At 48.0% G+C, this 288,358-nt stretch overlaps 3 protein-coding genes across 13 annotated transcripts in view; 1 reads left to right on the forward strand and 2 right to left on the reverse strand.

The window, feature by feature from the left end:
• The first annotated feature begins 8,155 nt into the window (after positions 1–8,155).
• ARHGAP39 (Rho GTPase activating protein 39) lies at positions 8,156–178,252 on the forward strand. Of its 5 annotated transcripts, none has more exons than XR_013217097.1 (11): positions 8,156–8,437; positions 60,685–61,119; positions 101,521–102,925; positions 110,998–111,559; positions 139,686–139,772; positions 157,735–157,808; positions 168,460–168,659; positions 168,974–169,065; positions 170,694–170,863; positions 172,982–174,621; positions 174,708–178,252. XR_013217097.1 is itself a non-coding variant. In XM_077271393.1 (10 exons), the coding sequence occupies exons 1-10, from the start codon at positions 8,427–8,429 to the stop codon at positions 173,174–173,176; spliced, it is 3,231 nt and encodes a 1,076-aa protein (XP_077127508.1). In that variant the 5' UTR covers positions 8,156–8,426; the 3' UTR covers positions 173,177–178,252. The 5 variants fall into 5 exon arrangements, 2 of the variants coding, with proteins under 2 accessions (XP_077127508.1, XP_077127509.1); XR_013217098.1 differs by having other exon boundaries at positions 172,982–173,976; positions 174,063–178,252; XR_013217099.1 differs by having other exon boundaries at positions 172,982–173,890; positions 174,149–178,252.
• A 15,208-nt stretch (positions 178,253–193,460) lies between these two features.
• LOC143783123 (uncharacterized) lies at positions 193,461–230,731 on the reverse strand. 5 transcript variants are annotated; one of them, XM_077271407.1, is made up of 9 exons: positions 230,532–230,731; positions 213,776–213,876; positions 202,832–203,011; positions 202,638–202,758; positions 201,227–201,324; positions 201,066–201,138; positions 199,325–199,407; positions 197,078–197,153; positions 193,461–195,239 (listed from the first exon to the last, which is right to left on the reverse strand). In XM_077271407.1, exons 2-9 carry the CDS (start codon positions 213,851–213,853, stop codon positions 194,011–194,013), a joined length of 1,938 nt encoding a protein of 645 aa, XP_077127522.1. In that variant the 5' UTR covers positions 213,854–213,876; positions 230,532–230,731; the 3' UTR covers positions 193,461–194,010. The 5 variants fall into 5 exon arrangements, with proteins under 5 accessions (XP_077127522.1, XP_077127525.1, XP_077127524.1 ...); XM_077271410.1 differs by having other exon boundaries at positions 193,461–195,236; positions 230,532–230,716; XM_077271409.1 differs by having other exon boundaries at positions 213,776–213,873; positions 230,532–230,708.
• Positions 230,732–266,536: 35,805 nt separating this feature from the next.
• LOC143783122 (uncharacterized) overlaps positions 266,537–288,358 on the reverse strand; it is a 35,553-nt gene continuing 13,731 nt past the window's right edge. Inside the window, exons 2-9 of one of the 3 annotated variants that reach the window (XM_077271404.1) lie at positions 273,306–273,458; positions 272,707–272,880; positions 272,512–272,635; positions 270,577–270,674; positions 270,420–270,486; positions 269,934–270,022; positions 269,673–269,793; positions 266,537–268,621 (exon numbers count right to left, since the gene is read on the reverse strand). In XM_077271404.1, coding sequence (XP_077127519.1) covers positions 267,288–268,621; positions 269,673–269,793; positions 269,934–270,022; positions 270,420–270,486; positions 270,577–270,674; positions 272,512–272,635; positions 272,707–272,880; positions 273,306–273,383 — 2,085 coding nt within the window. In that variant the 5' untranslated portion in view covers positions 273,384–273,458 and the 3' untranslated portion in view covers positions 266,537–267,287. Of the gene's footprint in view, positions 268,622–269,672; positions 269,794–269,933; positions 270,023–270,419; positions 270,487–270,576; positions 270,675–272,511; positions 272,636–272,706; positions 272,881–273,305; positions 273,876–288,358 lie in introns of those variants that run through there. The other 2 variants (XM_077271403.1, XM_077271406.1) reach the window with 2 other exon arrangements.

A 288,358-nucleotide genomic window follows, 5' to 3' on the forward strand; every position in this document is an offset into this window, starting at 1 on the left:
AGAAGATCTTGGATTCTCGTATTTCGAGACGGAAGCTTCAGTACTTGGTTAAATGGAAGGGCTATGGTCAGGAGGATAATTCCTGGGTTGTTGCCTCTGATGTCCATGCTGCCGATTTGGTTCGTGCCCTTCATTTGGCTCGTCCTGATCGGCCTGGGAGCTCTGGTGAGGGTTCGGTGACCCCTCCTCAAGGGGGGGTACTGTTGTGAATTCCGTTCTCGGGCTCCCTCCTGTGGTCATGAGTGGTACTTTGTGAGTTCTGTTCATGGGCTCCCTCTGGTGGTTTTTAGTGTTACGGCTGGTCTGTAGCTGGACTCCAGCTGCCCCGTTTCCTACTAGGCCCGCTGCCTATTTAACTCCATCTGGACCTTTACTTGTTGCCTGCTGTCGTTGTATTCAGTACTGGTTCAGATCTCTCTGGGACTTCCCTTGTGACCTGTCTCCTCGTGGTGAAGCTAAGTTCATGCTAGTCCATTTTTGCTCATTTCTATTTGAAAATGTTTCTCAGTATGTTATGAGTTCAGTCCAGCTTGCTTATATGCTATTTGATTGCTAGCTGGAAGCTCTGGGGTGCGGAGTTGCGCCCCTCACATCGTGAGTCGGTGTGGGGGTCTTTTTGTATTCTCTGCGTGGATACTTTTGTAGTATTTTATACTGACCGCACAGATTCCTTGCTATCTTCTGACTATTTAGTTATTAGCGGGCCTCATTTGCTAAAACCTATTTTCATTTCTATGTTTGTGTTTTCCCCTTAAACTCACCGTTATTATTTGTGGGGGGCTGCTTACACTTTGGGGAAAATTTCTCTGAGGCAAGTGAGGCTTTGTTTCTCTATAGGGGTAGCTAGTTTCTCAGGCTGTGAACGAGGCGTCTAGGCCGAGTTAGGAACGCTCCACGGCTGCCTATAGTGTGGTTTGATAGGATCAGAATTGCGGTCAGTAAAGTTCCCACATTCCCAGAGCTTGTCCTTATTTTTGCGTTTACTTATCAGGTCAGTTCATGTGTTCTAACCACCAGGATCATAACAGTACAGCAGGCCCGTAAAGTGTTAATGCATCGCAAAAGAGGGATAAGAGAAGCTCTGAGGTTTTTTTTTCCTCTGCAGTGTGTTTAGCCTCTCTCCTCCCCTTAATCTCTGGGTGGTTCAGGACTCAGCTGCAGATATGGACATTCAAGGTCTGTCCTCTTGTGTGGATCAGCTTGTTACAAGGATACAAAGCATTCAGGATTATGTAGTTCGCAGTCCTATGTCAGAACCTAAAATATCAATTCCTGAGCTGTTCTCTGGAGATAGATCTAGGTTTTTGAATTTCAAATATAATTGCAAATTGTTTCTTTCTCTGAGACCTCGTTCCTCTGGTGACCCTGCTCAGCAAGTTAAAATTATTATTTCTTTGTTACGTGGTGACCCTCAAGATTGGGCATTCTCCCTGGCGCCAGGAGATCCGGCATTGCTAAATGTGGATGCGTTTTTTCTGGCGCTTGGATTGCTTTATGAGGAACCTAATCTAGTAGACCAGGCAGAAAAGATTTTGCTGGCTCTCTCTCAGGGTCAGGATGAAGCAGAGGTTTACTGTCAGAAGTTTAGGAAGTGGTCTGTGCTCACTCAATGGAATGAGTGTGCCCTGGCAGCGATTTTCAGAAAGGGTCTTTCTGAAGCCCTTAAGGATGTTATGGTGGGGTTCCCCACGCCTGCGGGTCTGAATGAGTCAATGTCTTTGGCCATTCAAATTGATCGCCGTTTGCGGGAGCGCAAACCTGTGCACCATCTGGCGGTGTTTTCTGAACAGAAGCCTGAGTCTATGCAATGTGACAGGATTCTGACCAGAATTGAACGGCAAAATCACAGATGTCAGAATGGGTTGTGCTTTTACTGTGGTGACTCCACTCATGTTATCTCTGATTGTTCTAAGCGCACAAAGAGGTTCGCTAAGTCTGTCACCATTGGTACTGTACAGCCTAAATTCATTTTGTCTGTTACTTTGATTTGCTCTCTGTCATCCTACTCTGTTATGGCTTTTGTGGATTCAGGCGCTGCCCTGAATTTGATGGATTTGTCATTTGCCAGGCGCTGTGGTTTTATCTTGGAGCCATTGCAATTGCCTATTCCACTAAAGGGAATTGATGCCAAGCCATTGGCCAAGAATAAGCCTCAGTACTGGACTCAAGTGACTATGTGCATGACTCCTGCACATCAGGAAGTTATTCGCTCTCTTGTGTTACATAATTTGCATGATGTTGTCGTGTTGGGTCTGCCATGGCTGCAGGTTCATAATCCAGTCCTGGATTGGAAAGCAATGTCTGTGTCAAGTTGGGGTTGCCAGGGAATTCATGGCGATGTTCCTTTGGTGTCAATTGCTTCTTCTACTCCTTCTGAAGTCCCTGAATTTTTGTCGGATTACCAGGATGTATTTGATGAGCCCAAATCCAGTGCCCTACCTCCTCATAGGGATTGTGATTGTGCCATAAATTTGATTCCTGGTAGTAAGTTCCCTAAGGGTCGACTTTTTAATTTATCTGTACCAGAACATACCACTATGCGGAGCTATATAAAGGAATCTTTGGAGAAAGGGCATATTCGTCCGTCCTCGTCACCTTTGGGTGCAGGGTTCTTTTTTGTGGCCAAGAAGGATGGTTCTCTGAGACCCTGTATAGATTATCGCCTTCTAAATAAAATCACGGTCAAATTTCAGTACCCTTTGCCTCTGCTGTCCGATCTGTTTGCTCGGATTAGGGGGGCTAGTTGGTTCACCAAGATAGATCTTCGAGGAGCTTATAATCTTGTGCGTATAAAGCAGGGTGATGAATGGAAGACAGCATTTAATACGCCCGAAGGTCATTTTGAGTACTTGCCTTTTGGGCTTTCTAATGCCCCTTCCGTGTTTCAGTCCTTCATGCATGACATCTTCCGAGAGTATCTGGATAGATTCATGATTGTGTACCTGGATGATATTTTGGTCTTTTCTGATGATTGGGAGTCTCATGTGAAGCAGGTCAGGATGGTGTTTCAGGTCCTGCGTGCCAATGCCTTGTTTGTGAAGGGCTCTAAATGTCTCTTTGGAGTCCAGAAGGTTTCCTTTTTGGGCTTTATTTTTTCCCCTTCTACTATCGAGATGGATCCAGTTAAAGTCCAGGCCATCTATGACTGGACTCAACCTACATCGGTGAAGAGCCTTCAGAAGTTCTTGGGCTTTGCTAATTTTTACCGGCGCTTCATCACTAATTTTTCTAGTGTGGTTAAGCCTTTGACGGATTTGACTAGAAAGGGTGCTGATGTGACTAATTGGTCTTCTGCGGCCGTTGAGGCCTTTCAGGAGCTGAAACGTCGGTTTTCTTCGGCTCCTGTCTTGCGTCAGCCTGATGTCTCTCTTCCCTTTCAGGTCGAGGTTGATGCTTCTTTTTCCCTAACTAAGGGGGTGATGAAGGGGGTTTGATTTACTTTTATAGCGTTTTTTATATCGGATTTTTATGATTGGCAGCTGTCACACACTAAAAGACGCTTTTTATAGCAAAAAAGTTTTTGCGTCTCCACATTTTGAGACCTATAATTTTTCCATATTTTGGTCCACAGAGTCATGTGAGTTCTTGTTTTTTGCGGGACGAGTTGACGTTTTCATTGGTAACATTTTCGAGCACATGACATTTTTTGATCGCTTTTTATTCCGATTTTTGTGAGGCAGAATGACCAAAAACCAGCTATTCATGAATTTCTTTTGGGGGAGGCGTTTATACCGTTCCACGTTTGGTAAAATTGATAAAGCAGTTTTATTCTTCGGGTCAGTACGATTACAGCGAAATCTCATTTATATCTTTTTTTATGTTTTGGCGCTTTTATATGATAAAAGCTATTTTATAGAAAAAATAATTATTTTGGCATCGCTTTATTCTGAGGACTATAACTTTTTTATTTTTTTGCTTATGATGCTGTATGGCAGCTTGTTTTTTGCGGGACAAGATGACGTTTTCAGCGGTACCATAGTTATTTATATCCATCTTTTTGATCGCGTGTTATTCCACTTTTTGTTCAGCGGTATGATAATAAAGTGTTGTTTTTTGGCTCGTTTTTTTTTTTTTTTTCTTACGGTGTTCACTGAAGGGGTTAACTAGTGGGACAGTTTTATAGGTTGGGTCGTTACGGATGCGGCGATACTAAATATGTGTACTTTTATAGTTTTTTTTTTATTTAGATAAAGAAATGTATTTATGGGAATATTTTTTTTTTCTTTATTTAGGAATTTTTTTATTTTTTTTTCACACATGTGGAATTTTTTTTTTTTACTTATTTACTTTGTCCCGGGGGGGGAACATCACAGATCGCTGATCTGACGGTTTGCACAGCACAGCAGATCAGCGATTTGACTGACAGCGCTGCAGGCTTACCAGCGCCTGATCTGGACCCGGAAGTAATCCCTGCAGGACCCGGATGCAGCCCCGCGGCCATTTTGGATCCGGGGCCTGCAGGGATAGGAGGTAAGAGACGCTCGGAGCAACGCGATCACATCGCGTTGCTCCGGGGGTCTCAGGGAAGCCCGCAGGGAGCCCCCTCCCTGCGCGATGCTTCCCTATACCGCCGGAACACTGCGATCATGTTTGATCGCAGTGTGCCGGGGGTTAATGTGCCGGGGGCGGTCCGTGACCGCTCCTGGCACATAGTGCCGGATGTCAGCTGCGATAATCAGCTGACACCCAGCTGCGATCGGCCGCGCTCCCACCGTGAGCGCGGCCGATCGCATATGACGTACTATCTCGTCGGTGGGAATTAAGGCCCACCCCACCTCGACGGGATAGTACGTCATATGGGATTAAGGGGTTAATAGCCTGGGAAGATCCATGGGTATTCCCCCCTGCCAAGGCTATAAACATCTGCCCCAAGTCACTGGCTTTCCCTCTCTGGTTTGGAAAGTTGCCCGGGAGCCCTCGTCATTTTTTTTTTTAATTAAACAGATATTACCTTTAAGGTCGGGGTCACACTTGCGAGAAACTCGCACGAGTCTCTCGCATCAATACCCAGCACTGACGTCGGCACTCAGGACTGGATTGTGCGGCTGCGTGTATTTCTATGCAGCTGAACGCTCCGGTCCAAGTGCCGGGTAGAGAGGTGCAAGACTCGTGCGAGTTTCTCACAAGTGTGACCCCGGCCTAATGCAGGGGGGTGTGTGTGTGTCTTTATTTAACTCTTTATTACCATTTTATTATGTTCATTACTAAACATCGGGCTATCTATCTATATCTATCTGTGTGTGTAAACATTATTCTTCAATGGAGTATGTAAATGAAGAGGTTGGACAAGAAATGACGTCACAATTCTTTTTTTTTGTTAAAATATATATTTAGCTTACAAAAACGCATACAAATCCGCATGAAAAAAATGCATGAAAATCCGCGCGGATTCTCAACTGCGTTTTCTGCCAAGAGAGGAAGAATCTGCGCAGAAAATTCCACAGGCAAATCTGCAACGTGTGCACATAGCCTAAGGCTTATTTTTAGTCTGCATTGCAATCACTGCTACACCTGTGACTGCAATGCCCTCTCATGGCCTCAATACGCCTCTGTGCGCATCCTGGGGGGAACATATAGTGACCCTCCCATGTAACACCAGTCACTGCCTCACACTGCACAGACATAACCCCACAGATATAATCCCACAGATAATAATCCCACAGATAATAACCCCACAGATAATCCCACAGATAATAACCCCACAGATATAATCCCACAGATAATAGCCCCACAGATATAATCCCACAGATAATAACCCCACAGATATAATCCCACAGATAATAACCCCACAGATATAATCCCACAGATAATAGTCCCACAGATATAATCCCACAGACATAACCCCACAGATATAATCCCACAGATAATCCCACAGCTAATAACCCCACAGATAATCCCACAGATAATAACCCCACAGATATAATCCCACAGAAAATAGCCCCACAGATAATAACCCCACAGATAATAACCCCACAGATAATAGCCCCACAGATAATAACCCCACAGATAATAACCCCACAGATAATAATCCCACAGATAATAACCCCACAGATAATAGCCCCACAGATAATAGCCCCACAGATAATAGCCCCACAGATAATAACCCCACAGATAATAATCCCACAGATAACCCCACAGATAATAACCCCACAGATATAATCCCACAGATAATAGCCCCACAGATAATAACCCCACAGATAATAATCCCACAGATAATAATCCCACAAATAACCCCACAGATAATAACCCCACAGATAATAACCCCACAGATATAATCCCACAGATAATAGCCCCACAGATAATAGCCCCACAGATAATAGCCCCACAGATATAATCCCACAGATAATAATCCCACAGATATAACCCCACAGATAATAGCCCCACAGATATAACCCCACAGATAATAATCCCACAGATATAACCCCACAGATAATAGCCCCACAGATATAACCCCACAGATATAATCCCACAGATAATAATCCCACAGATAATAATCCCACAGATATAACCCCACAGATAATAGCCCCACAGATATAGCCCCACAGATATAACCCCACAGATAATAATCCCACAGATATAACCCCACAGATAATAATCCCACAGATATAACCCCACAGATAATAGCCCCACAGATATAACCCCACAGATATAACCCCACAGATAATAACCCCACAGATATAATCCCACAGATAATAGCCCCACAGATAATAGCCCCACAGATATAATCCCACAGATAATAGCCACACAGATAATAATCCCACAGATATAATCCCACAGATAATAACCCCACAGATAATAATCCCACAGATAATAGCCCCACAGATAATAATCCCACAGATAATAATCCCACAGATAATAGCCCCACAGATAATAATCCCACAGATAATAATCCCACAGATAATAGCCCCACAGATAATAATCCCACAGATAACAATCCCACAGATAATAGCCCCACAGATAATAACCCCACAGATATAACCCCCACAGATAATAGCCCCACAGATAATAGCCCCACAGATAATAACCCCACAGATAATAGCCCCACAGATAATAACCCCACAGATAATAACCCCACAGATAATAGCCCCACAGATAATAACCCCACAGATATAACCCCCACAGATAATAACCCCACAGATAACCCCACAGATAATAACCCCACAGATAATAACCCCACAGATAATAGCCCCACAGATAATAATCCCACAGATAATAACCCCACAGATAACCCCACAGATAATAACCCCACAGATAATAACCCCACAGATAATAGCCCCACAGATAATAACCCCACAGATAACCCCACAGATAATAATCCCACAGATAATAACCCCACAGATATAACCCCACAGATAATAGCCCCACAGATAATAACCCCACAGATAACCCCACAGATAATAGCCCCACAGATATAACCCCACAGATAATAACCCCACAGATAATAACCCCACAGATAATAACCCCACAGATAACCCCACAGATAATAACCCCACAGATAATAGCCCCACAGATAATAGCCCCACAGATAATAGCCCCACAGATAATAACCCCACAGATAATAACCCCACAGATAACCCCACAGATAATAACCCCACAGATAATAGCCCCACAGATAATAGCCCCACAGATAATAGCCCCACAGATAATAGCCCCACAGATAATAGCCCCACAGATAATAATCCCACAGATAATAATCCCACAGATAATAACCCCACAGATAATAGCCCCACAGATAATAGCCCCACAGATAATAGCCCCACAGATAATAACCCCACAGATAATAACCCCACAGATAACCCCACAGATAATAGCCCCACAGATAATAGCCCCACAGATAATAGCCCCACAGATAATAACCCCACAGATAATAACCCCACAGATAATAACCCCACAGATAACCCCACAGATAATAACCCCACAGATAATAGCCCCACAGATAATAGCCCCACAGATAATAGCCCCACAGATAATAGCCCCACAGATAATAGCCCCACAGATAATAATCCCACAGATAATAATCCCACAGATAATAACCCCACAGATATAACCCCACAGATAATAACCCCACAGATAATAACCCCACACATATAACCCCACAGATAACCACCGTAGATAGTAGCGGACGCGCTCGGCCCCGCACCTGCTGCTGTCCCAGGGGGCGCGCTGCTCGGGGACGCGCTCAGCAGCAGGTGACTGCACGTGGACGCGCGTTGTCTCTCGCCTGCGCGGCGCCGCTGCCTGACAGAGAGGAGAGAGGGAGAGAGGACTGTCGGTGTTCGCGGGGGGGACGGGCGGCCTCATCCTCCGCCACATCCGTCCTCCTCGTCCTCATGGCCTCCCGAGCTACCTCCTAACCCCCAGCACAGGGCCCGGAGACCCCGGGGACACCAGCAACGGAGGAGCCAGCGACGAGCACCGCCGGGAAGATGGCGGAGAGGTAACCGCAGCATCCTCCGCATGTGTGAGGGGTGGGAAGGGTTAATACGGGGCCTCATCAGCATCTTATACCTGTGAGGGGAGAGAAGGGTTAATACTGGGTCTCGTCAGCATCTTATACCTGTGGGAGGGGAGGGAAGGGTTAATACGGGGCCTCGTCAGCATCTTATACCGGTGAGGGGAGGGAAGGGTTAATACGGGGCCTCGTCAGCATCTTATACCGGTGTGAGGGGAGGGAAGGGTTAATACGGGGCCTCGTCAGCATCTTATACCTGTGAGGGGAGGGAAGGGTTAATACAGGGTCTCGTCAGCATCTTATACCTGTGTGAGGGGAGGGAAGGGTTAATACGGGGCCTCGTCAGCATCTTATACCGGTGTGAGGGGAGGGAAGGGTTAATACGAGGCCTCATCAGCATCTTATACCGGTGTGAGGGGAGGGAAGGGTTAATACGGGGCCTCGTCAGCATCTTATACCTGTGAGGGGAGGGAAGGGTTAATACTGGGCCTCGTCAGCATCTTATACCGGTGTGAGGGGAGGGAAGGGTTAATACGGGGCCTCATCAGCATCTTATACCTGTGTAAGGGGAGGGAAGGGTTAATACGGGGCCTCGTCAGCATCTTATACCTGTGAGGGGAGGGAAGGGTTAATACTGGGCCTCGTCAGCATCTTATACCGGTGTGAGGGGAGGGAAGGGTTAATACGGGGCCTCATCAGCATCTTATACCTGTGTAAGGGGAGGGAAGGGTTAATACGGGGCCTCGTCAGCATCTTATACCTGTGTGAGGGGAGGGAAGGGTTAATACGGGGTCTCGTCAGCATCTTATACCGGTGTGAGGGGAGGGAAGGGTTAATACGGGGCCTCGTCGGCATCTTATACCTGTGTGAGGGGAGGGAAGGGTTAATACGGGGTCTCGTCAGCATCTTATACCTGTGTGAGGGGAGGGAAGGGTTAATACGGGGTCTCGTCAGCATCTTATACCGGTGTGAGGGGAGGGAAGGGTTAATACGGGGCCTCGTCGGCATCTTATACCTGTGTGAGGGGAGGGAAGGGTTAATACGGGGTCTCGTCAGCATCTTATACCGGTGTGAGGGGAGGGAAGGGTTAATACAGGGCCTCGTCGGCATCTTATACCTGTGTGAGGGGAGGGAAGGGTTAATACGGGGCCTCGTCAGCATCTTATACCGGTGTGAGGGGAGGGAAGGGTTAATACGAGGCCTCATCAGCATCTTATACCGGTGTGAGGGGAGGGAAGGGTTAATACGGGGCCTCGTCAGCATCTTATACCTGTGAGGGGAGGGAAGGGTTAATACTGGGCCTCGTCAGCATCTTATACCGGTGTGAGGGGAGGGAAGGGTTAATACGGGGCCTCATCAGCATCTTATACCTGTGTAAGGGGAGGGAAGGGTTAATACGGGGCCTCGTCAGCATCTTATACCTGTGAGGGGAGGGAAGGGTTAATACTGGGCCTCGTCAGCATCTTATACCGGTGTGAGGGGAGGGAAGGGTTAATACGGGGCCTCATCAGCATCTTATACCTGTGTAAGGGGAGGGAAGGGTTAATACGGGGCCTCGTCAGCATCTTATACCTGTGTGAGGGGAGGGAAGGGTTAATACGGGGTCTCGTCAGCATCTTATACCGGTGTGAGGGGAGGGAAGGGTTAATACGGGGCCTCGTCGGCATCTTATACCTGTGTGAGGGGAGGGAAGGGTTAATACGGGGTCTCGTCAGCATCTTATACCTGTGTGAGGGGAGGGAAGGGTTAATACGGGGTCTCGTCAGCATCTTATACCGGTGTGAGGGGAGGGAAGGGTTAATACGGGGCCTCGTCGGCATCTTATACCTGTGTGAGGGGAGGGAAGGGTTAATACGGGGCCTCGTCAGCATCTTATACCGGTGTGAGGGGAGGGAAGGGTTAATACGGGGTCTCGTCAGCATCTTATACCTGTGTGAGGGGAGGGAAGGGTTAATACGGGGTCTCGTCAGCATCTTATACCGGTGTGAGGGGAGGGAAGGGTTAATACGGGGCCTCGTCGGCATCTTATACCTGTGTGAGGGGAGGGAAGGGTTAATACGGGGTCTCGTCAGCATCTTATACCGGTGTGAGGGGAGGGAAGGGTTAATACGGGGCCTCGTCGGCATCTTATACCTGTGTGAGGGGAGGGAAGGGTTAATACGGGGTCTCGTCAGCATCTTATACCGGTGTGAGGGGAGGGAAGGGTTAATACGGGGTCTCGTCGGCATCTTATACCTGTGAGGGGAGGGAAGGGTTAATACGGGGCCTCGTCAGCATCTTATACCGGTGTGAGGGGAAGGAAGGGTTAATACGGGGTCTCGTCAGCATCTTATACCGGTGTGAGGGGAAGGAAGGGTTAATACGGGGCCTCGTCAGCATCTTATACCGGTGTGAGGGGAGGGAAGGGTTAATACGGGGCCTCGTCAGCATCTTATACCGGTGTGAGGGGAAGGAAGGGTTAATACGGGGTCTCGTCAGCATCTTATACCGGTGTGAGGGGAAGGAAGGGTTAATACGGGGCCTCGTCAGCATCTTATACCGGTGTGAGGGGAGGGAAGGGTTAATACGGGGCCTCGTCAGCATCTTATACCTGTGAGGGGAGGGAAGGGTTAATACGGGGCCTCGTCAGCATCTTATACCGGTGTGAGGGGAAGGAAGGGTTAATACGGGGCCTCGTCAGCATCTTATACCGGTGTGAGGGGAAGGAAGGGTTAATACGATCTGGTCTCTGCAGTAACTGGTTATTCCTTTTGCTCTGGGCAGTGAAGAGTTAATGTGTTGTCCTTCTTTTCCTGGTGGTGATGATAGGGTTAATGTGGGGGTCACCTGAGGTCGTGTGGATGGCTCCGGGTTATTGCGGGGTCCCTCCTTCGGACCCTCAGTGTGAGGATGTGATCAGTGTGTGTGGTGACTGAAGGGAGAGGAGTTATGGGGCTGCTGAGCCCTGCGATCCCCCATGCTTTACACTGCAGCCCTGCTTATTGCAATGTTAGGCAGAAGCACAAGCTGTTAGTGCTGACGTGTAGGGTGAAAGAGTTGCACAGAGGGCGGCGTGGGAAGGGTTAATCATGGTGCGGTATAGGGGGGACTCCAGGATAAAAGGCTTGTCCGCCGGGGCCTGGGGCCTTACACCACACCTCGGCCATCATGTGGACGGCACGTTGTTCTCCTGGCGGCCAGTGATTATCGGAGAAAGGAGCCTCTGGAGGAGAAGAAACAGAACTTCCCCTTTAAGTAGCTGAGTACCGCTGCTGGGCTGTCAGCTGCTGTCAATCACCTTCGTTATCCTAATGGTCCTGTATGATGGCGCAGCATGAAGCGGTAATGTGGCCTGTGCTGCCAGGGGCGGAGGTGCCCAGAGCCTAAATATTACCTACTGGACGGGCACTGCTGGCACAGGCCGGACATATATACAGGACGGGCACTGCTGGTACAGACCGGACATATATACAGGACGGGCACTGCTGGTACAGGCCGGACATATATACAGGACGGACACTGCTGGTACAGGCCGGACATATATACAGGACGGACACTGCTGGCACAGGCCGGACATATATACAGGACGGGCACTGCTGGCACAGGCCGGACATATATACAGGACGGACACTGCTGGCACAGGCCGGACATATATACAGGACGGACACTGCTGGCACAGGCCAGACATATATACAGGACGGGAACTGCTGGTACAGACCGGACATATATACAGGACGGGCACTGCTGGCAGAGGCCGGACATATATACAGGACGGACACTGCTGGCACAGGCCGGACATATATACAGGACGGGAACTGCTGGCACAGGCCAGACATATATACAGGACGGGCACTGCTGGTACAGACCGGACATATATACAGGACGGGCACTGCTGGTACAGGCCGGACATATATACAGGACGGGCACTGCTGGTACAGACCGGACATATATACAGGACGGGCACTGCTGGTACAGGCCGGACATATATACAGGACGGACACTGCTGGTACAGGCCGGACATATATACAGGACGGACACTGCTGGCACAGGCCGGACATATATACAGGACGGGCACTGCTGGCACAGGCCGGACATATATACAGGACGGACACTGCTGGCACAGGCCGGACATATATACAGGACGGACACTGCTGGCACAGGCCAGACATATATACAGGACGGGAACTGCTGGTACAGACCGGACATATATACAGGACGGGCACTGCTGGCAGAGGCCGGACATATATACAGGACGGACACTGCTGGCACAGGCCGGACATATATACAGGACGGGAACTGCTGGTACAGGCCGGACATATATACAGGACGGGAACTGCTTGTACAGACCGGACATATATACAGGACGGACACTGCTGGTACAGGCCGGACATATATACAGGACGGGCACTGCTGGCACAGGCCGGACATATATACAGGACGGACACTGCTGGCACAGGCCGGACATATATACAGGACGGGCACTGCTGGTACAGGCCGGACATATATACAGGACGGACACTGCTGGCACAGGCCGGACATATATACAGGACGGGAACTGCTGGTAGAGACCTGACATATATACAGGACGGGAACTGCTGGTACAGGACGGACATATATACAGGACGGACACTGCTGGCACAGGCCGGACATATATACAGGCCGGACACTGCTGGTACAGGCCGGACATATATACAGGACGGACACTGCTGGTACAGGACGGACATATATACAGGACGGGCACTGCTGGTACAGACCGGACATATATATATACAGGACAGGCACTGCTGGTACAGGCCGGACATATATACAGGACGGGCACTGCTGGTACAGGCCGGACATATATACAGGACGGGCACTGCTGGTACAGGCCGGACATATATACAGGACGGGCACTGCTGGTACAGGCCGGACATATATACAGGACGGACACTGCTGGTACAGGCCGGACATATATACAGGACGGGCACTGCTGGCACAGGCCGGACATATATACAGGACGGGCACTGCTGGTACAGGCCGGACATATTTACAGGACGGACACTGCTGGCACAGACCGGACATATATACAGGACGGGCACTGCTGGTACAGACCGGACATATATACAGGACGGGCACTGCTGGTACAGGCCGTACATATATACAGGACGGGCACTGCTGGCACAGGCCGTACATATATACAGGACGGGCACTGCTGGCACAGACCGGACATATATACAGGACGGGCACTGCTGGTACAGGCCGGACATATATACAGGACGGACACTGCTGGCACAGGACGGACATATATACAGGACGGACACTGCTGGTACAGGCCGGACATATATACAGGACGGGCACTGCTGGTACAGGCCGGACATATATACAGGACGGACACTGCTGGCACAGGCCGGACATATATACAGGACGGGCACTGCTGGTACAGGCCGGACATATATACAGGACGGGCACTGCTGGCACAGACCGGACATATTTACTGGACCGACACTGCTGGCACAGGCCGGACATATATACAGGCCGGGCACTGCTGGTACAGACCGGACATATATACAGGACGGACACTGCTGGTACAGGCCGGACATATATACAGGACGGGCACTGCTGGTACAGGCCGGACATATATACAGGCCGGACACTGCTGGTACAGGCCGGACATATATACAGGACGGACACTGCTGGTACAGGCCGGACATATATACAGGACGGACACTGCTGGTACAGGCCGGACATATATACAGGACGGACACTGCTGGTACAGGCCGGACATATTTACTGGACCGACACTGCTGGTACAGGCCGGACTTATATACAGGACGGACACTGCTGGCACAGGCCGGACATATATACAGGACGGACACTGCTGGTACAGGCCGGACATATATACAGGACGGACACTGCTGGTACAGGCCGGACATATTTACTGGACCGACACTGCTGGTACAGGCCGGACATATATACAGGACGGACACTGCTGGTACAGACTGGACATATATACAGGACGGGCACTGCTGGTACAGGCCGGACATATATACAGGACGGGCACTGCTGGTACAGGCCGGACATATATACAGGACGGACACTGCTGGTACAGACTGGACATATATACAGGACGGGCACTGCTGGTACAGGCCGGACATATATACAGGACGGGCACTGCTGGTACAGGCCGGACATATATACAGGACGGACACTGCTGGTACAGGCGGGGGGCATTACTGGATTCAGTTGGGGAGCATTGCTGTCTCTGGCAGGGGTCGTTGCTGGCGCCGGGGGGGGGGGGGGGGGATTACTATCTCTGGTGTGGGAATTGGTGGCTCCGGCAAGGGGCGTTGCTGGCTGTGGCGGGGGGGGGCATTGCTGGATGTGGCGGGGGGCATTGCTGGATTCAGGAGGGGGCATTGCTGGATTCAGGAGGGGGCATTGCTGTCTCTGGCGGGGGGCATTGCTGTCTCTGGCGGGGGGCATTGCTGTCTCTGGCGGGGGGGCATTGCTGTCTCTGGCGGGGGGGCATTGCTGTCTCTGGCGGGGGGCATTGCTGTCTCTGGCGGGGGGCATTGCTGTCTCTGGCGGGGGGCATTGCTGTCTCTGGCGGGGGGCATTGCTGTCTCTGGCGGGGGGCATTGCTGTCTCTGGCGGGGGGCATTGCTGTCTCTGGCGGGGGGCATTGCTGTCTCTGGCGGGGGGCATTGCTGTCTCTGGCGGGGGGCATTGCTGTCTCTGGCGGGGGGCATTGCTGTCTCTGGCGGGGGGCATTGCTGTCTCTGGCGGGGGGCATTGCTGTCTCTGGCGGGGGGCATTGCTGTTTCTGGCGGGGGGCATTGCTGTTTCTGGCGGGGGGCATTGCTGTCTCTGGCGGGGGGCATTACTGGCCCCGCGGCTCTTGCTGCAGTACATTGCAGGCCTCTCCCAGGCGGTGCGGGGGCCGGGGATTGCGGGCCATTATGAGGGAGGATTTCCTGCTCAGGCTTGTGATCCGCTCCCGCTCTCCGCGATGATGAGGGCTCATCTGCTCATCTCGCTGTGTTGTGACAGGTTGGATTAGGTGACATGGATGCCGCCGCGGCTGCTTGGTATTCAGGGCACATGTTTATCTGCAGCGATGCCAGTGAGCCGCCCCTCCGCTGCTCTCACACTGCTCCCGGGGGTCGGCGCGGCCTCTGATGAGCCCTTTATTGTCCGTTTTCTGAGCTGCCTGTTTTTTCCCTTGATGTATTAATACGGTGTGCCCCCTCCGGTGCTGGCAGTGTGATGCCCACCAGTGTATAAAGCTCCGCTGCCAGCAGCGCTGCTATGGGGCCACGTTCAGAGCGGAGGAGGAGCTGCTCGCAGCCGTGATCCGAGTGCGCGGAGTCGCTGAGCAGCCCTGGCTATTTATACCTCCGTGGGGCCGGGGTTTTGCATATCTTTTTTTGGAGAATAAGCTCCATTTTCCGGTTACTCGCTGCGTTTCTTCAGGCTGCTCTCCTCGTCTTCACGTAGCATTGCGATTTGGCACTTTGCATGGACATGCTGCACTGTGGAGTGTGCCAGGAGTCCTGCCCGTCGCTGTGGTGCCCAGGTCTTGTATGCTGTCTGCCAGCACTCGGGACTCACTGCACCTTATGCTGCTCCAACTGTGCAGCTCGTCCAGTCATCTGTAAGTAAAGCTCAGCCCTGGGGGAATGAAAACTTCTGCAGCACTCTCTGCGTTTCAGATCCTTGCTGTTTGATCTTTACCTACACCGATACACTGTAACGTAAGCAGCAGCTGAGTGATGGCAGGTTTTCTGCCTCAGGTCTAAACAAGTGCTCGCATCACTGACAGCAAGTAGGTGTCTTGACAATAGAGAGAGGTTGAAACAGAAAATTTATTCTGTGCAAGTTCATAAGTTTTCATTGCACAGGATGCGCTGTGAATGTCTGGGGTCCGCACCTGTAGAATAACTGTTGCCTCATGGGAACCTAAATCTGTAAATGGGGATTTTTCGGTTCACAGGTTTTTGTATGAAACTCACGCCTTTTTTGCCACGAACACGCCCCGAGGTCACCGTCACGTGGGCCCCTTTTGATCGGTGTCTTGGATCAGTATTGGTATTTTTCGTCCACATTTGGATTTGGCTTAGAAAGAGTTGCAAACCTTTCCATGATGCTTTTTTTTCCATGTTCGTTTTACTCCCAGTTTTGGCTTATAACAGAAAGCAATCTGAGACAGCGCATCGTTATCAGTCGTGCAGTCTGGTGAAACGCGTTAGCCTCTGCGTCCATTTTCAGTGGCAGATGGTGGAAATTGGGGAAATAAACAAAATGTATACGTTGGCTTTATGCCTCATGTTGGTATGAAAGGAGTCTTTTCGTTAGCAGACAAGACAACAGGAAAGCCAAGCGAGCAAAATAAGTGCCAAGTGATAGAAAGACCGTGCGACAGAAGACAAGACAACAGGAAAGCCAAGCGATAGAAAGACCTCGCGACAGTAGACAAGAGAACAGGAAAGCCAAGCGATAGAAAGACCGTGCGACAGAAGACAAGACAACAGGAAAGCCAAGCGATAGAAAGACCGTGCGACAGTTGACAAGACAACAGGAAAGCCAAGCGATAGATCATGCGACAGTAGATGAGACAACAGGAAAGCCAAGCGATAGAAAGACCATGCAACAATAGACAAGACAGGAGGAAAGCCAAGCGATAGAAAGACCGTGCAACAATAGACAAGACAGGAGGAAAGCCAAGCGATAGAAAGACCGTGTGACATTAGACGAGACAGGAGGAAAGCCAAGCGATAGAAAGACCGTGTGACATTAGACGAGACAGGAGGAAAGCCAAGCGATAGAAAGACCGTGCGACAGTAGACAACGGGAAAGCCAAGTGATAGACCGTGCGACAGTAGACGAGACAACAGGAAAGCCAAGCAACAGAAAGACCGTGCAACAGTACACGAGACAACAGGAAAGCCAAGCGATAGAAAGACCGTGCGATAGTAGACAACAGGAAAGCCAAGCGATAGAAAGACCATGCGATAGTAGACAACAGGAAAGCCAAGGGATAGACAGACCGTGCGATAATAGACAAGACAAGAGGAAAGCCAAGCCATAGAAAGACCGTACGATTGTAGACAGGAAAGCCAAGCGATAGACCGTGCGACAGTAGACGAGACAACAGGAAAGCCAAGTGATAGACCTTGTGACAGTAGACGGGACAACAGGAAAGCCAAGCGATAGACCGTGCAACAGTAGACAAGACAACGGGAAAGCCAAGCGATAGATCGTGCGACAGTAGACGGGACAACAGGAAAGCCAAGCGATAGAAAGACCGTGCGATAGTAGACGAGACAACGGGAAAGCCAAGCGATAGAAAGACCGTGCGACAGTACACGAGACAACAGGAAAGCCAAGCGACAGAAAGACCGTGCGATAGTAGACGAGGCAACAGGAAAGCCAAGTGATAGACCGTGCGACAGTAGACGAGACAACATGAAATTCAAGCAATAGAAAGACCGTGTGATAGTAGACAACAGGAAAGCCAATCCATAGAAAAACCGTGCGACAGTAGACAAGACAGGAGGAAAGCCAAGCTATAGAAAGACTGTGCGATGATAGACAACAGGAAAGCCAAGCGATAGAAAGACCGTGCGATAGTAGACAACAGGAAATCCAAGCGATAGAAAGACCGTGCGACAGTAGAGGAGACAACAGGAAAGTCAAGCGATAGAAAGACCGTGCGACAGTAGAGGAGACAACAGGAAAGCCAAGCGATAGAAAGACCGTGCGACAGTAGAGGAGACAACAGGAAAGCCAAGCGATAGAAAGACCGTGCGACAGTAGACGAGGCAACAAGAAAGCCAAGCGATAGGAAGGTCGTGCGATAGTAGACAATAGGAAAGCCAAGCGATAGACCGTGTGACAGTAGACGAGACAACAGGAAAGCCAAGCGACAGACAGACCGTGCGATAGTAGACAAGACAACAGGAAAGCCAAGCGAGGAAAAAAAAAAACCGGTGAGCGAAAATGAGTTCACTGCTCGCTGTATCACTGTATCGCTGTACACTCCTCAGGTGTAGCGCCCCCTTAGATTCTCTCTTCTGACTGCAGACAGGAGCGTTCTCCCCACACACTGACCAATTCACGTGCGATTTTCTGCATGGTCTGACGGTTTGTGCTGGAGAATTCTAGGAAGCGCTTTTCTTGCTCCTATTCCCAGACGAGTCTCCAACAGGGCCGTGAAATCACAGACCGTGCAAGCACACGAACTGTTTCATCGGTGTGCAGAAAGAAACAAAAAGCGGACATTTGAGAAGCCCCCATGATATAAAGTGTTCGGGGGCTGTCAGTGGAAAAAGGTGATAACATTCAGATCCCAATGAGCGCCCAATTTTGTGCCCAGATTTTATGGGTGGGCTTCAGATTTCACCTAGTGATAGGATATTCATAGATGTCATCTCATGTTATTTTCTATGGATTTTCTGTCCTGCCCGGTGCAGATTCACCATCTGTCAGACTTGTCCTCGCAGCACACAGACACGTTGTGTTACTGTATGTCCACACCGGCATCCGTGGTGAAATCCTGCGCTGAGTGTTCAGATTTCTGGGTGATTTTTCCAGAAAGTCTGTTTGTGTAGGAAGCTGTTCGTGCGTTGGCTGTATGAAGATGCAGAACTGTATTTTGCTGCTGTTGCACTAGAAAGGTACTAAAAAACCCGCTATATGGTAACAGTGCGAACAGAACTGGTGGCCGGTGTCGCCGGCCGTACCTGCCGGATTATCCTGGGGTGTTGAGTTCTACTTGTCTGTTGCTTCTTTGGACCGCGGAGCTCGTGGTTTGTCTGGGAGCTCCGCACCTTAAATGTCTCATGAGAACCAACCCCGATAGTCTAAGTGTCGCTATGACCAGCTAATGGCAGCCATAACCCGCTACTATACCATGGACCCTAGAAATCAGCGGTGCTGTGCCCGTCTATCCCAGCCCTGTTCATTCTCTGTGATATTTTGCCTAATGCTGACTGAACACCGCTGACTGCAGTAAGCAGCTTTTGGAAATGTCCCTCCACCCCCTCATCTGTGATCTAGTGCTGGACCGATGTACGGCTACTCATCAATAATATATTTACAAGCGGAGTACATGACAGAACAGCCAGAGACTGATGAATGTGGCTGCAATGTAAGAGCGAGCGGCTGGAGCGCTGGGTGTGTGCGATCTCCTTAATGTGAGAACGAGCTATAAGAGCGCAGGGTGTGTGTGCTCTCCTTAATTTGAGAACGAGCGGCCAGAGCGTTAGGTGTGTGCGCTCTCCTTAATGTGAGAAGAGCGGCCAGAGCGCTGGGTGTGTGCACTCACCCTAATGTGAGAGTGAGAGGCCAGAGCGCTGGGTGTGTGCACTCACCCTAATGTGAGAGTGAGCGGCCGGAGCGCTGGGTGTGTGCGCTCACCCTAATGTGAGAGTGAGAGGCCAGAGCGCTGGGTGTGTGCGCTTACCCTAATGTGAGAGTGAGCGGCCGGAGCGCTGGGTGTGTGCGTTTACCCTAATGTGAGAGCGAGCGGCCGGAGCGCTGGGTGTGTGCGCTCTCCTTAACGTTAGAGTGAGCGGTCGGAGTGCTGGGTGTGTGCGCTCACCCTAATGTGAGAGTGAGCGGCCGGAGCGCTGGGTGTGTGCGCTCACCCTAATGTGAGAGTGAGAGGCCAGAGCGCTGGGTGTGTGCGCACACCCTAATGTGAGAGTGAGAGGCCGGAGCGCTGGGTGTGTGCGCTTACCCTAATGTGAGAGTGAGCGGCCGGAGCGCTGGGTGTGTGCGTTTACCCTAATGTGAGAGCGAGCGGCCGGAGCGCTGGGTGTGTGCGCTCTCCTTAACGTTAGAGTGAGCGGTCGGAGTGCTGGGTGTGTGCGCTCACCCTAATGTGAGAGTGAGCGGCCGGAGCGCTGGGTGTGTGCGCTCACCCTAATGTGAGAGTGAGAGGCCAGAGCGCTGGGTGTGTGCGCACACCCTAATGTGAGAGTGAGAGGCCGGAGCGCTGGGTGTGTGCGCTTACCCTAATGTGAGAGTGAGCGGCCGGAGCGCTGGGTGTGTGCACTCACCCTAATGTGAGAGTGAGAGGCCAGAGCGCTGGGTGTGTGCTCTTACCCTAATGTGAGAGTGAGCGGCCGGAGCGCTGGGTGTGTGCGCTCACCCTAATGTGAGAGTGAGAGGCCAGAGCGCTGGGTGTGTGCGCACACCCTAATGTGAGAGTGAGAGGCCGGAGCGCTGGGTGTGTGCGCTTACCCTAATGTGAGAGTGAGAGGCCAGAGCGCTGGGTGTGTGCACTCACCCTAATGTGAGAGTGAGCGGCCGGAGCGCTGGGTGTGTGCGCTCACCCTAATGTGAGAGTGAGAGGCCAGAGCGCTGGGTGTGTGCGCTTACCCTAATGTGAGAGTGAGCGGCCGGAGCGCTGGGTGTGTGCGCTTACCCTAATGTGAGAGTGAGCGGCCGGAGCGCTGGGTGTGTGCGTTTACCCTAATGTGAGAGCGAGCGGCCGGAGCGCTGGGTGTGTGCGCTCTCCTTAACGTTAGAGTGAGCGGTCGGAGTGCTGGGTGTGTGCGCTCACCCTAATGTGAGAGTGAGCGGCCAGAGCGCTGGGTGTGTGCGCTCACCCTAATGTGAGAGTGAGAGGCCGAAGCGCTGGGTGTATGCGCTCTCCTTAATGTGAGAGTGAGCGGCCAGAGCGCTGGGTGTATGTGCTCTCCTTAACGTGAGAGTGAGCGGCCGGAGCGCTTGGTGTGTGCGCTCACCCTAATGTGAGAGTGAGCGGCCAGAGCGTTGGGTGTGTGCGCTCTCCTCTTCTACACGAGGTCCATCCTTATATGACATTATTGATTACTCTTTGGTCGGCTGGTTTGATCATTAGCGCCGGCATGAAAATTCTCTTTATCAGCAGGACGTCGCTCTGTGGACACAGGGGAAGAGCCACTGACGACGATGTTGATCTGCGTGACCATATTAATAGTTGTTCTGTGAGCTCAGAAGTCGCCAGCCGGTGTGCAGCCTCCATGTCGCCTCCAGGCGTGCAGCCTCCATGTCGCCTCTAGGCGTGCAGCCTCCATGTCGCCGCTCGGCGTGCAGCCTGTTATGATCTGGTGACCTTGGAGCCGCATGAGACTTTCTCAGGAGTAGGTGGAACCTGTACTGACCGCAAACCCTAAACTGTCACCGCAACTAGAAGTAGCCGTGGGGTGTACCTAACACATCCTAGACACCTCGACACAGCCGGAGGACTAAATACCCCTATAGATGGAAATGGGAATTCTATCTTGCCTCAGAGCAAAGGATAGGCAGCCCCCCACAAATATTGACTGTGAGTATTAGAGGAAAGACACACGCAGGCAGAAATCAGGATTTAGCAAAAGAGGCCACGCTAGCTAAATAGGAAAGGATAGGACAGAATACTAAGCGGTCAGTATTAAAACCCTAAAAATATCCACAGCAGATAATACAAAAATTCCACCATCTAACTAAAGACATGGAATGTATATCTGCATCTCCTGAGAATCCATCTTGACTGAAATATCCAAACACAGTCTAAGCTGGACAAGAAAAAACATTGAATAGTACTGAATTGTAAAGCACACAGCATGTGTGCTGCAGAAACAAAACCAGACACTTATCTTAGCTGATTTGGCAGCAGGGCAGGAGGAACCAGACAGAGATGCAAAACCTCCAAGAACGATGGACAACTGGCAAGGGCTAATGAATCCTGCACACCTAAATATCCCAGTCAGAGCTGCAATCAGCAGGGACACCTGCCCAGGATTGCAACCCAGGGACAACTGCATTACTATCAACAACCACCGGAGGGAACCCAAGAGCAAAATTCACAACAGTACCCCCCCCCCCCTTGAAGAGGGGTCACCGAACCCTCACCAGAGCCCCCAGGCCGATCAGGACGAGCGAGATGAAAGGCACGGACCAAATCAGCAGCATGGACATCAGAGGCAAAAACCCAACAATTATCCTCCTGGCCATAACCCTTCCATTTGACAAGGTACTGAAGCCTCCGCCTCGAAAAGCGAGAATCCAAAATCTTCTCAACCACATACTCCAACTCCCCATCAACCAACACAGGGGCCGGAGGATCAACAGAGGGAACAACGGGCACCACATATTTCCGCAATAAAGATCTATGGAAGACATTATGGATAGCAAAAGAAGCCGGAAGGGCCAATCGAAAAGACACCGGATTAATAATCTCAGAAATCCTATAAGGACCAATAAAGCGAGGCTTAAACTTAGGGGAAGAAACCTTCATAGGAACATGACGGGAAGACAACCAGACCAGATCCCCAACCCGAAGCCGGGTACCAACACACCGACGACGGTTAGCAAAACGTTGAGCCTCCTCCTGAGACAATACCAAATTGTCCAGCACATGAGCCCAAATCTGCTGCAACCTGTCAACCACAGAATCCACACCAGGACAGTCAGAAGGCTCAACCTGCCCCGAAGAAAAACGAGGATGAAAGCCAAAATTACAAAAGAAGGGCGAAACCAAGGTAGCCGAACTAGCCCGATTATTAAGGGCAAACTCGGCCAATGGCAAGAAAGCCACCCAATCATCCTGATCAGCAGACACAAAGCATCTCGGATAAGTTTCTAAAGTCTGATTAGTTCGCTCGGTCTGGCCATTTGTCTGAGGATGGAATGCGGAAGAAAAAGACAAATCAATGCCCAGCTTAGCACAAAAGGCCCGCCAAAACAGAGAAACAAACTGGGAACCTCTGTCGGACACAATATTCTCCGGAATACCATGCAAACGAACCACATGCTGAAAAAACAACGGAACCAAATCAGAAGAGGAAGGCAATTTAGGCAAAGGCACCAAATGGACCATCTTAGAGAACCGGTCACAAACAACCCAGATGACAGACATCTTCTGGGAAACAGGAAGATCAGAAATAAAATCCATAGAAATATGCGTCCAGGGCCTCTCAGGGACCGGCAAAGGCAAAAGCAACCCACTAGCACGGGAACAACAAGGCTTGGCCCGCTCACAAGTCCCACAGGACTGCACAAAAGAACGCACATCACGTGACAAAGAAGGCCACCAAAAGGACCTACCAACCAAATCTCTGGTACCAAAAATACCAGGATGGCCAGCTAACACAGAACAATGAACCTCCGAAATCACTTTACTAGTCCATCTGTCAGGAACAAACAGTTTCCCCACTGGACAGCGGTCAGGTTTGTCAGCCTGAAATTCCTGAAGAACCCGTCGTAAATCAGGGGAAATGGCAGAAAGGACCACCCCTTCTTTCAGAATGCCGACCGGTTCAAGGACCTCAGGAGAATCAGGCAAAAAACTCCTAGAGAGGGCATCAGCCTTAATATTCTTAGAACCCGGAAGATACGAGACCACAAAATCAAAACGGGAAAAAAACAAGGACCATCGAGCCTGTCTAGGATTCAGCTGCCTGGCAGACTCGAGGTAAATCAGATTTTTATGATCGGTCAAGACCACAATACGGTGCTTATCTCCCTCGAGCCAATGTCGCCACTCCTTAAATGCCCACTTCATAGCCAACAACTCCCGACTGCCGACATCATAATTGCGTTCAGCGTGCGAAAACTTACGGGAAAAGAAGGCACACGGTTTCATCAAGGAACCAACAGGATCCCTCTGAGACAAAACGGCCCCTGCCCCAATCTCAGAAGCGTCAACCTCAACCTGAAACGGAAGTGAAACATCCGGCTGACGCAACACCGGGGCAGAAGTAAATCGGCGTTTAAGTTCCTGAAAGGCAGAGACAGCCGCAGAGGACCAATTCGTCACATCAGCGCCTTTCTTCGTCAAATCGGTCAAGGGTTTAACCACACTGGAGAAGTTAGCAATGAAACGGCAATAAAAATTAGCAAAGCCCAAAAATTTCTGAAGGCTCTTCACGGATGTGGGTTGAATCCAATCATGAATGGCCTGAACCTTAGCCGGATCCATCTCTATAGATGAGGGAGAAAAAATAAAGCCCAAAAAAGAAACCTTCTGCACTCCAAAGAGACACTTAGACCCCTTCACAAACAAAGCATTATCACGAAGGATCTGAAATACCATCCTGACCTGTTTCACATGAGACTCCCAATCATCAGAAAAAATTAAAATGTCATCCAAATATACAATCATGAATTTATCAAGATAAGTCCGGAAGGTATCGTGCATGAAGGACTGAAAAACAGATGGAGCATTAGAGAGCCCGAATGGCATCACAAGGTATTCAAAATGGCCTTCGGGCGTATTAAACGCAGTTTTCCATTCGTCACCCTGCTTAATACGAACAAGATTATATGCCCCCCGAAGGTCAATCTTCGTAAACCAACTAGCCCCCTTAATCCTAGCAAACAAATCGGAAAGCAGAGGTAAAGGGTATTGAAACTTGACCGTGATCTTATTCAAGAGGCGATAATCAATACAGGGTCTCAAGGAGCCATCCTTCTTAGCAACAAAAAAAAATCCTGCTCCCAACGGTCAAGAAGATGGCCGAATATGTCCTTTCTCCAAAGACTCCTTAACATAACTCCGCATGGCGGTATGTTCAGGCACAGACAGGTTGAAAAGTCGGCCCTTAGGAAACTTACAGCCTGGAATCAAGTCAATCGCACAATCACAGTCCCTGTGCGGTGGAAGGGAACTGGACTTGGGCTCATCGAATACATCCTGAAAATCAGACAAAAACTCTGGAATTTCAGAAGAGGAAGAAGAAGAGATTGACATTAAAGGAACATCATTATGAACCCCTGACAACCCCAACTAGTCACAGACATAGACTTCCAATCCAACACAGGATTATGTACCTGCAACCACGGAAAACCCAGCACGATAGCATCATGCAAATTATGCAACACCAGAAATCGACACTCTTCCTGATGGGCTGGCGCCATGCACATGGTCACCTGTGTCCAAAACTGAGGCTTATTTTTAGCCAAAGGTGTAGCATCAATGCTCCTTAAAGGAATAGGGTTCTGAAAAGACTGCAAGGGAAAACCACAACGCCTGGCAAACTCAAAATCCTTTAAGTTCAAGGCGGCGCCTGAATCCACAAACGCCATAACAGAAAATGATGACAATGAGCAGATCAAGGACACCGATAACAGAAATTTAGGTTGTACAGTACTGATGGTAATTGAACTAGCGATCCTCTTTGTACGCTTAGGGCACACTGAAATGACATGAGAAGCCTCGCCACAATAAAAACACAACCTATTCTGACATCTGAATCCTTGTCGTTCCGTTCTAGACAGAATCCTATCACACTGCATTGACTCGGGCATCTGCTCTGAGGACAAAGCCACAGCACGCACAGTTCTGCGCTCCCGCAAACGCCGATCAATCTGAATGGCCAGAGACATAGAATCACTCAGACCGAAAGGCGTGGGAAACCCCACCATAACATCTTTAACGGATTCAGAAAGACCCTTTCTGAAAATTGCCGCCAAAGCATCATCATTCCATTTAGTCAACACAGACCATTTTCTAAATTTCTGACAATACAATTCTGCCGCTTCTTGACCCTGAGACAGGACCAACAAGGTCTTCTCCGCTTGATCCACAGAATTTGGTTCATCATATAATAATCCTAAGGCCTGAAAAAAGGCGTCTACATTAAGCAAGGCCGGATTCCCAGATTCCAGGGAAAATGCCCAATCCTGAGGATCGCCACGCAGCAGGGAGATGACAATTTTAACCTGCTGAATGGAATCACCAGAGGATCGAGGTCTCAGAGCAAAAAACAGTTTATAGTTGTTTTTAAAACTCAAAAATTTGGACCTGTCCCCAAAAAACAAATCAGGAGTAGGAATCTTAGGCTCTAAAACTGGAGTCTGAACAATATAATCAGAAATACCCTGTACCCTAGCAGCAAGCTGGTCTACACGAAAAGCTAATCCCTGAACATCCATGCTAGCACAAGACTCCTCAGTCACCCAGAGAAAAAGAGGGAAGGAAAGACAAAACAGGCTACAGAAAAAAAATGGCTCTTCCCTTCTTCTGAGATGCATTTAACTCATTGATGGCCAGTTGTACTGTTATGATCCGGTGACCTTGGAGCCGCATGAGACTTTCTCAGGAGTAGGTGGAACCTGTACTGACCGCAAACCCTAAAGTGTCACCGCAACTAGAAGTAGCCGTGGGGTCTACCTAACACATCCTGGACACCTCGACACAGCCGGAGGACTAAATACCCCTATAGATGGAAATGGGAATTCTATCTTGCCTCAGAGCAGAACCCCAAAGGATAGGCAGCCCCCCCACAAATATTGACTGAGTATTAGAGGAAAGACACACACAGGCAGAAATCAGGATTTAGCAAAAGAGGCCACGCTAGCTAAATAGGAAAGGATAGGACAGAATACTAAGCGGTCAGTATTAAAACCCTAAAAATATCCACAGCAGATAATACAAAAATTCCACCATCTAACCAAAGACATGGAATGTATATCTGCATCTCCTGAGAATCCAACTTGACTGAAATATCCAAACACAGTCTAAGCTGGACAAGAAAAAACATTGAGTAGTACTGAATTGTAAAGCACACAGCATGTGTGCTGCAGAAACAAAACCAGACACTTATCTTAGCTGATTTGGCAGCAGGGCAGGAGGAACCAGACAGAGATGCAAAACCTCCAAGAACGATGGACAACTGGCAAGGGCTAATGAATCCTGCACACCTAAATATCCCAGTCAGAGCTGCAATCAGCAGGGACAACTGCATTACTATCAACAACCACCGGAGGGAACCCAAGAGCAGAATGCACAACAGCAGCCTCCATGTCGCCGGCCAACGTGCAACCTCCATGTCGCCGGCCAACGTGCAGCCTCCATGTCGCCGGCCGGCCTGCAGCCTCCATGTCGCCGCTGCGCATCCAGCAATGATACTAAAAGTTTCACTCTGTGTTGACTAGAAAATGCCCCCAAACTGCATAAACCCCCTCAGTGACTAGAGCACGCTGTTTTTTTTTGTCCTTGTGGTTTTGATAGTCAGTATAACTGGAACCGGTAAATTGTGGAACTTTCTAATAAAGTTTTCGTACCTTCCACACCACGTCCAGGTCGCTCCCGCTGCTCTTTGGGTAAGGTCAGACGTCCTTATGGAAAGACGGCCATCATGTGCGCAGATTGCTGATGTGGCCGGCTCCGTGTGCGGCTCCATGTGCTCGTCCACATTGCCTCCGGGTGCCGGAGCTGCGCTTACATTGCTCGCATTATTCCGTGGGGACACGAGGTCCATCCACCTGATGACGGGGGATTGGTCCGCGCGCTGACAGTTGTGAAGCGCTTCCTCTGCGACGTTTCTTTGCTTTTTTCCCCCTTCAGGCGCCAAATGCAAATCAGCTAATTAGTGAAACGCAGCTCCCGCTGTTTTCAGGGAAGTGGAGGATCCGTCCATTGTGACCAGCGGAGGAGAAGTGATGAGGGCGACAGCTGCGGATTCCACTCATAAAGGCATAAAACACCTGTTCCCCGACAGTCCGCCGCATCGCCCGCCATTGTTACTGAGGGTGCAGATATGTGTAGGGAGGGGGACTCCGCATCTGAAGTCACTATTTAAAGCATTGTCTCTCATTTTTCAGTACATTATATGGTAAATGAATAATGCCGTTCAGAACTGCAGCTCATCCCGCAACAAGCCAGCCCTGATACGTGACCTTAGCGAAAAGAAAATAGTTTTTTCTTCCAACAAACCATAACAAAGGGTAAAAATGTATATTGGAAAAGGGAATCTGTGAGCAGGTTGAAGCTGTGGAATCTGAGAGCAGCAGAGATCCTGATTCCAGCGATGTGTCACTTACTGGGCTGCTTGCTGTAGTTTTGATAGAATCCCTGTTTTGTCTGCTGTAGCAGTGCTATGAATGCTGAGCTGTGTATGACTCCGCCCACACCACAGGATTGGCAGCTTCCTGTGTACACTGTGATAAAGCGGCCAATCAGTGGTGGGGTTACACCCATTAAGCTGGACTGCCTGGCACATGCGACCTAGTCCTGGAGGGATAATCTCCTGCTGATAAAACACTGATTGTATTAAACCTGCAGCACACAGCCTAGTAAATGTCAGAGCCCTGTAATTTCGGATTAAATAGCAAAAGAACTTAACACTAATGGAAAAAACAATCACCATGAAAAATGGACAAAAAAAACCTAATGTGGAAAACTACTCCAAAAGAGTTGGTGAGATGCAGCAGTTCTAACCCGACACTTGTGTATAGCTGCCGTGGACCCCAGAACACAAAGATCCCCCCGCTCCTTTAATGGATTTTTCTCCTAAATGCTTTTATCATCCGAGTAAATAATTAAAAAAAACAAACAAAAAAACCCTGACTGGAGAGAAACGTTCTGGTGCCAAAATGAGCACTTTCCCATCTGTCAGAGTCAGGGCGGAGGAAGCAGAACGTCTGTGGATCCACCGCGATCGTGTCCTGGAAGAGATGGAAGGACGGAGGCTGGAATCTGCCTGCTACAATATGGAGCAGGGGGTCTCTTCAACTAGAATCCCCCCCACAAAGTCTGTGAGCGGCAGGGTCCTATAGTTCCTCTTTGTGATGCTGATAGATTCCTACCGAGGACTTGTTGGGGGTTGCAGATTCCTCTGCTGTCCCCAGACCTTCCGCCGTCTGTCCTACGTCCTGCAGGTTGTGACTGATCTCATTTTATTGATGATCCTGGTAGTAACGGAGATCAGCGACGTGGACGGCGCGGTCTCTGCTCCCATCAGAACACTGGGACGTTTCCGGCTCACATGTGTTGGGACATTTGGGGAATGTGAGGCGCGGTGAATTCCTCCAGGATCTTCTGGTTCTCCGGCAGTCCCGGAGCAGCCGCCTCTGACATTATGTAATAATGGGAGCCGCGGTAATGGCTTCTGGGCCTAATAACTGTATTTATGCCGCTAATCCCCCTCCTCTTTTTACTGATGACAGAATAGGAAACTGAAGCTTAGGAAAATGAGGGCAATTACTGCGTGGAGGAAATGATTAGACGCGCTCTGTTCTGCCTCCTTAATCTCTGGAGTTTATACATCATGGGCGCTTGTGTGATCACAGCACATGACGTGGAAGATTTACCCCGGGTGGTGAGAGGCAGCGGATTAGACGCGGAGCTGCCATTACAGGTGACGGTCCAGCATGTGCTGTCGGTGTGTGCTCTCTGTTCTCTGGGTGCAGATGAGCTACTATGTCTCCCGTACACAGCACACGCAGACATGAGGGATTCCTGCTCTCCTGTCTCTATGTAGCACATGCTCAAAAGTAAAAGCAGCAGCATGGAGGCCCTTACACTGCTGTACTGAGCAGTGTAGCCATGACACCAACTCTGGGCTGTAATGAAACGCTTACTAGAAAGCAGCAAAGCACCAGGAGAACATATGTGGGTACTCAGCAGTGTAGCCATGAATCGAACTCTGGGGTGAAACGATGCACTTACTGGAAAGCAACAGTCAGGAACACCACACTGCACTTGCTCACTGAGCCAATGCGCGTGTCCTGAGCAAAACAAACTGCTCAAAGATAACTGGAACGGTGAAGATGTGTGTTTCAGACAAACAGGACCTGAAGCATGTGACTGCTGGGGGTGTGGCCTAAGCTCCAGAGAGCTAGCAGCTGAAGGAAAGCTCCTAGAAGGATAACTACGATACAAGTTTACCAAAAGGCATAGACAGGGACGTAAACCAGATCAGGCCGGAGTCAAAGCACGAGATAGCACGACAGTACAAAAAAATTAGACAGAACGGATAGTCAGGACGTAGCAGGAGATCAGTAAACCAGAACGGGCAATATACGGTACCATAGGGACAAACAGTAACGGAGTCAATAACCAAGCCAGGAGGTCAGAACCGGAGAAGACAATAGTACCAAAACATGAGACCGAGAACAGAGTGAGCGGATAGACCAGGTCATACACGGGAGGCAAAGAAGCAATACAGTGTTCACACACACCAGGGGGTCAGATACACAGAACAACAGTATAGCTAAAAGGGAATCTAAGTCTGGAGTGAGTTTAGATACCCCTCCCAGAACCAAAGGGAGGCCAGCAAAAGTTAGGGAATCGTATATGAGCGGTGGCCACCAGCATCAGGGGCTTATCTACAGCATTCTGTAATGCATTCTGTAATCCTGTAGATAAGCCTCCGATATAACCTGAAAGATGAGAAAAAGAGGTTCCCTTTAACCCTGAGAGAGCAGGACACTAACCATGTCCTATACCATGACAGCAGCAAAAGCACCAGGAGAACATTATATGTGAGTACTCAGCAGTGTAGCCATGAATCCAACCCATCCACATTACAGTGCGACGTCTGGTGGCTCCGTCCACATTACAGGGAGACTTCTGGTGGCTCCGTCCACATTATGGGGTGTGTTGTGAATTTGCTTTTTGCTCCCTCTAGTGGTTACTAGTTTTTTGACTCTGGTTTTTCTGTCATTCCTTTTATCCGCACCTGGGTCGTTAGTTAGGGGTGTTGCTATATAAGCTCCCTGGACCTTCAGTTCAATGCCTGGCAACGTAGTTATCAGAGCTAGTCTGCTGTGCTCTTGTCTACTGATCCTGGTTCCAGTTATATCAGCTAAGTCTGCCTTTTGCTTTTTGCTATTTGTTTTGGTTTTGTATTTTTGTCCAGCTTGTTCCAAATCTATATCCTGACCTTTGCTGGAAGCTCTAGGGGGCTGGTGTTCTCCCCCCGGACCGTTAGACGGTTCGGGGGTTCTTGAATTTCCAGTGTGGATTTTGATAGGGTTTTTGTTGACCATATAAGTTACCTTTCTTTATTCTGCTATCAGTAAGCGGGCCTCTCTGTGCTAAACCTGATTCATTTCTGTGTTTGTCATTTCCTCTTACCTCACCGTCATTATTTGTGGGGGGCTTCTATCCAGCTTTGGGGTCCCCTTCTCTGGAGGCAAGAAAGGTCTTTGTTTTCCTCTACTAGGGGTAGCTAGATTCTCCGGCTGGAGCGTGTCATCTAGAATCAACGTAGGAATGATCCCCGGCTACTTCTAGTGTTGGCGTTAGGAGTAGATATATGGTCAACCCAGTTACCACTGCCCTATGAGCTGGATTTTTGTATTCTGCAGACTTCCACGTTCCTCTGAGACCCTCGCCATTGGGGTCATAACAGTTTGCCAGGCCAGTATTAAATGTTTAATGCATTGCAGAAGAGGGATTATAAGAAAGAAGATTCTGAGTTTTTTTTTTCTTCTTCCCCTTTACCTCAGAGTGGCTATGCTTGCTGCAGACATGAATGTCCAGACCTTGATTACAAGTGTGGACCAGCTGGCTACTCGTGTGCAGGGCATACAAGATTATGTTATCAGAAATCCTAGGTCAGAACCTAAAATACCGATTCCTGAACTGTTTTCCGGAGACAGGTTTAAGTTTAGGAATTTCGTGAATAATTGTAAATTGTTTTTGTCCCTGAGACCCTGTTCATCTGGAGATTCTGCTCAGCAAGTAAAAATTGTTATTTCGTTCTTACGGGGCGACCCTCAGGATTGGGCTTTTTCGCTGGCGCCAGGAGATCCGGCATTGGCTGATCTTGATGCGTTTTTTCTGGCGCTCGGTTTACTTTATGAGGAACCCAATCTTGAGATTCAGGCAGAAAAGGCCTTGCTGGCTATGTCTCAGGGGCAGGACGAGGCTGAAGTGTATTGCCAAAAATTTCGGAAATGGTCCGTGCTGACACATTGGAACGAGTGTGCACTGGCCGCTAATTTTAGAAATGGCCTTTCTGAAGCCATTAAGAATGTTATGGTGGGTTTTCCCATTCCCACAGGTCTGAATGATACTATGGCACTGGCTATTCAAATTGACCGGCGGTTGCGGGAGCGCAAAACCGCAAATTCCCTCATGGTGTTGTCTGAACAGACACCTAATTCGGTGCAATGTGATAGAAAAACCGCAAATTCCCTCATGGTGTTGTCTGAACAGACACCTGATTTAATGCAATGTGATAGAATCCTGACTAGAAATGAGCGGAAAATTCATAGACGCCGGAATGGCTTGTGCTACTACTGTGGTGATTCTACACATGTTATCTCAGCATGCTCTAAACGTATAGCTAAGGTTGTTAGTCCTGTCACCGTTGGTAATTTGCAACCTAAATTTATTCTGTCTGTAACTTTGATTTGCTCACTGTCATCTTATCCTGTCATGGCGTTTGTAGATTCAGGTGCTGCCCTGAGTCTCATGGATCTCTCATTTGCTAAGCACTGTGGTTTTACTCTTGAACCATTAGAAAATCCTATTCCTCTTAGGGGTATTGATGCTACACCATTGGCAGCAAATAAACCGCAGTATTGGACACAGGTTACCATGTGCATGACTCCTGAACACCGCGAGGTGATACGTTTCCTGGTTTTACATAAAATGCATGATTTGGTTGTTTTAGGGCTGCCATGGTTACAGACCCATAATCCAGTCCTGGACTGGAAGGCTATGTCAGTCTCAAGTTGGGGCTGTCGTGGTATTCATGGGGATTCCCTGCCTGTGTCTATTGCTTCTTCTACGCCTTCGGAAGTTCCGGAGTATTTGTCTGATTATCAGGATGTCTTCAGTGAGTCTGAGTCCAGTGCACTGCCTCCTCATAGGGACTGTGACTGTGCTATAGATTTGATCCCAGGCAGTAAGTTTCCTAAGGGAAGACTGTTTAATCTGTCGGTACCTGAACATACCGCTATGCGTTCATATATCAAGGAGTCTCTGGAGAAAGGACATATTCGTCCGTCTTCTTCCCCTCTTGGTGCGGGATTCTTTTTTGTGGCAAAGAAGGACGGATCTTTGAGACCTTGTATTGATTATCGGCTTTTAAATAAGATCACTGTCAAATTTCAGTATCCTTTACCGCTGTTGTCTGACTTATTTGCCCGGATTAAGGGTGCCAAGTGGTTCACCAAGATAGACCTTCGTGGTGCGTACAACCTTGTGCGCATTAAGCAAGGTGATGAATGGAAAACCGCATTCAATACGCCCGAAGGTCATTTTGAGTACTTGGTGATGCCTTTTGGGCTCTCCAATGCGCCTTCAGTTTTTCAGTCCTTTATGCATGACATTTTCCGGAAGTATCTGGATAAATTTTTGATTGTTTATCTGGATGATATTTTGGTTTTTTCTGATAATTGGGATTCGCATGTGGAGCAGGTCAGGTTGGTCTTTAAAATTTTGCGTGAAAATTCTTTGTTTGTCAAGGGCTCAAAGTGTCTCTTTGGTGTACAGAAGGTTCCCTTTTTGGGGTTCATTTTTTCCCCTTCTGCTGTGGAGATGGACCCAGTCAAGGTCCGAGCTATTCTTGATTGGACTCAGCCCTCGTCAGTTAAGAGTCTTCAGAAGTTCTTGGGCTTCGCTAACTTCTACCGTCGTTTTATCGCTAATTTTTCTAGCTTTGTGAAACCTTTGACGGATATGACCAAGAAGGGCTCCGATGTAGCTAACTGGGCTCCTGCTGCCGTGGAGGCTTTCCAGGAGTTGAAACGCCGGTTTACTTCGGCGCCTGTTTTGTGCCAGCCTGACGTCTTACTTCCCTTTCAGGTTGAGGTGGATGCTTCGGAGATTGGGGCAGGGGCCGTTTTGTCGCAGAGAGGCCCTGGTTGCTCTGTTATGAAACCTTGTGCCTTTTTCTCTAGGAAGTTTTCGCCTGCCGAGCGAAATTATGATGTGGGCAATCGGGAGTTGTTGGCCATGAAATGGGCATTTGAGGAGTGGCGTCATTGGCTCGAGGGTGCTAAGCATCGTGTGGTGGTCTTGACTGATCACAAAAATCTGATGTATCTCGAGTCTGCTAAACGCCTTAATCCGAGACAGGCCCGCTGGTCTTTGTTTTTCTCCCGCTTTGATTTTGTTGTCTCGTATTTACCAGGTTCAAAGAATGTGAAGGCCGATGCTCTTTCTAGGAGCTTTGTGCCTGATGCTCCTGGAGCCGCTGATCCTGTTGGTATTCTTAAAGATGGAGTTATCTTGTCAGCTATTTCTCCGGATCTGCGACGTGTGTTGCAGAGATTTCAGGCTGATAGGCCTGAGTCTTGTCCACCTGACAGACTGTTTGTCCCGGATAAGTGGACCAGCAGAGTCATTTCCGAGGTTCATTCCTCGGTGTTGGCAGGTCACCCGGGAATTTTTGGCACCAGAGATCTGGTGGCCAGGTCCTTTTGGTGGCCTTCCTTGTCAAGGGATGTGCGGTCATTTGTGCAGTCCTGTGGGACTTGTGCTCGAGCTAAGCCTTGCTGTTCTCGTGCCAGCGGTTTGCTCTTGCCCTTGCCTGTTCCGAAGAGACCTTGGACACATATCTCCATGGATTTCATTTCTGATCTTCCGCTATCTCAGGGCATGTCCGTTATCTGGGTGATATGTGATCGCTTCTCCAAGATGGTCCATTTGGTTCCTTTGCCTAAGCTGCCTTCCTCTTCCGATCTGGTTCCTGTGTTTTTCCAGAACGTGGTTCGTTTGCACGGCATCCCTGAGAATATTGTGTCAGACAGAGGATCCCAGTTCGTTTCCAGGTTCTGGCGATCCTTTTGTAGTAGGATGGGCATTGATTTGTCGTTTTCGTCTGCTTTCCATCCTCAGACTAATGGACAGACGGAGCGAACCAATCAGACTTTGGAGGCTTATTTGAGGTGTTTTGTCTCTGCTGATCAGGACGATTGGGTGACATTCTTGCCGTTGGCTGAGTTTGCCCTTAATAATCGGGCTAGTTCCGCCACCTTGGTTTCGCCTTTTTTCTGCAACTCTGGTTTCCATCCTCGCTTTTCTTCGGGTCATGTGGAGCCTTCTGACTGTCCTGGGGTGGATTCTGTGGTGGATAGGTTGCAGCAGATCTGGAATCATGTGGTGGACAACTTGAAGTTGTCACAGGAGAAGGCTCAGCGCTTTGCCAACCGCCGCCGCGGTGTGGGTCCCCGACTACGCGTTGGGGATTTGGTATGGCTTTCTTCCCGCTTTGTTCCTATGAAGGTCTCCTCTCCCAAATTTAAACCTCGTTTTATTGGGCCTTACAAGATATTGGAAATCCTTAATCCTGTATCTTTTCGTCTGGATCTTCCTGTGTCGTTTGCTATTCACAATGTATTTCATAGGTCCTTGTTGCGGCGGTACATTGTGCCTGTAGTTCCTTCTGCTGAGCCTCCTGCTCTGGTGTTGGTTGAGGGCGAGTTGGAGTACGTGGTGGAGAAGATCTTGGATTCTCGCCTCTCCAGGCGGAGGCTTCAGTACCTGGTCAAGTGGAAGGGCTATGGTCAGGAGAATAATTCCTGGGTGGTCGCCTCTGATGTTCATGCGGCCGATTTAGTTCGTGCCTTTCATGCCGCTCATCCTGATCGCCCTGGTGGTCGTGGTGAGGGTTCGGTGACCCCTCACTAAGGGGGGGGTACTGTTGTGAATTTGCTTTTTGCTCCCTCTAGTGGTTACTAGTTTTTTGACTCTGGTTTTTCTGTCATTCCTTTTATCCGCACCTGGGTCGTTAGTTAGGGGTGTTGCTATATAAGCTCCCTGGACCTTCAGTTCAATGCCTGGCAACGTAGTTATCAGAGCTAGTCTGCTGTGCTCTTGTCTACTGATCCTGGTTCCAGTTATATCAGCTAAGTCTGCCTTTTGCTTTTTGCTATTTGTTTTGGTTTTGTATTTTTGTCCAGCTTGTTCCAAATCTATATCCTGACCTTTGCTGGAAGCTCTAGGGGGCTGGTGTTCTCCCCCCGGACCGTTAGACGGTTCGGGGGTTCTTGAATTTCCAGTGTGGATTTTGATAGGGTTTTTGTTGACCATATAAGTTACCTTTCTTTATTCTGCTATCAGTAAGCGGGCCTCTCTGTGCTAAACCTGGTTCATTTCTGTGTTTGTCATTTCCTCTTACCTCACCGTCATTATTTGTGGGGGGCTTCTATCCAGCTTTGGGGTCCCCTTCTCTGGAGGCAAGAAAGGTCTTTGTTTTCCTCTACTAGGGGTAGCTAGATTCTCCGGCTGGAGCGTGTCATCTAGAATCAACGTAGGAATGATCCCCGGCTACTTCTAGTGTTGGCGTTAGGAGTAGATATATGGTCAACCCAGTTACCACTGCCCTATGAGCTGGATTTTTGTATTCTGCAGACTTCCACGTTCCTCTGAGACCCTCGCCATTGGGGTCATAAAAGGGGTGACGTCTGGTGGCTCCGTCCACATTATGGGGCGACGTCTGGTGGCTCCGTCCACGTTATGGAGCAACGTCTGGTGGCTCCATCCACATTATGGGGCGACGTCTGGTGGCTCCGTCCACATTATGGGGCGACGTCTGGTGGCTCCGTCCACATTATGGGGCGACGTCTGGTGGCTCCGTCCACGTTATGGGGCGACGTCTGGTGGCTCCGTCCACGTTATGGAGCAACGTCTGGTGGCTCCATCCACATTATGGGGCGACGTCTGGTGGCTCCGTCCACATTATGGGGCGACGTCTGGTGGCTCCGTCCACATTATGGGGCGACGTCTGGTGGCTCCGTCCACATTATGGGGCAACGTCTGGTGGCTCCATCCTTCATCCCTGACCCCAGGAGCTCACAATGTATGACTACTTCCATCATCCCTGACCTCAGGAGCTCACAATGTATGACAGAGGTGTCAAACTGCATTCCTCGAGGGCCGCCAACAGGTCATGTTTTCAGGATTTCCTTAGCATTCCACAAGGTGCTGGAATCATTCTGTGCAGGTGATTAAATTATCACCTGTGCAATACAAGGAAATCCTGAAAACATGACCTGTTGGCGGCCCTCGAGGAATGCAGTTTGACACCTCTGATGTATGACTACTCTCATCATCCCTGATCCCAGGAGCTCACAATGTATGACTACTCCCATCATCCCTGACCCCAGGAGCTCACAATGTATGACTACTCCCTTCGTCCCTGACCCCGGGATCTCACAATGTATGAATACTTCCATCATCCCTGACCCCAGGATCTCACGATGTATGAATACTCCCATCATCCCTGACCCCAGGAGCTCACAATGTATGACTACTCCCTTCATCCCTGACCCCAGGAGCTCACAATGTATGACTACTCCCATCATCCCTGACCCCAGGTGCTCACAATGTATGACTACTCTCATCATCCCTGACCCCAGGAGCTCACAATGTATCACTACTCTCATCATCCCTGACCCCAGGAGCTCACAATGTATGACTACTCCCATCATCCCTGACCCCAGGAGCTCACAATGTATGACTACTCCCTTCATCCCTGACCCCAGGAGCACACAATGTATCACTACTCTCATCATCCCTGACCCCAGGAGCTCACAATGTATGACTACTCCCATCATCCCTGACCCCAGGAGCTCACAATGTATGACTACTCTCATCATCCCTGACCCCAGGAGCTCACAATGTGTGACTACTCCCATCATCCCTGACCCCAGGAGCTCACAATGTATGACTACTCTCATCATCCCTGACCCCAGGGGCTCACAATGTATGACTACTCTCATCATCCCTGACCCCAGGGGCTCACAATGTATCACCACTCTCATCATCCCTGACCCCAGGAGCTCACAATATATGAATACTCCCATCATCCCTGACCCCAGGAGCTCACAATGTATGACTACTCCCATCATCCCTGACCCAGGAGCTCACAATCTGAACTCCTATCACACAGTGTATGCGGCCCCCCTGTGCAGCACATATGGCCCCTCTTCCCCTGACTTAACATCCGCCTCTGCTGCTCATTAGGGTGAGGGATAAGGATCTGCGGCACGCGCCACATCACACGCTGATTATCCCCTGATTGACGGTCTGTTCCTACGGTCCCTGACTATGGAGGGTCTGCCGATGGGGGGGGGGGGTTGTGTTGAGTAGAGAGAGATCCTATATAGAAAAGAAATACCAATAATATTTTGTAAATAACCAAATAGTAAATATTACCTATAAATATATGCCCACAAAAAATATTTACTAAAAAAATTGAATCAAATTCAAACGAATTATTTTATTTATAAATATAACAAGCAATGTGACACAATATATAATTAAAAAACAATTTTGTATTGATAATTAAAATTCATAATAATGAGAATCATTAAAATCAGTATGTGGGGGGTGGGGCACGTCAAATTAATTAGTAAAAAATATATTAATTTTAATTTTAAAAAATCAATAATACTATAATACAAAATATAATGTTAAATTAATAATAAAATATAATATAATCAATATCACATGACTGGTATAAAATAAAAATATAACAATCAATAATTCATATAGCAATAAAAGTAATACAATGAATGATGCTAGTACCTTAATATTACATATTAGTGGCCAAATACATTAAAAAGAAATATATAAAACCAGCCATGTGTACCACCAACCAAGATGACGTGCCGCAGCCCCCCGCACACACCACTCCAACGCACGTTTCGCAACCGCTTCGCAATGCACGACTCCCTGACGAAGCGGTTGCGAAACGTGCGTTGGAGTGGTGTGCGCGGGGGCTGCGGCACGTCATCTTGGTTGGTACACATGGCTGGTTTTGTTATGGTTTACTGATTTATTTCTCTCAGCTTTCCCTATGGTCTTGGCATATATGCATATTTGCATACTTGTTAAATCCACATGTATTGATTTTCCAGCACTATGCATTTTTTTTATGTATGGACATCCATTTATTCCCCATACTTTATGTGACATACATGGTGGCCATTATATTGGATACACTTTTTTATATATACTACGCTTTGAGATTTTTATATCACATTAATATCACATATATATATAATTTTTATACATTTATTTTTAATGTATTTGGCCACTAATATGTAATATTAAGGTACTAGCATCATTCATTGTATTACTTTTATTATATATTTCACATTATATTTTGTATAATATTATTATAGATTTTTTTTAATTAAAATTAATATATTTTTTACTAATTAATTTGACGTGCCCCACCCCCCACATACTGATTTTAATGATTCTCATTATTATGAATTTTAATTCTCAATAAAAAATAGTTTTTTAATTATATATTGTCACATTGCTTGTTATATTTATAAATAAAATAATTCGTTTGAATTTATTGATTCAATTTTTTTAGTAAATATTTTTTGTGGGCGTATGTTTGTGTTGAGTAATCTGGGACTTGTGCGGGACCAGTTGCTTATTTGCTGCTGTTTCCCCAGCACGGAGCGGTGCCGCACGGTCACATCACCACCCTAATCCCTATGGGGCCGAACTCTGAACTGTATGGCGGCATTTCACAGCCCCAGGGTCAGGACCCCCATCTATCTTCACATTGTCTTGGATAGGCACTGTCGCCAAGGGCTGTCACTGAGGGCTCTGATAGGAGCTGTCACTGAGGGCTCAGATAGGCGCTGTCACTGAGGGCTCTGATAGGAGCTGTCACTGAGGGCTCGGATAGGAGCTGTCACTGAGGGCTCTGATAGGAGCTGTCACTGAGGGCTCGGATAGGAGCTGTCACTGAGGGCTCTGATAGGAGCTGTCACTGAGGGCTCAGATAGGAGCTGTCACTGAGGGCTCTGATAGGAGCTGTCACTGAGGGCTCAGATAGGAGCTGTCACTGAGGGCTCTGATAGGAGCTGTCACTGAGGGCTCGGATAGGAGCTGTCACTGAGGGCTCTGATAGGAGCTGTCACTGAGGGCTCGGATAGGAGCTGTCACTGAGGGCTCTGATAGGAGCTGTCACTGAGGGCTCAGATAGGCGCTGTCACTGAGGGCTCTGATAGGAGCTGTCACTGAGGGCTCAGATAGGAGCTGTCACTGAGGGCTCGGATAGGAGCTGTCACTGAGGGCTCTGATAGGAGCTGTCACTGAGGGCTCAGATAGGAGCTGTCACTGAGGGCTCAGATAGGCGCTGTCACTGAGGGCTCTGATAGGAGCTGTCACTGAGGGCTCAGATAGGCGCTGTCACTGAGGGCTCAGATAGGCGCTGTCACTGAGGGCTCTGATAGGAGCTGTCACTGAGGGCTCAGATAGGCGCTGTCGCCGAGGGCTCAGATAGGAGCTGTCGCCGAGGGCTCAGATAGGAGCTGTCACTGAGGGCTCAGATAGGAGCTGTCACTGAGGGCTCAGATAGGAGCTGTCACAGGGCTCAGATAGGAGCTGTCACTGAGGGCTCAGATAGGAGCTGTCACTGAGGGCTCAGATAGGAGCTGTCACTGAGGGCTCAGATAGGAGCTGTCACTGAGGGCTCAGATAGGAGCTGTCACTGAGGGCTCAGATAGGAGCTGTCACTGAGGGCTCAGATAGGAGTTGTCACTGAGGGCTCTGATAGGAGCTGTCACTGAGGGCTCTGATAGGAGCTGTCACTGAGGGCTCAGATAGGAGCTGTCACTGAGGGCTCAGATAGGAGCTGTCACTGAGGGCTCAGATAGGAGCTGTCACTGAGGGCTCAGATAGGAGCTGTCACTGAGGGCTCAGATAGGAGCTGTCGCCGAGGGCTCGGTGTTGGTGCACATCTGACGCTCTGCTGTAACGGCCAGGATCAAAGATAACTCTGCTCCCTCAATCTGATTGCTGTGTAAGGGGAAAACGCGTTTCTGCCACATTACAAAACCGCAACAAATGTGGTAAAATCTGATGGGTTAGATGGGATGTCTGTGGTCCACAAGGCTCAAGTGTACGGCACTGTTCACACCGGCCTCATGGCTGTACGTGAGCATGAGGTTTACAGCGGCCACAAGAAGAGATCAATACCCGTCATTAATGGAAAAGCCTCGCCGGATCCTGTGCCCCCCAACCCGACGCTTCCTGCTCTTTCTGCGTTTTACAGTGTGCGTAGTTACCATGACAACACAGCGGCTGAACAAAAACCATCCACATCCCCGCGAGGAGTCAGCATGCTGGCGGTAACTCAGGATCAGTGCAGGACCAGCAGAATAGTGAGTGCAGCTCTGGGGTATAATACAGGATGTAAATCAGGATCAGTAATGTAATGTATGTACACAGTGACTGCACCAGCAGAATAGTGAGTGCAGCTCTGGGGTATAATACAGGATGTAACTCAGCATCAGTAATGTAATGTATGTACACAGTGACTGCACCAGCAGAATAGTGAGTGCAGCTCTGGGGTATAATACAGGATGTAAATCAGGATCAGTAATGTAATGTATGTACACAGTGACTGCACCAGCAGAATAGTGAGTGCAGCTCTGGAGTATAATACAGGATGTAAATCAGGATCAGTAATGTAATGTATGTACACAGTGACTGCACCAGCAGAATAGTGAGTGCAGCTCTGGAGTATAATACAGGATGTAAATCAGGATCAGTAATGTATGTACACAGGGACTGCACCAGCAGAATAGTGAGTGCAGCTCTGGGGTATAATACAGGATGTAACTCAGGATCAGTAATGTAATGTATGTACACAGTGACTGCACCAGCAGAATAGTGAGTGCAGCTCTGGGGTATAATACAGGATGTAAATCAGGATCAGTAATGTAATGTATGTGCACAGTGACTGCACCAGCAGAATAGTGAGTGCAGCTCTGGGGTATAATACAGGATGTAAATCAGGATCAGTAATGTAATGTATGTACACAGTGACTGCACCAGCAGAATAGTGAGTGCAGCTCTGGGGTATAATACAGGATGTAAATCAGGATCAGTAATGTAATGTATGTACACAGTGACTGCACCAGCAGAATAGTGAGTGCAGCTCTGGGGTATAATACAGGATGTAACTCCGGATCACATATGTATGTACATAGTGACTGCACCAGCAGAATAGTGAGCGCTGCTCTGGAGTATAATACATGATATAACTCAGGATCAGTAAAGTATGTACATAGTGACTGCACCAGCAGAATAGTGAGCGCTGCTCTGGAGTATAATACAGGATATATCTCAGGATCAGTAATGTAATGTATGTACACAGTGACTGTACCAGCAGAATAGTGAGCGCAGCTCTCTCTGGAGTATAATACAGGATATAACTCAGGATCAGTAATGTAATGTATGTACACAGTGACTGCACCAGCAGAATAGTGAGTGCAGCTCTGGAGTATAATACAGGATGTAACTCAGAATCAGTAATGTATGTACATAGTGACTGCACCAGCAGAATAGTGAGCGCAGCTCTGGAGTATAATACAGGATATATCTCAGGATCAGTAATGTAATGTATGTACACAGTGACTGCACCAGCAGAATAGTGAGTGCAGCTCTGGAGTATAATACAGGATGTAACTCAGGATCAGTAATGTATGTACACAGTGACTGCACCAGCAGAATAGTGAGTGTAGCTCTGGAGTATAATACAGGCAGTAACTCAGGATCAGTAATGTAATGTATGTACACAGTGACTACACCAGCAGAACAGTGAGTGCAGCTCTGGAGTATAAAACAGGAGGTAACTCAGGATCAGTAATGTAATGTATGTACACAGTGACTGCACCAGCCGAATAGGGAGTGCAGCTCTGGAGTATAATACAGGAGGTAACTCAGGATCAGTAATGTGACCGCAGTTTGTGGAGGTGCATCCTGTATATACTGTATACCGGGGCTCTGTCCCTGTAGATATATGGGTCCTGATTATTAGCAGTCGGTGCACTGAGCTGATAGTTGGATTTTCTTTGTATCGGAGAACACACAGATCTCTGACTGACAAAGCCACAACCGCAGAGCAGTTTTCTGCTGACATAACTCTTTACAGATTGTTCAACTTCTCCTGTGTTACATCCGCGTTCACATACGGAGGGTGATGCGCGTTCTCTATCATGTCACCTTCGTGGACAGTTGGTCCACATCTCTTCGGAGCGCGCACACTGGACAGGTGGCTCTGTGGAGCGCACACACTGGACAGGCAGCTCTGTGGAGAGCGCACACACTGGACAGGCAGCTCTGTGGAGAGCGCACACACTGGACAGGCAGCTCTGTGGAGAGCGCACACACTGGACAGGTGGCTCTGGAGCGCACACACTGGACAGGCAGCTCTGTGGAGCGCACACACTGGACAGGTGGCTCTGTGGAGCGCACACACTGGACAGGCAGCTCTGTGGAGAGCTCACACACTGGACAGGCAGCTCTGTGCAGAGCGCACACACTGGACAGGCGGCTCTGTGCAGAGCGCACACACTGGACAGGTGGCTCTGTGGAGCGCACACACTGGACAGGTGGCTCTGTGGAGCGCACACACTGGACAGGCAGCTCTGTGCAGAGCGCACACACTGGACAGGCAGCTCTGTGCAGAGCGCACACACTGGACAGGTGGCTCTGTGGAGCGCACACACTGGACAGGTGGCTCTGTGGAGAGCGCACACACTGGACAAGCATCTCTGTGGAGGGCACACACTGGACAGGTGGCTCTGGAGCGCACACACTGGACAGGTGGCTCTGTGGAGTGCACACACTGGACAAGGAGGCTCTGTGGAGAGCGCGCACACTGGACAAGCATCTCTGGAGAGCGCACACACTGGACAAGCATCTCTGTGGAGTGCACACACTGGACAGGTGGCTCTGTGTAGCACACACACTGGGCAAGGAGGCTCTGTGGAGAGCGCGCACACTGGACAGGCATCTCTGTGGAGCGCACACACACTGGACAGACATCTCTGTGGAGCGCACACACACTGACCAGGCGGCTCTAGAGCCCACAGACTGGACAGGCAGCTCTTTGGAGTGCACACACTGGACAGGCGGCTCTGTGGCGCTATATGGGGGCAACTCTGTGGCGCTGTATTGGGGTTGCTCTGTGGCACTGTATTGTGGCAGATTTGTGACACTGTATTGGGGCGGCTTTGTGGCACTTGTAGTGCAGCGGTAGCACCTTATGCAGTGATGAGCCAGTGACCCAGCAAAGTTCAAAGCAAAATGTCTCTTTAATGTTCAACTCATATAAACACAACACAAGATATCCTCCAGATTGCAGCCGGGAAACATCCTCTGGATTACAGTCAGTAAACACGCCAGTCCACCTCTTGAGACCAGTTGCCATGGTCAATAGCACCGCTGTGGGTGCCAGGCATCTCAGCTCCCCTGGCTGTTTGGCTCCGTTGACCTGTGTTGCCTCACACAGTGTGGAGCTCTGCAGAGCTGAGTGCTCTGTACTCCTCCAAACACCAGACTGACACTGACTCTGACCCTGGCACACCCAAACCCTACACTGCCAGGGTTTTAACTAGCAACCTGTGGCCTTCAGCCACATGGAAAACCTGGCCCTTAATGAAACAGACTGCACCACTACCATCTGTAGTCTGTTTCAAAACACAAAAGCTCAGAACAGGTTTTCTCTAAATCAGCTTTGGACAACCAGCATGTCCAAGTCCTATACTCACTTTAGTCTGCACTGCAACCACAGCTACACCTGTGACTGCAATGCCCTCTCATGGCCTCAATGCGCCTCTGTGCGCATCCTGGGGGGGGGACACAGCGACCCTCACATGTAACACCAGTCACTGCCTCACATACCCCCTCCCTCTGTTCAAACCTATTGGGTTGAACACTTGTCACCCCACATGGGCGTGTGACAGGGCATCTGCATGGCCCTGTGACATCCCCGTCCAACACTGTACTGAGAAACCAAAGTGGGGACCAGAACCATCGGTTAACACATGCATCCCTCCTCTTTGCGTTTCTCCTCCATACTTTGTTACGTGACCACCCACCTGTTCGTTCTCGGTTGCAGAAGACATGTCAACTTTCCTGACTAACCGTTGATTTGGGCCAGTTTTGTGTGGTCTCAACCTTGTTTATTTTGGGTTCACTAACCCCGCAGCTTATCCCGTGACCTAAGTACCTGCCTTCGGGCACTTGGTACTGTTTCCTCCGTACCCTTAACCGTGCCTCGGTGACTATGTTTCGCTGAAGCGCCACTGCCCGCCCCGGCAACTTCCGGCATACATCCGTACCACGTCGCACCCGAACACGAGCTGCTGTCTAACGAGAGCTCTGTCCATTTTACCATGACCCCCAGCCACATCCCTGGCCAGTGCCAAAGGGTTCCTCGTGCGTACCACCCTAGTCACCTCCGTGACCACACCTTCCTGATTTCTACAGGCTTTCTTTTTATACGTGCATTTTTTTCTACCTGCTTCTCTGCGTGGGCCCCTGGAACTGAGCTGTCCCGAACTTACCAGGGGACATTTCCATCTCGGGGTTCAGTGGGGTCTCCACGACCTCTCCTAACACAACCTCTAGGGCAGTGTTCCCCAACTCCGGTCCTCAAGAGCCACCAACAGGTCATGTTTTCAGGATTTCCTTAGTATTGCACAGGTGATAATTGCATCACCTGGAAAGGCAAGAATTCCATCGCCTATGCAATACTAAGGAAATCCTGAAAACATGACCTGTTGGTGGCTCTTGAGGACCGGAGTTGGGGAACACTGCTCTAGGGGAACCTATTGGGGATACACTCTGACCCTAGGTTGGCGACCCCTATGGCAGGTATCCCTGACTCCGAATCTTCGGGTTCTACACCCGGAATAACATTTACCTTGGGAGAGTTGACTCTGGGACCATAACAGGGGCAAGTCTCTTCCCAACACAGTCCCTATGGAAGGGTTTTCATCACTCCCACCACATGTTTAATTTTTCCACAACCATATGGGGACATTAACCTCCGCGATCGGGTACTCCCGGATTTCCCCATGGATACCCATCACCTCCACTTTCCGTCCTTTGGTGTTGTCCCCAGCAACAAGGGACTCATGGACCAAAGTCCCTCTGCTCCCCGTGTCCAGGAGAGCCTCTGTTTGGTACGTATTCACGAATACCTGGCACAGTCGCGGTTTGCCAGCCGTGCCTGTAGTGGCGGTACAAACTGGCTGGGCATGCATAGACACCCGGCGAGCATACCTGCAGGCTATGGGCTCAGATATCAAGGAACAGTTGACAGCCACATATCCGGGCCCTTGGCACCGCTAACAATTAATCGCTGCGGTACGACTACATCTCAGAGCCGCTTTAGGGGAAACAGCACTTTTGTCATGCTCCTGTACAAAGTTCTGATTGGCTGTATACCACTCAATCCATTTTACCATCTGGTCCAGAGTGCCAAAGTCTCTTTGCCCCTCCCAATGCTGCATTGTAGCCTGCAGAGCCCTCACCAGCCGGTTGACCATCACCACCCTGTCTACCATCTGGGCCGGGGTCAAAGTCTCAGGTTGGAGCCATTCCTCCACCAACTGTAATAAGTCATACGCCTGAGGCCTGGCAGGACGAGACACTGCAAAGGACCACTGATACACCCTCTGTCCGCCACTTACCTTAGGGGTCTCCTCTTGCATAGCCACCGTCTGCTGCTGGCCTAGTAGCTCCTGCTGTCACTGCAACTGCAGCGCCTCTTGCTGCTGTAACCGTGGCTCCTGCTGCTGCAACTGCAGCACCTCTTGCTTCTGCAACTGCAGTGCCTCTCGCTGCTGCAGCACCTCTTTCTCATACTGCTGCTGTATGAGGACCAACTCCCTCAAAAGCTCCTCCATTTTTCCAACAGACTTGCTCACTGACATGCAGCACTCTTTGGGGTATGCCTCAGTTCACGGTGCTCTGCATTCTCCAGCCATGTGTAGTGCAGCGATAGTACCGGATGCAGTGATGAGGCAGTGATCCAGCAAAGTTCAAAGCAAAACGTTTCTTTACTGTTCAACTCATATAAACACAGCACACGATATCCTCCAGATCACAGCCGGGAAACATATCCTCTGGATTGCAGTCAGTTAACACACCAGTCCACCTCAGACGGGTTGCCATGGGCAACTGCACCGCAGTGTTAACGTCTCTTTACTCACAGCATTACACAATACATGATATCCTCCGGATCGCAGCCGGTAACCTTACCCTCTGGATTACAGGCAGTAAACACGCCAGTCCACCTCTTGAGACAAGTTAACGTGGTCGACAGTACCGCTGTGTACACTGTGGGTGCCAGGCTTCTCAGCTCCCCTGGCTGTTTGGCTCCGCTGGCCTGTGTTGCCTCACACAGCGTGGAGCTCTGCAAACACCAGACTGACTCTGACCCTGACACACCCAAACCCTATACTGCAGGGGTTTTAACTAGCAACCTGTGGCCTTCAGCCACATGGAAAACCTGGCCCGGAATGTAACGGACCGTGTCACTACCATCCCGTAGTTTGTTTCAAAACACAAAACCCAGAGCAGGTTTTCCCTAAGGCTAAGTGCACACGTCGCAGATTTGCCGCGGAAATTTCCGCGGCAATTCTGCAATTCCTTCCGCGGGTATATCGCATGCGGAATTGGCATGCATATTCCTGCTAAACACTAGCATTTTGCAAGCATAATTAGCTTGAAGAATGCTAGCGTTTTCCAAGCGATCTGTAGCATCGCTTGGAAAACTGATTGACAGGTTGGTCACACTTGTCAAACACTCCGTTACCGCCGCTATTAACCCTGTGTGACCAACTTTTTACTATTGATGCTGCCTAAGCAGCATCAATAGTAAAAAGATATAATGTTAAAAAAAAATAAAAAAATAGTTATTCTCACCTTCCGAAGGCCCCCGATCTCCTCAGCGGTGCACGCGGCGGCTTCCGTTCCTATAGATGCTTTGTGTGCAGGACCTGCGATGACGTCACGTGACCGCGACGTCATCGCAGGTCCTTCACACAAAGCATCCATGGGAACGGAAGCTTCCGCGTGCACCGCTGAGAGGCGGGAAGACTCCAGGGGCCATCAGAAGGTGAGTATATCACTATTTTCTATTTTAATTCTTTTTTTTTTTTACCAATTATATGGTGCCCAGTCCGTGGAGGAAAGTCTCCTCTCCTCCAACTTGGGTACCATCCGCACATGATCCGCTTACTTGCCGCATGGTGGGCATAGCCCCATGCGTGAAGTAAGCGGATCAATGCATTCCTAGGTGTGCGGAATCCCCGCGATTCCGCAATTTAATGAACATGCTGCGTTTTTTTCTGGAATGCTTTTCCACTCAGGAAAACAACGCAGCATGTGCACAAAAAATGCGGATTGCATTCTATTAAATAGGATGCTTAATGTGTTTTTTTTTTTCGCGAAAAACCGCGAAAAAAATGCGACGTGTGCACACAGCCTAAATCTGCCTTGGACAACCAGCACGTCCAAGACCTATACTTACTTTAGTCTGCATTGCAACCACAGCTACACCTGTGACTGCAATGCTCTCTCTGGCCTCAATACGCCTCTGTGCGCATCCTGGGGGGAACATATAGTGACTCTCACATGTAACACCAGTCACTGCCTCACACAGTGTATTGGGGTTGCTCTGTGGCGCTGTATTGGTGCATATTTTTGGCTCTGTATCGGGGCGGCTCTGTGGCGCTGTATCTGGGCGGCTCTGTGGCGCTGTATTGGGGCGACTCTGGCTCTGTATTTGTGCATATTTTTGGCGCTGTATTTGGGCGGCTCTGTGGCGCTGTATCGGTGCATAGTTTTGGTGCTGTATCGGGGCGGCTCTGTGGCGCTATATCGGGGCGGCTCTGTGGCACTGTATCGGGGCAGCTCTGGTGCTTTATCGGGGCGGCTCTATGATGCTTTATCGGGGCGGCTCTATGACGCTGTATTGGGGCGGCTCTGTGGTGCTGTATCGAGGCGGCTCTGGTGCTGTATCGAGGCGGCTCTGTGGCGCTGTATCAGGTCGGCTCTATGACGCTGTATCGGGGCGGTACTGTGGCGCTTTATTGGGGCGGCTCTGTGGCGCTGTATTGGGGCGGCTCTGGTGCTGTATCGGGGTGGCTCTGGTGCTGTATCGGGGCGGCCCTATGACGCTGTATCAGGGCGGTACTGTGGCGCTTTATTGGGGCGGCTCTGTGGCGCTGTATCGGGGCGGCTCTGGTGCTGTATCGGGGCGGCTCTGGTGCTGTATCGGGGCGGCTCTGGTGCTGTATCGGGGCGGCTCTGGTGCTGTATCGGGGCGGCTCTGGTGCTGTATCGGGGCGGCTCTGGTGCTGTATCGGGGCGGCTCTGGTGCTGTATCGGGGCGGCTCTGGTGCTGTATCGGGGCGGCCCTATGACGCTGTATCTGGGCAGCTCTGTGGCGCTGTATTGGGGCGGATTTTTGGCTCTATATTGGGGCGTCTCTGTTGACAATATGGCGGTGATATTATGCGCATTTAGTGTACGGATCAGTTTTTGTGTCTGAGATCATGTGATCCAAGCCCATCAGATCCAGGACAGATCTGACCCTCCACCAGTCTCCAATAAAGGGATCATTACTCAGCAGGATGGAGATTGCAGGATCTGCCATCTTAAAGGGGTTGTCCAGAATTGGTAAATCATGGCAGCCATCTTCTAGAAAAGTATCAGCGCTCTTCCATCACCACTCCTGACAAAGATTGTGATACAGAGCTGCAGTAACACACACAACCTGTGTACAGGGATGGCGCTGTTTCTAAAACAAAGCAACCGTGTGATTTTCTAATCTTTGATGATCCCCGTTAAAGGGATATTCCTACCTAAGATACGGATTTCAGGAAATGCCACAAATGTAGGGTGCAGGTGGTGTAGATGGGACTCTTGGCTACCGAACATTTGTGGAACGTCATAACCATCTCTGTGGGAATCGCCTTTTAAAGGGGCTCGTCCTAGATTAGTAAAAAAAATAAACATGGCTGCCTTTGTCTATTTCAAAACCAGCGCCACCCCGAACTGCAGGTTGTGTGTGGTATTGCAGCTCAGTTTCATTCACGTGAATTGTGCAGAACTACAATACCGCACACAACCTGTAGACAGGGGTGGCGCTGTTTTTCTAATCCCCTTTAAAGGGGTATTCCCATGTTAGACATTTATAGATTAGTGGGGGGGTCCCGCTGCCAGAAAAGGGGTCCTCCAGACCCGCCAATCTTCTGAGGGTGAACTGGGGAGGTCCCCTCTAGGTGACAGCTGAGGACTGCACACGCGACACTCCGGGGGGCCGCCTGGCGGAGCAGGGGCCGCGGTTGTGGCAGGGAGTGGCGGCTGTATCCCCGCACGTCGCCTTTATTAGAAATGTCTTTTTTCTTGGCTCGCCTCCTAATTCTTTTGGCTCTCGTAAACTCTGCAAACAGGCAAAGGCTTTTGTGTTAATGAAGTGCAGCCTTCACGTGGAGCCGCAGTGCTGGTCACGTGCCGCCATTAAAGGGATTGCCTGACGTCATCTGTGGCCGCGCTGGGGGACAGTGATGTCGGACGCTCGCTGGCTGGTTCCTCGCCATCTCTCCTCCATGGGATGAGCTGAGCACCGGCGCTCTCCGGCAAACCATCCCTGACACTCCCAGTACATGTGCTGCTCTGCCGGAAGCCGTTCCCCACCCTAATGGAGGGATGTCAGGATGTTTTCCTGGCTGGGACAATGCAGGGGATTGGCAGCCGTCACCCCGAGTGTGACCCCGTGCACTGCCGGCGTGTAGGTGCACTCTCTGCACTTCTAGCCGCGGCTTGTGTCTATTATCTGGGATATTGCAATACTGAAAAAGTGGGAAAAAAAATAGTGACCCCAAAACCCCATTATCCCAGGACGAGGGGCTGTGATCGTCATGTAGGATTTACATTCACCTGGGGATAGGTTGTGTGCGCGCAGCAGTACGAGGCAATCACAGGACAATATCTGATGGCGCCCTGTCTGTGGAATGGCTCCATGACATTCACTGGTCATACTGGTGGCTGCTGGTAGATGATCACTGGTTGTACTGGTGGCTGCGGGCAGACGATCATTGGTCATATCAATCTGCGGACAGATGATCACTGGTTATACTGGAGGCTGCAGACTGACAACTACTGGTCATACTGTTGGCTGCGGGCAGACGATCACTGATCATACTGGTGGCTGCGGGCAGACGATCACTGGTCATACTGTTGGCTGTGGGCAGACGATCACTTGTTATACTGGTGGCTGCAGGCAGACGATCCCTGGTCATACTGGTGGCTGCGGGCAGACGATCACTGGTCATACTGGTAGCTGCAGGCAGACGATCACTGATCATACTGGTGGCTGCGGGCAGACGATCACTGGTCATACTGTTGGCTGTGGGCAGACGATCACTTGTTATACTGGTGGCTGCGGGCAGACGATCACTGATCATACTGGTGGCTGCAGGCAGACGATCCCTGGTCATACTGGTGGCTGCGGGCAGACGATCACTGGTCATACTGGTAGCTGCAGGCAGACGATCACTGATCATACTGGTGGCTGCAGGCAGACGATCACTGGTCATACTGTTGGCTGTGGGCAGACGATCACTGGTTATACTGGTAGCTGCGGGCAGACGATCACTGATCATACTGGTGGCTGCAGGCAGACGATCACTGGTCATACTGTTGGCTGTGGGCAGACGATCACTGGTTATACTGGTAGCTGCGGGCAAACGATCACTGGTCATACTGGTGGCTGCGGGCAGACGATCACTGGTCATACTGGTGGCTGTGGGCAGATGATCACTTGTTATACTGGTAGCTGCGGTCAGACGATCACTGGTTATACTGGTAGCTGCAGGCAGATGATCACTGGTCATACTGGTAGCTGCAGGCAGACGATCACTTGTTATACTGGTGGCTGCAGGCAGACAATCCCTGGTCATACTGGTGGCTGCGGGCAGACGATCACTGGTCATACTGGTAGCTGCAGGCAGACGATCACTGGTCATACTGGTAGCTGCGGGCAGACAATCACTGGTCATACTGGTAGTCAAGCAGCGTGGTGCTGGAGTGCTGTACGGCCTCTGATGATGATGGTGGTGCGGTGTTAGAGGGCTGTACGGCCTCTTCTGCTGGGGGCGGCGTGGTGCTGGAGGGCTGTACGGCCTCTTCTGATAGTGGTACTGTGCTGGAGGGCTGTACGGCCTCTTAGGCTATGTGCACACGTTGCATATTTGGGTGCGGAATTTTCTGCACAAAATTTGCATCTCCTGGCAGAAAATGCAGGTACAGATTTGATGCGTTTTTTCCTGCAGATTCAGTGCGGATTTCATGCGTTTTTTACCACTGCGGATTTCTATAATGGAATGGTTCAGAAACGCTGCAGATCTGCCCAAAGGAAGTGACATGCTCCTTCTTTCAATCCGCTGCGTTTTCTGTGCAGAATTTTCCGCACCAATAGCACAGCATTTTTTTTTCTTATTGATTTACATTGTACTGTAAATTACATTGCGGATCTGTAGCTTTTCTGCACGGGAAAAAAAGCTGCGGATCCGCAGTAAATCCGCAACATGTGCACATAGCCTTATGGTGGTGGTGCTGTGTCGGAGGGCTGTACGGCCTCTTCTGATGATGGCGGCGCGGTGTTGGAGAGCTGTACGGCCTCTTCTGCTGTTGTCGGCCCGGTGTTGGAGGGCTGTATGGCCTCTTCTGATGATGGCGGCGCGGTGTTGGAGGGCTGTATGGCCTCTTCTGATGATGGCGGCGCAGTGTTGGAGGGCTGTACGGCCTCTTCTGATGATGGTGGCGCGGTGTCGGAGGGCTGTTCGGCCTCTTCTGATGGTGGCGGCGCGGTGTTGGAGGGCTGTACTGCCTCTTATGATGGCGGTGCTGTGTTGGAGGACTGTACGGCCTCTTCTGCTGTTGTCGGCCCGGTGTTGGAGGGCTGTATGGCCTCTTCTGATGATGGCGGCGCGGTGTTGGAGGGCTGTATGGCCTCTTCTGATGATGGCGGCGCGGTGTTGGAGGGCTGTACGGCCTCTTCTGATGATGGTGGTGCGGTGTTGGAGGGCTGTACTACCTCTTCTGTTGTCGGCGCAGTGTTGGAGAGCTGTACGGCCTCTTCTTCTGATGGCGGCGCGGTGTTGGAGGGCTGTACTGCCTCTTCTGATGATGGCGGCGCGGTGTTGGAGGGCTGTACGGCCTCTTCTGTTGATGGTGGCGTGGTGATGGAGGGCTGTATGGCCTCTTCTGATGATGGTGGCGCGGGGCTGTATGGCCTCTTCTGATGATGGCGGCGCAGTGTCGGAGTTCTGTACGGCCTCTTCTGACAGAGGTGTATCTAGCCTTTCCTGCACCCGGGGCAACGGATCAGTTTGGCGCAAAAACCTCCCCCCCCAAAAAAAACAAACAAAAAAAAAAACACCCCCATTTGAACCTTAACTCTATTGAAACTGTATGATCAAGCCAAGGTACATTCCTGAATCTCCATAATGTTAAAATAGATACCAATAAAAGTAAAATTAATTGAGACATCAGTAGGTTGTGTTTTTGAATATCCATATTGAATCAGGAGCCCCATATAATCCTGCATAAAGGTTAATAATGGCCCCATAAGATGCTCCATAGACACATTTGCCCAATATAGTGCTGCAGAAACGTTGATTATGGCCCCATAAGATGCTCTATACAGACACTTGCCCCGTTTAGTGCTGCACAAAGGTTATGGGCCCCATATAGTGGTGCACAAAGGTTATGGTCCCCATATAGTGCTGCACAAACATTATGGCCCCCATATAGTGCTGCACAAACATTATGGCCCCCATATAGTGCTGCACAAACATTATGGCCCCCATATAGTGCTGCACAAATGTTATAGCCCCATAAGATGCTCCATACAGATATTTGCCCCATTTGCTGTTGCTGCGATAAAAAAACAAAAATCACATACTCGCCTCTCCGTAGCTCAGGCCCCCGGCACTTTCAATATTCACCTGCTCCTTGTTCCAGCCGCCGCTCCATCTTCAGCGTCTTCTGCACTGACTTTCAGGCAGAGGGCGCGCACTAACTACGTCATCGCGCCCTCTGCCCTGAGCGTCACTGCAGAAGACGCTGAAGACGGAGCGGCGACTGGAACGAGGAGCAGGTGAATATCGCGCAGCGCTCCCCTCCCCGTAATACTCACCTACTCCTGGAGCGGTACCTGCAGGTACCTGCTTCCTCGGCGCTGCTGCTTCTGAGCGGTCACCGTTACCGCTCATTACAGTAATGAATATGCGGCTCCACCCCTATGGGAGGTGGAGCCGCATATTCATTACTGTAATGAGCGGTACCATATGACCGCTCAGTACAGGAAGAAGCCGGGCAGCAAGGGACCTGCAGGGACCGCGCCAGGAGTAGGTGAGTATAATTAGACAGCCCCCGCTCCCTGGCCCTGCCAACCCCCTCCTTGGACCGCCAGCATCATCAGGCGACCCGCTGGCGCCCCCCTGTCGGCTGCGCCCGGGGCACATGCCCCGGTTGCCCCCCCCGGATACGCCACTGTCTTCTGATGATGACGGTGTGGTGTCGGAGGGCTGTACGGCCTTTTCTGATGATGGCGGCGCGGTGTCGGAGGGCTGTACGGCCTCTTCTGATGATGGTGGCGCGGTGTCGGAGGGCTGTACGGCCTCTTCTGATGATGGCGGCACGGTGTCGGAGGGCTGTATAGCCTCTTCTGATTATGACGGCGTGGTGTTGGAGGGCTGTACGGCCTCTTCTGATGATGGTGGCGCGGTGTCGGAGGGCTGTATGGCCTCTTATGATGACGGCGCGGTGTCGGAGGGCTGTACGGCCTCTTCTGATGATGACGGCGCGGTGTTGGAGGGCTGTACGGCCTCTTCTGATGATGGCGGCGCGGTGTCGGAGGGCTGTACGGCCTCTTCTGATGATGACGGCGTGGTGTTGGAGGGCTGTATGGTCTCTTCTGATGATGGCGGCGTGGTGTCGGAGGGCTGTACGGCCTCTTCTGATGATGGCGGCGCGGTGTCGGAGGGCTGTACGATCTCTACTGTTGATGGCTGCGCAGTGTTGGAAGTCTGTACGGCCTCTTCTGATGATGGCGGCGCGGTGTCGGAGGGCTGTATGGCCTCTTCTGATAATGCCGGCGCGGTGTCGGAGGGCTGTACGGCCTCTTCTGATGATGGCGGCTCGGTGTCGGAGAGCTGTACGGCCTCTTCTGATGATGGCGGCGCGGTGTCGGAGGGCTGTACAGCCTCTTCTGATGATGGTGGCACGGTGTCGGAGGGCTGTACAGCCTCTTCTGATGATGGCGGTACAAGATTTATGTTCCCACTAATAAAAAATGCATTTCTTAAATAAGATTGATGGATGTGACCGGCAACATAAATCACGGCGTCTTCCAAAGTCATTTCTACCCTGATAAATCTATGAGATTGAAATCAATAATCTCTGCCCGGCAACAGCAGCCGCGACGTAACCAGTCTGTTCAGGGGCCCTAGCCGCACAGGAGCCCGTGGCCACATTGTAGGATCACACTGACCTAGCAGGAGTGGGGGAATACTTATCACATGCTGTGACTGCTATTATTGTCTGTACTGTCAGGTAGAGACCACCCGGCTATACCGCCCCCCGGCTATACCGCTCCTGCTATAGTATCCGCCAGGTGCTTGTCTTTAGGGGTAAACGGCGGCCATTACTGCAATGTGGACAAAGGAAAAGCCCAAATAATGGGGCGCAGACGCTGCCGGCACACTCCACGGTGGGGAGATACAGCATCAGACGGCACAGGGGCAGCAAAGCTTTCAAGGTAAATGTCCGGACCCCCAGCAGAGGCCGAAGATAGTCCTCCCCCGGCATCACCACTCTCCGTGACCCCGGCCGCTCACCGTTCTGTGTGAAATGTCTCCGGATACTTTTATTTCTTCCGCAGTTGGAGAATTTTTGTACTTTTCTACTTTAATAAACTGCAACAACTTCTATTAAGCTTCCAATAAACCCAGTGACCTCAGTGGGATCAGATCCAAGACTCCGGCTCTGCTGTAATTGTCTGTAATATCGGGGATTGTGACCTTGTGCTGAGATTTCATAGCACGCTCCTGTGATAGCGAAAATCTGCAGGAAGGAGAAAGAAATTGTGCCCCGAGCAGGCGCGTAATAGATACAGAGTGTGATATGTGCTCCATTACTGCTCTGCTGAGAGGTGGCTGGCACCGTCCATGGACGGCAGCGGGAAAGTCACATAGAATAGACCAAAGATATAGACACGGTCTGCATAAAAAGTCACTGTACATACACTACTTATCCTGTATTATACTGCAGAGCTGCACTCACTATTCTGCTGTGCAGTCACTGTGTACATGCATTACATTACTGATCCTGAGTTACATCCTGTATTATACCCCAGAGCTGCACTCACTATTCTGCTGGTGCAGTCACTGTGTACATACATACATTACTGATCCTGAGTTACATCCTGTATTATACTCCAGAGCTGCACTCACTATTCTGCTGGTGCAGTCACTGTGTACTTACATTACATTACTGATCCTGAGTTACATCCTGTATTATACCCCAGAGCTGCACTCACTATTCTGCTGGTGCAGTCACTGTGTGCATACATTACATTACTGATCCTGAGTTACATCCTGTATTATACTCCAGAGCTGCACTCGCTATTCTGCTGGTGCAGTCACTGTGTACATACATTACATTACTGATCCTGAGTTACCTCCTGTATTATACTCCGGAGCTGCACTCACTATTCTGCTGGTGCAGTCACTGTGTACATACATTACATTACTGATCCTGAGTTACATCCTGTATTATACCCCAGAGCTGCACTCACTATTCTGCTGGTGCAGTCACTGTGTACATACATTACATTACTGATCCTGAGTTACATCCTGTATTATACCCCAGAGCTGCACTCACTATTCTGCTGGTGCAGTCACTGTGTACATACATTACATTACTGATCCTGAGTTACATCCTGTATTATACCCCAGAGCTGCACTCACTATTCTGCTGGTGCATTCACTGTGTACATACATTACATTACTGATCCTGAGTTACATCCTGTATTATACCCCAGAGCTGCACTCACTATTCTGCTGGTGCAGTCACTGTGTACATACATTACATTACTGATCCTGAGTTACATCCTGTATTATACCCCAGAGCTGCACTCACTATTCTGCTGGTGCAGTCACTGTGTACATACATTACATTACTGATCCTGAGTTACATTCTGTATTATACCCCAGAGCTGCACTCACTATTCTGCTGGTGCAGTCACTGTGTACATATATTACATTACTGATCCTGAGTTACGTCCTGTATTATACTCCAGAGCTGCACTCACTATTCTGCTGGTGCAGTCACTGTGTACATACATTACATTACTGATCCTGAGTTACATTCTGTATTATACCCCAGAGCTGCACTCACTATTCTGCTGGTGCAGTCACTGTGTACATATATTACATTACTGATCCTGAGTTACATCCTGTATTATACCCCAGAGCTGCACTCACTATTCTGCTGGTGCAGTCACTGTGTACATACATTACATTACTGATCCTGAGTTACCTCCTGTATTATACTCCAGAGCTGCACTCACTATTTTGCTGGTGCAGTCACTGTGTACATACATTACAGTACTGATCCTGAGTTACATCCTGTATTATACCCCAGAGCTGCACTCACTATTCTGCTGTGTGCAGACATTGCATTGTATATTTGCAGTGTGTGCAGATCTTGTCTTCTCATCGTTGGTTACTTTCATGTTTCTTGTTCTCCTCTGTATCATTGTGTTGTTTCCTGTTGTTCTGACATTCGGCTGTGGATCAGACAGGTGGGAATCGTTGATTATGGCCCCTGTCTTCGCCCCTTAGTGCTTGGCTGGCTCTATGAGGACGTCTTTCCTTCTTTCCTCTGTTGCTTCTCTAATCCTGAGGAGGAGATGTGTAATGTTATGTCTCGGCCCTATTACATAATTCCGTAAAAGCAGAGCGCCCCCTGGTGATCAGCATGTAGGACTTGAAGTCTGCGTTCCCTATTTTGGGGAGAAAATTACAATAATTACTGGTTGTGATATTTTATCACAAACCAAGCTAGGATGACTGTCCAGAAATTTTCTGGGAATCTGGGATGACTGACCAGAATTCCTCTGGGAAGCTGGGATGACTGACCAGAAATCGTCTGGGAAGCTGGGTGGAGGACTGGCCATAAATCCTCTGGGAAGCTGGGAGGAGGACTGGCCAGAAATCCTCTGGTAAGCTGGGAGGACTGGCCAGAAATCCTCTGGGAAGCTGGGAGGAGGACTGGCCTGAATTCCTCTGGGAAGCTGAGATGACTGACCAGAAATCCTCTGGTAAGCTGGGAGGACTGGCCAGAATTCCTCTGGGAAGCTGGGAGGAGGACTGGCCATAAATCCTCTGGGAAGCTGGGAGGAGGACTGGCCAGAAATCCTCTGGGAAGCTGGGTGGAGGACTGGCCATAAATCCTCTGGGAAGCTGGGAGGAGGACTGGCCAGAAATCCTCTGGTAAGCTGGGAGGACTGGCCAGAAATCCTCTGGGAAGCTGGGAGGAGGACTGGCCTGAATTCCTCTGGGAAGCTGAGATGACTGACCAGAAATCCTCTGGTAAGCTGGGAGGACTGGCCAGAAATCCTCTGGGAAGCTGGGAGGAGGACTGGCCAGAAATCCTCTGGGAAGCTGGGAGGAGAACTGGCCATAAATCCTCTGGGAAGCTGGGAGGAGGACTGGCCAGAAATCCTCTGGGAAGCTGGGAGGAGTGGCCAGAAATCCTCTGGGAAGCTGGGAGGACTGGCCAGAAATCCTCTGGGAGGACTGGCCAGAAATCCTCTGGGAAGCTGGGAGGAGTGGCCAGAAATCCTCTGGGAAGCTGGGAGGAGTGGCCAGAAATCCTCTGGGAAGCTGGGAGGACTGGCCAGAAATCCTCTGGTAAGCTGGGAGGACTGGCCAGAAATCCTCTGGGAAGACTGTGCTGGCAGAGTCTGTGCAGAGACTTGTGAGGTGACAGAGGAGTGACGCTGCTGTCCCTTCCCCCATTGCAGAGTCCTGCGCACCATCTGCTGAGTCTGTGAAGTGTGAATAAGTCGCTGCTTGTCGGTCGCACTGTTGCCAGGATGCCCTTATACACATTCAGGCCCAGGAACATTATGTAAGGCAGCAGAACAATGCTTCGGCTCCTTGTCAGGGAATCAATACAAAATGTACAGAAATCAGTCTGCGTCTTGGAAGAAACCTACAAGTTTGTTGCAAGTGACCAAGATATTGTTCCCATCGCTTCAGCTGGTAGTTATGCGCTGTGTGAGCACATTAGGGGTTAATATATAAGTGTATCCGGAATTTATATCCCTGTATCCGGCATTGTCACCAGTATGCCTCTGTGCGGCCTGTGTCACCAGTTTTCAGTTGTCTCTGAGCTGGTGGGTGTAGACTAGTTGCTATGATGTCTTCCATACATAGACATTAGGGATTCCTGCTGTCGTGTCTCTATGTAGCACATATTCAGAAGCAGCAGCACGGAGGACATTATAAAGCAGGATTGAGCAATGCAGCTGTGAAATCAGCCGTGAGGGAGATGAAACACTTACTAAAAAGCAGCACAAAATTTGGGACATTACAGCAGTACTTTGCTGAATTCAATACTTGGTTGAGATAAACCTAAAGATAGAAAGCAACAGCATGGAGGACATTTTATAGCAATACTGAGCAGTGTAACTGTCGTCAGCTGTCGTCAGCAGCATTTGGGTGAGATTTACACTAGCTAGAAAGCAGCAAATGGACAACAGTATACAATAGTAATGGGCAGAGTAGCACTGAATTCAATGCTGGGGTGAGATAAACACTAGCTAAAAAGTAACAGCATGGATATTAGTACTGAGCAGTGTAGTTGTGAATTCAGCAATGGGGTCAAGTAAAGATTTTCTAGAAAGCAGCAGCATGGAGGGCATTTTATAGCAGTGTAGCTGTGAAATCAGCACTGACATCTGATAAACACTAAAAAAACAGCAGAATGGATGATATTATACTGCATTACTGAGTAGTGTAGCAGTTAATGCAACTTTGTGATGTGATAAATACTAGCTAGAAGGCAACAGCATGGATAGCAGTACTGAGCAGTGTACCTGTGAGTTCAGCAGAATGGATGATAGTATACAGCATAACTGAGCCGTGTCGCAGTGAATTCAACACTGGGGTGAGATAATCACTAGCTAAAGATCAACAGTATCTGGAGCAGTAATGAGCAGTGTAACTGTGAATTCAGCACATGGGTCAGATGAAAACTGGAAAGCAGTAGAACGGATGACCGTATACCACAGGACTGAGTAGGATATCTGTGAATACAACTCTGGCATAAGATAAAACCCTTAGTAGAAAGCAGTAACATGGAGGACATAATGCAGCAGTACTGAGCAGGGTAGCTGTGAATCTATCACTCGAGTGAGATGGAATGCTTATTTGAAAGTTTCAGCATAGAGGATATCATACTGTAGTAGTAAGCAGTGTCTCTGTTAATCCAGTAATATCCATTTATGAAGATTGGAATACGTAGCAGCATCCTCCTCCTATGCTCCATTAACTGTCATAGGCCGCAGTGATCTGATGCCTGAGTGAGCAGGTCTTCAGCAGAGTGGATTTTACCCATGTTTTCAGATTCAGATAGGCCGCAGTCTGATATGTAGAAATGTGAAGTGAAGCCGTTGGAGATGAAATCATTGTTGTTTTTTCTTCCTTCTTAGGCTGGAATGGGTAGAAATCATCGAGCCCCGGACCCGGGAGTGCATGTACGCCAACCTGATCACTGGGGAGTGCGTCTGGGATCCTCCGGCCGGCGTCCGGATAAAACGCACCAACGAGAACCAGTGGTGGGAACTGTTCGACCCCAATACGTCCCGATTCTACTACTACAACGCGAGCACCCAGAGGACAGTCTGGCATCGGCCACAAAACTGTGATATTATCCCTCTAGCCAAACTCCAGACCCTGAAACAGAACACCGAGTCCCCGCGAGCGTCCACCGAAAACAGCCCGGGCCGGGGCAGCACCATCAGCCGAGAAGGAAGCACCAGCTCGTCCCTGGAGCAGGAGCTGGACGGAGGCGACAAGTGCCCCGAGCAAGTGAAGGCCAACCGCCACTCGGCCCCCTACTTTGTGGTGAAGGAGGACTCGGACAGGTGAGAGCGGGCTCCGAGCCAGACGTCTGGGACCATGTTGTGCCCCATTTATGTAGAACACGGGTGAGGAAACTTTTTCCAGCCGGGGGCCATTTGGAAATTTCTACCATCATTTGGGGGCCACACAAAAATGATCACCTTGAAAATTACCTGGTATATTAGTCAAATATTTAATTACGGTAACTCACTTTTAATGTGACGGCTGGAGCTGCTTCTCTTTGGTGCAGCTGTGATGTTAGGTGATACTGATCATGTTGCTTCTCACAGCTGCTTTTCTATGTTTGCGTCGGCCAGGAGAGCAGTCAACTTTTTGTCATAATAAGTTTTGTAAATCATATACATCACCATAGGAGACGCTAGGAGTACTGTATATACATCACATAGGAGATAGAGAAATATTCTGGTGAACATCATTAGTGGTGGAGGGCACACATAACCTCAACAGAGTAGGCATGTAACTAAAGTTCAAATAGTACTGACCAACCACCACCAGTGTATGGAAAAATATGGATAACTGCAAATTAGAATAGCAAAATCTCAAAGAACCACACTGCAGTCACAAAATCCAAAAATTACAAATGCTTTATTTAAATACAATAGTAAAATACTAACAGACAGACAGACAAAGTAGGGCTAAAAAGATGACACTGGATGCCATCAGCATAAGGATAAGCCCAAAGACAGGGGTAACCCTGGGCAGAGGTAATGGCCTATCACAGAAGTCCACAAGTGGCAAGGTGCAAATGCATCAAGAATTAGTGGATAGTACCAACATATATAGCCTACAGCACCTACATCAAAGAGGACTATCATACCAGCAACTCAAATATCACAAGCAAAACATAGCTGCACATTACCTCAAACGATAGCAATGTCCACGGGGATACCCGTCCACCCCACATAGGAGATGCTGAGACAGCTGTGTATACACCACGTAGGAGACAATGGGACTGCTGTATAACCATCACATAGGAGACACTGTGACTGCTGTCTATACATCACATAGGAGACGCTGAGCCTGCTGTATCTATATCACATAGAGGACGCTGAGACAGCTGTATATACATCACACAGGAGATGCTGGGACTGTTGAATATACATCACATGGGAGACACAGGGACTGCTGTCTATACATCACATGGGAGACAATGGGACTGCTGTATAACCATCACATAGGAGACACTGTGACTGCTGTCTATACATCACATAGGAGACGCTGAGCCTGCTGTATCTATATCACATAGAGGACGCTGAGACAGCTGTATATACATCACACAGGAGATGCTGGAAGTGTTGAATATACATCACATGGGAGACACAGGGACTGCTGTCTATACATCACATGGGAGACAATGGGACCGCTGTATAACCATCACATAGGAGACACTGTGACTGCTGTCTATACATCACACAGGAGACGCTGAGACTGCTGTATCTATATCACATAGAGGACGCGGAGACAGCAGTATATACATCACAGATGCTGGGACTGTTGAATATACATCACATAGGAGACACGGACTGCTGTGTATACAACACATAGGAGACACAGGGGCTGCTGTATATACACAGGAGATGCTGGGACTGCTGTACATACATAACATAGTAAATATTGACACTGCTGTATATGCATCACATGAGACTCTGGGGTCATATAAACTACAGGAGGGGCTGGGGGGCATAGACATCACAGGAGATGCTGGGACATATTCATCATATTCATCACTGGGGAGGCTGGGGGGAATAGATATCACTGAGGGTCTATATACATCCATCAGTGGGGGTATATATGTCCCTGGGGGGGAATATACATCACTGGTGGGGTCACATACATCACTGGGGGCTATATACAGCACAGGTGGGGGGTGTACAGCACTGGAGGCCATATACAGTACTCAGTGGGATATACAGCACTTTTGGAGCAAATGCAGCACTGGGGAATATACATATCACTTGGGGCATGGGGCACATACAGCTCTGGGGGGATAAACAGCACTTGGGGGGGGGGGGGACCGGCATCTCTGGGGAGGCACATAAATCACTGGGTGGGGCTCATAGATCACCGGGGGGACACAGGGATCATCGGGGGGGGGAGAGGGGGGGGAGAGCACAAAGATCACGGGGGGGCACATAGCTGGGGGGGGGCACGAAGATCACGAGGGGGCACAGAAATCACAGGAGGGCTCATAGCTGGAGAGCACAGAGATCACAAAGGGGCACATTTACTGGCCAGACGAGAGCGTGGTCCTGCATGGAACGGCCGGTCACCTCTGCGGTTTTACCCCCCATCTAGTCCTTGATACATCATGAATTTTATCACAAGGACGACTGAAAAATAACATAAAATATTTACTATATATATATATATATATATATATATATATATATATATATATATATATATATATATATATATCTACCATATAATTGGAAGGGTCACTTCCGTCTGTCCTTCTTTCTTTCTGTCTGTCACGGTTATTCATTCGCTGATTGGTCTCGCCAGCTGCCTGTCATGGCTGCCGCGACCAATCAGCGACGGCCACAGTCCGATTAGTCCCTCCATACTCCCCGCAGTCACCGCTCACACAGGGTTAATGCCAGCGGTAACCCCTCCGGTAAACGCTCCGTACAAGCCGCAGGTTCCGGTAGCAAGGATCGTATGGGAGAATGTCATGGTTCCCAATGGCAAGGGAACGTAAGAAACATATAAATAACGAACGAGCTCTCGGGTGATGGAAACTCGAGTTGACCGTGAGCTAAATCTACCACACAACTAACAGTAGCCAGGGAGCATACCTACGGCTTCCTAGATGCCACGCGCCAGCCGGAGGACTAACTACGCCTGGTAGAGGAAGAAACAGACCTGGCTTACCTCTAGGGAAATACCCCAAAAGATGATAGCAGCCTCCCACATGTAATAACGGTGAATTAAGAGGAAAAGACATACACAGTATGAAAGTAGATTTAGCAAAGAGAGGTCCACTTACTAGATAGCAGAAGGATACAAAAGAGGACTTCACGGTCAACTGAAAACCCTTTCAAAAACCATCCTGAAATTACTTTAAAACTCCTGTGTCAACTCATGACACAGGAGTGGCAATTTCAGCCCGCAAGAGCTTCCAGCTACAGAGAATAACAAAAACTGCAAACTGGACAAAAGATACAAAACAAAAGGACAAAGTCCACTTAGCTGATCAGCAGACTAGTAGCAGGAACATGCAACCGAAGGCTCTGGTTACAATGATGACCGGCAAGGAAATGACAGGAGAGCAAGGCTAAATAGGAAACTCCCAAACACTGATGGAAGCAGGTGAACAGAAGCAGCAAAGTGCAAACAAGACACCAGTACCACCAGCAACCACCAGGGGAGCCCAAAAAGCGGATACACAACAGTACCCTCCCCTTAAGGAGGGGGCACCGAACCCTCACAAGAACCGCCAGGGCGATCTGGATGAGCCCTATGAAAGGCACGAACCAAATCCGAGGCATGAACATCAGAGGCAGGTACCCAAGAATTATCTTCCTGACCATAGCCTTTCCATTTAACCAGATATTGAAGTCTCCGTCTGGAAATACGGGAGTCCAAGATCTTCTCTACGACGTACTCCAATTCACCCTCCACCAGCACAGGAGCAGGAGGTTCAGTAGAAGGAACCACTGGTACCTCATATCTCCGCAACAACGACCGATGGAACACATTATGGATAGCGAAAGATGCCGGGAGGTCCAAACGAAAGGAAACAGGGTTAAGAATCTCCAAAATCCTATAAGGACCGATGAACCGAGGCTTAAATTTGGGAGAAGAAACCCTCATAGGGACAAAACGAGAAGACAACCACACCAAGTCCCCAACGCGAAGGTGGGGACCAACACGACGACGACGGTTAGCAAACTGCTGAGTCCTCTCCTGGGACAATTCCAAATTATCCACCACTTGTCCCCAAATCCGATGCAACCGATCCACCACCGCATCCACTCCAGGACAATCTGAAGATTCAACCTGACCAGATGAAAAACGCGAATGAAACCCTGAATTGCAAAAGAAAGGAGAAACCAAAGTGGCAGAACTAGCCCGATTATTAAGAGCAAACTCCGCCAACGGCAGAAAGGCAACCCAATCATCCTGATCCGCAGACACAAAACACCTCAAATAAGTCTCCAAAGTTTGATTAGTTCGCTCCGTCTGGCCATTGGTCTGAGGATGGAATGCAGACGAAAAGGACAAATCAATGCCCAACCTGGCACAGACTGCCCGCCAAAATCTAGACACGAACTGGGTACCCCTGTCAGAAACGATGTTTTCCGGAATACCATGCAAGCGAACCACATTTTGAAAAAACAGAGGGACCAACTCAGATGAGGAAGGCAACTTAGGCAATGGCACCAAATGAACCATTTTAGAAAAACGGTCACACACCACCCAGATGACAGACATCTTCTGAGAAACAGGGAGATCCGAGATTAAAGTCCATAGAGATGTGCGTTCAAGGCCTCTTAGGAATAGGCAAGGGCAACAACAACCCACTAGCCCTAGAACAACAAGGCTTGGCCCGAGCACACACATCGCAAGACTGCACAAAAACACGCACATCTCGAGACAGGGAAGGCCACCAGAAGGATCTAGCCACCAAATCTCTGGTGCCAAAAATTCCCGGATGACCTGCCAGAGTAGAAGAATGAACTTCCGAGATGACTCTAGTGGTCCAATCGTCAGGAACAAACAGTCTACCAGACGGACAACGATCAGGTCTATCCGCCTGAAATTCTTGCAAAGCACGTCGCAGATCTGGAGAGACAGCAGACAAAACCACCCCATCCTTAAGGACACCAGCAGGTTCAGAATTCCCAGGAGAGTCAGGCTCAAAACTCCTAGAAAGAGCATCTGCCTTCACATTCCTAGAACCCGGTAAGTACGAGACCACAAAATTAAACCGGGAAAAGAACAACGACCAACGTGCCTGTCTAGGATTCAGGCGCCTGGCAGACTCCAAATAAATTAAATTCTTGTGATCAGTCAAAACTACCACCTGATGTCTGGCACCCTCAAGCCAATGACGCCACTCCTCAAATGCCCACTTCATGGCCAAAAGCTCCCGATTACCAACATCATAGTTTCGCTCGGCGGCCGAAAATTTTCGCGAAAAGAACGCACAAGGTCTCATCACTGAGCAGTCGGAACTTCTCTGCGACAAAACCGCCCCCGCTCCGATCTCGGAAGCATCGACCTCAACCTGAAAGGGAAGAGAAACATCAGGCTGGCGCAACACAGGGGCAGACAAAAAGCGGCGCTTAAGCTCCCGAAAGGCCTCCACAGCAGCAGGGGACCAATTGGCAACATCAGCACCCTTTTTAGTCAAATCCGTCAGAGGTTTAGCAACGCCAGAAAAACCAGCTATAAATCGACGATAAAAATTAGCAAAGCCCAAGAATTTCTGAAGACTCTTCAGAGAAGTAGGCTGCGTCCAGTCGTAAATAGCCTGAACCTTGACAGGGTCCATCTCAATAGAAGAAGGGGAAAAAATGTACCCCAAAAAGGAAATTTTTTGAACCCCAAAAACACACTTTGAACCCTTTACACACAAAGAATTCTCCCGCAAAACCTGAAAAACCCTCCTGACCTGCTGAACATGAGACTCCCAGTCATCAGAAAAAATCAAAATATCATCCAAATACACAATCATAAATTTATCCAAATATTCACGGAAAATATCATGCATTAAGGACTGAAAGACAGAAGGTGCATTAGAAAGGCCGAAAGGCATTACCAAATACTCAAAATGGCCCTCAGGCGTATTAAATGCGGTTTTCCACTCATCCCCCTGCTTAATTCGCACCAAATTATACGCCCCACGAAGATCAATCTTAGAGAACCATTTAGCCCCCCTTATGCGAGCAAACAAATCAGTCAGCAAAGGCAACGGATACTGATATTTGACTGTAATTTTATTCAGGAGTCGATAATCAATACAAGGCCTCAGAGAGCCATCCTTTTTAGAGACAAAGAAAAAACCGGCTCCTAAAGGTGATGAAGAAGGACGAATATGTCCCTTTTCCAGGGACTCCTTAATATACTCGCGCATAGCAGCATGTTCAGGTACAGATAGGTTAAACAAACGACCCTTTGGAAATTTACTGCCAGGAATCAGATCTATGGCGCAATCACAATCCCTGTGAGGAGGGAGTGAACCAATTTTAGGCTCTTCGAAAATATCACGATAATCAGACAAAAATGCCGGAATCTCAGATGGAATAGATGACGAAATGGACACCATAGGAGTGTCCCCATGAGCCCCCCGACATCCCCAGCTTACCACAGACATAGCTTTCCAGTCAAGGACTGGGTTATGAGACTGTAACCATGGTAATCCAAGCACCAAAACATCATGTAAATTGTACAACACAAGGAAGCGAATCACCTCCTGATGGTCTGGAGTCATACGCATAGTCACTTGCATCCAGAACTGTGGTTTATTACAAGCCAAAGGTGTAGAATCAATACCCTTCAGAGGTATAGGGACTTCCAGAGGCTCTAAATCAAACCCACAGCGCCTGGCAAAGGACCAGTCCATAAGACTCAGAGCGGCGCCAGAGTCCACATAGGCATCCACGGTAATAACTGATAATGAACAAATCAAGGTTACAGACAAAATAAATTTGGACTGTAAAGTGCCAATTGAAATAGACTTGTCAACCTTCCTAGTACGTTTAGAGCATGCCGATATAACATGAGCAGAATCACCACAATAGAAGCATAACCCATTTTTACGCCTATAATTCTGCCGCTCGCTTCTGGACATAATTCTGTCACATTGCATTTTCTCTGGCGTCTCTTCAGAAGATACCGCCAAATGGTGCACGGGTTTGCGCTCCCGCAAACGCCGATCAATCTGAATTGCCATAGTCATGGACTCATTCAGACCTGTAGGCGCAGGGAACCCGACCATAACATCTTTAACGGCATCAGAAAGGCCCTCTCTGAAATTTGCCGCTAAGGCGCACTCATTCCACTGAGTAAGCACAGACCATTTACGATATTTTTGGCAGTATATCTCAGCTTCATCTTGCCCTTGAGATAGGGCTATCAAAGCTTTTTCAGCTTGAATCTCCAAATTAGGTTCCTCATAAAGCAACCCTAAAGCCAGGAAAAACGCATCCACATTGAGCAACGCAGGATCCCCTGGTGCCAATGAAAATGCCCAATTTTGAGGGTCACCTCGCAGCAAAGAAATTACAATCTTAACCTGCTGGACAGGATCTCCTGAGGAGTGAGGTCTGAGAGAAAGGAATAATTTACAATTATATTTGAAATTCAAAAACCGAGATCTATCTCCGGAAAACACCTCTGGTGTAGGGATTTTAGGTTCAGAAATAGGAGCATGTATAACAAAATCTTGTAAATTTTGAACCTTAGTAGCAAGATTATTTAAACCTGCAGCCAAACTCTGAGGATCCATCTTTAAACAGGTGAGCTCAGAGCCATTCAAGGATTATAAGGAGAGAAAGGCAAAGGCAGTAATTAGAGCTGAAATACAACTGATCCAACTATGGAGCAAGCATAGGGGAAACGAAAAAAAAAAAAAAAAAATTTACAGACTTCTTTTTTCTCTCCTTTCTTCTGCCAATAAGTTTAACAATGTCCGGTCATACTGTCATGGTTCCCAATGGCAAGGGAACGTAAGAAACATATAAATAACGAACGAGCTCTCGGGTGATGGAAACTCGAGTTGACCGTGAGCTAAATCTACCACACAACTAACAGTAGCCAGGGAGCATACCTACGGCTTCCTAGATGCCACGCGCCAGCCGGAGGACTAACTACGCCTGGTAGAGGAAGAAACAGACCTGGCTTACCTCTAGGGAAATACCCCAAAAGATGATAGCAGCCTCCCACATGTAATAACGGTGAATTAAGAGGAAAAGACATACACAGTATGAAAGTAGATTTAGCAAAGAGAGGTCCACTTACTAGATAGCAGAAGGATACAAAAGAGGACTTCACGGTCAACTGAAAACCCTTTCAAAAACCATCCTGAAATTACTTTAAGACTCCTGTGTCAACTCATGACACAGGAGTGGCAATTTCAGCCCGCAAGAGCTTCCAGCTACAGAGAATTACAAAAACTGCAAACTGGACAAAAGGTACAAAACAAAAGGACAAAGTCCACTTAGCTGATCAGCAGACTAGTAGCAGGAACATGCAACCGAAGGCTCTGGTTACAATGATGACCGGCAAGGAAATGACAGGAGAGCAAGGCTAAATAGGAAACTCCCAAACACTGATGGAAGCAGGTGAACAGAAGCAGCAAAGTGCAAACAAGTCACCAGTACCACCAGCAACCACCAGGGGAGCCCAAAAAGCGGATACACAACAGGAGAAGGACCTGTCATCACACAGGCGACAGAACTACAAGTATGGTGAGTATGTTAGAACTACAAGGGGGCCTCGGATCGGAAGGTGAGTATGTTTATTTTTTATTTTTTAACCTGTGACATACGTGGCTGGGCAATATACTATGTGGCTCTGTGCTGTATACTACGTCACTGGGCAATATACTACGTGGCTGGGCAATATACTACGTGGCTGGGCAATATACTACGTGGCTGGGCAATATACTACGTCACTGGGCAATATACTACATGGCTGGGCAATATACTACGTAGCTGGGCAATATACTACGTGGCTCTGTGCTGTATACTACTTCGCTGTGCAATATACTACTTCGCTGTGCAATATACTACGTCACTGGGCAATATACTACGTCACTGGACAATATACTATGTGGCTGGGCACTATACTACGTCACTGGGCAATATACTACTTCGCTGGGCACTATACTACGTCGCTGGGCACTATACTACGTCGCTGGGCACTATACTACGTCGCTGGGCACTATACTACGTCGCTGGGCACTATACTACGTCGCTGGGCACTATACTACGTCGCTGGGCACTATACTACGTCGCTGGGCACTATACTACGTCGCTGGGCACTATACTACGTCGCTGGGCACTATACTACGTCGCTGGGCACTATACTACGTCGCTGGGCACTATACTACGTCGCTGGGCACTATACTACGTCGCTGGGCACTATACTACGTCGCTGGGCACTATACTACGTCGCTGGGCACTATACTACATGGCTCTGTGCTGTATACTACGTCGCTGTGCAATATACTACGTGGCTCTGTGCTGTATACTACATCACTGGGCAATATACTACGTCACTGGGCAATATACGACGTCACTGGACAATATACTACGTGGCTGGGCAATATACTACGTCGCTGGGCAATATACTACGTGGCTGGGCAATATACTACGTGGCTCTGTGCTGTATACTAGTTCACTGGGCAATATAGTACGTGGCTGGGCAATATACTACGTGGGCTGGGCAATATACTACGTGGACATGCATATTCTAGAATACCCGATGCGTTAGAATCGGGCCACCATCTAGTATATATATATATAAATATCCAACAAATGTAGCGAGGCGTCGCAGGAGGCAGTCACTTTCACTCCATACTGCTTTTTAGTGATCTCCATAGTCACCTATGAGAAGTGAAACGTAACAAAATAAGTTTTTGAGAAGATTTGAGAAGCGAGAATCCGCCGATTGTAGGCCTCGTCCCACACGCTCATACCGAAGGCCTGTACAGCACGCTGTGTGCTGTGGACAATGGCGCGAGGGGCATTTCTGGGGCGCAACGTAATATGGTAAAAGGGAAAGATGCAGAAAGGTGTCGGACGTCATCCCACAGCCAGCGTCATTGACACGACTGCGGCGCTCATTTTCCACGGAGGTGTCACTAGTGCAGTATTACTTAGCTGCTGATTTTCCCGTGGTAATGAATGTTTCTAATCTCATAGATCCTGCAAAATGCACAAGTCTGTAACATCAGGACCCGGCTCCTCAGGGGAGCGTGACTTTATTATGACGATTTGTATGAGTGTGGAGAATCATACAAAGCCCCCGCTCCAGCACTGTGGACTGGATCCACGGGATGGATGTGCAGCAGACCCCTGTCTGGATGGAGCAGCTGCTGCTGTAACCCGGGTGGTCTGCGGGGTTCGCTGACGGCGCTCTGGATGTGGTGTCCTCGGCGCGGTGATTCATGACGATCTTCACCGCTGATTCAACTTCCTAAGGGGAAGAAGAAATCTGTAAATCCACAACGAAATTCAGCCGACTTAGTGTAAAACTTGTGGCTGCTGATTTCCTGCAGATTCTGCCCCAATGTGCGCGAGTCGTGTGCGGTATTACTGGACGTTGTGCAGTTTTATCTGTCAGCGCAGTCTGCACACGGTCTGATGCTCCTGCTGGGGAAACGTGGCAAATGGCCCCATTATACACAGGGAGCCCCTCTGGCATGATGTGTCCCTCATAGGGCCCAGCTGTCTCCTGCAGTATTTTGAATGCGGCCATAACATGGTCAGATCCTCTTAGATTTTGTGACTCTCTTTGACCTTGCTCTTTGGGTATTGAATGGAGGCTTCAGGGAGGTCACGGCAATTGGATCCTGGCAAATGTTTGTGTATCTAAAGGGTGATCTCTCATCCACTGGATCCCAGTTGTCTGACCCCTAGAAATCCTGAGGTCGAGGCTTGGGAAGCCCAAGAACAAGACTTTGCCTCAATCCTGTAGACAATGACAGTGTGGGGGGCCGAGCATGTGCACCTCCGCATTTAGGACAAGGCTGCCTGTCCCAGGTCAAGCTCCCAATACGGACTGATGGTCCCGGAGGTCAGACCCCCTGCGTTCAGCCAGTTATCCAGGAGGTAGGGGATAGTAAGGGTAATGGCAGTGGGGGTCTTCTTGGGAATTACCCTGTAACGCTCATGATTATGTCACATTGTGGTTGTGATGACAGAAGCGTTAGTTATGTTTAATATTTAATATCTTCTAAAAAAAAAAAAGAGAAACATAAGTCCGGGGTCTGGTGCCGCACACGTGGCCAATCGGCTTACCAGTGCAGGCGGAGACAGACACGATGCGCAGCCAATAAATGCGGATATAATCAGTGCGGGGTCGCCCGTTGGGATGGAGGCGACGTCGCCCATTGGGATGGAGGCGACGTCGCCCATTGGGAGGGAGGCGACGTCGCCCATTGGGAGGGAGGCGACGTCGCCCATTGGGACGTAGACGACGTCGCCCATTGGGACGTAGGCGACGTCTCCCATTGGGACGTAGGCGACGACGCCCATTAAGATGGAGGCAAGGTCGCCCGTTGGGATAGACGTGGCGTCGCCCATTGGGACGGATACGGTGTCGCCCATTGGGTTGGATACGGAGTTGCCCTTTGGGTTGGATGCGGGGTCGCACGTTGGGATTGACGTGACACGGGGTTGCCTGTTGGGATGGAGGTAGCACGGAGTCCTATGGGATGGATGCAGCACGGGGTCGCCTGTGGGGAAGGACGCGGGGTTGCCCATTGGGACGGATGGGAGGTCACCCGTTGAGTTGGATGGCGGGGTTGCTCGTTGGGACGTGTGCGGGGTCCCCGTTGGGACAGACGCGGCATCTGTGTAGTATGACTCCTTGTGGAGTCAGAGGAGGGGTAGTCTCCGGCTCCCTGGAGTCTCACTGCGAGCGCTGCTTCTTACTTTCCTCACCGGTCTTGTCGGAGGCCGATCAGCTGCGGCTCAGGAAGGAGCTGATCGCTGCTTGCAGCCAATCACGTTCTTTCTGCCATGTTTCCATGGTGATATTGATCACATTTTTCAGAGCCACAAGTGCCCCTGAGACATCAGCGGAAGGAGATGTGGCACGTACAGAGGCAGCAGGGACGCTGAGCTGCTGCTCCGCACTCTCCTCTTCTGTGCCGCTCTCTAATATATTGTTACTACCAAGCCCAAAGCAATTCCTGCACAAGACCAAGGGGAAGAAGGGGGTCTGCACCAAACAGAACAACCTCATTACCCATGATAACAATTTGTTGTAAAACCACAAGATTCTTGGCCGAGCAGCAAAACCGCGATGTCTGAATATATCACAACCGATCAGCACATGAGATAGGAGAGAACAGAGGAGAGCACATGGTGGGAGAATAGTGAGTGCAGCTCCGGAGCATAATACAGGATGTAACTCAGGATCAGTAATGTAATGTATGTGCACAGTGACTGCTCCAGCAGGATAGTGGGTGCAGCTCTGCTCAGCTGCTACTCACTGTGCTGATTGTGGGTGCGGTCGCTGCTGAACCTGCTGTGTGCTCCTGAGCTCCTGAGAACCACCACCTCTCCACCCGGGGACCTGCTCTCTCTCTTACCCAGGGAGGGAGTGGGTTTCCTGGGATGAGTGAAGGAGCCAAGTCCCAGGCTTCTGCTTCCCGGACCAGGCTGGCGGGGGGCAGAAGGAACCAGCAACCAGCCTGCACATCAGAGGACGGGGGTGAGACGCTCCACCAGGAGTCGCAGCAATGTGGCTCCTACTCCCCCCAGGTCTGCAGAGACCCAGAGAAGCCGCAAGGCTTCCATGGAGGAGAAGCCTGCTAGTGTGCAAGATGGCGGTCCTTCTGGAGGAAAGCTGAGTGCTCACGGAGGTGAAGCCGACCTCACTGAAGAGGGTTGGGCGCTGCAGAGCCCCCGGGAGTCTGTGTCCACCTATGCCTCCCGGGTCATGAGCCACCTCCGTGAGTATGAAGACGCAAGCAAGACCATCACGAGGCTCCGAGAGGAGCTGCGCTGCACAAGCAACAAAGCTGCAGGTTCCTCCAAACCGAGGAAGAATCAGCTCCAGGCAGAGGTAAGGAGACTGAAGGATGACATCAATGAGCTTGAAGTCAGAAAAGCTTTCATCAGAGAAAAAAGTGGACCATTTAAGGAAAAACTTATTAATGAAGATCGATTCAGAGAAATGGCTGATAACAGAGAGCAAAGGCAGATGGGGCTGCAGCCTGAGTGCCAGGTGGATGATGATGATGAGGAGGAGGATGATGACCAGCAGAAAGCCCCACCTGGCAGCCTGCTTAGTCACTCACAGGCCACGTGCAGCGAGCTCCCTGCTGGACAGGCGTCAATGACATCTCGTCGCAGTTCTGCTGGCTCTGGGGAGGACAGTGACATCGACCAGGGAGGGGCGCTAATGGCAGAGATCAAGCTCCTGGAGTCCCCAGTGTGCCTTCAGAACTTCCATCTTGGTGATGATTTGCCAGAGGAGGCACCTGGGGGCCGGAAAAAAAAGGTGAAGAAGATCAAACCTAAGCTGCAGGAAGCGGTAAGCTATGTATATGCCCCCCTCCCTGTACCCCCTGAGTCGGCTGCAGGGTCAGCTCGCTGTATAAGCCCCGTTGCCCAGCCCAGCCCGGGTTCTGCTGTGGATCCGGTGCAAAGGCGCGGGGAGACTACAAAGCAATGTAGTGAGGCGCAGAGCTCCGTTTCTGCTTGTAGTAGCGGGGACGTAGCAGCAGGTGCATCAGCCGAGAGGCTGGACAGTGAGGGCGGCCCGGCGGCGGGCGAAAAATCAGGCCACGATACTGTGGTGCGCTCCCCAGTGGGAGGGGGGAGCAGCCCGGTGTCAGGGGCAGCTCCGGTAGCCTCGGTGCCCCTGAATGCTGTTGCCGCTGATCACTTAGTTGAGAAGCGGCGGCAGTGTGAGGGGGTTACCGGGGCTGGGCGTTCCGGTCCTCCCACCAAAGTCCTGTTCTGTGTTGGCGCCGCTGGTCAACAAGATCCTGATGCTAAGGATCAGCGGTGCCTCACAACAGCGAAAGATCAGCGGCGCCTGGTAGCAACCATGAAGCAGCGGAAAATATCAACTGATGATGCGGAGGGCACACATAAAACCAGGGGTGAGGTCACCTCCAGTTCTGTGGAGGAGACTCAGCCCCTTGTGCCTGATGATGCGGAGGCCAAAATGTCACCCCCTGTTGTCACTGGTCCAGCAGGAGTGAATGTGGTGGTGGGTATGGATGAGGAAAACTCTTTGTCTAGTGGTGTGGTTGCTGGTTTGGTGGAGGGTGAGGAGGTTATGGAGGTGGGTAATGGTGATACTGTTGGTGTGGATGTGGTCACTGGTCCGGTTGCCCCCCCGGTGGTGGCAGCACCTGTCAGGAGTTATGCCGCTGTCACCTCCGGGGGAAATAGGGCGTCCTCCTCGTCTCTGGGCTCTGGGGACGGCATGTTGCAACGGCGTCTCCTGGAGGCTCTAAAGAGGGGAGAGAGATCACTAATGGTAGAGGGTCGAGAGGTTGATCTATCCTTCTGGATAGAGAGGCATGGCCTCGGGGCCTTCCGAGAGCAAAGAGGGGGGGATACAGTGTGGTCCCTCCCAACAGCCGGGCCGGGTAGTGTGCGTAGGAATGTGGTCCGTCTTCAGTGGAGGGGCAGTGATGCATATCCTCCAAGGTCGAAGGTTGTGGAGCTCCTGCTGAGGATGGGCTTCAAGGCGATTGACATCTACGCCTTGATACATCCCTATTCCACACCTGAGTTTGATGTCAGCTTTGTTCGGCTGGAGGGGCTTGAACTTTTCTGGTCGAACTATGAGTTGGCAAAAAATGAGCCCGGCTGGCGAGACTTTGCCGTTCAGGCGGTGTCTCGCCAAAATCAAGTCAAGAAAGTGACCGTGATGACATGTAACGAGTCGCTTTCTTGTTATGACATCATGACGTGGCTTGGCCGGTATGGAGAGGTAGTGGAGATGCCAAAGAAAAACCGTGACGAGTTTGGTATCTGGTCAGGGGCCTGGACGTTTATGGTAAAACTTAAGCGTTCAGGTGGTACGGTTGCCCACATACCATCATCTGCCTTCCTGGGTAGGGATCGTATCCTGGTCTTCTACCAGGGGCAACCGAAGCTCTGTCACAGGTGCGGCGACCCCACACACTTCAGCGCAAACTGCACTGTGCAGAAGTGTGCATTGTGTGGGGATGTCGGCCATCTTGCTGCATCTTGTGTGGAGATTAGGTGCCACCTGTGTGGTGAGTTAGGTCACCCATTCAGCCGTTGTCCTCGCTCCTTCGCTAACGCAGTCGTGACCCCGGTGGGAGGAAGCCGTGAGGCTGATTCTGCTGGGGAAGGGACTAGCAAGGGTGAGGGAGCTGAGGGGCCAAGGAAGAGAAGCAATAAAAAGACACCTGCCCAGCTAAGGCGTCTAGACAAGCGCAGACAGGATAGGGAGCTGGGTGAGCCTCGGGCTACTGGGGCGGCCCCTGTCCTGGATGCCAGTCTTGCTGCTGAGGCCCCAAGGGATGATGAGTTGGATGAGGAGGTCAGGAGGATCCACAGGGAGGAGAGTGCCATTGCCTCAGAGTCCTCCCATTATGAAAGTATGGATGAGGATAATAGGCAGTGGCTAGAGGACAAGCGTAAGCTCGGCACCAAAAAGAAGAGAAAGAAGGGAGAAAAAAATCTTCTCTCACTCTGACCAAGGTACCTAAGGAAGGAAAAACCGACTCCCCTCTGGTTGGTCTTTCTAACCGGTTCCAAGCCCTTGAAAACATCTCTTCCTCTGAGGAGGAAGCTGAGGGTGAGGTTCTGGCTTCGGCGGGGCTCACAGGGGGCGCCGAGTCTCCTCCTTCTGGGAACATAAGATCTTTGGAGGGAGGGACTGGCCCAGAGTCCGGAGACGAGGACGAAAAAAATAAAAAACGCGTGGAAATGGATACCTCCATGTCATTAAAGAGGGGGAAGGATTCCTCCTCTGAGGCAGAGGATAAGGGGAGTGGGAAAAAGAAAGCCATCTAACTCAATCACCAATGATGGCGGAACCCACTCCGTTGACGCTGGCGTCCATTAATGTCGCCAGCATAAAGTCAAATACAGCTAGATTTCCGGCCTTTGATTTTCTCAGCCGGGTTGAAGCTGACATTTTCTTTTTGCAAGAGACCAGGCTGCCAAACATGGCAGATGTGTTTAAAGCTAAGAGGGAGTGGAGACTCGGGCCCTCCTATTGGTCTCTTGCGGCCGAGCCGTATAGCGGAGTGGCGGTCCTTTTTACCGCACCGGTGGAATGCCGACGGGTTATTGAGTTAGAAATGGGGAGGTGCCTGATCTTAGATGTCCTCATGAAGGGACAAGAGCTCCGGCTCATTAACATCTATGGTCCCCAATCTAAGTGGGACCGGAAGTGTCTCTTTATGAGGATCAAGCCCTACCTTTTTACAAGTCGGCAGGTTGTCTTTGGAGGGGACTTCAATGCTGTCACGAGGCCCCGAGATAGAGGAGGTTCCAGAGACAAGCTGACTTATGATAGCGTCGCCCTTAATAGTATAGCTAGTGAGGCTCGCCTGGTGGATGTCCACATTCGGCACACCCCAGGCCACGAGGGGTTCACCTATCATAGAGGTAACTGTAGGTCCAGAATAGATAGGTTTTATTTAAAGGAGGAAGCTGTCTCTTCAGCAGTGTCTGTTGTTGAGGTGGAGTTGTCCGACCACTGTTTAATTTTGTTTTCTCTGAATGTTACAGAGACCCTCCAGATGGGAAGAGGCTTTTGGAGGCTCAATTCGTCTCTCTTGGAAGAAGCGGAGATAAGACAGTCCTTTGAGGATTTTCTTCGCCAGGTACCCTTACTGGATCTTTGTAGTAGTAGGTCAGAGTGGTGGGAGATGTTCAAGGAAAGGGTGGCGAGATTCTTCCGCCAGCTCTCGAGCCTCAGGAGTCTGAGCAGGTACCGCCTGTATGAGGGTCTGAGGAGGAAACTCGAGCATCTTGTCTCAACTGGAGGTAGCCGCGAGGAGATCTCCAGAGTGAAATCTTTGCTTATGAGGTGTCAGTACGATAGACACGCATCTTTGGTTTTTGAGAGGGATTACGGGAAGTACCGCTCGCCCGACCCTTACAGAAACTGCAAGATGTCAGTGAATAGTAAAGTGGTTACAGGACTGGTCGACACTACGGGGTCCCTGAGGCGATCCAGATCAGGGATCCTGGAGGTTGTCAGATCCTTCTACTCGCACCTCTTGGGGAAGAGGGATCTTGATTGGGATGAGATGTCGGCTTTCCTGGCAGAAGCTGTCCCCGAACCAGGGGTAGACCCCTCTCTTGACGTTTTGACAGAAATGATCAGGGAAGAGGAAGTTCAGTTGGCGATTGAAGGGCTTGACCCGAAAAAATCGCCTGGTCCAGATGGCTTAACATCTGAATTCTATAAGACCTTTAAGGACGTTTTGGTTCCCCTCTTGACTGAGGTATTCAATGAGTGTCTTTCCTCGGGCACTCTGCCGAAGTCAATGAGGAGGTCTGCTCTGATCATCTTGTCAAAGGGTAAGGACCCGTCTTGCATTGAGAATTGGCGTCCCATAGCGCTTCTCAATGCAGACAGGAAGGTTCTGGCAAAGGTGCTGTTTAATCGGCTGGTGAAATTTGCACCCCGACTCCTTTCGGGGGCCCAGCATTGCTCTGTTCCAGGCCGCAGCACATTTAGTGCTGTGCTCTGTGTCCGAGAGGCAGTGGAGCAGGGTAGGGCTGGTCACTGGAAGGGGTACATGCTGTCACTGGACCAGGCAAAAGCGTTTGATCGGGTTAATCACGAGTACCTCTGGTCCGTCCTTCTGAGATATGGCCTGCCGGGGGGGTTTGTTGATTGGCTTAAGACCTTGTACAGTGGGGCAGAGAGTTTCCCGCTTGTGAATGGTTGGATTGGTAGCTCTTTTGAGGTTGGGTCCGGTGTTCGCCAGGGTTGTCCCTTGAGCCCGCTGCTGTACGTGTTTGCGATTGACCCTCTTCTTAGGAGGGTGGAGCGTGGACCGTTGGCCGGGATCGGGATGGATCAGGCAGCACCGGAAGCCACTCTGAGGGTGGTGGCGTATGCCTATGATGTCACGGTGTTTGCTTCCTCTCACGAGGAGGCAGGGTGGCTGATGTCAGAGGTAGATCGCTACTCGGAGGCATCCGGGTCCAAGATCAACCGGGATAAGTGTGAGAGTCTCTGGCTGGGAGGAGGAGATCCTGGTTTTGATCTCCCGGACACCCTTCCAGGACCCAAAGTCTCTGCAAAAGTCCTTGGCATCGAATTTGGCCAGGGGGATTACCCCAAACAAAATTGGGACAGCAGGCTAGAGATCACCACTCAGAAGGTGAACCAATGGAAGGGTTGGTCTTTGACCCTAAGGGAAAGGGTAAACCTGATCAAAACTTACCTGCTCCCTTTACTGATTTATCTGGGCAGTGTGTGCATCTTGCCGGAATCTCTCTGGACTCGGGTCTACAGTTTGTTCTTCCAACTGTTATGGGGGAATAGACTGAACCTGGTCAAGAGGGAGGTTACTTACCGTACGAGGAGACTAGGAGGGTTGGGTATGGTCAACCCTGTGGTATTCCTTGTGGATACCTTCATTAAGATCAATATCGCAAACCTCTGGAAAGAGAGGGCTCCTCCGTGGGTATTCTCCTGTAGGGGATGGTTTCAGCCTTTCTTCCAGGAATGGGAGACAGGAGGGCAAGTGAAGGATCTTCGCACACCGCATGGACATCTTCCGGCTTACGCTACCTTGGTTCTGAAGGTAATTCGTCGGTGGGGTCTGGGAGTGTGGGAGATCAGGACTCTGCCAAGGAAACTACTTGACAGTAGGGTTCTGTTGACCCATTTCCAGAGGCCTCTGGCGCTCAGGGACTGCCCAAGTCGGGATCTTTGGGTGGGTTTGCATCTTTTGAATTCTATCAGGATCCCCTCGAAGTTTTGGGACTTGGCTTGGCGCTGCTTCCATGGGAAACTGTGTGTGAGGGACAATCTGAAGTGTAGGAGCTCTGAGGACAGGAATTGTCCTCGGGAGCATTGTGGTACCTTGCTGGAAAGCATGGACCACTTCCTGCTTCATTGTCCCTTCAACACAGAGGTGTACAACAGGGTGGGCGCCTTCATTGGCTGGTCTCGGCTGGCCGGTCTCTCCTATGCGGAATGGGCCTATGGAGCATTCGGAGACCTGGGTGGTCGGGACCGCTGCACCTTATTTCTAGTTAGCGCAGTGGTTAGGTATCACACGTGGAACGCACGGTGCTTAGTATCGACGCAACGAAAAATCCTCCCAGTGGACGATGTGTTTAGGACCATACTCGGTGACCTGGTGAAGGTGCGCTCTCTGGAGTATGGGAGACTGGGCGCACGGAGGGCCGCGCTCCTCTGGAGGGGCTTTTCTTTTAGTGTGCCCTAGTCTGGTCATCTCCTTTCCTGGTGGTGGGCTGCTGCTGACACTGTAGATGTTTGTTTTGTTTGATTATACAGTGATGTAGGGCTGCAAGCGCCGAACTTGGGCTTCGTGAGTTGTGATTATTGTGGTGTGTGCTGCTGTATATATTGTATATATTGTATATGGGGATATAGATTTGGGTGTAGGTCTTAGGTTGGGTGGTGGGAAAGGGGGGGAGGTGGGATTATCTTGTGGGACTATGGGACACTGGGTTGTTTGGGGGAAAACTGGCACTGCCTGATCTGGCCTATGGACGTTGGACATGGACTGAGGCATGAGACGCAGGACCAGCTCTCAGGTCAGTGCGGGGGGTTGGGAATGGAGGATAGCTTGTAGTATTGTATATATTTGTTTAATTTGTAGTTATTTTATTTAAAGTAAAAAAAAAAAAAAAAAAGTTCATGTATATAGTCTTTGTTTGCCATTGTTTATTTTATTTGTTATTATTATTTTGTTTGGTGACCGGACCTGAAGGTCAAAGTAGTTATTATTCTGTATATACTGTATAATATGTGTGGGAGGAGAGAATGAGCGGCTGGACCAGTGTTCAGTATACTGATTATTTTCTGGCTAATATTTTTGTTATGTTTTCTGCTATTATTGTTGTTATGTTTTTCATTTTTATAATAAAAGATCTACAGGATGTAACTCAGGATCTGTAATGTAATGTATGTACACAGTGACTGCACCAGCAGAATAGTGAGTGCAGCTCTGGAGTATAATACAGGGTGTAACTCAGGATCAGTAATGTATGTACACAGTGACTGCACCAGCAGAATAGTGAGTGCAGCTCTGGAGTATAATACAGGATGTATCTCAGGATCAGTAATGTAATGTATGCACACAGTGACTGCACCAGCAGAATAGTGAGTGCAGCTCTGGGGTATAATACAGGGTGTAACTCAGGATCAGTAATGTATGTACACAGTGACTGCACCAGCAGAATAGTGAGTGCAGCTCTGTAGTATAATACAGGATGTATCTCAGGATCAGTAATGTAATGTATGCACACAGTGACTGCACCAGCAGAATAGTGAGTGCAGCTCTGGAGTATAATACAGGATGTATCTCAGGATCAGTAATGTAATGTATGCACACAGTGACTGCACCAGCAGAATAGTGAGTGCAGATCTGGGGTATAATACAGGGTGTAACTCAGGATCAGTAATGTAATGTATGTACACAGTGACTGCACCAGCAGAATAGTGAGTGCAGCTCTGGGGTATACAGGATGTAACTCAGGATCAGTAATGTAATGTATGTACACAGTGACTGCACCAGCAGAATAGTGAGTGCAGCTCTGGGGTATACAGGATGTAACTCAGGATCAGTAATGTAATGTATGTACACAGTGACTGCACCAGCAGAATAGTGAGTGCAGCTCTGGGGTATACAGGATGTAACTCAGGATCAGTAATGTAATGTATGCACACAGTGACTGCACCAGCAGAATAGTGAGTGCAGCTCTGGGGTATAATACAGGAGGTAACTCAGGATCAGTAATGTAATGTATGCACACAGTGACTGCACCAGCAGAATAGTGAGTGCAGCTCTGTAGTATAATACAGGATGTAACTCAGGATCAGTAATGTAATGTATGTACACAGTGACTGCACCAGCAGAATAGTGAGTGCAGCTCTGTAGTATAATACAGGATGTAACTCAGGATCAGTAATGTAATGTATGTACACAGTGACTGCACCAGTAGAATAGTGAGTGCAGCTCTGGAGTATAATACAGGATGTAACTCAGGATCAGTAATGTAATGTATGTACACAGTGACTGCACCAGCAGAATAGTGAGTGCAGCTCTGGATTAGTACACTAGGGTAGAGGACTGTGTGTGTAGAGATCTCAGCTCGGTGAGTGGCATGTTGTAGAGCATAATATCAGAGGTACAGATGCCATACTCTTATATGACGGCGTTGCTTTCCTCCTCGCATGATATAATACATGGAGAGACCCTCTTTTTCTTCCTCTCACTGCTCTCATCATTTATTAACACTGGGAGCTTTCTGTGTAATGATGAGTTGATGGGAGACGCTGGAGATTTCTGCTCTTTTTTGCACTTGTGGTTATAGAAATGGAGGAAAGTTATCAGTTTGATGGTAGAGGGAAAATTTGTCTCCGAAGCCCCCAGAGAGGTGGCAGACGGCGGGCGCCACATCCATCAGATCTCCTGAAATATTTGGAAATGTATTGTGTGCGGTTGGAGCAGAGCAGCCATCACTGGCATTCTCTCTCCACCAATGTAAATTCAGTAGCTTAGAGAAATGTCCATGGTATTTTGTTGATTGGGGATGACTTTTCTACTGATTTTGGGTCCGTAGAGGTGAAGTCCTGGAGATGGAGACGGTCTGCGTTTAGTATGCGCCTTGGTGTGGATACTGACACCTCTGCCCCGGCGGCCACATCCAGGTCCTGCAGCCAGTGCTTCTGTGACCTCTGCTTCCAGCTTTAACTCTACGAAAGTTCACTGCCGCTGTGTCTTTTTTGTTCCTTTTTTTATGTCCTTACAATGATCTTTTGGTCCCTTCACTTAACCTAAGAATATTAGGCCGCTGTCCATGAAAACTGGTCGTAGATTCCTCAGGAACGCTGCCATAAGCCACAGGTCAGGACAGTCAGAGGGGCCGCAGGTCATGACAGTCAGATGGGCCGCATATCATGACAGCCAGAGGGACCGCAAGTCATAACAGCCAGAGGGACCGCAGGTCATAACAGCCAGAGGGGCCACAGGTGAGGACAGCCAGAGGGGCCACAGGTGAGGACAGCCAGAGGGGCCGCAGGTGAGGACAGCCAGAGGGGCCGCAGGTGAGGACAGCCAGAGGGACCGCAGGTCATAACAGTCAGAGGGACCGCAGGTCAGGACAATCAGAGGGGCCGCAGGTCAGGACAGTCAGAGGGACCGCAGGTCATAACAGCCATAGGGGCCACAGGTGAGGGACAGCCAGAGGGCCGCAGGTCGGGACAGCCAGAGGGGCCGCAGGTCGGGGTAGCCAGAGGGGCCGCAGGTAGGGATAGCCAGAGGGGCCGCAGGTAGGGATAGCCAGAGTTGCCGCAGGTAGGGACAGCCAAAGGGGGGCCGCAGGTCGGGTCAGCCAGAGGGGCCGCAGGTCGGGTCAGCCAGAGGGGCCGCAGGTCGGGTCAGCCAGAGGGGCCGCAGGTCGGGTCAGCCAGAGGGGCCGCAGGTCGGGTCAGCCACAGGGGCCGCAGGTCGGGACAGCCACAGGGGCAGTAGGTCTGGACAGCCAGAGGGGCCGCAGGTCACCACAGCCAGAGGGGCCGCAGGTCACCACAGCCAGAGGGGCCGCAGGTCACCACACCCAGAGATTCACAGATGTTCTTGTGATTATATGGCATGGTTACATGATGCTAAAGGAAGACTCTTAAAGGGGCAGCCAGAGAGGGCTGCAGGTTGGGGCAACCAGATGGGCCGCAGGTTGGGGCAACCAAAGGGGCCGCAGGTCGGTGCAACCAGAGGGGCCGCAGGTTGGGACAGCCAGAGGGGCCGCAGGTTGGGACAGCAGGTCGGGACAGCCAGAGGGGCCGCAGGTCAGGACAGCCAGAGGGGCCGCAGGTCGGGACAGCCAGAGGGGCCGCAGGTCACGACAGCCAGAGATTGATACTCTTGTGATTATGTGGCATGGTTACATGATGCTAAGGTAAGACTCTTAAAGGGGTTGTTCAGGACAAGGATATTGACCGGTCATCAGTATCAGGTTGTGGGGGGTCTGACACATGGAGCCCCCACTCATCAGATGTTTGCCCATGTAGGTTAAATACACTTTCCAGTGTTTCTGATATACTGGCAGCCTGTCACTGGTTTAATGGGGGCTGTATGGAGAGTCTTTGCACTTCTGAGAGGGCTATAGGCGCTCGACGTGCCATCATATAGTATGGTGCCATTTTTCTCATCCCCACGACAGCATCATAAAGAGACAGCGCATCGGCCCCCCAACCTACAAATGTAGAAGGCAGAGCCTCTCTTTCCACTTCAGTGGTTTCCTCTCCTTGGAGTGAGCCCTACAGTCCCCAGGGATATTCCTGACTCTTTTTACTTCCCGGTTGGGGGGGTGGATTCCGGAGGCTGGAGCAGTCGCGGGAATTCTCGGCAGACCACCCAGCTGAGACAATGCGGGCATGCTACCGGCTGCCGAGCCCATGTCCAGTGAGGCCTGGCCCAGGAGGATGCGGCAAAGTCTCTCCTTCTTTCCCGGTGGCTACCGTGATGGTTTCCTGTAGTCGAGGCTGTACTAACCAGTAGTGTTTAGGCCAAACATCGCAGCAACATGCACAGCAAGATCTCAGATTTTATGGTTAGTTCAGCTGTAATCTCTGATTAATGAATGTCCGTAAGATCAAATTTTATCCAGTTTTCCAACCATTCATAAAGCAGCTGACTTTTTAGCAGTATTATTATTATTATTATTTATTGTTATAGCGTCATTTATTCCATTGCGCTTTACATGTGAGGAGGGGTATGCTAATAAAAACAAGTACAATATTCTTAAACAATACAAGTCATAACTGGTACAGGAGGAGAGAGGACCCTGCCCGCGAAGGCTCACAATCTACAAGGGATGGGTGAGAATACAGTAGGCGAGGATAGAGCTGGTCTTGCAGCGGTTTGGTTGATCGGTGGTTACTGCAGGTTGTAGGCTTGTCGGAAGAGGTGGGTCTTCAGGCTCTTTTTGAAGGTTTCGATGGTAGGCGAGAGTCTGATGTGTTGTGGTAGAGAGTTCCAGAGTAGGGGCGATACGTGAGAGAAATCTTGTATACGATTGTGGGAAGAGGAGATAAGAGGGGAGTAGAGAAGGAGATCTTGTGAGGATCGGAGGTTGCGTGTAGGTAAGTACTGGGAGACGAGGTCACAGATGTATGGAGGAGACGGGTTGTGGAAGGCTTTGTATGTTATCGTTAGGGTTTTGTACTGGAGTCTCTGGGCAATGGGGAGCCATTGAAGGGATTGACAGAGGGGAGAGGCCGGGGAATAGCGGGGAGACAGGTGGATTAGTCGGGCAGCTGAGTTTAGAATAGATTGGAGGGGTGTGAGAGTGTTAGAGGGGAGGCCAGAGAGCAGGAGGTTGCAGTAGTCAAGGCGAGAGATGATGAGGGCATGGACTAGAGTTTTTGCAGATACTTGGTTGAGGAATGTACGGATTCGTGAAATATTTTTTAGTTGATGTCGGCAGGAAGTGGAAAGTGCTTGGATATGTGGTTTGAAGGAGAGATCAGCATCAAGGATTACCCCGAGGCAGCGAGCTTGTGGGACTGGGGAGAGTGGGCAGCCATGCACTGTAATGGATAGGTTCGTTGGGGGGGGTCGTGTGAGATGGGGGGAAGTGATGAATTCTATTTTGTCCATGTTAAGTTTCAGAAATCTAGCGGAGAAGAAGGATGAAATAGTGGACAGACATTGAGGGATTCTGGTTAGTAGGGAGGTGATATCTGGTCCAGAGATGTAGATCTGTGTGTCATCAGTATAGAGGTGATACTGAAAGCCATGAGATTCTATGAGCTGTCCCAGGCCAAAGGTGTAAATGGAGAAGAGCAGGGGCCCAAGGACTGAACCTTGTGGAATTCCGGCAGATAGGGGGCGAGGTGAGGAGGTGGTGTGTGAGTGGGAGACGCTGAATGTCCGGTCTGTTAGGTATGATGAGATCCAGGATAGGGCCAAGTCTGTGATGCCAAGGGATGAGAGGGTCTGTAATAATAGGGAATGGTCCACTGTGTCAAAGGCAGCCGACAGGTCGAGGAGGAGGAGGACAGAGTAGTGTCGCTTGCTCTTGGCGGTTAAGAGGTCATTGGTGACCATAGTTAGGGCAGTTTCAGTGGAGTGGTGTGACCGGAAGCCAGATTGTAAGCGGTCAAAGAGGGAGCAAGAAGAGAGATGGGAGGACAGTTCAAGGTAGACGTGTTGTTCCAGTAGTTTGGAGGCATAAGGGAGAAGTGATATAGGGCGATAGATAGATACAGAGGATGGGTCAAGAGAAGGCTTTTTGAGGATAGGTGTGATTGAGGCATGTTTAAAGCTTGAGGGGAAAACACCAGTTGTTAGTGATAGGTTGAAGAGATGGGTTAGGGTTGGGATGAAGACTTCGGTGAGGTTTGGGATGAAGTGGGATGGGAGCGGGTCAAGTGCACAGGTGGTGAGATGCGATCTTGAGAGTAGAGTGGAGAGTTGATCTTCTGTAATGGTGGTGAAGTTGGTTTTGGAGGTGGAGGGCTGGGAAGTCGGGAGGAAGGGCTCTGGGGGTTGTTGACCAAAGTAAGGCTTACGGTCCGCTCGTGCTCTTTATCGAACTCCGCACGCCGGGCTCTTTGGTTGAAGAATTGGCCAGAGGATCTCCTATCTAAAAGTAGGGTGTGCAGCATTCCTTGTCGGGGAGGATTCCTTTTTTGCCCAGTCCTGGATGAGATACCAGAAAAGGGTTCCCCGCTAATTCTTTTCAGAGGAAATATGTTCGTCCTTCTGTTTGTGTCCACAAAAAGAACCAGAGATCCAAGATGGAAGGTCCTAAGAGCTAATGGGAAAAGCTTCAATTATGACCCCATTCTCGCTGATCCAACCAAAAGATCTGGAAGACAATGACGCCAGGTCCCACGTAAGTGGAAGGCAAAAAAGGTTTCTTCCTACCTGGTTAAAAATCTCAAGAAACAAATGGATTTTAGATGCCATAGGTCAGGGTTTGAAGCTAGAATTCAGCTTCAGGCAGTCAGGGAGATTCTTAGTCATCGAAATTCAGTCCTCAAAAGCGGGGCTCCAGCCCTCAGAACAAGGAGTCTTGTCCTTGGTACAGAAGGGGGTCCTTACTCAGGGCCCGGAATCAGAAAGAGTGCTGATTCTACATCTCTCTTTTTATGGCATAAAACAAACATAGGTCCTCCCATGATCTGTAAACTACTGAAGCGGGTGGGTGAGACTGCGGCTGCGACTGAGGTTTTCTCTCTCGGTGTGGCGCTATCGTGGGTTCCGGCATATCAAATTACCGGTAAGTAATTATCATTTTTCAGAGGCCTTCTCTAGAAGGAGGTTATGATGTAGAGAATAGATCTGAAATACAGGTCCTTCTCAAAAAATTAGCATATAGTGTTAAATTTCATTATTTACCATAATGTAATGATTACAATTAAACTTTCATATATTATAGATTCATTATCCACCAACTGAAATTTGTCAGGTCTTTTATTACTGATGATTTTGGCATACAACTCCTGAAAACCCAAAAAACCTGTCTCAATAAATTAGCATATTTCACCCGTCCAATCAAATAAAAGTGTTTTTTAATAACAAACAAAAAAAACATCAAATAATAATGTTCAGTTATGCACTCAATACTTGGTCGGGAATCCTTTGGCAGAATTGACTGCTTCAATGCGGCGTGGCATGGAGGCAATCAGCCTGTGACACTGCTGAGATGTTATGGAGGCCCAGGATGCTTCAATAGCGGCCTTAAGCTCATCCAGAGTGTTGGGTCTTGCGTCTCTCAACTTTCTCTTCACAATATCCCACAGATTCTCTATGGGGTTCAGGTCAGGAGAGTTGGCAGGCCAATTGAGCACAGTAATAGCATGGTCAGTAAACCATTTACCAGTGGTTTTGGCACTGTGAGCAGGTGCCAGGTCGTGCTGAAAAATGAAATCTTCATCTCCATAAAGCATTTCAGCCGATGGAAGCATGAAGTGCTCCAAAATCTCCTGATAGCTAGCTGCATTGACCCTGCCCTTAATGAAACACAGTGGACCAACACCAGCAGCTGACATGGCACCCCACACCATCACTGACTGTGGGTACTTGACACTGGACTTCAGGCATTTTGGCATTTCCTTCTCCCCAGTCTTCCTCCAGACTCTGGCACCTTGATTTCCGAATGACATGCAAAATTTGCTTTCATCAGAAAAAAGTACTTGGGACCACTTAGCAACAGTCCAGTGCTGCTTCTCTGTAGCCCAGGTCAGGCGCTTCTGCCGCTGTTTATGGTTCAAAAGTGGCTTTACCTGGGGAATGCGGCACCTGTAGCCCATTTCCTGCACACGCCTGTGCACGGTGGCTCTGGATGTTTCCACACCAGACTCAGTCCACTGCTTCCTCAGGTTCCCCAAGGTCTGGAATCGGTCCTTCTCCACAATCTTCCTCAGGGTCCGGTCACCTCTTCTCGTTGTACAGCGTTTTCTGCCACATTGTTTCCTTCCAACAGACTTACCATTGAGGTGCCTTGATACAGCACTCTGGGAACAGCCTATTTGTTGAGAAATTTCTTTCTGGGTCTTACCCTCTTGCTTGAGGGTGTCAATGATGGCCTTCTTGACATCTGTCAGGTCGCTAGTCTTACCCATGATGGGGGTTTTGAGTAATGAACCAGGCAGGGAGTTTTTAAAAGCCTCAGGTATCTTTAGCATGTGTTTAGAGTTAATTAGTTGATTCAGAAGATTAGGGTAATAGGTCGTTTAGAGAACCTTTTCTTGATATGCTAATTTATTGAGACAGGTTTTTTGGGTTTTCAGGAGTTGTATGCCAAAATCATCAGTATTAAAACAATAAAAGACCTGACAAATTTCAGTTGGTGGATAATGAATCTATAATATATGAAAGTTTAATTGTAATCATTACATTATGGTAAATAATGAAATTTAACACTATATGCTAATTTTTTGAGAAGGACCTGTACAACGTTTAATGAAGCCTGCACAGAGGCCCCTAGAAGAGTCCTTACCCCCATTGGTTGTATAGGCCTAGAACACACGTGCGTGTACCAGTTTGGATGCAGCAGCGCCGATATCTCTCCTGTCCTCCGCTTTGCGCTGTTGGGTACTGACCCATTACTAAGTGATGGAGATTTTCAGCCGTGGTGCGGCAGACTTCTCTTCGCTAGGACCTGTCAGTTTCAGGTGCCTTAAAATAAACATGAGCCCGCGGCCAGTGAATTATTCATGGCGTCTTCCTCACACTTTTAAGTTTAGCAAGAGCAGAACAGAATAGAAGCGCCGGAGCGTGAAGCATTTAAGATCTCCACTAGCCCTTTAATTTAATGCTCTGCAATCAATAGGAAATTGTTTCGAGGTGCCGCACTCTCCTCAAGGTTACCGAGACCTTCACTGACTACACCCAGCACAATGTGACGGCTCACGGCTAATGGTATGTGCATACTAAGTGTGCACTCCGAGGACGCTACACGTGTCGTCTCCAATTATCATGGTCTCTAATGTTCCCCTACAACCACAAGTGGAAGCAATAATAACAGGAGAAAGTCATTGATGCCTAAGGAGCGGCCGCAGCTGGCAGGAGCATGCAGTGTTGAGCACCGGTGATAACAATCATTGCTTTATGGGGTCCTATATGACTGGTATCACAATGCGGGTGCAGAGGGAACAGCAGGTCGCCCCACGCACCTCCATGTGGCCCCACAGTGGTTCCTCCACAGCCCAGGGGGCCAGTCTGATGGGGGAGAAACAAGTGATGTCTCCTTCATCCTCAGGATCGGTGGGAGACAAAGATCAGCCCCTACGATCACAGTGTGATGGGCATATCCTGTAATCCCGCATCTGATAGTCTGAAAAGCCCTAATATACCTTCACTGATTCTCAGCATAATGTGGAATTTCACAAGAACAGAAGAACCGCAGCGACAAAATGTGTAACAAGCAATGCAGAACTGATTTACCCTAGATTTCACTGGTGTGGTGTATTGTGGGGGAGCACTAGCCGATGTGGTGTATTATGGGGAAGTAGAGGCTGGTGTGGTATATTGTGGGGAGCACAGGCCGGTGTGCATTATGGGGGAGCAAGGGCCGGTGTGGTATATTATGGGGCAGCACGGGCCGGTGTGGTGTATTGTGGGGGAGCATGGGCCAGTATGCATTGTGGGGGAGCAGGGGCCAGTGTGGTGTATTGTGGGGGAGCACAGGCCGGTGTCCATTATTGGGGAGCATGAGCAAGTATGCATTGTGGGGGAGCAGGGGCCGGTGTGGTGTACTGTGGGGGAGCAGGGGCCGGTGTGGTGTATTGTGGGGGAGCATGGACCGGTGTGGTGTATTATGGGGGAGCACGGGCCGGTGTCCATTATGGGGGAACATGGGCCAGTATGCATTGTGGGGGAGCAGGGGCCGGTGTAGTGTATTGTGGGGGAAGACGGGCCAGAATGCATTGTGGGGCAGCATGGGCCGTTGTAGTGTATTGTGGAGGAGCACAGGTCAGTGTGCATTATGGAGGAGCACAGGCCGGTGTCCATTATGGGGGAGCATGGGCCGGTGTGTATTGTGGGGGAGTACGGGCCAGTATGCATTGTGGGGGAGAAGGGGCCGGTGTGGTGTATTGTGGGGAAGCACGGGCCAGTGTGTATTATGGGGGAGCAGGGGCCGGTTTGGTATATTGTGGGGAAGCACGGGCTGGTGTGGTGTATTGTGGGGGAGTGTCACAGTTCACAGGGAAGATATCTTTATCATCCCCACCACTCACACTAATATGCCATGAACCGGGGCTGTTTGGTGCCCAGTTCTTTTCTGAAGGGGTGTCACAATAATGTAAGAAATGTCATAATGTGAGATTAGTTCTAGAAAGTACTATGTCAGACACACACTGCAGCTTCGACCCCCCCCCCGTGTTAGCAGGGTGTGGCTTTTAAACTGCAGGCATCCAATCCTGTAAAACCACTCACCCTCCCTCTCCCCTGCTATATAAGTAATGGGAGACCAAGGTGCAGCAGCCCCTCCCTCTTCCCAGGAATGCCTTTGTCTGGACATTCTATAAATGTAAATTCTGAGAAAAGAGTGCATATCATTACTCAGCCCACTTTGTGATATCACGAGGAGAGGGCATATCTTACGCCTGCTGAGTTGTGTTTTAGTCTTGGTCCAGAAAGCGGCGCTCCTGGTGCCATACTCAGCGAGGCGCAGGAGCGCCGCTTTGTCCACCACCTTGCCAGACCCCACAGCCAAAGTTTCTGTTTAGCCTACCAGCCCAACAACGTTATTCTACAAATAAGAAAAACTATACTTCTCTGTGTGATTTTCCTCAGCTGACTTGTATTCACGTGCTAAGCGACCACTTGATAAAGACTCGGGAAGAGTCGAAACGTCGAGTTTATCCTCTGGTCGCCTTCTGCACTGTCGAATATCATGTTTAAAAGCACTGTAAAATAAATTTCACTATATTGGCAATTGATACTCCTAGAGTGTGCGGTGTATATCATTTTCCTTGCTGTACTCTGGCGGCGGAGCATGGGCCGGTGTGCTCTACTGTGTCGGGGGAGCTCGGGCTGGTGTGCTGTACTGTGTCGGGGGAGCTCGGGCCGGTGTGCTGTACTGTGTCGGGGGAGCTCGGGCCGGTGTGCTGTACTGTGTCGGGGGAGCTCGAGCCGGTGTGCTGTACTGTCGTGGGAGCTCGGGCCGGTGTGCTGTACTGTGTCGGGGGAGCTCGGGCCGGTGTGCTGTACTGTGTCGGGGGAGCTCGGGCCGGTGTGCTGTACTGTGTCGGGGGAGCTCGAGCCGGTGTGCTGTACTGTCGTGGGAGCTCGGGCCGGTGTGCTGTACTGTGTCGGGGGAGCTCGGGCCGGTGTGCTGTACTGTGTCGGGGGAGCTTGGGCCAGTGTGCTGTACTGTGTCGGCGTAGTACAGGCCGGTGTGATGTACTGTATCAGGGGAGCTCCGGCCGGTGTGCTGTACTGTGTCGGCGTAGTACAGGCCGGTGTGATGTACTGTGTCGGGGAAGCTCGGGCTGGTGTGCTGTACTGTGTCGGGGGAGCTCGGGCCGGTGTGCTGTACTGTGTCGGGGGAGCTCGGGCTGGTGTGCTGTACTGTGTCGGGGGAGCTTGGGCCAGTGTGCTGTACTGTGTCGGCGTAGTACAGGCCGGTGTGATGTACTGTATCAGGGGAGCTCCGGCCGGTGTGCTGTACTGTCGGGGGAACTCGGGCCGGTGTGCTGTACTGTGTTGGGGGAGCTCGAGACGGTGTGCTGTACTGTGTCGGGGGAGCTTGGGCCGGTGTGCTGTACTGTGTCGGGGGAGCTCGGGCCGGTGTGCTGTACTGTCAGGGGAGCTCGGGCCGGTGTGCTGTACTGTGTCGGGGGAGCTCGGGCCGGTGTGCTGTACTGTGTCGGGGGAGCTTGGGCCAGTGTGCTGTACTGTGTCGGCGTAGTACAGGCCGGTGTGATGTACTGTATCAGGGGAGCTCCGGCCGGTGTGCTGTACTGTCGGGGGAGCTCGGGCCGGTGTGCTGTACTGTGTCGGGGGAGCTCAGGCTGGTGTGCTGTACTGTGTCGGGGGAGCTTGGGCCAGTGTGCTGTACTGTGTCGGCGTAGTACAGGCCGGTGTGATGTACTGTGTCGGGAGAGCTTGGGCCGGTGTGCTGTACTGTGTCGGGGGAGCTCGGGCCGGTGTGCTGTACTGTGTCGGGGTAGTACGGGCCGGTGTGCTGTACTGTGTCGGGGGAGCTCGGGCCGGTGTGCTGTACTGTGTCGGGGGAGCTTGTGCCGGTGTGCTGTACTGTGTCGGGGGAGCTCGGGCCGGTGTGCTGTACTGTCGGGGGAGCTCGGGCCGGTGTGCTGTACTGTGTCGGGGGAGCTCGGGCCGGTGTGCTGTACTGTGTCGGGAGAGCTTGGGCCGGTGTGCTGTACTGTGTCGGGAGAGCTTGGGCCGGTGTGCTGTACTGTATCAGGGGAGCTCCGGCCGGTGTGCTGTACTGTCGGGGGAACTCGGGCCGGTGTGCTGTACTGTGTTGGGGGAGCTCGAGACGGTGTGCTGTACTGTGTCGGGGGAGCTTGGGCCGGTGTGCTGTACTGTGTCGGGGGAGCTCGGGCCGGTGTGCTGTACTGTCAGGGGAGCTCGGGCCGGTGTGCTGTACTGTGTCGGGGGAGCTCGGGCCGGTGTGCTGTACTGTGTCGGGGGAGCTTGGGCCAGTGTGCTGTACTGTGTCGGCGTAGTACAGGCCGGTGTGATGTACTGTATCAGGGGAGCTCCGGCCGGTGTGCTGTACTGTCGGGGGAGCTCGGGCCGGTGTGCTGTACTGTGTCGGGGGAGCTCAGGCTGGTGTGCTGTACTGTGTCGGGGGAGCTTGGGCCAGTGTGCTGTACTGTGTCGGCGTAGTACAGGCCGGTGTGATGTACTGTGTCGGGAGAGCTTGGGCCGGTGTGCTGTACTGTGTCGGGGGAGCTCGGGCCGGTGTGCTGTACTGTGTCGGGGTAGTACGGGCCGGTGTGCTGTACTGTGTCGGGGGAGCTCGGGCCGGTGTGCTGTACTGTGTCGGGGGAGCTCGGGCCGGTGTGCTGTACTGTGTCGGGGGAGCTCGGGCCGGTGTGCTGTACTGTCGGGGGAGCTCGGGCCGGTGTGCTGTACTGTGTCGGGGGAGCTCGGGCCGGTGTGCTGTACTGTGTCGGGAGAGCTTGGGCCGGTGTGCTGTACTGTGTCGGGGGAGCTCGGGCCCGTGTGCTGTACTGTGTCGGGGGAGCTCGGGCCGGTGTGCTGTACTGTCGGGGGAGCTCGGGCCGGTGTGCTGTACTGTGTCAGGGGAGCTCGGGCCGGTGTGCTGTACTGTCGGGGGAGCTCGGGCCGGTGTGCTGTACTGTGTCGGGGTAGTACGGGCCGGTGTGCTGTACTGTGTCGGGGGAGCTCGGGCCGGTGTGCTGTACTGTGTCGGGGGAGCTCGGGCCGGTGTGCTGTACTGTGTCGGGGGAGCTCGGGCCGGTGTGCTGTACTGTGTCGGGGTAGTACGGGCCGGTGTGCTGTACTGTGTCGGGGGAGCTCGGGCCGGTGTGCTGTACTGTGTCGGGGGAGCTCGGACCGGTGTGCTGTACTGTGATCGGGGTCTACACACTGCAGATTCTGCTGCTTTTACCATCCACCTCTGCTCTGGCTTCCAGGAATCTGTATCCAGAATTCCAGGACAGCGTCCTGCTTTCCCTGCCGCACGGCGTATCCCTGTCATATGTCTCCGCCATCACAGATCAATATGTAAACTGAGAAAATAATGCTGCATTGATGTTCACTGCTGGATCATTAACCTCGAGGAATGGTGACTTCCCAATACGCTGCTCACCGCACTGTATATCACGCTGGTTACCGCACTGTGTATCATTCTGGTTACCGCACTGTGTATCACGCTGGTTACCGCACTGTATATCATGCTGGTTACCGCTCTGTATATCACGCTGGTTACCGCACTGTGTATCATTCTGGTTACCGCACTGTGTATCACGCTGGTTACCGCACTGTATATCACGCTGGTTACCGCTCTGTATATCACGCTGGTTACCGCACTGTGTATCACGCTGGTTACCGCACTGTGTATCACGCTGGTTACCGCTCTGTATATCACACTGATTACCGCTCTGTATATCACGCTGGTTACCGCACTGTATATCACGCTGGTTACCGCTCTGTATATCACACTGGTTACCGCTCTGTATATCACGATGGTTACCGCTCTGTATATCACACTGGTTACCGCTCTGTATATCACGCTGGTTACCGCTCTGTATATCACACTGGTTACCGCTCTGTATATCACACTGGTTACCGCTCTGTATATCACGCTGGTTACCGCTCTGTATATCACGCTGGTTACCGCTCTGTATATCACGCTGGTTACCGCTCTGTATATCACGCTGGTTACCGCTCTGTATATCACGCTGGTTACCGCTCTGTATATCACCCTGGTTACCGCTCTGTATATCACGCTGGTTACCGCTCTGTATATCACGCTGGTTACCGCTCTGTATATCACGCTGGTTACCGCTCTGTATATCACGCTGGTTACCGCTCTGTATATCACCCTGGTTACCGCTCTGTATATCACGCTGGTTACCGCACTGTATATCACGCTGGTTACCGCTCTGTATATCACGCTGGTTACCGCTCTGTATATCACGCTGGTTACCGCTCTGTATATCACGCTGGTTACCGCTCTGTATATCACGCTGGTTACCGCTCTGTATATCACGCTGGTTACCGCTCTGTATATCACGCTGGTTACCGCTCTGTATATCACGCTGGTTACCGCTCTGTATATCACGCTGGTTACCGCTCTGTATATCACGCTGGTTACCGCTCTGTATATCACGCTGGTTACCGCTCTGTATATCACGCTGGTTACCGCTCTGTATATCACGCTGGTTACCGCTCTGTATATCACGCTGGTTACCGCTCTGTATATCACGCTGGTTACCGCTCTGTATATCACGCTGGTTACCGCTCTGTATATCACGCTGGTTACCGCTCTGTATATCACGCTGGTTACCGCTCTGTATATCACGCTGGTTACCGCTCTGTATATCACGCTGGTTACCGCTCTGTATATCACGCTGGTTACCGCTCTGTATATCACGCTGGTTACCGCTCTGTATATCACGCTGGTTACCGCTCTGTATATCACGCTGGTTACCGCTCTGTATATCACGCTGGTTACCGCTCTGTATATCACGCTGGTTACCGCTCTGTATATCACGCTGGTTACTGCTCTGTATATCACGCTGGTTACCGCTCTGTATATCACGCTGGTTACCGCTCTGTATATCACGCTGGTTACCGCTCTGTATATCACGCTGGTTACCGCTCTGTATATCACGCTGGTTACTGCTCTGTATATCACGCTGGTTACCGCTCTGTATATCACGCTGGTTACCGCTCTGTATATCACGCTGGTTACCGCTCTGTCCATACGGGGGTCCCCATGTGTGAGTGGAGATAGTGGCATTTGTAATCACTGCCTTATTCCGGTGTGTGTGATATCCAGGATATTGTACCGCCACTTAGACTGATGACACATTGGATGTGGCAGGCACCATGTTTTCTGTTAGCAGCGTTATTTCTCCAGACAGGAGGAATTAATGGTGGAGCTGCAGATACTTCTACGTCCCGGGGCTTCTCCCTAATTAGAGCATCTTCCCCCTCACTTCCCGGATAATGATGTCTCCTCTCCGGAGCTCATCCATGTTCATCAGTATGTAACGTCTGTCAGCGCCTCCTGTATCGCCACGTGTCAGACGCCATCATTATCCATTACATCCCATCACCCTGGTCGCCCCAGATATGGAGGGATTACCTCTGTACATCTGAGCCCCATAGATCGCAGACATTAGTATAAAATGGTCCGCTGCCCATCTCCACCGTTGTGCTCAGGACTAATCTCCAGTTAGCGGCATCATCTCTGATCACGTGGAAACTCTGCTGCTCCCTGCAGAAATGAGCAATTATCGAGTCCCAGCGGTGCTGATGTGCCTGCCGCTGGAGATGGCAGATGCCCGGAGCACGAGCGCGGCCTCGATGCTTTGTCATGGCATTCGTATCAAGGACCCATCACGCTGCGGGGACGGTGGGGGCGGCTATTGGGGGCCTCTAGTACTCCTCTCATTCACGCTCTGTGTATTTCAATGATGATCAGGTCATGCAATTTGGGAATAGTGCTTTATATTTAAAGGGACGTGACAGACGCCTCTAGGTGAGAGCGAGAAGAACGGCGGCTACCTAAGAGTAGATGCTGCAAGCGGGAGCCATCTCTCCAAGGTTATAGTCAAGGGATCACTGTTCTTCAGATAGCCGGGGTCCCAATGGTTGGACCTGCATCTGGCAGACATTTGGAGTTTATCCTATATTTCACTCCTCCCAACATAGGATGTACTGGTATGTCTTACGTCTTGTGCAAAAGGGTGAGTGACGGCTGTGTTACACCAGTGCGAGTATACAGTGGGTACGGAAAGTATTCAGACCCCTTTACATTTTTCACTCATTTGTTTTCTCATTAATGTTCACTCTGCACCCCATCTTGTCTGAAAAAAACAGAAATGTAGAAATTTTTGCAAATATATTAAAAAAGAAAAACTGAAATATCCCATGGCCATAAGTATTCAGCCCCTTTGCTCAGACACTCATATTTAAGTCCATTTCCTTGTTATCCTCCTTGACATGTTTCTACTCCTTCATTGGATGCCAGCTGTGTGTAATTAAACTGATAGGACTTGATTTGGAAAGGCGCACACCTGTCTATATAAGACCTCACAGCTCACAGTGCATGTCAGACCAAAGGAGAATCATGAGGTCAAAGGAACTGGCCAAGGAGCTCAGAGACAGAATTGTGGCAAGGCACAGATCTGGCCAAGGTTACAGAATTTCTGCAGTACTCAAGGTTCCTAAGAGCACAATGGCCTCCATAATCCATAAATGGAAGAAGTTTGGGACCACCAGAAGCCTTCATAGACCTGGCCGTCCAGCCAAACTGAGCAATCGTGGGAGAAGAGCCTTGGTGAGAGAGGTAAAGAAGAACCCCAAGATCACTGTGACTGAACTCCAGAGATGCAGTAGGGAGATGGGAGAACGTTACACAAAGTCAACTATCACTGCAGCCCTCCAACAGTTGGGTTATGGCAGAGTGGCCCGACGGAAGCCTCTCCTAAGTGCAAGACATATGAAAGCCGCATATAGTTTGCTAAAAAACACATTAAGGACTCCCAGACTATGAGAAATAAGATTCTCTGGTCTGATGACACGACGATAAACGTTTTTGGTGATAATTCTAAGCGGTATGTGAGGAGAAAACCAGGCACTGCTCATCATCTGCCCAATACAATCCCAACAGTGAAACATGGTGGTGGCCGCATCATGTTATGGGGGTGTTCTTCAGCTGCAGGGACAAGACGACTAGTTGTCTTTGAAGGAAACATGAATGCGGCCAAGTACAGAGGTATCCTGGATGAAAACCTCTTCCCGAGTGCTCTGGACCTCAGACGTGGCCGAAGGTTCACCTTCCAACAAGACAATGACCCTAAGCACACAGCTAAAATAACAAAGGAGTGGCTTCAGAACAACTCTGTGACCATTCTTGACCGGCCCAGCCAGAGCCCTGACCTAAACCCAACTGAGCCTCTCTGGAGAGACCTGAAAATGGCGTCCACCAACGTTCACCGTCCAACCTGATGGAACTGGGGAGGATCTTCAAGGAAGAATGGCAGAGGATGCCCAAATCCAGGGGGGGAAAACTTGTTGCATCATTCCCTAGAAGACTCATGGCTGTACGAGCTCAAAAGGGGCTTCTACCCAATACTGAGCAAAGGGGCTGAAGACTTATGACCATGTGATATTTCAGTTTTTCTTGTTTAATATATTTGCAAACATTTCTACATTTCTGTTTTTTTTCTCAGTAAAGATGGGGCGCAAAGTGTACATTAATGAGAAAAAATGAACTTTTTTGAATTTACCAAATGGCTGCAATGAAACAGAGTGAAAAATGTAAAGGGGTCTGAATACTTTCCATACCCACTGTATTAAACGAGCTCAAGTGGGTGAGTGACGGCTGTATTATACCACCGGCATCAGCTTGAAACAGCAGCGACCAGAGCTAGATACGTTCACTGCTACCATTTTTTTGGTGCCCATCACCCCTGTTAGGTACCATTGTAGCTGGGGGGCTGCTATGACCCCGAGCCTGTGACTGAGCTTCATAGGAGATTACTTATATTCCTGTATACTCCGATATGTGAATATCACATGATCAAGTATTAAAAAAATGATGCAAACTATAAAAGTTTAAATGATTAAAAAAACCACAAGTAATATAAATGTCTGTATATTGTGTATCACAAAACATAAAGTGATTTGGAAAAAAAATTAGAATTACAAAATTGAAATGAGCCCCCACACAGCTCTGAAGACGTAGCCAACACCAGGAGCGGAGCTGCCGTGCCGAGAGGGAAGCTTGGATGTTGGAGGAGCTTTGGTGTCAGAAATGCATTAGTTCTATAGAATTTCATCCAGAACTCCATTATTACACTCCCCGCAGACAATAAATAAGGCCGGACCAAAATAATACAAATCTTTCCCTATTATGTGTGGTGAAACATGAGCCTACGGGGGGCAAATCCACACCAATTCCTCATGATAGATGAATAATTTAGCCACTGATATATATCCAAAGTAAGTGCAAAAATCTGTGTCCGGCAACAAGTCATAAGTAATTCATAAAGGCAGCGAGAAGCGAGTATCGCTCAGATGGTAATAAATACTAAGCTGATATCAAATCTAAATACACAACTATAGGGGAAAATAGCAGCACGGCGAACTGATGGCGACGTAAAAGACCGCAGAATGGAAAATCGGGGAACGAGCATTGTATCTATGAATCCAGCTCTGATATGAGATAAAACATCTAACAGTAAGCAGCAGAATGGATGACATTATATAGAAAAGTACTGAGCATTATAGCTGTGTATCCAGCTCTCGGTGTGATATAATACTAGAAATCAGCAGAATGAAGGACATTTTATAGAAAATACTGAGCATTAGAGCTGTGAATCGAGCTCTTGTGAGATATAACATTTACTAGAAAGGGCAGCATGGAGGACATTATACATCACATCAGTACTAAGCATTGTAGCTGTGATCCCAGCCCTGGCAGTGAGCTTGCAGGCTGTCTTATTTTCAATTGGATGGAGTTTAGTTTTACAGAGTGAATGATGAATTCAGGAGGAAGGGGAGGAAAAGTGTCTCAAAAGTGAAAGTAGAAAAAGATTCTCTGATGAGACATGTTACTAAGTGTCTTATATTTCAATACTTATTCGTGCAAAGAAGCGTCAGCGACCATTAAGATAAATGTTATTAGTATACAGTTGTGGCCAAAAGTATTGACACCCCTACAATTCTGTCAGATAATACTCAGTTTCTTCCTGAAAATGATTGCAAACACAAGTTCTTTGTTATTATCTTCATTTAATTTGTCTTAAATGAAAAAACACAAAAGAGAATGAAGCAAAAAGCAAAACATTGATCATTTCACACAAAACTCCAAAAATGGGCCAGACAAAAGTATTGGCACCCTCAGCCTAATACTTGGTTGCACAACCTTTAGCCAAAATAACTGTGACCAACCGCTTCCGGTAACCATCAATGAGTTTCTTACAGTGCTCTGCTGGAATTTCAGACCATTCTTCTTTGGCAAACTGCTCCAGGTCCCTGATATTTGAAGGGTGCCTTCTTCAAACTGCCATTTTTAGATCTCTCCACAGGTGTTCTATGGGATTCAGGTCTGGACTCATTGCTGGCCACCTTAGAAGTCTCCAGTGCTTTCTCTCAAACCATTTTCTAGTGCTTTTTGAAGTGTGTTTTGGGTCATTGTCCTGCTGGAAGACCCATGACCTCTGAGGGAGACCCAGCTTTCTCACACTGGGCCCTACATTATGCTGCAAAATTTGTTGGTAGTCTTCAGACTTCATAATGCCATGCACACGGTCAATCAGTCCAGTGCCAGAGACAGCAAAGCCACCCCAGAACATCAGGGAACCTCCGTCATGTTTGACTGTAGGGACCGTGTTCTTTTCTTTGAATGCCTCTTTTTTTTCTCCTGCAAACTCTATGTTGATGCCTTTGCCCAAAAAGCTCTACTTTTGTCTCATATGACAAGAGAACATTCTTCCAAAACGTTTTAGGCTTTTTCAGGTAAGTTTCGGCAAACTCCAGCCTGGCTTTTTTCTTTTCTCGGTGTAAGAAGTGGGATCTTCCTGGGTCTCCTACCACACAGTCCTTTTCATTCAGACACCAACGGATAGTACGGGTTGACACTGTTGTACCCTCGGACTGCAGGGCAGCTTGAACTTGTTTGGATGTTAGTCGAGGTTCTTTATCCAACATCCGCACAATCTTGCGTTGAAATCTCCTTGTCAATTTTTCTTTTCCGTCCACATCTAGGGAGGTTAGCCACAGTGCCATGGGCTTTAAACTTCTTGATGACACTGCGCACGGTAGACACAGGAACATTCAGGTCTTTGGAGATGGACTTGTAGCCTTGAGATTGCTCATGCTTCCTCACAATTTGGTTTCTCAAGTCCTCAGACAGTTCTTTGGTCTTCTTTCTTTTCTCCATGCTCAATGTGGTACACACAAGGACACAGGACAGAGGTTGAGTCAACGTTAATCCATGTCAACTGGCTGCAAGTGTGATTTAGTTATTGCCAACACCTGTTAGGTGCCACAGGTAAGTTACAGGTGCTGTTAATTACACTAATTAGAGAAGCATCACATGATTTTTCGAACAGTGCCAATACTTTTGTCCACCCCCTTTTTTATGTTTGGTGTGGAATTATATCCCATTTGGCTTTAGGACAATTCTTTTTGTGTTTTTTCATTTAAGACAAATTAAATGAAGATAATAATGCTAAAGAATTTGTGTTTGCAATCATTTTCAGGAAGAAACTGAGTATTATCTGACAGAATTGCAGGGGTGTCAATACTTTTGGCCGCAACTGTATGTTACTTTTGCGTACGAACGTCTGACTGTTCCTTGTGTTTTTTGCAGGACCTCATCTCTCAGATGGAACACCGGCACCAAAGAGCGAATGCTGATTAAAGTGACGGACCGGGAGCCCAGCTTCCTGATGCACCAGGGGAATGGTTACACCACTGACAATACACAAGGCACCCGTTCTCGCCGGCCGTCGGGGGGACAGCCATCACCCATCATGCAGACCTTTACTGTCGATTCTGACAACTCTGTCTTTTTTCCGGACAGAAAGCAGTCCCCGTATTTGAAGAGAGCAGATCATGTTGGCTCTTGTTCACCGCTGCTCGGTCGAGGGGAATCATTCTGCACCTTACAATCCCAACACAGGAAGCATTCGAACGAGTCTCAGCCGTCTTCTCCACGCTACGCCTATGAGCCCCCACTCTACGAGGAGCCTCCCATGGAATATCAGGCTCCCATCTATGATGAACCACCCATGGAGATGCAGTACGATGCCAGTGGAAACTACCGAGCGATGTCCCCACAAAAATCCCCCATTCGCAAACCTCATACCTATCTTCAATCTCCAAAACAGGCCTCCAACTCTCCATACCAACAGCTCGTGTTGACCAAGCAGAAATGCTCCGACAGGTTCATGAGTCTGGATTACAGTCCTGCCGGCAAGGAATATGTCCGCCAGTTGGTGTATGTTGAACAGTCTGGTTCCAGCCCAAAAATGAAAACAGGTTTAAGGCATCATAAGTATACACCAAACACGATAGGTGGGTCATACTCATTGCAACACAACCCTCCGTACATAAGGGACCAACGTCTGGAAGTTAAATCTGGAGACTACAGTAGTATGGAGGGTCCGGATTTACGACAAGGTCAACAACAGCATCAGTTCATCTCCGAAGACTCCATGTCTTGGTCAAGTCAGCAGGACACCATGTCCTCAGCAAGTTACTCCCCCAACACGAGGAAAAGGAAAAGCAGAAAACCTTCATTGTCTCTGGAACCAAACCCATCTCCGTCCGAAACATCGTCTGATAGAGAAGGCCACAATGAGCAGGGTATGATTGAGGAGAGGCCTGCGTCCATGCCCAACCGACCGCTTATGAGCCGAACGGAGAGCCGGTCATCTGAGGCAGACATGCACCGCGGCTCTACGGAAGCCTTCATGGCACAAGCCCGGCTGGCCTGGGAGGCCCAGCAGGCTCACTTCCACATGAAGCAAAGAAGCAGTTGGGACTCCCAGAAGGATGGCTCTGGCTATGAGAGCGATGGTGCCGTGCCTTTACCCATGCCGGGGCCTGTTGTTAGGGCTTTCAGCGAGGATGAAGCACTCGCACAGCAAGACAGCAAACACTGGAAGAGAAGCACCTTCGAAAAACTTGGGTTTCCACAAATACTACTGGAAAAAAGTGTCTCCGTTCAAACTAATTTGGCTTCTCCAGAGCCGTATTTACACCCCTCTCAGGTAAAGCCCTAAGTATGGTCTGCCACCAGATCTGGACCTCCTTATAATGGAGATTTATTGGGTTCAATTTTTTCTTCGAGAGATTTGTAGGCCATGCAATTCTGGGAAATAAAATATACAAACATCATCTTAAAAAAGGGTCTCCAGTGCCACCTCTTGGAGGACGTAATCATAGAATTTAGTATTGACCCTTTAAAGTGTCACATAGAGCCAAGTCAAAAGGAAAATGTCTCCATCTGCTGACGGATGGTTCAGGGTTCTTGCCCCTCATCAGTGCACAGCAGGAGACTAGTTGGCCAAGAACCCAGAAACACCCGTCTGATAGTCTATCCCTCTTTGGAGAACATTGTTATTTAAAAGGGTTTTACATACAAATAAATACTCATAAATGATGAACAAAACAATTCTCAGGACCCCAGTCCAGCAGCTACTTTGGTAGTCAGAGCCCTGTGAACCTCCTAGTACCTGCCACCATCCTGGGTGCCTCTTCTGGTGACTGGGTCCCCACAACATCTCGTATCCCTGTTAGATAGTATATGGAACATTTATCAAGGGCCAGCGCAAGTTTTCTGGCAGTGAAAAGTTTCATATTTTTGCAGAAAGCCTTATGCACAAATGTCTGCTTTTTTCCTCCACCCGACACTTGTTGGGGATGGAGTCTATTCATTATAATTAACACCTGAAATGGGTGTAAATTACAGCAGAAATCTGCCCCAGATAGTAGTTGTTAAAAAACATGGAGAGCCCATGAGATCCTAAAATGTTATCCATCGAATCGGGGACAAAACATTGGTTGCAGCAGTAACTTGGGGCCCGGAGGTTAAGGGGGCCCAAAAGTTTCCTTTAGCTCATGTGAGAAGACCATTACTATTAATGACCCATGATAGCTTGGGGACTTCTTAAAGGTTTTGAAACCCTTCAGCTTGCTTATCACTGGGGTCTGACAGCTGTGACCACCACAAAGAATACGACTCTACGTGGAGTGGTTGTCAAGCACATGTATCAGGGCTCCACTTATTATCTGCAGGAGAAGTTGGCAGGTTTGGCCTGCTTTCCTCTAACGCAGGAGTGCACAACATTTTTTGGTTAAACGGCCACATTGCCATACTGAACCAATCCCAAGGGCCGCAAAAAAAAAATGTTCAGGGGTAACTACATGAATACATCACCAGAACAACAGTTAGTACATTAATTCATCCCCAGAACAAAGTTTTGGGTATTTGAGAAGTATTTTGAGAGTTTCTGCTAAAAAAAAAATATCGGTGTGAACAACACACACTAACTTAGGCTGCCGTCACACTAGCAGTATTTGGTCAGTATTTTACATCAGTATTTTGTAAGCCAAAACCAGGAGTGGAACAAATAGAGGAAAAGTATAATAGAAACATCTGCACCACTTCTGCATTTTTCACCCACTCCTGGTTTTGGCTACAAATACTGATGTAAAATACTGACCAAATACTGCTAGTGTGACGGCAGCCTTAAACTGAGTTTTTGGTACAGAAACTCGCCATATCCTGCTCATAATACAGGAACCACAGTACTGTACTGATGAGATGCAGGCACTATCACATATTTACATCCAGGTACCTTATAGGTGACATCTGTTCTGATTGAAGTTGTTCTTATTTTCTTCTCCATTTTGTCCAGACACCATGATGAAATTTCATGCCCAAAGCTCATCTCTGCAGACTTCCCTCTACTCTGTCTTCATCAGCACATCCCGACAAGGTGCCCTTAAAAATAAAAGTATCATTATGCTGCCCTATAAATATAAATATTTCTTATGTTGCCCTAAATAAATAATTGACCCTCATTGTGCTTCCTGCACAAAATATCCCCACCTTACTGCCCTTCTCTATATTATCCCCCACTTCCCCTTTCTATAATACACCCCCCATACTGCCCCCTCCATAATATCCACCCTCACATTCCCGCTCCATAATAAACCCCACACACTGCCCCTCTCCATAACAAACCCCTCACAGCTCCTCTTCATAATAAAAAACTCCCCCACACTGCCCCTCTCCATAATATACCTCCACACTGCTACTCTCCATAATAAACCCCCTCACAGCTCCTCTCCATAATAAACCCCCCGCACTGCCCCTCCCCATAATATATCTCCTCTCCATAATTAACCTTCCACACTGCCCTTCTCTATTATAAACCCCCCACACTGCCCCTCTCCATAATATACCCCTTCACAGCCCCTCTCCATAATATACTCCCACTCTGCCCCTCTTCATAATATACCCCCTCACAGTCCCTCTATATAATAAACTCCCCACACTGCCCCTCTCCATAATATACCCCCTCACAGTCCCTCTATATAATAAACTCCCCACACTGCCCCTCTCCATAATATACCCTCACACTGCCCCTCTCTATAATAAACCCTCACTCTGTTCCTCTCCATAATATAATCCCTCACAGCACCTCACTATAATATACCCCCACACTGCCCCTTTCCCTACATCCCCCACACTGCCACTCTCCATATTGTCCCGTCTGCCCCTCGCTACACTATTCCCCTTTCCATAATCCCCTCACCGCCTCTCCATAATATCGATCCTCACAGCCCCTCTCCTTAATAAACTCCCCACACTGCTACTCTCCATAATATACCCCCTCAAGCTCCTCTCTATAGTAAACCCCCCACACGGCCTCTCTCCATAATAAACCTTCCACACTGTCCCTCTCCATTATAAACCACGCACACTGTCCTTTTCCATAATGTACCCCCTCACAGCCCCTCTCCATAATATACCCCCTCACAACCCCTCTCCATAATATACTCCCACTCTGTCCCTCTTTATAATATACCCCTCACAGCTCCTCTCTATAATAAACCCCCGCACTGCCCCTCTCCATAATATAGCCTCTCTCCATAATATACCCCCTCACAGCCTCTCCATAATATCCACCCTCACAGCCCCTCTAAATAATAAACTCCCCACACTGCTACTCTGCATAATACACCCCCTCACAGCCCCTCTCCATAATATACCCCTTTACAGCCCCTCTCCATAATATACCCCCTCACAGCCCCTCTCCATAATATACCCCCTAACGGCCCCTCTCCATAATATACCCCCTCACAGCCCCTCTCCATAATATACCCCCTCACAGCCCCTCTCCATAATATACCCCCTCACAGCCCCTCTCCATAATATACCCCCTCACAGCCCCTTTCATAATATACTCCCACTCTGCCCCTCTTCATAATATACCCCCTCACAGTCCCTCTATATAATAAACTCCCCGCACTGCCCCTCTCCATAATATAGCCTCTCTCCATAATATACCCCCTCACAGCCTCTCCATAATATCCACCCTCACAGCCCCTCTCCATAATAAACTCCCCACACTGCTACTCTGCATAATATACCCCCTCAAGCTCCTCTCTATAGTAAACCCCCCACACGGCCCCTCTCCATAATATAGCCTCTCTCCATAATAAACCTTCCACACTGTCCCTCTCCATTATAAACCACGCACACTGTCCTTCTCCATAATGTACCCCCTCACAGCCCCTCTCCATAATATACCCCCTCACAACCCCTCTCCATAATATACTCCCACTCTGTCCCTCTTTATAATATACCCCTCACAGCTCCTCTCTATAATAAACCCCCGCACTGCCCCTCTCCATAATATAGCCTCTCTCCATAATATACCCCCTCACAGCCTCTCCATAATATCCACCCTCACAGCCCCTCTCCATAATAAACTCCCCACACTGCTACTCTGCATAATATACCCCCTCACAGCCCCTCTCCATAATATACCCCTTTACAGCCCCTCTCCATAATATACCCCCTCACAGCCCCTCTCCATAATATACCCCCTCACAGCCCCTTTCATAATATACTCCCACTCTGCCCCTCTTCATAATATACCCCCTCACAGTCCCTCTATATAATAAACTCCCCACACTGCACCTCTCCATAATATACCCCCACACTGCCCCTCTCAGTAATATCTCCCCTCACAGCGACTCTCCGTAATATAATCCCTCACAGCCCTTCACTATAAATATACCCCACTCTGCCCCTTTAAATAATATCACCCCACACTGCCCCTTCCCCATTTCCCCCACACTGCCCCTCTGCATATTGTCCCTACTGCCCCTTGCTATACTATGCCCTCTTTCACAATCTGCCAATTGCCCCATAACGTCCTCCATTGCCCCTTTATGTACCCAGCCCCCTCATCTAAAACAAAAGCACATTTCTCTAGCTCTTCCATGGAGCGCTTACCTGCCATCACGCTGCTGTACGTCGACCCCGGGAATGAATCGCGCTGACTGCCCCAGTCCCGGCGCTGCAGTGTTCAAATGTATTCACATCTGAAAGCCGCAAATACATTTGGATGTAGGAAGAAGGGAGCTGCGTCCCCCCGGACAGTGCCGCGGGCCGCACAGCATCGCTCCTCGGGTTGTATGTTGTGCAGGCCTGATCTAACATGTACTTTCCCATTGCTGAGGGTCCGACCGCTGGAACTGCAAGAGACCCTCCCAAGAGCGGGGCTGTGCAGCACCCTCCTGAATGGAGCAGAGGTGTCTGTTCGGCCTCCGCACCATTCGTGGTCTATGGGACTGACGGAATTAGCCGAGCATACATAGAGCCCCCATTTCAGGGTACGGGATATCTTTGTTTGGAAATAATCCTTAAAGCTACGTAGAAAAGTTCCCCATTGCTTGATCCAAAGCCTCCCCCATTCACACTGTCTGCATGTTGTGTAGGAGGGCAGGCCGCTCCCGTCAGCTGTCATAGAAACCCATCGGAAAAGGAAGAGACCACGTTTTCATGCAAAAGTAAATTGTAATGCAAGGCCTTGATTTCCCAGCACGGCATGGCGTCTTTCCACCCCGCAGGGCATTATACAGAGGGAGCCTCCGCGGCTGACAGCCGAGGCTTAGGGGGATCTCTGCTGTCTTAGCCAGCGTGCTGATCTGCTGTCAGGATGTCAGCCGACGTCAAGGCGAGCGCAAAACTAGGAGGGGACGGCAGAAACCCAAACGTGATGGGCAAAAAGGTGTACTCTCATTCGGGGGGCGATGAGCTTCACTGAAGGGGCTGTCTGCTCGGGGACATTCACTTCGGGGACAACTGGTTAGTCCGTTTTTAAATAACTGATCCGTTAATCAGCCATCTGTTTCTCTTTGATTTGTGACGGACTCGTTCTCCATAGACTTCAATGTTAAAAAAAATGGATCAAGCAGTTATTTAAAAACGGACCAAAAAGTTGTCTCTGCACAACTTTGTTTTACAACGGATTGCTGCTGGATCCGTTCTAACTGATCACTATTGGACAGTCATGTGAACAGAGCCTTACAGGAAGTAAGACGGGACAGAGGTGTATGGGTGGACAGAGGACTCTGGAAGAAGCAGAGGTGTCTAGAGGAGGAGGAGAAATTTGTCTGGTGGTGGAAGGATGGATCAATGTGCCTGAGGGAGGAGATGTGTGGAAGGATGGATCGATGTTTCTGTAGGGGGAGAAAGATGTGTCTGGTGGAGGACAGAGGAGTTTGGAGGAGACAGGTGTGTCTGGAGGAGGGGGCGGGTGTGTCTGGAGGAGGGGGCGGGTGTGTCTGGAGGAGGGGGCGGGTGTGTCTGGAGGAGGAGGTGGGTGTGTCTGGAAGAGGAGGCGGGTGTGTCTGGAGGAGGGGGCGGGTGTGTCTGGAGGAGGAGGTGGGTGTGTCTGGAGGAGGAGGCGGGTGTGTCTGGAGGAGGGGGCGGGTGTGTCTGGAGGAGGAGGCGGGTGTGTCTGGAGGAGGAGGCGGGTGTGTCTGGAGGAGGGGGCGGGTGTGTCTGGAGGAGGGGGCGGGTGTGTCTGGAGGAGGGGGCGGGTGTGTCTGGAGGAGGAGGCGGGTGTGTCTGGAGGAGGCGGGTGTGTCTGGAGGAGGGGGCGGGTGTGTCTGGAGGAGGGGGCGGGTGTGTCTGGAGGAGGAGGCGGGTGTGTCTGGAGGAGGGGGCGGGTGTGTCTGGAGGAGGGGGCGGGTGTGTCTGGAGGAGGAGGCGGGTGTGTCTGGAGGAGGGGGCGGGTGTGTCTGGAGGAGGGGGCGGGTGTGTCTGGAGGAAGGGGCGGGTGTGTCTGGAGGAGGCGGATGTGTCTGGAGGAGGAGTCGGGTGTGTCTGGAGGAGGGGGCGGGTGTGTCTGGAGGAGGGGGCGGGTGTGTCTGGAGGAGGGGGCGGGTGTGTCTGGAGGAGGGGGCGGGTGTGTCTGGAGGAGGAGGCGGGTGTGTGTGGAGGAGGGGGCGGGTGTGTGTGGAGGAGGGGGCGGGTGTGTGTGTGGAGGAGGGGGCGGGTGTGTGTGGAGGAGGGGGCGGGTGTGTGTGGAGGAGGGGGCGGGTGTGTCTGGAGGAGGGGGCGGGTGTGTCTGGAGGAGGGGGCGGGTGTGTCTGGAGGAGGGGGCGGGTGTGTCTGGAGGAGGGGGCGGTTGTGTGGAGGAGGAGGCGGGTGTGTCTGGAGGAGGAGGCGGGTGTGTCTGGAGGAGGGGGCCGGTGTGTCTGGAGGAGGGGGCGGGTGTGTGGAGGAGGGGGCGGGTGTGTGTGGAGGAGGGGGCGGGTGTGTGTGGAGGAGGGGGCGGGTGTGTGTGGAGGAGGGGGCGGGTGTGTGGAGGAGGGGGCGGGTGTGTGTGGAGGAGGGGGCGGGTGTGTCTGGAGGAGGGGGCCGGTGTGTCTGGAGGAGGGGGCGTGTGTGTGGAGGAGGAGGCGGGTGTGTCTGGAGGAGGGGGCGGGTGTGTCTGGAGGAGGGGGCGGGTGTGTCTGGAGGAGGGGGCGGGTGTGTCTGGAGGAGGGGGCGGTTGTGTGGAGGAGGAGGCGGGTGTGTCTGGAGGAGGAGACTGGTGTCTGGAGGAGGAGGCGGGTGTGTCTGGAGGAGGGGGCCGGTGTGTCTGGAGGAGGGGGCGGGTGTGTGTGGAGGAGGGGGCGGGTGTGTGTGGAGGAGGGGGCGGGTGTGTGTGGAGGAGGGGGCGGGTGTGTGTGGAGGAGGGGGCGGGTGTGTGTGGAGGAGGAGGCGAGTGTGTCTGGAGGAGGGGGCGGGTGTGTCTGGAGGAGGGGGCCGGTGTGTCTGGAGGAGGGGGCCGGTGTGTCTAGAGGAGGGGGCCGGTGTGTGTGGAGGAGGAGGCGGTGTGTGTGGAGGAGGAGGCGGGTGTGTGTGGAGGAGGAGGCGGGTGTGTGTGGAGGAGGAGGCGGGTGTGTGTGGAGGAGGGGGCCGGTGTGTCTGGAGGAGGGGGCCTGTGTGTCTGGAGGAGGGGGCCGGTGTGTCTGGAGGAGTCTGGATGGGACTGAGACGTTTTTTTCGGGATGAGATGCAGCTTTATTCCTACTATTTTGACTAGTTTTTATTCCATTTTTAGAAGGATGAAGTTGACCGAAAAAATGATAATTTTGATGCATTTTTGCTCTTTGTCCTTTTAGGGACCAAATACGCTGCAGAGATACCAAATATCATTTAAAAGGGGGGTGATTATAAACATTTTTAGATAATTTTTTTGTAACTAGCTAATTGCAGGCAGGGCTTCAGAAGACTACCAGCTTGGCAGACATAGGGTCTATCTGTAGCCCCCAGCTGCCATGACACCACCATTGGCATCAGTTACTGGTCGACAATGGGAGTCTCTAAGGCCCACTCTAGCTGTATCTGAATCTGAACACATGTCACGGTTGTGATTGACTGCAGCATCTAGGGGGTTAAATGGCGGCAATCAGGTGTGGTTCGGTGACATGGCCGCAGTGGTGGCGTCCCTCACTCAGCACCTCTGTGCACTGTGACGGTGTCCCATCATGTAGCCCTCTCCGCACTGCCCCCCAAACTTACTGCCTTATTACAAATACTTAAAATTTTCCTTTTATTAACATCCCCCCTAAAAAAAAAAAAAAGTTTCCCTTTTTTTTTTTTTTTTTGGGGGGGGGGGGCAATTACAAAATTGAGTGGCGTGCATTTTGAAGTAAGTCACACAATTATCTGATAGGCGGAGAGCCGCAGATCTGTGTTCTATTTAGACGGCAGCCCCATGTAACACACGCTGGTGATAAAACGAGGTCTCTGCTTCTTGTCTCGCAGTCTGAAGACCTCGGTGCCTGCGCTCAATTCGAGAACAGCCGAAACAACAGGAACATGATGCCCAGCTCCAGCTGCGTCTTCCCAACCTTCACTCTGAGGAAACCGTCCTCTGAGACCGATATTGAGAACTGGGCTTCCAAACATTTCAACAAGCACACGCAGGGTCTATTCCGGAGGAAGGTGTCCATCGCCAACATGCTGGCCTGGAGCAGCGAGTCCATTAAGAAGCCAATGATCATGACCTCCGACCGCAATGTAAAAAAGGAGGCCTGCGAGATCTTCAAACTCATTCAGATGTACATGGGAGACCGCAGATCCAAGACCGACCAGCTCAGTGTGGCCTTAGAGATCGCCACCAAAGGATGGAGCATGCAAGGACTGCGGGACGAGCTGTACATCCAGCTGTGCCGGCAGACCACTGAGAACTTCCGCTATGAAAGCCTGGCCCGGGGATGGGAGCTAATGACCATTTGTTTGGCTTTTTTCCCACCCACGCCAAAATTTCATTCTTACTTGGAGGGATATATATACCGACACATGGACCCTGTGAACGATACAAAAGGTAAGAGCCAACGCCGACATCATCTACACAGTGTAAGAGTTTAGTGACTGAATTCGTACCGGTGAGCTGCTTTATCTGAGTGTGAATAACAGGGCCAGGGGCCGAATTTGAATCTATCCGTCTGCCTGACTCCTATCTATCTCTCCATTTCTGTCCATTATCTTCGTTGTTGATATACTATACCAGATGATGTTATGTTTTTGGATATCAGAATAGTGAGGCGACAAGTGCCCGACCCTCCTGTCGCAGAGAACCTTAGAGCAACGCCAGGAGTTCACCAGTTTGGGCTTTTGCTGGGTAGGCACAAGTTTTCAGTTGATTACATCATAACATAATCCGCTGAAGCATTATGTCATGATCGGCACAGAGTCCGTCTCTAATCGGTGGAGCATGTGGTAATGATCAGTAGAGGATCTGGCTGTGATCCGTTGTCGGACTCTGATCAACAGATGGTCAGGCTGTGATCCCAAGGTCTGGCTGTGATCGGTGGAGGGTCAGGCTGTGATCCAGGGTTTGGCTGTGATCTAGGGTCTGGCTGTGATGGGTGGAGGGTCTGGCAGTGATCCAGGTTCTGGCTGTGTTTGGTGGAGGGTCAGGCTGTGATGGGTGGAGGGTCTGACTGTGATCCAGGGTCTGGCTGTGATGGGTGGAGGAACTGGCTGTGATCGGTGGAGGCTCTGGCTGTGATCCAGGTTCTGGCTCTGATCGGTGGAGGGTCAGGCTGTGATCCAGGGTCTGGCTGTGATCCGTGGAGGGTTTGGATGTGAACCAGGGTCTGGCTGTGATCAGTGGAGGGTCTGGCTGTGATTGGTAGAAAGTCTGGCTGTGATCCAGCATCTGGCTGTGATTGGTGGAGGGTCTGAATTTGATCTTCGGAGGTTCTGTGTCATGATCTCTGCAGACAGAGATCATAGCAAGCCTATAGAGGGACAAGCTCTCGGAAGATGGAACTATACTGACCATGAACTAAGCCTGCCGCGCAACTAGAAATAGCCAGGTAGCATTTCCTATTTATCGCTAGATGCCCAGCTCTGGCCTAAGACCTAAATAGCTAGCAGAGGGAAATATAAGACCTGGCTCACCTCTAGAGAAATATTCCAAAGAAGACAGTAGCCCCCCACATATAATGACGGTGAGTTCAGATGAAACAACAAACGCAGCAGGAAAATAGTCTTAGCAAATTTGAGGTCCGCTTACTAGATAGCAGAAGACAGATAGTATACTTTCATGGTCAGCAGAAAAAACACTAACAAAACACCATCCAGAGATTACCTTAAACTCTGGCATTAACTCATAACGCCAGAGTAGCAATCCCTGATCAACGAGAGCTTTCCAGACACAGTAACAAAACTTCAGCTGTGAACTGGAACAAATAGGCAAAACAAAACATGGACAAAAGTCCAACTTATCTAGAAGTTGTCTAGAAGCAGGAACAAGCACTGAGAGGCATCAGATAACATTGTTGACCGGCAAGAAACCACCAGAGAAATGAGCTTAAATAGCGACACCCACTACTGATGGAACCAGGTGAAACAGGAAAGAGGATGACAAGTCCAATTCCACAAGCGGCCACCGGGGGAGCCCAGAATCCAAATTCACAACAGTACCCCCCCCCTCAAGGAGGGGGCACCGAACCCTCACCAGATCCACCAGGGCGACCAGGATGAGCCCTATGGAAGGCACGAACAAGATCAGAAGCATGAACATCAGATGCATTGACCCAAGAATTATCCTCCTGGCCGTAACCCTTCCAGTTAACCAGATACTGGAGTCTCCGTCTGGAAACACGAGAGTCCAAAATTTTCTCCACAACGTACTCCAACTCACCCTCAACCAACACCGGAGCAGGAGGCTCAACTGAAGGTACAACAGGTACCTCATACCTGCGCAATAACGACCGATGAAAAACGTTATGAATGGAAAAGGACGCAGGGAGGTCCAAACGGAAAGAAACAGGATTAAGAATCTCCAATATTCTATAAGGGCCGATGAACCGAGGTTTAAACTTAGGAGAAGAGACCCTCATAGGGACAAAACGAGAAGACAACCACACCAAATCTCCAACACAAAGCCGAGAACCAACACGACGATGACGGTTGACAAAACGCTGAGTCTTCTCCTGGGACAACTTCAAATTGTCCATAACCTGCCCCCAGATGTGATGCAATCTCTCCACCACCGCATCCACTCCAGGACAATCCGAGGATTCCACCTGACCGGAGGAAAATCGAGGGTGAAACCCCGAATTACAGAAAAACGGGGACACCAAGGTGGAAGAGCTGGCCCGATTATTGAGGGCGAACTCTGCCAATGGCAAAAAAGCAACCCAATCATCCTGGTCAGCAGAGACAAAACACCTCAGATATGTCTCCAGGGTCTGATTAGTCCGCTCGGTCTGGCCATTAGTCTGAGGGTGAAAAGCAGATGAAAAAGACAAATCCATGCCCATCCTAGCACAGAATGCCCGCCAAAATCTAGACACAAATTGGGTACCTCTGTCGGAAACAATATTCTCAGGAATACCGTGCAACCGGACAACATTCTGAAAAAACAGAGGAACCAACTCAGAAGAAGAAGGCAACTTGGGCAGAGGAACCAAATGGACCATTTTAGAGAAACGGTCACAGACCACCCAGATGACAGACATCTTCTGGGAAACAGGCAGATCTGAAATAAAATCCATCGAGATGTGTGTCCAAGGCCTCCTAGGAATAGGCAAGGGCAACAGCAGTCCGCTAGCCCGAGAACTACAAGACTTGGCCCGAGCACAAACGTCACATGACTGCACAAAGACTCGCACATCTCGTGACAGGGAAGGCCACCAGAAGGATCTTGCCACCAAATCCCTGGTACCAAAAATTCCGGGATGACCTGCCAATGCAGAAGAATGTACCTCAGAGATGACTCTGCTGGTCCAATCATCCGGAACAAACAGTCTATCAGGCGGACAACGATCCGGTCTATCCGCCTGAAACTCTTGCAAGGACCGCCGCAGATCAGGAGAAACGGCCGACAAAATTACTCCCTCCCTATGGATACCTGTGGGTTCAGAATTACCAGGAGAGTCCGGGTCAAAACTCCTAGAAAGGGCATCTGCCTTAACATTCTTAGAACCCGGTAGGTATGACACCACAAAATTAAAGCGAGAAAAAAAATAAAGACCAGCGCGCCTGTCTAGGATTCAGGCGTCTGGCAGTCTCAAGATAAATCAAATTTTTGTGGTCAGTCAATACCACCACCTGATGCCTAGCCCCCTCGAGCCAATGGCGCCACTCCTCAAACGCCCACTTCATGGCCAAAAGCTCCCGATTCCCAACATCATAATTCCGCTCTGCGGGCGAAAATTTGCGAGAAAAGAAGGCACAAGGCCTAATGACGGAGCAGTCGGAACCTTTCTGCGACAACACTGCCCCAGCTCCGATCTCCGAAGCGTCAACCTCAACCTGAAAAGGCAGATTCACATCAGGCTGACGCAACACAGGGGCAGAGGCAAAACGGCGCTTAAGCTCCTGAAAGGCCCCCACAGCATGAGGGGACCAATTAGCAACATCAGCGCCTTGTCTGGTCAAATCAGTCAGTGGTTTAACGACATCCGAAAAACCAGCAATAAATCGGCGGTAAAAGTTGGCAAAGCCCAAAAATCTCTGAAGACCCTTAAGAGAGGAGGGCTGAGTCCAGTCACAAATAGCTTGCACCTTGACGGGATCCATCTCAATGGAAGAGGGAGAAAAAATATACCCCAAAAAGGAAATTTTCTGGACCCCAAAAACGCACTTAGACCCCTTCACACATAAAGAATTAGACCGCAGAACCTGAAAAACTCTCCTGACCTGCTGGACATGAGAGTCCCAGTCATCAGAAAAAATCAGAATATCATCCAGATATATTATCATAAATTTATCCAGAAAATCGCGGAAAATATCATGCATAAAAGACTGGAAAACTGAAGGGGCATTAGAAAGACCAAAAGGCATGACCAAATACTCAAAGTGGCCCTCGGGCGTATTAAATGCGGTCTTCCACTCATCCCCCTGCCTGATCCGCACCAAATTATACGCCCCACGAAGATCAATTTTAGAGAACCACTTAGCACCCTCTATACGAGCAAACAAATCAGTAAGCAATGGCAATGGGTATTGATACTTAACAGTGATCTTATTCAGAAGCCGATAATCAATACATGGTCTCAAAGAGCCGTCTTTTTTTGAGACAAAGAAAAACCCAGCTCCCAAGGGAGAAGAAGATGGACGAATATGTCCCTTTTCCAGAGACTCCTTTATATATTCCCGCATAGCAGCATGTTCCGGCACAGACAGATTAAACAAACGACCCTTTGGATATTTACAACCCGGTATCAAATCTATGGCACAATCGCACTCACGGTGCGGAGGTAACGACCCAAGCTTGGGTTCGTCAAAGACGTCTTGATAATCAGAGAGGAACTCAGGGACTTCAGAGGGAATGGACGACGAAATAGAAACCAAAGGTAAGTCCCCATGAATACCCTTACATCCCCAGCTCAACACAGACATTGCTCTCCAGTCCAAGACTGGGTTGTGAGACTGCAACCATGGCAATCCCAGTACCAAATCGTCATGTAAATTATACAGCACCAGGAAACGAATAATCTCCTGGTGATCCGGATTGATACGCATGGTTACTTGTGTCCAGTATTGTGGTTTATTATTAGCCAATGGGGTGGAGTCAATCCCCTTCAGAGGAATAAGAGTCTCCAAAGGCTCTAAATCAAAACCACAACGATTGGCAAAGGACCAATCCATAAGACTCAGAGCGGCGCCAGAGTCAACATAGGCGTCCGTGGCAATGGATGACAAAGAGCAAATCAGGGTTACAGACAAAATAAACCTAGACTGAATGGTGCCAATGGAAACAGACTTATCAAGCTTCTTTGTACGCCTAGAGCATGCTGATATAACATGAGTAGAATCCCCACAATAGAAACACAATCCATTCTTCCGTCTAAAATTCTGTCGCTCGCTCCTGGACAGAATTCTATCACACTGCATACTTTCTGGCGTCTTTTCCATAGACACCGCCAGATGGTGCACAGGTTTGCGCTCCCGCAGACGCCTATCAATCTGAATAGCCATTGTCATGGACTCATTCAGACCTGCAGGCACAGGGAACCCCACCATAACATCCCTAACGGCATCAGAGAGACCCTCTCTGAAAGTTGCCGCCAAGGCGCACTCATTCCACTGAGTAAGCACAGACCATTTACGGAATTTTTGGCAGAAAACTTCAGCTTCGTCTTGCCCCTGAGATAGTGCCATCAAAGTTTTTTCTGCCTGAAGTTCCAAATGAGGTTCCTCATAAAGCAAGCCCAAGGCCAGAAAAAACGCATCCACATCGCGTAACGCAGGATCCCCTGCTGGCAATGAGAAGGCCCAATCTTGAGGGTCACCCCTGAGCAAGGAAATCACAATCCTAACCTGCTGAGCAGGGTCTCCAGCTGAACGAGACTTCAGGGACAAATAAAGCTTACAATTATTTCGGAAATTCTGGAAGCTAGCTCTATTCCCTGTAAAGAACTCCGGCAAAGGAATTCTCGGCTCAGATACCGGAGCATGTACCACAAAATCTTGTAAATTTTGTACTTTCGTGATGAGATTATTCAAACCCACAGTTACACTCTGGAGATCCATTATTGTCAGGTGCACACAGAGCCATACAGAGATTAGGAGGAGAGAGAGAAAAAAGACTGCAGCAAAGCAGACTGGAGGGAAAAAAAAAAAAAAAAAAAAAAAATTCCAGCAGACTTCTTATAACTCTCCTTTCTCAACCTGGGTCTTTAACACTTTATTGGCCGGTCAAACTGTCATGATCTCTGCAGACAGAGATCATAGCAAGCCTATAGAGGGACAAGCTCTCGGAAGATGGAACTATACTGACCATGAACTAAGCCTGCCGCGCAACTAGAAATAGCCAGGTAGCATTTCCTATTTATCGCTAGATGCCCAGCTCTGGCCTAAGACCTAAATAGCTAGCAGAGGGAAATATAAGACCTGGCTCACCTCTAGAGAAATATTCCAAAGAAGACAGTAGCCCCCCACATATAATGACGGTGAGTTCAGATGAAACAACAAACGCAGCAGGAAAATAGTCTTAGCAAATTTGAGGTCCGCTTACTAGATAGCAGAAGACAGATAGTATACTTTCATGGTCAGCAGAAAAAACACTAACAAAACACCATCCAGAGATTACCTTAAACTCTGGCATTAACTCATAACGCCAGAGTAGCAATCCCTGATCAACGAGAGCTTTCCAGACACAGTAACAAAACTTCAGCTGTGAACTGGAACAAATAGGCAAAACAAAACATGGACAAAAGTCCAACTTATCTAGAAGTTGTCTAGAAGCAGGAACAAGCACTGAGAGGCATCAGATAACATTGTTGACCGGCAAGAAACCACCAGAGAAATGAGCTTAAATAGCGACACCCACTACTGATGGAACCAGGTGAAACAGGAAAGAGGATGACAAGTCCAATTCCACAAGCGGCCACCGGGGGAGCCCAGAATCCAAATTCACAACAGTTCTGGCTGTGATCCAGGGTCTGGCTGTGATCCAGGGTCTGGCTGTGATCCAGGGTCTGGCTGTGATCCAGGGTCTGGCTGTGATCCAGGGTCTGGCTGTGATCGGTGGAGGGTCTGGCTGTGATTGGTGGAGGGTCTGGCTGTGATCTATGGAGGGTCTGGCTGTTATCAATGGAGGGTCTGGCTGTGATTGGTGGAGGGTCTGGCTGTGATTGGTGGAGGGTCTGGATGTGATTGGTGGAGGGTCTGGATGTGATTGGTGGAGGGTCTGGCTGTGATCGGTGGAGGGTCTGGCTGTGATCTATGGAGGGTCTGGCTGTTATCAATGGAGGGTCTGGCTGTCATGGGTGGAGGGTCTGGCTGTGATCTATGGGGGTCTGACTGTTATCGATGGAGGGTCTGGATGTGATGGGTGGAGGGTCTGGCTGTGATGGGTGGAGGGTGTGGCTGTGATCTATGGGGGGTCTGACTGTTATCGATGGAGGGTCTGGATGTGATGGGTGGAGGGTCTGAATGTGATGGGTGGAGGGTCTGGCTGTGATCTATGGAGGGTCTGGCTGTTATCGATGGAGGGTCTGGATGTGATGGGTGGAGGGTCTGGATGTGATCATGTTTCCACAGCAGTGCCACTTATGTGGAAAACTCTTAAATTTGCACCAGACCCTCCCCGTCCTCACCACCCCCATACACACGGGTGGACACGTCTCCCGATTATGTGATTGGTGATGCGTCCGGCCTTGACGGCATTGTCCATCACTGGTGACATGTCGTGGTCTCCATTACTGGTCTCACTAGTCACTTATTAAGGATATATAATATTTTCTGACTAATTTCTGTGTAGTCTTGGTCCTTGTGGAGAATCTATCACGTAGCAGTCCTGTGGTGATCCTGTACATGAGGTCACTACGAGGGAACGTTCACAGCACAGTCTGATGCGTATTTGCAGGAGGCCGACACGTTTCCTTTCTGATCCGCCGTCTGAACATCCACGAATCCTCACACTGATTGGCATCATCCAGTCTTACTCTGGATTCATTGGATGAATGCATTGTTAAAGTATACACACCCTTTATCGCTATACACGAGCCATGGTGTACGGTGCATGGTCCTGTCCAGTCTGGGACTGATGAGGTTAATCTGGCGCGGGAGAAACCCTTGTTCCTGCAGTTCCTACCCGGGATGATTCCTGTTAAGTCCCGGACACCGGCCTGCGCGGCATCTGGCTGCGAGCGCCACAATCTGCCCAGCTTCTGCCTCGCGCCATTCTGCAGCCGCCACCGTCCTGACTCGTGCATGCACTTCCAGTGTGAACAGATGCCTGCGCGTGTTGTCATTTTTGTCACTGCCAATCACTTTCAGTGGAATTTAAACTATGTGATCTTGTCTGGGTGCACATTTCACCCCCCCCACCCCATCTTAGATTAAAAAAAAAAAGAAAGAAAGCGAGAGTAAAAAAATAATTGTTAAAAGTATTTAAAAAAACCCATAATAACTCGGATGCTAGCCCCAGTTAAAAATAAATGAAAAAATTTAAATATCTGTTATCGCCGCTTCAGTAAAAGTCTGAGCTTTCAAAACCTAAAATTGTTTAACTTGTACAGGAAATATCAAGAGAAAAAAATGGAAACACTGAAATGTTTTGGTTACGGTATCACACAGAAAAAATGGAATAAAAAGCGTTCATGCACTGTATGTGCCCTAAAATTGCACTGATGAAATCTACTGCTCCGCCCACAAAAAACAAGCCCTGAAATAAATGGCGACAACAATACAAATTATTTTTATTTCCCAAAACTAAGAATCTTGTTAAGCCGCTGAAAGGATAAAGTAGTAACAAATCAAGGTTTGATTTTCTACGTTCGAGTCAGGAGCAAAAAGCCTTAAGATGGGGATGTCTCATTGCTACTTGCACATCGCTGCTGCAATCCCCAGAAGTCACCTGCGTTCCTCCCTGTGCTGACACCACAGGCTGCAGGTACCTTGTAAACACACATAGGATGTGCGCCCTCTGTCTCCATATATCTGTTCACATTTACCTCCCACTGCCTTATCATCATATAGCGAGTTACTGTGTACATGCGGTCCTTCCGTTGCCTCTGGTCCTTCCGTTGCCTCTGGTCCTTCCTTTGCCTCTGGTCCTTCCGTTGCCTCTGGTCCTTCCGTTGCCTCTGGTCCTTCCGTTGCCTTTGGTCCTTCCGTTGCCTCCGGTCCTTCTGTTGCCTCCGGTAGCCTCTGGTCCTTCTGTTACCTCCGGTCCATTTTTTCTTTTTTACCTCCGGTCTTTATTTTTGCTTCCGGTTCGTTTTTCTTTACCTCCGGACCCTTTTTGCCTCTGGTCATTCCGTTGCCTCCATTCCTTTTTTTGCCTCTGTTTCTTTTCTTCTTTTTTACCTCCGGTCCTTATTTTTGCTTCCAGTTCTTTTTCTTTACCTCCGGTCCCTTTTTTGCCTCTGATCGTTTTTTTGCCTCGTCCTTCCGTTGTTTCCAGTCCTCCCGTTGCCTCCGGTCCTTCTGTTGACTCCGGTCCTTCCGCTGCCTTCCGTTGCCTGTGGTCCTTCCGTTGCCTGTGGTCCTTCCGTTGCCTGTGGTCCTTCCGTTGCCTGTGGTCCTTCCGTTGCCTCTGGTCCTTCCGTTGCCTCTGGTCCTTCCGTTGCCTGTGGTCCTTCCGTTGCCTCTGGTCCTTCCGTTGCCTCTGGTCCTTCCGTTGCCTCTGGTCCTTCCGTTGCCTCCGGTCCTTCCGTTGCCACCGGTCCTTCCGTTGCCTCTGGTCCTTCCGTTGCCTCTGGTCCTTCCGTTGCCTCTGGTCCTTCCGTTGCCTCTGGTCCTTCCGTTGCCTCCGGTCCTTCTGATGCCTCCGGTCCTTCTGTTGCCTCTGGTCCTTTTTTTACTTCCAGTCACACTCAGTGCCATGGTCCTAATAGCAAAATATAAGCCGATCAGCGCTTACATTGCAGACTATATGGGGATGCATGATGGTGAATACTTGCCGTTGTCCTCCATACAGTTGGCCTTCCCAATTACAGGGGAAGATCAGTTGCCAACAACGGCTGCAGGAAATGTGGGATCAGTTGATGATGGTGTGCTTTCCTTGTATATTGCCTCATCGCTTCCATCTTTACACGCCCTGATGATCGGGACTCAGCGTTCTTATGGATGCTCACTAGGTCAGTTATTGGACCTAGACAAGTTATCCTTTATCTGTAGGATTGATGGGGTTGCCCGACCTCTGGTACCCCGAACGATCCCGAGGACATTGCTCTGCAGTGGTGGTCTCTGGCATGGAATGCAGGAGCACTTGCTTGACCTCTGTAAAGACCCCCTCCTGGGATCGTGTAGGTCCCAGAGGTAGGAGCCCCAGCAATGAGCATGTCATCAGTTCTGGATGGGGGGAAACTTACTAACTTGGTACAAATCTTTTATTTCTGCCGTTATGCCACCTCTGGAGCTGCAGCCACAATGTGGCAGCCATTGCTCTCCTGACAGCTTAGTATTAAGACAACTTCTGTCAGGGAGTGTAATGTCACTTATCCATGTTATATAAATAAAAGCTTATAACCTGATGTTAAATTCATCCATTGGTTGTATAAATTACTCTTTTGAAAGCTCAAACCCTCCGAAATGTGGCTTAGGTTAAGAAAATAAATTTGCATCAATGCAGAAATATTGATCAGTTAATGGACACACAATGGTCAGATTTTGTCAAGACAAAAATTTTGTCGCCTGGTCATATAATGCATCCAATCCTAGTTTACATCCTCACCTGTTCTCAGTAAATGATCGGTTAATTACTGTGTGTGTATAAAAAGAAACCCTGCACCCCAGACCTTCACTTGAACTGCAACTTGAGCTCTGACAACATGCCAAAAATCCACCCTGCGACCAATGCCTGGATTATCAAGAGGCTGAAGACCAGATCCACTGCAGAGGTGGCTGGCACCTTTAATGTGTCTCAGCGTCAAGTACAAAGAATTATAAAAAGATTTGAAGAGACTGGAGATGTGTTTGACAAGCCCACTTCCGGCAGACCCCACAAGACAACTGCTCAGGAGGAACGTTTGTGTTATGAACTGGTGGCCTAGGAGCAGCATGGACGAGCTCTGGAGTAGGTGGCCTCTATACTGACCGCAGACCCTGAACTTAACACATCAACTAGAAGTAGCCGTGGGATGTTCCTGTCACTCCCTAGACACCTCGTCACGGCCGGAGGACTAATTACACCTAAAGAAAGAAACAGGAATACTATCTTGCCTCAGAGAAAATTCCCAAAGGAAAGGCAGCCCCCCACAAATATTGACTGTGAGAGGAGAGGAAAATTACAAACGCAGACTGAAAACAGAATTTAGCAAAGGAGGCCACGCTACCTAGAACGAAAAGACAGGAAAGAGTACTGTGCGGTCAGTATAAAAAATACTACAAAATCCACCACAGAGAATACAAAAATCTCCACACCTAACTAAAGGCATGGAGGGTAACTCTGTGACTCCAGAGCTTCCAACTTGGCTGAGTAAATCTTAACACAGACAAAGCTGGACAAGAAAAAACATAGCAATTCACAGAACTATTAAGTCCACCGCATGTGGACTGCAAAAACAGAGCCAGGACTTATCTTTGATGATTTGGACAATCCAGAAGGAGAAACCAAGCAGAGATGTGGATCCCTAGAAAACAATGGACAACTGGCACTCGCTAAAGGAAAGAGCCAGACTAAATAGCCCCGTCCAAAGTGGAAGCAGCTGATAACTGTTGTGAAGGACAAACAGCAGCACTACCACTTATAACCACCGGAGGGAGCCTAAGAGCAGAACCCACAACAGAATTCACAACAGTACCCCCCCCCCCCCTTGAGGAGGGGTCACCGAACCCTCACCAGAGCTCCCAGGCCGATCCGGACGAGCCAAATGGAAGGCACAAACCAAATCGTCAGCATGAACATCGGAGGCAACAACCCAAGAATTATCCTCCTGGCCATAACCCTTCCACTTGACAAGATACTGAAGCCTCCATCTAGAAAAACGAGAATCCAAGATCTTCTCCACAACATACTCCAACTCCCCATCAATCAACACCGGGGCAGGAGGATCAACAGAGGGAACCACGGGCACCACATATTTCCGCAACAAAGATCTATGAAAAACATTATGGATGGAAAAAGAGGCTGGAAGGGCCAAACGAAAAGACACTGGATTGATAATCTCAGAAATCCTATAAGGACCAATAAACCGAGGCTTGAACTTCGGGGAAGAAACCTTCATAGGAACATGACGAGAAGACAACCAGACCAAATCCCCAACCCGAACCAGGGAACCCACACGCCGACGACGGTTGGCAAAACGCTGAGCCTCCTCCTGAGACAACACCAAATTGTCCACAACATGAGCCCAAATCTGCTGCAACCTGTCAACCACAGAGTCCACCCCAGGACACTCAGAAGACTCAACCTGCCCTGAAGAAAAACGAGGATGAAACCCAGAATTACAAAAGAATGGTGACACCAAGGTAGCAGAACTAGCCCGATTATTAAGGGCAAACTCGGCCAATGGCAAGAAAGCCACCCAATCATCCTGATCGGCAGACAAAAAGCATCTCAAATAAGTTTCCAAAGTCTGGTTAGTTCGCTCGGTTTGGCCGTTTGTCTGAGGATGTAATGCGGGAGAAAAAGACAAATCAATGCCCAGCTTAGCACAAAAGGACCGCCAAAACCTAGAAACAAACTGGGAACCTCTATCGGACACAATATTCTCCGGAATGCCATGCAAACGAACCACATGCTGAAAAAACAACGGAACCAACTCAGAAGAGGAAGGCAACTTAGGCAAAGGTACCAAATGGACCATCTTAGAAAACCGGTCACAGACCACCCAGATAACAGACATCCTCTGGGAAACAGGAAGATCCGAAATAAAATCCATAGAAATATGCGTCCAAGGCCTCTCAGTGACCGACAAAGGCAAAAGCAACCCACTGGCGCGGGAGCAGCAAGGTTTGGCCCGCGCACAAGTCCCACAGGACTGCACAAAAGAACGCACATCCCGTGACAAAGAAGGCCACCAAAAGGACCTACTAACCAAATCTCTGGTACCAAAAATCCCAGGATGGCCAGCCAACACAGAACAGTGAACCTCAGAAATCACTTTACTAGTCCATCTGTCAGGAACAAACAGTTTCCCCGCTGGACAGCGATCAGGTTTATCAGCCTAAAACTCCTGAAGAGCCCGTCGCAAATCAGGGGAGATGGCAGAAAGAATCACCCTTAAGAATACCAACCGGCTCAAGAATCCCAGGGGAATCAGGCAAGAAACTCCTAGAGAGGGCATCAGCCTTAACATTCTTAGAACCTGGAAGATACGAGACAACAAAATCAAAACGGGAGAAAAACAGGGACCATCGGGCCTGTCTAGGATTCAGCCGTTTGGCAGACTCGAGGTAAATCAGATTCTTATGATCGGTCAAGACCACAATACGGTGCTTGGCCCCCTCAAGCCAATGTCGCCACTCCTCAAATGCCCACTTCATAGCCAACAACTCACGATTGCCGACATCATAATTGCGTTCCGCAGGCGAAAACTTTCGAGAAAAGAAGGCACACGGTTTCATCAAGGAACCATCAGAATTCCTCTGAGACAAAACGGCCCCTGCCCCAATCTCAGAAGCGTCAACCTCAACCTGAAAAGGAAGAGAAACATCCGGCTGACGCAACACAGGGGCAGAAGTAAATCGGCGCTTAAGCTCCTGAAAGGCAGAAACGGCCTCAGAGGACCAATTAGCTACATCAGCGCCCTTCCTCGTCAAATCGGTCAGGGGTTTAACCACACTGGAGAAGTTGGCAATGAAACGGCGATAAAAATTAGCAAAGCCCAAAAATTTCTGAAGGCTCTTCACGGATGTGGGCTGGATCCAATCATGAATGGCCTGAACCTTAGCCGGATCCATTTCTATAGATGATGGAGAAAAAATGAAGCCCAAAAAAGAAACCTTCTGTACTCCAAAGAGGCACTTAGATCCCTTCACAAACAAGGCATTGTCACGAAGGACCTGAAGTACCATCCTAACTTGTTTCACATGAGACTCCCAATCATCTGAAAAAATCAAAATATCATCCAAATATACAATCATGAATTTATCAAGATAATTCCGAAAAATATCATGCATGAAGGACTGAAACACAGATGGGGCATTAGAGAGTCCGAATGGCATCACAAGATACTCAAAATGGCCCTCGGGCGTATTAAAAGCAGTTTTCCATTCGTCACCCTGCTTAATACGAACCAGATTATATGCCCCTCGAAGGTCAATCTTAGTAAACCAACTAGCCCCCTTAATTCTGGCAAACAAATCAGAAAGCAAAGGCAAAGGGTATTGGAATTTGACCGTGATCTTATTCAAGAGGCGATAATCAATACAGGGTCTCAAGGAGCCATCCTTCTTGGCAACAAAAAAAAAACCTGCTCCTAATGGAGAAGAAGATGGCTGAATATGCCCCTTCTCCAAAGACTCCTTTACATAGCTCCGCATGGCGGCATGTTCAGGCACAGACAGGTTGAAAAGTCGGCTCTTAGGAAACTTACAGCCTGGAATCAAATCAATAGCACAATCACAGTCCCTATGTGGTGGAAGGGAACTGGACTTGGGCTCATTGAAAACATCCTGGAAAGCTGACAGAAACTCAGGAATTTCAGAAGAGGGGGAGGAGGAAATTGACATCAGAGGAACGTCACCATGAACCCCTGACAACCCCAACTAGTCACAGACATACCGTATATACTCGAGTATAAGCCGACCCGAGTATAAGCCGACCCCCCTAATTTTGCCACAAAAAACTGGGAAAACTTATTGACTCGAGTATAAGCCTAGGGTAGGAAATGCAGCAGGTACCGGTGAATTTCAAAATTAAAAATAGATACTCCATACCGTTCATTATGGCCCCATAGATGCTCCACATAAAGCTGTGCCACATATAATGCTCTGCACCGTTCATTATGGCCCCATAGATGCTCCACATAAAGCTGTGCCATATATACAATGCTCTGCACCGTTGCCCCATAGCTGTGCCATATATACTGTATAATGCTCTGCACCGTTGCCCCATAGCTGTGCCATATAGTGCTCTGCACCGTTGCCCCATAGCTGTGCCATATATATAATGCTCTGCACCATTGCCCCATAGCTGTGCCATATAGTGCTCTGCACCGTTGCCCCATAGCTGTGCCATATAGTGCTCTGCACCGTTGCCCCATAGCTGTGCCATATAGTGCTCTGCACCATTGCCCCATAGCTGTGCCATATAGTGCTCTGCACCATTGCCCCATAGCTGTGCCATATAGTGCTCTGCACCATTGCCCCATAGCTGTGCCATATAATGCTCTGCACCATTGCCCCATAGCTGTGCCATATAGTGCTCTGCACCGTTGCTCCATAGCTGTGCCATATAGTGCTCTGCACCATTGCCCCATAGCTGTGCCATATAGTGCTCTGCACCATTGCCCCATAGCTGTGCCATACAGTGCTCTGCACCATTGCCCCATAGCTGTGCCATACAGTGCTCTGCACCATTGCCCCATAGCTGTGCCATATAGTGCTCTGCACCATTGCCCCATAGCTGTGTCATATAGTGCTCTGCACCGTTGCCTCATAGCTGTGCCATACAGTGCTCTGCACCATTGCTCCATAGCTGTGCCATACAGTGCTCTGCACCATTGCCCCATAGCTGTGCCATATAGTGCTCTGAACCATTGCCCCATAGCTGTGCCATACAGTGCTCTGCACCGTCCATTATTGCCCCATAGCTGTGCCATATAGTGCTCTGCACCGTCCATTATTGCCCCATAGCTGTGCTGCTGCTGCAATAAAATAATAAAACACATACTCACCTCTCTTGCTTGCAGCTCCTCGGCGCCATCTTCCCGGCGTCTCTCCGCACTGACTGATCAGGCAGAGGGCGGCGCGCACACTATATGCGTCATCGCGCCCTCTGCCTGAACAGTCAGAGCGGAGAGACGCCGGGAAGATGGCGCGGCGCCCGGCGTGTGGAACGAGGACAGGTGAATATGACATACTTACCTGCTCCCGGCGTCTCGCTCCTTCCCCCGGACAGCTGGTCTTCGGTGCCGCAGCCTCTTCCTCTGTCAGCGGTCACCGGCACCGCTGATTAGAGAAATGAATAGGCGGCTCCGCCCCTATGGGGGGTGGAGCAGCCTATTCATTTCTCTAATGAGCGGTCCTGTTATGACCCCAATGGCGAGGGTCTCAGAGGAACGTGGAAGTCTGCAGAATACAAAAATCCAGCTCATAGGGCAGTGGTAACTGGGTTGACCATATATCTACTCCTAACGCCAACACTAGAAGTAGCCGGGGATCATTCCTACGTTGATTCTAGATGACACGCGCCAGCCGGAGAATCTAGCTACCCCTAGTAGAGGAAAACAAAGACCTTTCTTGCCTCCAGAGAAGGGGACCCCAAAGCTGGATAGAAGCCCCCCACAAATAATGACGGTGAGGTAAGAGGAAATGACAAACACAGAAATGAACCAGGTTTAGCACAGAGAGGCCCGCTTACTAATAGCAGAATAAAGAAAGGTAACTTATATGGTCAACAAAAACCCTATCAAAATCCACACTGGAAATTCAAGAACCCCCGAACCGTCTAACGGTCCGGGGGGAGAACACCAGCCCCCTAGAGCTTCCAGCAAAGGTCAGGATATAGATTTGGAACAAGCTGGACAAAAATACAAAACCAAAACAAATAGCAAAAAGCAAAAGGCAGACTTAGCTGATATAACTGGAACCAGGATCAGTAGACAAGAGCACAGCAGACTAGCTCTGATAACTACGTTGCCAGGCATAGAACTGAAGGTCCAGGGAGCTTATATAGCAACACCCCTAACTAACGACCCAGGTGCGGATAAAAGGAATGACAGAAAAACCAGAGTCAAAAAACTAGTAACCACTAGAGGGAGCAAAAAGCAAATTCACAACAGTACCCCCCCCCTTAGTGAGGGGTCACCGAACCCTCACCACGACCACCAGGGCGATCAGGATGAGCGGCATGAAAGGCACGAACTAAATCGGCCGCATGAACATCAGAGGCGACCACCCAGGAATTATCCTCCTGACCATAGCCCTTCCACTTGACCAGGTACTGAAGCCTCCGCCTGGAGAGGCGAGAATCCAAGATCTTCTCCACCACGTACTCCAACTCGCCCTCAACCAACACCGGAGCAGGAGGCTCAGCAGAAGGAACTACAGGCACAATGTACCGCCGCAACAAGGACCTATGAAATACATTGTGAATAGCAAACGACACAGGAAGATCCAGACGAAAAGATACAGGATTAAGGATTTTCTAATGGTTCAAGAGTAAAACCACATTGCTTAGCAAATGAGAGATCCATGAGACTCAGGGCAGCACCTGAATCTACAAACGCCATGACAGGATAAGATGACAGTGAGCAAATCAAAGTTACAGACAGAATAAATTTAGGTTGCAAATTACCAACGGTGACAGGACTAACAACCTTAGCTATACGTTTAGAGCATGCTGAGATAACATGTGTAGAATCACCACAGTAGTAGCACAAGCCATTCCGGCGTCTATGAATTTTCCGCTCATTTCTAGTCAGGATTCTATCACATTGCATTAAATCAGGTGTCTGTTCAGACAACACCATGAGGGAATTTGCGGTTTTTCTATCACATTGCACCGAATTAGGTGTCTGTTCAGACAACACCATGAGGGAATTTGCGGTTTTGCGCTCCCGCAACCGCCGGTCAATTTGAATAGCCAGTGCCATAGTATCATTCAGACCTGTGGGAATGGGAAAACCCACCATAACATTCTTAATGGCTTCAGAAAGGCCATTTCTAAAATTAGCGGCCAGTGCACACTCGTTCCAATGTGTCAGCACGGACCATTTCCGAAATTTTTGGCAATACACTTCAGCCTCGTCCTGCCCCTGAGACATAGCCAGCAAGGCCTTTTCTGCCTGAATCTCAAGATTGGGTTCCTCATAAAGTAAACCGAGCGCCAGAAAAAACGCATCAAGATCAGCCAATGCCGGATCTCCTGGCGCCAGCGAAAAAGCCCAATCCTGAGGGTCGCCCCGTAAGAACGAAATAACAATTTTTACTTGCTGAGCAGAATCTCCAGATGAACAGGGTCTCAGGGACAAAAACAATTTACAATTATTCACGAAATTCCTAAACTTAAACCTGTCTCCGGAAAACAGTTCAGGAATCGGTATTTTAGGTTCTGACCTAGGATTTCTGATAACATAATCTTGTATGCCCTGCACACGAGTAGCCAGCTGGTCCACACTTGTAATCAAGGTCTGGACATTCATGTCTGCAGCAAGCATAGCCACTCTGAGGTAAAGGGGAAAAAGAAAAAAAAAACTCAGAATCTTCTTTCTTATAATCCCTCTTCTGCAATGCATTAAACATTTAATACGGGCCTGGCAAACTGTTATGACCCCAATGGCGAGGGTCTCAGAGGAACGTGGAAGTCTGCAGAATACAAAAATCCAGCTCATAGGGCAGTGGTAACTGGGTTGACCATATATCTACTCCTAACGCCAACACTAGAAGTAGCCGGGGATCATTCCTACGTTGATTCTAGATGACACGCGCCAGCCGGAGAATCTAGCTACCCCTAGTAGAGGAAAACAAAGACCTTTCTTGCCTCCAGAGAAGGGGACCCCAAAGCTGGATAGAAGCCCCCCACAAATAATGACGGTGAGGTAAGAGGAAATGACAAACACAGAAATGAACCAGGTTTAGCACAGAGAGGCCCGCTTACTAATAGCAGAATAAAGAAAGGTAACTTATATGGTCAACAAAAACCCTATCAAAATCCACACTGGAAATTCAAGAACCCCCGAACCGTCTAACGGTCCGGGGGGAGAACACCAGCCCCCCTAGAGCTTCCAGCAAAGGTCAGGATATAGATTTGGAACAAGCTGGACAAAAATACAAAACCAAAACAAATAGCAAAAAGCAAAAGGCAGACTTAGCTGATATAACTGGAACCAGGATCAGTAGACAAGAGCACAGCAGACTAGCTCTGATAACTACGTTGCCAGGCATAGAACTGAAGGTCCAGGGAGCTTATATAGCAACACCCCTAACTAACGACCCAGGTGCGGATAAAAGGAATGACAGAAAAACCAGAGTCAAAAAACTAGTAACCACTAGAGGGAGCAAAAAGCAAATTCACAACACGGTCCCACGTGACCGCTCAGGGGAAGAGGCTGCGGCACCCGGAGACAGTGACAGGCAGGGGGAGCGACAGGAACGCCGGGACTAGGTGAGTATATGACAGTGCTCACCCGCCGACCCCACCACCGATCATGACTCGAGTATAAGCCGAAAGGGGCACTTTCAGCCCAAAAATTTGGGCTGAAAATCTCGGCTTATACTCTAGTATATACGGTAGATTTCCAATCCAACACCAGATTATGTACCTGTAACCATGGAAACCCCAGCACAATAGCATCATGCAAATTATGTAACACCAGAAAACGACAATCTTCCTGATGGGTTGGCGCCATGCACATGGTTAACTGTGTCCAAAACTGAGGTTTATTTTTAGCCAATGGTGTAGCATCAATCCCCCTCAAAGGGATAGGACTCCGCAAAGGCTGTAAGGAAAAACCACAACGTCTGGCAAATTCTACGTCCATTAAATTTAAAGCGGCGCCTGAATCCACAAATGCCATGACAGAGAATGACGATAATGAGCAGATCAGGGTCACAGATAACAGAAATTTAGGTTGTACAGTGTTGTGATCCGCTTTTTGGGCTCCCCTGGTGGTGGCTGGTGGTACTGGAGGCTTGTGTGTGCTTTTCTCCCTCAGCTCACCTGTTTCCATCAGTTTTGGGAGTTCCCTATTTAGCCTTGCTCTCCAGTCACTTCCTTGCCGGTCATCATTGTAACCTGAGTCATTCAGTTGCATGTTCCTGCTACTAGTCTGCTGATCAGCTAAGTGGACTCTTGTCCTTTTTGTTTTGTTTTTCTTGTCCAGTTTACAGTTTTGTCATTTCCTGTTACTAGAAGCTCTTGTGGACTGAAATTGCCACTCCTGTGTCATGAGTTGACACAGCAGTCTTAAAGTAATCTCAGGATGGGTTTTTGAAAGGGTTTTTCAGCTGACCGTGAAGTCCTCTTTTGTATCCTTCCTCTATCTAGTAAGTGGACCTCGCTTTGCTAAATCTACCTTCATACTGTGTATGTCTTTTCCTCTGAACTCACCGTTAATATATGTGGGGGCTACTATCATCTTTGGGGAATTTCTCTAGAGGTAAGCCAGGTCTGTTCCTTCCTCTTCCAGGCGTAGTTAGTTCTCCGGCTGGCGCATGGCATCTAGGCAGCCGTAGGAATGCTTCCTGGCTACTGTTAGTTGTGTGGTAGATTTAGGTCACGGTCAGCTTGAGTTTCCATCACCCGAGAGCTAGTCTGTTATTTTGTGTTTCTGATGTTCCCATGCCATTGGGGAATCATGACAGTATGACCGGCCACTGTTAAAGTAATTGGCAGAAGAAAGGAGAGTAAAAGAAGTCTGTAGATTTTTTATTTTTTTTTTCCTCTCATGTTTGCTACTTAGTTGGCTCAGTTGTATTTCTGCTCTATTTACAGCCTTGCCTTTCTCTCCTTCTAATCCTTGAATGGCTCTGATCTCTACGGTTTAAGGATGGACCCTCAGAGTTTGGCTGCAGGTTTTAATAATCTTGCTACGAAGGTTCAGGATTTACAAGATTATGTTATACGTACTCCTATTTCTGAACCTAAGATTCCTACACCAGAGGTATTTTCCGGAGATAGATCTCGGTTTCTGAATTTCAAATGTAATTGTAAATTATTCCTTTCTCTCAGACCTCACTCCTCTGGAGATCCTGTTCAGCAGGTTAAGATTGTGATTTCTTTGCTGCGAGGTGACCCTCAAAATTGGGCATTTTCATTGACACCAGGGGATCCTGCGTTGATCAATGTGGATGCGTTTTTTCTGGCTTTAGGGTTGTTGTATGAGGAACCTAATTTGGAGATTCAAGCTGAAAAAGCTTTAATAGCCCTGTCTCAAGGGCAAGATGAAGCTGAGATATACTGCCAAAAATTTCGTAAATGGTCTGTGCTTACTCAGTGGAATGAGTGTGCCCTAGCGGCAAATTTCAGAGAGGGCCTTTCTGATGCCGTTAAGGATGTCATGGTGGGGTTTCCTACGCCCACAGGTCTGAATGAGTCCATGACAATGGCGATTCAGATTGATCGGCGTTTGCGGGAGCGCAAATCCGTGCACCATTTGGCGGTATCTTCTGAAGGGACGCCAGAGAAAATGCAATGTGACAGAATTCTGTCAAGAAGCGAGCGGCAGAATTATAGGCGCAAAAATGGCTTGTGCTTCTACTGTGGTGATTCCGCGCATGTTATATCAGCATGCTCTAAACGTACTAGGAAGGTTGACAAGTCTGTTTCTATTGGCACTTTACAGTCTAAATTTCTTCTCTCTGTAACTCTGATTTGTTCATTATCAGTTATTACCGTGGATGCCTATGTGGACTCTGGCGCCGCTCTGAGTCTCATGGATTGGTCCTTCGCCAGGCGCTGTGGGTTTGATTTGGAGCCTCTGGAGGTTCCTATACCTCTAAGGGGTATAGATTCTACACCTCTGGCTTGTAATAGACCACAGTTCTGGACGCAAGTGACTATGCGTATGGCTCCAGACCATCAGGAGATGATTCGCTTCCTCGTGTTGTATAATTTACATGATGTTTTAGTGCTTGGATTACCATGGTTACAATCTCATAACCCAGTACTGGACTGGAAAACTATGTCTGTGTTAAGCTGGGGATGTCGGGGGGCTCATGGGGACATACCTTTGGTTTCTATCTCGTCATCTATTCCCTCTGAGATTCCGGCATTTTTGTCGGATTTTGGGGATATTTTTGAAGAGCCTAAAATTGGTTCTCTCCCTCCCCACAGAGAGTGTGATTGCGCCATAGATCTGATTCCAGGCAGCAAATTTCCAAAGGGTCGTTTGTTTAACCTATCTGTACCTGAGCATGCTGCCATGCGAGAGTATGTTAAGGAGTCCCTGGAAAAGGGACATATTTGTCCTTCTTCGTCACCTTTAGGAGCTGGGTTTTTCTTTGTCTCTAAAAAGGATGGCTCGCTGAGGCCTTGTATTGATTATCGACTCCTGAATAAAATTACTGTCAAATATCAGTATCCGTTGCCGCTGCTTACTGATTTGTTTGCTCGCATAAGGGGGGCTAAGTGGTTCTCCAAGATTGATCTCCGTGGGGCTTATAATTTGGTGCGAATTAAGCAAGGGGATGAGTGGAAAACCGCATTTAATACGCCTGAGGGCCACTTTGAGTATTTAGTAATGCCTTTCGGCCTTTCTAATGCACCTTCAGTTTTTCAGTCCTTTATGCATGATATTTTCCGTGAATATCTGGATAAATTTATGATTGTGTATTTGGACGATATTTTGATTTTTTCTGAGGACTGGGAGTCTCATGTTCAGCAGGTCAGGAGGGTTTTTCAGGTCTTGCGGGAGAATTCTCTGTGTGTAAAGGGTTCTAAGTGTGTTTTTGGGGTTCAAAAGATTTCTTTTTTGGGGTACATTTTTTCCCCTTCTTCTGTTGAGATGGACCCTGTCAAGGTTCGGGCTATTTGTGACTGGACGCAGCCTACTTCTCTAAAGGGTCTTCAGAAATTCTTGGGCTTTGCTAATTTTTATCGTCGATTTATAACTGGTTTTTCTGGTGTTGCTAAGCCTCTTACGGATTTGACTAAGAAGGGTGCTGATGTTGCCAATTGGTCCTCTGCCGCTGTGGAGGCCTTTCGGGAACTTAAGCGCCGCTTTTCGTCTGCCCCTGTGTTGCGCCAGCCCGATGTCTCTCTCCCCTTTCAGGTTGAGGTCGATGCTTCCGAGATCGGAGCGGGGGCGGTTTTGTCGCAGAAAAGTTCCGATTGCTCAGTGATGAGACCTTGTGCGTTCTTTTCTCGAAAATTTTCTGCCGCCGAAAGAAATTATGATGTCGGTAATCGGGAGCTTTTGGCCATGAAGTGGGCATTTGAGGAGTGGCGTCATTGGCTTGAGGGTGCTAGACATCAGGTGGTGGTTTTGACTGATCACAAGAATCTGATTTACCTTGAGTCTGCCAGGCGCCTGAATCCTAGACAGGCGCGCTGGTCGTTGTTTTTCTCTCGGTTTAATTTTGTGGTCTCATATCTACCAGGTTCTAAGAATGTGAAGGCGGATGCCCTTTCTAGGAGTTTTGAGCCTGATTCCCCTGGTGATTCGGAACCTACAGGTATCCTTAAGGATGGGGTGATATTATCCGCTATTTCCCCAGATCTGCGACGTGCTTTGCAAGAGTTTCAGGCAGATAGACCTGATCGCTGTCCACCTGGTAGACTGTTTGTTCCTGATGATTGGACCAGTAGAGTCATCTCGGAGGTTCATTCTTCTACGCTGGCGGGTCATCCTGGAATTTTTGGTACCAGGGATTTGGTGGCTAGATCCTTCTGGTGGCCATCTCTGTCTCGAGATGTGCGTGTTTTTGTGCAGTCTTGTGATGTGTGTGCTCGGGCCAAGCCTTGTTGTTCTAGGGCTAGAGGGTTGTTGTTGCCCTTGCCTATTCCAAAGAGGCCTTGGACGCACATCTCTATGGACTTTATTTCTGATCTTCCTGTCTCTCAGAGGATGTCTGTTATCTGGGTGGTGTGTGACCGTTTTTCTAAGATGGTTCATTTGGTGCCATTACCGAAGTTGCCTTCCTCGTCTGAGTTGGTTCCTTTGTTTTTTCAAAATGTGGTTCGCTTGCATGGTATTCCTGAAAATATCGTTTCTGATAGGGGTACCCAGTTCGTTTCTAGATTTTGGCGGGCATTCTGTGCCAGGTTGGGCATTGATTTGTCTTTTTCGTCTGCCTTCCATCCTCAGACTAATGGCCAGACGGAGCGAACTAATCAAACTTTGGAGACGTATTTGAGGTGTTTTGTGTCTGCGGATCAGGATGATTGGGTTGCCTTTTTGCCGTTGGCGGAGTTTGCTCTTAATAATCGGGCTAGTTCTGCCACTTTGGTTTCCCCTTTCTTTTGCAATTCGGGGTTTCATCCCCGTTTTTCTTCTGGTCAGGTGGAGTCTTCGGATTGTCCTGGAGTAGATGCTGTGGTGGATCGGTTGTATCGGATTTGGGGACAAGTGGTGGACAATTTGAATTTGTCCCAGGAGAGGACTCAGCGGTTTGCTAACCGCCAGCGTCGGGTTGGTCCTCGCCTTCGTGTTGGGGACTTGGTGTGGTTGTCTTCCCGTTTTGTCCCAATGAGGGTTTCTTCTCCTAAATTTAAGCCTAGGTTCATCGGTCCCTATAGGATTTTGGAGATTATTAACCCTGTTTCCTTTCGTTTGGACCTCCCGGCATCTTTCGCTATCCATAATGTGTTCCATCGGTCGTTGTTGCGGAGATACGAGGTGCCGGTGGTTCCTTCTGCTGAGCCTCCTGCTCCTGTGCTGGTTGAGGGTGAATTGGAGTACGTTATAGAGAAGATCTTGGACTCCCGTATTTCCAGGCGGAGACTCCAGTATCTGGTTAAGTGGAAGGGCTATGGTCAGGAAGATAATTCTTGGGTAACTGCCTCTGATGTTCATGCCTCGGATTTGGTTCGTGCCTTTCATAGGGCTCATCCAGGTCGCCCTGGCGGTTCTTGTGAGGGTTCGGTGCCCCCTCCTTAAGGGGGGGGTACTGTTGTGATCCGCTTTTTGGGCTCCCCTGGTGGTGGCTGGTGGTACTGGAGGCTTGTGTGTGCTTTTCTCCCTCAGCTCACCTGTTTCCATCAGTTTTGGGAGTTCCCTATTTAGCCTTGCTCTCCAGTCACTTCCTTGCCGGTCATCATTGTAACCTGAGTCATTCAGTTGCATGTTCCTGCTACTAGTCTGCTGATCAGCTAAGTGGACTCTTGTCCTTTTTGTTTTGTATATTTTGTCCAGTTTACAGTTTTGTCTTTCCCTGTTACTGGAAGCTCTTGTGGACTGAAATTGCCACTCCTGTGTCATGAGTTGACACAGGAGTCTTAAAGTAATTTCAGGATGGGTTTTTGAAAGGGTTTTTCAGCTGACCGTGAAGTCCTCTTTTGTATCCTTCCTCTATCTAGTAAGTGGACCTCGCTTTGCTAAATCTACCTTCATACTGTGTATGTCTTTTCCTCTGAACTCACCGTTAATATATGTGGGGGCTACTATCATCTTTGGGGAATTTCACTAGAGGTAAGCCAGGTCTGTTCCTTCCTCTTCCAGGCGTAGTTAGTTCTCCGGCTGGCGCGTGGCATATAGGAAGCCGTAGGCATGCTCCCTGGCTACTGTTAGTTGTGTGGTAGATTTAGGTCACGGTCAGCTTGAGTTTCCATCACCCGAGAGCTAGTCTGTTATTTTGTGTATCTGATGTTCCCATGCCATTGGGGAATCATGACAGTACAGTACTGATGGTAACGGAATTAGCGATTCTCTTGGCACGCTTAGGGCAATCAGAAATAACATGAGCAGAATCGCCGCAGTAAAAGTACAACCTATTCTGACGTCTGAATCCTTGGCGTTCCGCTCTAGACACAATGCTATCACACTGCATAGGCTCAGGACTCCGCTCGGAAGACAACGCCATAGTGTGCACAACTCTGCGCTCACGCAAGCGCCGATCAATTTGAATGGCCAGAGACATAGAATCACTCAGACCTGCAGGCGTGGGGAAGCCCACCATAACATCTTTAACAGATTCAGAAAGACCCTTTCTGAAAATTGCCGCCAAAGCATCCTCATTCCACTTAGTAAGCACAGACCATTTTCTGAATTTCTGGCAATATGACTCTGCCGCTTCTTGACCCTGACACAGGGCCAAAAGTGTTTTCTCAGCATGCTCTACAGAGTTAGGTTCAACATACAATAACCCAAGCGCCTGAAAAAAGGTGTCTACATTAAGCAAGGCTGGATTCCCAGATTCCAGGGAAAATGCCCAATCCTGTGGGTCACCACGCAACAGAGAAATGACAATTTTTACCTGCTGGATGGGATCACCAGAGGAATGGGGCTTAAGAGCAAAAAACAGTTTACAGTTATTTTTAAAGCTTAAAAATTTGGACCTGTCCCCGAAGAACAGATCGGGAGTAGGAATTCTAGGCTCTAAAACAGGAGTCTGCACGATATAATCAGAAATACCCTGTACTCTAGCAGCAAGTTGATCCACCCGAGAAGCAAGTCCCTGAACATCCATGTCAGCGCCTAACTCCTGACCCACCCAGAGGTAAAGAGGGAAAAAAAACACAACAGACTACAGAAAAAAAAGGCTCAGCACTTTCTTTCCCTTCTTTTGAGATGCGGTTAACTCATTGTTGTCCAGTTGTACTGTTATGAACTGGTGGCCTAGGAGCAGCATGGACGAGCTCTGGAGTAGGTGGCCTCTATACTGACCGCAGACCCTGAACTTAACACATCAACTAGAAGTAGCCGTGGGATGTTCCTGTCACTCCCTAGACACCTCGTCACGACTGGAGGACTAATTACCCCTAGAGATAGAAAAGGTTAAACTATCTTGCCTCAGAGAAAATTCCCAAAGGAAAGACAGCCCCCCACAAATATTGACTGTGAGAGGAGAGGGAAATTACAAACGCAGACTGAAAACAGAATTTAGCAAAGGAGGCCACGCTACCTAGAAAGAAAAGACAGGAAAGAGTACTGTGCGGTCAGTATAAAAAATACTACAAAATCCACCACAGAGAATACAAAAATCTCCACACCTAACTAAAGGCATGGAGGGTAACTCTGCGACTCCAGAGCTTCCAGCTTGGCTGAGTAAATCTTAACACAGACAAAGCTGGACAAGAAAAAACATAGCAATTCACAGAACTATTAAGTCCACCGCATGTGGACTGCAAAAACAGAGCCAGGACTTATCTTTGATGATTTGGACAATCCAGAAGGAGAAACCAAGCAGAGATGTGGATCCCTAGAAAACAATGGACAACTGGCACTCACTAAAGGAAGGAGCCAGACTAAGTAGCCCCGTCCAAAGTGGAAGCAGCTGATGACTGCTGTGAAGGACAAACAGCAGCACTACCACTTATAACCACTAGAGGGAGCCTAAGAGCAGAACCCACAACAGAATTCACAACACGTTTGTTGGTTAGAAAATCCAAAGCAAGTCCCTCTTCCACTGCAGCAGAGCTCCAACAGGCCTGGTCACCTCAAGTCCCTGTGTCAACTAGAACAGTTTGTAGGTTTGTCTCGAAATGGCCTCCATGGTCGAATCAGTGCCCAGAAGCCAGCACTAAACAAAAGGCAAATAAAAAACTGTGGCATTTGCAAAGTCCCACAGCCTGCTAAACAGGTGGACCCTGAAAAAGTGGCAGAAGGTGGATTTCTCTGATGAATCTTCAGTAGAATTACACCACAGCCGCCACAAATACTGCAGGAGACCTACTGGAGCCCGTATGGATCCAAAATACACCCAGCAAACAGTTACATTTGGTGGTGGAAAGATCATGGTCTGGGGTTACATTCAGTATGGGGGTGTGCGAAACATTTGCACAGTGGAAAGCAATATCAATAGCCTAAAATATCAAGAAGTATTAGCTTCCTCTTATATTCCAAATCATAAAAGGGGTCAAATTCTGCAGCAGGATGGTGCTCCATCTCATACATCCATCTCTACAACAAAGTTCCTCCAGGCAAAAAAGATCAAGGTGCTCAAGGACTGGCCAGCCCAGTCACCAGACATGAACATCATTGAGCATGTTTGGGGTAGGATAAAAGAGGAAGCTTGGAAGACAAAACCAAAGAATATAGATGAACTCTGGGAGGCATATAAGGCGGCATTCTTTGCTATTCCTGATGACTTCATTAATAAATTGCATGAATCCTTGTTGAATCGCATGGATGCAGTCCTTCAAGCTCATGGAAGTCACACAAAATATTAAATATGACTCTAATAGCACCACAACTTCATTCAACAATGTTATGCAACATATGTTTGTATTTTAAGTTATTTGTTTGAATATCACATTACTTTCTGTGGGCGACAAAACTTTTGTCTTGCCAAAATCTGACCATTCTGTGTCCATTAACTGATCAATATTTCTGTATTGATGCTAATTTATTTTCTTAACCTAAACCACATTTCGGAGGGTTTCACCTTACAAAAGAATAATTTATACAACCAATGGATGAATTTAACGTCAAGTTATAAGCTTTTATTTACATAACATGGATAAGCGACATAACTTCTGTCAGGGAGTGTACACGTCCCACAATGCGCCACATCAGATCAGTACAGAGTGCAGCACTTTGCTGAATTCCTGTTAGCTCCCAGGTTCACACTTGACATCTCTGATGTGGTGGGTGATGTGGTGTCCCCTGTATCTAATCCCTGGGGTGGATACACCGCCTCCCTGCGGGATCGCTTACAGTCCCCGCTTCCATCTCCATGTGACGTGCATGGAGCCGGCTTTGCTCGGGGTCTCCTGTCTCTGCCATCTTTGTCTCCACCTTTGTGCCGTTGTGTTCATCATTCTGTTTGTTCCCCAGTGAATCATCACATAAGAGAACTTCTGGAGAGAAGGAAGAAAGCCAAAGCGAGAAAGAAACCAAAGCCTTACGTGGAGGAGCGCGATGGTAGGGCGGCGAGCTGTCTGTAGTGGCTGCACCCTCTAGATTAACCCCTCCGGCTTTATGTGTCTCTTCTCTATCACCCTGAACTAGAGACCTCTCCTTAGTGCCATCTACATGACCAGACGCCATGAAGTATCCCTCCAATGGGGCAGAGCGTTCCTCACCGCCCCGTTTAGTAGATCCTCTGCTCCTGTCCAGCGGGGTCACGAATATTAGTTGGGTTCATCCTCTCAATGATAATTTTGTGCACATTTTGCATTGGTTCAGCCAAGTGCAAGAATATATGTGGCGCAGGGAGACCCCCGGCCTGTCCGCACCTGCAACTGCTGCCAAAACTGCTGCCATGGGAAAGCACGGTGTCCTTTCCGGCATTTCTACACTGCTTCCCTGCAGAGACGGACATGTGGCGCGTCTTTCCAGACCGCAGCATGTCAATTTTTACATAAATGTCCCGTACAATGTATTGGACGCGTGAATCCGCCCGGTTCAGTGAACACATGCAGAATCACCTGTGCTCAAAAGCCGATATTACAGCAGTGCTGAAGCTCATGATTGGCTGCAGCGCCTGATTGCTGCAGTTAATCATGAGCTGTAACATCTGGATGGTACAATCATCACTTCTATTTTTTTTTCTTTAACACCAGACAACCCCCTTAATGTTTAGGGCCAGAAGGGAGACCCCTTTAATACGGGCATTTGGAAGCTGCCCACGCTGATGCTCAGAGCACTCTAGATGAGGGGTCTTGTCAATATGGAGTCCACACCCGGGGACAAAGGAGATACTGTAGTGTCTTCTGGTCAGTGACTGTTTTCTACTAAACCACATCTAACCTCTGCCGCTCTCCTCCTCCTCACCGCTCGTCTGTCCGTATAATCACACCGCCTAACCTGCTACATGACCGTATATTGTCACATGTGGGTGATCGTATTCCCGGAGCACTGGTACGTAGCTGCTGTCCTGTGCAGTCTGCGCCCATCCTCATCATGTGAAGTTTGGGACATGTCTTGCAATATTGGTGGAACTTGGGAATGTTTGCACCTAGCAAGAGCCGGTGTGAAGACCGGCAAACCTGGGCAAATGCGCCTCTATGCATGTTAAGCTGGGAGCAGATAGACACAAGACCCCCATGGGCTCCGGATCTGCACAGTCACTGTGCCCTCACTTTCAGAAGTCATTGGTAAATTTTGCTAGAAGTTTTGGTAGAAGAAGGTGCCAGAGGATGGGGCAGTGGAAATGCATCTAGTCGGCAGATAGGGCTCCACTGGGATTTACACTAATGTGGGATGGATGAAGTAAGCAAGAAAGAGGGTCCGGTCTGAGACCCCCACTGATGTGTGGTAGAGAAAGGAGAGTGGTCGGCTCATTGATGTGAATGGAAGACGACGAAAAGGCCGAACGAGCATGTGCCCTCATTACCGGGGTGTGATAGTAATTAGCTGCCCTGCCCAATACAGCCACTGTGCCCCCTATATGATGCCAGCCACAGCGCCCCCTGTATGATGCCAGCCACAGCACCCCCTGTATGATGCCAGCCACAGCTCCCCCTGTATGATGCCAGCTACAGCTCCCCCTACATAATGCCAGCCACAGCGCCCCCTACATAATGCCAGCCACAGCGCCCCTATACGATGGCAGCCAAAGCACCCCCTACATGATGCCGGCCACAGCGCCCCGAACATGATGCCGGCCACAGCGCCCCTACATGATGCCGGCCACAGCGCCCCTACATGATGCCGGCCACAGTGCCCCCTACATGATGCCGGCCACAGCGCCCCCTATACGATGCCAGCCACAGCGCCCCTATACGATGCCAGCTACAGCGCCCCTATACGATGGCAGCCAAAGCGCCCTGTACATAATGCCGGCCACAGTGCCCCCTACATGATGCCGGCCACAGCGCCCCCTATACGATGCCAGCCACAGCGCCCCTATACGATGCCAGCCAAAGCGCCTCTATACGATGCCAGCCACAGCGCCCCCTACATGAAGCCGGCCACAGCGCCCCCTACATGACGCCGGCCACAGCGCCCCCAACATGATGCCGGCCACAGCGCCCCCTACATGATGCCGGCCACAGCGCCCCCTATACGATGCCAGCCACAGCGCCCCTATACGATGCCAGCCAAAGGGCCTCTATACGATGCCAGCCACAGCGCCCCCTACATGAAGCCGGCCACAGCGCCCCCTACATGAAGCCGGCCACAGCGCCCCCTACATGATGCCGGCCACAGCGCCCCCTACATGATGCCAGCCACAGCGCCCCTATGATGCCAGCCACAGCGCCCCTATACGATACCAACCACAGCGCCCCTATACGATGCCAACCACAGCACACCCTACATGATGCCGGCCACAGCGCCCCCTATACGATGCCAGCCACAGCGCCCCTATACGATGCCAGCCAAAGGGCCTCTATACGATGCCAGCCACAGCGCCCCCTACATGAAGCCGGCCACAGCGCCCCCTACATGAAGCCGGCCACAGCGCCCCCTACATGATGCCGGCCACAGCGCCCCCAACATGATGCCGGCCACAGAGCCCCCTACATGATGCCGGCCACAGCGCCCCCTATACGATGCCAGCCACAGCGCCCCTATACGATGGCAGCCAAAGCGCCTCTATACGATGCCGGCCACAGCGCCCCCTACATGATGCCGGCCACTGCGCCCCCAACATGATGCCGGCCACAGCTCCCCCTACATGATGCCAGCCACAGCGCCCCTATGATGCCAGCCACAGCGCCCCTATGATGCCAGCCACAGCGCCCCTATACGATGCCAACCACAGCGCCCCTATACGATGCCAACCACAGCGCCCCTATACGATGCCAACCACATCACACCCTACATGATGCCAGCCACAGCGCCCCCTATATGATGCCAGCCACAGCTCCCCCTACATGTTGGCCTCTTTGTACATTTGGTTCTGCTGGGCCGTTCCCCATTTCTCCTGATTTATATGGCACAGAGTAAAATGAACAGAACTTCTCCGTCCAGATCGGTGGAGGAGGAGGATGTCAGTGTGTTGTGGGGTAGACAGTGGACATGTGAAAGAATCAGGGTCCAGGAAGCATCACAGCCAAATCTTCCTGACCCCCTTCTAAACGTGCAGGTCCGAGTGCTGATTCCTGGGCAGCGTCACTTTCGTAGGGTCTCGGGAATATACTGTCCTCGTCACACGCGTCTCTCTCCTCACCCCCCTGCAGCTGTCAGGGAGACACGTGCGTCTGAGTACGAGGGGCTGGAGTCTCACGTGTCCTGCTGTGTGATCAGCAAAGCTTCATGGTCAAGAGAGTGGCGAAACATGGTGCTGAAGAATAGAGCAAGACATGTCCACAATGTGCAGAAAGTATCATTTTGCAGCACAATGGGCCATGAATTTCGCGCCACGTGTAGCGTTCAGTGTTCTCCTCATCCCGCTATGTAGAACGGCTTCCTTACAGGACCATTGATGAACGAGCCTCGGTGAGACCCAAAGGAGCCGCTGCCCAGAATTACCACCACAAAACCTGCTGCATCAACTACCAGATCTAAAGGTCGGGGCAGGTTATTCACATTCATGGTCCATGTTAGGAGAAGACAACTTCTTTCTAAATAGATACAAAGCCCTCTGTGATTGTCAGGGGAAATGGTGTGCGGCCACAACTTCCCCTTGCCCGGGCAAATCTTACATAGTGATGGAAGCGTAGCTGCCCTTGTACACGCAAACAATACACAGTTGTACCGCTCTTGTCAGTCACAAGTTAAATTGCTTTTTGTGCACATGCCTCTTTATTTCATCAATTTCTGTCAGCACTATAGGAGCCGGAACATCCTTTCTCTCACTTCTCAGCATGAATTATGCCGGCCATTGTTACTTACATGTCCTTCATCACTGAAAATTCACCTCTATTATGACTGTATGATGCGTAACAGAAGAGAGGGAAGGAGCAGAGAAACAAAGACTCATCACCACCTACTATAGAGAGGAAAAGACTCGTCACCACTTACTGTAGAGAGGAAAAGACCCGTCACCACTTACTATACAGAGGAAAAGACTCGTCACCACTTACTATACAGAGGAAAAGACTCGTCACCACTTACTGTAGAGAGGAAAAGACTCGTCACCACTTACTATACAGAGGAAAAGACTCGTCACCACTTACTGTAGAGAGGAAAAGACCCGACACCACTTACTATACAGAGGAAAAGACTCGTCACCACTTACTGTAGAGAGGAAAAGACCCGACACCACTTACTGTAGAGAGGAAAAGACCCGACACCACTTACTGTAGAGAGGAAAAGACCCGACACCACTTACTGTAGAGAGGAAAAGACCCGACACCACTTACTGTAGAGAGGAAAAGACTCGTCACCACTTACTATACAGAGGAAAAGACTCGTCACCACTTACTGTAGAGAGGAAAAGACCCGACACCACTTAAAGTAGAGAGGAAAAGACCCGACACCACTTACTGTAGAGAGGAAAAGACCCGACACCACTTACTGTAGAGAGGAAAAGACCCAACACCACTTACTATACAGAGGAAAAGACCCGTCATCACTTACTGTAGAGAGGAAAAGACTCGTCACCACTTACTATACAGAGGAAAAGACTCGTCATCACTTACTGTAGAGAGGAAAAGACCCGACACCACTTACTGTAGAGAGGAAAAGACCCGACACCACTTACTGTAGAGAGGAAAAGACCCGACACCACTTACTGTAGAGAGGAAAAGACCCGACACCACTTACTGTAGAGAGGAAAAGACCCGACACCACTTACTGTAGAGAGGAAAAGACCCGACACCACTTACTGTAGAGAGGAAAAGACTCGTCACCACTTACTGTAGAGAGGAAAAGACTCGTCACCACTTACTGTAGAGAGGAAAAGACTCATCACCACTTACTGTAGAGAGGAAAAGACCCGACACCACTTACTGTAGAGAGGAAAAGACCTGTCACCACTTACTGTATAGAGGAAAAGACCCGACACCACTTACTGTAGAGAGGAAAAGACTCGTCACCACTTACTGTAGAGAGGAAAAGACTCGTCACCACTTACTGTATAGAGGAAAAGACCCGACACCACTTACTGTAGAGAGGAAAAGACCTGTCACCACTTACTGTAGAGAGGAAAAGACCCGACACCACTTACTGTAGAGAGGAAAAGACCCGACACCACTTACTGTAGAGAGGAAAAGACTCGACACCACTTACTGTAGAGAGGAAAAGACTCGTCACCACTTACTGTAGAGACAAATACTAACAACCACTTACACTATAGAGACAAATACTGTAGAGAGAGACCTGTTCACATTACCTGTAGACAGACAGACCCACCCTTTCTTCCTGAAAAGAGACATACACGCCCACTTTCTTTAGAGCGATGTACACCCCCCCACTTTATGTAGAGCAACAAACCTGCAGTGACTTCCTATAGAGGGACAGACCTGCATCACTTACGGTAATGATACAGACCCACTCTTGCTGTAGAATGATAGGCTGGCCCCCACTTCCTGTGTTAATATAGTACTGCCCCACTTCCTTTCGAAAGACTCATTAATGTCTTGAAGAATGACAGACCCATCACAACTTCCTGTAGTTTGACAGACACACTCCCACTTCCTGTAGACAAACAGACCCACTTGGAGTGATAGACAGACCTGTCCCCACTTTCGGTAGAGATACAGACCCACCTCCACTTCCTGCATACAAACAGACCTGCCACTACTTCCTGTTGATACTGACCCAACGCCACTTCCTGTGATTGACAGATCCCCCCCAAGTTCCTGTTTTGACAGAACCGCCCCCACTTTCTATAGACTTACAGACCTGCCCCACAGAACTTGGAGACAGACAGACCCATCCCCACTTCGTATATACATACAGAGCTGCCTCAACTTCCTGTGGACAGAGCAGCTCCAAATTGCTGTAGAGACACAGACCTGCCCCATTTTCTGAAGACAGATGCAACTCCACTTCCTGTAGACAGACAGACCTGCTCTGACTTCCTTTAGATTTACAGACACGCCTCTACTTCCTGTTAACAGACCAGCTCCCAATTCTTGTAGAGAGACAGACCTGCCCTTACTCTCTGTACATAGACAAACTGGCTCCCACTTCTCGTAAAAAGACAGACCTGCCCCCACTTCCTGTAGACTGACAGACCTGCCCCAACTTCCTATAGATTTCCAGACCCGCCTCTACTTCCTCTTGAGAGACCAGCTTCCACTTCTTGTAGAGAGACAGACCTGCCCCCACTCCATCTAGAGAAACAGACCTGCCCTTTCTGTACACAGACAGACTGGCCCCACCCCATCTAAAGAAACAGACCTGCCCTCACTTTCTGTACACAGACAGACTGGCTCCCACTTCTTGTAGAGATACAGACCTGCCCTCACTTCCTGTAGAGACAGGCCTGCACCCACTTCCTATAGAGAAACAGACCTGACCCACTTCCTGTAGAGAGACAGACCTGCTCCCACTTCCTGTAGAGAGACAGGCTGGCCCCACTTCATGTATAGACAGGCTGGCCCCTACTTCCTGTAGAGACAGGCCTGCCCCCCGCTTCCTATAGACAGGCCGGCCCCCACTTAATGTATAGACAGGCCAACCCCCACTTCCTGTAGAGACAGGCCTGCCCCCGCTTCCTGTAGAGACAGGCCCGCCCCCGCTTCCTGTAGAGACAGGCCCGCCCCCGCTTCCTGTAGAGACAGGCCCGCCCCCGCTTCCTGTAGAGACAGACCCGCCCCCGCTTCCTGTAGAGACAGACCCGCCCCCGCTTCCTGTAGAGACAGGCCGGCCCCCTATCCCTGTAGAGACAGGCCGGCCCCCTATCCCTGTAGAGACAGGCCGGCCCCCTATCCCTGTAGAGACAGGCCGGCCCCCTATCCCTGTAGAGACAGGCCGGCCCCCTATCCCTGTAGAGACAGGCCGGCCCCCTATCCCTGTAGAGACAGGCCGGCCCCCTATCCCTGTAGAGACAGGCCGGCCCCCTATCCCTGTAGAGACAGGCCGGCCCCCTATCCCTGTAGAGACAGGCCCGCCCTCACTTCCTGTAGAGACAGGCCCATCCCCACTTCCTATAGACAGACCTGCCCTCCCTTCCGGTAGAGACATGCTGTCCCCCACTTCCTGTAGAGACAGGCCGGCCCCCACTTCCTGTAGAGACACACCTGCCCTCCCTTCCTGTAGACACAGGTCGGCCCCCACTTCCTGTAGACACAGGTCGGCCCCCACTTCCTGTAGAGACAGGCCCGCCCTCACTTCCTGTAGAGACAGGCCCACCCCCACTTCCTATAGAGACAGACCTGCCCTCCCTTCCTGTGGAGACAGGCCGTCCCCCACTTCCTGTAGAGACAGACCTGCTCTCCCTTCCTGTAGAGACAGGCCCGCCCCTACTTCCTGTAGAGACAGGCCGGCCCCCACTTCCTATAGAGACAGACCTGCCCTTCCTTCCTGTAGAGACAGGCCCACCCCCACTTCCTGTAGAGACAGATCTGCCCTCCCTTCCTGTAGAGACAGGTCGGCCCCCGCTTCCTGTAGAGACAGGCCGGCCCCCGCTTCCTGTAGAGACAGGCCGGCCCCCGCTTCCTGTAGAGACAGGCCGGCCCCCGCTTCCTGTAGAGACAGGCCGGCCCCCGCTTCCTGTAGAGACAGATCGGCCCCCGCTTCCTGTAGAGACAGATCTGCCCTCCCTTCCTGTAGAGACAGTCCTGCCCTCCCTTCCTGTAGAGACAGGCTGGCCCCCACTTCCTGTAGAGACAGACCTGCCCTCCCTTCCTGTAGAGACAGGCCGGCCCCCTATCCCTGTAGAGACAGGCCGGCCCCCTATCCCTGTAGAGACAGGCCGGCCCCCTATCCCTGTAGAGACAGGCCGGCCCCCTATCCCTGTAGAGACAGGCCGGCCCCCTATCCCTGTAGAGACAGGCCGGCCCCCTATCCCTGTAGAGACAGGCTGGCCCCCACTTCCTGTAGAGACAGACCTGCCCTCCCTTCCTGTAGAGACAGACCTGCCCTCCCTTCCTGTAGAGACAGGCCGGCCCCCGCTTCCTGTAGAGACAGACCTGCCCTCCCTTCCTATAGAGACAGACCTGCCCTCCCTTCCTGTAGAGACAGGCCGGCCCCCGCTTCCTGTAGAGACAGGCCGGCCCCCGCTTCCTGTAGAGACAGGCCGGCCCCCGCTTCCTGTAGAGACAGGCCGGCCCCCGCTTCCTGTAGAGACAGGCCGGCCCCCGCTTCCTGTAGAGACAGGCCGGCCCCTACTTCCTGTAGAGACAGGCCGGCCCTCCCTTCCTATAGAGACAGACCTGCCCTCCCTTCCTATAGAGACAGACCTGCCCTCCCTTCCTGTAGAGACAGGCCGGCCCCCGCTTCCTGTAGAGACAGGCCGGCCCCCGCTTCCTGTAGAGACAGGCCGGCCCCCGCTTCCTGTAGAGACAGGCCGGCCCCCACTTCCACTAGAGTGATAGACCTGTTGCCCACTTCCTGTATACCATCAGCTACTGGGGCTCTGAGAACGAAGCCGTGCTATTCATCTCCGCTTACTTGTCACGACGGCAAGTGTCATGTCTCACAGCGCCGCACTCCTCACCATGCGGTTTCTCCTCGCCGCAGGCTGTTCCGCTACGTTTGTTTCCCCCTGCACTTCTCAGCACTACTGCTCTAGCATGTGGTATCCATCTATCCTTAGAGAGGCGTGGCCGGTCTGTGAAGGAATTTAACCCTGCTGTGTCCTGCAGAGATTAAGTTCCCCTGCCTATCCCATGATAGTCGGGTTTTATTAGGCAGCTCCGCCTACCGCTCCCTGCACAAACATTGGCTCCTGCTCTGATTGCACACTTGTATGCATTCTGCTTCTAGTTACCGACCCGGCCTGTTCACCGTTTCTGCTTGACCTCTCCGGTCCTGACCGTGGTTAGCTTTTCTGATCCTGTGCTGCCTACCCCGGCCTCGGTCCGTCTGACTACGCCTCGGTCTCGCCCCTCTGTACCGCATACCCATGCCCCTGACCTACCAATCAGCTGCTGCCATCCCGGGTACCTTCCTGGTGTCTGCCCGCAGCCCAGCCTATCCTCACCATCAGAGGCGCTACTGAGAACCAGGTAGACGTTTAGTCACAAGTGCGGCTCATTGGGTCCACATCCACCAGTGTTATGTAACTACAGTACAGACCAAAGGTTTGGACATGCCTTGTCATTTAAAGATTTTTCTGTGTTTTCATGACTATGAAAATTGTAAATTCACACTGAAGGCATCAAAACTATGAATTAACACATGTGGAATTATATACTTAACAAAAAAGTGTGAAACAACTGAAATTATGTCTTATATTCTAGGTTCTTCAAAGTAGCCACCTTTAGCTTTGATGGCTGCTTTGCACACTCTTGGCATTCTCTTGATGAGCTTCAAGAGGTTGTCACCGGGAATGGTTTTCACTTCACAGGTGTGCCCTGTCAGTTTTAATAAGTGGGATTTCTTGCCTTATAAATGGGGTTGGGACCATCAGTTGTATTGTGCAGAAGTCTGGTGGATACACAGCAGATAGTCCTACTGAATAGACTGTTAGCTGCTTTTTTCTTGCCATAAAACAAATTCTAAGTAAAGAAAAACGAGTGGCCATCATTACTTTAAGAAATGAAGGTCAGTCAGTCCGAAATATTGGGAAAACTTTGAAAGTGTCCCCAAGTACAGTGAAAAAACCATCAAGCGCTACAAAGAAACTGGCTCACATGAGGACCGCCCCAGGAAAGGAAGACCAAGAGTCACCTCTGCTTCTGAGGATAAGTTTATCCAAGTCACCAGCCTCAGAAATCGCAGGTTAACAGCAGCTCAGATTAGAGACCAGGTCAATGCCACACAGAGTTCTAGCAGCAGACTCATCTCTACAACAACTGTTAAGAGGAGACTTTGTGCAGCAGGCCTTCATGGTAAAATAGCTGCTAGGAAACCACTGCTAAGGACAGGCAACAAGCAGAAGAGACTTGTTTGGGCTAAAGAACACAAGGAATGGACATTAGACCAGTGGAAATCTGTGCATTGGTCAGATGAGTCCAAATTTGAGATCTTTGTTTCCAACCACCGTGTCTTTGTGCGACGCAGAAAAGGTGAACGGATGGACTCTACATGCCTGGTTCCCACCGTGAAGCATGGAGGAGGAGGTGTGATGGTGTGGGGGTGCTTTGCTGGTGACACTGTTGGGGATTTATTCAAAATTGAAGGCATACTGAACCAGCATGTCTACCACAGCATCTTGCAGCGGCATGCTATTCCATCCGGTTTGCGTTTAGTTGGACCATCATTTATTTTTCAACAGGACAATGACCCCAAACACACCTCCAGGCTGTGTAAGGGCTATTTGACCAAGAAGGAGAGTGATGGGGTGCTGCGCCAGATGACTTGGCCTCCACAGTCTCCAGACCTGAACCCAATCCAGATGGTTTGGGGTGAGCTGGACCACAGAGTGAAGGCAAAAGGGCCAACAAGTGCTAAGCATCTCTGGGAACTCCTTCAAGACTGTTGAAGACCATTCCCGGTGACTACCTTTGAAGCCCATCAAGAGAATGCCAAGAGTGTGCAATGCAGTCATCAAAGCAAAAGGTGGCTACTTTGAAGAACCTAGAATATAAGACATAATTTCAGGTGTTTCACACTTTTTTGTTAAGTATATAATTGCACATGTGTTATTTCATAGTTTTGATGCCTTCAGTGTGAATGTACAATTTTCATAGTCATGAAAATACAGAAAAATCTTTAAATGAGAAGGTGTGTCCAAACTTTTGGTCTGTACTGTACATCCAATGTGTTATGCAGACGGGCCCCCGATTTCCATTCATGAAGTTTATTGATAGATGTACAGGCAGCTGCCATTGAGATTGGAAGGCATGAAAAGCCCGGCGAGGACGTGGACGCTGCAGCTATGGAAAAAAGAGATGGTTGCACTGCGGTTTTAATAGATGCATTGATCCCCCATGGACGTTCTGGGGAGGCCGTTATCTCAGCCTTTATGCACACGACTTGTGACTCGCTTTGATCAATACTTTTTGTGTAGTCTTTTTTTTTTTTTTCCAAGAATTTCTGAACATAGAAATGTGTACATTGTGCTGAGGAACAGCAGACGATAAGACAGATGCTAATCTAAAGCTCCCGACACACATTTCATTGTGTCCCCGGCTCTTGTCTTCGATTTTTACTATCTGCAATAGAAATAGTAAAATGTCCTCAGTGACGGTAACAAAAAGTTCCTAGAAATACTGTCCTGTATTACACTCCAGAGCTGCACTCACTATTCTGCTGGTGCAGTCACTGTGTACATAGATTACATTACTGATCCTGAGATACATCCTGTATTATACTCCAGAGCTGCACTCACTATTCTGCTGGTGCAGTCACTGTGTACATACATTACATTACTGGTCCTGAGTTACATCCTGTATTATACCCCAGAGCTGTACTCACTATTCTGCTGGTGCAGTCACTGTGTACATAGATTACATTACTGATCCTGAGTTACATCCTGTATTATACTCCAGAGCTGCACTCACTATTCTGCTGGTGCAGTCACTGCGTACATACATTACATTACTGATCCTGAGTTACATCCTGTATTATACTCCAGAGCTGCACTCACTATTCTGCTGGTGCAGTCCCTGTGTACATACATTACATTACTGATCCTGAGTTACATCCTGTATTATACCCCAGAGCTGCACTCACTATTCTGCTGGTGCAGTCACTGCGTACATACATTACATTACTGATCCTGAGTTGCATCCTGTATTATACTCCAGAGCTGCACTCACTATTCTGCTGGTGCAGTCACTGTGTCCATACATTACATTACTGATCCTGGGTTACATCCTGTATTATACCCCAGAGCTGCACTCACTATTCTGCTGGTGCAGTCACTGTGTACATACATTACATTACTGATCCTGAGTTACATCCTGTATTATACCCCAGAGCTGCACTCACTATTCTGCTAGTGCAGTCACTGTGTACATACATTACATTACTGATCCTGAGTTACCTCCTGTATTATACCCCAGAGCTGTACTCACTATTCTGCTGGTGCAGTCCCTGTGTACATAGATTACATTACAGATCCTGAGTTACATCCTGTATTATACTCCAGAGCTGCACTCACTATTCTGCTGGTGCAGTCACTGCGTACATAGATTACATTACAGATCCTGAGTTGCATCCTGTATTATACTCCAGAGCTGCACTCACTATTCTGCTGGTGCAGTCACTGTGTACATACATTACATTACTGATCCTGAGTTACATCCTGTATTATACTCCAGAGCTGCACTCACTATTCTGCTGGTGCAGTCACTGTGTGTATACATTACATTACTGATCCTGAGTTACATCCTGTATTATACTCCAGAGCTGCACTCACTATTCTGCTGGTGCAGTCATTGTGTACATACATTACATTACTGATCCTGAGTTACCTCCTGTATTATACCCCAGAGCTGCACTCACTATTCTGCTGGTGCAGTCACTGTGTACATACATTACATTACTGATCCTGAGTTACATCCTGTATTATACTCCAGAGCTGCACTCACTATTCTGCTGGTGTAGTCACTGTGTACATACATTACATTACTGATCCTGAGTTACATCCTGTAATATACTCCAGAGCTCCACTCACTATTCTGCTGGTGCAGTCACTGTGTACATACATTACATTACAGATCCTGAGTTACATCCTGTATTATACCCCAGAGCTGCACTCACTATTCTGCTGGTGCAGTCACTGTGTGCATACATTACATTACAGATCCTGAGTTACATCCTGTATTATACCCCAGAGCTGCACTCACTATTCTGCTGGTGCAGTCACTGTGTACATACATTACTGTTGTGAAATTGGATTTTGGGCTCCCCCGGTGGCCACTGGTGGAATTGAACTTGTGTGCATCATCCCCTCTGTTCACCTGTTCCCATCAGGATGTGGGAGTCGCTATTTAACCTTGCTCCTCTGTCACTTCCATGCCGGTCAACATTGTAATCAGAAGCCTTTCTGTGCATGTTCCTGCTACCAGACAACTTCCAGCTAAGTCGGACTTTTGTCCTTGTTTGTTTTTTGCATTTTGTTCCAGTTCACAGCTGCAGTTTCGTTTCTGTGTCTGGAAAGCTCTTGTGATCTGAAATTGCCACTCTGATGTTATGAGTTAATACTAGAGTCTTAAAGTAATTTCAGGATGGTGTATTGATAGGGTTTTCAGCTGACCATGAAAGTACCCTTTCTGTCTTCCTGCTATCTAGTAAGCGGACCTCGATTTTGCTAAACCTATTTTCATACTACGTTTGTCATTTTCATCTTAAATCACCGCCAATATATGTGGGGGCCTCTGTCTGCCTTTCGGGGAAATTTCTCTAGAGGTGAGCCAGGACTATATTTTCCTCTGCCAGGATTAGTTAGTCCTCCGGCCGGCGCTGGGCGTCTAGGGATAAAACGCAGGCTACGCTACCCGGCTACTGTTAGTTGTGCGGCAGGTTTAGTTCATGGTCAGTTTAAGTTTCCATCCTTCCAAGAGCTAGTTCCTATGTATGCTGGGCTATGTTCTCTTGCCATTGAGAACCATAACACATTACATTACTGATCCTGAGTTACATCCTATATTATCCTCCAGAGCTGCACTCACTACTCTGCTGGTGCAGTCACTGTGTACATACATTACATTACAGATCCTGAGTTACATCCTGTATTATACCCCAGAGCTGCACTCACTATTCTGCTGGTGTAGTCACTGTGTACATACATTACATTACTGATCCTGAGTTACATCCTGTAATATACTCCAGAGCTCCACTCACTATTCTGCTGGTGTAGTCACTGTGTACATACATTACATTACTGATCCTGAGTTACATCCTGTAATATACTCCAGAGCTCCACTCACTATTCTGCTGGTGCAGTCACTGTGTACATACATTACATTACTGATCCTGAGTTACATCCTGTATTATACTCCAGTGCTGCACTCACTATTCTGCTGGTGCAGTCACTGTGTACATACATTACATTACTGATCCTGAGTTACATCCTGTATTATACCCCAGAGCTGCACTCACTATTCTGCTGGTGCATTCACTGTGTACATACATTACATTACTGATCCTGAGTTATATCCTGTATTATACCCCAGAGCTGTACTCACTATTCTGCTGGTGCAGTCACTGTGTACATACATTACATTACTGATCCTGAGTTACATCCTGTATTATACCCCAGAGCTGCACTCACTATTCTGCTGGTGCAGTCACTGTGTACAGACATTACATTACTGATCTTGTACAGATACAGAGGGCTATGGAGGGTGTGTGATCAGATGCTATGAGGGACACACGGTGCAGCGCAGTGGATAGCACAGCAGCCTTGCAGCGCTGTAGTCCTGTGTTCAAGCCCTACTAAGGACAACATCTGCAAAGAGTTTGTATGTTCTCTCCGTGTTTGCGTGGGTTTCCTCCGGGTTCTCCGGTTTCCTCCCACATTCCAAAGACATACTGATAAGGAATTTAGATTGTGAGCCCCAACTGGGACAGAGACGATAATGTGTGCAACCTGTAAAGCGCTGCGGAATATGTTAGCGCTATATAAAAATAAAGATTATTATTATTATTATAGGGACCAGATTTGGAAGACAATTTTGATAGATAAGCAGGGCGATAGTTCGATATAAAGAAATGCGTTTTCAGGCTATGCTTAAAACTGTGGGTATTGGGAATTAATCAAATTATCCTGAGTATGCAAGAAGTCTTGGAGACTGGAGTGAGAGGTTCGGATTATTGAGGATGTTAGTCTCTGAGGGCTCGGGTAGGTGGTAGTAGGTGGTAGACAGAGATGAGGGAGGAGTTGTAGGGCGGTCCTGAACCAAGGAGCACTTTGTGGGTGAGCGTGATAGGTTAATATTGGACTCTGTAGCGGATGGTTAACCAGTGTAATGACTGGCACAGGGTGGAAGCATCAGTGTAGTGGTTGGAGAGGAATGTGATCCTGCCTGATGGATTGGAGAGGGGGGAGTTTAGTGCGAGGGAGACTGATTAGTAGAGTTGCAATAGTCTCGACGAGGATGAAAGATCTGAATCACGGGTGACCCCAAGACAGCGGGCGTGGTGCTGGGGACTAATGATGGAACCACACACGGAGATAGCAATGTCGGGCATAGATCGGTTAGTGGAGGGAAGAAACCTGAGGAGTTTAGTTTTTGACAGGTTCAGTTGTAGATAGAGGGAGGACAATCACTGGTGACTGTAGTAATGCGGGTGTGATGTCAGGAGACGGTGTATAATTAGTGTGATCAGTATAGAGATGGGACTGAAAACCAAAGCTACTGATGGTTTGTCCAATAGAGGCAGTGTATAAGGAGAAGAAGACGGGGCCTAGGACTGGGACCTGAGGACCCCCGACAGTAAGGGGAGCCAGCAAAAGACACAGTGAAGGAACAGTCAGAGAGGGAGGAGGAGAACCAGGAGAGAACAGTGTCTTTGTGACAGAGCGGAGCATAGTGAGGAGGAGCTGGTGATCCACAGTGATCACTAGATCAGCAGAGAGCAGGATCCAATGGATTTAGCTGTTAGTAGATCATTAGAGGCTTTAGTGAGGGCAGTCTTAGTAGAGAGTAAGGAGCAGAACGTGGATTGTAGAGGGTGAAGAAGAGAGTTATCCGAGAGATAGCGGATTAGACGGGAGTGGACCAGGCGTTCCAGGAGTTTGGAGATGAAGAGAAGATTAGAGACCGGTCTGTAGTCAGCAGCGCAGTCCTGATCCTGGGATGGTTTTTGAGCAATGGCTGTATGATTGAGGAGGGAAAGATAAAATATTTGAGTTCCCTTTCCCAGAAACGAATAACCACTGCACCAGTATAAAGAATCGGAGAACAACTTGATTCTTTTTTTATTTGGGAGTAATGACATAATAATGCCTCTTATATATGAGAAGGACAATGGCTCAGTGGTTATCACTGTACTATATATTGGGCAGCACGGTGGCTCAGTGGTTAGCACTGTACCATGCTTTGGGCAGCACAGTGGCTCAGTGGTTAGCACTGTACTACGTATTGGGCAGCACGGTGGTTCTGTGGTTATCTCTATTGTGGCTCAGTGGTTAGCACTGTTGCTTTGCGTCGCGGGGGTCTTGGGGTCAAATCCCACCAAGGACAACATTTGCAAGGAGTTTGTATTTTCTCCCCGTGTTTCGTGGGTTTCCTCTGGGTTCTCCGGTTTCCTCCAACACTCTACACACAGACTGATAGGGAATAGATTGTGAGCCCCGATGGGGACAGTGATGATGATGTCTGTAAAGCGCTGCGGAATATGATGTCTCTATATAAGAAAAGCGTAATAATATACACGTGTGTCTTCTCCATCCTCCACGTCCGGCCAGAGGAGGATACCTCTGCTTATTAGGGTCCTGAGCAGCTGATGGCCGTGGGTAACATTGCCGTCGTTACATAATAGCTGTGTAATCTCACATTGGATTATGTATCGGGGCCTCTGCTGCCGGTGATGGGAGCAAGGAGTGATCCACCACTAGTCCGTACTTGTGGGATGGAGATTCACCTCCCAGCACTCTGTGGGGTCATTTGTATGGGAGGGTATAACAAGTGTGTTGACGCTGGTTTGCTTCCATTTACATGGGGCTGTCACTGGCAGGATGCCCTTGCAGATTGTGAGCCCTCGCGGGCAGGGTCCTCTCTCCTCCAGTTGTGACCTGTATTGTTTAGGATTATTGTACTTGTTTTTATTATGTATACCCCTCCTCACATGTAAAGCGCCATGGAATAAATGGTGCTATAATAATGTGCGGGCATTCGATCGTTCAGCAGCACCTCCAGATTTGGATGAGGGGATGTGAACTACATTCAGGAAACTGGATGCCACTGCTGGTGGCTTTTTTCGTTGGTTCATGTTCGTCGCCGTGTCCATGTGTCTGCGGGTAACATACACTGCATCTGCTGAGGATATGATATATTGTATGGAGGCATCGATGCAGAGAGCACCATTGGCCACATGTCCATCGTTATGAAGCTCTGGGGTCCTCTTATGTGCAGTGTCCAAGATGTCAGTAATAGGTAAATTCAATCTTATGTCCACCTGTGAGGTGATCGAGCATTCACAGCGGCCATGGAGCATCCGTATCTACCCAGTGCTCTGTTCGGGTAACAGACACAGGCGAGAGCAATGGCCGAACTCTGAGTCGCTGCTATCTGTCCTGAACATGGGCTGGAAGTGAGCTGTGCAATCACAAGGTTTTCCTACTTCCTAAAGCTTCATGTAACTGACCTTGCGGTGTGACTGATCTCTTCTCCTGACCCTGCAGTGTGACCTCTTCTCCTGACCCTGCAGTGTGGCCTCCTGACTCTGTGGTGTGACTGGCCTCTTCTTCTGACCCTGGTGTGACATCTTCTCATGACTACAAGGACATCTTCTCCTGACCCTGCGGTGTGACTGGCCTCTTCTCCTGACCCTGCGGTGTGACTGGCCTCTTCTCCTGACCCTGGTGTGACATCTTCTCTTGACCCTGCAGTGTGGCCTCTTCTGACCCTGGAGTGTTGACATCTTCTCCTGACCCTGCAGTGTGACCTCTTCTCCTGACCCTGCAGTGTGACTGACCTCTTCTCCTGACGCTGCGGTGTGACTGGCCTCTTCTCCTGACCCCAGTGTGACATCTTCTCCTGACCCTGGAGTGTGACATCTTCTCCTGACCCTGCGGTGTGACTGGCCTCTTCTCTTGACCCTGCAGTGTGGCCTCTTCTGACCCTGCACTCCTAATTCCTGTATGAGCACTTGTTTGTCTGGTGGCTGTGATGTGTGCACAGGGTACAGGGCCTGGTCTCTATATTTCCAGATTTGTATCTGTGTCGATTTCTTCATATATTAACACTATTCTCCCCTATCATTACATTATGCCACGTAACATGATAACTTATTACATGAGACTTCACCCTGTGTCATCTTCTTATTTCAGGAGTGGCGATCAGCACTTATGCCAAATACTGTTACCGGAAACTCCAGAAAGCTGCCCTCATGGGAGCGAAAAAGGTAAGTACACCCCCCCCATCCCCCAACTCTACATGTGTGTGCAATAGACAGGTGTGATGTATCAGCATACTCAGAACAAATTGAACAACAACTTTTGGGGTCCAATTTCTCCTGTTACCTGTTGTGAACTCCGTTTTCAGGCTCCCTCTTGTGGTCACAGATGGTATTGTGTGACTTTGGTTTTTTGGCTCCCCCTGGTGGTTTGGTTTATTATCCTGCGGGTCTGCTGGATCAGCTGCCTCGTTATTCACCAGGGAGGCTCCTATTTAGCTCTGCTTCACTTCCACTTGTTGCCGGCTGTCAATGTATTCAGTGCTATTCTGATTACTCCTGATTATCTCGTTTTCTGCCTCTTCAGGATAAGCTAAGTTCTGTTTGAATATTTTTTGCTCATCTGCCTGCAATATGATTTCTGTGTATGATGAGTCTAGTCCAGCTTGCTAACATGTGATTTCTTTTTGCTGGTAAGCTCTGGGGTACGGAGTTGCTTCCCCCGCACCGTTAGTTGGTGCGGGGGCTCGAGCAATCTCTGCGTGGATATTTTGCATAGAGTTTTTTATTGACCGCACAGTTTCCTTCCTATTTTCTGCTATCTAGTATTAGCGGGCCTCATTTGCTAAATCTGATTTCATCTCTGCGTTTGTGCTTTCCCCTTAACTCACCGTTAATATTTGTGGGGGGCTATTCTATATCTTTGGGGTCATTCCACTGAGGCAAGTGAGGACTTACTTTCCCTCCAGGAATAGTCAGTTTCTCAGGCCGTGACGAGACGTCTAGGGTTTTTAGGTAACGTTCCACGGCTGCCTATAGTTGTTTGCGGATAGGATCAGGTTGCGGTCAATCTAGTTACCACTTCCCCAGAGCTAGTAGTCTGTTCAGTTACTTAGCTAGTCCGACCTGCGATCCTTGCCACTAGGATCATAACAGTTACCCTTGTGAAAATACAAAACTGGGGGCTAAAAAATCATTTTTGTGAAAAAAAAAAAAGAATTTTTATTTTCACAGTTCTGCGTTATAAACTGTAGTGAAACACTTGGGGGTTCAAAGCTCTCAAAACACATCTCGATAAATTCCTTAAGATGTCTACTTTCCAAAATGGTGTCACTTGTGGGGGGTTTCAATGTTTAGGCACATCAGGGGCTCTCCAAACGCAACATGGCGTCCCATCTTAATTCCAGTCAATTTTGCATTGAAAAGTCAAACGGCGCTCCTTCCCTTCCGAGCTCTGCTATGCGCCCAAACAGTGGTTTACCCCCACATATGGGGTATCGGCGCACTCAGGACAAATTGCACAACAACTTTTGGGGTCCATTTTCTCCTGTTACCCTTGGTAAAATAAAACAAATTGGAGCTGAAATAAATTTTGTGTAAAAAAAAAAAAAAAAAAAAAAGTGAAATGTTAATAATAATTTAAACATTCCAAAACTTCCTGTGAAACACCTGAAGGGTTAATAAACTTCTTGAATGTGGTTTTGAGCACCTTGAGGGGTGCAGTTTTTAGAATGGTGTCACACTTGGGTATTTTCTATCATATAGACCCCTCAAAATGACTTCAAATAAGATGTGGTCCCTAAAAAAAAAATGGTGTTGTAAAAATGAGAAATTGCTGGTCAACTTTTAACCCTTATAACTCCCTAACAAAAAAAAATTTTGGTTCCTAAATTGTGCTGATGTAAAGTAGACATGTGAGAAATGTTACCTATTAAGTATTTTGCGTGACATATCTCTGTGATTTAAGGGCATAAAAATTCAAAGTTGGAAAATTGCGAAATTTTCTAAATTTTCGCCAAATTTCCGTTTTTTTCACAAATAAACGCAAGTTATATCGAAGAAATTTTGCCACTATCATGAAGTACAATATGTCACGAGAAAACAATGTCAGAATCGCCAAGATCCGTTGAAGCGTTCCAGAGTTATAACCTCATAAAGGGACAGTGGTCAGAATTGTAAAAATTGGCCCGGTCATTAACGTGCAAACCACCCTTGGGGGTAAAAGGGTTAAAGCCCATGGCACTGTGGCTAACCTCCCTAGATGTGGACGGAAAAGAAAAATTGACAAGAGATTTCAACGCAAGATTGTGCGTTTGTTGGATAAAGAACCTCGACTAACATCCAAACAAGATCAAGCTGCCCTGCAATCCGAGGGTACAACAGTGTCAACCCGTACTATCCGTCGGCGTCTGAATGAAAAGGGACTGTATGGTTGGAGACCCAGGAAGACCCCACTTCTTACCCTGAGACATAAAAAAGCCAGGCTGGAGTTTGCCAAAACTTGCCTGAAAAAGCCTAAAACGTTTTGGAAGAATGTTCTCTGGTCAGATGAGACAAGAGTAGAGCTTTTTGGGCAAAGGCATCAACATAGAGTTTACAGGAAAAAAAGAGGCATTCAAAGAAAAGAACACGGTCCCTACAGTTAAACATGGCCGAGGTTCCCTGATGTTTTGGGGTTGCTTTGCTGCCTCTGGCACTGGACTGCTTGACCGTGTGCATGGCATTATGAAGTCTGAAGACTACCAACAAATTTTGCAGCATAATGTAGGGCCCAGTGTGAGAAAGCTGGGTCTCCCTCAGAGGTTGTGGGTCTTCCAGCAGGACAATGACCCAAAACACACTTCAAAAAGCACTAGAAAATGGTTTGAGAGAAAGCACTGGAGACTTCTAAGGTGGCCAGCAATGAGTCCAGACCTGAATCCCATAGAACACCTGTGGAGAGATCTAAAAATGGCAGTTTGGAGAAGGCGCCCTTCAAATATCAGGGACCTGGAGCAGTTTGCCAAAGAAGAATGGTCTAAAATTCCAGCAGAGCATTGTAAGAAACTCATTGATGGTTACCGGAAGCGGTTGGTTGCAGTTATTTTGGCTAAAGGTTGTGCAACCAAGTATTAGGCTGAGGGTGCCAATACTTTTGTCTGGCCCATTTTTGGAGTTTTGTGTGAAATCATCAATGTTTTGTTTTTTGCGTCATTCTCTGTTGTGTTTTTTCATTTAAGACAAATTAAATGAAGATAATAATACCAAAGAATTTGTGATTGCAATCATTTTCAGGAAGAAACTGAGTATTATCTGACAGAATTGGAGGGGTGTCAATACTTTTGGCCACAACTGTATATATTATATAGGAGACACTGAGACTGCTGTGTATACATGACATAGGAGACACTGAGACTGCTGTCTATATATTAGATAGGAGACACTGAGACTGCTGTGTATACATGACATAGGAGACACTGAGACTGCTGTCTATATATTAGATAGGAGACACTGAGACTGCTGTGTATACATGACATAGGAGACACTGAGACTGCTGTCTATATATTAGGAGACACTGAGACTGCTGTGTATACATGACATAGGAGACACTGAGACTGCTGTCTATATATTAGATAGGAGACACTGAGACTGCTGTGTATACATGACATAGGAGACACTGAGACTGCTGTCTATATATTAGATAGGAGACACTGAGACTGCTGTGTATACATGACATAGGAGACACTGAGACTGCTGTCTATATATTAGATAGGAGACACTGAGACTGCTGAATATACGTCACATAGGAGACACTGGGACTGCTGCCTTCGTCATAGGAATTGTATGGGAGTGCAGGGCGCACTAACTCCGTTCACAAAGAACGGCCTGGCACTGGCCAGCATTAGTGCATACTCCTGCATTGCATACGCTGTAGCATGCAGAAGTGAACTCTGTGTGTGTGCTTGTGGTGCAGGGAAGAATTATAGGGCCAGCTGCTGGTAAAATGGGGCCATCTGGCCAAGCACTGTGGTGTCCAGGAATTGGCCCAGCGGCTGGAGGAAATTACCTAGGCACTAATGCCAGTGATACTATTAGATGCAGACCTGTGCGCTGATAACAAGCTGGATGGTCCCTCTCCTCCTGGGTGCGCAGGACATGGTGTCCGTTGTTTCCATAAAGAATTTCACCCTCTGATTCCTCCAACCACAGAAAAGTCTCCATTTTGCCGCAGTCCATTACATTGAGCTTTGGCCCTGAGAATACTGCAGCGTTTCTGGACTGTGTTGATATTTGGCTTCTTCTTTACATCGTGGAGCTTTCCCTTGCATCTGTGGAAATCTGTGAGTCTTCTGATGATCTAATGTGCTGTAGATGGAGAATATTCAGCTGTTCACAGATCGGTGACCTCCGACCATCTTTGCTTCAGAGAGACTCTGCCTCTCTCACGTGTTCCTTATACACAGTCATGTGACCCTGCGGCCCTTTTTCATTACATCCACTTACTTTTTCATCCTTTTGTTAATCTCATACCGACTGTTCTGAGATTTGTCTGTTCTGTGTGATCTGTTCTGTATGATAGTGTGGAGCTACGAGATTTCCAGATCATTGCTTCTTGTGTTCTGCACATGTTACACAGCGGACACACTGCGATAGTAAATGTACGTATAGCGGTATGCTGTGTGTATTGTTACTTTACCTTCCGATATTGGCTGCACATTGTACTGATCCTCCAGCGCCGCTAGATCCGCATCCTCCTGTGACCTCCGCTCACTGCTTCCTCCTTCTTGTCGTCAGTCTCCTGGCAGCGCCCCAGATGGGTTAGTTTCGCCCTTGAGGATATTTTTAATTAACTGCCAATTAATTAACATTGCTGTGTATCAGCCAACACAGATTCCCAGAGAGCGTGGCCTGAGAGTGACCCGCAGCAGCGGCAAACCATGTGCTGATCTGTCACTCCCAGCACCGGACACCATATCATCTGTCCTCAGACATGTGCCAGTGTTACATAGGACTGCAGGGAGCCTCTACTGCATTATCTGTGCTCGGAGAGCTATCACTGTTATATGTGGTGTTACATAGGACTGCAGGTGACATCTACTACATTATCTGTGCTCAGAGAGTTATCACTGTGTTATCTGTGGTGTTACATAGGACTGCAGGTGACACCTACTACATTATCTGTAGTCAAAGAGATATCACTGTGCTATCTGTGGTCTTACATGGGACTGCTGCTACCATATATTCCATGGTCAGTGGGTGCTGAGTGGTAGGTTTCGCTGGGGGCCACACTCCTGGGTGCTGCCGTGCCCGGGGTGTACTTCTTTTCTATAGATATATTTTTGCTGGTGTCCGGTACTACGAATTCTTTTTCTGCAGTGAGACGGCAGTGTTACCATGGTAACGGGCAACACTGCAGCTTCTCTCTCCTTCCTGTAGCGCACCTCAGTGTAGCCGCGCAGCATCCTAATGAGCTATCCAGGTCCTCGGCATTAGCGCATAGACCTCTCCCATTTCATGTGTCTGTCTGGTGGATTAGTCTGGTCGCTCCCTGCTCCTCGGCCGCAGGGACTTCCGCAGCCTCATACATGGACACTGGTGCTTGTGAGCGTCTGCAGAATGTGTCACGTGAGCATCCTGCTGCCATTATTCTGCATGTTACGTTCCCCCCCTCACTCATGCTTTTATAAGATCACTCCACGCTGGAGATCTGACTGTCCGTCGCCTGCCCGGTGACAGCTGCTGTCATAGCACATCAGCTCTCTATACCACCTCTATGTAGCTGTGGCTTAACATTTCTCCTATCTAAAGATAAAACTGCAGTGTGACAGGTATCTTGCAGACTGCAGCTGGTTTTCTACCAGATTTTTGCTCTATAGTTCACAACATTACTTCTTAAATTGTTAGTTACATTCAGACTAGACAAATGTAACCTTTCAATGTACAATCTACAAAGCACAAGCACCCTCTGTCAGAGACGGGGAGCAGGGCTGTATGTGGTAAGTGGGTGAGCTATGTGAGTGATGTGGAGCAGGGCTGTGTGTGGTAAGTGGGTGGGCTCTGTGAGTGATGTGGAGCAGGGCTGTATGTGGTAAGAGGGTGGGCTCTGAGTGATGTGGAGCAGGGCTGTGTGTGGTAAGAGGGTGGGCTCTGTGAGTGATGTGGAGCAGGGCTGTATGTGGTAAGTGGGTGGGCTCTGTGAGTGATGTGGAGCAGGGCTGTGTGTGGTAAGAGGGTGGGCTCTGTGAGTGATGTGGAGCAGGGCTGTGTGTGGTAAGTGGGTGGGCTCTGTGAGTGATGTGGAGCAGGGCTGTGTGTGGTAAGAGGGTGGGCTCTGTGAGTGATGTGGAGCAGGGCTGTGTGTGGTAAGAGGGTGGGCTCTGTGAGTGATGTGGAGCAGGGCTGTGTGTGGTAAGAGGGTGGGCTCTATGAGTGATGTGGAGCAGGGCTGTGTGTGGCAAGTGGGTGGGCTCTGTGAGTGATGTGGAGCAGGGCTGTGTGTGGCAAGTGGGTGGGCTCTGTGAGTGATGTGGAGCAGGGCTGTGTGTGGCAAGTGGGTGGGCTCTGTGAGTGATGTGGAGCAGGGCTGTGTGTGGTAAGTGGGTGGGCTCTGTGAGTGATGTGGAGCAGGGCTGTGTGTGGTAAGAGGGTGGGCTCTGTGAGTGATGTGGAGCAGGGCTGTGTGTGGTAAGAGGGTGGGCTCTGTGAGTGATGTGGAGCAGGGCTGTGTGTGGTAAGAGGGTGGGCTCTATGAGTGATGTGGAGCAGGGCTGTGTGTGGCAAGTGGGTGGGCTCTGTGAGTGATGTGGAGCAGGGCTGTGTGTGGCAAGTGGGTGGGCTCTGTGAGTGATGTGGAGCAGGGCTGTGTGTGGCAAGTGGGTGGGCTCTGTGAGTGATGTGGAGCAGGGCTGTGCGTGGTAAGTGGGTGGGCTCTGTAAGAGACGGGGAGCAGGGCTGTGTGTGGTAAGTGGGTGGGCTCTGAGTGATGTGGAGCAGGGCTGGGTGTGGTAAGTGGGTGGGCTCTATGAGTGATGTGGAGCAGGGCTGTGTGTGGCAAGTGGGTGGGCTCTGTGAGTGATGTGGAACAGGGCTGGGGCTGGGTGTGGTAAGAGGGTGGGCTCTGTGAGTGATGTGGAGCAGGGCTGTGTGTGGCAAGTGGGTGGGCTCTGTAAGTGATGTGGAGCAGGGCTGGGTGTGGTAAGTGGGTGGGCTCTGAGTGATGTGGAGCAGGGCTGGGTGTGGTAAGAGGGTGGGCTCTGTGAGTGATGTGGAGCAGGGCTGTGTGTGGTAAGAGGGTGGGCTCTGTGAGTGATGTGGAGCAGGGCTGTGTGTGGTAAGAGGGTGGGCTCTGTGAGTGATGTGGAGCAGGGCTGTGTGTGGTAAGAGGGTGGGCTCTGTGAGTGATGTGGAGCAGGGCTGGGTGTGGTAAGAGGGTGGGCTCTATGAGTGATGTGAAGCAGGGCTGTGTGTGGCAAGTGGGTGGGCTCTGTGAGTGATGGGGAACAGGGCTGGGTGTGGTAAGAGGGTGGGCTCTGTGAGTGATGTGGAGCAGGGCTGTGTGTGGCAAGTGGGTGGGCTCTGTAAGTGATGTGGAGCAGGGCTGGGTGTGGTAAGTGGGTGGGCTCTGAGTGATGTGGAGCAGGGCTGGGTGTGGTAAGTGGGTGGGCTCTATGAGTGATGTGGAGCAGGGCTGTGTGTGGCAAGTGGGTGGGCTCTATGAGTGATGTGGAGCAGGGCTGTGTGTGGCAAGTGGGTGGGCTCTATGAGTGATGTGGAGCAGGGCTGTGTGTGGCAAGTGGGTGGGCTCTGTGAGTGACGTGGAGCAGGGCTGTGCGTGGTAAGTGGGTGGGCTCTGTAAGAGACGGGGAGCAGGGCTGTGTGTGGTAAGTGGGTGGGCTCTGAGTGATGTGGAGCAGGGCTGGGTGTGGTAAGTGGGTGGGCTCTGTGAGTGATGTGGAGCAGGGCTGTGTGTGGTAAGTGGGTGGGCTCTGTAAGTGATGTGGAGCAGGGCTGTGTGTGGTAAGTGGGTGGGCTCTGTAAGTGATGTGGAGCAGGGCTGTGTGTGGCAAGTGGGTGGGCTCTGTGAGTGATGTGGAGCAGGGCTGTGTGGTAAGAGGGTGGGCTCTGTTAATGATGTGGAGCAGGGCTGTGTGTGGTAAGTGGATGGGCTCTGTGAGGGATGTGGAGCAGGGTTGTGTGTGGTAAGTGGGTGGGCTCTGTGAGTGATGTGGAGCAGGGCTGGGTGTGGTAAGTGGGTGGGCTCTGTGAGTGATGTGGAGCAGGGCTGTGTGTGGTAAGTGGGTGGGCTCTGAGTGATGTGGAGCAGAGCTGTGTGTGGTAAGTGGGTGGGCTCTGTGAGTGATGTGGAGCACGGCTGTGTGTGGTAAGAGGATGGGCTCTGTGAGTGATGTGGAGCAGGGCTGGGTGTGGTAAGTGGGTGGGCTCTGTGAGTGATGTGGAGCAGGGCTGTGTGTGGTAAGTGGGTGGGCTCTGAGTGATGTGGAGCAGAGCTGTGTGTGGTAAGTGGGTGGGCTCTGTGAGTGATGTGGAGCACGGCTGTGTGTGGTAAGAGGGTGGGCTCTGAGTGATGTGGAGCAGGGCTGTGTGTGGTAAGTGGGTGGGCTCTGTGAGTGATGTGGAGCAGGGCTGTGTGTGGTAAGAGGGTGGGCTCTGTGAGTGATGTGGAGCAGGGCTGTGTGGTAAAAGGGTGGGCTCTGTGAGTGATGTGGAGCAGGGCTGTGTGGTAAGTGGGTGGGCTCTGAGAGTGATGTGGAGCAGGTCTGGGTGTGGTAAGTGGGTGGGCTCTGTGAGTGATGTGGAGCAGGGCTGTGTGTGGTAAGTGGGTGGGCTCTGTGAGTGATGTGGAGCAGGGCTGTGTGGTAAGTGGGTGGGCTATGTGAGTGATGTGGAGCAGGGCTGTGTGTGGTAAAAGGGTGGGCTCTGAGTGATGTGGAGCAGGGCTGTGTGTGGTAAGAGGGTGGCTCTGAGTGATGTGGAGCAGGGCTGCGTGGTAAGAGGGTGGGCTCTGTTAGTGATGTGGAGCAGGGGTGGGTTTGGTAAGAGGGTGGGCTCTGTTAGTGATGTGGAGCATGGCTGTGTGTGGTAAGAGGGTGGGCTCTGTTAGTGATGTGGAGCAGGGCTGTGTGGTATGTGGGTGGGCTCTGTGAGTGATGTGGAGCAGGGCTGTGTGTGGTCGGTGGGTGGGCTCTGTTAGTGATGTGGAGCAGGGCTGGGTGTGGTAAGTGGGTGGGGTCTGTTGGTGATGTGGATCACGGCTGGGTGTGGTAAGAGGGTGGGCTGTGTCAGAGATGTGGAGCAGGGCTGGGTGTGGTAAGAGGGTGGGCTCTGTTAGGGATGTGGAGCAGGGCTGGGTGTGGTAAGAGGGTGGGCTCTGCGAGTGATGTGGAGCAGGGCTGGGTGTGGTAAGAGGGTGGGCTCTGTGAGTGATGTGGAGCAGGGCTGGCTGTAGTAAGAGTGTGGGCTCTGTGAGTGATGTGGAGCAGGGCTGGGTGTGGTAAGAGGGTGGGCTCTGTGAGTGATGTGGAGCAGGGCTGGGTGTGGTAAGAGGGTGGGCTCTGTGAGTGATGTGGAGCAGGGCTGGGTGTGGTAAGAGGGTGGGCTCTGCGAATGATGTGGAGCAGGGCTGGGTGTGGTAAGAGGGTGGGCTCTGAGTGATGTGGAGCAGGGCTGGGTTTGGTAAGAGGGTGGGCTCTGAATGATGTGGAGCAGGGCTGGGTGTAGTAAGAGGGTGGGCTCTGTGAGTGATGTGGAGCAGGGCTGGGTGTGGTAAGAGGGTGGGCTGTCTGAGTGATGTGGAGCAGGGCTGGGTGTGGTAAGAGGGTGGGCTCTGTGAGTGATGTGGAGCAGGGCTGGGTGTAGTAAGAGGGTGGGCTCTGTGAGTGATGTGGAGCAAGGCTGGGTGTGGTAAGAGGGTGGGCTCTGTGAGTGATGTGGAGCAGGGCTGGGTGTAGTAAGATGGTGGGCTCTGGGTGTGGTAAGAGGGTGGGCTGTCTGAGTGATGTGGAGCAGGGCTGGGTGTGGTAAGAGGGTGGGCTCTGTGAGTGATGTGGAGCAGGGCTGGGTGTAGTAAGAGGGTGGGCTCTGAGTGATGTGGAGCAGGGCTGGGTGTGGTAAGAGGGTGGGATCTGTGAGTGATGTGGAGCAGGGCTGGGTGAAGTAAGATGGTGGGCTCTGGGTGTGGTAAGAGGGTGGGCTCTGTGAGTGATGTGGAGCAGGGCTGGGTGTGGTAAGAGGGTGGGCTCTGTGAGTGATGTGGAGCAGGGCTGTGTGCGGTAAGAGGGTGGGCTCTGTAAGTGATGTGGACCAGGGCTGGGTGTGGTAAGAGGGTGGGCTCTGAGTGATGTGGAGCAGGGCTGTGTGCGGTAAGAGGGTGGGCTCTGTAAGTGATGTGGACCAGGGCTGGGTGTGGTAAGAGGGTGGGCTCTGTAAGTGATGTGGACCAGGGCTGGGTGTGGTAAGAGGGTGGGCTCTGTAAGTGATGTGGACCAGGGCTGGGTGTAATAAGAGGGTGGGCTCTGTGAGTGATCTGGAGCAGGGCTGGGTGTAATAAGAGTGTGGGCTCTGAGTGATGTGGAGCAGGGCTGGGTGTAATAAGAGGGTGGGCTCTGTGAGTGATCTGGAGCAGGGCTGGGTGTAATAAGAGGGTGGGCTGTGTCAGAGATGTCTCCTTCTGTAGCCGGGTTCCTGTCTCTACTCTCAGATGTAATGTCTCCCTGTAGAGAAGCTGTTGTTATTGTCAGGGCTGCTCTTTGCCGGGGTGCCGCCAGCTTTGTGTGCCGCCAGCTTTGTGTGCCGCCATCTCTCTGCACATTGTGTTTATGCTTATCAGGACGCACATCCTTCGCTCCCGGACACTTCTAATACAATGATATTTGCCTTCTAGGGATTGAAGAAGCCAAACCTGGAGGAAATCAGGCACGCCCGCAATGCTGTGTTCAGCCCGTCCATGTTCGGCAGCTCCTTACAGGAAATCATGAACATGCAGAAAGAGAAATATCCCGAAAGGCAGTTACCGTGGGTCCAGACGCGACTCTCCGAGGAGGTGTTGGCTCTAAATGGTGACCAAACTGAGGGCGTTTTCAGGTACTTGCTGACCAGAAGAAACCTTAACGATTTGTTCACGGGTCAAAAACGAGAATGACGCAGATCTGGGACACCACAGCGCCATTCACAGAGTAGAGTCCGTTCTTGGTACTGCAGCATCAGTCACATTCACCTGCAGAGGAGCAGAGCTGCAGTACTGGGAACGACCGCTATGCAGTGCATGGCGCTGTGTGTGCATCTGACACCGCAGGCCCTGGTAACAGCTGACTGGTGGTGCTGGGTGTCAGACCCCACTGGACTGGGTGTATGGAGTGCACTGCTGGACATATCTTTTCCACTGTTTGTCCTTTCAGGGTTCCTGGAGATATAGATGAAGTGAACGCCCTAAAGCTGCAAGTCGATCAGTGGAAGATTCCCACTGGGCTGGAAGATCCTCATGTTCCAGGTTAGACGCCGACTGAAATTAAAGGGGTTGTCCAGCGCCGGTCACTACTGCTTCATTAGGTGGGCAGTCATGATGATGTGTCGTCTGCCCATTCCTGCCTGGGCGCGTGCACAATCAGCAGCCGCTGTGCTCTTTTCGTATGGACAGGACACGTTCACACATCCTGGCACACGAAGGGTTACAGGGATATCCCCTCTCGGTGGATTCCCTATCAATCTTGATAACAGGGCTGTGCCACCTCCATCTGTGTGGGGCAGAGCGGGCATGCTCAGCCGCCGTGTGCTCACTGGGACTACTGGAGCGAGTGAGCGGAGGTTGAGCATGCCCGCTGCGCTCAGAACTGTACTGCAAAGCCCTGATCTGGGGGTCCCGGTGGTCGTCCTCCTGCTGATCATGGGGGTCTAACTGTAACCTCTTGATGAAATCGTCGCCTCTATCCAGCCATCACTGCTCTCCTCACTTCTCGGCACCGATAGCGCGGTTTTAGTGTTCGGTTACACTGCACATGGCTGCAGTCTGTCTGCATCCCTGGCGGGGCGCCTTGTTACCATGGCAACCAGAGGGGGTGTGGAGGGTCTGCTCTAAATGCGGAGGGCCTGCGTTACCCCTTCCTCACTGCTCCATATTCCGCCGAGGTGCGGAGTGTGGAGGAGGCGGCCGAGCAGGTTACAGATCCTCTGTTTGCTGTCAGTGAATGGGAACACATGCAAAGGCTGAGAACTGCTCGATACTTCTCGCCGCTGAGGGTTTGTTGCAATGTATCCACCCTAGACAGTCGCCTGGACTCCAGAGCGATACATTGTGACATCCGTCTGCTGATGGCGGGCAGCACGTCTCGCACTAATTTTGAGGCGTCCACAGCGGCAACTAATCAAACTCTCCACAGAAAGGACAATTAATTTGCTTCCATCACTGATTGACAGGAACATCTCGCTTTCTCTTACCAGAGGTTCTGCAGCAGCTAAGGTGGTGTTTGCAGAGGAGATATTGGCGCTGCCCTTGTACAGCGTCCAATCCGGTGGTGTTGTGAGTACGGCATCCTTGGCGCTAGAGCCCTAATCATGTGACTTCACAGGGTCTAGTGAGCGCCAAAAGTTCCCAGGGTGCCGGCCACACAAGCGTCACAGAGGACCAGGGCAGCGTCGCGGATGGTATGACCAGGGCAGCATCACGAGGTTCAGACCAGGGCAGCGTAACAGAGGATCGGACAAGGGCAGCGCCATGGAGGGCAGGGGCAGGGCAGCACCATGGAGGGCAGAACTAGGGCAGCGTCATGGAGGGTCAGGCAAGGGCAGCACCACGGAGGGCAGGATTAGGAATGCGCCACGGAGGGCAGGAGCAGGGCAGCGCCACAGATGGTATGACCAGGGAGGATCGGACCAGGGCAGCGCCATGAAGGGTCAAACTAAGGCAGCACCACGGAGGGCAGAACTAGGGCAGCGTCATGGAGGGTCAGGCAAGGGCAGCACCACGGAGGGCAGGATTAGGAATGCGCCACGGAGGGCAGGAGCAGGGCAGCGCCAGATCCTTCCTATCGGTGATCAGTATGATGGGGCAGGAGGTGTAATAACCTTATACTGTATAGTTGTGTATAATGGTGTGACCCCTCCGCCGTTGTCTCCCGGCAGCCTCCTTATTGAAGCTGTGGTACCGGGAGCTGGAGGAGCCTCTGATCCCTCACGAATTCTACGAGGAGTGCATCACTCACTATGAGAACCCGGAGGCGGCCATCGCTGTGGTGCACTCGCTGCCGAAGCTGAACAAGATGGTGCTGTGCTACCTCATCCGCTTCCTACAGGTGACGCCGCTCGTCCGCTCCGCGTCGCCGCTTCTCTTCGCTTTACTTGATGTTTACACTCGATGGTAGAGAACGAGATTGAGTAAATCTTATGTGATCTTATGTTAATGTATAAATATATGAGGGGACAGTACAAGACCTTTCTGCTGATCTTTTTAATCATAGACCTGAGACAGGGACAAGGGGGCATCCTCTACGTCTGGAGGAAAGAAGGTTTAAGCATAATAACAGACGCGGATTCTTTACTGTAAGAGCAGTGAGACTATGGAACTCTCTGCCGTATGATGTTGTAATGAGTGATTCATTACTTCAATTTAAGAGGGGCCTGGATACCTTTCTGGAAAAGTATAATGTTACAGGGTATATACACTAGATTCCTTGATAAGGCGTTGATCCAGGGAACTAGTCTGATTGCCGTATGTGGAGTCGGGAAGGAATTTTTTTCCCCATGGTGGAGCTTACTATTTGCCACATGGGGTTTTTTGCCTTCCTCTGGATCAACATGTTAGAGCATGTTAGGTTAGGCTATGGGGTGAACTAGATGGACTTAAAGTCTTCCTTCAACCTTAATAACTATGTAACTATGTGAATGCCGTATCCCGAGCTCCAGACAATCACGGAGGGGTGTCCTAACTTGTGACCGTAAAGGGGTCCTCCTCCCAGATAGGGACGGCGTCCGGCTGAGGGGATACAGATACATTGTGACAACCAGAGAGTTCGCATTCTGTTGTCCTTAGCAACCAGACTGACCTGATCTCTTCAGCTTAACTCTTTCATGCCCAACTAAAATAGTGTCACTTGAAATATTGCAGGTAAATGTATTTATTTCCCTTTTTTGTTAGTTTTTCCCTGATTACACGCCCAACGAATGCACATCTCTCCCTCCATGTCCAGGATTTACAGTAAAATATCATGGCTGCTTGTACAAAAAAAAAAAACAACAGCACCACCCAGTGGTTATAGAGGTTGCGTGGAAGGATAGTAGCTGTTTAACCTTGTATGTGCTGCACATAAAAGCAACTGCAGTGGAGCACCCACTGTCGCCCGTCTGCTACCACTGGGCTCCCACTGTCGCCCCTCTGCACCCATTGGGCTCCCACTGTCGCCCGTCTGCTACCACTGGGCTCCCACTGTCGCCCGTCTGCACCCACTGGGCTCCCACTGTCTCCTGTCTGCACCCACTGGCCTCCCACTGTCGCCCGTCTGCTCCCACTGTCGCCCATCTGCACCCACTGAGCTCCCACTGTCTCCTGTCTGCACCCACTGGGCTCCCACTGTCTCCTGTCTGCACCCACTGGCCTCCCACTGTCGCCCGTCTGCACCCACTGGGCTCCCACTGTCGCCCATCTGCACCCACTGAGCTCCCACTGTTGCCCGTCTGCTACCACTGGGCTCCCACTGTCGCCCGTCTGCACCCACTGGGCTCCCACTGTTGCCCGTCTGCTACCACTGGGCTCCCACAGTCGCCCGTCTGCACCCACTGGCCTCCCACTGTCGCCCGTCTGCACCCACTGGGCTCCCACTGTCGCCTGTCTGCACCCACTGAGCTCCCACTGTTGCCCGTCTGCACCCACTGAGCTCCCACTGTTGCCCGTCTGCACCCACCGGCTCCCACTGTCGCCCGTCTGCACCCACTGGGCTCCCACTGTCGCCCATCTGCACCCACTGAGCTCCCACTGTTGCCCGTCTGCTACCACTGGGCTCCCACTGTCGCCCGTCTGCACCCACTGGGCTCCCACTGTTGCCCGTCTGCTACCACTGGGCTCCCACAGTCGCCCGTCTGCACCCACTGGCCTCCCACTGTTGCCCGTCTGCTACCACTGGGCTCCCACAGTCGCCCGTCTGCACCCACTGGCCTCCCACTGTCGCCCGTCTGCACCCATTGGGGTCCCACAGTAGTTGTGGCCCTAATAGCAGCCACTGGGCGTTTTGTCACAGCCATAGGTAGTGCAGCGCTGTCCCATCAAAGGTGGCGCAGTTCCCCGTACGTAGTGTACGATGCACAGAGACCGAGCGATGGTCTGCAGCTTTCATATCATCGGGGACCGTGGGCAAAACTTGCCTACAGCGATGTACTGGATGGATTTCCAATAATTCTCCATCTCTTCTGTCCTCCAGGTATTTGTGCAACCCGCCAATGTGGCTGTCACCAAGATGGACGTCAGTAATCTCGCCATGGTCATGGCACCAAACTGTCTGCGCTGCCAGTCGGACGATCCGCGGATCATCTTCGAGAATACCAGGAAAGAAATGTCCTTCATCCGCGTCCTGATCCAGCAGCTGGACACCGGCTTCATGGAGGCCGTTCTATAGCAGATCGCGACGCCCCCAGCTGGACACTCGAATACAGGAATATTGCGTGACCGTCACCGTCATCTCATTATTCCCGGAGGCGACTCCGCTCCCATCTCATCCTGTACAGAAACCATGGAGCGAATGATTCATCCGCTGTGGCAATAAGGACCCAACACCCCTCCACCTTGGACCAAAGCGCAGCATATGGCCCTGTAAGGCATGATGGGAATGCAGGACACTGTGACCGCAGGGTTTAATGTCAGGCATGTTGTTTAGTGACTAACATTGCAACACATATAATGTGGCCGCTCCCTGAGGGGGGATTTCCAGGAGCAGCTTATAAAATAAGTTGTCTCGATTGGAGTTTATAAACACTCTCCTGTATCACATACAGTACGTACAGTATCGCTGCCTCCTGGTGGTGAGGTGTAGTGTGAACAGACCAGCGATGCCCCCTCTAGTGGTGAGCTGCAGATGTGAACAGATCAGTGACGCTCCCTCTAATGGTGAGCTGCCGGTGTCAACAGATCAGCAATGTGCCCTCTAGTGGTGAGCTGCAGGTGTGAACAGATCAGTGACGCTCCCTCTAATGGTGAGCTGCCGGTGTCAACAGATCAGCAATGTGCCCTCTAGTGGTGAGCTGCAGGTGTGAACAGATCAGTGACGCTCCCTCTAATGGTGAGCTGCCGGTGTCAACAGATCAGCAATGTGCCCTCTAGTGGTGAGCTGCAGGTGTGAACAGATCAGTGACGCTACCTCTAATGGTGAGCTGCCGGTGTCAACAGATCAGCGATGTGCCCTCTAGTGGTGAGCTGCAGGTGTGAACAGATCAGAGATGCTCCCTCTAGTGGTGAGCTGCAGGTGTCAAAAGATCAGCGATGCCCCCTCTAGTGGTGGGCTGCAGATGTGACCAGATCAGCGATGCCCCCTCTAATGGTGAGCTGCAGGTGTGACCAGATCAGGGATGTCCCCTCTAGTGGTGGGCTGCAGGTGTGAACAGATCAGCGATGCCCCCTCTAGTGGTGAGCTGCAGATGTGAACAAATCAGCGATGCCCCCTCTAGTGGTGAGCCGCAGGTGTGACCAGATCAGCGATGCCCCCTCTAATGGTGTGTTGTAGGTGTCAACAGATCAGGGATGCCCCCTCTAGTGGTGAGCTGCAGGTGTGACCAGATCAGCGATGCCCCCTCTAGTGGTGAGCTGCAGGTGTGAACAGATCAGCGATGCCCCCTCTAGTGGTGAGCTGCAGGTGTGACCAGATCAGCGACGCCCCCTCTAGTGGTGGGCTGCAGTTGTGACCAGGTCAGCGATGCCCCCTCTAGTGGTGGGCTGCAGGTGTGACCAGGTCAGCGATGCCCCCTCTAATGGTGTGTTGTAGGTGTCAACAGATCAGCGATGCCCCCTCTAGTGGTGAGCTGCAGATGTGAACAGATCAGCGATGCCCCCTCTAGTGGTGAGCTGCAGGTGTCAAAAGATCAGCGATGCCCCCTCTAGTGGTGAGTTGCAGGTGTGACCAGGTCAGTGATGCCCCCTCTAGTGGTAGGCAGCAGGTGTGACCAGATCAGCGATGCCCCCTCTAGTGGTGGGCTGCAGATGTGAACAGGTCAGCGACGCCCCCTCTAGTGGTGAGCTGCAGGTGTGAACAAATCAGCGACGCCCCCTCTAGTGGTGAGCTGCAGGTGTGACCAGATCAGCGACGCCCCCTCTAGTGGTGGGCTGCAGTTGTGACCAGGTCAGCGACGCCCCCTCTAGTGGTGAGCTGCAGGTGTGACCAGGTCAGCGATGCCCCCTCTAATGGTGTGTTGTAGGTGTCAACAGATCAGCGATGCCCCCTCTAGTGGTGAGCCGCAGGTGTGACCAGATCAGCGATGCCCCCTCTAGTGGTGAGCTGCAGGTGTGACCAGATCAGCGATGCCCCCTCTAGTGGTGAGCTGCAGGTGTGACCAGGTCAGTGACGCCCCCTCTAGTGGTGGGCTGCAGGTGTGACCAGGTCAGCGATGCCCCCTCTAATGGTGAGCTGCAGGTGTGACCAGATCAGCGATGCCCCCTCTAGTGGTGAGCTGCAGATGTGAACAGATCAGAGATGCCCCCTCTAGTGGTGGGCTGCAGGTGTGACCAGGTCAGCGATGCCCCCTCTAGTGGTGAGCTGCAGATGTGAACAGATCAGAGATGCCCCCTCTAGTGGTGGGCTGCAGGTGTGAACAGATCAGTGATGCCCCCTCTAATGGTGAGCTGCAGGTGTGACCAGATCAGCGATGCCCCCTCTAGTGGTGAGCTGCAGGTGTGAACAGATCAGTGACACTCCCTCTAGTGGGGGCTATTGAAAGACGTACTTGAGGGACAGGATGCCAGTACATCGTATCACTGTGACACATTACTTACCCGGCTACTCACGGATTTGCCACGGCGGCAGCTTATAGTTTCTGATGTGTAATAGATGGTGCTGAGGTCGCTTCGCTGCATCTCCCAGCGTTCACCATTTTTTGCCATTTACAATGCAGCTGTGACGAGGGTGGGATGTATCTTGTGGTCACCCCAGTGGGCGCCCATGCAATACTCTGCATTGTCCACCACGCTGGTGACGTATCTCCTCCTCCTGTGTCTTACTGACCTTAGATTTGGGGTTTCATGTATAGAGAACAGTCATAAACTCACAGAGAGGTGACCAGCGCCCGTCACGGCCCCCGGTGTTGTGCCAGACAGGTCTCACTGGGTGGGATCTCTGCCTCTTCAGGGATGCAGTGGGGATTATTTTATGACACGTCAAATTTTAGATTAGTCGCAGGATTATCATTATGCAGAAGCTCTGGGCGTCTGGTGCCGTCTTTGGTGCCCACATTATGTCAGAGCCCAGTACTCCTGTTAATTGGCAGACTGTGCCACAGTTGTCGGGGGTCTGCTCTGCGGGAGGCTTATTTCCATGGACAGAAGGTTCACTTCTCATGACGTCCAGCACCAGGCAGGGCTCTCCGGTAATTTTGTTGCCAGAGCGAAGCGTCGGGCACATTCTGCAAGGTTAATGTAACACGCTCCGATCCATAAAGACCCCCGTACATATTAGATAAAAGTTGGTTGTACCTGAATTTGGTGGCATCGACCAACCATCTAATGTGTATGGTGGCCGCCTGCCAAAAGATGTCGGGGAAGAGACCACCCCAAGCTTGTTGAGTTTCCAGTGCCCGATACTTTTGGTTGCCGGGAGATAATCTGTGACCAGAGGAGTCTGAGAGCGGAATGGTCAGAGAACACCGTAGGGTTCACGCTTGTCTTTGGAGGGAGGTGGAGTGCAAGGCGCCTGATCCACCACAAATCTTAATCCAGTCAGAGAATGCCAAAGCTCCTCCTGCCGACTTTGTCAGATTTGGGCAAAAATGGGGTGAAAACGGCAAAGGTCACTTTACGTTGTGTAAAGATCTTGAGACTTTTCAAAGCTTTTAACAAAAGCTTTGATGAGTCGGGGCCATTGTCTATGGGACTGCCGGAGGTAGCCGAATAACCTCTCCCAGTGGTGGGAGCCCCGGCAATCGGCACATGAGTACCTGTTTGGTAATAACAGTAAATGTTGTGACTACTCGGTAAGACAACAGTGCTCAGTAGACGGATAGTCATCTTTATACTGTGAAATGTTCTTAATACATAAAGGGGTGTCCTCACCCACACATAAAACGGTTGTGGAGATCCCCCGATGCGGAGATCCCACAGTACAGAGATCCCCTGGTGCAGAGATCCCCCAGTGCAAAGCTCCCCGGTGCGGAGATCCCCCAGTACAGAGCTCCCCGGTGCGGAGATCCCCCAATGCAGAGCTCCCTGGTGCGGAGCTCCCCCTGTGCGGAGATCCCCCAATGCAGAGCTCCCTGGTGCGGAGCTCCCCCTGTGCGGAGATCCCCCAATGCAGAGCTCCCTGGTGCGGAGCTCCCCCTGTGCGGAGATCCCCCAGTGCAGAGCTCCCCGGTGCGGAGATCCCCCAATGCCGAGCTCCCCTGGTGCGGATATCCCCCATTGTTGAGGGTAAGCAGCGTCCAGCACGGGCTGGGGCTACATGGCGCCACCTCTCTCGGAGCCGGTCCGGCCACTGACGACCTGCATGGAGCTCATCTGGGCAGGTATAAGGCGCACCACCACCACTGCCATCCACATCGCGAAGAGCCGGTGCTCTAACAGAACAATTTTGCTTCATCGCAGAGAATCAAATTATTAAAGATCCTGCCGCCCCTCCCATCCCCCATCATCATTGCCATACGTGTATCCGCCACCTTCCATCTGAATCCATAGAAAAACAGGCCCAACGGCAGCTCATGACCGCCATGATGTCTGCCGAGAACACGATGGGAACGTCAATCAGGGGTCAGAAAACCAAACGTGGACCACCAGAAAATCTTCATTCTTTATTTTTTCCATTTAGTTTGAAGTGAAATAAAAAAAATGGTAAAGTAAATGATACATTGTTACTGTGTACAGAAGACGCGCGATCCCTGCATGACCCATATACTGATATATAATAACCACACTCGTCGCAGTTTTCTGACCCCCTCTACATTGATGCAATGTCCCTCCCCCTCTGTTGTTATAGGGAACAGGAATCCTGGGGTACGTATGTATATCCCCCCTCATCCATGTACACACAATCACCGGCACGACCCCTCCCCCGCTCCCTGCTTCCGACAACCACCTGCTTTACGGCTCTAGCTACACAACGGAGATAGGACGATGTTTACATGGACTTTTTCTTTCGGTTACTTTTGCCCCCGTAGATGGACAAGACATTGTACATGATGCCGGCCATAGAGCTTCGCTTTGTAGCCTTGTTATATGTGTTGTTTTTTTCACTGTTTTTACAGAATATTTAATTTTTATTTTTTACAACTGTTTTATTTATTAAAAAAAAAATGACGGAATAATTGTAAAAAAAATGAAAAATTAAGAAAAAAAAAATTGGAATTTCTTTGTGTCAGGACGAGAACATTCTGCTGCAAGTCGTCCCGTTGTATCGATCCCTCCTTGGTAAAGCGATGGTTCCAACATTCTTATTATTGAGTAGATGCAGATGTCACAGTGCGTCCACCGGAATAAAAGCGGATTTCAGCATCTAAACCAGGATGGCGTCTGTGTATGATTCTGTGCGAGGGTCCCGACCTCCTGTTCTGATGGGCACCCCCATCTTTAGGGTTAAATAACCATCGAAGACAATGTTACCGCTAGATAAGAATATTCCTTATGTCGCGGTAAGATGCACAACCTCCGGCTCCTCGCCCCCGGTGTATAACCTCCTCATCCACCCATTTTGTAACCTACCCACCACCCCAGTTGTAGAAGCTCTAACCTTATTCCCCCCCTGCGATGTTTAACCTCCGCACCCCCACCCAGTGTACAGCATTCAGCTCCTCAACCCCCAGTGTATAACCTCCAACCACTCACTCGCACACACCCCTCCCCAGTGTAACATTCGCCCCTGATTTATGACTTCAGGCTCGTCGCCCCAGTGTATAACCTCTGTCTCCTCACCCCTGGTGTATAACCTCCGCCCCGATCCCCGGTGTATAACCTGAGTATCCTTATACTAACTAGACAGAGCGGCCGGTGGGGCAGAGTTCCCTGATACCAGCGTGGTCCTGAAATAGGGGCCACCGGGGTAACAAGTCCATCCATAACCTTTCTCCCTCCTGAATCTTCCCCAATCACCTGCAAATGATACTACTGTGAAGAGGAAGGAACCGGAGCAGCTCCACAAAGTGGAGACCCCGTAACGTTACAGTGCTGAGAAGCAGAGGACAGAAAAGTCACCACCGCTCTGATGACTCCAGTAACTGCAGACTCCCTCGTATCTGCACAAACACTGCGCCCCCGCCGGGAGCTTCATGGCCGAGCAGCTGCCTGCAGCCATACATCACCAAGCACAATGCTGAGCATCGGATGGAGTGATATAAGGCCTTCACCACTGGACTCTGGAGGAGACGTGTTCTGTGCAGTGACAGATCGCACTTCTCGATCTGTGTCTGATGGAGGAGTTTGGGTTTGGTGATTCCAGGAGAACGTTCCTTAAACTCCGATCTGTACCGACTGCTCCAGATGGACGAGGAATGCCTTTGCATGGTTTGGTAGAAGTGCAATCTTTAAAATGAACATCCTCCCTCGGATTTGATATGTCATTCAAGCTCTTCCGATTGGGATTTCCTCGTCCTTCAGAAGTCTTGATTCTGTCCAAACCAAGTTCTTATGGTCTGGTAAACCCCATCCGCATCAGTAGATCCATATTACACCGTTCTAAGTCTACCACAGTACAGCCTTGCATGATTTGAGATCTTATTATATAGTATCTCTCCTCTCTAGGATACCGGACGGGTGTAGGAATGGTGCTGGGAAAGCTTGGGTCAGGATTGAGCAAGGCTTTACAAATATCCCTCTAATTGTTGCCCCCTGGATCAATCAGACTATGATTAAATCACACACGTCCAACAATTGGGGCTACTCTTGCCGACTGCACTGACCCCATGGCCTGTTCTCAAATCGTACCACAATCCTCAATGTATCCCATCTTGGGCAATCCACTTTTCCCTCTGGGCTTGGAGTATGAGATTTTTTACCACTGGCTATATAGTGTTTGTTTTAGAGTATCCCACTTTGGAGTCATTCCTGGCCTTCGAGGGAACACCTCCTCGGCCTCTCTGCTCCCTCTCCACCAGGAATCTGGAGAGTCGGTCAGCTTTCCTACTTTCTCCTTTTAGACTGTTCTACCATAATAACAAATCAGCATTAGAAACCGTGAGATCAGACACTGGTCCCATGCGGCGGCACACATTGTCCTCATACTCTCTGCTGATCGAGCCCCCGAACCAACCTAATGCCCGTACTCAGACCCAATGGGAGAGTGATCTGGGTCTCAGAATCACGGTGCATCTTTACCTATCTGCTCCCACTTCCACGATGCCGGATATAACTTATTATCTCGATGGTATAGGGTCCCTCCTCACCTACATTCGATCTTCTCAGAAGCAAGCCTACATGTGCCGGAGATGTGGAGAGGAGGAAGGTGTCCTCTTACATGTTTTCTGGTCCTGCAGGCTTCTCTCACCTTTTTGGGGGAAAAATACAACTACGGTACGTAAAATCACAGACTGCATCTCCAACTCGACAAACCTACAGGGAAGCAAATACCAAATATAACAAAATTAATGAATTCCTATGAACATACAATATCAAAACCATTTGTTCAGAAATTAGTCAAAATCATACGAATTCATAAAATAGATAATTTTATTAATACAATAAAAATAATAACAAAACACCATGAACAAAAGGGGGAATAAGGAAAGAGATTAAAATAACAAGGGGGAAGGGGACGGATGTGCATAGAATATACACACAACGAAGATAATGATTATATATACTATGATAGTATGACAGTGTAATATTGTATGTTAACAATTTATACCTGATATACATGCATGAAAAATAATGACAGATGCAATTGATAACTAAAGAAATCAATCAAATACAACCTAAGAAAGAAAAACCTAAACAAGATATTTTTGTGCAATAGATCTATAATGCTGCGGTGCATTACTCTACGTTTATCAACACTAGGCTTACTTAAAATGAAGAGTGGTGAACACTGGAAATGAGCCTGATTGCCTAATGTGGCACATTCTAAAGAACTAATACATGGAAGAAGTGTTGGGAGACCGGAGTGGGGGGTTCAGTTAATGGCAGACATTAGTCTTAAAAAAAAATAGAGCATGGCTAGGTGGTAGACAGAGATGAGGAGGAGATGTAGGGCAGTGCAGCACTGTGGAGAGGACAGGTAGGTGATAGATATAGATGAGATGTAGGGCAGTGCAGTACTATGGATAGGACGGGTAGGGAATAGACAGAGATGAGATGTAGGGTGCTGCAGCACTGGAGAGGACAGGTAGGTGATAGATATAGATGAGATGTAGGGCAGTGCAGTACTATGGATAGGACGGGTAGGGAATAGACAGATGAGATGTAGGGTGGTGCAGCACTGGAGAGGACAGGTAGGTGATAGATATAGATGAGATGTAGGGCAGTGCAGTACTATGGATAGGACGGGTAGGGAATAGACAGAGATGAGATGTAGGGTGCTGCAGCACTGGAGAGGACAGGTAGGTGATAGATATAGATGAGATGTAGGGCAGTGCAGTACTATGGATAGGACGGGTAGGGAATAGACAGAGATGAGATGTAGGGTGCTGCAGCACTGGAGAGGACAGGTAGGTGATAGATATAGATGAGATGTAGGGCAGTGCAGTACTATGGATAGGACGGGTAGGGAATAGACAGAGATGAGATGTAGGGTGCTGCAGCACTGGAGAGGACAGGTAGGTGATAGATATAGATGAGATGTAGGGCAGTGCAGTACTATGGATAGGACGGGTAGGGAATAGACAGAGATGAGATGTAGGGTGGTGCAGCACTGGAGAGGACAGGTAGGTGATAGATATAGATGAGATGTAGGGCATTGCAGCACTGTGGATAGGATGGGTAGGGAATAGACAGATGAGGAGATGTAGGGCTGTGCAGTATTATAGATCGGATGAGTAGGTGAAAGATACAGATGAAGAGGGGATGTAGGGCAGTACAGCACTGTGGATAGGATGGGTAGGGGATATAAAGATGAGATGTAGGGCTGTGCAGTACTATGGATAGGATGAGTAGGTGAAAGATACAGATGTGGAGAGGATGCAGGGCACTGCAGCACTATGGATAGGACGGGTAGGTGGTAGACAGATGAGATGTAGGGTGGTGCAGCACTGTGGAGAGGACAGGTAGGTGATAGATACAGATGAGATGTAGGGCAGTGCAGCACTGTGGATAGGACGGGTAGGGGATAGACAGATGAGATGTAGGGCTGTGCAGTACTATGGATAGGATGAATAGGTGAAAGATACAGATGAGGGGATGTAGGGCAGTGCAGCACTGTGGATAGGACGGGTAGGGGATAGACAGATGAGATGTAGGGCTGTGCAGTACTATGGATAGGATGAATAGGTGAAAGATACAGATGAGGGGATGTAGGGTGGTGCAGCACTGTGGATAGGACGGGTAGGTGATAGATATAGATGAGATGTAGGGCAGTGCAGCACTGGATAGGACGGGTAGGGGATAGACAGATGAGATGTAGGGCTGTGTAGTACTATGGATAGGATGAGTAGGTGAAAGATACAGATGAGGGGATGTAGGGCAGTGCAGCACTGTGGATAGGACGGGTAGGGGATAGACAGATGAGATATAGGGCTGTGCAGTACTATGGATAGGATGAGTAGGTGAAAGATACAGATGAGGGGATGTAGGGCATTGCAGCACTGTGGATAGGACGGGTAGGGGATAGACAGATGAGATGTAGAGCTGTGCAGTACTATGGGAAGGATGAGTAGGTGAAAGATACAGATGAGGGGATGTAGGGCAGTGCAGCACTGTGGAGAGGATGGGTAGGGGGATAGACATAAGATGTAGGATGGTGCAGCACTGGAGAGCTTTGTGAGTGACATGGATAAGTTTTTGCTGTATTTGGAAGTGGATGGGTAACCATTGCAATGACTGGTATAAGGTGTTAGTATCTGTGTAAAGCTGGGCAAAAATTAGCCTGGCTGCTGCATTCAGAATATATTATTGAAAAAAAACTTGTACCAATCAAATTGTCCTGGTGGAAGATGGCCCATGTAAGTTATGGCATCCAAGTTCCTATATTGTTTTCAACTTGGGTCATGTCCTGAGATATTCTTGGATCTTCTCTGGAGCCATGGGTGATTGAACTGTCCATCATACCAGACTGGCTGCAAAGCCTCAGTATGCTAGCCTGGATCAGTTATGGTCGGTCTTCTAATTAGCAGTGAACTTTGATATTACCTAAAGGAGCGATACAAACCACAGCGGGAAATGTGTCCCGTGATGTACAGAGGAGAAACAAGTATTTGATCCCTTGCTGATTTTTGTAAGTTTGCCCACTGACAAACACATGAACAGTGTATAATTTTAAGGGTAGGTTAATTTTAACATTGAGTGATAGAATATCAAAAATAAATCCAGAAAATCACATTGTATAAATTATATACATTTATTTGCATTTTGCAGTGAGAAATAAGTATTTGATCCCTCTGGCAAACAAGAGAAATCGCTCCTGTCAAACCAATCTAATCAGTTTTTATGAAGAGGTAAGCTATAGGCTGGACCACGGTGAGTCATTGGACGTGGTATATCTCGATTTTTCCAAAGCGTTTGATACCGTGCTGCTCAAGAGGTTGGTACACAAAATGAGAATGCTTGGTCTGGGGGAAAATGTGTGTAAATGGGTTAGTAACTGGCTTAGTGATAGAAAGCAGAGGGTGGTTATAAATGGTATAGTCTCTAACTGGGTCGCTGTGACCAGTGGGGTACCGCAGGGGTCGGTATTGGGACCTGTTCTCTTCAACATATTCATTAATGATCTGGTAGAAGGTTTACACAGTAAAATATTGATATTTGCAGATGATACAAAACTATGTAAAGCAGTTAATACAAGAGAAGATAGTATTCTGCTACAGATGGATCTGGATAAGTTGGAAACTTGGGCTGAAAGGTGGCAGATGAGGTTTAACAATGATAAATGTAAGGTTATACACATGGGAAGAAGGAATCAATATCACCATTACACACTGAACGGGAAACCACTGGGTAAATCTGACATGGAGAAGGACTTGGGGATCCTAGTTAATGATAAACTTACCTGGAGCAGCCAGTGCCAGGCAGCAGCTGCCAAGGCAAACAGGATCATGGGGTGCATTAAAAGAGGTCTGGATACACATGATGAGAGCATTATACTGCCTCTGTACAAATCCCTAGTTAGACCGCACATGGAGTACTGTGTCCAGTTTTGGGCACCGGTGCTCAGGAAGGATATAATGGAACTAGAGAGAGTACAAAGGAGGGCAACAAAATTAATAAAGGGGATGGGAGAACTACAATACCCAGATAGATTAGCGAAATTAGGATTATTTAGTCTAGCAAATAGACGACTGAGGGGCGATCTAATAACCATGTATAAGTATATAAGGGGACAATAAAAATATCTCGCTGAGGATCTGTTTATACCAAGGAAGGTGACGGGCACAAGGGGGAATTCTCTGCGTCTGGAGGAGAGAAGGTTTTTCCACCAACATAGAAGAGGATTCTTTACTGTTAGGGCAGTGAGAATCTGGAATTGCTTGCCTGAGGAGGTGGTGATGGCGAACTCAGTCGAGGGGTTCAAGAGAGGCCTGGATGTCTTCCTGGAGCAGAACAATATTGTATCATACAATTATTAGGTTCTGTAGAAGGATGTAGATCTGGGGATTTATTATGATGGAATATAGGCTGAACTGGATGGACAAATGTCTTTTCTCGGCCTTACTAACTATGTTATTATGTTACTATGACTTAATACTTGGTGGCAAAACTCTTGTTGGCAAGCACAGCAGTCAGACATTTCTTGTAGTTGATGATGAGGTTTGCGCACATGTCAGGAGGAATTTTGCTCCACTCCTCTTTGCAGATCATCTCTAAATCATTAAGATTTTGAGGCTGTCGCTTGGCAACTCGGAGCTTCAACTCCCTCCATAAGTTTTTTATGGGATTAAGGTCTGGAGACTGGCTAGGCTACTAAATGAGCTAAATGTGCTCCTTTTTGAGCCACTCTTTTGTTGCGTTGGCTGTATGCTTTGGGTCGTTGTCTTGCTTGAAGACCCAGCCACGGACCATTTTTAATGTCCTAGCGGAGGGAAGGAGGTTGTCACTCAGGATTTTACGGTACATGGCTCCATCCATTCTCCCATTGATGCGGTGAAGTTGTCCTGTGCCCTTAGCAGAGAAACACCCCCAAAACATAATGTTTCCACCTCCATGCTTGACAGTAGGGGTATTGTTCTTTGGGCCATAGGCAGCATTTCTCTTCCTCCAAATACAGCAGGTTTAGTTAATGCCAAAGACCTCAATTTTTGTCTCCTCTGACCACAGCACCTTCTCCCAATCACTCACAGAATCAACCAGGTGTTCATTGGCAAACTTCAGACGGGCTGCACATGTGCCTTCTTGAGCAGGGGGACCTTGTGGGCACTGCAGGATATTAAACCTTTACGGTGTAATGTGTTACCAATGGTTTTCTTGGTGTCTGTGGTCCCAGCTACCTTGAGATCATTATCAAGTTCCCCCTCGTGTAGTTTTAGGCTGATCTCTCACATTCCACTTGATCAAGGATACCCCACAAGGCGAGATTTTGCATGGTGCCCCAGAATTATGTCAATTGACAGTCATTTTGTATTTCTTCCATTTTCTTACTATTGCACCAACAGTTGTCTCCTCACCCAGCGTTTTACTTACGGTTTTGTAGCACATTCCAGCTTTGCGCAGGTCTCTGATCTTGTCCTTAACATCCTTATAAAGCTCTTTGGTCTTGCCCATGTTGTAGAGTCTAACTGATTAATTGAGTCTGTGGACAGGAGTCGTTTATAAAGGTGACTATGTAAGACAGCTGTCTTTAATGCAGGTAACCACTTGATTAGGAGCACCCAACTGGTCTGTAGGAGCCAGAACTCTTACTGGTTGGTGGGGGGTCAAATACTTATTTCTCACAGCAAAATTCAAAAAATTTATATACAGCTCTGGCAAAAATGAAGAGACCATTGCACAGTTTTATTTAAAAAAATCCGCTTCTCTACATGTCTGACATGGAATGGAATATTCCAGTGTCAGCTGAATTCCAACCAGAGGACACCTCATTCTACTTAATGTGCTTCTGATTAGGTGATCACCTGAACCAAATCTTATTTAACGAAGGAAAGTATAAAAACCCCACTGTGGTGTTCACAATCCTCTTGCAGTAGGACAAGCTGGATGGCAAAACAAGTGCTAGTAATATCTCAAAAGTAATAGGAATGCAACTTTTCAATGTCGACGGGATTATCCCATTCCCAGCCCTAAGAGAAAAATACCATTTCCCTCCCGGATAAATATTTTGTTACCTACAACTTAAGAACTTTGTCAACTCCTTACTAAAAACTTCTTCTCCTCCCCCCCCCCTTTCTTTTACCCCTTTCAAGCAAAAATGTTGTCAAAGTCTGCATGCCTCAGGAGTCTGGGAGTCTAATATCGGATCAAACCTGACTGACTCGGAGTGGTCCCAAATCTGTTCCTCCTCCACTGGAGGGATACTAAATACTCTAATGTTAGAAACTACCTACAAAGTGTTGACCAGCTGGTACCTGACCCCAGCTAGAGTAGCGAAGGCAGTGGCTAACTATTCCCCTAATTGCTTCAGAGGATGCAACTCTATAGGTGACATGCTTCACATATGGTGGCTATGCCCGATTGTGAGAAGACTTTGGTTTAGAATTTACCACTTAGTTTCCTCTATAACAAATATAAATCTTAAAAAAAAAAAAAAAAGCTTGGGAGGCCTTACTCAACAAACGCATCCCTAACATCCCCAAACACACTCATGCCCTTATCACATTCATATTTTTAGCAGCTAAGCAAATTAAAGGCTTTGGCATGGAAAAAAACAAATCTAGACTTTTCCATAGTTAAATCACGCCTCTCTTGGTACATGATTAATGAGAAACTATCGGCCATACTTACAGATAAAGTTGGTAAATTTGAGAAAATATGGCTCCCATGGGCAGAATATACCAGTCATATTCCTTTTGCTGTACCTGCATTTTACCTAACTAACCCTGACCCGTCCGATTCAGAATGACTCATCATAGTTACCGGGTGCAACACGCTTTTACCCTCGGGCTTCCCCCTCGGTCCCCCACTAGTTGTTAGTATATATGATTGCATGTTCTCCGTTTACATGCATTATTATATAGATTACATATATAGCTCTGTATTAATATTTTCTTTATTATTACTTCATATGTAAATTGTAAATTTTCAATAAAAATGTATTGTTTTAAAAAAAAGTAATAGGAATGAAAAAAATAACTGTTAACCATGCCAAAGGAGTTGTAAAGAAAAGTCTTCAGTGAGGAAAAGAAGGGCTCAATTCTGGCTTTACTAGCAGAGGGACACAATGAGGGTCATGTTGCCTCCATCCTTAAAATTTCTAAGACAGCAGTCCATTACAACAAGGTCAAGCAGCAGACATTGGGGACAACAAAGCTACAGACCGGCAGAAGGCAAAAACAACTCTCCACTGACCGGTATGACCATCATCTTATTCCAATGTCACTCAGTAACCACAGGATGACATCAAGTGACCTACAAAAGGAATGGCAAATGGCAGCTGGGGTGAAGTGCATGGCAAGAACAGTTCGTAACAGGCTCCTAAAGGCAGGACTCAAGTCATGTAACTCTAGAAAAAAGCCTTTCATCAATGAGAAGCAAAGGAGAGCCAGGCTGGAGTTTGCCAAAGACCATAAGGATTGGAGCATAGAGGACTGGAGTAAGGTAATCTCTGATTAGTCTAATTTTCAACTTTGCCCAACACCTGGTTGTCTAATGGTTAGACAAGCCACAGCGTCTTGCACCCACTGTGAAATTTGGTGGACGATCGGTGATGATCTAGGGAGGCTTCAGCAAGGCTGGAATTGGGCAGGCTGTTGATTGCGAAGGACGCATGAATCAAGCTGCATACAAGGTTATCCTGGAAAAACAGTTGATTCCTTCTGCTCAGGCAATGTTCCCCAACTCTGCGGACTGGTTTATCCAGCAGGACAATGCACCATGCCACACAGCTAGGTCAATCAAGGTGTGGATGAAGGACCACCACATCAAATCCCTATTATGGGCAGCCCAATCTCCAGACCTGAACCACATTGAAAACCTCAGGAATATAATCAAGAGGATGATGGATAGTCACAAGCCATCAAACAAAGAAGAACTGCTTACATTTTTGTACCAGGAGAGGCATAAGGTCACCCAAAAGCCGTGTGAAAGACTGGTGGAAAGCATGCCAAGACGCATGAAAGTTGTGATTAAAAATCATGGTTATTCCACCAAATATTGATTTCTGAACTCTTCCTGAGTTAAAACATTAGTATTGTTGTTTCTAAATGATTATGAATTTGTTTTTTTGCATTGTTTGGGGTCTGCAAGCAATTCATTTTTTTGTTATTTTTCACCATTTCTTATTTTCAGAAAATAAATACAAAATGTATTACTTGGAACTTCGTAAGCATGTCAGAATAAAAAATAAAGACTAAAAAAACAACTTACACTTTACTCAAAAAATATATCTATAAAGAGAAAAATCTGACAAACTGAACATTTTGCAGTGGTCTCTAAATTTTGTAATGTATACAATATGATTTTCTGGATTTTATTTTTGATATTCTATCTTTCAATGTTAAAATTAACCTACCCTTAAAATTATAGACTGTATCTTTGTCAGTGCGCAAACTTACAAAATCAGCAAGGGATCAAATACTTATTTCCCCCACTGTAGTCGCCTCCTTGAGGTATCAGACTTGCAACATGGACAAAGAATGGTCACCGGGATAAAACTATTTGTTTACTTTTTTCAATTCTATTTTTGGTTTCTTGAGGATGATGAAATCCAATTATTATTAGTTGGTGTAAAAGTCCCTTAAATTGGTAAATGTTAACATATCGTGTGACCTAAAGGGAAAAGCAAAACCTTCCAGATGATCCAATACAACCTGAAGCCTCCTACATTCTAGCGTCTAGTGGGTGCAATAATAACTCCGATCCCGGGTCAGGGAATGGGACATTATAGAGCAATTCTGTATGGATGGAGCTCACATGATGGATATCATGTCGGATGAACTTTACACTGGAGATTGTCAATGAAGGAACTCTAAAACATCAGCGCCATCGTGTGGCATAAAGAGGACCTAGAGCTTTACCGAATGATGCCAAGTCTGTGGGACCAATGTTAATTCTTCAAGCTGAAAATGAGGGTAACTTTCCCACAGTTCCCATACACACAGTACAGCAGACATGAAAAATGAGGATCCTGTATAAGAAGGCCCAATCCAGTGAGATAATGTACTGTGCGCGGTGCAGGACTCAAGAGAACAACGTCTAGAAGACCGAAGAAGCTGCTGCTGGATCAGACACCATTGTAGTGTGGAGCTGCTAGTGACCCTGATGGGGGATGGAATAATCCAAGAGGGGATCAGGACAGCTGTAATGCGATATGGGATGCAAAAGTCCAAATGGGCACAAAAATGCAAAACCAACAATATATCATCCAAAGTTATAAAAGCTTCCCGAATCACGTTCCTGAGGCAAACACCCCAACAAACGATGACTTCTGCCAATTAGTATAAGCTAATAGTATCTGCATGTCCAGGGGATGATGGCCAGGTTCATCCAAAAGATGAAGGGACGGTTCATTATCGCAGTTCCGTCTATTTTTGTTTTCCTTTTTAAAGTTTTTTTATTTTGTTTTGCATCAAATTCTCTCTTTAAATTGCGTTTATTTTGAAGTATTTTCTATAAATTCATGTTTTCTTTTTCCTTCTTCTCACCATTGTGAACTTGGCTTTTGTACTTACAGATGTTTGCTGCCAATCGATTATTATTAAAGTCCCCGATGTCCTCCAGTCCACTCTCCCCTGGATTGATTTTCCATTGAAGGTTTTGTACAAATGTTAGAGTTGCATTTTAACTGATTAAGAGATTTTGAAAAATTTGGCATAAAAAAAAATAAAACAGAAACAATCGAACTTCAGAAGAAAAAATAGAAAACCTACTTACAAAAAAAGTAACTAATGAAGCAAAACCAAAGCGTCCGGCTTGATGGCCTACGTGTCCATACACGGGGAGGTGTAGAAGAAATCTCACTATGTTCAGGAAGACAGAGAAGCAATGTACTTCCAGTTTCCTTCACTAAGCCACATTCACACTGTCAGTATTTGGTCAGTATTTTACTTGAGTGTTTGTAGCCAAAACCAGGAGTGGAACAATTAGAAGAAAAGTATAATAGAAACATATGCACCACTTCTGCATTTATCACCCACTCCTGGTTTTGGCTTACAAATACTGATGTAAAATACTGACCAAATACTGAACGTGTGAACATAGCCTAGGAATGACAATCTGGTGAAGATGTTAAATAATGCCCACAGTCTCTGCGTCCCCAACTTGCTTTCTGATTTTCTTCAATGAGGTCAATTGCATTATCCACGCTCTTTGCTAATAATAAAAATAGATCACATTTGGGGAAAATTTTGGGAAATTTTGCTGACTTGAAACTGGAATTTAAAAACTCTAGGAAAGTGGGAGGAAATTTTGTAAAATTGTAATGAAGACTTGAACCAAAAGCCGAACATTTAAAGGAAGGAATGTAGTTCTTCAGAATTGTATGAACTATGGAGTACAGGCCAAAATATTTTCTGGCAAATACCCTGAAAATGGGAAATTAACAATCTTCGTGAGCACTGGAATCTCTTCCAGTAAGTATTACAAGGAGACAGCGCATTTCTTACATCCTATTAAAGAGCTTTTACTGAGGCTTGGCCACTTCTGTCTCAAGTATGGCGCAGTCTCCTTGCCTGAAAGACTTACATACATGGTCAAAATTGTTGGTCCCCCTCGTAAGTAATAATAAATAAAAGATCTATGAAAATAAACAAATGAAAGTCAGACATTGCTTTTCAGCCATGCTTCCACAGAATTAAAAAAAAAAAAAAAACCTCATGAAATCGGCCTGGACAGAAATGATGGGACCCTTAACTTAATATTTTGTTGCACAACCTTTTGAGGCAATCACTGCAATCAAACGATTCCTGTCAGTGAGACTTCTGCACCTCTCAACAGGTATTTTTTCCCACTCCTGAAGAGCAAACTACTCCAGTTTCATGTCTGAAGGTTGCCTTTTCCAGACGGCATGTTTCAGGTCTTTCCAAAGATGCTCAATAGGATTTAGGTCAGGGCTCATAGAAGGCCACTTCAGAATAGTCCAGTGTTTTCCTATTAGCCATTCTTGGGTGTTTTTAGCTTTGTGTTTTGGGTCATTATCCTTTTGCAAATCCCATGACCTGCGACTGAGACCAAGCTTTCTGACACTGGGCAACACATTTCTCTCTAGAATCCCCTGATAGTCTTGAGATTTCATTGCACCCTGCACAGATTCTAGACACCTTGTGCCAGACACAGCAAAGCAGCCCCAGAACATAACAGAGCCTCCTCCATGTTTCACAGTAGGGACAGTGTTCTTTTCTTGATATGCTTCATTTTTCCATCTGTGAACATAGAGCTGATGTGCCTTGCCAAAAAGTTCTATTTTTGTCTCATCTATCCATAGGACATTCTCCCAGAAGCTTTGTGGCTTGTCAACATGTATTTTGGCAAATTCCACTCTGGCTTTTTTATGATTTTCTTTTCAACAATGGTGTCCTCCTTGGTCGTCTGCCGTGAAGTCCACTTTGGCTCATACAACGACGGATGGTGCGATCTGACACTGATGTTCCTTGAGCTGGAAGTTCACCTTTAATCTGTTTAGAAGTTTTTCTGGGCTCTTTTGTTACCATTCGTATTATCCATCTCTTTGATTTGTCATCAGTTTTCCTCCTGCGGCCACATACAGGGAGGTTGGCTACAGTCCATGGATCTTACATTTCTGAATAATATGTGTAACTGTAGTCACAGGAACATCAAGCTGCTTGGAGATGTCTTATAACTTTTACCTTTAACATGTTTGTCTATAAATTTCTTTCTAATCTCCGGAGACAACTCTTTCCTTCGCTTCCTCTGGTCCATGTTGAGTGTGATACTCACCATGTCACCAAACAGCACAGTGAGTATCTGTAGCCCTATATACCGGCCACTCACTGATTCCAAGATTGTAGACCTCTGTGATGCTGGTTAGTGGACACACCGCAATTTAATATGTCCTTTTTGTCACATTATTTTCAGGGGTACCATCATTTCTGTCCAGGCTGATTTCATGAGTTTTATTTTTTTTTTAAATTCTGTTGAACCATGGTTGAAAAGCAATGTCTGACTTTCATTTGGTTATTTTCATAGATTTTTTATTACTTTTATTACTTTTTTATTACTACTTTTGTCAAATTCAAGTTATTTTTGTGACCATTCTGACTTTTTCTGTCATTCAATGGGGTACCAACAATTTCAACCACATGTGTAGATGTCTAAAGGCGTTTACACACTGCACTCTTACAATCCAATGGTTGTAGGCCTTGGTTATCTGCATCCATAAGAGACTACGGTAGATATATTTCTTGGTTTAAATTTGTTTCAGAAAGAATTGGGTGACAGGAGGAAAGACCAGTCCTTATCAGACACATTCTGGGAGACAAGAACTACACATTACCTAAACACTTGGCAGAAGTGACAACTACTCGCAGCAGAACTCTCCGAGACAGATTCTTAATGTTCACATCAACCAAAGGGCTTAAAAGGAACTTGAAATAATAATTTTAATACAATCGCAAAACCCCATAAGGGCCTACTCACATCAATCACACGGGTTGGTCTTAATTCTTTTCCCCCGTTGACTTATATTCATTCTCGTCTTGCAGATAAGATCGTAAAAGGTGGATGTCTCGTCTCAGTCTTTTGATTCTAATAACATGACCTCTGAACCTCAGTGGCTCTGCTGTGTTTATGTCCGGCTGTCTCTGTTCCTTGACCACACTTGGGTGCTTCAAAAAGTCAACAGCTAACAGTCTCTGATTTACTTCCTGCCCCGGTTAATTTCCAGGACTCTAATTAGGTCATCGAGACCTGCTACTTCAGGATCTCACTCCCCACAATACAAGACCTGGAGAGCAGAGTAACTTCCACAGCGTAAAAAATAATCTATTCTGATGATTCTTGGTTAAGTCTTGGCCAGCCACAGTCCCTGTACTTCTGTCGCCTGCCCTGATTCTTCTGTCTGATTTCTTGTGTTACATGACCTCTGGCAGACCTGACCATTTGTCCATTTTATTGTGCATTCACTCAGTCTCCTGATTTTTTACTGGTGATAACTGATTGAACTAATGTGTTTGAGGTTTACGCTGAGGGCATCAACCTCCATCTATAACTCAGATGATCCCCTACTCAGGTCAGACTCTTTTCTATTTTTGTGAGGACTATGCTTTTAACATTTAAAACTGGAATTTGTTTGGTCCTTGTATGCCCAAATCTCAGTAGCTAGTACCCGCTATGCCAGTCAGTCTCCACCATACGAAGCGACATCCCGTCATTGCCTTCCAGACCAATAAACTGTTCAAGGCTAAGTAGATAAAAACCTCAATTTACCAAAAGCCAAACAGAACCTAAAAATGTTATACAGCAAGAAATAAAGCAATAAAAAAAAAAAAATCTCTCATCAGAACAATGTGAATTAGTTAGGAAACAAATGGTAGTTTACAGCTTTATTGCCCATATACCGGTAGGATTGGATACAGTACAACAAGAAAATGGTTTCTCCTCAATGTGCATTACATAGTTAATATGGTAAAAAAAAAACACATGACTGTCAAGCTCAAATGAGGGATGGGAAAGGGTACAAGGAATGGGCTATAGATACATCCAGAATGCATGCTCTACGCTGCCCAAAAGAGCAAGTTTTTTCCCACTAGATCCCGAGTGTCAATTGACTGGATTCAAATCAAGAATTTGACAGATGTAAATAATTATTTATCTGATTTCCTCCTAAAAAAGGATCTACGCCTTTTTTAAAACCATCAACTGTTCCTGTTGTGACCGACTCCTGAGGTTGGCTGTCCCACAGGATAGTTCTCATGGTAAAGACATCCCAACAGGGACTTTCTCCAGGCGGTGGGACTGCCCAGTTTCTTTTGATGGGACTTTACATGAAATATGCAAATCATGTCCCCACTTGTACTTTACTCTCTGATGACTTTCCTAGTTTGATTTCTCTATAAAACATTTTCCACATAGTGGACATCAAAACACCTTCTTGGAATAATGACTTCTCTCATGTTTATCTTGACTTGATTTATTTGTAAAACATTTACCACATAGTGAACATGAATACGGCTTCTCTCCTGTGTGACTTCTTTCATGTTTAACAACATCTGATTTATTTGTAAAACACTTTCCACATAGTGAACATGAATACGGCTTCTCTCCTGTGTGAATTCTCCCATGTTTATTAAGATCTGATTTATTTGAAAAGCGTTTCCCACATACTGAACATGAATACGGCTTTTCTCCTGTGTGAATTCGCTCGTGTACAACTAGATTTGATTTACATGTAAAGCACTTACCACATTCTGAACATGGAAATAGATTCTCTCCTGTGTGAATTCTCTCATGTGCAACAAGACTTGATTTATCTGTAAAACATTTCTCACACAGTGAACAGGAGTATGGCTTTTTTCCTGTGTGAGTTCTCTGATGGTTAAAAAGATTTGATTTCTTTGCAAAACATTTCCCACATTCGGAACATGTATATGGCTTCTCACCAGTATGACTTCTCTGATGTCTAAAAAGGTGTGACTTCGCTATAAAACATTTCCCACATTCAGAACATGAAAATGGTTTCTCTCCTGTGTGAATTTTCTGATGTTTAACAAGATTTGATTTCCTTGTAAAAGAACTCCCACATTCAGAACATAAAAATTGCTTCTCTCTTGTTTGATTTTTCTCATGTCTTGAAAGATAAGATTTATCTGATAAACAATTTCCATAGTCAGTCCATAAAACTGGCTCTTCTTCTTTGTCATGTTCAAGAAGAACTGTTTTCCAGTCAAAATATTTTCCACATTGAAAACAAGAATACGGTTTCTCGCCTGTGTATGTGCTCTTGAATTGATCAAGTCCTGATTTCTGGCTAAAACAGTGCCCACATTCTGAGCAGGAGTATGGCTTCTCCCCGGTGTGAATTCTTCTCTGTGTACAAAGTTCTGAACTTTTTGTAAATGTTTTTCCACTTTCAATACACTGAGCACTTTCACTAGCTTTCTCACCTGTAATAGCAATTTGTGATAGATCAGGAGAAGATTCTCCAAGATTAGAATGTTTATATGACAGATCTGCATTGTGAAATTTGGATTGTGCATTAAGGGTTATAAGGTTTTCTCCTGATGAGTGCTGCACAATTTCTTCATCTTCTGCTTTACAATTTAGCAATGACATGAAGTATTCTTCAATATTCCTACTGGGGTTTTCTGCTAGGATTAAAAAAATGATTTTTAGATTGTTCTAAAACCACAGAGTAAACAAAATGTATAGCATTTCTATTATTCTGGAAACACACATGCAGTATTTTGAGCCGAAGCACGAAGTTCGATAGAAAAAAACAAATCTTCTCACTCATGGACTAGTCCCTAATGCACGGATAGGTCCTTGTAGTACGGCTAGTGTTCAAAGTAGAAAAAGTGAAGAAAGTCCTGCACCAGGGTCCTAAAAATCCAGATTTATTAAAGATCCTTTAAATCCAAAAACCAGAAATGGCAGATGTGTTTTGGACATATGTCCTTACTCATTGCATGAATATTTTGAATGTGTGAAATGCGTCGGCGATTTCTAATTTTTGGCTTTTAATTGATCTCGAATAAAACAAGAAGTTGACCCGGTAGGAAGGACACAGTCCATCATTTACATTTCCCATGTCTTGTAAATCCACTTCTGGCTTTAGCTTAAAAATTCTCCAAAACCAACTCCAAAAATGTATGATTGACAGGTGAGCGGCAGCCTGTTTACACTGGAAGATGTAGGGAAAAATACATTTAGTGTGGATGTCATTGAGCGGGTCCCTCAAAGGGAGAAGACCCCATTGTGGTGCTGGTGTATATGAGCCAACATGGACATATATTTCATTCTTCTCAAATGTTGGCCGTAACCCCTTGGCGACAACCAATGTACCCAAGAGCAACTGCTGTGGTCAGTGCTGGTGCTGATGGCAGTAGTTTAATCTCTCAGATGCCGCTGTCAATCTTATTATCAGTAAGAAGGTTAGAGATCGAGGGTGGATCACGTGTCTGGCTAAAAAGACCTCACAATTGTAACAATAAAGACTACAGCTCGCTTAGCAAAAAACAAGTCCTCATACATCACTATGGATCAAAAAATCTAAAAGTTACAGCTCTCAGAATACTGAGACAAAAGTAAATTTTTATTTCGTGAAAAAAAAAAAAATTTGTTTGGTATATTAATATTCTATCACTATAACCATCCCGACCCACAGAACAAGAATACCAAGGACTGGTTAGCACACAGTAAACACCATAACAACAAAACCCAAGGGTGGCTTTGCATTATTCCACCATTTGTATTGTTTTTTTGCATTTTTTTTCTAGAATAAATGTGGTCATTCAAAACTACAACTCATCCAACGAAAATCCCAGTGTGGAAAGAAAAATAAAAAAAGTTGTGGCCCTTGGAAAAGATGGAGGAAAAAATAAAAGCGAAAACATGAAAGAATGATTGTATTTTAGCTTTGCCTTGAAGCCCGCACTGCGGAAATGTGAAGAACTTGATTCCTGGAGGGGACAGGTGACTGTGATACAATGATCTTATTATTCGGGAGGTTCTGGCTGCAGGAATGCTAATGAGGTGTCTGGTTTATTGGTTTATACTGACTGTTATTTTATTAATATTAATGTTATAAATGTTATTTTTTATGTTTTTCTGTTTGTTATATTTTTTCTGTTATTTTCACTTAGTAAAACATTATAGAGGGGCACTAAGGGTCATTTACAAAGGTACGCAGTGTGCAAATAAACGATTTCACGCCACGACAGAAAACAAATCCCGCAGCCTGTACCACTCTAGTCTGTCGGAGCTGAGGACGTGACTGGTCCGATAATGTCAGCGCTCATCTGAACACGGCCTTAGTGTGCTCTAATAAACTGATGCCAAGCCAAAGGCATCTCTGGATTTGTAGAGCGTTTTCCGTCTGCAGCGGCGTTACGAACTTCACAGAGTATGACTGATGCAAATGCTTAGTTTCATGCAGCACTTAGGTAGAAGCTCACGGTAAGACCCCGCTGAGATCATTATCACATACCTGTGGTGACGTCTTCAGGAATGTCCTCCTTCACCTTACTTGGTGGATCGCCCCTCGTCGTTCTCAGCTCGTCACCCTGGTACCATATGTGACAACTCAGTACAATACACAAGTCAGGTGGCAAAAGCTCATCACTCAACATTGATGTAATAAAAGTGGTCATGGAATGGATTTTTCATAGACGTGTATAGGAAGAGTTCTCTAAAAGTATTTGAGGAGGTTTTTGAAAAGGATTTTCGAGAGAATCCGCTTATAATCCTTGAGAACCAAAGAGTAAGTCCAAAACTAAAGAAGCTCTACGGTTTTTTTTTGTTTCTAAATTCCCCTTGTCACTGGTTCTATTATACACTCCTCAACGTTGAAATTTCCTTATTAGCTGTCCCTTTCTGTCTGGAAATGTATGAAATTCTTCTCTTCAGCTAAGTTATGGAATCACATGTTGAACCCTGAGAACTCCATGGATTTACGTTCTCTAAAGCGTATCCCTATCTCTGTCAATAGAATTTCCTAATGATGCAACTGTATGGACTGTGCCAATGAAGTTCTCAGACAAACACAGAAGCTCATATAAAAAATTATGATGATGACGGCACAGCACCGGTGACAAAATTATAGACCACAGTTGAGCTTCCTAACTGCATACTTATAATCTACACTGTGTTCCAAATTATTATGCAAATAATATTTCCTCATAATTTCTCTAAATTACCTATCTGAATTGCAGTCATTGTTATTTTCCAGTCATCTACTATTCTAGTATAATTACAATGTTTTGGAACAAACTGCCTATGAAAACAGTATCCTTTCTAAAAAAAAAAAAATAAACACTCAAAATGCATGTTCCAAATTATTATGCACAGCAGAGTTTTCAACCTTTTTTTTTATTTTGAACAAAAAAATGGTCAGTTGTGAAGTTATAAGCATTATCAGCTTATTACAAAATGAAATCAAACAGTTTTCAATTGAAAACTTTATTCTAGGTGATGTTACATTTGCACATAGGACCCCTTGTTCAAAAGAAGCTTCTGAACTCTCTCATGCATTGAATTTGTCAGTTTTTGGACGGATTCTGCTCCAATTGTTTTGCATGTGGACAGAATCCCCTCCCAGAGCTGTTGCTTAGATGTGAACTGCCTCCCGCCATCATAAACACTCCTTTTGATGATGCTCCAGAGGTTCTCAATGGGGTTGAGGTCAGGGGAAGATGGTGGCCACACCATAAGTTTGTCCTCTTCTATGCCCATAGCAGCCAGAGATGCAGATGTGTTTTTTGCAGCATGAGACGGTGCATTATCATACATGAAAATGATCTTGCTGCGGAAAGCACGGTTCTTCCTCTTGAACCATAGCAGGAAGTGTTTTTAGAAACTCCACATAGATTATGGAGTTCATCTTTACCCCTTCAGGGATCATAAAGGGGCCGACAATCTCTCTCCCCATGATTCCAGCCCAAAACATTACTCCACCTCCTCCTTGTTGGCGCCTTAGCCGTGTTTTCATGGGGTGTCCATCAACCAGCCATCCTCCACTCCATCCATCTGGTCCATTGAGCGTTGCACGGCACTCATCAGTGAACAAAACAGTTTGGAAGTCAGTCTTCATGTATCGTTTGGCCCACTGGAGCAGTTTCTGCTTGTGTGCAGTGGATAGAGGTGGTTGACAGGATGGCTTATGCACAGCTGCAAACCTCTGAAGGACCCTGCATCTTGTTGTTCTGGGGACGTTGGAGGCACCAGCAGCTTCAAAAACTTGTCTGCTGCTATGACCAGGCATTTTTGAAGCTGCTCTTTTAACCTTACGCAATTGCCTGGTGGAAAGAGTCCTCAATTTTTCCTTATCAGCACGCACACGTGTGTGCCGGGAATCAGCTACATACTTCTTGATTGCCAAGACACTTCATCGTGATCATCGCACAATGTTGATTGTAGTCATGCCTTGACCTAAATACTCCACAATTTGTTGCTTCTCAGCAGCCGACACATCCTTTTTCTTTCCCATTTTGGCAATAAATGTAGGCTGCTTAATAATGTGGAACAGCCTTCTTAAGTAGTCTTGCCTTTATTTTTACATACCTGGCAAACTAATTTGCACAGGTATCTGCAATTGCTTTCAGTGATATAAAGAGCCCTGACACACATCACCATCAATGAGTTTAAATGACAAACAAGAAAATTTTAACCTTATCACTCCTAAACTCTTTGTGCATAATAATTTGGAACACAGTGTATTATCGATGTCAGTGTCTACCTGATGATTCTCTGGGACGCTGTGATTTTCCTCTGGATGGTCCAGGGAATACAGGGGACATCTCTGTGGTGGGTTTCTTACATCTGTAGATGACACAGAACACATTGTTTGCATGTCATGATCCAATGATGAGGGTGGTATCTACACTGTGTGCAGAATTATTAGGCAAGTTGTATTTTAGAGGATTATTTTTATTATTGATCAAAAACTATGTTCTCAATCAACCAAAATACCCATAAATATCAAAGCTTAATATTTTTGGAAGTTGGAGTGGGGTTTTTTTTTAGATTTGTCTATCTTAGGAGGATATCTGTTTGTGCAGGTAACTATTACTATGTAGAATTATTAGGCAACTTAATAAAAACCAAATATATTCCCATCTCACTTGTTTATTTTCACCAGGTAAACCAATATCACTGCACAAAATTTAGAAATAAACATTTCTGACATGCAAAAACAAAACCCCAAAAAATGAGTGCCCAATATAGCCCCCTTTCTTTATGATGACACCCAGCAGCCTTCATCCATAGATTCTGTCAGTTGCTTGATCTGTTTATGACCAACATTGCATGCAGCAGCCACCACAGCCTCCAGACACTGCTCCGAGAGGTGGACTGTTTTCCCTCCCTGTAGATCTCACATTTTATGAGGGACCACAGGTTCTCTATGAGGTTCAGATCAGGTGAACAAGGGGGCCATGTCATTATTTTATCTTCTTTGAGACCTTTACTGGCCAGCCACGTTGTGGAGTAGTTGGAGGCATGTGATGGAGCATTGTCCTGCATGAGAATCATGTTTTTCTTGAACGATACCGACTTCTTCCTGTACCACTGCTTGAAGAAGTTGTCTTCCAGAAACCGGCAGTAGGTCTAGGAGTTGAGCTTCACTCCATCCTCAACCCAAAAAGGTCCCATAAGTTCATCTTTGATGATCCCAGCCCACACCAGTCCCCCACCTCCACCTTACTGGCGTCGGAGTGGAGCTCTCTGCCCTTTACTGATCCAGCCTCTGGCCCATCCATCTGGCCCATCAAGAGTCACTCTCATTTCATCAGTCCATAAAACCTTTGAGAAGTCAGTCTTAGGATATTTCTTGGCCCAGTCTTGGCGTTTTATCTTATGTTTCTTGTGGTGGTCGTTTTTCAGCCTTCCTTACCTTGGCCATGTCCCTGAGTATCGCACACTTTGTGCTTTTTGTTACTCCAGTAACGTTGCAGCTCTGAAATATGGCAAAACTGGTGGCAAATGGCATCTTGGCAGCTTCACGCTTGGTTTTTCTCAATTCATGGGCAGTTATTTTGCGCCTTTTTTGCCAAACACGTTTCTTGCGACCCTGTTGGCTATTTGCCATGAAACGTTTGAATGTTTGGTGATCACGCTTCAAAAGTTTGGCAATTTCAAGACTGCTGCATCCCTCTGCAAGAGATCTCACAATTTTGGACTTTTCAGAGCCGTCACATCTCTCTTCTGACCCATTTTGCCAAAGGAAAGGAAGTTGACTAATAATTAAGCACACCTTATATAGGTGATGTCATTAGACAACACCCTCCTCATTACAGAGATGCACATCACCTGATTTACTTAATTGGTAGTTGGCTCTCAGCCTGAACAGCTTGGAGTAGGACAACATGTGTAAAAAGTATCATGTGATCAACATACAACTTGCCTAATAATTCTGCACGCAGTGTAGTCCCTCAAAACAGGTTTTAATTTTACAATCAGTGATGGTCTCTGCTCCTTACATGACTGATTGTCCTCTGTCTCTTCTTTTAATTCATTTATAACCTCAACCTTAATATCCATCACATCTTCACCCTAAACATAGAAGGTAATAATGTAATATGAACTTTGGTTCCAACTCTTTATGGTCGTATGTTGAAGATGAGACTTTATTGCCATCTACCTCACGATTCCCCGGGATGTTGTGATTCCCCTCTGGACGGTCCTGGAAATACAGAGGACGGGGACATCTCTCTGGTGGGTTTCTCCTCCTAGATCCATCTGTGAGAGACACAAACACTCAATTGTGGAATCCATGACTGGCTGGAGATGTCTCTGTATTGCACTTTCCTCGTCACCTCCAGTTACTTATCAAGGTTTTAATACCAATGGTGAACTCCTCACTACATTTTTTCTAAAAACCACACTTGTACAATGAAAACAATGTTTAATTAACAGACAGAACAGCTAAACCTTCCTTTAGTAATAACAAATATCAAAGGGACAGTCAGGTTCACATCGTGGTTTGGGAAAAATGAATCAGATGACAAGTTCCCTTTACGTACTTAACAGCTACTGCCTCCCTATGCACAGAGATGGGCAACGAGACTATTTTTATTAATATGTATGTGATGACTGAGCATTTATTCTTAACTATGCCAGACGTATTATTCAGTAGGTCCAGAGAAATAAGCCATTGTTTATATGAGCCTGTACGCTGACTCTTGCTGTATGTTGACTTGTTGTATGTTGATTTGTTGAAGGTCTGCTGATTACTTATTATATCAGCCCCTAAAATTTATTCTTCTGATTAAACTTGGTTGACAAAGACACAGGTTAATTGAACCATCCATGTTTGTTAATATGTTGAATGCGTGCAGATTACCCATTGTACGAGCCCTGCAGTTTATTATTCTACAACCCTTGAAGGACAAAATAAGCAGGTGAATTGAACACACGAACAATGAGGGATCGTCTCCTTCCACCCTCTCCCAATCCTGTGCACTGAATAAGAACTGTGGACTATAAAAGTGGATCTACCTCTGTTTCCAGAAACTCTACAGGACAGCAGCCAAGGATCTAACGAAAGGAATACAGACCTGATTCATTAACCACCACTGAACCCTCAAAACCATTTGAAGAGTCCAGGTTGAGACAATCAGGTCAACTGGCCACATACCTCAATGTACTCTATCAACTTCCTAAGCTTGCCACTACCTCCTCTCTGTGGGTGCCCGCCAAAAGCAGGGTGTCACTGGTTGGGGTAGTTGGCCCTGGAAGCTCTGAAGTCACAGATTTTCTAATCGTTGGCGAGACAGCAGAAGGTGAGACTCTGTAATGTGCACCATCTTATGTATTTTCTGTGACTGAACTATATGTTATTGTCAATTGGTGATCCAATAAAGTATCACCATGTTGTGTTACCCTCACCTTGTGTTGTCTGGGTAGTATTCTGCCCATGAGGAAGGAGAATGAGCGTTCTGAGGGATAAGCCCTGGTCCACGTGATGTCCTGCCTGAAGACAGCAAGGCCAGCAGACGAGAGCACCCACTAACCCTCGTCGCTCCACAATATACCTACATGTCTCCTCTCACCTGATGTGCGGGGCTGCTCGTCCTCCATCATGACGTCCTTGTACAGATCCCTGTGTCCTTCTAGATACTCCCACTCCTCCACGGAGAAATAGACGGTGACATCCTGACACCTTATAGGAACCTGACACATACAATGATACCATCATTACCCAGAATCCTCCAGTGCTGGCCCAGTATAATGTCCCAGCAGTCACCTCTCCGGTCAGCAGCTCGATCATCTTGTTGGTGAGTTCTAGGATCTTCTTATTGTTGTTATGTATTGGGGAGTGCAAGGGAGGATCTGTGGTGAGGCTCCACCTCCTGCTCCGCCCTCCTGACTCATAGCTGCCAGGAGTCACACAGTCACTTCTTGCCTTCTTTACTATGGTGTAATCCTGTGTTTGGAGAGACGCTGATAAATTGAACAATACGTAGAACTTTCTAGCAGACAATATTGTTTCCTTCCACCAAAACTTCCCTTTTTAATCTACAAACTCTGCATAGAAATATCTCTGTAACCTTCCCGACATGGTGGACAGATTCCATCACCACATGGTGAAATGATCCGGACCCTCCTAGTGATACTCATTCTACCATCACATCTTCAGTGACTAAACAACATACCCAAGAAACAACTCAACAAGGAATTGTCATCTTACATCAAATTCACAAATGATCTCCTTCTAAAAAAGAAAGGTAGAGATAGTAAATCTTTCACAACCCCATTAAATTTGTAAAAAGTGCACAATGCTTGTGGAGTAAAGAATCCTTTACTTCGTTGGTGCAGAAACCTTCTTCTCTCCAAATGTAGAACATGTCTCCTTGTTACAGTTACAGTCTAATATTAATATGGTCAAGTCCTTGCCTCAACGTAACAGTCCACCAAGTCTCTCGGTTCGTGGTCGGCCCTCTCCTGGTTACAATGTACCAACTTGTCATTCTCATTACCCTGCCTAATTACTATTGGTACAGGAAAGATATATATCTTTGTACTGTGTTAGCCAGGGGATAGAAAAATATTTAGAATTGAGAGTCCTCAGTGGTTGATATCTTTTAATGGCTAACTGAAAAGATGGTAACAAATTGCAAGCTTTGGAGGCTACTCAGGTCTCTTCATCAGGCAAAGACTAATCGAAATTCTGAAGAATCACATATTTATGCACAATACAGCAGAGAAATAATTTCATAGCTATGACAGGTGACGTGAAGCAGAATTATGGAAGAGTGATAAACAGTTATATCCATAAATATTGGAACAGTTCATAGATAAGGAGTGTGAATGTTTTATTGTCCTCTGATTGGGGTCTGGTTCTGTTGTGATGCCGCCACAAGGTCTGAGGAGCAAATTCCTTAATTGATGTAAAAGACATAAATCCATGCGACACATTCATTCCTGCACTGAGAGAGTCAAAGGTCGTCATCAGCTTATATTCCCAGACTCTTCTGTCTCTCTGAGATTTGAAATTACCCTTTAATACAAGTAATCTCATGTCCATAATGTTATGATTTGGGAGACAGAAATGTTTTGCCACAGGTAGATCCATTCTTTTTTCTGTTATTGTATGGCGGTGAGAATTCATCCTTGTCCTCAGTTTCTGCCCTGTCTCCCCCACATACAGACCCCCAGTTGGACATTTAGTACAAATAATTAGGTACACCACATTAGAAGTGATGCTGCTGAATGTACCTGGGATCTTGTAGTCCTGATGTGAATTGGGGATCTTTATTTTGTCCATGATCATTATAAATGGACAGGTTCTACATTTTTTCTGGTTGCAAGGAAAGGTTCCTGCAGCTGTTTGAGAGGACAAGGAGCTTCTGACAATGACTGTGTTTTAGGCAGCCCCCAAATCTAAGAAGCATCATTGTCAGAAGCTCGCTCTCCTCTCAAACAGCTGCAGAAACCTTTCCTTGCAGCCAGAAAAAAATGTAAACACTCCATTTATAATGAGCACTGACAAAATAAAGATCCCCAACTCACATCAGGACTACAAGATCCCAGGTACTTTCAGCTAATGTGGTGTACCTAGTTATTTGTACTAAATGTCCAACTGGGGAGACAGGGCAAAAACTGAGGACAAGGATGAATTCTCACAGCCACACAATAAGAGAAAAAAGAATGGATCTACCTGTGGCCAAACATTTCTGTATCCCAGAGCACAGCACCATGGACATGAGATTACTTGTATTAAAGGGTAATTTCAAATCTCAGAGAGACAGAAGAGTCTGGGAGTATAAACTTATGGCAACTTTTGACACTCTCAGTGCAGGAATGAATGTGTCGCATGGATTTATGTCTTTTTACATCAATTAAGGAATTTGCTCCTCAGACCTTGTGGGGCATCACAACACAGAACCAGACCCCAAGCAGAGGACAATAAAACATTAACACTCCTTATCTGTGAACTGTTCCAATATTTATGGACATACTGTATATACTCGAGTATAAGCCGACCCGAGTATAAGCCGACCCCCCTAATTTTGCCACAAAAAAACTGGGAAAACTTAATGACTCGAGTATAAGCCTAGGGTGGAAAATGCAGCAGCTACCGGTAAATGTCAAAAATAAAAATAGATACCAATAAAAGTAAAATTAATTGAGACATCAGTAGGTTAAGTGTTTTTGAATATCCATATTGAATCAGGAGCCCCATATAATGCGCCATACAGTTTATGATGGGCTCCATAAGATGCTCCATATTAAAATATGCCCCATATAGTGCTGCACAAATGTCGATTATGACCCAATAAGATGCTCCATACAGATAATTGCCCCATATAATGCTGCACATGGCCCCATAAGATGCCCCATACAGATATTTGCCCCCATATCATGCAGCACATGGCAACATAAGATGCCCCATACAGATATTTGCCCCCATATAATGCTGCACATGGCCACATAAGATGCTCCATACAGATCTTTGCCCCCATATCATGCTGCACATGGCCCCATATAATGCTGCACATGGCCACATAAGATGCTCCATACAGATATTTGGCCCCATATAATGCTGCACATGGCCACATACAGATGCCCCATACAGACATTTGCCCCCATATAATGCTGCACATGGCCACATAAGATGCCCCATACAGATATTTGCCCCATATAATGCTGCACATGGTCCCATAAGATGCTCCATACAGATATTTGCCCCATATAATGCTGCACATGGCCCCATAAAGATGCCCCATACAGATAATTGCCCCATATAATGCTGCACATGGTCCCATACAGATGCCCCATACAGATATTTGCCTTATATAATGCTGCACATGGTCCCATAAGATGCTCCATACAGATATTTGCCCCATATAATGCTGCACATGGCCCCATAAAGATGCCCCATACAGATAATTGCCCCATATAATGCTGCACATGGTCCCATACAGATGCCCCATACAGATATTTGCCCCATATAATGCTGCACATGGCCCCATAAAGATGCCCCATACAGATAATTGCCCCATATAATGCTGCACATGGTCCCATACAGATGCCCCATACAGATATTTGCCTTATATAATGCTGCACATGGTCCCATAAGATGCTCCATACAGATATTTGCCCCATATAATGCTGCACATGGCCCCATAAAGATGCCCCATACAGATAATTGCCCCATATAATGCTGCACATGGTCCCATACAGATGCCCCATACAGATATTTTCCCCATATAATGCTGCACATGGCCCCATAAAGATGCCCCATACAGATAATTGCCCCATATAATGCTGCACATGGTCCCATAAGATGCTCCATAAAGATATTTGCCCCATATAATGCTGCACATGGCTCCATACAGATGCCCCATACAGATATTTGCCCCCATATCATGCTGCACATGGCCCCATAAGATGCCCTGCCATTAAAAAAGTAAAAAAAATTACATACACACCTCTCCGGCCCCCGGCACTTGTTATAGTCACCTGCTCCCCGTTCCACCGCTGACCGCCGCTGTGTCTTCCCATCCTCTTCACCGACGTTCAGAAAGAGGGCGGCGCGCAGTAATCGTGCCCTCTGACCTGAGTGTCACTGCGGAAGAGACAGCGGCGCCGACGGTGGAACGAGGAGCAGGTGAATATCGCGCACTGCCCCGTCATACTTACCTGCTCCTGGCGCCGTCGCTGCACGTCTGTTTCCCGGCGCCGCATTTTCTTCCTGTAGTGAGCGGTCACCGTTACCGCTCATTACAGTAATGAATATACTCGAGTATATACGGTAACTATCACTCTCCCATAATGGTAGTTCTGCTTCACGTCACCTGTCTTATCTATGACATTATTTCTCTGCTGTGTTGTGCATTAATACAGTGCCTTGCGAAAGTATTCGGCTCCCTGGAACTTTTCAGTCTTTTCCCACATATCATGCTTCAAACATAAAGATACCAAATGTAATTTTTTTGTAAAGAATCAACATCAAGTGGAACACAATTGTGAAGTTGAACGAAATTTATTGGTTATTTTAAATTTTTGGGAAATTCAAAAACTGAAAAGTGGGGCGTGCAATATTATTTGGCTCCTTTACTTTCAGTGCAGCAAACTCACTCCAAAAGTTTATTGTGGATCTCTGAATGATCCAATGTTGCCCTAAATGCCTAATAGTCCATGAGCCAAGAACCAAATTTGACGATATCGGTACCAAGCGGAGTGACTAATTCTCTTTGGTATTTTTAGGTAGATGCATGTCTGTAGTTTATTTTTTGATATGATAGCCCTTACATATACGTAGCTTATTAACCCCTTCAGCCCTAGGCCTATTTGTACCCAAGTGCCTAAGCCAATCTGACCTGTGCCACTTCATGGGCTAATAACTTTGGAACGCTTTCACCTATCCAAGCCATTCTGAGATTGTTTTCTCGTGACATATTGTACTTCACGTCAGTGCTAAATGGGAGTCAATATATTTTACCTTTCTATATAAAAAAATGCTAAATATTCGGAAATTTTGGAAAAATCGGCAATTTTTTAACTTTGAAATTCTCTGCTTTTTACAAAAATACTGATACCCCCCATAATAGTTATTAATTTACACTCCCCACATGTTTACTTCATATTGGCATCATTTTGAAAATGAAACCTTATTGTTTTACGACGTAATAGGGCTTATAGTTTTATGCGCAATTTTTCACATTTACAGCAAAACCCACTTTTCAAAGGACCAAGTCACTTCTGAAGTCACTTTAAGGGGCTTACATAACAGAAACCACCCATAAATTACCCCATTTTGCAAACTACACCCCTCAAGCTGTTCAAAACTCATTTTTAAAAACTGTTAACCCTTTAGGTGTTCCACAGGAATTTTAGCATGAGCCAAGAACCAAATATGACGATATCGGTACCACCCGGAGTGACTAGATGTAGTATTTGTAACAAAATTTAATCCAAGTTATGTAAATACACACTGAACATGTCATGTGCATATATATATATATATATATATATATATATATATATATATATATATATATATATATATATATGTTACTCCATAATATCTTCAACATCGGACTCTGAATCTGACTGTTGTTCTACTGGCTCGTCTTCAGTACCCTTGTTCTGGCATGTCTGTAATCTGCACATGTCTGTGCACTTCAGGCCATTGCTGAGGCAAGTACACTGAGGAAGTTCACATGACCGCACACACTTGCAGGACAGTAGCTGTATAATAGCTTCTGGTGCTGGTGCCCCTTGCATCCACTTGACAACAAGCTTTCCGTCGTTATCTATCATCCAACCGCAGTCTGTTGGGTTTGCAACCCATGGCTGGCTCTGCAGACTTCTCCTCCAGATCGCAGCCTGGTAGTTTGCACGCAGTGCATGCATGAAAAGGCAGTCCTGGCAAGGAGGGAGTTGACTTGACTCTACCACTCCACGTCTGGCACAGAACAGCTGATAACGGAGCCTGTTTACCTCAGTTGTTTGGGTAGTTGGCAGGTACATGTGGCAGGTGATTTCCTGTAACTTCTCAAAAAGTTCGGTAGACACTTCCCATGAACGACCAACTTCCTGAAAGGCATCCTGGTATGTCTTGTTCATCTTCAACTGCTTGAGTGTCGTCATCTTCCCACGGCCAGCGAATGCACTGACGGTGTCACAGCCTGTAAATGCATGCATACCAATCAATGAATCACATACGCTGCCTCCCAATGTTCGGCTCAGAGTGGTGATATCCAGGAATCTTGTCCGGTTCTGTGTACCGCATTTCTGGAACAGGTGGGATGGGATTTTGTGGCACATGCCCAGACACAGGACCATGACATCAGTATCCTCCGAAGTGATGATGACCGACTTGTAACCAGATTCTGCTGCATGAAGAGCATGGAGAAGGAGGCGTGTGTCTGCTTCTTCTTGATTTGACTTAAGGTCAGCAGCCTCTTCCCACTGTTCTTTGGTGATCTTAAAGCAGAGCTGCTCACATGTGACATACAGCTCCTTCTCCTCAAGCTTCTCCCTGTGGTGTTTCGCCTTCCATTCTTCTACCAGAAACTTTATGAGACTTGCCTTGTTGGAGGAACTACTTAGAAGCTTTTTCCACTGCTGGATGTTGTGCCCATGTTGAATGTTCTTGAAATGGATCCCTGTGCCTTCATATCTGTTGACTCTTTCTGTATCTTTGATGGATGTCTCCTTGTAGACGTCAAAGACAATATCAATGCGCTTGCTCTTAGCACCCTCATGGATAGCGCGACTCATTGCTGTGCCTGCTAGCTGGCCAAATGTTGCATTGTTTCCCTTCAGTTTCTGAACCAGGCTCATCCCATCAATGATGGTTGCAGAGGGCTCGGGGATCACTTCTGCAGGACGAGCATTCCTCTCCAACTCCCTTGCGAGGGCAGCCTTGTTGGTCTTGCGGATAGACCCATCACCATTGGCAAGTGCCCATGGCAATGGACCCAGGGGATGAGTCAAGACATCACTCATTTGTAGCTTTCTGTTCTCAGCTACAAGTATCATCTGGCCAAATAGGTTTCTGTCAGCCTTCAAAATTACCTCCTTGCCAAGACCTTGTCTGCGTGTCTTCATTTGGATGTTAGAGAACGTTTTAAGTTTGTTCTTCGTCATCTTGTCATGAAACAATGTAGTTGGCTTATCGGTACCCAAACGCTCATCCTTGAATGTTTGATATGCATCCTCTCCTATACTGTATGCCCCTTGAAGGTCTTTGGCTACATCTGGTGGTGCTACAGTCGCTGTTGACAAACTGATAAGTTCACCATTATGCTCTTTGTTGAAGGGGTTCACCCAACCTGTCTCCAGCAGTTGAACGAAAGATTGGACATCGGCTTCATCTCTTCTAATCCTAGACACCTGTAGGTCTGAATGGCTGAAGTCAGTATATTGTTGGCCTACCAGGGCCCTCAGCTGCCTCAAGTACATACTGCGGTACTCTGATGTCAGGTAGAACCTGGAAACAGCTCCAACTTTGAGGCTGAAGCCTTTTGTGCCCCCTGGTGTCTGGGTGTCTTTGTTGATTGTCTCTTCAATGGTCTGGTCCACAGGAATTCGTCCAAAAGGATTCTTGCTACCGATCTGGACCGAAAAGCCACCTTGCATGAAGTATTCATGGACCTCTGGGTGTTCTATGGGCAGCCGAGACATTGTGGCATAGTAATAGGTTAGGTATCGGGCATAGTTGACCTTGTCATAGGCAAAACACCATGGTATCATCTGTCGGATTGCTCCTAGGTGAAGCATCCAGTTGCCTTCTCTTGAAGCTCGAACCAGGGCCAGCATGGTCTCGACCATGTCCAAGTATGACATCCAGAATGCTGAGAGTTGTTCATTTCTGAGGGTCTCAAGATAAACTTGAAAGAGCTTCAGGGTAAGTGTGCAAGATTCATTATCCAAGAGCTTTTCGAAGGATCCCTGCGACACACTGATGCGAAAGTTTGTGATGTTCTTCAGTGTTTCATCCAGATGGTGAAGGTCCCTTGCATGGTTTTCTTCTAGCCATGGAAGGAAGTTTTTCCATGCAAGCCTCATAAGTGCTTCATAGACCAGCTTGTGTAGTCTCACTGCTCTGTTGTACCTCCGGCACAGAGCATGCAACATTGGACTGAACAGCAATGCCATTGACTCTATGAGATGTACCTGCTCCACTTAGTGTCTCCTCAAGTCTGTCAATGTTATCCCAGGCCAGGGTTGTGAACACACCTGGGTAGATACTTCCGAGGCCTGCCGTTCCCCAATACTGCAGTGTACGACAACATATCGGGTGTTGTTGTGTTCGGGAGAGATTGGTGAACAAATAGTGGGGTGCATTTTTTGCTGGTACACCTCTTAAAAATAAAAAAATGAGCCTAAAATGACACCTTCATGTAAAAAATGCACTTTTTCCATTTTCTCAACCAAGTGTTTCCAACTACTGTGAAACACTGGTTGGGTCAAAGTGGTCACTATACCCCCTAAAAGATTCCTTGGGGGTGTAGTTTCCAAAATAGGGTCACTTTTTGGGGTTTCCACTGTGGGGGTACCTCAGGCAGCCTTCAAATGTGACATGGCCCCCTAGATTTCTTCCAGTGAATCCGCCACCCAAAAACCACATAGCGCTCCTTCCGTGTTGAGCTGTGCTGTGTGCCCATACTTTAGTTTACGAGTACATGTGGGGTGTTTCTATAAACTGCAGAATTAGGGTAACCAAGTTTGGGTTTGCCGTTAACCCTTGCTAGGTTGCAGGTAAAATTGGATTACAATGTAATATCTGGAAAAAAAATGAAATTTTGAAATTTCGCCTTCATTCTGCTAAAATTCCTGTGGAACACCTAAAGGGTTAACAGTTTTTAAAAATGAGTTTTGAACAGCTTGAGGGGTGTAGTTTGCAAAATGGGGTAATTTATGGGTGGTTTCTGTTATGTAAGCCCCTTAAAGTGACTTCAGAAGTGACTTGGTCCTTTGAAAAGTGGGTTTTGCTGTAAATGTGAAAAATTGCGCATAAAACTATAAGCCCTATTACGTCGTAAAACAATAAGGTTTCATTTTCAAAATGATGCCAATATGAAGTAAACATGTGGGGAGTGTAAATTAATAACTATTATGGGGGGTATCAGTATTTTTGTAAAAAGCAGAGAATTTCAAAGTTAAAAAATTGCCGATTTTTCCAAAATTTCCGAATATTTAGCATTTTTTTATATAGAAAGGTAAAATATATTGACTCCCATTTAGCACTGACGTGAAGTACAATATGTCACGAGAAAACAATCTCAGAATGGCTTGGATAGGTGAAAGCGTTCCAAAGTTATTAGCCCATGAAGTGGCACAGGTCAGATTGGCTTAGGCACTTGGGTACAAATAGGCCTAGGGCTGAAGGGGTTAATAAGCTACGTATATGTAAGGGCTATCATATCAAAAAATAAACTACAGACATGCATCTACCTAAAAATACCAAAGAAAATTAGTCACTCCGGGTGGTACCGATATCTGGCCCGGCTCATGGACTATAATGATGATAAATATAATCCACCTGTGTGTAATCAAGTCTCCGTATAAATGCACCTGCTCTGTGATAGTCTCAGGGTTCTGTGTGAAGCACAGAGAGCATCATGAAGACCAAGGAACACAACAGGCAGGTCCGTGATACTGTCGTGGAGAAGTTTAAAGCTGGATTTGGATACAAAATGATTTCCAAAATTTAAACATCCCAAGGAGCACTGTGCAAGCAATCATATTGAAATGGAAGGAGTATCATACCACTGCAAATCTACCAAGACCCGGCCGTCCCTCAAAACTTTCATCTCAAACAAGGAGAAGACTGATCAGAGATGCAGCCAAGAGGCCCATGATCACTCTGGATGAACTGCAGAGATCTACAGCTGAGGCTGTCCATAGGACAACAATCAGTCGTACACTGCACAAATCTGGCCTTTATGGAAGAGTGGCAAGAAGAAAGCCATTTCTCAAAGATATCCATAAAAAGTGTTGTTTAAAGTTTGCAACAAGCCACCTGGGAGACACACCAAACATGTGGAAGAAGGTGCTCTGGTCAGATGAAACCAAAATCGAACTTTTTGGCAACAATGCCAAACGATATGTTTGGCATAAAGGCAACACAGCTCCTCACACTGAACACACCATCCCCACTGTCAAACATGGTGGTGGCAGCATCATGGTTTGCGCCTGCTTTTCTTCAGCAAAGACAGGGAAGATGGTTAAAATTGATGGGAAGAAGGATGGAGCCAAATACAGGACCATTCTTGAAGAAAACCTTTTGGAGTCTACAAAAGACCTAAGACTGGGACGGAGATTTGTCTTCCAACAAGACAATGATCCCAAACATAAAGCAAAATCTACAATGGAATGGTTCACAAATAAACGTATCCAGGTGTTAGAATGGCCAAGTCACAGTCCAGACCTCAATCCAATCGAGAATCTGTGGAAAGAGCTGAAAACTGCTGTTCACAAATGATCTCCATCAAACCTCACTGAGCTCGAGCTGTTTGCCAAGGAAGAATGGGCGATAATTTCAGTCTCTCCATGTACAAAACTGATAGAGACATACCCCAAGTGACTTGTAATCGCAGCAAAAGGAGGCGCAACAAAGTATTAAGTTAAAGGGGCCGAATAATATTGCACGCCCCACTTTTCAGTTTTTGATTTTCCACAAAAATTTAAAATAACCAATAAATTTAGAAATTTCATTCAACTTCACAATTGTGTTCCACTTGTTGTTGATTCTTCACCAAATATTTACATTTGGTATCTTTATGTTTGAAGCCTGATATGTGGGAAAAGGTTGAAAAGTTCCAGGGAGCTGAATACTTTCACAAAGCACTGTATGTGATTCTTCAGATGTTGTATTAGTCTATGCCTGATGAAGAGACCTGAGTAGTCTTGAAAGCTTGCAATTTGTTACCATCTTTTCAGTTAGCCATTAAAAGATATCAGCCACTGAGGACTCTCAATTCTAAATATTTTTCTAATTACTATTGGGGAACCTTTACTAGATGTCTTCTAACTGATGGTCAGAGAGAGGACATTTTGGTAAAATTTCCCCGACTGATGACTGGTCTTCACGTTTTCCTCTGTTTGCTTCACTGTGGAAGCTCTGAGAGCCGGTGATACAGGACACTGATTGCTCCTATTTACTATTTTGTATTTTACCTTTCCAATGTTTAAGATGATAAATAATCTAATAAAGATACGGACAGAAGTTTACCTCTCCTGTCAGCAGATAGAGAATTTCCAAGGTGAAACTTAATATTTCACTGTTGATCTTTTTCTGGTCCTTGTCCATCCTTGGTCGCTCTCTCAGGACTGCTTTGATTGGAAAAATAAGAAAACTTCAGCAAGAAAAGACATCCAGCCCTGCAGACATCTTCATAAAAAAGGAGAAACGCATAATTTGTGTAATACAGACCTAACTTCTTGAGTACGGATATCAGCAGGTTCTCAGAGCGGAGGGGTTAAAGAAGAAGTTATCCACTACTTCGACAACCCCTTCTCCTAGCCCATGTTTGGCCCCAATAAAATAAAAAAGCTTATACTCACGTCCCATGAACATCAATCCGACGTCTGGGCTGAGGCCGATCTCGAACTTCCTCTTGATGTTATAGTTGTCCGAAGGAGGAGACAGTGACGCCAGCACTGACTGGACACCAGTCTCACATCATAACAACCACACAAGAGCCCCGGGAATGTGAGTGCCGACACCGCTGGAACAGCGCCGCCACTCGATGGGAGTATAGGCTTTTTTATTTTATCAGCACCAAACATTTAGATCAAGAAGGGGTTGTCCTAGTAGCGAACAACCCCTTTAAGGCCAAGTGTGACCTGAACGGAGCCTACACTATGTGTCCGCTAGGGTTGAGCGAAACGGGTCGTTCATTTTCAAAAGTCGCCGACTTTTGGCTAAGTCGGCGTCTCATGAAACCCGATCCGACCCCTGTGCTTGTCGGCCATGCGGTACGCGACTTTTGCGCCAAAGTCGCGTTTCAATGACGCGAAAAGCGCCATTTCTCAGCCAATGAAGGTGAACGCAGAGTGTGGGCAGCGTGATGACATAGGTCCTGGTCCCCACCATCTTAGAGAAGGGCATTGCAGTGATTGGCTTGCTGTCTGCGGCGTCACAGGGGCTATAAAGGGGCGTTCCCGCCGACCGCCATCTTACTGCTGCTGATCTGAGCTTAGGGAGAGGTTGCTGCCGCTTCGTCAGAAGCAGGGATAGCGTTAGGCAGGGTCCACTAACCACCAAACCGCTTGTGCTGTAGCGATTTCCACTGTCCAACACCACCTTCGGTGTGCAGGGACACTGAAAGCAATTTTTTGGTTTTTTTTTCCCTCAGCGCTGTAGCTCATTGCGCTGCCCTAGAAGGCTCCGTGATAGCTGTATTGCTGTGTGTACGCCACTGTGGAAACCAACTGCTTTTTTCAAAGCACATATCCTCTTGTTCCTTCCTTTCTGCACAGCTATCTTTTTTGTTTGTCCACACTTTTTATTTAATTTGTGCATCAGTCCACTCCTATTGCTGCCTGCCATACCTGGCTTAGATTACTGCAGGGAGATAGTAATTGTAGGACAGTCCCTGTTTTTTTTTTTTTTTTTGTTTTTTGTGGGAGATTAAGATTGGCATTTCTGCTACAGTGCCATCCCTGTGTGTGCCATCTCTCACTGAGTGGGCCATAGAAAGCCTATTTATTTTTGTCCTTGATTTGTGTTCTAAAATCTACCTCAACACAAAAACACTACATCAATCAGTGGGAGAAAAATATTGGCCTCAGTCAGGGCTTGTGTGCCACTGCTGTGCGTGCCATCTCTCATTCAGTGGGCCATAGAAAGCCTTTTTTTTGTTTTTTTTTAATATTATTTGGTTTCTAAAGTCTCCCTGAAAAAAAAAATAAACAAATTAGGTGGGAGATTAATATTGACATTAGTGCTTGAGTGACAGTCCTGCGTGTGTGTCATCTCTGTGATTTTGTGCCACAGAAAACAGAGTGTGTAACATTGTGCCTGATTTTCCTTGTGGTCTCACCAACCTGTTAAGGGATATTGAAATCATACTGAAGTTATAGCTCACCGTGTAAGTTGTTTGACAGCAACAAATAAAGTTACTTTGGTTAAGATTTTAAAACAATGAGGAAGTCTGGTGCAAGAGGTCGTCGTGGGCGTTCATTGTCAGCTGGTAATGATGGTAGTGGTAGTGGAGCATCAGGTGGTCGTGGGGATAAAAATATTCCACCTAAGTCTGGAGCTGTGGAGCCAGTTTCGTCGTCAGGCTACACAAGGCCTCGAACGCTCTCTTTTCTGGGAGTAGGAAAACCGCTTTTAAAGGCGGAGCAGCAACAGCAAGTTTTGGCTTACATTGCAGACTCAGCCTCTAGCTCTTTTGCCTCCTCTTCAGAAACTGGTAAATGTAAAAGCAGCGCGTCGCTTGTGGATGTTCACGGTCAGGGACAAGTCGCTTCCTTGTCCTCCTCAGCAAAAACTACAACAAGAGAGAAGGATGCAGCAGGCGACACAACGGGTCACTCCATGGAGCTCTTTACACATACCGTCCCTGGCTTAGAAAGTGAAACATTTAACAGGCCATGCCCATTACAAGTAGATTCTGACATGGAGTGCACTGATGCACAGCCACAGCCAGAGTACTATGCTGCTCCTTTGACTCAGACCACCACATTGCCCTCTCAGGGTACAGATCCACAATCAGACCCTGATGAGACTATGTTGCCCCGCCACGAATGCTATACCACCGACCGACACAGTGACACAGACGAAGTTGCACACGAGCTCGAAGAGGAGGTAATAGATGACCCAGTTATTGACCCCGATTGGCAGCTATTGGGGGAACAGGGTGCAGGCGGCAGTAGTTCAGAAGCAGAGGTGGAGGAGGGGCCGCAGCAGGCATCAACATCGCAACAGGTTCCATCTGCCGGGCCCGTATCTGGCCCAAAACGCGTGTCAAAGCCAAAACCTGTTGGAGGACAGCGTGGCCATCCGGTTAAAGCTCAGTCTGCAATCCCTGAAAAGGGATCCGATGCTAGGAAGAGTGCAGTCTGGCATTTTTTTAAACAACATCCAACTGATCAGCGCAAAGTCATCTGTCAAAAATGTTCAACTAGCTTAAGCAGAGGTCAGAATCTGAAAAGTCTAAATACTAGTTGCATGCATAGACACTTAACCACCATGCATTTTCAAGCCTGGACTAACTACCAAACGTCCCTTAAGGTTGTAGCACCCTCGGCCAATGAAGCTAGTCAGCAACGCAACATCCCTTCCGTCACTGTAAGGCCACCATTTTCCGCACCACCGGCAGTATCTGTGCAGGTTTCTTTGCCAGCCAAAAGCAGTCAGGGTCAAGGAATCACCAGTTTTGTAGGAGGAAATATTGCATCTAGGGCACCGGCGGAAACAATACCGTCTCCAACCGTCTCTCAGTCTGCCATGTACACCGGCACACCCGAAAGTTCCACGATCTCCAGCTCTCCAGTCCAGCTCACCCTACATGAGACTCTGGTTAGAAAAAGGAAGTACTTATCCTCGCATCCGCGTACACAGGGTTTTAACGCCCACATAGCTAGACTAATCTCGTTAGAGATGATGCCCTACCGGTTAGTTGAAAGTGAAGCTTTCAAAGCCCTGATGGAGTACGCTGAACCACGATACGAGCTACCCAGTCGACACTTTTTTTCCAGAAAAGCCATCCCAGCCCTGCACCAGCATGTTAAACAGCGCATCGTCCATGCACTCAGGCAATCTGTGAGTACAAAGGTGCACCTGACTACAGATGCATAGACCAGTAGGCATGGCCAGGGACGTTATGTGTCCATCACGGCACACTGGGTGAATGTGGTGGATGCAGGGTCCACAGGGGACATCAATTTAGGGACAGTTGTGCCTAGCCCACGGTCTAGGAAACAGTTGGCTGTAGGCGTTCGCACCCCCTCCTCCTCCTCCTCCTCGTCCTCCTGCAGAAGCTACAGCTCTTCCACAGAACGCAGTCGGCCAACCACTCCATCGGCAGATGACACTGTTGCACACCAGTTGTCCCATTATGGGCCAGCTACTGGCAAGCGTCAGCAGGCTGTATTGGCTATGAAGTGTTTGGGCGACAACAGACACACCGCGGAAGTTCTGTCCGAGTTCTTGCAACAAGAAACGCAGTCGTGGCTGGGCACAGTAGATCTTGAGGCAGGCAAGGTAGTGAGTGATAACGGAAGGAATTTCATGGCTGCCATCTCCCTTTCCCAACTGAAACACATTCCTTGCCTGGCTCACACCTTAAACCTGGTGGTGCAGTGCTTATTGAAAACTTATCCTGGGTTCTCCGACCTGCTCCTCAAAGTGCGTGCACTTTGCTCACATATCCGACGTTCGCCTGTACACGCCAGCCGTATGCAGACCTATCAGCGGTCTTTGAACCTTCCCCAGCATCGCCTAATCATAGACGTTGCAACAAGGTGGAACTCAACACTGCACATGCTTCAGAGACTGTGCGAACAGAGGCGTGCTGTTATTTATTTGTGGGAGGATACACGGGCAGGCAGGATGGCAGACATGGAGTTGTCAGGTGTGCAGTGGTCTAAGATACAAGACATGTGTCAAGTCCTTCAGTGTTTTGAGGAATGCACACGGCTGGTTAGTGCAGACAACGCCGTAATAAGCATGAGCATCCCCCTAATGCGTCTGCTGATGCAAAGTTTGACGCACATAAAGGAGCAGGCATCTGCACCAGAGGAAGAGGAAAGCCTTGATGACAGTCAGCCATTGTCTGGTCAGGGCAGTGTACAGGACGAGGTAGCGGGCGAAGAGGAGGTGGAGGATGATGGGGATGAGTATATTTTTAATGCGGAACCTTTCCCGGGGGCACTGGAAATTGGTTGCGTGTCACGGCCGGGTTCTGGTTTTTTGAGGGACACAAGTGACGTAGATTTGCCTGCAACTGCCCCTCAACCAATCACAACCGGAGATTTGACAACTGGAACTTTGGCCCACATGGCGGATTATGCCTTACGTATCCTAAAAAGGGACACACGCATTACGAAAATGATGAACGATGACGATTACTGGTTGGCCTGCCTCCTTGATCCACGCTATAAAGGCAAATTGCAAAATATTATGCCACATGAGAACTTGGAACTAATATTAGCAACCAAACAATCAACTCTTGTTGACCGTTTGCTTCAGGCATTCCCAGCACACAGCGCACGTGATCGTTCTCACACGAGCTCCAGGGGGCAGCAGACTAGGAGTGTTAGGGGTGCACACATCAGAAGTGGCGTTGGACAGAGGGGTTTTCTGACCAGGTTGTGGAGTGATTTTGCTATGACCGCAGACAGGACAGGTACTGCTGCATCAATTGAAAGTGACAGGAGACAACATTTGTCCAGTATGGTTACTAACTATTTTTCATCCCTTATCGATGTTCTCCCTCAACCGTCATTCCCATTTGATTACTGGGCCTCCAAATTAGACACCTGGCCAGAATTGGCAGAATATGCATTGCAGGAGCTTGCTTGCCCGGCAGCAAGTGTCCTATCAGAAAGAGTATTCAGTGCTGCAGGTTCAATATTAACCGAAAAAAGGACTCGTCTGGCTACCCAAAATGTTGACGATCTAACATTCATTAAAATGAACCACAACTGGATTTCGAAATCTTTTGCCCCACCTTGCCCGGCCGACACCTAGCTTTCCTATGAAAAGCTCTTGCCTGTGAATTACTTTTCTAATGTCTAATTTGCTGCAGCTGATTGTACAGCATACGACATGTTTACACCTCCCTAAATGGCCAAACTCCCCACACGGGGCCGTGGTATCGCGACTTGGCGCAAGCACCCGTGAGACTGCTGTTTGTCTGAAGAGGTGGGTGTGCTCGCTTTTGGTTGACGGCATTGCTACTGGGTCCCTCATAGTACAATGTAGTGTCTCTGGCGGTGGTGGTGCGCACCCAACGTCAGACACACCGTTGTAACATGAGGGGCCCTGGGGCGGTCCCGCCGGCCTCAAGAGAGTTCCCCCCTCCCCCAGCTCAAAATGTGCTGTACCACGTGCAAAATTATGTCGCACAGCTCCACCAATCTTTAGTCTATTCGCTGACATCATTCAATGTCTGGCACTGACAATACAAATTTGTAGACATCTATGATGCAACTTAAAGTAGTCTGTGTCTGTGTCCTATATTGGCACCATTAAATAGTTACTGCCAAATTACTATGTCAGAAACTCAGCAGATGAGCCCACCCCTGTACCTAAGTATGCCACCTTTTTTTTTGTTTTGGTTGTTTTGCGAGACATTAACATCTATTTATATTTTGGGAGTACTGGGACAGACACTCCTTGCAATACTCCTCCACTGACCACCAAGCTGCCTGCCCGTGTATCCATGTAACCGCTGTAAAACTGCCATGAGCCTATTGTTTGTTATTTTAGGCCTTTGATAGCCTGTCTACGGTACCTACTTTAAATACTCCTCCACTGACCACCAAGCTGCCTGCTGTGTATCCATGTAACCGCTGTAAAACTGCCATGAGCCTATTGTTTGTTATTTTAGGCCTTCGAAGCCTGTCTGCGGTCCCTCCTTCCACTAGGCCTCCACTGACCAGACCACTGCTGCCCGTGTACCCCTGGAACCAATTATAAAGTGCCTACAGCCAGCCCATTTTATTATGTTAGGCCTTCGAAGCCTGTCTGCGGTCCCTCCTTCCACTAGGCCTCCACTGACCAGACCACTGCTGCCCGTGTACCCCTGGAACCAATTATAAAGTGCCTACAGCCAGCCCATTTTATTGTGTTAGGCCTTCGAAGCCTGTCTGCGGTCCCTCCTTCCACTAGGCCTCCACTGACCAGACCACTGCTGCCCGTGTACCCCTGGAACCAATTTTAAAGTGCCTACAGCCAGCCCATTTTATTGTGTTAGGCCTTCGAAGCCTGTCTGCGGTCCCTCCTTCCACTAGGCCTCCACTGACCAGACCACTGCTGCCCGTGTACCCCTGGAACCAATTATAAAGTGCCTACAGCCAGCCCATTTTATTATGTTAGGCCTTCGAAGCCTGTCTGCGGTCCCTCCTTCCACTAGGCCTTCACTGACCAGACCACTGCTGCCCGTGTACCCCTGGAACCAATTTTAAAGTGCCTACAGCCAGCCCATTTTATTGTGTTAGGCCTTCGAAGCCTGTCTGCGGTCCCTCCTTCCACTAGGCCTCCACTGACCAGACCACTGCTGCCCGTGTACCCCTGGAACCGATTTTAAAGTGCCTACAGCCAGCCCATTTTATTGTGTTAGGCCTTCGAAGCCTGTCTGCGGTCCCTCCTTCCACTAGGCCTTCACTGACCAGACCACTGCTGCCCGTGTACCCCTGGAACCAATTTTAAAGTGCCTACAGCCAGCCCATTTTATTGTGTTAGGCCTTCGAAGCCTGTCTGCGGTCCCTCCTTCCACTAGGCCTCCACTGACCAGACCACTGCTGCCCGTGTACCCCTGGAACCAATTTTAAAGTGCCTACAGCCAGCCCATTTTATTGTGTTAGGCCTTCGAAGCCTGTCTGCGGTCCCTCCTTCCACTAGGCCTACACTGACAAAGGTACACCTGACAACAGACACATGGACCTGTAGGCATGGCCACGGAAGGTTACGTGTCCTTTGTGGCTCAATGGGTTAATGTATTGGATGCATGGTCCACACAGGGGACAGCCTGCTAAGTCTGTCTGCAGTCCCTAATTCAAGTTGTCCTCAACTGAATAAAGCTGAGCTTCTACCTTCCGGCACTGATTAACTGCTGTTTTTAAACACATTCGTGGTTCCGGCCTACTAACGGTGTCTGCCCCTGCCTGGTGTTGTCCTCAACTGAATACAGCTGAGCTTCAACCTTCTGCCTCTCATTAACTGCTGTTTTTTGTTTTTTTTTTTAAATGGTGTTTAGGGCCTACTAACGGTGTCTGCCCCTCCCTGGTGTTGCCCTCAACTGAATAAAGCTGAGCTTCAACCTTCTGGCTCTCATTAAGTGTTTTTTTAAAAACAAAATGGTGGTTAGGGCCTACTAACGGTGTCTGCCCCTCCCTGGTGTTGCCCTCAACTGAATAAAGATGAGCTTCAACCTTCTGGCTCTCATTAAGTGTTTTTTAAAAAACAAAATGGTGGTTACGGCCTACTAACGGTGTCTGCCCCTCCCTGGTGTTGCCCTCAACTGAATAAAGCTGTGCTTCAACCTTCTGGCTTTCGGCCTATAGTATCAGATATTAAACTGCATTTGGCTTTCAACTTTGGTTACGGCCTACTAACGGTGTCTGCCCCTCCCTGGTGTTGCCCTCAACTGAATAAAGCTGAGCTTCAACCTTCTGGCTCTCATTAAGTGTTTTTTAAAAAACAAAATGGTGGTTAGGGCCTACTAACGGTGTCTTCCCCTCCCTGGTGTTGCCCTCAACTGAATAAAGCTGAGCTTCAACCTTCTGGCTCTCATTAAGTGTTTTTTAAAAAACAAAATGGTATTTAGGGCCTACTAACGGCTTCTGCCCCTCCCTGGTGTTGCCCTCAACTGAATAAAGCTGAGCTTCAACCTTCTGGCTCTCATTAAGTGTTTTTTAAAAAACAAAATGGTGGTTACGGCCTACTAACGGTGTCTGCCCCTCCCTGGTGTTGCCCTCAACTGAATAAAGCTGAGCTTCAACCTTCTGGCTCTCATTAAGTGTTTTTTAAAAAACAAAATGGTGGTTAGGGCCTACTAACGGTGTCTGCCCCTCCCTGGTGTTGCCCTCAACTGAATAAAGCTGAGCTTCAACCTTCTGGCTCTCATTAAGTGTTTTTTAAAAAACAAAATGGTGGTTACGGCCTACTAACGGTGTCTGCCCCTCCCTGGTGTTGCCCTCAACTGAATAAAGCTGTGCTTCAACCTTCTGGCTTTCGGCCTATAGTATCAGATATTAAACTGCATTTGGCCTTCAACTTTGGTTACGGCCTACTAACGGTGTCTGCCCCTCCCTGGTGTTGCCCTCAACTGAATAAAGCTGAGCTTCAACCTTCTGGCTCTCATTAAGTGTTTTTTAAAAAACAAAATGGTGGTTAGGGCCTACTAACGGTGTCTGCCCCTCCCTGGTGTTGCCCTCAACTGAATAAAGCTGAGCTTCAACCTTCTGGCTCTCATTAAGTGTTTTTTAAAAAACAAAATGGTGGTTAGGGCCTACTAACGGTGTCTGCCCCTCCCTGGTGTTGCCCTCAACTGAATAAAGCTGAGCTTCAACCTTCTGGCTCTCATTAAGTGTTTTTTAAAAAACAAAATGGTGGTTAGGGCCTACTAACGGTGTCTGCCCCTCTCTGGTGTTGCCCTCAACTGAATAAAGCTGTGCTTCAACCTTCTGGCTTTCGGCCTATAGTATCAGATATTAAACTGCATTTGGCCTTCAACTTTGGTTACGGCCTACTAACGGTGTCTGCCCCTCCCTGGTGTTGCCCTCAACTGAATAAAGCTGAGCTTCAACCTTCTGGCTCTCATTAAGTGTTTTTTAAAAAACAAAATGGTGGTTAGGGCCTACTAACGGTGTCTGCCCCTCCCTGGTGTTGCCCTCAACTGAATAAAGCTGAGCTTCAACCTTCTGGCTCTCATTAAGTGTTTTTTAAAAAACAAAATGGTGGTTAGGGCCTACTAACGGTGTCTGCCCCTCTCTGGTGTTGCCCTCAACTGAATAAAGCTGTGCTTCAACCTTCTGGCTTTCGGCCTATAGTATCAGATATTAAACTGCATTTGGCCTTCAACTTTGGTTACGGCCTACTAACGGTGTCTGCCCCTCCCTGGTGTTGTCCTCAACTGAACAAAGCTGAGCTTCCACATTCTGGCTTTCGGCCTATACTATCAGATATTAAACTGCATTTGGCCTACTAGTGTGGTTAGGCCCTTGAAACAGTGTCTGCTGCTCTTGGGTTTGCTACTCCACTGAACAAAGCAATGCCGCCTGTTTAGTCCTGTTACCAATTTTGATCTGCATTTAGCCTACTTTATTCTTTGGCCCTATATCTGTTTCCTCCTCATCCTGCCCATTGCCCAGCCACTGCTAGATGAGTCTGCTGGTACATTGACCTAGACCACTACATTCCCCTTGTACTCTACACAGCCAGAATCTGACCCTGCTGAAAGTAAGGTTCCCCTTCCCGCATATTATACCACCTTACACAGGGACAAAGAGGAAGGTGCAGATGAAAGTGCAGGTTCCTTCATCAGGTGGGGGGGGCATACTCGTTGGCGACGTCACTGGCACAGGGCCACTCAGAGTACGCAAAAGTGTCGCTGCTGGTGGGAGGCGCCCCCGCCATGCAAACACACCGCCGTACTTTGAGGGGCCCTGTGCCAGTGCCAATGCGAACGAGTGGGCCCCCCCTGCTTGCTCAGGATCACAGCACTTGCAACGTTGAAATACTTACCTCTCCCTGCTCCACCGCCATGACGTAGTCCACGTTTCCTGGGCCCACTAAAACCTTGAACCAGCCCTACCCCCCACAACTTTTGCCAAATGACCCCCAATTTCCAGTGCCCAACTATTATTATAAAGTTAATTAAGATTGACAAGCTTCAGAAAACAAGAATGGATGTTTTTGGCAGTAAAATGGGCACTGTAGGTGTTTTCCTGGCCTCCACTCACTGCCGGCTATGCTTCCCCATTGACTTGCATTGGGTTTCGTGTTTCAGTCGATCCCCGACTTTTAGCGATAATCGGCCGACTTCACTCGACTCGACTCTGGACTAAATCGGGTTTCACAAAACCAGACTCGATCTTAAAAAAATGAAAGTCGCTCAACCCTAGTGTCCGCACATTTCCCAAGGATCTGTCATCCTACCAACATCTGGGTGAACTTTGTTGAACACAGCTGTTGCAATATTCCCTGTTTTTCTGGTGTATTATTGAGTAAATCATCATGGATGTAAACACTTGGAACTCATAAGAGTAAGCCTCAAGGTAATATGTGCATTTACCAGAAATTTATGGCATATCCTGTGGATGTGTGGTGGGAAAGAGTAATGTATCAGGTAAGAATTTCCAATTTTGGGATCATACAGAAGATACCACATGAATTTTCCTTCTGGATTTTCTGGCAGTAAACCCATAGTAATGTGAATAGCAGATTAAATTTAAAATCCTCAACGTCAAAAAAATATCTCGTAAATCAGCAGCAGGTTCACACCTCTGTTCAGATATTACACTGCTGCCTCCACTCTGCCAGTTCTTACACTGGTTACCCATCTGCTATAAAATACAAGATAAACTTATCACCCTCAACTACACAGTGATGTATCAATCTGCATTTTGTTCTCATCATTGTTTACCACCCTACCAGACTTTCCCACAGTGCGGCACTGTCCTATATCTCCTCCTCATCTCTATCACCCTATGTGTCCTCTTCACGGTGCTGCACTGCCCTACATCTCCTCCTCACCTCTAACACCTACCCATCCTCTCCACAGTGCTGCACTGTCTAACATCTCCTCCCCACCTGTCTACCACCTACCTGTCCTCTCCACAGTGCTGCACCTCCCTACATCTCCTCACCTCTGTCTATAACCTTATGTGTCCTCTCCACAGTGCTGCACCTCCCTACATCTCCTCACCTCTGTCTATAACCTTATGTGTCCTCTCCACAGTGCTGCACCACCCTACATCTCATCTCTCTATAACCTTTTGTGTCCTCTCCACAGTGCAGCACCGCCCTACATCTCCTCATCTGTTTATAACCCTATGTGTCCTCTCCACAGTGCTGCACCGCCCTACATCTCCTCATCTCTCTATAACCTTATGTGTCCTCTCCACAGTGCTGCACCGCCCTACATCTCCTCATCTCTGTCTATAACCCTATGTGTCCTCTCCACAGTGCAGCACCACCCTACATCTCATCTCTGTCTATAACCCTATGTGTCATCTCCGCAGTGCAGCACCGCCCTACATCTCCTCATCTCTGTCTATAACCCTATGTGTCTTCTCCACAGTGCTGCACCACCCTACATCTCATCATCTCTGTCTATAACCCTATGTGTCTTCTCCACAGTGCTGCACCACCCTACATCTCCTCATCTCTCTATAACCTTATGTGTCCTCTCCACAGTGCAGCACCACCCTACATCTCCTCATCTCTGTCTATAACCCTATGTGTCCTCTCCACAGTGCTGCACCGCCCTACATCTCCTCATCTCTGTCTATAACCTTATGTGTCATCTCCGCAGTGCAGCACCGCCCTACATCTCCTCATCTCTGTCTATAACCCTATGTGTCTTCTCCACAGTGCTGCACCGTCCTACATCTCCTCATCTCTCTATAACCTTATGTGTCCTCTCCACAGTGCTGCACCACCCTACATCTCCTTATCTCTCTATAACCCTGTGTCTTCTCCACAGTGCTGCACCACCCTACATCTCCTCATCTCTGTCTATAACCCTATGTGTCTTCTCCACAGTGCTGCACCACCCTACATCTCATCTCTCTATAACCTCATGTGTCCTCTCCACAGTGCTGCACCACCCTACATCTCCTCCTCATCTGTTTATAACCCTATGTGTCCTCTCCACCGTGCAGCACCACCCTACATCTCCTCATCTGTCTATAACCCTATGTGTCCTCTCCACAGTGCAGCACCGCCTTACATCTCATCTCTGTCTATAACCCTATGTGTCCTCTCCACAGTGCTGCACCACCCTACATCTCCTCATCTCTCTATAACCTTATGTGTCCTCTCCACAGTGCTGCACCACCCTACATCTCCTCATATCTGTCTATAACCCTATGTGTCATCTCCGCAGTGCAGCACCGCCCTACATCTCCTCATCTCTGTCTATAACCCTATGTGTCCTGTCCACAGGGCAGCACCGCCCTACATCTCATCTCTGACTATAACACTGTGTCCTCTCCACAGTGCAGCACCACCCTACATCTCCTCATCTCTCTATAACCTTATGTGTCCTCTCCACAGTGCTGCACCTCCCTACATCTCCTCATCTCTGACTATAACACTGTGTCCTCTCCACAGTGCTGCACCGCCCTACATCTCCTCATCTCTGTCTATAACCCTATGTGTCTTCTCCACAGTGCTGCACCACCCTACATCTCCTCATCTCTCTATAACCTTATGTGTCCTCTCCACAGTGCTGCACCACCCTACATCTCTTCATCTCTCTATAACCTTATGTGTCCTCTCCACAGTGCTGCACCGCCCTACATCTCCTCATCTCTATCTATAACCCTATGTGTCCTCTCCACAGTGCTGCACCACCCTACATCTCCTCATCTCTGTCTATAACCCTATGTGTCCTGTCCACAGGGCAGCACCGCCCTACATCTCCTCATCTGTCTATAACCCTATGTGTCCTCTCCACAGTGCTGCACCTCCCTACATCTCCTCATCTCTGTCTATAACACTGTGTCCTCTCCACAGTGCTGCACCACCCTACATCTCATCTCTGTCTATAAACCTATGTGTCTTCTCCACAGTGCTGCACTGTCCTACATCTCCTCATCTCTGTCTATAAATGTGTCCTCTCCACAGTGCTGCACCACCCTACATCTCCTCATCTCTGTCTATAACACTGTGTCCTCTCCACAGCGCTGCACCGTCCTACATCTCCTCATCTCTGTCTATAACACTGTGTCCTCTCCACAGTGCTGCACCACCCTACATCTCCTCATCTCTCTATAACCTTATGTGTCCTCTCCACAGTGCTGCACCGCCCTACATCTCCTCATCTCTCTATAACCCTATGTGTCCTCTCCACAGTGCTGCACCGCCCTACATCTCCTCATCTCTATCTATAACCCTATGTGTCCTCTCCACAGTGCTGCACCACCCTACATCTCCTCATCTCTGTCTATAACACTGTGTCCTCTCCACAGTGCTGCACCGCCCTACATCTCCTCATCTCTCTATAACCTTATGTATCCTCTCCACAGTGCTGCACCGCCCTACATCTCCTCATCTCTCTATAACCCTATGTGTCCTCTCCACAGTGCTGCACCGCCCTACATCTCCTCATCTCTCTATAACCTTATGTGTCCTCTCCACAGTGCTGCACCGCCCTACATCTCCTCATCTCTCTATAACCCTATGTGTCCTCTCCACAGTGCTGCACCGCCCTACATCTCCTCATCTCTCTATAACCTTATGTGTCCTCTCCACAGTGCTGCACCGCCCTACATCTCATCTCTCTATAACCTTATGTGTCCTCTCCACAGTGCTGCACCGCCCTACATCTCCTCATCTCTCTATAACCCTATGTGTCCTCTCCACAGTGCTGCACCGCCCTACATCTCATCTCTCTATAAACCTATGTGTGCTCTCCACAGTGCTGCACCGCCCTACATCTCCTCATCTCTGTCTATCACCCTATGTGTCCTCTCCACAGTGCTGCACCGCCCTACATCTCATCTCTCTATAAACCTATGTGTCCTCTCCACAGTGCTGCACCGCCCTACATCTCCTCATCTCTGTCTATCACCCTATGTGTCCTCTTCACAGTGCTGCACCACCCTACATCTCCTCTTCTATCATCTACCCATCCTCTCCACAGTGCTGCACCGCCCTACATCTCCTCATCTCTGTCTATCACCCTATGTGTCCTCTCCACAGTGCTGCACCGCCCTACATCTCATCTCTCTATAAACCTATGTGTCCTCTCCACAGTGCTGCACCGCCCTACATCTCCTCATCTCTGTCTATCACCCTATGTGTCCTCTCCACAGTGCTGCACCACCCTACATCTCCTCATCTCTATCTGTAACCATATGTGTCCTCTCCACAGTGCTGCACCGCTCTACATCTCCTCATCTCTGTCTATCACCCTATGTGTCCTCAACACAGTGCTGCACTGCCCTACATCTCATCGCTGTCTATAACCCTGTGTGTTCTCTCCACAGTGCTGCACCACCCTACATCTCCTCATCTCTATTTTTAACCATATGTGTCCTCTCCACAGTGCTGCACCGCCCTACATCTCCTCATCTCTGTCTATAACACTATGTGTCCTCTCCACAGTGTTGCACCGCCCTACATCTCATCTCTATCTATAACCATATGACCATATCCAATATCCATGGCCCCTTCCTATGCTATTAATATCAGCCTGCACCTGTCTGCATAGCCTTTGCTGGTTATTAATTATAGGAGGACCCTATGTCATTTTTTTGGTAGGACCTCAATTTTAATAACCAGAAAAAGCTAAGTATACAGCTGTGAGCTGATATTAATAGTCTCCATGGTTATTAACCCCTTCCCAGGCTATAAACATCGGCCCCCAACTGACTTTCCCTCTGCTGGTTAATAAAATTTCAGGGGAGACCATGTCATTTGTTTTCTGAAATGTATTTATTAAATACATGTACAGTAAGCTGCACACAAACTGTACTAATTATATAAGTGAAAGATATCTTTATATCTATGTATATAAATGAATTGCTATCCACTCGCTGCTGTTAACCAGTTAAATGCTGATGTCAGTCTCTGAAAGTGGCCTTTAACACGTGCCAGGCAGAAGGCTCCGCTCATCGGCGACACTGACACGTGACCGGGGGGCGCTGATAGGTCTTCATGACAGCCAGGGGTCTGCTTAAAACAACCTCCGTGCTTGTCATTGTGAATCTCCTATGAACGCCGGTTTGTAGCGGGCCATAGGAGATCGTCATTTTTGTTATACATATATGCTGTACAGTGCTGGAGCCCTGCTGTGTGTATCAAACGTGATCAGATGATACTGAAGCCAGTAAAAAGTATAACAAATAAATTAACCCCTTCATGACATGCGCCGTACTAGTACTGCGCATGTCGTGTCTCCCTCTTTGATGTGGGCTCCGGTGGTGAGCCCGCATCAAAGCTGGGACGTCAGCAGTCCACCCGCCGCTATTAACTAGTTAAATGCTGCTGTCAAACTCTGACAGCGGCAATTAACAAGCGCTTCCATCCATCGGGCCAGAAATGCTCTCACCGGTGACCCGTCACATGATCAGGGGTCATTGATGCGTCGACATAACAACCAGAGGTTTCCTTGAGACTTCTATGGTTGTTGATGCTGGATTGCTGTGAGCGCCCCCCTGTGGCTGGCGCTCATAGCAATGCTGTAATTCTACTACATAGGAGCGATCTGAGCATCACCTCTATGTAGCAGAGCTGATCAGGCTATGCCAGCTCGTAGTCTCCTATGGAGGCTATTGAAGCATGGCAAAAGTAAAAAAATGTTTTAAAAAATATGAAAGAAATAAAAAAAAATATAAAAGTATAAATCACCCCCCTTAAGCCCCATTCAAAATAAAGTAAAAAAAAAAAAATCAAACCTACACATATTTGGTATTGCCGCGTTCAGAATCGCCCGATATATCAATTAAAAAAAAGGATTAACCTGACCGCTAAATGGCGTAGCGAGAAAAAAATTTAAAATGCCAGAATTACGCGTTTTTGGTCGCCGCGACATGCCATTAAAAAGCAATAACGGGCGATCAATAGAACGTATCTGCACCGAAATGGTATCATTAAAAACGCCAGCTCGGCACGCAAAAAATAAGCCCTCACCCGACCCCAGATCATGAAAAATGGAGACGCTACGGGTATCGGAAAATGGCACTTTTTTATTTTTAGTAAAATTTGGAATTTTTCTTTCACCACTTAGATAAAAAATAACCCAGACATATTTGGTGTCTATGAACTCGTACTGACCTGGAGAATCATAATGGCAGCTCAGTTTTAGCATTTAGTGAACATAGTAGAAAAGCCAAACAAAACACAAGTGTGGGATTTCACTTTTTTTGCAATTTCATCGCACTTGGAATTTTTTTCCCGCTTTCCAGTACAAGACATGGTAAAACCAATGATGTTGTTCAAAAGTACAACTCGTCCCGCAAAAAATAAGCCCTCACATGGCCAAATTGACGGATAAATAAAAAAGTTATGGCTCTGGGAAGGAGGGGAGCGAAAAACAAAAACATGAAGGGGTTAACAAATGAAATGCAGCAAGTAATCTCACCTCGCGGCTGCGGTGACACAAGAGCCGGTACTGTCCCCGGTACTGTCCCCGGTACTGTCCCCGGTACTGTCCCCGGTACGGAGCGCTGTGTGAGGCTGATAACAGAGAGAACACGACGTCTGCACACCCGGCAGCGGAGACCTCCAGGACCTTCCCCGTGTCTCAGCGATGGCTGCTACGGCTGTAGGACCTGTGATGACGTCACAGTCATGTGACCAGTACATGAAGGGGTGGGGCTTAGCTATGTATAAAAGGCTGCGGCTACTGTGTGGTTTCCATGGAGAAGTGCGAGCCAGGGAAATGCTGGGACATGTAGTGTCCTCTGCTATCACATAACAGCCTGGACCTGCTGGGACATGTAGTTCTCTCCTTATAGGCTTCCTCTCTGTAATGTCCTCTGATAATGGCCGGACATGCTGGGACTTGTCCTCCCCTCGTATCCTCACTTCCTGCTGTATCCGTTACTTTCCCGTAATAACAGACAAGACGGGGCAAAGGCTGAAATGCCGAGCGCTCCCTCCGCCATGTTCCCAATCTGATCCCTGAGGTCGTCAGTCTCGGCTCGTGCTGCTGCGGAGGCCGCCGTGCACTCTGATAATAAGAATCTATGTATGGCGCCGACATATTCCGCAGCGCAGTTAAACAGTCATAAGGAACAGCGTTCACAATAATGTAATGATTAACCCCTTCACCCCCAAGGGTGGTTTGCACGTTAATGACCGGGCCAATGTTTACAATTCTGACCACTGTCCCTTTATGAGGTTATAACTCTGGAGCTTCCACGGATCCCGGTGATTCTGACATTGTTTCTCGTGACATATTATACTTCATGATAGTGGTAACATTTCTTTGATATTACTTGTGTTTATTTGTGAAAAAAATGGAAACATGGCGAAAATAGTGAACATTTTGCAATTTTCCAACTTTGAATTTTTATGCCCTTAAATCACAGACATATGTCACACAAAATACTTAATAAGTAACATTTCTCACATGTCTACTTTACATCAGCACAATTTTAGAACCAATTTTTTTTTCTGTTAGGGAGTTAATAGAGATAAAAGTTGACCAGCAATTTCTCATTTTTACAACACCATTTTTTTGTAGGGACCACATCTCATTTGAAGTCATTTTGAGGGGTCTATAAGATAGAAAATACCCAAGTGTGACACCATTCTAAAAACTGCACCCCTCAAGGTGCTCAAAACCACATTCAAGAAGTTTATTAACCCTTCAGGTGCTTCACAGGAAGTTTTGGAATGTTTAAAAAAATGAACATTTAACTTTTTTCACTTTTTTTCACTTTTTTTCTTCACTTTTTTAAAAAAAAATTACTTCAGATCCAAATTTTTTTTTTACTTTCCCAAGGGTAACAGGAGAAATTGGCCCCCAAAAGTTGTTGTACATTATTTGTTATTTGTTCTGAGGACGCTGATACCCCTTATATGGGGGTATAGCACTGTTTGGGTGCATGGCAGAGCTCAGAAGGGAAGGAGCGCCGTTTTACGTTTTCAATGCAGAATTGTCTGGAATTGAGATCAGACACCGTGTCACGTTTGGTGAGCCCCTGATGTGCCTGAACAGTGGAAACACTCCAATTCGAACTCCAACCCTAACCCCAACACACCCCTAACCCTGACACACCCCTAATCCCAGTCGCAAACATAATCCAAACCCTAACCCCAACTCTAGCCCCAACACTAACCCTAACTTTAGCCCTAACCCTAACCCTAATGGGAAAATGGAAACACATACATTTTTTTTATTATTTTTCCCTAACTAAAGGGGTGATAATGGGGGGTTTGATTTACTATTTATAGCGGATTTTTGTTTGTCAGTTGTCACACACTAAAAGACGCTTTTTATTGCAAAAAATAGTTTTTGCATCACCACATTTTGAGAGCTATAATTTCTCCATGTTTTGGTCCACAGAGTCATGTGAGGTCTTAGTTTTGATGTTTTTATTAGTACTATTTTCGGGCACATGAAATTTTTGATCGCTTTCTATTCCAATTTTTGGGAGGCAGAATTAACAAAAAACAGCAATTTATTAATTTCTTTTGGGTGGAGCGTTTATACCGTTCCCCATATGGTAAAATTGATAAAGCAGTTTTATTCTTCGGGTCAGTATGATTACAGCGACACCTCATTTATATCATTTTTTTATGTTTTGACGCTTTTATACAATAAAAACTATTTTATATAAAAAATAATCATTTTTGCATCGCTTTATTCTGAGGACTATAACTTTTTTATTTTTTAGCTGATGGTGCTGTGTGGCAGCTCGTTTTCTGCGGGACAAGATGACGTTTTCAGCGGTACCATGGTTATATCTGTCTTTTTGTATAAATCAAGTTTATTGAAGCAAATGAACAATACAGAAATGGAACAACGCTGAAACACAGATGGTTAAATCAATAGGATACAACCCATAATTCAAACATGAAGATAAAGTCCCAGCAGTTTCCGGGTGTTATTGGCCAATGCCAATGTTATCACTTTCACTTTAGTAATAATAACATTCATTATTGTAACAGGTAAACAACAACGAAGAAAACCATTCACTCACTATGTTGAGTCGATTGTTTTAGTAAAAAAAAAAGTAACTAAGTTGAAAAGGCAGTTAGAAAGAGAGAAAGTTACAGAAAAGAAGAAAGGATGGAGAAAGAAGGTAATGCAGGTAGAGATAGAAGGTTACGATAAGTACGGGGAATGCGACCCCCCGGGTGATCCCCAATTCCCATACAGCGGTGGAGAAGCCGATATATCGTTGACATTGATTTTAAGCCACAACAGCAAGTTGGGGTAAAGGGGCAGCATCCACTCCATGAACGCATCTAGAGCGGTTTCAAATGCAGGTTAGGATCTGGAGAGCCACGCGTCCAGCTCTGGGGTCTCCCTGAATACAATCCATGGAGCCCTAATGTTATAGAATTTTCCAGAATCCCCAGTGGATTGGTTAATCAATTGTTCCATTCTGTAAATATCGTTTAGTTCCGCAACAAAATCGGAGCATGAGGGGTAGCGATCCTGCTTCCATTATCGGGGAATCAAGTTCCTGACAGCCGTGAGAAAATGTCTGAAAAGACTCCTCTTAAACCCAGAGACCGATAGGTCACACAGAGACAAAAGGGCTAGTTCCACCAGGGGCTGTATTTTGCGAATAGATAATTTATTGTAAAGATCAAAGACTAGCATCCATAGTTTCTTTATAGGCAGGCATTCCCACCAGATATGGACATACACTCACCGGCCACTTTATTAGGTACACCATGCTAGTAACGGGTTGGACCCCTTTTGCCTTCAGAACTGCCTCAATTCTTCGTGGCATAGATTCAACAAGGTGCTGGAAGCATTCCTCAGAGATTTTGGTCCATATTGACATGATGGCATCACACAGTTGCCGCAGATTTGTCGGCTGCACATCCCAAAGATGCTCCATACAAGGCAGGATGGATCCATGCTTTCATGTTGTTTACGCCAAATTCTGACCCTACCATCCGAATGTCGCAGCAGAAATCGAGACTCATCAGACCAAGCAACGTTTTTCCAATCTTCTACTGTCCAATTTCGATGAGCTTGTACAAATTGTAGCCTCAGTTTCCTGTTCTTAGCTGAAAGGAGTGGTACCCGGTGTGGTCTTCTGCTGCTGTAGCCCATCTGCCTCAAAGTTTGACGCACTGTGCGTTCAGAGATGCTCTTAGGCCTACCTTGGTTGTAACGGGTGGCGATTTGAGTCACTGTTGCCTTTCTATCAGCTCGAACCAGTCTGCCCATTCTCCTCTGACCTCTGGCATCAACAAGGCATTTCCGCCCACAGAACTGCCGCTCACTGGATTTTTTTTCTTTTTCGGACCATTCTCTGTAAACCCTAGAGATGGTTGTGCGTGAAAATCCCAGTAGATCAGCAGTTTCTGAAATACTCAGACCAGCCCTTCTGGCACCAACAACCATGCCACGTTCAAAGGCACTCAAATCACCTTTCTTCCCCATACTGATGCTCGGTTTGAACTGCAGGAGATTGTCTTGACCATGTCTACATGCCTAAATGCACTGAGTTGCCGCCATGTGATTGGCTGATTAGAAATTAAGTGTTAACAAGAAGTTGGACAGGTGTACCTAATAAAGTGGCCGGTGAGTGTATGTCCCCTTTTTTGTTGCACATCTCCAACAGATATCTGGGATCAATGGGAACATAGCATGAACCTGGCAAGGGCATCTATACCATCTCGACAGAATCTTATAGCTCCTCTCCTGTGACACAGCAGACAGCGAGGTCCTAAAAGTAAATAATAAAATCTTGTCCCTCTCCTCTTGAGACAAAAATATCCCCTAGTCACTCTCCCATCTCGAAAAAAACGTTGGAAAATCATATGTTGGAGTTTGACTCTCCTGAAAAAGGTTATATAACAAGGAGACCTTGCGGACCGGGGGCTCCCCAGCAATACAAATTTTCTCGAAAGGGGTCAGAGTTCCCATGGACTTGTTAAGTTTGAATGTCGCGCTTATGAAGCTTTTTAACTGCTCATAGAAGAACCATGAGCCCTCAGGAGGTTCCTCCCCCTGGTATATTTCATGTAGGGGCTTAATACCCGTCTGATTTATGAAGTCATATATGATGGTCCGTGAAGCCCTGTTCTTACTCAGGTAAGTTTCCCTACGGAGTCCTGCAGGAAAGTGAGGATTGTCATATAATGGGGTTAGTGGTCCCGGGGATGTAGAGGTTATTATGTTCCTGCCACTCTGCCGGATAAGCAGGAGCATGTTCCTAGTCATGAAGGGTAGGCTAGACCCCCCCCTCCTCCCGTGTTCCATAGTATTGTCTGAGGATCCCCACCAACAAGATCACCCTCCACGCCAACCCATTTCTTATTATTTCTGTTGTGGTATAGATCTAAAATGCATGTACCGATTGAGGCACGGCTATAAACTAGGAAATCCGGTAGGCCAATTCCCCCCATTTTCTTGGACCTGCTTACAACACAATATGATATTCGTGATCTGGTGTGGGAACAGACAAATCTGATGACCGCTTTCTTAAGTCGCAAAAAGAAGGAAGCAGGGAGGTATAACGGGATTGTCTGGAAATAATATAAAAGACGTGGCAGTAAGTCCATTTTGATTACGTTAACTCTACCAAACCAGGACAATTGAAGTTTATGCCACCTCTCCAGGTCCAGCTCCGCTTTTTGTAACACCGTTTTAAAATTTGCGTCATACAATCCGGAGATTCTGGCTGTTACCCTGACCCCTAGATACGTAAGTGAGTCAAAGCGCATCCAAACGGGAAGAAGGCGCGCAACCGGCCCACCTCAGATAGTGGTAATGATATATTTAAGACCATGGATTTATGGGAATTAATTTTAAAAATGCTTAAATGTCCAAATTTTGTTAATTGTGATATAATATTGGGTATACTAGTTATAGGGGAAGTAATATATAAAAGAATATCGTCGTCAAAAAGCGCCAACTTGTGCTCCTCCGATCTTAGTTTAACTCCCCTGATAGAGGGATTATTACGTATGGCGGTGGCCAGATATTCCATCGACAAAATGTACAAGAGAGGGGAAAGCGGGCACCCCTGCCTCATGCCATTCCTAATTGCAAACGCATCTGGAAGGGCACCGTTTACCTTAACCTGAGCACTAGGGGAGGCATACAAGGCCTTCATTCTATGCAACATATTTTCTCCCAAACCAATCCCCCTCAAGGCCTGGAATAAAAACTCCCAGTGCACCCGGTCGAAGGCCTTTTCGGCATCAATCGACAGGATGCACATAGGATCTCCTCCCTCCCGCCCCGCCCTGTCTATTAAAGAGATGGTCCGTATGGTGTTATCCCGCGCCTCCCTACCTGGGACAAAGCCCACCTGATCCTGATTTATCACATCCGGAAGGAGAGGACTCAATCTATTTGCAATCATTTTTGCATAGATTTTTACGTCTAGATTTATTGGGGATATTGGACGGTAGTTATTACACAATGAGGGATCCTTATCTGGTTTTGGTATGACCGTGATATGAGCGGCTAAAGCCTGAGGAGGAAAGGAACCGCCGGAGGAAATAGAATTGCACATTGCAAGAAAGATCGGGCTCAATGATGTGGAAAATAACTTATAAAAACCAGCTGAATACCCATCTGGACCTGGGCGTTTCCCCTGCTTCAGATCTTTAATAGTTTCCAATACCTCCTCCAATGTAAACTGCCTTTCTAGATCCAGTACCTTATCTTCTGATAAGAGGGGTATTTTATTTTGCTGTAGATATATGTTAATTGTGTTATGGAGTGAGGATGTAGACATGTCTTTATAGTGTCCATCTATGTTATGTCTTTATAATAGTCACTGAAGCCCGAAATGATGTCCCTGGTGTTGTGCACCTTCTCCCCTCTCCCGTATTTAATAAAGGGAATAAATGTATTTGGGCCGCGTGGGTTAATATATCTTGCCAGAATCTTGCCACTTTTATTTCCAAATTGATAAAAGCGATTTCGGAGCCTTTCCCTGAGGTAACGTGATTTTTGATCCAATAAGTCGAGCAACCTTTGCCTGGCTGTAGACAGGTGTGCGAACGTAACATCATTAAGATCTCTTTTATGTTGCGTTTCTAATTTATAAATTTGGTCTGATAGTTTGATTACTTCCGCAACCCTCTCCCTCGTCAGGCGCGCACCATGCGAGATGAGGACTCCCCGTATTACGCTTTTTAGAGCCTCCCATTTCATAGGAGGAGATGTGGTATCCCCCTCATGGTCTGTTACAAAGTTGGAGATCGTTTCTACCACATCGGCTTTGCATAGTGTGTCCTGGAGTAAGTTCATATTTAGGCGCCACGAAAATCCCGGTTTTATGTTAGAATGAAGCAGAATTGAGAGATATATCGGAGCATGATCCGACCACAAAATCGAACCCACCTCTGCTTCCACTGGAAGATCCAGCAGGTTGTGTGAGATGAAAAAGTAATCAATTCTGCTATATGTGTTGTGTACTTGTGAAAAAAAACTGTAATCCCTATTGCCCGGATAAAGAACCCTCCATACGTCTACTAGTCTCATGTCGCGCATTTGTTTCCGAATCCGACTAATAGAAGAAAGTGAGTAAGAAGACTTAGGAGACGTCTACCACCGGATTCATGGGAATGTTGAAATCGCCCCCCAGTATCACAGGAGAGGAGCCAGCAAACTCCCCGAGGCGCCTCCCACACTCCGCACCGAAACTCTGCTGACCTTGATTCGGAAAATAAACATTAGCTAAGACCAGTTGGCGTGCATCACAGGAAATTTTTAGAAACACATATCTACCATCTGGGTCTACTAAGGAACTCAGAACTTCAGGCATAAAATTTTTATGAAAAGCTATCGAAACCCCCTTAGATTTGGCATGTGGATTGGAACTGTGGTACCATTTGGGATAATGTTTTGAGATACATAGAGGGACAACCCGTTTTAAAATGGGTCTCCTGGAGCATTAAGACCGAAACTTGCTGCTTGTGGCTTGTATATAGAACCTGCCTTCTTTTTTCAGGGATATTTAGCCCCTTTACATTAAAGGAGCAAAACTTTATTTTACCCATAGTCCGAATACTTCACAATGCAACAAATTTTCAACGATCCACCCGAGAGAGGTACCCGCATAGATAAGAGACATTTAGGAAGGAGAAGAAAGGGGAAGAGCGCCGAACAGAAAAAGAGAGAAACAAAGAAAAAACAAAACACATCCATAGTTACAATGGAGCCAAGACTCAGTAATTCTTGCAACGCTAAGACGCGTTCTGGTAGCATACTACCCAAGAACCCAGCCAAAGGGAAGGAAGTCCAATGAGGAGCCATGAACCCCCCCCAACCCAAGAAAACATGAAAAATAACAGTTAGACACATGTCAACACTACTAATTATATATGTTGTATATGAAAACAAGGAGATTAACTATCTGTGCAGGTACCAAGATGTAAAGTCGAGGTTGTTTTATAAGCTATGGAAAATATTGGTATAAGCCTATTTATGCAGGCAAATCTCCCGTATAGATGAGAAGAGGAGAGGGAGGGAAGGGAGAGAAGGGAAAAGGGAAAAGAGAAAAAAAAAAAAGGGGGGGGGGAGGAGGAAAGACCTGAGGGAAAAGGGGGGGGGAAAGAGTTTGGAGGGAGAACTCCTGCTACGAACCTATGACTTCCCATGGTCCGCAACATCTGCACATAAGAAACTAAGAATATAAAAATGAGGTGCTAACAAAATAAAACTATGCAATGATTGCCAGACAACCCTGTCTAGCATAACAGAGAAAGAAGAAAAACCAGACTATAGAAGCCGTCTTATGAGGCCCACTCTATCAATAGGCAGAGCCCACCCACCAGGACACACAAGCAAAAATAGGAAGTTCTCATGGCAGATCAGATGAAGCACGCTTGTTGTCTCGTTTTTTGGCTTGCTGGACCTTGAGCCATTTTGGTGGGGCTTCTGGAAGCATCGGGCTCACGGGCCACTCAGGAAGATTTACCATAGGAAGTTCGAAGATACCCAGAAAAGTAGACAAATCAGATAGCCTTCGAAAAGAAGCCGTTTTGCCTCCCTTAAATGCTGTTAATTGAAAAGGAAACCCCCATCTGTATGGGATGTCTTTCTTTTTAAGTTCGTCCAGTAATGGTTTCAAGGCTCTGCGTAGAAGTAGTGTGCATCTGGAAAGGTCTGAAAGAATTAGAATTTGATGACCCTCAAATCGGACAACTTCTTTTTTCCTAGCAGCCATCATTATGGCTTCTTTGATCCTGTAATAGTGAATTCTGCATATGACATCGCGTGGTCGCGTGTCAGAAGTGGGTTTGGGACCCAGAGAGCGATGGATCCTATCAAACTCAATAGAATTGCCCTCCTTATCGTCCAGCAAGTCTAGGAAGATACTTTGTACTGTGCGGTCTAGATCAGAGGAGCCAAAAGATTCTGGTAGACCTCGTATACGAATGTTATTTCGTCTATTACAGGAAAGAAATATATCTTGGTATGGTGTTAGCCAGTAGATAGAAAAATATTTAGAATTGAGAGTCCTCAGTGGTTGATACCTTTTAATGGCTAACTGAAAAGATGGTAACAAATTGCAAGCTTTCTCGAAAGCTTGCAATTTGTTACCATCTTTTCAGTTAGCCATTAAAAGGTATCAACCACTGAGGACTCTCAATTCTAAATACATTTCGTCTATTGCGATTTTCGAGGTCTTCCATGCCAGATGATATATCTTCTAGCTTAAGAGTGTGATCTATTAAAATGTCTCTATGAGCTTGCAGTTCTCGGAAGATGTTCTCTTGAGTTTTTTCCACGTCCTCTATTCGTGTGGTGAATTCCTTCTGCAAGTTGTGGATTTCTTGCTTATATGAATTTTCAAGCCTGCAAGCAAATCCCTCAAGATCTTTTTTTGTAGGTAGAGCTTTGATATACTTGCTTAGTTCTACAATGTTCATTTCCTCCGAATCTGCGTTGTCCTCTTCAAAGTCATCAGCCGACGAACTACGTGCACCCATTGACTCCCCGGGTGGGGAATTGTCACGATTAGTAGAAGGTGTCATTGCAGACCTTGTGTGTGTACTCTGGGGGGTCGGATTTAAGTAGCGTTTCATATCCTCAGAGGTAGTTTCCCCGATCGAGTTTGCTTTCTGTTCAGGGATCCTTCTGGTTTTTCCCATAGATGTCTGTGATTAGCACAATGTGTCTAGAATGTTGATGGGATATGGGGGGTGGGGCAGTCACTCCACAGAGCCTAGCCCCCCATCAGCAAGCCCACCCCGGGCTGAGTTCCCGATATTCAGTAGGGACGTGTACAAGACCCTGTAAGCCGGATCCCAGTACCCTAGGATAATGGATATAATGTAAATCTGGCATTGTTCCAGGTTTCACCCCAGGATGTCAGCAAAGACCCTTAATGATTGATCCAGCGTCTTTATGTAAAATCAGGCAGGCTGGTAGCCACTGGAAAATTCAAGAAATATAAAAGTAATGGCACATGTATTACAAGAAAAAGTCAGTAAGATCTCCGATTTGTGTCACAGAGCCACAGCCCGAATGTCGACACAGCCAGATCCAGGGCACAATGCCAGACTATCCCCTCAATCATACCTCCCAACTGTCCTGGATCCGGCGGGACTGTCCTGATTTTGACAGTCAGCCCCGGGATCCCGGGCGGGACATTAGTTGTCCCGCACTACGTGCCTAGGGCGGGGACAATGCAGGGGGCGGCACCTGAGTAACTTAGGTTTGTGGCTGTTTTTTTTTTTTTAATAAAAGCTGGGTCACCTCCCCACCGACCCACCCCCTGTGCGGCGCTGCGCTGCCTGCCACGCTGAGGGAGAGAGCCAGCAGCGATCAAGATGAAAGGTCAGCATACCGGCCTGTGTGTGCACGGAGCTCCGGCTTCTCCTGCTCTTATCTGCTATCCCGGCAGAGAAGGAGAGACGGGGGAGGTGCCGGGACAGTGCAGAGCTGTGAGCAGCCGGAGAAACTGAAGAGCTGCACATGGACATCAGCCGCCCCTGCACCACAGAGGAGATTGTGTGTGTGTGTGTGTGTGTGTGTGTGATGTGTGTGATGTTGCATGTGTGTGTGAGATGCTGCATGTGTGTGACAAGGGGTGATCCAGACGGGTGTCCACAGACAGTAGCAAAGACGAGTATGTGTGTGTGTGTGTGTGTGTGTGATGCTGCATGTGTGTGTGTGTGTGTGTGTGATGCTGCATGTGTGTGTGTGAGATGCTGCATGTGTGTGTGTGTCATGTGTGTATGAGGTATCTGGTGTGTATGTGATGGCTGCATGTGTGTGATGGCTGAGTGTGTGTGATGGCTGCGTGTGTGTGATGGCTAGGTGTGTGTGTGATGGCTGTGTGTGTGTGTGATGGCTGGGTGTGTGTGATGGCTGCATGTGTGTGTGATGGCTGCGTGTGTGTGTGTGTGATGGCTGGGTGTGTGTGTGTGATGGCTGCGTGTGTGTGTGTGATGGCTGCGTGTGTGTGTGATGGCTGTGTGTGTGTGTGTGATGGCTGCGTGTGTGTGTGATGGCTGCGTGTGTGATGCATTTGTGTCAAAGCTGCATGTGTTTGTGAGCTGCGTTTGTCATGCTGCGTGTGTGTCTGATGCTGTGTGTGTTGTTATGACCCCAATGGCGAGGGTCTCAGAGGTACGTGGAAGTCTGCAGAATACAAAAATCCAGCTCATAGGGCAGTGGTAGCTGGGTTGACCATATATCTACTCCTAACGCCAACACTAGAAGTAGCCGGGGATCATTCCTACGTTGATTCTAGATGACACGCTCCAGCCGGAGAATCTAGCTACCCCTAGTAGAGGAAAACAAAAGACCTTTCTTGCCTCCAGAGAAGGGGACCCCAAAGCTGGATAGAAGCCCCCCACAAATAATAACGGTGAGGTAAGAGGAAATGACAAACACAGAAATGAACCAGATTTAGCACAGAGAGGCCCGCTTACTGATAGCAGAATAAAGAAAGGTAACTTATATGGTCAACAAAAACCCTATCAAAATCCACACTGGAAATTCAAGAACCCCCGAACCGTCTAACGGTCCGGGGGGAGAACACCAGCCCCCTAGAGCTTCCAGCAAAGGTCAGGATATAGATTTAGAACAAGCTGGACAAAAATACAAAACCAAAACAAATAGCAAAAAGCAAAAGGCAGACTTAGCTGATATAACTGGAACCAGGATCAGTAGACAAGAGCACAGCAGACTAGCTCTGATAACTACGTTGCCAGGCATTGAACTGAAGGTCCAGGGAGCTTATATAGCAACACCCCTAACTAACGACCCAGGTGCGGATAAAAGGAATGACAGAAAAACCAGAGTCAAAAAACTAGTAACCACTAGAGGGAGCAAAAAGCAAATTCACAACAGTACCCCCCCCTTAGTGAGGGGTCACCGAACCCTCACCACGACCACCAGGGCGATCAGGATGAGCGGCATGAAAGGCACGAACTAAATCGGCCGCATGAACATCAGAGGCGACCACCCAGGAATTATCCTCCTGACCATAGCCCTTCCACTTGACCAGGTACTGAAGCCTCCGCCTGGAGAGGCGAGAATCCAAGATCTTCTCCACCACGTACTCCAACTCGCCCTCAACCAACACCGGAGCAGGAGGCTCAGCAGAAGGAACTACAGGCACAATGTACCGCCGCAACAAGGACCTATGAAATACATTGTGAATAGCAAACGACACAGGAAGATCCAGACGAAAAGATACAGGATTAAGGATTTCCAATATCTTGTAAGGCCCAATAAAACGAGGTTTAAATTTGGGAGAGGAGACCTTCATAGGAACAAAGCGGGAAGAAAGCCATACCAAATCCCCAACGCGTAGTCGGGGACCCACACCGCGGCGGCGGTTGGCAAAGCGCTGAGCCCTCTCCTGTGACAACTTCAAGTTGTCCACCACATGATTCCAGATCCGCTGCAACCTATCCACCACAGAATCCACCCCAGGACAGTCAGAAGGCTCCACATGACCCGAAGAAAAGCGAGGATGGAAACCAGAGTTGCAGAAAAAAGGCGAAACCAAGGTGGCGGAACTAGCCCGATTATTAAGGGCAAACTCAGCCAACGGCAAGAATGTCACCCAATCGTCCTGATCAGCAGAGACAAAACACCTCAAATAAGCCTCCAAAGTCTGATTGGTTCGCTCCGTCTGTCCATTAGTCTGAGGATGGAAAGCAGACGAAAACGACAAATCAATGCCCATCCTACTACAAAAGGATCGCCAGAACCTGGAAACGAACTGGGATCCTCTGTCTGACACAATATTCTCAGGGATGCCGTGCAAACGAACCACGTTCTGGAAAAACACAGGAACCAGATCGGAAGAGGAAGGCAGCTTAGGCAAAGGAACCAAATGGACCATCTTTGAGAAGCGATCACATATCACCCAGATAACGGACATGCCCTGAGATAGCGGAAGATCAGAAATGAAATCCATGGAGATATGTGTCCAAGGTCTCTTCGGGACAGGCAAGGGCAAGAGCAAACCGCTGGCACGAGAACAGCAAGGCTTAGCTCGAGCACAAGTCCCACAGGACTGCACAAATGACCGCACATCCCTTGACAAGGAAGGCCACCAAAAGGACCTGGCCACCAGATCTCTGGTGCCAAAAATTCCCGGGTGACCTGCCAACGCCGAGGAATGAACCTCGGAAATGACTCTGCTGGTCCACTTATCCGGGACAAACAGTCTGTCAGGTGGACAAGACTCAGGCCTATCAGCCTGAAATCTCTGCAACACACGTCGCAGATCCGGAGAAATAGCTGACAAGATAACTCCATCTTTAAGAATACCAACAGGATCAGCGACTCCAGGAGCATCAGGCACAAAGCTCCTAGAAAGAGCATCGGCCTTCACATTCTTTGAACCCGGTAAATACGAGACAACAAAATCAAAGCGGGAGAAAAACAATGACCAGCGGGCCTGTCTCGGATTAAGGCGTTTAGCAGACTCGAGATACATCAGATTTTTGTGATCAGTCAAGACCACCACACGATGCTTAGCACCCTCGAGCCAATGACGCCACTCCTCAAATGCCCATTTCATGGCCAACAACTCCCGATTGCCCACATCATAATTTCGCTCGGCAGGCGAAAACTTCCTAGAGAAAAAGGCACAAGGTTTCATAACAGAGCAACCAGGGCCTCTCTGCGACAAAACAGCCCCTGCTCCAATCTCTGAAGCATCCACCTCAACCTGAAAGGGAAGTGAGACATCGGGCTGGCACAAAACAGGCGCCGAAGTAAACCGGCGTTTCAACTCCTGGAAAGCCTCCACGGCAGCAGGAGCCCAGTTAGCTACATCGGAGCCCTTCTTGGTCATATCCGTCAAAGGTTTCACAATGCTAGAAAAATTAGCGATAAAACGACGGTAGAAGTTAGCGAAACCCAAGAACTTCTGAAGACTCTTAACTGACGAGGGCTGAGTCCAATCAAGAATAGCTCGGACCTTGACTGGGTCCATCTCCACAGCAGAAGGGGAAAAAATGAACCCCAAAAAGGGAACCTTCTGTACACCAAAGAGACACTTTGAGCCCTTGATAAACAAAGAATTTTCACGCAAAATTTTAAAGACCAACCTGACCTGCTCCACATGCGAATCCCAATTATCAGAAAAAAACAAAATATCATCCAGATAAACAATCAAAAATTTATCCAGATACTTCCGGAAAATGTCATGCATAAAGGACTGAAAAACTGAAGGCGCATTGGAGAGCCCAAAAGGCATCACCAAGTACTCAAAATGACCTTCGGGCGTATTGAATGCGGTTTTCCATTCATCACCTTGCTTAATGCGCACAAGGTTGTACGCACCACGAAGGTCTATCTTGGTGAACCACTTGGCACCTTTAATCCGGGCAAACAAGTCAGACAACAGCGGTAAAGGATACTGAAATTTGACAGTGATCTTATTTAAAAGCCGATAATCAATACAAGGTCTCAAAGATCCGTCCTTTTTTGCCACAAAAAAGAATCCCGCACCAAGAGGGGAAGAAGACGGACGAATATGTCCTTTCTCCAGAGACTCCTTGATATATGAACGCATAGCGGTATGTTCAGGTACCGACAGATTAAACAGTCTTCCCTTAGGAAATTTACTGCCTGGGATCAAATCTATAGCACAGTCACAGTCCCTATGAGGAGGCAGTGCACTGGACTCAGACTCACTGAAGACATCCTGATAATCAGACAAATACTCCGGAACTTCCGAAGGCGTAGAAGAAGCAATAGACACAGGCAGGGAATCCCCATGAATACCCCGACAGCCCCAACTTGAGACTGACATAGCCTTCCAGTCCAGGACTGGATTATGGGTCTGTAACCATGGCAGCCCTAAAACAACCAAATCATGCATTTTATGTAAAACCAGGAAACGTATCACCTCGCGGTGTTCAGGAGTCATGCACATGGTAACCTGTGTCCAATACTGCGGTTTATTTGCTGCCAATGGCGTAGCATCAATACCCCTAAGAGGAATAGGATTTTCTAATGGTTCAAGAGTAAAACCACAGTGCTTAGCAAATGACAGATCCATAAGACTCAGGGCAGCACCTGAATCTACAAACGCCATGACAGGATAAGACGACAGTGAGCAAATCAAAGTTACAGACAGAATAAATTTAGGTTGCAAATTACCAACGGTGACAGGACTAACAACCTTAGCTATACGTTTAGAGCATGCTGAGATAACATGTGTAGAATCACCACAGTAGTAGCACAAGCCATTCCGGCGTCTATGAATTTTCCGCTCATTTCTAGTCAGGATTCTATCACATTGCATTAAATCAGGTGTCTGTTCAGACAACACCATGAGGGAATTTGCGGTTTTGCGCTCCCGCAACCGCAGGTCAATTTGAATAGCCAGTGCCATAGTATCATTCAGACCTGTGGGAATGGGAAAACCCACCATAACATTCTTAATGGCTTCAGAAAGGCCATTTCTAAAATTAGCGGCCAGTGCCCACTCGTTCCAATGTGTCAGCACGGACCATTTCCGAAATTTTTGGCAATACACTTCAGCCTCGTCCTGCCCCTGAGACATAGCCAGCAAGGCCTTTTCTGCCTGAATCTCAAGATTGGGTTCCTCATAAAGTAAACCGAGCGCCAGAAAAAACGCATTAATATCAGCCAATGCCGGATCTCCTGGCGCCAGCGAAAAAGCCCAATCCTGAGGGTCGCCCCGTAAGAACAAAATAACAATTTTTACTTGCTGAGCAGAGTCTCCAGATGAACAGGGTCTCAGGGACAAAAACAATTTACAATTATTCATGAAATTCCTAAACTTAAACCTGTCTCCGGAAAACAGTTCAGGAATCGGTATTTTAGGTTCTGACCTAGGATTTCTGATAACATAGTCTTGTATGCCCTGCACACGAGTAGCCAGCTGGTCCACACTTGTAATCAAGGTCTGGACATTCATGTCTGCAGCAAGCATAGCCACTCTGAGGTAAAGGGGAAGAAGAAAAAAAAAAAAAAAACTCAGAATCTTCTTTCTTATAATCCCTCTTCTGCAATGCATTAAACATTTAATACTGGCCTGGCAAACTGTTATGACCCCAATGGCGAGGGTCTCAGAGGTACGTGGAAGTCTGCAGAATACAAAAATCCAGCTCATAGGGCAGTGGTAGCTGGGTTGACCATATATCTACTCCTAACGCCAACACTAGAAGTAGCCGGGGATCATTCCTACGTTGATTCTAGATGACACGCTCCAGCCGGAGAATCTAGCTACCCCTAGTAGAGGAAAACAAAAGACCTTTCTTGCCTCCAGAGAAGGGGACCCCAAAGCTGGATAGAAGCCCCCCACAAATAATAACGGTGAGGTAAGAGGAAATGACAAACACAGAAATGAACCAGATTTAGCACAGAGAGGCCCGCTTACTGATAGCAGAATAAAGAAAGGTAACTTATATGGTCAACAAAAACCCTATCAAAATCCACACTGGAAATTCAAGAACCCCCGAACCGTCTAACGGTCCGGGGGGAGAACACCAGCCCCCTAGAGCTTCCAGCAAAGGTCAGGATATAGATTTAGAACAAGCTGGACAAAAATACAAAACCAAAACAAATAGCAAAAAGCAAAAGGCAGACTTAGCTGATATAACTGGAACCAGGATCAGTAGACAAGAGCACAGCAGACTAGCTCTGATAACTACGTTGCCAGGCATTGAACTGAAGGTCCAGGGAGCTTATATAGCAACACCCCTAACTAACGACCCAGGTGCGGATAAAAGGAATGACAGAAAAACCAGAGTCAAAAAACTAGTAACCACTAGAGGGAGCAAAAAGCAAATTCACAACAGTGTGTGTGATGCTGCATGTGTGAGCGTGTGTGTGAGCTGCGTGCCTGTATGTCATTATACAGTATGGAAAACTGTGGCCATTATACAGTATGGAGCATCATGTGCAGTCATTATACAGTATGGAGCATCATGTGCAGCCAGTATACAGTATGGAGCATCATGTGCAGCCAGTATACAGTATGGAGCATCATGTGCGGTCATTATACAGTATGCAGCATCATGTGCGGTCATTACACAGTATGGAGCATCATGTGTGGTCATTATACAGTATGGAGCATCATGTGCAGTCATTATACAGTATGGAGCATCATGTGCGGTCATTATACAGTATGGAGCATCATGTGCAGTCATTATACAGTATGGAGCATCATGTGCGGTCATTAGACAGTATGGAGCATCATGTGCAGCCAGTATACAGTATGGAGCATCATGTGCGGTCATTATACAGTATGCAGCATCATGTGCGGTCATTATACAGTATGTAGCATCATGTGCGGTCATTATACAGTATGGAACATCATGTGCGGTCATTAGACAGTATGGAGCATCATGTGTGGTCATTATACAGTACTGAGCATCATGAGCGGTCATTAGACAGTATGGAGCATCATGTGTGGTCATTATACAGTATGGAGAATCATGTGTGGTAATTATACAGTATGGAGAATCATGTGGGGCCATTATACAGTATGGAGCATCATGTGCGGTCATTATACAGTATGGAGCATCATGTGCGGTCATTATACAGTATGCAGCCTCATGTGCGGTCATTATACAGTATGGAGCATCATGTGCGGTCATTATACAGTATGGAGCATTATGTGCGGCCATTATACAGTATGCATGTGGTCATTATACAGTATGGAGCGTCATGTGTGTTCATTATACAGTATGGAGCGTCATGTGTGGCCATTATACAGTATGGGGCATCATGTGTGGTCATTATACAGTATGGAGCACTGTGTGGCCATATTTTTTTGTTTATAATTATTGTATATGAAACAGTGTGATCGGCAGTGCTAAATGGGTGTGGTTGGGACGTGGATATGGGTGTGACTAATTATGAATGGGTGTGGTCAGAGGCGTGGCCTAATTCACGCGCCGCAAACTTTGTCCCTCTTTCCCGTCTTCAAAAGTTGGGAGGTATGCCTCAATGCAACCCACAGCCAGGTTGTTATTTTGTGGGGTTTGTACTGGGTATATGGGTATGGGGCAGCAGGAGGGGAGGCACAGAGATGAGCCGTAGAAGGGGAGCGATCCTGCCCTGAGCACAGCTTGCAGGGATCTTTCCCCCCTGTACCCTGCGGAGGGTCCAAGATGGCGCCGGGCTTGGCGGGAAGTCCCCGGGTCCTTCACCCCGCTCCCAGGGGCGCGCTATTCCACCGAAGCAGCCGGATGAGACACAGGGCGCCGTTAAGGATGATGATCCTACTCAGCAGTCCTGTCGCCAGGCATGTCCTACTTCTCCCCCGCTTAACACCACATGCAGGGGACAGCAGCCGGGGCCCAGCAACCACAATCCAGCGCGCCGCACGAGACGCCGGGCCACAGGGGACGTCGATGCAGGTAAGCAACGGCCGTATAAGCGGTGGGCTGATGCAGGGGAGGGAAGCCCAGTAAGGGGCTGCTCATACCTTCCCGGAGCCGCTGAAGTCTGTGGCGCTCTCAGCCCATGTGTCGCCCAAGATGGCGGCGCCTCACTCACTTCTCTCCTTCTCCTCCGGGGTCTGTCGATCCTGCGCTGGGACGAGGTGTGCCTTCCGTCCAAGAATGCCCTCGGGGTCGGGCAAAGCGTTTCCAGCTGCTCCCGGAGTTATGACTTTCACCGCGGGGCCAGTAGGTTAAAAAGAAATCCCGAGCTAGGCAGGAGCTCCCATGATGTGCGACTGCTCTCCTTCGCAGTCAGGCCACGCCCCCCTATATCTGTCTTTTTGATCGCGTGTTATTCCACTTTTTGTTCGGCAGTATGATTATAAAGCGTTGTTTTTTGCTTCGTTTTTTATTTATTTTTTTACAGCGTTCACTGAAGGGGTTAACTAGTGGGATAGTGTTATAGGTTGAGCCGTTACGGACGTGGCAATTTTAAATATGTGTACTTTTATTGTTTTTTTTTTTAATTTACAGAAAGAAATTTATTTTTTGGAATAATATTTTTTTTTCTTTATTTAGTAATTTTTATAAAAATATTTTTACACAGTATAATTTTTTTTTTCTTTTTTTACATTGCCTCAGAGTGGGACATCACTATATATTGTCAGATCGCTGATCCAACACTTTGCAGAGCACTGTGTCAGATCAGCGATCTGACAGGCAGTGAAGGAGGCTTCTCAGGTCCTGCTCTCAGCAGGCACTGACAAGCCACCTCCCTGCAGGACCCGGAAGGACATCGCGGCCATCTTGGATTCAGGGGCCTGCAGGGAGGAGACCGGAGGAGACCCTCGGAACAATGCGATCACATCTCGTTGTTCTGAGGGAAGCACGCAGGGAGCCCCCTCCCTGCACGATGCTTCTCTATGCCACCGGAACGCTGCAATCTTATTTGATCCCAGTGACACCTGGCCGCGATCAGCCTCGTTCCCCCCGTGAGTGTGGCTTATCGTGTATGATGTACTATCCCATCGATGGTCATACGGGCCCAGGTCACCTCGATGGGATAGTACGTCTGATGTCAGAAAGGGGTTAAAGCAAAAGAAAACAACCCTGCTCGTGAGAGCTTACAATCTACAATGAGGTGGGGGAGATACAAAGTACAGGTGTGTATTTACAATGATGTATTTACAATGATGGTCCAGCCATCTTCAGGGGGTGGGGGGTAGATGGAGATAGTGAATGGGCTAACACACACAAACATAAAATGACTTAGATTAGTTAACGTGGTAGGCCGCTCTGAACAAATGTGTTTTGAGCGAGCGCCTAAAACTATGCAAGTTGTGGATGGTCCTAATATCTTGGGGTAGTGCATTCAAGAGGATTGGCACAACACGGGAGAAGTCTTGGAGACGGGAGTGGGAGGTACGGATTAGTGCAGAGGTTAGTCGAAAGTCGTTTGCAGAGCGCAGTGGTCGGTTAGGCCAATAGACAGAAATGAGGGAGGAGATGTAAGGGGGCCGAAAAGTGGAGCTTTGTGGGTGAGAAAAGGGACTTTGAATTGTATCCTGTAATGAATGGGCAGCCAGTGTAACGACTGGCGAAGAGTGGACGCGTCCGAGTAATGATTAGCTAGGTGGACAATCCTGGCTGCTGCATTAAGGATAGACTGGAGAGGGGAAAGTCGCGTGAGGGGGAGGCCAATTAATAGAGCATTGTAGTAGTCCAGGCGGGAGTGGATCAGGGCGACAGTGAGGGGTTTTGCTGTTTCCATGGTGAGAAAAGGGCGGATTCTAGAGATGTTCTTTAGGTGTAAGAGGCACGAGCGGGCAAGAGATTGTATATGGGAGGTGAAGGAGAGATCGCAGTCAAATGTAGCACCCAGACAGCGCGCCTGCTGCAGGGGTGTTATTATGGTGCCACCCACGGAGAGGGAAATGTCAGATTTAGGGAGGTTAGTAGATGGCGGGAGCAGAAGTTCAGTTTTAGAGAGGTTGAGTTTCAGATAGAGAGGAAACATGATGTCGCGGACAGACAGTCACTGGTGTTCTGTAGTACAGGGGGGGTAAGGTCAGGGGATGAGGTGTATAGTTGTGTGTCATCAGCATAAAGATGGTACTGAAAGCTAAATCTGCTGATGGTCTGTCCAATTGGGGAGAGAAGAAGAGAAGGGGGCCAAGGACTGAGCCCTGAGGTACCCCAACAGTGAGAGGAAGAGGAGATCAGAAAGATAGGAGGAGAACCAGGAGAGAGCAGTGTCCTTAATGCCTAGAGACTGGAGCCTAGAGAGTAGGAGAGGGTGGTCAACAGTGTCGAAAGCTGCAGAGAGATCGAGAAGAATGAGCAGAGTGGTCACCGTTACATTTTGCTGTCAGAAGATCGCTGGTCACCTTGATGAGTGCAGTTTCTGTAGAATGTAGGGGGCAAAAACCAGACTGTGAAGGGTCTAGGAGGGAGTGAATGGAGAGGTAACGGGTAAGGCGGGAGTAGACCAGGTGCTCCAAGAGTTTATAGATGAAGGGGAGATTGGAGACCGGTCTGTAGTTGTTTGTGCAGTATGGGTCGAGGACGGGTTTCTTTAGTAATGGAGTAATGATAGTGTTTTAAGGAGGAGGGGAAAATGCCAGAGGAGAGGGAGAGATTAAAGATTGTAGTTAGGGGAGTTGTGACGACTGGAGAGAGAGACTGGAGGAGGTGTGAGGGAATGGGGTCGGTAGTGCATGTAGTCAGACGAGAAGAAGAGAGGAGCTTGGAGACTTTTTCTGCGATGGGATCGAATGTGGAGAGTGAGCCAGGGGAAATGCAGGAAGGGATGGGAGTCACTGAACTTGGTGATTGGGAGCGGATTTCCCGGATGTTATCTATTTTCTCTATAATGTGGGAGGCCAGGTCATCAGCACAAATGTCTGTGATAGGGGCTTGTGCTTTTGGCCTGAGGAGAGAGTGAAAGGTGTCAAAAAGTTTCTTGGGGTTTTTGGATAGTGAGGAGATCAGGGTGGTGAAGTTGGTCTGTTTGGTGAGGTGAAGGGCAGAATTATAGGTCCTTAAAATAAATTTGAAGTGGATGAAGTCTTCCAGTGTGGGAGTTTTCCTCCATAAGCGTTCAGCATACCTAGAGCATCGCTGGAGAAATCGGGTTTGCGATGTGAGCCAGGGCTGTTTTACTCTGTGCTTGGAGGTTCTGAGGGTGAGGGGAGCTACTTGGTCCAGGGTGCTTCTAAGAATGTCATTGTAGTGATGAACAGCCAGATCATGACAGGAAAAAGAGGAGATTGGGGACAGTGATAAGTGTAGGGAGGCTGAAAGTGTATGAGGGTTAAAGGCTTGTAGATTTCTGAATGTGTGGTAGGTAGGAGTGTGCTGGGGTGGGCGAGGAATTGTGAGCGTGAAGGAAAGAATGTTATGATCATAGAAGGGAAGCAGTGAGTTGTCTAGGTAGGAGATTGAACAGAGTCAGACAAAAACCTGGTCAAGGGTGTTAACGTCTTTGTGTGTTTCAAAAGTTGAGAGTGGTGAGAGGCCAAGAGAAGTGGCTAGTGATAGAAGATATGATGCAGATGTGGAAGTAGGGCTGTTAATGGGGATGTTGAAGTCTCCCATAATAAGGGTTGGCAGTTCTGAGGACATGAAGTGCGGCAGCCAGGCAAAGAAATGGTCCAGGAAGTGGGTGGGCAAGCCTGGGGGCCGGTATATGACTGCTACTCTGAGGGAGAGGGGACGAAAGAACCTGATGGTGTGGACCTCAAAAGAAGGGAATGAGAGTAATGGAGCTGGGGGGATGACTTGGAAAGTGCACTGTGGGGACATGAGTATGCCGACTACACCACCATGTCTGTTTATAGGTCTTGGAGAATGGGTATGCCACCTTGGGAAATGGCAGCAGGGGAGACAGTGTCAGAATTCTGAATCCAGGTTTCCATGAGGGTCAACAGATTCAGAGAGTTGGTTATAAAGTAGTTGTGTAGGAAAGGAAGCTTGTTACATACAGACCATGGATTCCAGAGGGCACAATTAAAAGAAGGAGATGAAGGAGTGCAGTTACTATTAATAAGGTTAGTAAGGTTTCAAAGTGAGGTTGGGTAGGGGTTGAGGTTGGGGGATGGTGGACCAGGGTTGGGGGAGATGTCCCCTGAAATCAGTAGGAGTAGGAAGATAAAGAGCAATTAGTTATTGGAATTGAAATACGTTTTTTGTGCAGTGTGTTTGGGCAAGATGGGCTGCGGTTTTTCAGGAAGGTGAGATGGGAGCTGTACATGGGAGACAGAAGTATAGAGGGGCTGATGTGTATGAGTCGTGATGAAGCGGAGATGGGCCAGAAAAAGTAGATGGCAAGGGAACATAAGAGAATAGGAATAAAGCACATGGATAGAAGGGAGAGCAAAGTGTGGGTTACCTAACTCCTGACTAACTGCCATGGAATAGCTGCTTTTTCTTGATGCTTAGCTTCTGTGATGCTTTGCTTATGGGATGCGTGCATGCACCACGCCCTGCGTGCACCCCTTAAGATGTTTCTAAACGTATAGGCCACAATACAGGGTCAGGAGAGATGGATTGTGGGAGCTGGTTTGGGATAATTTGGCAGCTGGGGCCAGCACACCAGGGGGTGGTTAAATGATCAAAGACATTGGGCCTGGCTACATCTATATGCTATAGCACCTTCCACCAGAAAATATCTGGAGTGACCCCAGGCATGGATATACAACAGAGAGTATTAAGTTAAATGCAACAAATGAATTATACCAATTAATTAGCAGGCACATTAAAATATGTTGCTAGATGGTAAAGTGGCAGATGACAGACAGCAAGCAGAGATCTGATCTGGTATGATCTCACAGACACCCACGTATACGGGGCCGTGCCTCGTAATCAGAGAATTGGGTTTTTCTTTCAGTCCCACTCTGCCTATTTCATTTTTATTTACAGTGGTGCCTAAAAGTTTGTGAACCCTTCAAAATGTTCCATATTTCTACATAGATTTGATGTAAAACTCCATCAGAGTTTCAGGTTATCAAAAATCCTAAAGGAGATAAAGAAACAAATCAAAGAAAAGACTCCAAAATAGATTCTCAACTCCTGTGATCTGTCCGTAGCGATAGTACGGCTCCCCTACAGCTCCATCTACTAACGGCACATCCCTTGCACATCAGCCTCAGCGCAGTCTCCTGTAATCTGTCCACAGCGATAGTTCCATTCCCCTACACCTCCACTCTCCCAGTCTGTGGCTCCCCTAGAGCTCCATCTACTAACGACACATCCCTCACACATCAGCCTCAGCGCAGCCTCCTGTAATCTGTGCCCAGCGACAGTACAGCTCCCCCAATCTGTGGCTCCATCTACTAACGACACATCCCTCACACATCAGCCTCAGCGCAGCCTCCTGTAGCCTCAGCTTCCCCCATCATCAGTACTGACCGCACTATTATCAGTGCTCCACATCACAGCCCTCGTATGGAGAGGACGGCAGCACACGTGACTCTCAGCTTCCACAGCCACCACAGTGACCAGCTGATTCAAGCAACCTAGCTCCACTCATCTCTGCCTTACCAGGATCCTATTTTCCACAGGTCATGTTACCCTGTCTTACTTGCTCCCATGGTTACCAAGCCCGTAATGAATCATTTATTTTGATATTAGATTATTTTTTACAGTTTGTGCTACTACAGGTCCGTTACCATAAATCCGTCCACTTGTATCTGTATGTCACGGGAGACCTAGGTAGGCAAGAGCTAATAACCTGGGCCCCTGTGATTTCCCTCAGACTAGGGAAACCCTGACTGACCCTCTCCCAGAGTTTACACTGATGGTGTGCATGTCTGGGCCTCCACCCTCGCCCTATCTCCTGTTTCAACCCTAGGCTGAAACCACTACCCACCACCCAGTGAAGAGACCACACACCAATACCCACAGTAAGCACAGACAAGGATAACGGAAAAATATGCACCACGCTGCAGTCACTCAGGAATACACTATAAATGTACAGGGCAAAACAAATACAAATATAGGAAGGAGAAAATAAGACAAAGGGAAATACACCACCAGATTCGATACTCCAACTCCTAGCTCACCACTCCAGACCGAGATAACCAAGCACAAGACAGAAGCTATAATCGGCGACGCCCAATGTTCAAGAGAACTATTTAAAGGCAGTGGGCATGGCCCAGCTTCCAATCCGACTACCAGCAAAATTAACCCCGGACCAGCTAGATAAAATCTAGCCGACGCCACTGAGCGCATAGTGGACAAAAGCGGAATTACCGCTGTCTGTCGAACGCCCTAGTATGAACAGCATCCGACATGACATTACCCCGCCTTCTACGAGGGACCCCAGGGCCCTCACGACTTATAAGACCAGGCTTGTCCGGATGGCGGCGGTGAAACATACTGACCAGCCGATCCGCATGAATGTCCGAGGCTGGTACCCAGGACCTTTTCTCAGGCCCATAACCACACCAGTGTACCAAGTACTGTAAAGTGCGGCGCACTACACGAGAGTCAACCACCTTGGAGACTTCAAATTCCAAATTACCATCCACCAAGACTGGAGAAGGCATTGGTGTCGTGTCCACAAGACCCATCGTCTTTTTTAGCAACGATCTGTGGAACACGTTGTGTATCTTATACACCGTAGGAAGCTCCATCCGGTACACTACTGGGTTAATGACGGCGGTGACCCTAAATGGACCAATAAACCGTGGACCCAATTTAAGGGATGGTATTTTGAGTTGTATATTTTTTGTGGATAACCACACCCAGTCATCCACACTCAGGTCCGGACCTGGCACACGCCTACTGTCAGCCACACTTTTGTACCTAGCACCCACGCTCAACAGGCGCTGTTTAACTCTCCTCCAGACTGATGATAATTGTGCTCCTAACTGGTCTTCCTCCGGAACGCCGGAAGAGCCCCCCTGACTCAAAGTACAAAATTGAGGATGTAGCCCGTAAACACAAAAAACCGGAGACTCCCCAGACGACTCCTGGCAGTGATTATTGATGGCAAACTCAGCCAAAGGAAGGAACGTCGACCACTCCTCCTGGTTATCAGAAACAAAGCAGCGTAAGTACTGTTCCAAATTTTGGTTCATACGCTCGGTCTGACCATTTGACTGAGGATGAAACGCCGAAGAATGTGAGACAACTTGATCCCCAGCCGTGAGCAAAATGCTTTCCAAAATTTTGCCACAAACTGAGTACCCCTATCAGACACGATGTCAGACGGAACCCCATGGAGTCTGACCACCTCCTGCACAAATACCTGAGCCAGAGTCTTAGCGTTAGGCAACGAAGGCAAGGACACAAAGTGCGACATTTTTGAGAACCGATCAACAATCACCAAGATGACCATGTTCCCAGCTGAGGAGGGCAAATCAGTGATAAAATCCATGGAGATTTCTGTCCATGGCTTACTAGGTACCTCGAGAGGAAGTAGTGTGCCAACAGGACTGGAGCGGGGCGTCTTAGCCCTAGCGCACGTGGTGCACGCTGACACGTATGAGACCACGTCCTGTTGGATCTTGGGCCACCAAAACCAACGTGACACCAACTCCAAGATACCCCTAACCCCTGGGTGGCCAGCCAGGACAGCATCATGATGCTACGCCAAAACCTTTAAGCGGAGATGAAGCGGTACAAACGTTTTGTTGCTGGGAAGCTCAGATGGTACCTCCTCCTGAGCCTCGGCAATCTCAGCCTCAACCTCGGTAGTGAGAGCCGAAACCACAACGCCCTTTTGGAGGATGGGTACTGGATCCTCCCGAGGTTCTCCCCCTGGAAAACACCTGGACAGAGCATCCGCCTTAGTGTTTTTAGACCCCGGTCTGTAAGTGACCACAAAATTGAACCGCGTGAAAAACAATGCCCAGCGAGCCTGCCTGGGAGACAGACGCTTGGCAGACTCCAAATAAAGCAAATTCTTATGGTCGGTAATAACAGTAACCTGATGAACCGACCCCTCCAAGAAATGTCGCCATTCCTCAAAGGCCAATTTGATTGCCAACAACTCCCTGTTGCCGATATCGTAGTTACGTTCGGCGGGCGACAGTTTCTTGGAGAAATAGGCGCATGGACGCAAATCGCTCAAGGATGAGCCTTGTGACAGTACCGCCCCCACACCAACCTCAGACGCATCGACTTCCACAACAAAAGGTTTTGATACGTCTGGCTGCACAAGAATGGGGGCCGAAACAAACCTGTTCTTAAGAAATTCAAATGCGCGAACAGCAGCCTCAGGCCAAACGGAGAAATTGGTACCCTTTTTAGTCATGTCAGTTAGCGGTTTAGCAATGATAAAAAAATCTTTGATAAACTTCCTATAGTAGTTAGAAAACCCAAGGAACCGCTGAAGTGCTTTCAGGTTATCAGGATGTTCCCAATGCAGCACCGCTTGCACCTTAGCGGCATCCATTTTAAAACCAGAAGCAGACACAATATAACCCAAGAAAGGCAACTCCTGAACCGAAAATACACAATTCTCAAGTTTTGCATAGAGCTTATTCTCTCTGAGAAGCTGTAACACCTGCCTGACATGATCTAAATGAGCATCACGGTCGCAAGAATATATGAGGATGTCATCTAGGTACACAATAACGAATTTCCCCAAAACATGCGAGAACACATCATTTATGAAATGATGAAACACTGCAGGTGCGTTAGTCAACCCAAATGGCATCACCAAATTTTCAAAATGACCCTCAGGGGTATTAAAAGCCGTCTTCCACTCATCACCTTGACGGACTCTTATGAGGTTGTACGCCCCCCTGAGGTCAAGCTTGGTAAACCACTTAGCACCTGCCACCTGGTTGAACAAATCCGGTATCAATGGCATAGGGTATGGATCACGAACCGTAATCTGGTTTAACTCCCTGAAATCCAGATACGGGCGTAATCCGCCATCTTTCTTCTTAACGAAGAAGAACCCTGCTGCCACCGGCGAGGATGACGGCCTGATGTGCCCTTTGCTCAAACTTTCAGCAATGTAACCCTTTAGCGCTTGTCTCTCCGGACCGGAGATGTTAAACATCCTAGCTTTGGGCAATTTGGCCCCTGGTTTAAACCTGATAGTACAGTCATAGGGGCGATGTGGTGGCAACGCTGAACAACCCTTCTCAGAGAACACATCCACAAAATCCAGAAGTGACTCAGGAATGCTTGAAGTCACCGCAGACACACATGTGGCCAGGCAATTCTCCTGGCAAAATCAGCTCCACTGAATTATGTCCTGAGTTTTCCAATCAATAACCGGGTTGTGCATAGACAACCATGGAAAACCCAGAACCATTTGTGCAGGAAGACTCTTGAGCACCTTACACGTAACCTGCTCAAAATGAAGAACCGCAATGTGGAGTTTCACCTCAGCCACAAACTCAGTAATCTCCCCCTGTGGGAGAGGAGCAGCATTGATGGTGACCACGCGGATAGGATGAGGCAGTTTTTTTATCCTGAAAACCGGCAGTGCGCGCAAACTCCTCATCAATGAGATTTGTGGCAGAACCACTATCCACAAAAACAGTGATTGGCAGCTCTCTGCCAGTGACAATAACTTTGGCAGGAGCATGCATTGAGAATCCACGAAGGAGGATATACATAAGCTCAGATTGGCCTCCTCCACACCCTCTGAGCTTAGAAGTTTTCCGCCGTTGCGTTTTTCTTAGACAGCAGAGGACAAATATTAACAAAATGACCAGTTTTATCGCAGTAAAAACAGGTTCCCTGCTTCCTGAGCACAGGGGCTCGATGCTTCACATGTGACACCCCTGCGATTTGCATAGGTTCTGTGGGCGCACCTGCAGCAACCTCACGTGAACCTAAACCTTCTCCCACAGGCGGCATCTCATGCTCCCCCTGACGCAAACGGCGATCAATGCGGACAACAAGACTCATAGCGGAATCTAGTGAAGCAGGAGTCTTGTACATCAGGAGGGCTTTTTTAACCCTTCCAGAAACCCCATGAATAAACTGACTTCGCAGCGCGGGATCATTCCACTGAGTGTCGACCGCCCAGCGGCGAAATTCGGAACAGTAATCCTCTGCAACACGCTCCCCCGGCGAATAGTGCGTATCTTAGATTCTGCTAGAGCCATTATGTCAGGATCATCGTAAATGTGTCCAAGAGTAGAAAAAAAACTCTCCACCGAGTTAAATGTAGCAGAATCAGATGGCAAAGAAAACGCCCATGCTTGGGGATCCCCGTTTAATAATGACAACACCAGGCCCACACGCTGAGCCTCATTACCTGAGGAGATCAGACGCATCCGAAAATACAGTTTGCAAGCTTCACAAAAAGAAACAAATTTATTGCGTTCCCCAGCAAACTTTTCAGGCAAAGGAAACTTAGGCTCAGGAACTCTACCTGTCACTCCGGCTTGCACATTAGATACTGCTAGTCCCTGTTGCTGCACTGCCCCCCTCAACTCAGTGACCTGTAGGGACAGCGCCTCCAACTGGCGGGTTATGGAAGTCATGGGATCCATGGAAATAATGTTGGCCGATTATAATGTCACGGGAGACCTAGGTAGGCAAGAGCTAATAACCCGGGCCCCTGTGATTTCCCTCAGACTAGGGAAACCCTGACTGACCCTCTCCCAGAGTTTACACTGATGGTGTGCATGTCTGGGCCTCCATCCTCACCCTGTCTCCTGTTTCAACCCTAGGCTGAAACCACCACCCACCACCCAGTGAAGAGACCACACACCAATACCCACAGTCAGCACAGACAAGGATAACGGAAAAATATGCACCACGCCGCAGTCACTCAGGAATACACTATAAGTGCATAGGGCAAAACAAATACAAATATAGGAGGGAGAAAATAAGACAAAGGGAAATACACCACCAGATTCGATACTCCAACTCCTAGCTCACCACTCCAGACCGAGATAACCACGCACAAGACAGAAGCTATAATCAGCGATGCCCAATGTTCAGAAGAACTATTTAAAGGCAGTGGGCGTGACCCAGCTTCCAATCCGAGCACCAGCTAAATTAACCCTGGACCAGCTAGATAAAATCTAGCCAACGCCACTGAGCGCATAGTGGACAAAAGCGGAATTACCGCTGTCTGTCGAATGCCCTAGTATGAACAGCGTCCAACATGACACTGTATCCCTCCTGTTCATCTGAAGAGCTCTATACCCTGAAATGAGCTTGATTTTATAGGCGCAAATCATTTTTTTGCCCAGGAGAAATTACTACTTGGACAACCCCTTCTTATATCCCACTTTTGGTCCCGTTAAAATAAACACATTTATATTGACATCCGGTGCCAGCGCCATTCCAGCAGTGTCGGCACTCGTGTTCTCGTGTGACTGTGATGTCACACAACCCTGCGCCCAGTGCAGGTCACAGCTGTGGGAGGAGATTGTGGCCATCTTTGTGTAGCCCATAGTATATGCCGCAGGTTCATTTTTCCTCTCTGTCATCTCAAAACACTGCTCAGTGTGTGATGACAGGAGCTGCCGGGAAGAGGAAGTGTCGGGGAGCGGAGGACCTGGGGGAGATGAGTATCTTCAGCAGAGGCGAACAGTGATCGCAGCCTGTCATCAGCATTCCAGTACAGGCTGCGATCACTACTCACCACATGTTCAGAGCACAGCAGGGAGATCATCCATCTGCTGTGCTCTGAACAGGACGCCGCGATGCGTGGGAGAACAGGGAAGGTAAGTAAAAGTGTTGTTTTCTATGCACTGAATATATGGAGAGCCATATACCAGGATGGGGGAATACATACCAGGATGGAGGGTCCATATACCAGAATGGGGCTGTATACCAGAATGGGGCTATATACCAGGATGGAGGGGCCATATGTAAGGATAGGGGAGGAATATACCAGGATGGGGCTATATACCAGTTTGAGGCTATATACCAGTTTGGGGGACATAAATACCACGATGGGGAATCTATAATAGGATGGAGGGGCCAAATATCAGGATGGGGGAATATACACTGCTAAAAAAAATAAAGGGAATACTTAAACAACACAATGTAACTTGAAGTCAATCACATGTTTGTGAAATCAATCTGTCCAGTTATGAAGCAGCACTGATCGTGAATCAATTTCTCCTAATGTTGTACAAATGGAACAGACAACAGGAAGAAATGATCGGCAATAAGCAAGACATTCTGCAGGGGGTGACAACAGACCATTTCTATGTGCTCAGCCTTTTTGGCCGTTGTTTTGGTAATATTTGCATTTTGTCATTGCTCTCATCCCTAGAGTTACTTTACAGTAGCATGAGGCGGTGTCTCCAGCTAATAGAGGTTGCTCAGGTAATGCAGCTCATCCAGAATGGCACATCAATGTGAGCTGTGGCAAGAAGGGCAGCTGTGTCTGTCAGTACAGTGTCAAGAGCAGATACCAGGAGACAGGCCAGTACATCGGAAGACGTGGAGGGGGAACGAGGAGGGCTACAACCCAGCAGTAGGGCCGCTACCTCCTCCTTTGTGCAAGGAGAAGCAGTGTCAAAAACCTGCAAAATAACCCCAAGAAAGCCACTAACATACATGTGTCTGCTTAAACTGTTAGGCCAGAGTCACACTACCATAGAATATGGCGAGAAAACATTGCATAGCACTCGGCCCAGTGTTAATCTATGGTGCAGTTCACATCAGCATTTTTTTCCTCAGGCGTAGTCGACATTCGTGTAAAATCGCATCATGCTGCAATTGTCACCGAGACTCATCAATGCAAGCCTATGAGTGTGAGAAAAAAAAAAAATCGCATAACACTTGGACCATGTGAGTGCTGTCCAATTGTTACACACAGATGTCATTTGAAAAGCCAGCAATTCATCTGCTGCATACAGTTAAATCACAGAGTGAACTCTGAATGAGCTCCCTTCACCTATGTGATGTCAGCGCGAGCGCAGAGGGACATTTTCCCATGGCGCTCGCGCTGATGTCAGAAAGGTGAAGTGAGTTTATTGGCTGTGAACTTCCAGGACCTGAGAGCACCGCGAGCAGGAGAACGTTCTCACGCTCGCGGTGCTGTCAGACAGGTAATAGGTGTTTATAGAGACGGGGAGAACATACAAATTCCTTGCTGAGGACCAGGAGAGGGATGAGACCAATCATACCAGGATAAGGATGGGGCCAATAGTACCAGGATAAGGATGGGGCCACGCATACCAGGATAAGGATGGGGCCAATCGTACCAGGATAAGGATGGGGCCAATCGTACAAGGATAGGGATGGGGCCAATCGTACCAGGATAAGGATGGGGCCAATCGTACCAGGATAAGGATGGGGCCAATGGTACCAGGATAAGGATGGGGCCAATGGTACCAGGATAAGGATGGGGCCAATCGTACCAGGATAAGGATGGGGCCAATCGTACCAGGATAAGGATGGGGCCAATCGTACCAGGATAAGGATGGGGCCAATCGTACAAGGATAGGGATGGAGCCAATCGTACCAGGATAAGGATGGGGCCAATCGTACAAGGATAGGGATGGGGCCAATCGTACCAGGATAAGGATGGGGCCAATCGTACCAGGATAAGGATGGGGCCAATCGTACCAGGATAAGGATGGGGCCAATCGTACCAGGATAAGGATGGGGCCAATCGTACAAGGATAGGGATGGGGCCAATCGTACCAGGATAAGGATGGGGCCAATCGTACCAGGATAAGGATGGGGCCAATCGTACCAGGATAAGGATGGGGCCAATCGTACAAGGATAGGGATGGGGCCACGCATACCAGGATAAGGATAGGGCCACGCATACCAGGATAGGGATGGGGCCAATCATACCAGGATAAGGATGGGACCACGCATACCAGGATAAGGATGGGGCCAATCATAACAGGATAAAGATGGGGCCAATCATACCAGGATAGGGATGGGGCCAATCATACCAGGATAAGGATGGGGCCAATCACACCAGGATAAGGATGGGGCCACTCATACCAGGATATGGATGGGGCCACGCACACCAGGATAAGGATGGGGCCAATCATACCAGGATAAGGATGGGGCCACGCATACCAGGATAATGATGGGGCCAATCACACCAGGATAAGGATGGGGCCACACATACCAGGATAAGGATGGGGCCAATCACACCAGGATAAGGATGGGACCATGTATACCAGGATAGGGATGGGGCCAATCATACCAGGATAAGGATGGGGCCAATCATACCAGGATAGGGATGGGGCCAATCATACCAGGATAGGGATGGGGCCAATCATACCAGGATAAGGATGGGGCCAATCACACCAGGATAAGGATGGAACCATGTATACCAGGATAGGGATGGGACCAATCATACCAGGATAGGGATGGGACCATGCATACCAGGATAAGGATGGGGCCAATCATACCAGGATAGGGATGGGGCCAATCATACCAGGATAGGGATGGGGCCATGCATACCAGGATAAGGATGGGGCCAATCATACCAGGATAGGGATGGGGCCAATCATACCAGGATAGGGATGGGGCCAATCATACCAGGATAAGGATGGGGCCAATCACACCAGGATAAGGATGGAACCATGTATACCAGGATAGGGATGGGACCAATCATACCAGGATAGGGATGGGGCCACGCATACCAGGATAAGGATGGGGCCACGCATACCAGGATAAGGATGGGGCCAATCATACCAGGATAAGGATGGGGCCAATCATACCAGGATAAGGATGGGGCCACGCATACCAGGATAAGGATGGGGCCACGCATACCAGGATAAGGATGGGGCCACGCATACCAGGATAAGGATGGGGCCAATCATACCAGGATAAGGATGGGGCCAATCATACCAGGATAAGGATGGGGCCAATCATACCAGGATAAGGATGGGGCCACGCATACCAGGATAAGGATGGGGCCACGCATACCAGGATAAGGATGGGGCCACGCATACCAGGATAAGGATGGGGCCAATAATACCAGGATAGGGATGGGGCCAATCATACCAGGATGGGGGATATTAGGTATAGAATTGAGTACATTGCTTCAAGTTTTATTTTCTAAATTCCTCCTCTAAAACCTAGGTTCGGCTTATGGCCCGAAAAATACGGCATATACAGGATCTCTGTAATCTATGTGTATATATCTATTCTATCGATTCTATTCTAACCTGTCACGCTGTGATATTACTGTAGGCGCACATGAATTGTCGGCTTTTATTTTATATATATATATATATATATATATATATATATATATATATATCTATATATATATATATATATATAGATATATATATAGATAGATAAATATTTCCTGTGAAAATGATGTGTAAATGACAGAGAACTGCTGTATGTAAAAACTCATGTTAAAATCGTACTGCACTCTGATGTAAATCGGATTGCACTCGTATTACACTCATGCGACTCTCGCTAGGGAGACTCGGACCAATTTTTTTATAAGCTTTAGACACAGACTACATGATGGTGGTATGAGCATGGTATGAGGGTCTGACGTCCACAAGTGGGGGTTGTGCTCACAGCCCAACACCATGAAGGGCGATTGCCACTTGCTGCAATACACCAAGATTGGCAGATTTGACATTTGCGTCCTGTGCTCTTCACGGAGAAAAGCAGGTTCACACTGAGCACATGTGACAGATGTGACAGAGACTTGAGATGCCGCAGAGAACATTCTGCTGCCTGCAACATCCTTCAGCATGACCGGTTTGGTGTGGGGTGCCATTTCTTTGGAGGACCGCACAGCCCCCCATGTGCTAGCCAGAGGTAGCCTGACTGCCATTAGGTACTGAGATGAGATCCTCAGACCCCTTGTGAGACCATATGCTGGTGCGGTTGGCCCTGGGTTCCTTCTAATGCAGGACAATGCCAGACCTCATGTGGCTGGAGTGTGTCAGCAGTTCCTGCAAGATGAAGGCATTGAAGCTATGGACTGGCCGCCCGTTCTCCAGACCTGAATCCAATCCAGCACATCCAGGAAATCATATCTTGTTCCATCCACCGCCACATTGCACCACAGACTGGCCAGGAGTTGACTGAGGCTTTAATCCAGGTCTGGGAGGAGATCCCTCAGGAGACCATCAGTCGCCTCATCAGGAGCATGCCCAGGCATTGTAGGAAGGTCATACAGGCACGTGGAGGTCACACACACTACTGAGCATCATTTCCTTGTATTGCGGAATTTCCACTGAAGTTAGATCAGCCTGTAACTTCATTTTCCACTTTGATTTTGAGTGTCATTCCAAATGAGGCCATTCTACTGTGGTGCACTATATCGGACCATCATACTGTGGGGAACCACATGAGGCCATTATACTGTGGGGCGCTACACGAGGCGATTATACTGTGGGGAACTATATGGAGAAATTATGCTGTGGGCACTATATGGGGCCGTTATACCGTGGTGCGCTATATGAGGCAGTTATACCGTGGGGCACTATATGAGGTCGTTATACTGTGGCTACCAGCAGCAATTGTCCTTAAGAAAGCTCCTGATATCCAGATGACGGATCTCTCAACAGCAGCAGAGGGATCCTGCCCAGCCAGCAACCAATCACCAAACATCCATGTACTCCAAGACCTTATCCTAGATCCTCTCCCCAACTCCCTGACTATATATTTGGCTTCTTCCTCACTCACTGGGATCAGCCCCCTGAATGGGCAGAAGTATGCACACCCTCCCCTTAAACATTTGCTTTCAGTTTAAAGAATGAAAAATATTCCAGAAGCCCATCACCTCGAACTGTGGAGTACCATATGGAGCCATTATACTGTGGGGCACTATATGGCACCATTATATTGTGGGGCACTATATGGAACCATTATACTTTGAGGCACTATATGGGGCCATTATACTGTGTGGCACTATATGGGGCCATTATACTGTGTGGCACTATATGGGGCCATTATACTGTGGGGCAATATATGGGGCCATTATACTGTGGGGCAATATATGGGGCCATTATACTGTGGGGCAATATATGGGGCCATTATACTTTGAGGCACTATATGGAGCCATTATACTCTGGGCCAATATATGGGGCCATTATACTGTGGGGCACTATATGGGGCCATTATACTGTGGGGCACTATATGGGGCCATTATACTGTGGGGCAATATATTGGGCCATTATACTGTGGGGCACTATATGGGACCATTATACTGTGGGGCACTATATGGGGCCATTATACTGTGGGGCACTATATGGGGCCATTATACTGTGGGGCAACATATGGGGCCATTATACTGTGGGGCAATATATGGGGCCATTATACTGTGGGGCAACATATGGGGCCATTATACTGTGGGGCAATATATGGGGCCATTATGGACGGAGCGGGGTCACACATTATATTCTGCGTATCTAATCCCATTGTGTGATACACTATACTTAGCCCTGTATCTAATCCCAGGGCGTTACTCCAATCTGTATTTAATCACGCATGTGACACACTCCACGTATCTAACTCCAGCTTATGATACAGCGAGCAGCACTAATAGAATCGGAGCTGCCGGCCGACCTCATTGACGAGGTCTACTTTTCAGTATCACTTTGTAGTCACCAGTGATGGCGCCGCACCGGCTTCCTAAACTTCATCCTTTCTTATCCTGTTGCAAACAGAAGGGGGGAGAGGCTGAGGTCATACACACAAGATCAGACCCCGCTTACATTTACTGTGGTCGTAATGTGAGATAGTTGTACACGAGGTTTTCTTGGCAAATTTCAGCAGCTGCTCTCCCTAGTGTTTAAAAATGGAAATTCTAAACCTTTTAAAATTATTTTTCATATATTATTTCATTTAAAACAAATAATATTTACAAAAAGACAAAACATTAATACTTTCTATTTTTTCAATTGTTAAATTTTTTTTTGTTATGGCACCTTTTCTTTTTAAAAAATAAATAAAATGTTTATATGGGCTGTCCTTACTTCTTCTCAGTGTCACTCTACATTCTCACATACTTGTGATACATTTATGAATACCGTAATAAAGAGAAAAGTTCACGGAGACATCTTGGCTGCACTGCTTGGCAAGTAACTAAGGTTCTTCTTCTTTTCCGCATTATAGCTATGAGTATCTGTCAGTAAAAATGTTCTAGATTTCAGATTTAATAAATAAAGTTGGATTAATTTGATCAGAACCCGGATGCTGGCTTGCCATTTGTCATTAAATCCACAATACATTTCATCCATAGATGCCGATGGCTGCTGGCCTCTGTTGGGTGTTTGGCAGATCCTTAAAAAAAAAAATCATTCCAATTGCCCTTTTTCATGTCTGTGAGTGACCTGATGTACTAAATGAATTTTGCTCTAATTGCACTGCCCACTTTTCACACACCAATACGGTTTCTCCTCTATGTGAATTCTCTGATTTCAAAATATGATTTTACTGTAAAACATTTTCCACCTAGAAAATATCAAAATGGCTTCTCTTCTGTGTGACTTTTCTTATGTTTATCACACCTGGATTTAGTAATAAAACATTTCCCACAAATGGAACATGAATACGGCTTCTCTCCGGAGTGTGTTCTCTCATGATGTACAAGAGTTGTTCTATCTTTAAAGCACTTGTCACATATTGAACATGGAAATGGCCTCTCCCCTGTGTGAATTCTCTCATGTGCTACAAGGCCTGCTTTAATTTTAAAACACCTCCCACATACTGAACAGGAATATGGTTTCTCTCCTGTGTGACCTCTCAAATGTTTTACATAAGTTGATTTAGCTGTAAAGCACCTCCCACATTCTGAACATGAATACGGCTTCTCTCCTGTGTGAATCCTCTTATGTGTAATGAGGCTTGATTTATGTGAAAAGCATTTCCCACATACTGAACAGGCATGCGGCTTTTCTCCTGTGTGAATTAACCAATGTTTAACGAGAATTGATTTAACTGAAAAGCATTTCCCACATTCTGAACAGGAATACGGCTTCTCTCCTGTGTGGATTCTCTCATGTATCACAAGTTCTGCTTTGATATTAAAACATTTCCCACATTCTGGACATGGAAATAAATTCTGTCCTGTGTGAATTCTTTCATGAACAACAAGATTTGATTTATCTTGAAAACATTTTCCACATTCTGAACATGAATACGGCTTTTCTCCTGTGTGAGTTCGCATATGTCTAATAAGATTTGTTTTTCTTGTAAAACATTTTGAACAGAGTGAACATGAAAAGGTCTTCACCACTGTGTCACTTTTTCCATTTATTGAATATGAAGATGGCACCTCGCTTGTGTGAATTCTCTGATGGGCATCAAGATTTGATTCATTTGAAAAGCATTTCCCACATTCTGAACATGAATACGGCTTCTCTCCTGTGTGAATTCTCTCATGTTGAATAAGTGCTGATTTATAGTCAAAACACTTCCCACATTCTGAACAGGAGTATGGCTTCTTTCCTGTCTGACTTAATACATGTTGATAAAGGCCTGGTTTATTAGTTAAGCACATTTCACATTCTGAAAAGAAGTTCTGCCTCTCCCCGGTGTTAATTCTTCTGTGGGAACAGAGATCTGAGCTTTTTGTAAACTGAAATAATTTACTGTCTTCCTGATCTGCACTTGTCATAAGAAGCTTTGATTGGTCACAAGTAGTATCCTCAAGATAAGGTGGACTATAAGGGAGATCTGTACTGTGGAGTCCTGGGTGTACAGTGAGGGTGAGAAGGTTTTCTTCAGAGGAGTGATGAGCCATATCTTCATCTTCTACTTTACAATTTAGTGATATGACATTTTTACTGGAATTTTCTGAAAAGATTAATGATAGAATTATATTAACCTCAATTTAGAAAAATACATAAAACATTCCCAAATACGTGCAGATTTTATATGATTTGGATTTTAGTTGATAAATTTATTTAGGGTTAAGAATGGGTTGTAATTTTTTCTCTAAATCATATGCAGTTTTTCTGAGCCAAAGCCAGAAGTAAATCCAGCAGGAAGAAGTACGAGCCATACCCTTATATTTCTCTTTTCTTTTGAATAGACATCTGGCCAGGAGTAAATTCACAAGGAATAGCAAATAAAATCAAAGTGTATAAGAAATTACATGTGTAATCCCAGTCTTAGGGCATTTTGACCTGGAAATATTTTTAAAATTGATTTTTCCATCCGAAAAATCCACATTAAAATAATGCTTTAAAAAAGTTTTGGCTTTTTTTTGTGTATGGGATAAGTTTTTTCTGCTTCAATTGATTCAGAGATTTGCATACACGTGGTCACATGACAACTAGATGGGAGCAAATTCTCTGAATGCAAGTCTAGTCGGAATGTGGCTGGAATTATGTAAATCGCATATTTGCGGTCACAGTGCTGGCAGCAGAGAATCCTCAAATGTACATTGTGCATGATGTGAGGTTTCACAAGTCTGCAGTTATATAGAGTGACTGCAGACTTGTTGCCTGGACAGCACAGTGGAGCAGTGGTTAGCACTGTATTATGTGCTGAGCAGCGCGGTGGCTCAGTAGTTAGAACTGTAGTATGTATTGGGCAGCACGGTGGCTCAGTGCTTAGCACTGTTGCTTTGCAGTACTGGGGTCTTGGGTTCAGATCCCACCAAGGCCAACATCTGCAAGGAGTTTGTATGCTCTTCCCATGTTTGCGTGGATTTCCTCGCACACTCCAAATACATACTGATAGGGAATTTAGATTAAACCCCCATTGGGGTCAGTGATGACCATGATGATGGATATATAGCCCTGAGGAATATAATGGCGCTATATCAGCAGATCATAATAATAATATAGACGAACAACCAGTTTAAGAAAGCTGTGAATTCCCGTTCTGTAATCTTACATACCTGCAGTAAAATCTATGGGAATTTCCTCTCCTACGTCACTCACACTCGGTGGATCGCTCCTCATCATCGTCTCTTCTTGTTCTGCCTTAACCTCCACATTAATATTAGTCCGATCTTCCCCCTGATGTGACATATGCAAATTGAAGGAAAAAGCCAATGGGTTAATGTAAGAAATCCCCGCAATTCTATCACATCTATGAGTGCAGGGGAAAATGTCGCACGTCCCTCTATAGATCTGATACGGAGCTCAGCACCATCTACCTGATGAGTCTCCGGGACGTTGTGACTTCCCTCTGGACGGTCCGGGGAACACAGAGGACGGGGACATCTCTCTGGGGGGTCTCTTTCATCTGTAGGAGACACAGAACAGATAGTTTGCATGTGATGACCGGATGATGGGAGTTGTATCTAGAGGACGCTCTTTTACAACCAGTGATGGTCTCCCCTCCGCCCCATTCAGATGTCTGTTTTTTCGTAGGCGTGCAATAGCACTTGTACCTATAACAGTGTTTGGGGTCATTCACATGTCTGTGATTGTTCACGGTCCTGGTAGTCAGCACAAAATTGTGGAGACAGGTCTGATTTTCATCCGAATGTCAGATCAAAATCAGCCATGCAAGTCTATGGGTCAGTGAAAAAGCACTTGGATGGTCCGATATTCATGGAGAAAGTGGCTAAACTTTTTTCCCTCACATTTAAGAAACTAGGACCAAAACTAGTACAGTTTTGAAAAAAAAAATGCCTTACTCAGCTGATCGTCCTCCATCTCTTCTACATCTACAATATCAACCTCAATGTTCATCAGATCTTCACCCTAAACAGAAAAAAAAAAAACCAGTAGAATGAACTTTGGTGCCATCTCTTTATGGTCGTGGGTCGCTGATGAGACTTTAGTGTCATCTACCTGATGATTCTCCGGGACGTTGTGATTCTCCCCTGGACAGTCCGGGGAACACAGAGGACGAGGACATCTCTCTGGTGGGTTTCTCCTCCTGGATCCATCTGTGGGAGACACAATCGGTGAATGTTATGGTAAGGTGGGCAGACATAGTAAGAAACAAATGATTACACTTGACGATAATGTTTTTCCATGAGCCCATGACAAAATCACAAAGACTCCCTCCTTAAGAAATGGAAGCAGGACCAGGCAGTAAAGACTTGAGGACAGGTTTCACTTTGATGTAAAATTTGTTTTGATGAGTAAATCACACTCACTGTTATATTGTGCTATGAGGGTCTTGTCTCTATTCACTGTGTACTGCCCTTAACCTCTTCACCCTCAAGCCTGTTTTCACCTTCCTGACCAGTCCAAATTGTAAAATTCTGACCACTGTCACTTAAAGAGGTCATGACTCTGGAGCTTCAATGTCAAACCAGTTAGTCATGCTGTACAAAATAATTACGACTGCACCCCTCAAAGTGCTCAAAAACACATTCAAGAAGCTTATTAACCCTTTAGGTTTTTCACAGGAACGAAAGCAATGTGAAAGGAAAAAAAAAATAACATTTTACTTTTTCCCACAAAAATGTTGCTTTAGGACAAAATATTTTATTTCCACAATGGTCACAGGGAAAAAAAATTAACCCCAAAATGCGTTGTGCAAATACCGGATACTCTATATGTGGGGGAAAACTACAGTTTGGATGCACTGATGAGCTCCAAAAGGAGGAAGTCATGTTTTGGACTTTGATGGAATTGTTTGGGGGTGCCATGAAGCATTTGCCAAATTAGCATAAACCCCAACAAGTGACCTTATAATAGAAATGATCTTGTGATTTCCTGGTATGTAAATTTTATGATGCAGTGGCATATGTGAGCAGTGTAGTGTACATCAAGTCAAGCAATAAATTACAGTAAGTCAGAAATAGATATAGTAGTCCATGGATTGGATAGTGGTACAGTTTGAATTGAAAGTCTTTTATACACAGACCAGGTTTGTCGGGGCAGGTGTCACACTGAAAAAGGGTGCCATTTCTTATCCCCCTTCTGTAACACACTTTGCACCTATTCTGTGACCTTCCTTTCTTAGAAGCTTGAGGGACCTCACTGTGGAAATGTTGCCCTGGTACTATACAGGCATCTTCAGTTCTGGAAGTACTGGGGCCCGCTCCTGTCTGGAGACACGGTGACCGAAGGTTCCTATGACGCAACTTTGTCAAAGGTCGTGAACAGGTTAAGGTTTTCCAATGAATATCCCTGGTTAAAGGGAACCTGTCACTTGAATCAAGCAGCCCAGACCACGTGAAGCAGGAATCAGAGGTTGTCGGTACACCTGCAGCCAGGTAGGTTTATCTCTGAAAAGTCTGGAAAGTTGGCTGAGGACTATACTGATAGACGTACAGGAGCTGCCACCTCCGCTGGATTCTACCTGCTCCGCTGCAGGTGATTGACAGGTCTCTCCCTACACACACATGGGAGAGACCGGTCACTAGAGCAGCGATTCTACAAGTCCATATCAACACTTTAACGAGCCTTGCCATGTGACGTAGGATAAAACGCAATCATGTAAAACAACATGGTCTAGGCGTCATGAATCGATTGACAGGTTCCCTTTCCAGTCTCCAGCGTACATCACTATAGCCGTACAGTGACACACGCGGCCGATAACATCACCAGTGTAACACATACCGCACAGGATATTACTTTTGTGGGACGTCTCTGCAGTATACAGCACAGTCTACTGAGCCAGCTGGATGGATGAGAAAATCTGTCGGGGGAATGTCGCCCTATAAAATGTTTACTAGGGGCCTAAACAGGGAGTCCCCACATCACATATCATTACTCACATCTTTGCTCACGGCAGCGGACAACGAGGCTCATATATACGTCTCTCCTTACCTGGTGATGTGCGGGGCTGGGCGTCCTCCATCATGACGTCCTCGTACAGATCCTTGTGTCCTTCTAGATACTCCCACTCCTCCAAGGAGAAATGGACGGTGACGTCCTGACACCTTATAGGAACCTGACAGACAACGAGAGCGTCATTACCCAGAATCCTCCAGTGCCGCTACCGTATAATGTCCCAGCAGTCACCTCTCCGGTCAGCAGCTCAATCATCTTGTTGGTCAGTTCTAGGATCTTCTTCTTGCTTCTCTCATGTATCGGAGAGTGCGGGGGAGGATCTGTGATGAGGCTCCGCCTCCTGCTCCGCCCTCCTGACTCACGGCTGCTGGGAGTCATTGACGTCTTCTTTACCAGTGTGTAATCCTGTGTGACCAAGAGAGTGTGAAAGTTTCAGTACTCGTACAGTAAAGAATCGCTGCCTACATAAGTGCAGAAACCTCTGACGTGGAGGATGGCCCCTTGTTATAGATCAGTAAAGCTACCACAACCATTGGATATCCCCTCGCCTCCGAGCCTCACTCCCGCATCGCTGCTCTTGCTTCCCGCCTCGCCATCTCTTCCTCGTGTCGGCATCACAACATTACCTCTGGCGCAGTGATCACGATGATACGACCAGAATGGTGACGGATCTTCACACCATCTGCTGTTCCACACTTTTACCTTTCCTACAAGGCTCCGGAGCCTTTTTACAGGACATCGGATCGTTCCTATTACTTCTTCTTGTGGATTTTACCTTTTAGATGTTTCGGATGATAAATAATCCCTTGAAGGTACGGACAGAAGTTTACCTCTCCGGTCAGCAGGTAGAGGATTTCCAAGGTGAAGCTTAATATTTTCCTGGTGAGGTTATTCTGGTCCGTGTCCATCCTCGGTCGCTCAGGACTCTTATGTGCTGCACGTCCTCCAGGATATCACAGGATACATGTGACGCGTTAAATTCACTACAAGGTATTAAGTGGTGAAACAAACGGCCATGGTTGAGTTGTGAAGTTGAGACGTAGTTTCTTCACACAAATCCCATTTCCGGCCATCGATCACAACCTGGACAAATGTAGTCAATATACACTGGATTTATAGGAATTTATCAAAACCGTTTTACGCTTTCTTATTATGTATAATCAGAGATTTTTCCTACAGAGGAGCGGCGTGTCGATGGGCGATAAATGCTGTCCATCCGTTGAACATCTCAACTTCAAGACATGGTGTTTCAAGGTGTTGCCCCTCATCAGTATAAAGTATGAGAACTTATTTGGCTAGGTGAGAGGCTAAGGACGGGCTCTAAGGGGTAAGTTTTCTCCTTGTGGAAAGTGACATCCTAGGTCTGACATGCCAGTATTAATGTATTAAGAGACTTGAAAGTCTTGTATGTTTCTCTGGGAAATTAAATATCCAAATCGTCTCATCAGAGAGGAAGAGGACTCTATAAAGCCACCTACTGGAAGTAGCAATCCTAAAAGTCAGTATTGACCCTTCAACCCCTTAACCCCAAGAGCTTTTTTCGGTTTTGCATTTTTTTCGCTCTCCTCCTTTCCAGAGCCATAACTTTTTTTATTTTTCCGTTAATATGGCCATGTGAGGGCTTGTTTTTTGCGGGACAAGTTGCACTTTTAAACGACATCATTGGTTTAGCATGTCATGTACTAGAACAAAATTCCAAGTGAGGTGAAATTGCAAAAAAAGTAAAATCCCACAGTTGTTTTTTGTTTGGCTTTTCTACTATGTTCACTAAATGCTAAAACTGACCTGATATTATGATTCTCCAGGTCATTACGAGTTCATAGACACCAAACATGCCTAGGTTATTTTTTTATCTAGGTGGTGAAAAAAGATTCCAAAGTTTGCTAAAAAAAAATTCCGCCATTTTCTGATACCCGTAGCGTCTCCATTTTTCGGGATCTGGGGTCGGGTGAGGGCTTATTTTTTGCGCGCCGAGCTGATGTTTTTAATTATACCATTTTGGTGCAGATACGTTCTTTTGATTGCCCGTTATTGCATTTTAACCCCTTTCTGACATCTGACGTACTATCCCGTCGAGGTGGGGTGGGCCCGTATGACCACCGACGGGATAGTACGTCATACGCGATCGGCCGCGCTCACGGGGGGAGCGCGGCCGATCGCGGCCGGGTGTCAGCTGCATATCACAGCTGACATCCGGCACTATGTGCCAGGAGCGGTCACGGACCGCCCCCGGCACATTAACCCCCGGCACACCACGATCAAACATGATCGCGGTGTACCGGCGGTATAGGGAAGCATCGCGCAGGGAGGGGGCTCCCTGCGGGCATCCCTGAGACCCCCGCAGCAACGCGATGTGATCTCGTTGCTCCGAGGGTCTCCTACCTCCCTCCTCGCCGCAGGTCCCGGATCCAAGATGGCCGCGGCATCCGGGTCCTGCAGGGAGGGAGGTGGCTTACCGAGTGCCTGCTCAGAGCAGGCGCTGGTAAGCCTGCAGCCCTGCACAGCAGATCGCCGATCTGACAGAGTGCTGTGCACACTGTCAGATCACCGATCTGTAATGTCCCCCCCTGGGACAAAGTAAAAAAAGTTTAAAAAAATTTTTTCCACATGTGTAAAAAAATAAATAAAAAATAAATTCCTAAATAAAGAAAAAAAAAAATATTATTCCCATAAATACATTTCTTTATCTAAATTAAAAAAAAAACAATAAAAGTACACATATTTAGTATCGCCGCGTCCGTAACGACCCAACCTATAAAACTGTCCCACTAGTTGACCCCTTCAGTAAACACCGTGAGAAAAAAAAAAAAAACGAGGCAAAAAACAACGCTTTATTACCATACCGCCGAACAAAAAGTGGAATAACACGCGATCAAAAAGACAGATATAAATAACCATGGTACCGCTGAAAACGTCATCTTGTCCCGCAAAAAACGAGCCGCCATACAGCATCATCAGCAAAAAAATTAAAAAAGTTATAGTCCTGAGAATAAAGCGATACCAAAATAATTATTTTTTCTATAAAATAGCTTTTATCGTATAAAAGCGCCAAAACATAAAAAAATGATATAAATGAGGTATCGCTGTAATCGTACTGACCCGACGAATAAAACTGCTTTATCAATTTTACCAAACGCAGAACGGTATAAACGCCTCCCCCAAAAGAAATTCATGAATAGCTGGTTTTTGATCATTCTGCCTCACAAAAATCGGAATAAAAAGCGATCAAAAAATGTCATGTGCCCGAAAATGTTACCAATAAAAACGTCAACTCGTCCCGCAAAAAACAAGACCTCACATGACTCTGTGGACTCAAATATGGAAAAATTATAGCTTTCAAAATGTGGTAACGCAAAAAATATTTTTTGCAATAAAAAGCGTCTTTCAGTGTGTGACAGCTGCCAATCATAAAAATCCGCTAAATAACCCGCTATAAAAGTAAATCAAACCCCCCTTCATCACCCCCTTAGTTAGGGAAAAATAAAAAAATTTAAAAAATGAATTTATTTCCATTTTCCCATTAGGGTTAGGGCTAGGGTTAGGGCTAGGGTTATTGCTAGGGTTAGGGCTAGGGTTATTGCTAGGGTTAGGGCTAGGGTTAGGGCTAGGGTTATTGTTAGGGTTAGGGCTAGGGTTATTGCTAGGGTTAGGGCTAGGGTTAGGGCTAAGGTTATTGCTAGGGTTAGGGCTAGGGATAGGGTTAAGGCTAAAGTTAGGGTTTGGATTACATTTACGGTTGGGAATAGGGTTGGGATTAGGGTTAGGGGTGTGTCAGGGTTAGGGGTGTGGTTAGGGTTACCGTTTGGATTAGGGTAAGGGGTGTGTTTGGATTAGGGTTTCAGTTATAATTGGGGGGTTTCCACTGGTTAGGCACATCAGGGGCTCTCCAAACGGGACATGGCATCCGATCTCAATTCCAGACAATTCTGCGTTGAAAAAGTAAAACAGTGCTCCTTCCCTTCAGAGCTCTCCCGTGTACCCAAACAGGGGCTTACCCCAACATATGGGGTATCGGCGTACTCAGGACAAATTGGACAACATCTTTTGGGGTCCAATTTCTCCTGTTACCCTTGGGAAAATACAAAACTGGGGGCTAAAAAATAAGTTTTGTGGGAAAAAAAAGATTTTTTATTTTCACGGCTCTGCGTTGTAAACTGTAGTGAAACACTTGGGGGTTCAAAGTTCTCACAACACATCTAGATAAGTTCCTTGGGGGGTCTAATTTCCAATATGGGGTCACTTGTGGGGGGTTTCTACTGTTTAGGTACATCAGGGTCTCTGCAAATGCAACGTGACGCCTGCAGACAAATCCATCTAAGTCTGCATTCCAAACGGCGCTCCTTCCCTTCCGAGCTCTGCCATGCGCCCAAACAGTGGTTTACCCCCACATATGGGGTATCAGCGTACACAGGACAAATTGGACAACAACTTTTGGGGTCCAATTTATCCTGTTACCCTTGTGAAAATACAAAACTGGGGGCTAAAAAATCATTTTTGTGAAAAAAATAATAATTTTTATTTTCACGGCTCTGCGTTATAAACTGTAGTGAAACACTTGGGGGTTCAAAGTTCTCACAACACATCTAGATATGTTCCTTGGGAGGTCTAGTTTCCAATTTGGGGTCACTTGTGGGGGGTTTCTACTGTTTGGGTACATCAGGGGCTCTGCAAATGCAACGTGATGCCTGCAGACCAATCCATTTAAGTCTGCATTCCAAATGGCGCTCCTTCCCTTCCGAGCTCTGTCATGCGCCCAAACAGTGGTTCCCCCCCACATATGGGGTATCGTTGTACTCAGGACAAATTGCACAACAACTTTTGTGGTCTAATTTCTTTTCTTACCCTTGGGAAAATAAAAAAATGGGGGCGAAAAGATAATTTTTGTGAACAAATATGATTTTTTATTTTTACGGCTCTGCATTATAAACTTCTGTGAAGCACTTGTTGGGTCAAAGTGCTCAACACACATCTAGATAAGTTCCTTAAGGGGTCTACTTTCCAAAATGGTGTCACTTGTGGGGGGTTTCAATGTTTCGGCACATCAGGGGCTCTCTGTTGTGAATTAGACTTTTTTGGCTCCCTCTAGTGGTTACTAGTTATATCACTCTGGGATTTCCTTCCCTCTGTTTGCACCCAGCTGGGTCGTTACTTCAGGGGTGTTGCTATATAAACCTCCTGGAACCTTAGTCCAGTGCCTGGCATCGGTGTTATCAGACACATTCTGTTTGCTCCTGTTTGCTGGTCCTGGTTCGTGCTAAATTAAGCTAAGTCTTGCTTCTTTGTTTTTTGGGTTATTTGTTTGCTATCATTTTTGTCCAGCTTGTACTAAATGTGATTCCTGACCTTGCTGGAAGCTCTAGGGGGCTGGTGTTCTCCCCCCGGGCCGTTAGACGGTTCGGGGGTTCTTGAATTTCCAGTGTGGATATTTTTGATAGGATATTTTGTTGACCATATAAGTTATCTTTCTATATTCTGCTATTAGCTAGTGGGCCTCTATTTGCTAAATTCCTAGCTCATTCTTATGTTTGTCTTTTCCTCTTACCTCACCGTTATTATTTGTGGGGGGCTTCTATCCAACTTTTTGGGGTATTTCCTCTGGAGGCAAGAAAGGTCTTTCTTTTCCCTTCTAGGGGTAGTTAGCTCTCCGGCTGGCGCGAGACGTCTAGGATCAACGTAGGAACGTTCCCCGGCTGCTGCTATTTGTGGTGCTAGGATTAGTTATATGGTCAGCCCAGTTACCACTGCCCTATGAGCTGGTTTTCTGTATTTACTGACTTAGCATTATTCCTGAGACCCTCTGCCATTGGGGTCATAACAGTATGCCAGGCCAATATTGAATGTTTAAAGCATTGCAGAAGTGGGATAATAAGAAAGGAAATTCTGAGTTTTTTTTTTTCCTTCCTCTCTTCCTCCCCTTTACCTTTGAGTGGCTTGTGCTTGCTGCAGACATGAATGTGCAGACCTTGATTACAAGTGTTGACCAGCTGGCAGCTCGTGTGCACGGTATACAAGATTTTGTTACCAGTAGTCCTATGTCTGAACCTAAAATACCTATTCCGGAATTGTTTTCTGGAGATCGATTTAGGTTTAGGAATTTCAAGAATAATTGTAAATTGTTTCTTTCTCTGAGACCCCGTTCATCTGGAGATTCTGCTCAGCAAGTTAAAATTGTTATTTCTTTTTTGCGGGGCGACCCTCAGGATTGGGCTTTCTCGCTAGCGCCAGGAGATCCGGCATTGGCGAATATTGATGCGTTTTTTCTGGCGCTCGGATTGCTTTACGAGGAACCCAATCTTGAAATTCAGGCAGAAAAAGCCTTGCTGGCTATTTCTCAGGGTCAGGATGAAGCTGAAGTGTATTGCCAAAAATTTCGGAAATGGTCCGTGCTTACTCAGTGGAATGAGTGTGCTCTGGCCGCAAATTTCAGAAATGGCCTTTCTGAAGCCATTAAGAATGTGATGGTGGGTTTCCCCATTCCTACAAGTCTGAATGATTCTATGGCGCTTGCTATTCAAATTGACCGGCGTTTGCGGGAGCGCAAAACCGCTAATCCTCTGGTGGTGTTGTCTGAACAAACACCTGATTTAATGCAATGTGATAGAATTCAGACTAGAAATGAACGGAAAAATCATAGACGTCAGAATGGGTTGTGTTTTTACTGTGGTGATTCTACACATGTTATATCAGCATGCTCTAAACGCCTAACAAGGGTTGTTAGTCCTGTCGCCATTGGTAATTTGCAACCTAAATTTATTTTGTCTGTGACTTTAATTTGCTCATTGTCTTCTTACCCTGTTATGGCGTTTGTGGATTCAGGTGCCGCCCTGAGTCTTATGGATCTGTCATTTGCCAAGCGCTGTGGTTTTGTTCTTGAACCGTTAGTAAATCCTATTCCTCTTAGAGGTATTGATGCTACGCCATTGGCGGAAAATAAACCGCAGTTTTGGACGCAGGTGACCATGTGCATGACTCCTGAACATCGGGAGGTGATTCGTTTTCTTGTTCTGCATAAAATGCATGATTTGGTCGTTTTGGGTCTGCCATGGTTACAGACCCACAATCCAGTCCTGGATTGGAAGGCAATGTCTGTGTCAAGTTGGGGCTGTCAGGGAATTCATGCTGATTCCCCGCCGGTGTCTATTGCTTCCTCTACTCCTTCGGAAGTTCCTGAGTATTTGTCTGATTATCAGGATGTATTCAGCGAGTCCAGGTCCAGTGCTCTGCCTCCTCATAGGGACTGTGACTGCGCCATAGATTTGATTCCAGGTAGTAAATTTCCTAAGGGAAGATTATTTAATCTGTCAGTACCTGAGCATGCCGCAATGCGTTCATATATCAAGGAGTCTCTGGAGAAGGGGCATATCCGTCCATCCTCTTCCCCTCTTGGTGCGGGATTCTTTTTTGTGGCTAAGAAGGACGGATCTTTGAGACCTTGTATTGACTATCGGCTACTGAATAAAATCACTGTAAAATTTCAGTATCCTTTGCCTCTCTTGTCGGACTTGTTTGCCCGGATTAAAGGTGCCAAGTGGTTCACCAAGATAGATCTTCGTGGTGCATACAACCTTGTGCGCATTAAGCAAGGTGATGAATGGAAGACTGCATTTAATACGCCCGAAGGTCATTTTGAGTACTTGGTGATGCCTTTTGGGCTCTCTAATGCTCCCTCAGTATTTCAGTCCTTTATGCATGATATTTTCCGGAAGTATCTGGATAAATTTATGATTGTTTATCTGGATGATATTCTGGTTTTCTCTGAAGATTGGGACTCACATGTGGAGCAGGTCAGGATGGTGTTTCAGGTTTTGCGTGAGAATGCCTTGTTTGTTAAAGGCTCAAAGTGTCTCTTTGGAGTACAGAAAGTTCCCTTTTTGGGGTTTATTTTTTCCCCTTCTGCTGTGGAGATGGACCCAGTCAAGGTCCGAGCTATTCATGAGTGGACTCAACCCACGTCAGTTAAGAGTCTTCAGAAGTTCTTGGGTTTTGCTAACTTCTACCGTCGTTTTATCGCTAATTTTTCTAGCGTTGTTAAACCTTTGACGGATATGACCAAGAAAGGTTCTGATGTTGCTAACTGGGCTCCTGCAGCCGTGGAGGCGTTCCAGGAGTTGAAGCGCCGGTTTACTTCGGCGCCTGTTTTGTGCCAGCCTGATGTCTCACTTCCCTTTCAGGTCGAGGTGGATGCTTCTGAGATTGGGGCAGGGGCCGTTTTGTCACAGAGAGGCCCTGGTTGCTCGGTAATGAGACCTTGTGCTTTCTTCTCTAGGAAGTTTTCGCCTGCTGAGCGGAATTATGATGTGGGCAATCGGGAATTACTGGCCATGAAGTGGGCATTTGAGGAGTGGCGTCATTGGCTCGAGGGTGCTAAGCATCGTGTGGTGGTCTTGACTGATCACAAAAATTTGATGTATCTCGAGTCTGCTAAACGCTTGAATCCTAGACAGGCCCGTTGCTCATTGTTTTTCCCCCGTTTTGACTTCGTGGTCTCGTATTTACCAGGTTCAAAGAATGTGAAAGCTGATGCTCTTTCAAGGAGCTTTGTGCCTGACTCTCCTGGAGTCACAGAACCTGTTGGTATTCTTAAAGAAGGAGTTATTTTGTCAGCCATTTCTCCTGATTTGCGACGTGTGTTGCAGAGATTTCAAGCTGGTAGACCTGACTCTTGTCCACCTGACAGACTGTTTGTTCCTGATAAGTGGACCAGCAGAGTCATTTCCGAGGTTCATTCCTCGGTGTTGGCAGGTCATCCGGGAATTTTTGGCACCAGAGATCTGGTGGCTAGATCATTTTGGTGGCCTTCCTTGTCACGGGATGTACGGTCATTTGTGCAGTCCTGTGGGACTTGTGCTCGAGCTAAGCCTTGCTGTTCCCGTGCCAGCGGGTTGCTCTTGCCCTTGCCTGTCCCGAAGAGGCCTTGGACACATATTTCCATGGATTTCATTTCTGATCTCCCGGTGTCTCGGGGTATGTCTGTCATCTGGGTGGTATGTGATCGCTTTTCAAAAATGGTCCATTTGGTGCCTTTGCCTAAGCTGCCTTCCTCTTCCGATCTGGTTCCTGTGTTCCTTCAGAATGTGGTTCGTTTACACGGCATTCCTGAGAATATTGTGTCTGACAGAGGATCCCAGTTTGTTTCCAGGTTCTGGCGATCCTTTTGTGCTAGGATGGGCATTGATTTATCGTTCTGGTCTGCCTTTCATCCTCAGACTAATGGACAAACTGAGCGAACTAATCAGACTCTGGAAGCTTACTTGAGGTGTTTTGTTTCGGCAGATCAGGATGATTGGGTGACCTTCTTGCCGTTGGCTGAGTTTGCCCTAAATAATCGGGCTAGTTCCGCTACTTTGGTTTCGCCATTTTTCTGCAACTCTGGTTTCCATCCTCGTTTTTCCTCGGGACATGTGGAGCCTTCTGACTGTCCTGGAGTGGATTCTGTGGTGGATAGGTTGCAGCAGATCTGGAATCATGTGGTGGACAACTTGAAGTTGTCACAGGAGAAGGCTCAGCGTTTTGCCAACCGCCGCCGCGGTGTGGGACCCCAACTTCGTGTTGGGGATTTGGTATGGCTGTCTTCTCGATTTGTTCCTATGAAGGTCTCCTCTCCTAAATTTAAGCCTCGCTTCATCGGTCCTTACAAGATATTGGAAATCCTTAATCCTGTGTCCTTTCACTTGGATCTTCCGGTTTCGTTTGCCATTCACAACGTGTTCCATAGGTCTTTGTTACGACGCTACGTTGTGCCTGTGGTTCCTTCTGCTGAGCCTCCTGCTCCGGTGTTGGTTGAGGGCGAGTTGGAGTACGTGGTGGAGAAGATCTTGGATTCTCATCTCTCCAGGCGGAGGCTTCAGTATTTGGTCAAGTGGAAGGGTTATGGTCAGGAGGATAATTCCTGGGTGGTTGCCTCTGATGTGCATGCGGCCGATTTGGTTCGTGCCTTTCACGCTGCTCATCCTGATCACCCTGGTGGTCTTGGTGAGGGTTCGGTGACCCCTCCTTAAGGGGGTGGTACTGTTGTGAATTAGACTTTTTTGGCTCCCTCTAGTGGTTACTAGTTATATCACTCTGGGATTTCCTTCCCTCTGTTTGCACCCAGCTGGGTCGTTACTTCAGGGGTGTTGCTATATAAACCTCCTGGAACCTTAGTCCAGTGCCTGGCATCGGTGTTATCAGACACATTCTGTTTGCTCCTGTTTGCTGGTCCTGGTTCGTGCTAAATTAAGCTAAGTCTTGCTTCTTTGTTTTTTGGGTTATTTGTTTGCTATCATTTTTGTCCAGCTTGTACTAAATGTGATTCCTGACCTTGCTGGAAGCTCTAGGGGGCTGGTGTTCTCCCCCCGGGCCGTTAGATGGTTCGGGGGTTCTTGAATTTCCAGTGTGGATATTTTTGATAAGATTTTTTGCTGACCATATAAGTTATCTTTCTATATTCTGCTATTAGCTAGTGGGCCTCTCTTTGCTAAATTCCTAGCTCATTCTTATGTTTGTCTTTTCCTCTTACCTCACCGTTATTATTTGTGGGGGGCTTCTATCCAACTTTTTGGGGTATTTCCTCTGGAGGCAAGAAAGGTCTTTCTTTTCCCTTCTAGGGGTAGTTAGCTCTCCGGCTGGCGCGAGACGTCTAGGATCAACGTAGGAACGTTCCCCGGCTGCTGGTATTTGTGGTGCTAGGATTAGTTATATGATCAGCCCAGTTACCACTGCCCTATGAGCTGGTTTTCTGTATTTACTGACTTAGCATTATTCCTGAGACCCTCTGCCATTGGGGTCATAACAGCTCTCCAAACGCAACATGGCGTCCCATCTCAATTCCAGTCAATTTTGCATTGAAAAGTCAAATGGCGCTCCTTCCCTTCAGAGCTCTGCCCTGCGCCCAAACAATGGTTTACACCCACATATGGGGTATCGTTGTACTCAGGACAAATTGCACAACAACTTTTGTGGTCTAATTTCTTCTCTTACCCTTGGGAAAATTAAAAAATGGGGGCGAAAATATCATTTTTGTGAAAAAATATGATTTTTTATTTTTACGGCTCTGCATTATAAACTTCTGTGAAGCACTTGTTGGGTCAAAGTGCTCACCACACATCTCGATAAGTTCCTTAGGGGGTCTACTTTCCAAAATGGTGTCAGTTGTGGGGGGTTTCAATGTTTAGGCACATCAATGCTCTCCAAACGCAACATGGCGTCCCATGTCAATTCCAGTCAATTTTGCATTGAAAAGTCAAATGGCGCTCCTTTCCTTCCGAGCTCTGCCATGCGCCCAAACAGTGGTTTACCCCCACATATCGGGTATTAGCGTACTCAGGACAAATTGTACAACAACTTTTGGGGTCCATTTTCTCCTGTTACCCTTGGTAAAATAAAACAAATTGGAGCTGAAATAAATTTTGTGTAAATAAAAATGAACATTTAACTTTTTTTCAAACATTCCAAAAATTCCTGTGAAACACCTGAAGGGTTAATACATTTTTTGAATGTGGTTTTGAGCACCTTGAGGGGTGCAGTTTTTAGAATGGTGTCACACTTGGGTATTTTCTGTCATATAGACCCCTCAAAATGACTTCAAATGAGATGTGGTCCCTGAAAAAAAATGGTGTTGTAAAAATGAGAAATTGCTGGTCAATTTTTAACCCTTATAACTCAATAAAAAAAAAAAATTTGGTTCCAAAATTGTGCTGATGTAAAGTAGATATGTGGGAAATGTTACTTATTAAGTATTTTGCGTGACATATGTCTGTGATTTAAGGGCATAAAAATTCAACGTTGGAAAATTGCGAAATTTTCAAAATTTTCGCCAAATATCCGTTTTTTTAACAAATAAACGCAAGTTATATCGAAGAAATTTTACCACTATCATGAAGTACAATATGTCACGAGAAAACAATGTCAGAATCGCCAAGATCTGTTGAAGCGTTCCAGAGTTATAACCTCATAAAGTGACAGTGGTCAGAATTGTAAAAATTGGCCTGGTCATTAACGTGCAAACCACCCTTGGGGGTGAAGGGGTTAATGCAATGTCGCAGTGACCAAAAAAATGTAATTCTGGCGTTTTGACTTTTTTTCTCGCTACGCCATTTAGCGATCAGGTTAATCCTTTTTTTATTGATAGATCGGGCGAATCTGAAGGCGGCGATACCAAATATGTGTAGGTTTTTTTTTTTTTATTGTTTTATTTTGAATGGGGCGAAAGGGAGGTGATTTGAACTTTTATATTTTTTTCATTTTTTTATATTTTTAAAACATTATTTTTTTTAACTTTTGGAATGCTTCAATAGTCTCCATGTGAGACTAGAAGATGGCACAACTAAATCGGCTCTGGTATATAGAGGCGATGATCACAAATGCAGAAATGCTCACTTGCATAGCAATCCGGCAGCAACAACCATAGGTCTCCAGACCTCTGGTTGTCATGCCAACCAATCGGTGACCTGCGATCACGTGACGGGGTCACCGATGTGCGGGATTTCTAGCACCCTTGGCAGAAGCGCGTGTTAAATGCCTCTGTCAGAGTTTGACAGCGGCATATAACTAGTTAACAGCCACGTATGGATCGCAATTCCACCCACGGCTGTTAGAGGCACATGTCAGCTGTTCAAAACAGCTGACATGTGCTGGAAAAGATGTGGGCTCAGAGCCGGAGCCCACATCAAAGGGAGGGAGTCCGACATTGGCGTACTATTACTCCCGATGTCGAAAAGGGGTTAACGAGCCTTGCAGTGTATCCCAGTCTTAGCCTCTCACTCAGCCAAATCAAATCTCATACTTTGCACTGATGAAAGGCAATACCCCGAGACACCATGTCTGCAAATTGAGATTCCGATTTGGCGGTTATCCTAAGTCATGTTGCAAGGCTCATTGAAGGGTTGATACTGACTTGTAGGATGCTACTTCCAATAAGTTCAGCTATAGAGTTCAAGTCCACTTCCTCTCTGAAGAAACAATTTGCATATTTAAATGACCCAGAGGAGCATGCAAGGCGTTTAAGTCTCCTCATACTGGCATGTCACTCCCCTCACAACTTGTTACTAATAAAAATTAGAAAGACACCATCGGGACCCACCATCCTGCATGCACAGAGCTTTCACCCCCCACAACAGGGGAGCTCGCGAGAGCAAAGAGAGGTTGTAGCAATGATCCCAACAAGAATCCATTCTTACCATAGAAATACAGGACGCCCTCACTGGTCCCAGCAGCGAGATCTCACATTGCTGCACATGAAACCAGATGTGATGAACAGAAGACAAAATGCTAAGAAATAAAATCGATGGGCGCAGCCATGGCCTGTGTGGCACCTGTTCACACACGAAGAACACGCAATCCTGAACCAACCAACGTTTTTCTATCACAGATTTAGTGGATTGCAGATGTGATCATGTCATACATGACTGGATGGAAAGAAAGCAACTGAAAATTGGTAGATCCAAAAAAAAAGAGAAAGGGAAAGTCTGATATCAAGCACCCATCAGATTGTAACAGATCACATGCCCGAGGGAGTGATCGGGAAATGTCCGACTGTAATCGGGAAGCGCAGGGATCTACTACTCAACTACACCAGACCGCATTGGGGTTAAAACGTGATCTCGTTATTGAGTCTTTATTGCTGTTTGTTAGTACTTTCCATATCACACACCGGCTCCTCCCATCACACTGTACTCTCCATATCACACACCGGCTCCTCCCATCACACTGTACTCTCCATATCACACACCGGCTCCTCCCCATCACTCTCCATATCACACACCGGCTCCTCCCCATCACTCTCCATATCACACACCGGCTCCTCCCATCACACTGTACTCTCCATATCACACACCGACTCCTCCCCCATCACACTGTACTCTCCATATCACACACCGGCTCCTCCCTCATCACACTGTACTCTCCATATCACACACCGGCTCCTCCCCATCACTCTCCATATCACACACCGGCTCCTCCCATCACACTGTACTCTCCATATCACACACCGGCTCCTCCCATCACACTGTACTCTCCATATCACACACCGACTCCTCCCCCATCACACTGTACTCTCCATATCACACACCGACTCCTCCCCCATCACACTGTACTCTCCATATCACACACCGGCTCCTCCCTCATCACACTGTACTCTCCATATCACACACCGGCTCCTCCCCATCACTCTCCATATCACACACCGGCTCCTCCCTCATCACACTGTACTCTCCATATCACACACTGGCTCCTCCCCATCACTCTCCATATCACACACCGGCTCCTCCCATCACACTGTACTCTCCATATCACACACCGGCTCCTCCCCATCACACTGTACTCTCCATATCACACACCGGCTCCTCCCATCACACTGTACTCTCCATATCACACCGGCTCCTCCCATCACACTGTACTCTCCATATCACACACCGGCTCCTCCCCATCACACTGTACTCTCCATATCACACACCGGCTCCTCCCATCACACTGTACTCTCCATATCACACACCGGCTCCTCCCCATCACTCTCCATATCACACACCGGCTCCTCCCCATCACACTGTACTCTCCATATCACACACTGGCTCCTCCCCATCACACTGTACTCTCCATATCACACACCGGCTCCTCCCCCATCACACTGTACTCTCCATATCACACACCGGCTCCTCCCCATCACACTGTACTCTCCATATCACACACCGACTCCTCCCCCATCACACTGTACTCTCCATATCACACACCGGCTCCTCCCATCACACTGTACTCTCCATATCACACACCGGCTCCTCCCCCATCACACTGAACTCTCCATATCACACACCGGCTCCTCCCCATCACACTGTACTCTCCATATCACACACCGGCTCCTCCCATCACACTGTACTCTCCATATCACACACCGGCTCCTCCCATCACACTGTACTCTCCATATCACACACCGGCTCCTCCCCATCGCTCTCCATATCACACACCGGCTCCTCCCGTCACACTGTACTCTCCATATCACACACCGGCTCCTCCCATCACACTGCACTCTCCATATCACACACCGGCTCCTCCCCATCGCTCTCCATATCACACACCGGCTCCTCCCGTCACACTGCACTCTCCATATCACACACCGGCTCCTCCCCCATCACACTGTACTCTCCATATCACACACCGGCTCCTCCCCCATCACACTGTACTCTCCATATCACACCGGCTCCTCCCGTCACACTGTACTCTCCATATCACACACCGGCTCCTCCCTCATCACACTGTACTCTCCATATCACACACCGGCTCCTCCCCATCACACTGTACTCTCCATATCACACACCGGCTCCTCCCATCACACTGTACTCTCCATATCACACCGGCTCCTCCCATCACACTGTACTCTCCATATCACACACCGGCTCCTCCCCATCACACTGTACTCTCCATATCACACACCGGCTCCTCCCATCACACTGTACTCTCCATATCACACACCGGCTCCTCCCCATCACTCTCCATATCACACACCGGCTCCTCCCCATCACACTGTACTCTCCATATCACACACTGGCTCCTCCCCCATCACACTGTACTCTCCATATCACACACCGGCTCCTCCCCCATCACACTGTACTCTCCATATCACACACCGGCTCCTCCCCATCACACTGTATTCTCCATATCACACACCGACTCCTCCCCCATCACACTGTACTCTCCATATCACACACCGGCTCCTCCCCATCACACTGTACTCTCCATATCACACACCGACTCCTCCCCCATCACACTGTTCTCTCCATATCACACACCGGCTCCTCCCATCACACTGTACTCTCCATATCACACACCGGCTCCTCCCCCATCACACTGTACTCTCCATATCACACACCGGCTCCTCCCCATCACACTGTACTCTCCATATCACACACCGGCT

This window comes from Ranitomeya variabilis, chromosome 6, assembly GCF_051348905.1.
Source record: "Ranitomeya variabilis isolate aRanVar5 chromosome 6, aRanVar5.hap1, whole genome shotgun sequence".
Taxonomy (NCBI): Eukaryota; Metazoa; Chordata; class Amphibia; order Anura; family Dendrobatidae; genus Ranitomeya; species Ranitomeya variabilis.

Excerpts from the sequence above, each read along its gene's own strand:
- ARHGAP39 (XM_077271393.1), top strand. Across the intron at positions 111,560-139,685 it reads CCCTGTGAACGATACAAAAG|TGAATCATCACATAAGAGAA; the intron begins GTAAGAGCCAAC and ends TTTGTTCCCCAG. Across the intron at positions 169,066-170,693 it reads GGAAGATCCTCATGTTCCAG|CCTCCTTATTGAAGCTGTGG; the intron begins GTTAGACGCCGA and ends GTCTCCCGGCAG.
- LOC143783123 (XM_077271407.1), bottom strand. The coding sequence starts at position 213,853 with ATGGACAAGGACCAGAAAAAGATCAACAGTGAAATATTAAGTTTCACC. Across the intron at positions 203,012-213,775 it reads TCTATCTGCTGACAGGAGAG|GATTACACCATAGTAAAGAA; the intron begins GTAAACTTCTGT and ends CTCCAAACACAG. Across the intron at positions 199,408-201,065 it reads GACAGAGGACAATCAGTCAT|ATGTAAGAAACCCACCACAG; the intron begins GTAAGGAGCAGA and ends TGTCATCTACAG.